The 215,429-nt window shown below is 45.5% G+C and overlaps 1 protein-coding gene across 1 annotated transcript; it reads left to right on the forward strand.

Annotated features, from left to right (window-relative positions):
• Nucleotides 1-12,661: 12,661 nt before the first annotated feature.
• On the forward strand, nucleotides 12,662-176,328 carry LOC124613890 (venom carboxylesterase-6-like). Its single transcript, XM_047142628.1, has 10 exons — nucleotides 12,662-12,897; nucleotides 57,545-57,682; nucleotides 65,718-65,889; nucleotides 86,866-87,051; nucleotides 108,873-109,078; nucleotides 131,742-131,919; nucleotides 156,688-156,872; nucleotides 156,973-157,099; nucleotides 158,961-159,093; nucleotides 175,992-176,328. The coding sequence occupies exons 1-10, from the start codon at nucleotides 12,685-12,687 to the stop codon at nucleotides 176,266-176,268; spliced, it is 1,815 nt and encodes a 604-aa protein (XP_046998584.1). The 5' UTR covers nucleotides 12,662-12,684; the 3' UTR covers nucleotides 176,269-176,328.
• Nucleotides 176,329-215,429: the final 39,101 nt, after the last annotated feature.

Here is a 215,429-nt window from a genome sequence, read left to right on the forward strand (position 1 = left end):
ATCTGTGCGCAGTGGGTTCCCCACCAACTGACCGCCGAACAGCGCAATACAAGAGTGGCGCTGTTGGTTGGGTTGTTTAGGGGAGGAGACCAGATAGCGAGGTCATCGGTCTCATCGGATTAAGGAAGGAGAGGGAAGGACGTCAGCCTTACCCTTTCAAAGGAACCATCCCGGAATTTTCCTGGAGCCATTTAGGGGAATCATAGAAAACCTAAATCAGGATGGCCGGACGAGGGATTGAACCGTCGTCCTACGGAATGCGAGTCCAGTGTGTTATCCACTGCGCTACCTCGCTCGGTAATGGCACTTTGAGTCATCTGCAACGTTATCACGAGGAGGAATACGGCTTTCTGTCTCGTATTGTCACAGGCGACGAAACATGGTGTCATCATTTTGAAACGGAAAGCAAGGGTCAGAGCAAGCAGTGGGAACATGCGACTTCACCGCCTCCAAAGGAATCCAAGGTCTGGTAGGGACATGATGTCCTTCTTTTTTTACTACAAGGGCCCACTGCTTGTCGAGTTCCTGGAACGGGGAACCACCGTCAATGCCCAGCGATATCAAGCTACATTACAGGGCCTTAGACGAGCCATCAAATCGAAATGCCGAGTCATGTTGTCCAATGGCGTTATCCTGCATAATAATTCCCGCCCACACGCGGCCAATGCGATGAAGACGACATTGCAGCAGTTTCGGTGCGAAACGCTGGAACATCCACCGTACAGTCCCGACCTTTCAGCGTGTGATTTTCATATGTTTGGACCTCTAAAACTAGCTATTCGCGGACATCGATTCGCAGCGGACGACGAAGTGTGTGACTAGGTCCAGGCCTGGATCCGACAACAGCCTATTAGCTTCTTCAAGGATGGAATCGACCGGTCAGTGTCACAATGCGATAAATGTGCCAGTAGTTTTGGCGACTATTTTTGAGTATGTGTACTACGTGTAACTACATTTTTGAGTTAGTAAAATCGTTACCGTTACATTATACTAGTGACCGGGTTTCATTTGAATGCCCCTTACACTTTAAGTGACTTGCAGAGCGTCCTGTTCTTGAATCTTTTGCCATTTTGTGACTGATTTCTGCAGACCCGGAACAGGATCCTCTTGTTTAAATGTGAGGTGTGTAATCAGTGACGTCACACTATTTTATTGCCTTGTAGTGAGACAAGTCGTTACAAGTTTCTCTATCCATCCGGTAGGTCCGAGAGTTCAAAAATGGTTCAAATGGCTCTGAGCACTATGGGACTTAACTGCTGTGGTCATCAGTCCCCTAGAACTTAGAACTACTTAAACCTAAATAATCTAAGGACACAACAGACATCCATGCCCGAGACAGGATTCGAACCTGCGACCGTAGCGGTCGCGCGATTCCAGACTGTAGCGCCTAGAACCGCTCGGCCACTCCGGCCGGCTCCGAGAGTTCCAGAGGCCTCTTGTTTGACTGTGAGGTATACTGTCATTCTACCCATTTCCCGACTTTATTAGGTTAAAAGAGCATAGGTTGTGATGAGTTCTTTGTGTCGAAATAGCGAAATACCGGTGCAAGAGATATTTACTGGCTCTCTAAACATGAGAAACGCAAACTAGTATGAGTGTTAAAATCTTAAGTGACTTTGTAAAGCACAAGGATGACCTGGGATCTGTTACAACTTTGACATCTATATTTGTTAAAAATATACGAGTGGGACTGCAAATTTTCTCTATTTTCGAGTTTTCACATAAAAACATCCTCAGGCGAGGTAAGTTTTTAGTTATTCATTGTTCTGCACCATGTCCCACGCTAAAATTTTCGTTCTCTACAGATATCATTTCCACTCTTTATCTTCAAAATTGTACTGTGCAGGCGATTGGTAACATACTGCTGTGCGGTTGGTATCGAGAACAGTCGCGTAAATGGTATGATATTGCGGCAAACCACGTGACAGCACATGAAATTCTGGAAATTTTCTTATGCTGCTACTCGAAATTTCAGCATAAAAGCATCACAAATGTCATCGTATTTTAGGGTGTAAAATTGGATATTGCACCTGATATCGGTCAATTAATTCGCGATTGAGGAAGGAAATATCGTCGTTTTTTGGTGTGTAATATCCATGTTCTACTCTAAGTTGGTGTTATCCGTGACGTGAAAATTTTTTGTCAGTGTGAGACAAGTTTCTCTCTCTCTCTGTTTCTCTCTCTCTCTCTCTCTCTCTCTCTCTCTCTCTCTCTCTCTCTCTCTCTCACACACACACACACACACACACACACACACACACACACACCATCCAGCAGGTCTTTGTACTGGACTCGTGGTCCGTTACAAGCCATCCCATTCATCAGCGTACAACTCTCACGACCGCAAGCACAGAGTACAGTGGTCCCGTTCCATTTCATAAAAGCACACACGGCGGCCGGACGCATTATTTGAAGCTTCTGCTGGATAGTGACGTATATTTAATGATTATTATTGCCGTGGTGGTGTCTATTTTTCTCTCGAGTGGGGCGGTGCGCTGAAATCTTTCACAGTTTTCTCATCTGTAGGACTCAGTCGAGAATTCCATTGTCTTTTGAAACACGTAGCCTAACGGTGCAGCGCGCACCGGCGCTGAGACTCGATTCACCCGGCTGGCGTGAGGACACCCCGATGAGACGTCGGGCCAGCGCGTGTAAGGGACAGCTGCCCATCGCCGTTGGCCGTCGTGGATGATCGGCCGGCCTCACTGGGGATATCTAGCACCGCGACTGTATGCTCCACATATACTTCTGTGTGTCTTTGCAGTAATGCAGGAGTGCCCGCTAGTCGATAGCTGTATGCTGGATGTGGAAGTGATGGTTGGTTGGTTGGTTGGTTGGTTTGGGGAAGGAGACCAGACAGCGTGGTCATCGGTCTCATCGGATTAAGGAAGGATTGGGAAGGAAGTCGGCCGTGCCCTTTCAGAGGAACCATCCCGGCATTTGCCTGGAGTGATTTAGGGAAATCACGGAAAACCTAAATCAGGATGGCCGGACGCGGGATTGAACCGTCGTCCTCCCGAATGCGAGTCCAGTGTCTAACCACTGCGCCACCCTGCTCGGTCTGGAAGTGATGATTTTGTATGTTGTAGGATATGAATTGTGTTTACTGCAGCGATGTAACGATATGGCATGGTGATACAGTCGTTTGTGGTGATGTAGTCTAGTTGGAGATCGGTTTCACGCCGAAAAATTCAAGCTTTCCTCGACAGTAGCAGAGCAGTGTGATTGACCACGTGTCTTTGGCGATAGTTTTCGTATATCATGATCATGATCTATACACCACTTTTGCAGAGTTTAGCTATCAGCGCAATATGACAGCTGTATGTTTTTTTCCCAATCTGTGCAAAAATAAATTCAGTAAAAACCAATCAGGATGCTTCATTCACAGAAGGTTCCATGACACCAGAGAGTCACAAGACATAAATTTTTTGGGCGGGGGAGGGGAGGGGGGGGGGGGGAAGAGGAGAGCAAAGGAGTGGTGGTGGTGGTGGTGGTGGTGGTGGTGGTGGTGGTGGTTAGTGTTTAACGTCCTGTCGACAACGAGGTCATTAGAGACGGAGCGCAAGCTCGGGTGAGGGAAGGATGGGGAAGGAAATCGGCCATGCCCTTTCAAAGGAACCACCCCGGCATTTGCCTGAAACGATTTAGGGAAATCACGGAAAACCTAAATCAGGATGGCTGGAGACGGGATTGAACCGTAGTCCTCCCGAATGCGAGTCCAGTGTGCTAACCACTGTGCCACCTCGCTCGGTAGTGAAGGAATCTCTACAGACAGTTTCGAACAAGACAGGGGCAAAACAAAGTATTACAGAATTTCTGTGACGTCAAAGACACAGGTTGGTTGGTTGGGTTGTTTGGGGGAGGAGACCAGACAGCGAGTTCATCGGTCTCATCGGATTAGGGAAGGAAGTCGGCCGTGCCCTTTCAAAGGAACCATCCTGGCATTTGGCTGGAGCGATTTAGCGAAATCACAGAGACACAGGTGATGTCTTATTTATTCACGTGTCCAGAGAGACCAGTCTCTTCTGGTTCAGACAGGTGGGATGCTGTCACCCGCCCACCATTGTGGATTTAGAGCATCTCCTGACCATCAGTCGCAGGATATTCACCGAAAATTCCAGCCATTTCGTCTCATCTGTAGGACAGTGCTTAGAATACTTGGGGTATCTTTTAGACATCTGATCTACTGGGCGTCTGTGTTCCTTTTTTTTCACGATCTGTTGTAGGATTCGAAATATGTCATGAACTTTTAGGTATGGAATTGCTCTGATTTTCTTGTCTGCGCTTAGACATCAATGTGGGTGTCCCACTGTGAAACTGTGGCCCGGAAAGTGAGGTGAATAAAAAAGTAAATGTCTTAACGAACTTGATTCTAGCAGAAAGTATAAACTAAGCCCACGCAGCGATTCAGAAAAGTGATGAACATCACAGCAGCAGGTATGTTTAGTCCGATTTGTCAACATCACTGCAGATCTTGTTTCTCCGTTGTTTTATGATCATTAAACTAAGTGTTAGCGTTAGTTAAATTATGTCCTGTGCAAAATTCTACCAGGAGACTCCCTATTTCGTTCCTTTCCCCCAGTCCATATTCACCTACAATTTTTCCTTCTCTTCCTTTTCCCCATCACAATAAAATTTTCGTCTCCCTTAACTATCTGAATAATTTGTTTAATCTCGTCATATATTTCTTCACTTTCTTCATCATCTGCGGAGCTATTTGGCATATAAACTTGTACTTTTGTGGTAGGCATGGGCTTCGTGTCTCTCTTCGCTACGATAATGCCTTGACTATGCTGTGCATAGTCGCTCACCAACATTCCTATTTTCTTCTCCATTATTAAACCAACTCCTGCATTACCCCTCTTTGACTTTGTATTTATAATTCTGTATTCAACTGACCAGACGTCCTATTCCTCCTGCCACCGAATTTCACTAACTCTCACTATATCTAACTTTAACCCACCCCTTTCCCTTTTTAAATTTTCTAACCTATCTGTACACCTGGAAGACACCTGCAGACATCGGAACGTTTCAGATTGTTTTTATAATTGTTAGACAGAGATTTTAACCAGATTTTAAAGTATAAGACATTTCCAGGGGCAGCTTGGGCTCTGACTACAGTGAGCTGTAGATTAAAACTGAAGAAATTGGAAAAAAGGTAGGAAATTAAGGAGATGGGACTTTAATAAGTTGAAAAAAACCAAAGGGTGTTGAGAGTTTCACAAGGAGCATTACGCAACAGCTGACGAGAACAGGGAAAAGGAATACAGTAGAAGACGAATGGATAACTTTACGAGATGGAATATTGAAGGCAGCACAGGATCGAATGTTTAAAAAGACAAGGCCTAGTAGAAACACAAGAGATGTTGAATTTAATTAATGAGAGGAGAAAATTTAAAAATGCAGCAAATGAAGCAGACGAAAAGGAATATAAACGCTTAAAGAATGAGATTGACAGAAAGTGTAAAGTGGCTGAGTAGAGATGGCTAGAGGTCAAATGTATCGTTTTAGAAGCGTATTTCACTAGGGGAAAGATAGATACTGTCTACAGGAAAAATAAAGAAGTATTTGGGGAAAGGAGAAGTAGCTGTATGAATATCAGGGCTCAGATGGAAAACCAGTCCAAAACAAAGAAGGGGAAGCAGAAAGGTGGAAGGAGTATATAGAGGGTCTATACAAGGGAAATAAACTTGAAGGTAATATGATAGAAAGGGAAGAGGAAGTAGATGAAGAGGAGGTGGGAGATATGATGCTGCGAGAAGAATTTGACAGGGCTCTGAAAGATTTAAGTCGAAACAGGACTCCAGGGGTAGACGATATTACGTCAGAACTACTTATAGTCTTGGGAAAGTCAGCCACGACAAAACTTTTCCATCTGGTGTGCAAGATGTATGAGACATCCGAAATATTCTCGGACTTCAAGAAGAATAAAACAATTACAGTTCCAAAGAAAGCAGGCGCTGACAAGTGTGAAAATTACCGAATTAGCCGTTTAATAAGACATGGCTGCAAAATACTAACGCGAATTCCTTACAGAAGAATGGAAAAACAAATAGAAGTCGACCTCCGAGAAGATCAGTTTGGATTCCGGAGAAATGTAGGATCATGCGAGGCAATACTGACTCTACAACTTATCTCAGAACATAGATTAAGGAAAGACAAATCTACAATTATAGCATTTGTGTCCGCAACTTATGGTCTTTCGGTAGCGTTCGCGCTTCTCGAGCACGGGGTCCCGGGTTCGATTCCCAAGGGGTCAGGGATTTTCACCCGCCTGAGATGACTAGGCGTAGTTGTTTCGTCTTCGTCATCATTATTCATCCCCATTACGGTCGGAGGAAGGCAATGGCAAACCACCTCCACATCATTCCCCTACGCTCTGTCAAGAAGCATGGGACATCAATTCCATATTATTTGTAGACTTAGAGAAAGCTTTTGACAATTTTGAGTGGAATATTCTCTTTGAAATTCTGTGGGTAGTAGGGGTAAAACGCAAGGAGCGAAAGGCTATTTAAAGGTTGTACAGAAACCAGACGGCATTTGTAAGAGTCGAGGGGTATGAAAGGGAAGCAGTGGTTGAGAATGGAGTGAGACAGGGTTGTAGCCTGTCTCCGATGTTATTCAGTCTGTACATTGAACAAGCAGTAAAGAAACCAAAGAAAAACTTGGAGTAGGAATTAAAGTTCAGGAAGAAGAAATAAGAACTTAAAGGTTTGCCGATGACATTGTAATTCTATCAGAGACGGCAAAGGACTTGGAAGAACAGTTAAAAGGGATGGACAGTGTCTTGAAAGGAAAATGTAAGATGAACACCAGAGAAAGGGGAGTCATCCTGAGCTTACATTTCAGCGAGATAATGCCCGCCTCCATACGGCGAAAGTTTGTTCTGCTTGTCTTCGTGCTTGCCAAGTCCTATCTTGCCCAGCAAGGTCGCCGGATCTCTTCTCAGTTAAGAACATTTGCAGCATTATGGGCAGATCTGACCAACCAACTCGGGACTTTGATGATACAAGGCGCCAGTTGGACAGAATTTGGCACGATATGCCTCTGGAGAACATCCAACAACTCTATCAGTCAATGCCAAGCCGAATACCTGCTTGCATAAACGCCAGAGCTGCACCAGAGGGTTGTTGATTTAAATATCTTCAACATTTCGCTGCCCTGTCAGCAACTGTATAAATAATAATTTTAATTTTAATTCCAGTTTAGTTCCAGTACAGCACTCGTGGCTGCCGTATAACGGTCGCAAAGTGGGGCGAGGCAGTTCCAGATAAGTTTTATAGTCTGACGATAATTTATGGATTTGTAGTTTTAGCTAGACGATGTCCTCCATGGACAAACGGTGGTTACTGTTATTCTAAAGAAGGTTGGGTTATCCCGACTGAAACCTAGGTAAATTCTAGGTAAACGGTGCAACTGAGGTTGTTGATTATTAAAATTAAAATTAAAATTCAGGTTTATACAATTTGTGAAGCTCTTTCTCTTGAATAAATCATTCAGTTTTTTTAAAAATTGTAATCATTTGTTTGTCTGTACATGTACATCACATCTACCGTTTTCCGTCGCATTCGGATAATTCCTTCGTGGTGTGTCGGCTTTTTTTTTTTGGTCGTAGGGTGTATTTACTCGGGCAGATAGATGTAAGACATTTATCAATATTTGGGTGACACGTCTACTATTTTTCCAGTTGTCCCGAGTGTGAAGAATTTACCACACGATCTTTCTCGAGAACATCTACTATGAATTTGCTTTGGTCAAAAATAAAATCTGTCACCATAGCATGTTCCTACGTTCTGTTGTATTGTATTGTATTCTACGGAACTTGATAGCTAGAAACGACGGAGAGGCTTCGTCCCTGCCGTAGCCCTCAGTGGTTCACAACCCCACAACAGGCTACAGCAGTCCACTCACCCCACCGCCGCCCCACACCGAACCCAGGGTTATTGTGCGGTTCGGCCCCCAGTGGACCCCACCGGGAACGTCTCACACGAGACGAGTGTAATCCCAATGTTTGCGTGGTAGAGTAATTATTGCGAACGCGTACATGGAAGCGGTGTGTGCGCAGCAATCGCCGACACAGTGTAACTGAGGCGGAATTAGGGGAACCAGCCCGCATTCGCCGAGGTAAATGGAAAACCGCCTTAAAAGCCATCCACAGACTGGCCGGCACGCCGGACCTCGACACTAATCCGCCGGCACGCCTTCCCTCCCGGAAAGCAGTGCGTTAGACCGCACTGCTAACCGGGCGGCCTCCTACGTTCTGTTACTATATTTCTGTTTTTTTTATGCATAACACTTAAACGCAAACTACCACTCGTGACAAACCAGACTCAGTGCAAGAATGAAATGCCAAAGCGCTACAGTAGACTCACTTGTCTCGAGTAGTTATTTAAGACAAGAAATTTGGTCGTGTAGAAGCAGGATTGGGAAAAGCAGATACCAGGCTGAGATTCACAACAAGAATCCTATGGAAATACAAAAAAAAAAAATGGTTCAAATGGCTGTGAACACTATGGGACTTAACTGCTGAGGTCATCGGTCCCCTAGACCTTAGAACTACTTAAACCTAACTAACCTAAGGACATCACACACATCCATGCCCGAGGCAGGATTTGAACCTGCGACCGAAGCGGCCGCGCGGTTCCAGACTGTAGCGCCTAGAACCGGTCGGCCACAACGGCCGGCTTATGCAAGCAGTTATCCGACTTGGAAATACAGTTCAGCCCGGAAAGACGTAGTTTACAAAGCCATCCTTAGAGCAATTCCGAAGTACTATTCATCACTTTCGGACCCTTAGAAAATAGTATTAATAGAGGAGAGAGGTAAGGTCCAAAAAAGAGCGGAGCGTTTTATCACTGTTTAGTAAGCGCATGAGCATCTCTGATCTTGAAACACCAGAAGCAGGCGCTACAACAGAGGCGCTGTGCGCCACGGAGTTCACTATTAAAATTTAGAGAGTGTACAGTCCAAGAACAAACACCAAACACATCACTTACTCCCAAATAAATCTCGCGAAATGAAGACTGAAAAAGTGAGGAAAATTTGAGCTCGAACAGAAGTCCATCGAGAAGCGTTCTCCTCGGGTCTATTTCATGAATGGAACAAAAAATGAGAGACATGACAGTCGTATCCGCACACCTTCCACCACACGCAGTGAAATGACGTACGGAGGGTAGATGTAGATACCTATGTGGGTTGGGGCCATTTCGGTGTATTTTGTACGTGTTTCGTTTTCTAGTTAGCATTTAGTAAATGATGTTTCCACGTTAGTTTGCTGTCCAGAGTTTGTTTTGGATATTTTTCCTTTATTTTAATTTCATTCTAATCGCCCCAAACGGGCAGGTTGTGGGCTACCAGCGACCCTTTCAACTCGCTGTTCAGCCAAGGGATAAGTAACACTACACTAAGACGTAAAAATACTGAATTACAAGGAGGATATTTGCAAGAAAAAATGATGCAAATGGCTCTGAGCACTATGGGACTTAACTTCTGAGGTCAGCAGTCCCCTAGAACTAAGAACTACTTAAACCTAACTAACCTAAGGACATCACACACATCCATGCTCGAGGCAGGATTCGAACCTGCGACCGTAGCGGTCGTGCGGTTCCAGACGGTGGTGCCTAGAACCTCTCGGCCACTCCGGCCGGCTATTTGCAAGATAATTTAAATAAAATTTAAATGCGAAATTAATGGAAGGTTTTATATTGAATAAACTTTGTTTTATTTGTATTAATTTAAAACAGATATAACAAATTGGAAAAACGAAAACAAAGAGAGTATATTTAAAACATGATGTAGAACACTGATCTTAAAAACGAATCCATGCACTGTCATTAAAAGTTGGAGGATCTGCCCCAAGGAAAATCGTCTGTTGTTGGAGGGGAAAAAAAATGAGGCACTTAGTAAGGTAGGGGGGCGCAGGCCTAAGGATAGAGGACTGACGGGTACTTTTTGTGGAGGAATGGATGGTGGGAAACAGGAGAGGAAGAGTAGCTGGGAATGGCGTTAAATTTATAATGTGAAGAGTAAAAAAGGGGCAGGGAAAGATGGGGAGGAGGGGGGAAAGGAAAAAGGGCAGAGAGTGATGGGGAGGGAAGGGGAAGAGAGTGCTGATGAGGTGGGATTGGTGGGGTGGATTTGTGGTTGGTATGATGGGTAAATGTCGGGCGGATTTCACGTTCTGGGATAGGGAGACAGTTGAAATGTCGTTGAGAGGATGCCGACTGTGTGCAGGTGTACGGTTGATGGAATGTGTCTGTAGAGGCGCGGCAGCATAATGGATTTGGAAATTAGAGCCGGTCGCAGTTTCGAATCCTGCCTCGGGCATGGATGTATGTGATGTCCTTAGGTTAGTTAGGTTTAAGTAGTTCTAAGTCTATGGGACTGATGGCCTCAGATGTTAAGGCCCATAGTGTTTAAAGCCATATGACCCATTTGGAAGACATTATTGGAGTCGAATTTTCGGATGGTGTAGGTTGTTCGAAGACGTTCAGTGTGATTGAGGAGACATTTTAGATTTTAGAGATGGCTATAAACGCTCTTACAAACACACCAATTCATTAGTAGGCCAATCGACCGACCGACCGACCGACCGGCCGACCAGTTGCGTGGCAGGCTAAAGACGCCCCCGACCAAGTGCACTCACCGATTGCGGTGCCGCCCTGTTGTTGTGACTTGCTTATCTTAAGTTCACTGTGCTTATTCTCTACGAGATCTCGCTTGGTTTTACACAGAAACAAAACCGAGGGTTTGCCTTGGCTATTTTAGAGGAAAAAATAGAAGAAAAGCCGAGAGATAGCTGCGGGCAAAGAAGTGGCTAATGGAAGGAAAGAAATTCAGACACGTTCTGTTACTTAAGCAGCTGAGGTCCAATGATTTTGATAATCATCTAAGAATGGGCGAATCATACATTTCGGAGCTGCTAAACATCATCAAACCATTCTTAATGAAAAGAAGTACAGTTATGAGAGAAGCTGTTAGTTACATTATGATTTCTAGCGATTGACGGAAGTTAGAGTAACTCAAATTCAGGGCCGTTGTACCCACCCAATTCCTGAAAGCTTCATCGTGATTTATAGTTGAAGGAGGAAATACATCACGATAAAGCAAAATAAATACAACAAAAGGCGTTCATGCAAATTTTGTAATTTGTTTATGTATGTAGCATAAAATGTGACCAGTAAGTGTCAGAAACTCATTTCAAATTCAAAAAGAAAGCCTACACATGGTTGTGGCGTTAATCATGTAATAAATACACAAGGAATGAAGTATTCAGCAACTGCTAGACTTATAAAATAAATCCCATAATTCGCCTTCATAGTGGATGGCTTGGATATAGGCTGGACTTTTTTAATACTTATAATAATCAAGGAAGTATTTTTTTTATCAATTAAAGTCCTTTCAATATCGATATTTCGGTTTTTAGATTTCATTTCCGATACGTACCGGAAATAAAACTAATATCAGAAGTACAGAATGACGAACGACTTTTATTTTCTCTATGTGACACATGAAAGTATTATGGTTTTGCTAAAAAAAATGAAAAAGTTCCTTATTTCTTGCGTCTGTATTGCTATAGTTTTCGCACGACGTGTCCCACAAACATCTGGAGTCTTTAAATTTCTCCAGAATCTCTGTCCTTAAAGTTTCGTCACCCTTATACCCTGTCGTGTACACAGAACAACAATTAATCCCGCACGCAGTGACAGAAGAACCCTTAGTTGGGAGGTTGGCACTACAGCGCTATACGTGGCGCAACTTATTGGGTGGAGGAGCGGGGCAGGTCGGCTATCGTCCCGACACGGAATGTTCGTCAATCTGTCGGTCAAAACGCCTACACATGTCAAATTTGTCAGTCGGTCGGTGGGTCGGTGTTGCGTGTTGGTTTGGTTGTTTGGGGAAGGAGACCAGACAGCGTGGTCATCGTTCTCATCGGATTAGGGAAGGATGGGGAAGGATGTCGGCCGTGCCCTTTCAGAGGAACCATCCCGGCATTTGCCTGGAATGATTTAGGGAAATCACGGAAAACCTAAGTCAGGATGGCCGGACGCGGGATTGAACCGTCGTCCTCCCGAATGCGAGTCCAGTGTATAACCACTGCGCCACCTCGCTCAGTGTTGCGTGTTCAAATGGCTCTGACCACTATGCGACTTCTGAGGTCATCAGTCCCCTAGAACTTAAAACTAACTAACGTAAGGACATCACACACATCCATGTCCGAGGCAGGATTCGAACCTGCGACCGTATCGGTCGCGCGGTTCCAGACTGTAGCGCCTAGAGCCGCTCGGCCACTACGGCCGGCAGGTATTGCGTGTGTAGGGTCCTGAAGAACGGTGTGTCTTGTGTACCCCCTTTCAAATCGCCCAACGAACAACAGAACCGGGGATTCGGAAAGAAATGCCGAGTGTAACTGCACTGCCGCCATCTGCATCTAAGTGTGGAACCACGTATTCAAAGCAGTAAGGAAGCAGGCAGGCGCGAGGTACGCGCATGTGGCCACTCATCCGTCAGCGGCGTGGTAACCTCACCTGCTAGGGGCCATCACAGCGCAGCCGACTGACGTGTCCCTCGGTGTGGAGGTATTTCATACGCTGCGCTTATCGTCGCAGATAAGATACACCCGTAGAAGTGCTCCAGTAGAATTGAGGATCAGACGACGGACACAACGCTGCAGCAACGTACGGTATGCGACTCCTCGGTGTTCCCTGTTTACTGTGTCTGCTGTGGGCAGCTGTTGGCCTCGCGGAGGACGAAGCGCGCCCAACCAATGCCCCGGTGGTCCAGATAGAGCAGGGCAAACTCATGGGCACCACCATGGTGTCGCGGAAGGGCAAGCAGTTCTACGCCTACCTCGGCATACCGTACGCGCGGCCACCGGTCGGTAAACTCCGCTTCCAGGTAAGGCAGCCTTGTCTCGTACGTCATTATCCCGCACATAATTTGGCGAATAATGCTAGTTACACCGCAAATGTGTAAAAGTTACGTAGTGGACCCCGCTTACATTTTTCACAGTTTATGTACGATATATGCACGTAATACACGTCAAAACACTCGTGGGGGAGGGGGGGGGGGGTGTACATGACCATCATCTAATGCATGATTCCTTAATTTCCCTTTTATTTGTTTTCGTGACGAGAATTGCATTAAATTGGTAAAGTGCTTTTAAATATGACTCGGAAGCAACCGTTAGGCTCCACAACAGGTCAATCTGTTGCCACAACATTTGGCATTGACATAGTTAGCTTCGTCAACTCCCACCAAAATTATCAACTGTTAACGTAACCTTGACCTTCGGTTACACTACAGAACAGTCTGTCACTATAACAAAAAGTTCAGGGGGCCATGGGAGGAGGGAGGGGGTGGTATTGGGCTACCAGATTTCTTTCTGACAAATATCTTTGACGTGGTTGCAAGGGGGTATTAAATCATCATCAAATATTTTGTCATAGTTCCTTGCAGTAACTGAACCACCACATATTAACTGAGAAACTCTACTTTTAATAATGAGTGTAGTTCAATGAATACAGATGACCGTAGCAGAGTCTAATAGTGTCATGAGAAATATGTCGTGACCTTATTGAAGTTCGAAAGCTGTTTTACCATGTCTGCGTGCTTGTCAAGTACTTAGATGCTTTGTGCAGACTGTAGTTAGTTTCGCGTAGTTATTAGCGGATATCACTCACTTTAATACGTTCAAAACTGGGCGGGAATTTTACATTTTCGCATATTAGTTCCTGTTTATTTTTACAAGAGACTTTGTCTTGTGTGTACCTATCAAGTTTCCCGGCAGTAACAGTCATCTAGCACGCCTACCTATGACGCTTTCTTCTTTATGTGCATATCTTAAGTTACAGCTAGCAAATGTTATATTAGGCACAAAACTCACTTTCTGTTCACTTTCAGCTGCTACTACTGCGTCATCAATGTAGCGTATTGTTGATTCAATTCCATTTTCAGTGAACAAATAAACATCAGTGGCGACAACGAATTTGCCTTAAATATTTCCCAGTTCTGACTTCTTCTAGAAATGTTAGAATAGTCTACACTAATTCGCTTTGAAAAAAGTGGATTTGTATCCTTCCTAAAAAACGAAAAATTTTATTTCATTTGAGATTATAAGAGGCCGTCCCATATTTATAGCGCCAAAATAAGCTCCGAAATACGACCGCCTCTGCATTTTGAATGTGCTCCTGCACTCCATATAAAAAACGTTTGTCCCTCAGTGTTTATACGTGCTAACTGCTTGCAGTAAACACATGATTGCTTTCTTCGATAAAATCTTAAGCTAGGCTCTACAGTTGAATAAATTTGACGAAAAGCAACATTTCACAAAAGTTCTATCACACTACGTCAAATATACTTGACAGACAAACTTTGTCAAAGAAATCTGGCCACAGGAACATTCTCAACGCGTTCGCTTAAGTCTGTATTCCGTCCTTGACGTAGGGTCTTTGGCGATCCTGTGAAATTAACACTCTAGAAAGGATTGTTGTAATCAATTGTTAAACACAGTCTGAGCTGCGACAACCTTCTACACAAGTACACATGGAGTGGAAGGTTAAGCTGTACCCCGTCCAGGGTGGATTGAACCAAAAGATACCAGACATGGGGGTTCAGTACGTGACGTAATGATAAGCTGTTTTTGGTAAACATAAATAAAACAGAACACTGACAGTATTTACTTTGCCTCTATTGTTTTTTGGAACATGGTGACATGTCGATCTGTAGCGTATACGGAGTACCAGGTTGAGAGTTTGACCGTGTGTTACCGAAGCCAACGAACGTGACGTCGCAGCAACCATAATTCCTGTTATCGCGCGTGATTTACACGTAATGGACTTTGATGAGAGCTTTATGTCCGTTATTTTGACGATTATATGGATTAAAGCAGACGGACAGTATCGGCAGGTTCAGTTTTACTCCTACAGTACCTTAGAATCAGTGTGTGATCCATGCTCAAGTGTTTAAATGCGAAACGTCATTTTTTCCTTTATTAATCAGTCTATCGACTAGTTTGGCGCAGCCCGCGGGCAATTAGTTTGGTGCTTCAGAATTTTTAAGACAGTTAAGTGTAGTACACGTTGCGATCAACTTGTGTGAGAAGGAAAACTGTGTACCAGAAAGACTGGTACCCGAAACTCATTATGATTGAGCGGCGTCCAAATTCTCGTCTGCCTATCTTCATTAATGTTTCCCTCAGTTTCCATAAATCTACATGGATACTATTAAAGTCACCGTGCTGGACGTGGCGGAGGGTACCCTGTCCCACTACTAGCTAGTTCCTTTCCTGTTCCACTCGAAAATAGTGAGGGAAAAGACTGTCTATACGCCTCTGTATGGTTCCAAATTTCTCGTATCTTATCTTAGTGGTCCTTATGCTAAGTGAATGTTGGTGGCACTAGAATCGTTCGGCACTCAGTTTCAGAAGCCGGTTCTCTAAATTTTCTCAATAGTGCTCCTCGAAAAAGAACGTCTCATTCCCTACAGGGATTACCATTTGAGTTGCAGAAGCATCTCCGTAACTTGTGTGTTGTTCGAAACCACCAGTAACAAATTTAGCTGTCCGCCTCTGAATTGTTTCGATGCCTTCCTTCCATCTGCCGTGGTATGGATCACAAACAGTCGAGCAATAGTCAAGAATATGTCTCATCAGCATCCTATATGCGGTCTCCTTTACAGGTGAACCACACTTACCTAAAATTCTGCCAATAAACTGCAATCGACTACTCCCTGCCACAGTCATCACATGCTCGTTTCATTTCATATCGCCTTGGAACGTTACGCCCAGATATTTAAAGGACGTAACTGTGTCGAGCAGTAACTACTAATGCTCTATCCGAACGTTAAAGGTTTGTTTTTCTTACTCCTCTGCATTAACTTAGTTTCCCACATTTAGAACTAGCTGCATTCATCATACCTACTAGAAATTTTGTCATCTTGTATTCTCCTGCACTTACTCAACATAGACGCCTTACCGTTCATCAATCATCAGCTCATAATCGCAGTTGCTGTCTACCCTGTCCGCCAAATCATTTATGTATACAGAGAACAGCGATTCTTTCAAAGGGAAATACACAATTCGACAGCGTCATGTGATCAAATATAACAACACCAAAGACAGGCGTTCGTTTTGTGGATTTTTGGGAACAGCAAAACCGTTTAAACTTCAAAACCTCCGCTATAGTTCCTGAATTCAACACTGATTTTGTTATAAGTACGGAAGGCATCACGGGTCGTAGTGAGAGAACTTTATCCTTTTGAGGTGGGAAAGTTACAGAAACGGCAGTCGGTCACTTGAAACAAATCTATCATTAGTTTTGGACAAAATTTTGCGACCTTACGTATAAACGCAACCGTATCTGCACACTGAGCTATCACTCCTAGCATACTGATGACCGGGTTGTCGACGAAATCGGAACATACACGTGTTCATAAAAAGTAATTCCATGAAAGTGTGTGCGTTCTGTCGACCCTACGACGAATGCATTTACCGACCTGTGAAGAATTAAATTCGCCTATTACAGAAATGCCCTGTTCTCACTGCATAGCAGACGGACCCCCTGGGGCTCCAGGGGTTAGAATAAGCCCGAGGTATTCCTGCCTGACGTAAGAAGCGAGTAAAAAGTCACACACGTTTCGGCCTTTGTGATGGTCCCCTGCAGGGTTTGATCTCCATTTTTCAAAATTTTCCCAAAGAGCGAGCCAGTTGGGAAGGACGCCTTACATGGTGCATCGTGTCTATCATGAGCTGAGACATATTGCATCTTCCGTCGACGTGGATCTGCACTTCTGATCATTCTCCAACTGTTGGGCGAGGTCACCCTCCTGGTGCGTATTTTTCCATCAACTGTGCAACATCGTTTTCTACGCTGCCGATGATAATAGACTTGTTTGCTTGGTTGAACCTGATATCCAGCAGGGTAGTCAGTCCGTTTTGGTGGGGCCGCCATGTACCCTGTTCGTTGTAACCCCCTGACAACACAGGGATCGCTCTACTGATGCCTGCACTGTTACCTCCCCACGTATGTCATGGAGTAGATACCCATCTCCCTGGGGCATCAGGACTCCCAGCAATGGCCATCCTGCCAGGCGGCCTTTGCTGTGACGGGGCGACGCCCTTAGGGAGGGCCCCTGGTCAGAGTGGGTGGCATTTGGGTGGACGACACGCAATGAAGTGTAGTACATCATCTCTTGGTGGTGGTCAAACATCAGCAGTCTCTAAGCGTTCATGGACTCAATTCAATGCACAGAAGTAAGACCCCAAATCGTTCCCCTCCCTGGCCACACCATGGGATGAATGTCAGGCTAAGAACAGGAGTGGCTCTTATTCGTCCCAGTATATTTGAGAGCTGATGGGGAACCTTTCATTCCTATGAAGCCTCAGTTATTTATTGAGCATTTAGAAGACAAGTTTGGGGGAGGTGGAGGGCTTGTCCAGAATGAGATCTGGGTCAGTCATGATCAAAACAGCATCCTCTGCCCAGTCACGGGCATTACTCACTTGTGACAAGCTGGGGGATGTTTCTGTAACCATCACGCCCCATAAGAGCTTAAATATGGTCCAGGGAATCATATTTCACAGGGACCTTCTTTTGCAGTCTGATAAGCTGCGCGCCAATTTTGAGGGCGAGGTGTGCATTTCGTTTGGCGTGTCCGCCGAGATACGAGGAATAATCAGGTTGCCACCGGTGCCTTCATCTTGGCCTTCGAGGGTGATAAATCACTCGAGGTCAAGTTGATGGTCTACTGCTGTGATGTAAAGCCCTATATCCCTCCCCCAATGTTGTGCTTTAAATGTTGGAAGTTCAGCCGTATGTCTTCCTGCTGTATTTCCAACGTCACATGTCGAGATTGCGGACGCCCGTCATATCCTAATACTCCCTGTGCCCCACCTCCTGCCTGTGTCAACTGCGGAGAGCCCCATTCGCATTGTTCGCCTGAGTGCAGGCTTTCGAGAAAGAAAGGAAAATCATGGAGTAAAAGGCCCTGGACCGACTGACCTACACTGAGACTAAGAGGACATTTGAATGCCTACATCGCCGGCTGGTGTGGCCGTGCGGTTCTAGGCGCTTCAGTCTGGAACCGCGTGACCGCTATGGTCGCAAGTTCGAATCCTGCCTCGGGCATGGATGTTTGTGATGTCCTTAGGTTAGTTAGGTTTAAGTAGTTCTAAGTTCTAGGGGACTGATGACCACAGATGTTAAGTCCCATAGTGCTCAGAGCCATTTGAAACATTTGAATGCCTACATCCTGTACGTATGACATGGTTTTACAATGACGCTACAACAGTTGTAGCCCCATCAGCTCCTTCAACCCCAGTCACCTGTCACAACCGGAAGATTACACCTGCCCCATTGATGCTGGGGAGGGGGGGGGGGGCACTTCCCTCCCTGTTGCTCCTGCACCACCTATCATCGGGGATACCAGTCCCCACTTCTGCAAGCGTAAGTCTTCTTCAGCTTCCTCTCACTTGGAAGGGGTCCCTTGGGTCACTGCTAGTGGGAAACATGACACAAGCCAGTGGCTGAAGAGCCCAATAGCAGCTGGTCGTGGGGCTTCACACTCATCCTAGGTCCAAGAGACTGAATCAGTGAAGTCCTCCCAGCCAGGGAAACCCAAGGAGCAGCGAGAGAAATCCAAAAAGAAGATCCTCAAGACCAAGGGAATTGCGGTAGCACAAACACAACAACTACCTAGAAGCTCTGCATCTGCAGATGAGGTGGAGATTCTGGCGTCCGCTGAGGTCTTAGATCTCGCTGGATCCTCAGACACAATGGATATATACTGCTCAGGCAATAAGTCGGTGACAGCAGGTGACCCTGAGGCGTAAACTGCCTCATTGAGTGTTACACACCTCCCCAGTCTCACGATGACGTCATCCTCCAGCGGAATTGCGGCGGTTTTTTCCACCGCCTGGCTGAGCTATGGCAACTGTTAAGCTTTACACCTACTATCTGCATTGCCCTCCAGGAAACCTGGCTCCCTGCAATGTGGACCCCTGCCCTCCATGGCTATAAGGGATATTACAGGAACCGTAGCGACTATAATTGTCAGGTGGAGTTTGCGTTTATGTCCTAAACTCAGTCTGCAGTGAAACTGTGCCCCTTCAAACTCCTATTGAAGCTGTGGCTGCCAGAATAAGGCTGACGCAGGAAATAAGTGTCTGGAATGTATACCTTCCTCCAGATGGTGCAGTACCCCTGAATGTATTAGGTGCACTGATTGATCAACTCTCTAAACCTTTCCTACTTTTGGGAGATTTTAATGCCCATAACCGCTTGTGGGGTGGCAATGTGCTTACTGGCTTAGGCAGAGATTTCGAAACTTTACTGTCTCAGTTCGACCTCTGCCTCTTAAATACTGGGGCTGCCACACATTTCAGTGTGGCTCATGGTAGTTACTCAGCCATTGATTTCTCAATTTGCCGCCCAGGACTTCTCCCATCTACCCACTGGAGAGCACATGACGACCTATGTGGTAGTGACCACTTCCCCATCTTCCTGTCACTGCCCCAGCATCAGGCCCACGGACGCCTGCCCAGACGCGCTTTAAACAAGGACGACTTGGAAACTTTCACCTCTGCTGTAATTGTTGAATCTCCCCCATACGGCGACATCAATTTGATGGTTGTGACTACAATAATTCTTTCTGCGGTAGAAAACGCGATTCCTCGCTCTTTAGGGTGCCCCGACGAAAGGCAGTCTCTTGGTCTTCGTCGGAAGTCGCTGAAGCAATTAAGGAGCGTCGGCGAGCTCTACAGCGGCAGCAGTGGCACCATTCCCTGGAGCATCTCAAAGCCTTTAAACGCCTTTGTGCCTGCGTTCGCCAACTTATCAAGCGACAGAAGCAAGAGTGTTGGTCGAGATATGTCTCGACCACTAGGTGCCATACGGCAGCTTCCCAAGTCTGGGCAAGGATGAAACATTTTTCAGGGTACCAGACCCCAACAGGTGTTCCTGGTGTTAACATAAATGGCGTGTTACCTACCGACGCAATCGCGATTGTCGAGCACTTTGCTGAGCACTATGCTAGAGCCTCTGAGTCGGAGAATTACTATTCAGCCTTTCGCACTCTTAAAAGGCGGCTGGAAGGGAAGGTCCTCCGTTCACTACATGCCACAGTGAATCTTACAATGCCCTATTTACAGAGGCTCCTTAGTGCCCTTGCATATTGCCCCGACACTACCTGGGCCAGATCGGATCCACAGTCTGATGATTAAACATCTCTCGTCATACTATAAGTGACATCTCATCATCATCTTCAACCGGATCTGGTGCGATGGCGTCTTCCACCACAATGGTGGGAGATCACCATCATTCCGGTGTTCAAACCCGGTAAAAACCCGCTTGATGTGGACAGCTATCGGCCCATCAGTCTGACCAACATACTTCGTAAGCTGCTGGAACGTATGGTGTGTCGGCGGTTGGGTTGGATCCTGGAGTCACGTGGCCTAGTGGCTGCATGTCGGAGCTGCTTCCGCCAGGGTCGCTCTACCACTGATAGTCTTGTCCCTCGAGTCTGACATCTGAACAGCCTATTCCAGACGCCAACACCTGGTTGTTGTCTTTTTTTGATTTACGAAAAGCATACGACCTGGTGACATATCCTTGGCACATTATACGAGTGGGGTCTCAGAGGCCCACTCCTGATTTTTATCCAAAATATCCTGTCTCTTCGTACTCTCCGTGTCCAAGTTGGTGCCTCCCATAGTTCCCCCCCCATATCCAGCGGAATGAGGTCCCGTTTTGAGTGTCTCTCTACTTTTAGTGGCCATTAATGGCCTAGCAGCAGCTGTAGGGACATCTGTCTCGTTTTCTCTGTATGCGGACGACTTCGGCATTTTGTACAGCTCCACCAGTTACTGGTGCTGCTGAGCGGCGCCTATAGGGAGTCATCCACAAGGCGCAGTCATGGGCTCTAGCCCACAGTTTCCAGGTTTCTGAACCAAAGTGGTGTGCAATGCACTTCCGTCGGCTTCGTACTGTTCATCCGGAACCAGAACTTTACCTTAATGACGATCCACTCACTGTAGTGGAGACATATCGTTTCTTAAGACCGGTTTTCGACGCCAGATTCACTTGGCTTCCTCACCTTCGTCAGCTTAAGCGGAAGTCCTGGCAGCACCTCAATACCCTCCGCTGCCTGAGCAACACCAACTGGGGTGCAGATAGCTCTACGCTGCTGCAGCTCTACAGAGCCCTTGTTCAATCCTGCCTTGACAATGGGAGTCTGGTTTATGGTTTGTCGGCGCCCTCAGCGTTGCGTTTACTTGACCCAGTGCATGACTATGGCAGTCGCCTAGTGACAGGAGCTTCTAAGACGTGTCTGGTGACCAGCGTCCTGGTGGAGGCTAGAGTCCCTCCATTGCAGGTTAGGCGTGCATAGCTGCTGGCCAGTTATGTTGCACATGTTTGTAGTTCTCCTGAGCATCCGAATTACCATCTCCTTTTTCAACTCACGGCGGTTCATCTCCCACATCGACGGCGCAGGTCAGGGCTTCAAATTGCAGTTCGTCTCCAATCCTTTTCTTCCGAACTGAAGTCCTTGCCTTTACCACTTATACTTGAGGTCCATTCACGTACACCTCCATGGTGTACACCTAGGTCACGGCTTCGCCTGAACCTTTCACATAGCCCTAAGGACTAAGTTAACCCCACTGCTCTCCACTGCCAGTTCCTCTCGATTCTTGACGTGTACCAAGGCCATCAAGTGGTTTAGACCGATGGCTTGATGGCTGATGATCATGTCGGCTTCACGTATGTCCATGGAGGACATATTGAACAGCATTCATTGCCCAGTGGCTGCAGTGTTTTCACTGCCGAGCTGGTAGCTATATCTTGTGCACTTGAGCACATCTGTTTATGTCCTGTGTACTGACTACAAGCTATCGACCAGTGCTACTCTCGTCATCCTTTGGTAGCGACCATCCAGGAGTCCATCTGTGCCCTGGAACAGTCCAGTCGTTCAGTCTGGACCCCAGGTCACGTCGGAAACCCAGGCAACGTACTTGCCGACAGGCTGGCCGAAACTGCTTATTGAGACCGGCTTCTCTGCAACTGACCTGCGTACAGTACTACACCGCAAGGTTTTGCGGCTTTGGTAGACGGAATGGTATAATCTCAGTATGCACAACAAACTGCGTGCCATTAAGGAGACTACGAATGTGTGGAAGACTCCACGTGGGCATCTTGCAGGGACTGTGTGTCTCTCTCTGTCGGCTCTGCATTGGCCACGCTTGGGTGACACACGGCTACCTCCTGCGCCGTGATGACCCACCTCAGTGCCGGTGCGGTGCCCGGCTGACAGTGGCCCATATCTGGGTGAGCTGTCCTTCCTTGGTTGCCCTGCGACGGACTCTTCAGTTACCGTACTTGTTGCCATTAACTTTAGCTGACAACGCCTCATAGGCGCCGGCCCGAGTGGCCGTGTGGTTCTAGGCGCTACAGTCTGGAACCGCTCTATCGCTACGGTCGCAGGTTCGAATCCTGCCTAGGGCATGAATGTGTGTGATGTCCTTAGGTTAGTTAGGTTTAAGTAGTTCTAAGTTCTAGGGGACTGATGACCTCAGAAGTTAAGTCCCATAGTGCTCAGAGCCAGCCTCAAAGGCTAATTTAGTTCTACGCTTTATACATGACGGCGGGTTTTATCATCCTATATAGGTTTTCGTGCATGTCCTTTGTCCCTTTGTGTTCTCCGCTCTAATGCTTTCAGCGTGGATGTTTTAATGCGTCGCAGTGGCTGGCTTTTCCTTTTTATTCTTGTGGTCGGCCAGCCACGGTCATCGGCTGTCTTGTTTTTATCCCTTTGACCTGGTCCTTTCTTCTCTCTATTGTTTTCCTGTTTTGTCCATAGTAGTGTTGGTTGTCCTTCTGTCGTTCTTCTGGTTCTTCCATTCTCCTGCTATTGTGCTGTACATCTCCATTCTTTTCTTCTTCCCCTTGTGTAATTATTTTACCGGGAACAAGAGACTGGTGACCTCGCAGTTAGGTCACTTCCTCCCCTCGTATAATCCAACCAACCAACAGCAAACGGATACGAGTAGAAGCGAAGTAATTAATAAAATACACGCCTATCTGTAATCAGTTGCAGACTCCAGCTTTCGAGCAGATGCTTTGATATGCTTGGTTTCTAGCAAAATTATCGCGAGAGGTATTTAGTAGCGTTAACTAGGTTGCTTATAAAGGTATTCACACTAAAACGTGACTGGAGTATGTGCTTTCACACTTTGCTCATGATGCTGAGATATCGTGCTTAAAATGATTTTATGTCACCCTGGGAAATGCATTTGTTTACTTGAAACATAAAAATAAACAGGTAACTTAGTAACTAGTAATTCCCAGTCCCGGGTCGACAGGCAAGGTTCACGTGTACCCCTGGTACAAGCGAGGCCCAGGGAGGGGTGATTGCCTGAGCTGCAACTTTCGCAAATTGCCGATTGCTGCCTCCGTCAGGTGTTCGGGAGATACGATCACCTAAGGCGGATGCGCCCCCTTGTGAAGGGGCCCCCAGTTGGAAGGAACACACACCATCAGACACGCTGGCAATCATGGACGATCTTCTCGCAATGAGCCACTCATTTGTACAGTCAAAGCCTACGAAACGTAAATGTAATGAGACTAATGATTTGAAGACCCTTCCTGCTGCACCACGGTTCCTCGTGGTCTCACGTACTGAAGACAGTCAGTCCTTCACCACGGTAAATCTGTTTATTATTCAAAAAAGTGTTGATGCAATTGCGGCCCTGAAAATCCTGTTCTCATTTACAGAATAGCACTTTGCTTTTGGAAACTTCTTCTGATTCTCAAGCACAACTACTGCTTGCTGGCTCGCTTCTCCATGGCTACCCTGTTCGTATTGAGGCTCATAGCACTTTGAATTTTCCCATTGTGTGATTTACACTAGGATGTTCGACAGTCTGAGCCGAAATCTAATCTTACCTCTCTGATCAGGGTATCATTGCCGTCCATCGTGTAATGAAAAAGGTAGATTCCTCCTCAGTGCCCACCCACACACTTTTTCTCACATTTGATAGTGATGCTTCCATCAGAGTTCAAAGTAGTCTATGAAATTATCACAATCCGGCCGTATATTCCAAACCGGATGCGGTGCTGCCTGTGTCATCGTTTCAACCGCACTAGAATGCATTGTTGACACCCAGTCAAATGTGTAACCTGTGGTAGGTATGCGCACAAGGGCGATTGTCCTCCTTTTCCCTGCTGTATCAACTGCAATGGTGGCCATACCGCCTCCTCTCGGGGTTGGCCCATATATCTTGATGAGTGGGCTGTCCAAGATATCCAGGAAAAGGAAAAAGTGCCTTACCCAGTCTCTCGCAAGTTATTGGCTAGTCGCAAACCCTATGTTCTCCCATCTGGCACCTATAGTTATGTTCTTGTTACCCCTCGCTCCATGAAGGACATGGCCATGCAAACATGAGACCTCCAACTCAGCTCTAACGTTGTGAAATCGCCCAATGTCAAGGTAGCATCGCCATGCCCCCGTCCAGCTGTGCAACAAGCCATCAGACTCTCGCCTCAATGGGCGAAGCCACCAGCTACACAACTGGGAGGCCGGAAAGGTCAGGCGTACTCCCGTGAAGACTTCCTATGTCCCTCCAGCCAACCAACATCCGAGTCTTCCTCTAACTGGAAAGGCTCAAAGAAGTCCACCAACGGCAAACAGACTTCTCCTTTGCTGACTCTCAGATCTTCTTAGACACTGTCGACATGTGATACCTTAGGCTGGCATTGAACACCACCAACCGTTTTTCAGCGATGGATTCCACAGACCAACCGCACAAGCAAGCCGATGCTTCTGTGGACCTCATGGAGCAAGAGCTTCCTGCTTCTGTGCCCTGTAGTAACGACGATGAGGTGACATCTCTTCCTCATGACGACTCTCCTCAAGTGGAACATTTGCGGCCTTCGGTCCCACAAAGAGGATTTATGGCTGCTTTTAGTATTGCAGCGTCCCCTTGTACTCTGCCTTCAGGAAACGAATTTGCAGCCTCATGACCACTTAGTTTCATATTTCTTCCCGGTTCATTTTGACCTTCCCCCTGATGTCGGCATTCCATCTCAAGGGGGCGTCATGCTGATCATACAGGATGACATTCATAGTCAGCCTATCTCCCTGACGACCCGTCTTCAAGCTGTTGCAGTTCGCCTTTTCCTTCCCAACATGTATTTTTCCCTCTGTACCATTTACATCCTTTTGTCATTCGATATCACCAGGGCGGACTCCGTTCAGTTTATTGGGCAACTACCTCCCCCATTCTTCCTACTCGGTGACTTTAATGCACATCATTCCCTTTGGGGTTTTCCCAGAACCTGTCAGAGAGGTGCCCTCTTGGCTGACCACCTTAACCAAATTAACCTCTTCTACCTTAACACTGGAGCACCCACTTTCCTTTCTGATTCCTCGTACACCTATTCCCATTTTGACCTATCCTCCTGCACTGCCAAGCTTGCACATCATCTTGAGTGCTCTGTTCTTAGTGACATCTACTCGAGCGACCATTTTCTGTGTGCTGTCCGTTTGCTGACTCCTACCCCATCTGTGTGCACACCCTCATGGCAGCTTACTAAGGCTGACTGGCAGCTTTACTCCTCCCTGACGACCTTGGAAGAAAAAGATTTCCCCAGTTGTGATGGCCAGGTGGAATATCTCACAAACGTTATTCTCACTGCTTCAGAACGTTCCATTCCTCACACTTTCTCTTTGCCATGTCGTGTCCAAGTCCCTTTGTGGACTGAGGCATGTCGCGACGCAATTCGCGCATGGAGACGTGCTCTCCGCGTTTTTAATCGTGATCCTACGATGATAAACTGCATTCATTATAAACAGATGCATGCAAGTGCCATCGCATTCTTAGAGATAGCAAAAGAGCTAACTGGATTTCATTCACTAGTTCTTTAAACAGTTAAACTCCTTCCTCTGTTGTGTGGGCCAACCTCCGACGGCTCTCTGGGATCAAGATCCATTTCCAAATTTCCAGCCTGACAGTAGCAGACGATGTCATCGTGGACCCTATTGCTATCTCCATCTTGGGCCACCATTTTGCCGACATTTCGAGGTCTTCCCACTTTCACCCTGCCTTCCTCCATCGGAAACGATCGGAGGCGGCTCGGGCGATACCCTCTCTTCTCTGAATTGTGAGTGCTACAATGGCGCCTTTACTATGGGGGAGCTAGATCATGCTCTCAGTTCATCCCGATCCTCTGCCCCAGCGTCAGACCCACCCACATTCAGATGTTGCAGCAGCTTTCTCCTGCAGGAAAGCACTTTCTGCTTAACACGGACAACAGCATTTGGGCAGAGGGCACATTTCTCAGACGTTGGCGTGAAGCCAACGTCATACCTATACCTAAGCCTGGTAAGGAAAAATACCTTGTTTCTAGCTACCGTCCCATCTCATCAGCTGAGTTTGCAAGGTGATGGAACGTATCGTGTGGTGGCTCTAGTCTCGCAATTTACTGACGAATGCGCAGTGTGGATTTCGAGCGTGACGTTTTGCAGTTGACCGTTTCGTTACTTTGTCCACCCATGTCATGAATGGTTTTCTGCTTAAATCCCAGACTGTGGCCGTGTTTCCGATTTGGAGAAGGCCTATCACATCTGCTGGAGACCTGGTATTCCCTGTACTCTTTACACGTGAGGCTTCTGTGGCCGCCTGTCCTGTTACCTCCAGGAATTTTTAAAAGACGGAGTTTTCAAGGTGCGTGTGGGTTCTACCTCGTCGGACACCTTTATACAGGAATACGGTGTGCCTCAGTGTTCCATCCTAAGCGTTCTCCTCCTTGCTATGGCCGTTAACCCTGTAATATCCTGGCTCCCTTTTTGTTGACGAGTTTGCCATCTATTGTTCTCCACGGACCTGTTTCACTGAGCGGCGTCTTCAGTGATATCTTGATCGTTTTTACTCCTGGAGCATCGGCAATGGCTTTAGTCTTTCCACTGACAAAACTGTCTATGTAAATTTCTGGCTCCAAAATTGGTTTCTCCCACCATCTTTACATCTTGGGCCTGTTGCCCATCCGTTTGTTGAAACTACGAAATTCCTGGGGCTTATACTGGATAGGAAACTATCTTGGGCCTTCCATGTGTCTCACGTGGCAGCCCCGAGGTATGCAGTTCCTCAGTGGTACTTCCTGGCGTGCCGATCGAACCACCATCCTCAGTTTGTACCTGTCCCTTGTCCGTTCGAAACCCAACTATGAGTGCTTTGTTTATGCGTCTGCACGTCCATCCCTTTTATGCCATCTCAACGCTATCCACCATCGTGGCATCTGTTTGGCCACTGGTGCCTTTTACACTAGCCCGGTTGAGTGTGTCTATGCTGAAGCTGCTGAACTATCACTGTCCTACCGCCTTGACTTTCTCCTCAGCAGGTATGCATGCCGTTTGTCCGACATGCGTTGCCACCCATCCTATGCCTCCTTCGATGATTCCTTTGATCACCAGTATAGGGAACGTCCCTCTTCTCTGTTACCTCCTGGAGTCCACTTTCGGCACTTGATATGGCGGCTAAACTTCACACTACCTGCGACTTTCCCAGTGGGTGTGAACCCTTCACCAACTTGGCTTCGCGAAGTGGCCCATTTTAACCTTGGCCTTCATTTGCTTCCTAAGGACACTACTCCAGCCTCGCTCTGTCGCTTTCAGTTTCACGCCCTTCGCATGAAACTTCGTGATAGTACCTCGGACTGACCGCGGGGTCGGCTGTGCCTTGTCATTGGCACCCGTGTCTTTCGATATCGGCTCCCGGCACACTGTTCAGTATTTACAGCCGAGCCCTGTATCAGGCCACGAAGTAAATCCGGCGACTAAGTCTTTTCAATTGTCCTCTGCTCAGACTCACTCAGCGCCCTTCAAAGTCCATGTGCGCTGTACACCGTCCATCCCTTAGTGCAGCGGGTTGAGGAAAACTGTCACAGGCTCACTCTTGGTGGAGCCAATGTGATGTTTCTGTGGGTTCCCGGTCATGTCGGTCTGCCAGGAAACGAGGCTGCTGATGCTGCTGCCAAGGCTGCAGTCTTCGTACCTCGGCCCGCGAGTACCTCTATTCCCTCCGATGATCTCTGTGTTGCCGTCTGTCAGGAGGTGATGTCCCTTTTTCGTCGCCAGTGGTCCTCCCTTCACGGGAATAAGCTTCGGCTTATTAAACCTCTCCCAGCGGCTTGGACGACCTCCTCTCTGCCCTCCCGCCGGGTGGAGATAATTTTAACTCGGCTGCGTATTGGGCACTGCCTTTTTAGCCATCGTCATTGATAAGTGGCGCTACCTTACCACTTTGTACACATTGCGCCCAAGTTTTAACCTTCCGCCACTTCCCGATGGAATGCTTATTTTTTAACCGTTTACGTACCCGCTTGGGTTTGCCGTCTGAGTTATTGGCAGTTTTTAGCAAATGACACGCTGGCTGTCGACCGCGTTTTACTTTTTATCCACCAAAGCAATATGCTGAAGGCCGTTCAATTTTTAGTTTTGGACCTCAGTTTCTGTATGGTGTCTTTTTTAGCCCTTCTCCACTTGCCTGTGTTTAGCTGTCATCTGTCAATTTGGACTAACGTATAGTCGTTTTTTAACTCCTGTCTGACTTCGTGTTCTATAGTTTTGATTTGGGCGCGTATGACCCCAGTTGTTTTATACGCGTTAAAGCAAAACAAATCCATATCCAATAAAAAATAACAAAAATCAGTGAAATACTTAAATTTATATATTTTTCATTTTCAATTAGACCTACTTGATATTAGCTAACGTTATATATTAGTCCTGACAGAATCTATTTTAATAACATTTAAATGCTTTTTTCTTTTATCAATAATCCCCTTGCAGTCTCGATATTACAAAAAATATTGATGTCATTGATATTGCATACTTCTGCGACAACAAATGAAAAAAGATTGGATTTGAACAATGAGCGAAAAAAATCGAAACAATTGCTCTTAGCTGTTACGCTACCGCCTCGCTTGTTTTAATTCCGCATACCCGAACTGCTGTAGCATCAAAACTTTAACTGTCATTTTATCGGAACCGATGTCTTGGTGGCACCGAAGGTGAAATAGGAGTCGCTTTATTTCTCATATTTCCTTCACTAAGCGAAGTTTCGACTGTCACAGAGCGACCTATGGCGGGTTCCCATTGTTAGTGGTGACCCTGCAGTAGACTGGCACATTAACTAGCCAGTGAGCTGATATGCTCTCGTGTCTTACCCATATTCGCTACTAAAATTATTCATCTTGACGAAACGTCAAAATACTTCGTGGTTTAGTTAAACTGCATTCTGAAAGAGTTCGAATAATAATTTGAACACCTAAATTATCAGACTAAAACTAATGAAGACTTGCTGTGTGTCTATAGTACGATAAACGGCTGCCCTGTCTAGTCATAGATATGGACATCCATCGAAGTTGGACGAAATTTTTCGGACACATGCGTTAAGTGATCATCAGTGCAAAGTAAAACTGCTTTGTTTTGAGGGGCGGAAGCAGTTGGTACTCGGTGCGCAGCAGTTGTAATTGCCCGTTACAGGAAAAAATGTTTGTTCCAAAGGCAGTTAGTTTGCCACGATCTAACGGAAAAAAACATTTATTTCAAAGTCATATCATAGTACAAGAATTAAACCATTTCTTGGTTTCTGAACTTCTCATAAAAATTGTATGAATTCTGTCTGGATAGCAGTAAGACATTGCTTTACAACTGATTACTAGTTTCGGTTCTCTCATGGCAATCTGCAGATAACCTACGCTGGAAGTTCTGTGTCTGCGTACACTGTAGGCTCCAACGCCATCGCCTGAAAGTGTGTTTCGGCACATGCTCACTAATGAACCAAACTTTCGATACACTCTTGCTGCAATTCTGAACCATGCTTATTAAGCAGTCTACCTGAATACAACGTTAACATATCCTCCCTGCGTAACGCGCCAATGTTAAAAATACAAAAGTATATGCCTTTATCATAAGCGTGTTAGCACTTGTTAAAGAGGATAAGCCACCATTGTCGTCAGGAGGCTTTCTTAATAAGCTTGGTTCAGAGTTGAACTCTGTAACCTCGTTGGTGTAACACACAGTGTATCGAAAGCTTGACTCATGAGTAAGTACGTGCTGAGATATCCTTTCATGCAATTCATTGCAGCTTACATTGTACGTAGACACACAACCTCTATTATGGGTGGTGTAAAGAGGGTCGTCTAGCAACTGACTAGTACTTAGTTTTAAAGTAATGCATTATGCGGTAAAGGCAATTAGAAAATCTATATAATTATGATAGTTTAAGAAATACAGCAGATCACTTGTCTGCATCACCTGATGCCGGTTCTTACTGATTCGTACTGTAAATACGAATATATAACATCCTAATACTTTCTACTGTCTCGCTTAAATTACATTATGTCGCAGTCATCTAAATTAGTAGTAAAGGTGAACTGTAACACACGTTATGGAATGCTGCACTTCAGTAAGACACCTGCCAAGGAACTGGCCGTCATGGCGCCACTTGAAAATTCTGCCACTCGCTGTATCTCAGAAATAGGAGCAAATACGTACTCTAGTGAGATCTGTATTAGAGGGCAGACCTCACAGTAAAATAAAAAGCAGAATTGCGTCATCGTTAGGTTTTTAATCAATCGAAACGATTGAAAGTAGTTATAAAGTAAAGGAACTCCCCACAAATTTTTTCTCCCCGTCTTTCTAACAATCAAAATTACACTCCTGGAATTTGAAATAAGAACACCGTGAATTCATTGTCCCAGGAAGGGGAAACTTTGACACATTCCTGGGGTCAGATACATCACATGATCACACTGACAGAACCACAGGCACATAGACACAGGCAACAGAGCATGCACAATGTCGGCACTAGTACAATGTATATCCACCTTTCGCAGCAATGCAGGCTGCTATTCTCCCATGGAGACGATCGTAGAGATGCTGGATGTAGTCCTGTGGAACGGCTTGCCATGCCATTTCCACCTGGCGCCTCAGTTGGACCAGCGTTCGTGCTAGACGTGCAGACCGCGTGAGACGACGCTTCATCCAGTCCCAAACATGCTCAATGGGGGACAGATCCGGAGATCTTGCTGGCCAGGGTAGTTGACTTACACCTTCTAGAGCACGTTGGGTGGCACGGGATACATGCGGACGTGCATTGTCCTGTTGGAACAGCAAGTTCCCTTGCCGCTCTAGGAATGGTAGAACGATGGGTTCGATGACGGTTTGGATGTACCTGCACTATTCCGTGTCCCCTCGACGATCACCAGTGGTGTACGGCCAGTGTAGGAGATCGCTCCCCACACCATGATGCCGGGTGTTGGCCCTGTGTGCCTCGGTCGTATGCAGTCCTGATTGTGGCGCTCACCTGCACGGCGCCAAACACGCATACGACCATCATTGGCACCAAAGCAGAAGCGACTCTCATCGCTGAAGACGACACGTTTCCATTCGTCCCTCCATTCACGCCTGTCGCGACACCACTGGAGGCGGGCTGCACGATGTTGGGGCGTAAGCGGAAGACGGCCTAACGGTGTGCGGGACCGTAGCCCAGCTTCATGGAGACGGTTGCGAATGGTCCTCGCCGATACCCCAGGAGCAACAGTGTCCCTAATTTGCTGGGAAGTGGCGGTGCGGTCCCCTACGGCACTGCGTAGGATCCTACGGTCTTGGCGTGCATCCGTGCGTCGCTGCGGTCCGGTCCCAGGTCGACGGGCACGTGCACCTTCCGCCGACCACTGGCGACAACATCGATGTACTGTGGAGACCTCACGCCCCACGTGTTGAGCAATTCGGCGGTACGTCCACCCGGCCTCCCACATGCCCACTATACGCCCTCGCTCAAAGTCCGTCAACTGCACATACGGTTCACGTCCACGCTGTCGCGGCATGCTACCAGTGTTAAAGACTGCGATGGAGCTCCGTATGCCACGGCAAACTGGCTGACACTGACGGCGGCGGTGCACAAATGCTGCGCAGCTAGCGCCATTCGACGGCCAACACCGCGGTTCCTGGTGTGTCCGCTGTGCCGTGCGTGTGATCATTGCTTGTACAGCCCTCTCGCAGTGTCCGGAGCAAGTATGGTGGGTTTGACACATCGGTGTCAATGTGTTCTTTTTTCCATTTCCAGGAGTGTATTTAGCTAATAACATGTAAAAAAAACTGAAATGTGTTTAAGCGCAGCATGTAACCATGAATTCGCCAAAATCTTCATATGAACCTTGTCGTGATATTCATTGTCTCAGATTTCTAGTGTTTCAAACTTTTTATAAGCCTAGCAGCGACCCCATACAAAAACGTATAAACAGAAAGGGCCTTGTCACATTACATGTAGAAATCATTTTGTTTCGCAGATACATTTAAGATTATAGTAAGTTTTTGCTCCTCGGCTGGAAACGTAAATCTACATAGAGTTGTCAGGAAAAGGTAGAATGAAAACGCTTGCACGACCAACACTCAAGTTTGAAGATACTCAGAATTTGTACGTTCCTTTCTTCCTTTCTTCCTTTATACACGTTAAGAATTAAAAATTAATCGTTTAAAATACTGCAGGAAAATACGAATCTAGGGTTGCTAAGCCCTTTAGCAACCTGTCAGACGGACAGAAAACTACAAAAGTAGACTTACGAGCAGAGAGGCGTTGAAAAGCATCTTAGAAGGTACAGAGAAGTTTGTCTGAAGTTACAGTTGCCTACGCAACTGTAGTGTATAGATGTTTATTGTGAAAAATATTTTTACTCCCAACAACTTTGATTTACTGTCAGGTCTTAAGACCTGCTGGCATGTCCTATTTATGACGAATCATTTTCCTATATGACCCAGTAGTACCAGTTAATGTTCCCATCGAAGACTGCGTTTTACCACACAAGAATTCTAGTTAATGCTTATAGACAGCCGCCTTCTTTTGTTCATTCAGTTACTGGAGTGCGCAGGAGATACTCACATTTTGTCAAGTTTATTGCACAATTTTCTTTTAAAGACACAGGAAAGTTCGACATTTCGCAAGTGTCGGAACAAGTAGCGAGAGCACAATGAAATTCCTGTTGATATATCATGCAAATAGGGAAAGCTTACGGATGTCGAAATAGCTTAGAGCTACCGTCAACGTGAATCTTGATTTGATAAATTTTTGATATATGCATCAACACACTGTAGATGCAAAACGCACGGTTTCTTTCTGCAGACAACTTACGTATGGTCCTTCATTGCTATGTCAACACTGCAGTGAAGATCCTTACCTGATATAAAGCCTTGATTATGAGGTCGTTACTTCGAAATGTACACCGGTGTAGTAAAAGTGCCATAAACGAAGTTGAATTTTGTTACTAAATTTTTCATTTGCTTCTTTATTGATCTCGGTTTGCAAGAGCCGTCACTAAGGTTACCATATAGTATTTGAACTTTGCTATACTCTTTACTACGATGTGAACTACCTCACTCGGTTATTAGATACGTAAATTATAATATGGAATTCTACCAGAACGAAATTCCACCGCATATGCAGAGCAATGCCATAAGTGAATCACTTCATGTTCAAGAAAAATCCCAAGAACAACTCAGAAAAACTGTCTTAGCGTTTGTGGTTGGACAGATATGGAACCACTAAACGCAATATTGAACTCTAAAGTGTGGTTTTAATGACACGACAGATTAGTTATTTGTTCATTCAGATTTCGTTTCTTCAGTCTAAGCACACTTCTGCTGGTTTTCATATTGCTGGTATGTAATGTCAAGTGTCCTCGAAGAAGGGACTGTCTTTGGGGTTTGTAGTGTTTCTAGAAAAAATGTTGCTGTTTAGAGTAGTTGAATTTTGTATCATACTAGGTTATCGATGACGAATAGCATCAAACAACACTGTGGTCTTCAGTCCGAAGATTTGTTTGATTCCGCTCCCCACGCTGGTCTATCCTGTGCAAGTCTCTCTCTCTCTCTCTCTCTCTCTCTCTCTCTCTCTCTCTCTCTCGCTATTGCATCATATATCCATTTCGACCCACCTTGTTGTAGTCAAACCTTAAGCTTCCTCTAAGATTTGTACCTCCCACCCTTCCCTCATTACTAAACTGTTCCTTGATGTCTCAGAAAGCGTCATATCAACTGATCTCTCATTTTAGTAATGTTGTGTCATAAATTTTATCCCAGTTCGATTCAGCACCTGCCCATCTAATAACAGCAATCTTTTGCGGCACATTTACTCCGATGGATCAGTATATTTATTGGAACCTTATTCTTCACGAACCCTGGTTTCCGTGGGTGTGTGAGTTAAATCACTTTTTTCAGAGCTGACGGCTAGTTTTATATTGGGAAGGACGTTATTATCATTTGATTAAATTTTTTCCATACACACACCAGGAATCCAGCACCTTGGTACACGTGGTACCTCCGATTACACCCCCTGCAGGTCCAGGGGTTAGAATAGGCCCGAGGTATTCCTGCCTGTCGTAAGAGGCAACTAAAAGGAGTCCCTCCCCCTCAAGGGGTTAGTTAGCGCCTGCGTCAAGAGATGGACGGTTCCACGACCTACATTTGCGGTCATTTTGATTTTTCACTTCTTCTGGTTTCTTCCTTCCCTTTGTTGGTTCCTTCCCTTTGTTGGTTCCTTTCTTTGTTCTCCATCTCACTGTCTTACTTACTCTTTCCCTTGCCTTCTTTCCCTTGCCTTCTTTCCCTTGCCTTCTTTCCCTTGCCTTCTTTCCCTTGCCTTCTTTCCCTTGCCTTCTTTCCCTTGCCTTCTTTCCCTTGCCTTCTTTCCCTTGCCTTCTTTCCCTTGCCTTCTTTCCCTTGCCTTCTTTCCCTTGCCTTCTTTCCCTTGCCTTCTTTCCCTTGCCTTCTTTCCCTTGCCTTCTTTCCCTTGCCTTCTTTCCCTTGCCTTCTTTCCCTTGCCTTCTTTCCCTTGCCTTCTTTCCCTTGCCTTCTTTCCCTTGCCTTCTTTCCCTTGCCTTCTTTCCCTTGCCTTCTTTCCCTTGCCTTCTTTCCCTTGCCTTCTTTCCCTTGCCTTCTTTCCCTTGCCTTCTTTCCCTTGCCTTCTTTCCCTTGCCTTCTTTCCCTTGCCTTCTTTCCCTTGCCTTCTTTCCCTTGCCTTCTTTCCCTTGCCTTCTCTGGTCTCCGCCTTGGCGTTTGAGACAGTCTGTCCTTTCTCTCCCTCTCTCCCTTCTTTTTCCTCTTCTTCCTTCCTCCCTGTGTGTGCCTGAAGGCCGACCCACGCGTTCGCATGCGTAGCTGGTGACGGGGTAACGCGTAATTCCCCACCCTGGGTAGACAAGTAAGGCACGCATGTATCCCCCCTGGTAAAGGCCAGGCCCAGGGAGGGGTGATTGCCCGAGCTGACACCTTCCGACCATGCCGATTGGTCCCTCCGTCCGTTTCTCGGGAGGTGTGACCCGAGGTGTAAACATTCACCTAAGGCGGGAGTGCCCTCTGAGAGGGTCCCCACAAGGAAGGAGCGCGCCATCGGAGACGCTGGCAATCATGGGGGATTCCTCCATAATGGATTTCTCTTCTTCTCTCTAGACTTCTGCCCAAAAACGGAAACTTGACCAGCCACCAGTGACAAAAGTACTTCCACCTGCCCCACAGTTCCTCGTAGTTTCTCGATCTGAGGACGGAAAGGATTTTTCCTCTGTCAACCCTTTCGTTATCCAGAAGGGCGTAGATGCCATAGCCGGATCTGTCAACTTTTGTACCAGGTTGCGTAACGGTACCTTGTTACTAGAAACTGAGAGCGCCTTTCAGGCACAAAAACTGCTTCGGGCCACACTCCTGTACACGTTCACCGTCCGGGTGGAGGCTCAACGCACTTTGAATTCGTCTCGTGGTGTGGTATATACTAGATCACTCGACGGATTGACTGACGAGGAGATTGTCTTTCCTCGCTGAGCAGGGCGTGACGGCTGTCCACAGTGTCATGAAAAAGGTCAACAATGACCATGTACCGACCCGGACACTTTTCTTGACCTTTGATAGTGTTCAGCTGCCGTCGCGCATCAAAGCGGGCTACGAGGTTATTACTGTTCTCCCCTATGTCCCGGCACCTACGCGCTGCTACCAGTGTCAGCGTTTTAATCACACTCGCCAGTCTTGTTCGAATGCGGCTAAATGTGTCACTTGTGGCAGGGATGCCCATGAGGGTGACTGTCCACCTCCGTCTCCTCGTTGTGTGAACTGTCAGGGTGACCATGCAGCGTCCTCCCGCGACTGTCCCATCTACAAGGAAGAACGCTGTATACAGGAAATTTGGGGCCCCCCAGGGGGTCCACAACTCTTTTGTGGACACGTGCATAGCGAGCACGGGACCCCGAGCTAATGTGGCCCTCCTTCCTTTCCGGGCTGCATACCTTCCCTTTCCGTATCCTTCCACATCCCCCATCTTCGTCCCCCCCCCTCACCTCTGGCTCTTTCCTTCCCTTTCTCCCCCTCTGGGAGTATGGTTTGTGCCTACGCCCGGAGACGGACGCTTGTAAATGTACCGCACTCTTCGCCTTCCTTGCTTGTATGTCTTCATCTTTCTTCGTCCTTCTCTTTTCCTTACCCCTTCTCTTTACCCCTTCTCTTTACCCCTTCTCTTTACCCCTTCTCTTTACCCCTTCTCTTTACCCCTTCTCTTTACCCCTTCTCTTTACCCCTTCTCTTTACCCCTTCTCTTTACCCCTTCTCTTTACCCCTTCTCTTTACCCCTTCGCTTTACCCCTTCTCTTTACCCCTTCTCTTTACCCCTTCTCTTTACCCCTTCTCTTTACCCCTTCTCTTTACCCCTTCTCTTTACCCCTTCTCTTTACCCCTTCTCTTTACCCCTTCTCTTTACCCCTTCTCTTTACCCCTTCTCTTTACCCCTTCTCTTTACCCCTTCTCTTTACCCCTTCTCTTTACCCCTTCTCTTTACCCCTTCTCTTTACCCCTTCTCTTTACCCCTTCTCTTTACCCCTTCTCTTTACCCCTTCTCTTTACCCCTTCTCTTTACCCCTTCTCTTTACCCCTTCTCTTTACCCCTTCTCTTTACCCCTTCTCTTTACCCCTTCTCTTTACCCCTTCTCTTTACCCCTTCTCTTTACCCCTTCTCTTTACCCCTTCTCTTTACCCCTTCTCTTTACCCCTTCTCTTTACCCCTTCTCTTTACCCCTTCTCTTTACCCCTTCTCTTTACCCCTTCTCTTTACCCCTTCTCTTTACCCCTTCTCTTTACCCCTTCTCTTTACCCCTTCTCTTTACCCCTTCTCTTTACCCCTTCTCTTTACCCCTTCTCTTTACCCCTTCTCTTTACCCCTTCTCTTTACCCCTTCTCTTTACCCCTTCTCTTTACCCCTTCTCTTTACCCCTTCTCTTTACCCTTTTCTCCGCTGCGGCGTTTGAGACCCCCTCTTCTTTCCTTTCCCTGTCTTTCTTCCTCCTTGTGCGTGTCTGAAGGCCGACCCACGCACTTCCATGCGTAGCCGGTGACGGGGTAACGCGTAATTCCCCGCCCCGGGTAGACAGGTAGGACACGTACGTACCCCCTGGTAACGGCCAGGCCCAGGGAGGGGTGATTACCCGAGCTGATACCTTCCGAAAGTGCCGATTGGTCCCTCCGTCCGTTTGTCGGGAGGTGTGACCTGAGGTGTGAACAATCACCTAAGGCGGGTGTGCCCTCGGTGAGGGCCCCCACAAGGGAGGAGCGCGCCATCGGAGACGCCGGTAATCATGGGGGATTCTTCCGCAATGGTTTCCTCACCTTCCACTATGTCTGCTCACAAACGTAAGTTCACTGAGTCTCAGCCACAGACGGTTCTTCCATCGTTGCCACAGTTCCTTGTTGTTTCTCGGTCTGACGAAGGTCACGGCTTTTCCACGGTCAACCCTTTCATTATTCAGAAAGGTGTCCACGCAATTGCGGGTCCTGTAAAGTCTTGTTCCAGATTACGGAATGGCACCCTGTTGTTAGAAACAGTCATTGCCCTCCAGGCTCAAAAATTGCTGAGTACTTCTCTGCTCCACATCTTCCCTGTCCGGGTGGAACCGCACCGTACCTTAAATTCCTCGCGTGGAGTCGTTTATACACGCTCCCTCGATGGATTGTCTGACGAAGAAATTCAGCACTACCTGTCTGACCAGGGCGTCACGGCTGTTCATCGGGTTATGAAAAGGGTTGACACGAACATCATTCCAACCCGCACTGTCTTCTTGACATTTGACAAAGTTCAACTCCCATCAAAAATCAAAGCAGGCTATGAGATAATTTCCGTTCGCCCTTATGTCCCAAACCCTACGCGTTGCTATCGATGTCAGCGGTTCAATCACACCAGCCAGTCCTGTTCCAATCCGGCCAAATGTGTTACGTGTGGCAAGGATGCCCATGAGGGTGCTTGTCCACCTCCATCCCCTCGCTGCATCAACTGTATGGGTGACCACGCTGCTTCCTCTCGAGATTGCCCCGTTTTTAAGGACGAAAAACTCATCCAGGAAATAAGAGTGAAGGAAAAGGTGTCGACCTTTGCTGCTCGAAAGTGACTCGCCAGTTGACAGCCCACTGTGCCTCAGAAAGGAAAATACAGCACTGTCCTTGCTTCTCCTCGGCCAACAAAGGAGGCGGCCACGCAGACTTGCGACCTCACCTTTAGTACCACGGTCGTCAGATCGGCCAGCGCAAAGATCGCCCGTTCAACCTCACCACTTTCGCCTGCCCACTCTATGGCTCACCCTTCGTCGGGTTCTGCTAAATCTCGAGCCCAAAAGTCAGACGCCAAGTCTTCGAAAAAAGAGCATTCTCGTGAAGAGTTTTTACGTACCGCAACTTCACAACCATCGGTTCCTCCTTCATCTAAACATCATACTTCCAAGAAGGCTACGAAGAAACACAGTTCCTCTCCTTCTCCGCCAAGGCGTGTCCCATCTACAGCACCACCTGGCGGAAATCGCCCTCGGCCGTCTTCCGTGTCGCTGAGGCGCACTGCTGGTGGCCGGTCAACTGGCCGATCGTTGGTGGCAGGAGCTGCTCCTGACCAACCTATGGATCAGGATCTTCTGCCTTCGACTGAATGCCATTCCATGCTGTCGGTCGCAAGCTCTGAGCAGTCGTTGAGTTGACAGCACCTTTGGTCACGTTCCTCCATTTTCTGTTCACCCTATGTCCATTATCCACTGGAATATCCGCGGCATTCGAGCCAATCGGGATGAATTGTCGATCCTCTTACGATCCTACTCGCCGGTCATCTTCTGTCTTCAGGAAACAAAGCTGCGTCCCCATGACCACTTTGTTCTCCCTCATTTTCAGTCCGTCCGATATGACCTCCCCTCTGTTGAAGGCACTCCAGCCCATGGAGGACTCGTGATTCTGCTCCACGATACTCTCCATTATCACCAAATCCCCTTAAACAGTTCCTTCCAAGCTGTCGCCGTCCGTCTTTCCCTTTTTGGATACACGTTCTCTCTTTGTACGGTATACATTCCATCGTCCACACCAATGGCACGAGCTGATCTCCTTCATCTTCTTGGTCAGCTTCCACCCCCCTATTTGCTGGTTGGGGACTTCAATGCCCACCACCCGCTTTGGGGATCTCCACATCCTTGTCCACGTGGCTCACTATTGCTAGACGTCTTCCACCAAGCGGATCTAGTCTGCCTCAACACTGCGGTCCCCACATTTTTGTCTGACTCCACGACAAATTTATCTCATTTGGACCTTGCGGTCGGTACTGTTCCGCTAGCTCAGCGCTTCGAATGGTTCGCCCTTGATGATACACACTCGAGTGACCACTTTCCGTGTGTTCTTAGACTGCAGCCTCAACTGCCATATATGCGCTCGCGACGCTGGAAGTTTGCCCAAGCCGATTGGACACTTTTTTCGTCTCTAGCGACATTCGATGATCGTCGCTTTCCAAGCGTCGACGATGAGGTCACACATATTACCGACGTTATTCTCACAGCTGCGGAACGTTCAATACCACGCACCTCCGAATTGCCCCGGCGCCCCCCAGTTCCTTGGTGGAACGAGGCATGCCGTGACGCAATACGTGAGCGGCGACGTGCTCTTCGCATTTTCCGTCACCATCCAACTTTGGCCAACTGTATCCGATATAAGCAGCTCCGTGCGCGATGCCGTCGCGTCATCCGCGATAGCAAGAAGGCAAGCTGGAAATTCTTTATTAGCTCATTTAACACCTTCACTCCCTCCTCGGAAGTTTGGAGTCGGCTTCGACGGTTCTCAGGCGCACCTAGTTTCTCCCCGGTCTCTGGGCTCACTGTCGCGCATGATACCTTAGTGGACCCCGTCGCAATTTCTAACTCATTGGGTCAGCACTTTGGTGAGATTTCGAGCTCTTCCAATTACCCGCCAGCGTTTCTCCCGAAGAAACGTGCAGCGGAAGTGCGACATCTTGCTTTCTCCTCTCAAAATCACGAAAGCTACAATACTGTTTTCTCCATGCGGGAACTCCAACATGCCCTCTCTTCTTCTCGCTCCTCCGCCCCAGGACCGGATGGGATCCATGTCCAAATGTTGCTGCATTTATCAACCCATAGCCTGCGGTACCTCCTCCGCCTTTACAATCGAATTTGGACCGACAGTACCTTTCCCAAGCGATGGCGGGAAGCTATTGTCGTTCCCGTTCCGAAACCTGGAAAGGACAAACATCTCCCCTCTAGCTATCGCCCCATTTCTCTCACGAGTAGTGTCTGTAAGGTTTTGGAGCGTATGGTGAATTACCGTTTAGCTTGGTGGCTGGAATCCCGCAGTCTTTTAACACCAGCCCAATGCGGATTCCGAAAGCATCGTTCTGCCGTTGACCATCTTGTTGCTCTCTCCACTTATATCATGAATAATTTTCTCCGGAAACGCCAAACGGTAGCAATATTTTTTGATCTGGAGAGAGCATACGATACCTGTTGGAGGACCGGCATCCTCCGCACACTGTTCTCTTGGGGCTTTCGAGGCCGGCTGCCCCTTTTTCTTCGCGAATTTATGGCAGAGCGCACATTTAGGGTGCGGGTGAACACTACTCTCTCCCGTACTTTCTCCCAAGAAAACGGGGTACCCCAGGGCTCCATGCTGAGTGTTGTACTGTTTGCCATCGCCATTAATCCAATTATGGATTGTCTCCTTCCTGATGTCTCGGGCTCCCTCTTTGTGGACGATTTTGCGATCTAATACAGCTCTCAACGGACCAGCCTGCTTGAAAGACGTCTTCAAGGATGTCTCGATCGCCTCCACTCGTGGAGCATCGAAACCGGCTTCCGTTTCTCACCCAGTAAGACCGTTTGTGTTAATTTTTGGCGACGTAAGGAGTTTCTTCCGCCCTCCTTACATCTAGGTCCTGTCAACCTTCCGTTTTCCGACGTCGCTAAATTCTTGGGTCTTATGTTTGACAGAAAACTGTGCTGGTCCTCCCACGTTTCCTATCTTTCGGCTCGCTGTCTGCGTTCCCTTAACACCCTCCGTGTCCTGAATGGTACCTTCTGGGGAGCGGACCGAGTGGTCCTTCTCCGCCTCTATCGCGCCTTAGTGCGCTCGAAATTGGATTATGGAAGCATAGTCTACTCCTCTGCTCGGCCGTCTATTCTTCGGCGTCTCGACTCTATCCACCACCGTGGATTACGTTTAGTGTCTGGAGCTTTTTACACCAGCCCTGTGGAAAGCCTTTATGCTGAGACTGCTGAACCTCCGCTGTCCAATCGGCGGGCAGTCCTTCTGAGTCGTTATGCTAGCCATCTGTCTTCCATGCCTGCTAATCCAGCCCATGACCTTTTTTTCGACGCCTCCTTTGATGTCGGGTATGCAGGCCGCTCCTCCTCCCTACTACCCCCGGGAGTCCGCTTCCGTCAACTGCTCCATTCTCTCTCCTTCCGCTTTCCTAAAACCTTCTTGACAACTTGGGGTACAGCACCGCCTTGGCTCCGTCCCCGGATCGACTTGCTCAGAGACCTATGTCAATTTCCCAAGGATGGTACCCCTACACTTGTCTACCGTCGGGCATTTGCTGCTCTATGTGCACAAATGACGGAAGCCACATTTATTTACACCGACGGCTCGAAAACATCGTTAGGTGTAGGGAGTGCCTATATTGTTGGCGACACCCCAAATCACTTTCGGCTTCCCGACCAGTGTTCGGTTTATACCGCGGAGCTTTACGCTGTTCTCCAGGCTGTCCACTACATCCGCCGCCATCAGCGGATACAGTACGTAATCTGCTCAGATTCTCTCAGCTCTCTCCTAAGTCTCCAAGCTCTTTACCCTGTGCACCCTCTGGTCCACCGGATTCAGGACTGTCTGCGCTTGCTCCACCTGGGGGGCGTCTCAGTGGCGTTCCTCTGGCTTCCGGGACACGCTGGTATCTGTGGGAATGAGGCGGCCGATATAGCGGCCAAGGCTGCAGTCTCTCTTCCTCTGCCAGCTATTCAGTATCTTCCGTTTACCGATCTACGAAGCGGTTTATGTCGCCAAGTTGCTCATTTATGGCATGCGCATTGGTCAACACTTCCCCATAATAAATTGCGGGAAGTGAAAGCCCTTCCTTGCGCTTGGACCTCTTCCTCCCGAACGCGTCGTCGAGAGGAGGTAATTTTAGCTAGACTCCGGATAGGGCACTGTCTTTTTAGCCATCGACATCTTTTAAGCGGTGATCCTCCCCCACTCTGTCCCCACTGCTCTCAGCTGTGGACGGTCAGACACCTTTTAATTGAATGCCCCTATTTTAATCCGTTCCGCTCCCGTCTACAGCTATCGCCTGATCTATCGTTGATTTTAGCAGATGACACGCGCTCAGCAGACCGCGTTCTACAGTTTATTAGTGACAGTGAAATGACGCCAGTCATTTGATTTTTTTGGGGACAACCAACTCCTTTCTATAGTGGATTTTTAAGCATTCCTTCTGCCTTTAGTTTCTCAAATTTTATGACTTTGTTCCCCTTGCTGCTGATTTTAAATTTCGTTTTTTTCCTGTTTCCTACGTCACGGGCTGGGCGCTAATGACCATAGAAGTTTTGCGCCCTAAAACCACAAACAAAAAAAAAAAAGGAAATTCGGGTCAAAGAGAAAGTGTCCACCTCGGGTAGTAGGAAGCCGACGCTGCTCGCAACGGGGAAATGCAGTACTGTCCTCGCCTCTCCTCGGACTACCAGGGAGGTGGCGACGCAGACATGCGATCTGACCTTCAGCACTACGGTCGTCCGTTCGGCCAGTGCTAAGATCGCGCGGTCGACGTCTCCTCTTCCTCCCGTCACTCCTCAGACACAAGCACCTTCATCAGCTTCTGCCAAGACGAAGACCCAGAAGTCAGATGCACGGGCCTTCAAGAAGGAACCGTCCCATGCAGGCTTCCTACGTACCTCGAACTCCCAGCCATCGACCAGTACTTCCACTAAACGACCTTCCCAGAAGGCTCATAGGAAGCATAGTTCTCCTTCTCCGCGTCCCCCTGCGGGTCCGGGGTAAGAATAGGCCCGAGGTATTCCTGCCTGTCGTAAGAGGCGACTAAAAGGAGTTTCAACCGTTTCGGCCTTCCATGTAATGGTCCCCCTTGGGGTTTGACCTCCATTTTTCAAAATTCTACAGAAGTACGAGCCTTTTGGGGAAGGACACCTTACATGGTGTACCACTGGTCCTCAGTGCACTAAGACCTTGGCACTCAGCATTGCACCGTCGTTGTAACCATACCCACTATTCCTCAAATTGGGCCTAAACGCCTGATGGGTTGTCCTAGTTACACCCATAGTGCATCTCCATCTGCACCAGCGATCATGATGGACTTTCCATGGCACCAGAAATCCAGCACGGTAGCCAGCCCGTTGTGGTGGGGTCGTCATGTACCCTCTAGGTTGTAGCCCCCTGACAACACAGGGATCGTACTGTCGATACCTGAGCTGCACCCTCCCCACGTCGGCCAAGGAGTAGATGCCCGTCTCCTTGGGGCATCAGGACTCCCGGCAATGGTCATCCTGCCAGGTGGCCCTTGCTGCGGCTGGGTGGCGCCCGTGGGGAGAGCCCCTGGTCGGAGTGGGTGGTATCGGGGCGGACGTTTCGCAGATGAAACGTCAACATGTATCAGGTCGCTCTGCGGCCGAGTATTTCAAAAGAAAAGGTACCGTTTCTAGTTCTGGTTCTCCTGCCCTTTCCCCCTTGGCCACTCCATGGGAGGAGGGACAGGCCCGCCGGCTTGGGGCGAAGTACTTCCCCCGCTATTTGGTCTGTTCTCGAACCGATGGGGGGACGTTCGCCACCTCCAAGCCCATGTTCTTTGTTCAGCACATTGAGGACGTCTTCGGGGAAATCGAGGCTCTCAGCAAGATGCGTTCAGGGTCCGTCCTTATCAAGACCACCTCCGCCACACAGTCGGCGGCGCTCCAGGCGTGCGACCGCCTAGGGGACATCCCAGTATCCATTGTCCCACATCTGGCACTAAATAGGACGCAGGGGGTTATTTTCCATCGTGACCTCCTGCTACAATCTGATGAGGAGCTCAGGGCCAACCTGGAGCGCCGAGGCGTGCATTTCGTCCGGCGAGTCCAGCGCGGCCCCAAAGACCGTCGCATCGACACTGGGGCCTTTATCCTCGCCTTCGAGGGGGACGTTCTCCCGGAGAAGGTGAAGGTGATGTGCTACCGGTGCGATGTGCAACCTTACGTCCCGCCTCCTATGCGCTGTTTTAGGTGTTTGCGCTTTGGGCACATGTCGTCACGGTGTGAGGCTGAGCCCCATTGTGGCGATTGTGGACGTCCTCTTCGTGAGGAACATACATGCACCCCACCACCTCGGTGCGTTAATTGTCCTGGCGTCCACTCGCCTAGATCCTCAGACTGCCCCGCATATCAGAAGGAGAAGAAGATACAAGAATTCAAAACTTTGGATCGGCTCTCTTATTCTGAGGCCCGGGAGAAGTACGACCGCCTCCATCCCGTGCTATTGACCAACTCGTTTGCCTCAGTTGTGTCCACTCCTTCCGCGGTATCCTCACCCCTATCCTGTCCCCCCTCCGCCTCCTCCACCCATCAGGGGGCTCTGCCTCCGCCTCCCAAATCCCTCCCTTCCAAATCATCCTCCCCCGTGGCCCCCACCCCCTCTGCCCCAGGGGCCACCCTTCCTCCTCCTCCTCCCCCCGCGCCTCCTGAGAAGTGATCCTCTTCTCAGGCGTCCATCGGGGGAAACGTTCCGGACCCCAGCTTCCGAGGTCCGGCGTTCCGAAACGGACCCCGCGCGTGAGGACCTTCTTCGGGTCCAGCCCACCATCCCTGTGTCTCCTCGGCCTTCCAAGAAGGCCTCCAAGAAGTAGTCTCTATCCCCCTCTCCACACCGGCGCGTTTCGTCTGACGCTCCATCCCTGAGTCGCTGCTCCCGGCCGTCCTCAGTTTCGCCGGGACGCTCTGCTGCCAGGCGCTCCGCCGGCCTTTCGTCGGCAAATGATGCGGCCCGTCCTACACAACCAGGGACAGCGGCCGCAGCTGGCGACGAGTCGATGGAACCGGATCCGCCTCCCGTCGGTTGTAGTGTAGTTCCCTCGCAACCTGGCCCTCGCGGCCGTCGAGGTGACCAGCTCTTCCCCCGTCTCGTTCCCCCAACCTTTTGTCTAGCGATGGCGTTGTTTCATTGGAACATAAGAGGTATTCGATCTAATCGGGAGGAATTACGACTGCTCCTCCGCCTGCACTGTCCGCTCGTCCTTGGTCTCCAGGAAACCAAGTTGCGCCCGACTGACCGTATTGGCTTTACCCACTATACCTCGGAGCGGTATGACCTCACCCCTGTGGACGGTATCCCAGCTCATGGTGGGGTCATGTTGCTCGTTCGGGACGATGTTTATTACCATCCCATCCCATTGACCACCCCACTCCAAGCAATAGCTGTCCGCATTACTCTTTCTGCTTTTACTTTTTCAGTTTGTACCATCTACACTCCACCATCATCTGCTGTTAGTCAGGCTGACATGATGCACCTGATCGTTCAGCTTCCCCCGCCGTTTTTATTGTTTGGCGACTTCAATGCCCATCATCCCCTTTGGGGCTCTCCTGCGTCCTGTCCAAGAGGCTCTCTTGGCGGATGTCTTCAACCATCTCAATCTTGTCTGCCTCAATACCGGCGCCCCGACTTTCCTTTCGGACTCTACTCATACCTACTCCCACTTGGACCTCTCGATCTGTTCTGCCACTCTTGCCCGTCGGTTCGAGTGGTATGTCCTTTCTGACACCTATTCGAGCGACCACTTCCCCTGTGTCGTTCGTCTCCTGCACCACACCCCATCCCCACGTCCTTCGAGCTGGAACATACTGAAAGCTGACTGGGGACTGTACTCCTCCCTGGCGACCTTTCTGGACCACGATTTTCCCAGTTGTGACAGTCAGGTCGAATACCTCACGGCTGTTATCATCAATGCTGCCGAACGTTCCATTCCTCGTACTACTTCTTCTTCACGTCGCGTTTCCGTCCCCTGGTGGAACGAGGCTTGTAGGGACGCTATCCGTGCTCGACGACGTGCTTTACGCACCTTTCGCCGCCATCCTACTTTGGCGAATTGTATAGAATACAAACGACTCCGAGCGCAATGCCGTAGAGTCATCAAAGACAGCAAAAACGCTTGTTGGGCCTCTTTCACCAGCTCCTTTAACAGTTTCACTCCCTCTTCTGTCGTTTGGGGTAGCCTGCGCCGGCTGTCGGGCATTAAGGCCCACTCCTCGGTACCTGGCCTGACCTCAGGTAATGAGGTCCTTGTTGATCCTGTGGCTGTCTCCAACGCCTTTGGCCGCTTTTTCGCGGAGGTTTCAAGCTCCGCCCATTACCATCCTGCCTTCCTTCCCAGGAAAGAGGCAGAAGAGGCTCGGCGACCTTCCTTCCACTCGCTGAATCTGGAAACTTATAATGCCCCCTTTACTATGTGGGAACTCGAACGTGCGCTTGCACTGTCCCGGTCCTCTGCTCCGGGGCCAGATGCCATTCACGTTCAGATGCTGGCACACCTTTCTCCGGCGGGCAAAAGCTTCCTTCTTCGTACCTACAATCGCGTCTGGACCGAAGGTCAAGTCCACATGCGTTGGCGTGACGCCGTTGTTGTTCCTATACCCAAACCCGGGAAGGATAGACACCTTCCTTCTAGTTAACGCCGCATTTCTCTTACAAGTTGTGTCTGTAAGGTGATGGAGCGCGTGGTTAATGCTCGGTTAGTCTGGATTCTTGAATCTCGACGACTACTTACTAATGTCCAATGCGGCTTTCGTCGCCGCCGCTCCGCTGTTGACCACCTTGTGACCTTGTCGACATTCATCATGAACAACTTTTTGCGAAGGCGCCAAACGGTAGCCGTGTTCTTCGACTTGGAGAAGGCTTATGATACCTGTTGGAGAGGAGGTATCCTCCGCACTATGCACAGGTGGAGCCTACGCGGTCGCCTGCCCCTTTTTATTGATTCCTTTTTAACGGATCGAAAGTTTAGGCTACGTGTGGGTTCCGTATTGTCCGACGTCTTCCTCCAGGAGAACGGAGTGCCTCAGGGCTCCGTCTTGAGGGTAGCCCTTTTTGCCATCGCGATCAATCCAATTCTGGATTGCATTCCACCTAATGTCTCAGGCTCTCTCTTTGTCGATGACTTCGCGATCTACTGCAGTGCCCAGAGAACATGCCTCCTGGAGCGCTGCCTTCAGCGTTGTCTAGACAGCCTCTACTCATGGAGCGTGGCAAATGGCTTCCGGTTCTCTGAAGAGAAGACAGTTTGTATCAACTTTTGGCGATATAAAGCGTTCCTTCTGCCATCCTTACATCTCGGTCCCGTTGTTCTCCCATTCGTGGACACAACTAAGTTTCTAGGGCTCATGTTGGACAGGAAACTGTGTTGCTCTCCACATGTCTCTTATTTGGCGGCCCGTTGTACATGTTCCCTTAATGTCCTAAGAGTTCTTAGCGGTTCATCTTGGGGAGCGGATCGCACGGTCCTGCTTCGCTTGTATCGGTCCATAGTCCGATCGAAGCTGGATTATGGGAGCTTCGTCTACTCGTCCGCTCGGCCGTCCCTCTTACGCCGGCTCAACTCCATCCACCATCGGGGGATACGTCTTGCGACCGGAGCCTTCTACACTAGTCCTGTGGAGAGTCTTTATGCTGAAGCTGCCGAGTTACCATTGACCTACCGGCGCGACGTACTGCTGTGTCGGTATGCCTGCCGGCTGTTGTCTATGCCTGACCACCCCTCTTACGAGTCCTTCTTCGCCGATTCTCTCGACCGTCAGTACGGGTTGTATGTGTCTGCCCTGCTGCCCCCCAGAGTCCGCTTCCGTCGCCTGCTTCGACAATTGGATTTTGCCCTCCCTGCCACCTTCAGAGAGGGTGAGAGCCCGACACCACCTTGGCTCCAGGCTCCGGTTCCTATTTATCTCGACCTCAGCTCACTCCCGAAGGAGGGTACTCCGGCTGCAGTGTATTGCTCACGGTTTGTCGAACTTCGTGCTCGACTTGCCGGTCACACCTTTATTTACACCGATGGCTCCAAAACTGACAATGGTGTCGGCTGTGCCTTTGTCGTCGGGGCCGCCACCTTTAAATACCGGCTCCTCGACCAATGTTCCAGCTTTACGGCCGAGCTTTTTGCTCTCCATCAGGCCGTTCAGTATGCCCGCCGCCACCGCCATTCATCGTAGGTACTCTGCTCTGACTCACTCAGTGCTCTTCAGAGCCTTGGAGCTCCCTATCCGGTCCATCCCTTGACTCAACGGATACAGCAGTCCCTTCATTCTTTCGCTGATAATGGTGGTTCTGTCAGCTTTCTGTGGGTTCCCGGACATGTAGGAGTGCCTGGGAATGAGGCTGCGGATGCTGCAGCCAAGGCTGCAGTCCTCCTGCCTCGGCCAGCCTCCCATTGTGTCCCGTCATCTGACGTTCATGGGGATGTATGTAAGAGGCTTGTGTCGTTGTGGTGGGATGATTGGTCATCCCTCCAAGGAAACAAGCTCCGGGCAGTAAAACCGCTCCCAACTGCTTGGACAACATCCTCCCGACCATCTCTGCGCGAGGAGGTCCTTCTGACCAGGTTGCGGATTGGGCATTGCCGGTTTAGCCACCGCTACCTGCTCTCCGGTGATCCAGCCCCGCAGTGCCCTAGTGGTCAGTCATTAACAGTGCGCCATGTTTTATTGTCGTGTCCCCGTTTTAGTCAATTTCGTGTTATCCTGTCCCTGCCATCTACTTTACCGGATGTTTTAGCTGATGACGCTCGAGCAGCTGCTCGTATTCTGCGTTTTATAACTTTAACTGGCTTGTCCAAAGACATTTAACCTTTTTACTTATTTTATCTGCATCTTTGTCAGGTACTTCTGGTGTCCCCCCATCCCCTTGAGTTTTAGCAGATTCCATTTGCTCTAACACCAGTGACTGGGCTCTAATGACCTCAGCAGTTGAGCGCCCTTAAACCCTACCAAAAAAAAAAAAAAAAATCCTTCTCCGCCACGGTGCATTTCTTCTCCCGTGCCACCCAGCGGTTGCCGTCCCAGGTCGTCATCCGTTTCGCCTGGCCGCACCGCTGGTAGCCGAACATCTGGCCGTTCACCGGCGGAGGAAGCCCTCACCGGCCTTCGAGGTGACCCCTTCTTGCATCTTCCTTTTCTTCTCACGATGGCACTTATTCACTGGAATATTCGCAGCATTCGCTCCAATCGAGAGGACTTGAAGTTGCTGCTCCGCTTGCACCGTCCGCTCGTCGTAGCCCTCCAGGAAACGAAGCTACGCCGATGCGATCAAATTGCCTTGGCACACTACACCTCTGTGCGTTTTGACCTACGCCCTGTGGCAGGTATTCCGGCTCGTGGAGGGATTATGTTGCTGATCTGGGATGATATTTACTACGATCCCATCACATTGCACACCGGCCTGCAGGCAGTTGCCGTCAGAATTACTCTCACCACTTTTACATTTTCTATTTGTACCATTTACACTCCATCATCGTCTGCCGTTACCAGGGCAGACATGATTCAACTTATTGCTCAGCTACCAGCACCATTTTTGTTAACTGGAGACTTCAATGCCTACCATCCCCTTTGAGGCTCTCCAGCATCCTGCCCAAGGGGCTCCCTGTTAGCAGACCTTTTCAACCAGCTCAATCTTGTCTGCCTCAATACTGGCGCCTCTACTTTTCTTTCGGACACATCTCACACCTATTCCCATTTAGACCTCTCTGTATGTACTACCCAACTTGCACGCCGGTTTGAGTGGTATGCATTTTCTCATACATATTCGAGCGACCACTTCCCGTGTGTTATCCATCTCCTGCATCATACACCCTCTCCGTGCTCAACTAGTTGGAACATCTCCAAAGCAGACTGGGGGCTCTTCTCTTCCAGGGCGACCTTTCAGGATCAAACCTTCACAAGCTGCGATAGTCAGGTCGCACACCTCATGGAAGTCATTCTCACTGCTGCTGAATATTCCATCCCTCACACTACTTCTTCTCCATGTTGCGTACCGGTCCCATGGTGGACCGCAGCATGTAGAGACTCTTTACGTGCTCGTCGACGTGCTTTACGCACCTTTAAACGCCACCCTACAGTGGCGAATTGTATCACTTATAAACGATTACGTGCGCAGTGCCGCCGTATTATTAAAGAAAGCAAGAAAGCCAGCTGGGCTGCTACAAGCACCTTCAATAGTTTTACTCCTTCTGTTATCTGGGGTAGCCTGCGCCGTCTGGCACTAAGGTCCACTCACCAGTTTCTGGCTTGACGGTCGCGAATGACGTCCTTGTGGCCCCTGAGGATATCTCCAATGCCTTCGGCCGCTTTTTCGCAGAGGTTTCGAGCTCCGCTCATTACCACCCTGTCTTCCTCCCCCGAAAACAGGCAGAGGAGGCTAGGCCACCTAACTTCCGCTCCTCGAACGAATCGTGAAAGTTATAATGCCCCATTCACCATGCGGGAACTCGAAAATGCACTTGCCCGGTCATGGTCCTCCACTCCAGGGCCTGATTCTATTCATATTCAGATGCTGAAGAACCTTTCTCCAGCGGGTAAAGGTTTCCTTCTTCGTACTTATAATCGCATCTGGATTGAGGGACATGTTCCCGCATGCTGGCGGGAGTCTATTGTTGTACCGATTCCTAAGCCGGGGAAGGACAAGCACTTGCCCTCCAGTTATCGACCCATCTCGCTTACCAGCAGTGTCTGTAAGGTGATGGAGCGAATGGTTAACTCTCGTTTGGTTTGGCTGCTCGAATCTCGACGCCTACTTACCAATGTACAATGTGGATTTCGTGGATTTCGTAGGCGCCGCTCTGCTGTTGACCATCTGGTTACCTTGTCGACCTTCATTATGAATAACTTCTTGCCGAAGCGCCCGACTGCGGCTGTGTTCTTTGATTTGGAGAAGTCTTAAGATACCTGTTGGGGGCGGGAATTCTCCGCACCATGCATACATGGGGCCTTCGCGGTCGCCTCCCTCTTTATTCGTTCCTTTTTAATGGATCGACAGTTCAGGGTACGTGTGGGTTCTGTCCTGTCAGACACCTTTCGCCAGGAGATAGGGGTGCCACAGAGATCAGTTTTGAGCGTCGCTCTCTTCGCCATAGCGATCAATCCAATAATGGATTGCCTCCCAGCTGATGTATCAGGCTCCCTTTTCGTAGACGATTTTACCATCTATTGCAGCGCGCAGCGTACATGTTTCCTGGAGCGCTGTCTTCAGCGTTCTCTTGACCGTCTTTACTCCTGGAGTGTCGCCAATGGCTTCCGTTTTTCTGCCATGAAGATGGTCTGTATTAACTTCTGGCGCTACAAAGAGTTTCTCCCACCGTCCTTACGACTCGGTCCCGTTGCTCTCCCATTCGTGGAGACAACAAAACTTTTAGGGCTTACATTTGACAGGAAACTTAGCTGGTCTCCACATGTCATATTTGGCTGCCCGTTGTACCCGTTCCCTAAATGTCCTCCGTGTTCTCAGTGGTATGTCGTGGGGAGCGGATCGAACCGTCCTACTTCGCCTATATCGGTCGATCGTCCGCTCCAAGCTGGATTATGGGAGCTTCGTATACTCCTCTGCACGGCCATCCATCTTACGCCGCCTCAACTCCATACAACATCGGGGTTTACGACTTGCGATCGGAGCGTTTTATACTAGTCCCGTCGAGAGTCTTCATGCTGACGCTGGTGAATTGCCACTCACCTACCGGCGCGATATACTGCTTTGTCGGTATGCCTGTCGGCTACTGTCAATGCCCGACCACCCGTCTTATCGTTCCTTTTTTGACGACTCTCTCGACCGTCAATACGGGTTGTATGTGTCTGCCCTGCTACCCCCTGGAGTTCGCTGTCGTCGCCTCCTTCAACACCTTGGTTTTTCACTCCCTGCAACCTTTAGAGTGGGCGAGAGCCACACGCCACCTTGGCTCCAGGCTCAGGTTCGCGTTCATCTTGACTTCAGCTCGCTCCCAAAGGAGGTTACCCCCGGTTCGGTATACCACTCCCGTTTTGTCGAACTTCGTTCGAAGTTCATTAATATGACCTTCATTTATACAGATGGCTCTAAGACCAATGACGGGGTCGGGTGTTCTTTTATTGTCGGGGCACAAAGTTTCAAATACCAGCTCCATGGCCATTGTTCGGTCTTCACAGCTGAGCTCTTTGCCCTCTACCAGGCTGTTCTTTACATCTGTCGCCACCGACATTCTGCTTATGTCATCTGCTCTTATTCCCTGAGCGCCATCCAGAGCCTCAGTGATCCGTATCCGGTTCACCCTTTCGTGCATCGGATCCAACGCTCTCTTCAGTAGCTGGTGGACGACGGTTCTCCGGTTAGCTTTATGTGGGTTCCTGGCCATGTCGGTATCCCTGGGAACGAAGCTGCAGATGCCGCGGCCAAGGCTGCGGTCCTCCAGCCTCGGACAGCTTCTTGTTGTGTCCCTTCATCAGATTGTAGCAGGGTCATTTGTCGGCGCATTTTATCGCTGTGGCATGCCGATTGGGCTGCACTTACGGACAACAAGCTTCGGGCCTTGAAACCTCATCTTGCGGCTTGGACGTCCTCCTCACGCCCTTGTCGGCGGGAGGAGGTCGTTTTGACCTTGTTACGAATTGGACACTGCCGGTTCAGCCATCGCCATCTGCTGACGGCTGTGCCGGCGCCGTTCTGCGCATGTGGGCAATTGCTGACGGTCCGCCACATTTTAACGTCCTGTCCGGATTTTAATACACTGCGTCTTGATCTTGGCCTGCCATGTACTCTGGATGCCATTTTAGCGGATGACCCAGGAGCAGCTGCTCGCGTTCTTCGTTTTATCAACTTGACAAACCTGTCTAAGGACATTTGATTATGCTGTTTTTCTAATCATATGCCTGTCAATCTGTCTTTTATCGTGTTTTCCCTTTTAGTTGCTGTTTTAAACTTGTGCCTCGCGGTGCATTCCTAACGTAGTCTGGGCGCTAATGACCATTGTAGTTGTGCGCCCTAAAACCACAAAAAAAACCTCCGATTACAAAAAAGTGCAAGGGCACACAGAGATCATACTCATATTAGCTGGTACCTTGTATTCAAAGCTGAATTTAAGACCATATCAGCATACATACTTAGATAGGATAGCTATACTGAGGTATTTGAAGTAGTCACAAGAGGTTAGTTTCCAACAATACCGTCCAGTCACGTTGCTGGGATCATCAGTCAAAATCCCGAGTCACCACATTTTGCAGCGCGGACGGCTGTGAGACATGCAGGAAAAGTCAGTGAGGTTCTGGAAGGTACAGACAGGGGTCAGCTGCCCTAGGTGTCTTTGTTGAGGATCCATGCGCGAACAGCCCGAACAAGGTGGTCCCATAGATTCTCAAGGGGTTTAAATCCGGGGAGTTTGGTGGCCAGGGAAATATGGTAAACTCATCTTGGTGCTATTCAAACCATGAACGTACACGGGGAGCTGTGTGACACACAGTATTGTCCTGCTGGTAGATGCCATCGTGCCGAGGAAAAAAAAAAGTAGGGGTGGATATGTTCCCCAAGGATAGATACATGATCTTTGATCTATTATGTCTTCCAGAATGACGAGACCACTCACGGAGTGCCCCGAAACCAGTCCCCAGACCATAACACTCCCTCTGGCCAGGAACCTTGCTTTAAGATTTTCATAGCATACGCACCAACGGCCATATGTCAGATGGCGCATAAAACGCGATTCATCTGAAAAGGCCACCTATCAGCACTTAGTGGACATTCAACTAGTGGCGGTATTGGCGTGGAAGTTCCAGCAGTCAGCATGGGGGCATGAACTAGGACTGCTGATATTTTTAAAAATATCAGGAATCCGGTATATCTATATTTAAAAGTATATTATTATCGGCTCTCAATATATGGAAAAAAGATAGATATATATCGAGGTATCTGCCTATAATATATCGGCTGCACATTGTAAATACATGAGCAGTTTTAGAGCTGTATGTTTAAGTATTGGTTTATCAGATATTATGTAAATCGAGAAGCTAGCAGCTTGCCTATCCCCCTTAGAGCACGAATTGAAAAGGAAACGATGCACGTTCATGCTTGGAGATAAACAGTTTAACAATGGTAACTGCATGTAAGTGGCACAATAAAAGGTGTGTGATTGGTCTGTCGTTCGGTTTCGTCACATATCGGATTTGTACGGAACAGTCATGTCGACATCACCGGTTATTTTTTTTTCATTTCTGCCAACAACCTAGCCGTTATAGTGTCAAAATTGCGTGATGAAGCTAAACGTTGCGGTTCCTGTTGGTAGCGCCGAGAGCCGATTACGTCAGCATTTCCCCTCATCAATTTTATCATGTAGAATTTTATCACTTACAGCAATTGTGTTTGAAATATAACAACGCGAAGAAATAGCACACTCCTTAAATTGTTTTTTAATGCAGTTTGTGTGCTATTTCTTCACATCGGAAATATTGTTATTCCATTCACACCACCACCTCCCAGTGCAATCGGACTGTTTTCTTTATGCCACTTATACAGGGTGTTCATAAATGAATATCGGGGTTCTAACGCTATATAATATTTATTACATTAAACTTAGTTATAAATGACACATCAAATGAAAGAGCAACTCAAACAATTTTACCAAGAATCTTATAAATGTTAAATGTGAGCACCATTTGTTACACGGCACACACAGTCTATAGCCGAGCGCTGGATAGGCCGCAAGGGGCCCAATGACAGGGATTGTTTGCATGGCCTCCACGTTCATCCGACATAACGCCATGCAAATTTTTCCTTTGGGGCTTCATAAAGGATCGTGTGTACGTGCCTCCGCTACCAGCAGACCTCCCAGAATTAAGAAACCAGATTGAAACAACTGTTGCCACACTCACTGAAGACACACTTACCAACATTTGGGAAGAGCTCGGCTACAGACTTGATGTGTGCCGTGTGACAGATGGTGCTCACATTGAACATTTATAAGGTTCTTGGTAAAACTGTTTGACTTGTTCTTTCATTTAACATATTTATAACTATAAGTTTAATGTAATAAATATTATAAAGTGATAAAACCCCGATATTCATTTATAAACACCCTGTACTTGCTTCACACAGTCAAATAGAAATATTGGACGTGATTCCTTCACACAGTGCACATAAAGTTGTTCTATTACAGTTACCGAAGATTGCGAAAAAATATAATAAAAATATTGGTGCTCGATATTGTCAGTTCGATATCGATATATCGATGTAAAAATATCACCGGTATATAGCGATACTCTTTGGTAATATCGAGATATCGCAATTTTATCAATAGCCCTAGCATGAACGAGGCACATTCTGCGGAGACTCATACGCAGCAACGTTCGCTGAACGGTCCTCCGCATCCGTCACCCACCACTGTCATGTATGACCTGTGGTGCACCACAGGTGTCTCCGAGCCGGTTTTGGACAGCCTCATTTTGCCGTGCACGGTATCTTTAGCCACGCGAACAGCTTAGAAACTGTTATTTCGGAAATGCTTCCATCCTTAGCCCGAAAGCCAATGACCGCGCTCTTTTTGATGCCAGATAAATCGCTACGTTTCCGCAATACGACTTCTGCACTGTTTCCTGCCTGCACCGACACGCTTTGAGTACCCTCCACTGCTATGTCGCCAGTTGCTGTCTGTGCGTGGTTATTGCATGTTGACGTCTAACATACAGTGGTCACATAAATGTGACTGGACCGTGTGAGACAGCTGATACGAGGGGAAAACGAAAATTTGTCGGTTTGGCTTAAAGCTGGCTGGGTTGAGACCAATTTGTTTTCTGTATGTTGGTACATATTCAACGGTACGTCATGTTAACATTATCTGCGGCTGCTCCTGTTTAGGTAGCTTTTTAAGATCGCCATTCCGAGTTTCGTTCGAATGGATAAAATGGAATACAAATAAGGATTTGTGTTCATTACTTATCACCTATGGAAATTGATCAAAAATTGAAGATTTCTAGAATGTCTGCTCTTTGTTTCAACATTTTAGACACAGCCGGCTGAATTCAAACGTGTACGTAATTCTGTTGAATGTAGTCCTTAATAAAAACGTTCCAAAACAGTAGCTCGAGATGAATATTTCTAGATAGAGAAAAATACAGTGCTGAAGAATGACAGTTGATGTTCACGAAACAGCTGACTCTATAGGCATGTTACAATACAGTTAACCTCCGAAGAAGAAATTTCTGCAAGATGGATCTGAATTTGTCGAATACTAACAGAAGAGAAATACGAAAACGATTTTTTCAAAATGAGTTTAATTTTATGCACCAGTTTGTAACTGTAGCCGAAACGCGAATGCACAATTTTACACCAGGGACGTCCGCCCCCGGGTAGCTGAGTTGTCAGCGCGACAGAATGTCAATCCTAAGGGCCCTGGTTCGATTCCAGGCTGGGTCGGAGATATTCTCCGCCCAGGGACTGGATGTTGTGTTGTCCTAATCATCATCATTTCACCCCCATCGACGCGCAAGTCGCCGAAGTGGCGTCAAATCGAAAGACTTGCACCCGGCGAACGGTCTACCTGACGGGAGGCCCTAGTCACACGACATTTTTTACACCAGGGACGAAAACAGGTACGAAGGCCTTGGGTTGAAGGCAATGGCGACGTCGAAAGTATTATGGTCATTCAGTTTTTGGACTGCGAAAGGGTCTCTTACAGTCAAAGGGAAAATGTTATTTAACGGTTGTCTGGAATTGATCGAGATACATTATCTTACCATGTGCCACCTGCGAATACTGTGAGACGGTGCTTTAACGAGCCTCTCTTTTAGTGGATATTTTTATTCTGAAGGTTATATAAGCATGGAATTCCAATATCTCATGACCCAACTTAACACCTTCGGCTTTCCACGAACATTGCCTCTTCCAACTAAAGGCCAGAAAGACAGAGTGCACTAGAAAATTAGACGTTTTATCTTTATCCTCCGTTTTCGTATTATATCATCCGCTGGTGGTGAAAAGTAGTGGCGAATATGCATTTTACGTTCTTTTTCGTCTGCCCTGAAATTGCCGTAAAATTTTTGTGTGTTTCTCTACAGTGATCCTTTGTAAGTAAGGTGTTCGCAAAGGCCTACTTGGATCAAATAACTGTCAATGATTACACGAAGGCCTCCAGCAAATAGAAAAATGTGTACCTCTTACTTACCGCCCGCAATTTTTCTTACAGGTTCCGCGGAAACCAGATCCGTGGGAGGGCGTTCTGCAAGCGACGCAAGAGGGCAACCGCTGCCCTCAGTTGTCTTACCCGGAGCGCAAGTACGAAGGCGATGAGGACTGCCTGTACGTGAACGTCTACGCTCCATTGGTAAGATCTTGCGGATGTGGCGCAAAACATCGTCCCGATGCATTCTTTTTTAACAAAAAGAACTCTAACAAAGCACAGATTTGAAGACATCTGAGATTCTATTCATTAAGCAAAACATCGTTTTAAGCGTTTATTCTAAAAGTGTTACTCATAACTCGTATGCTACCTTCTTGGTTGCTTGAATGGCATGCTTGGCTCCTATGGTCATATAAGACAGTACATAGCGTAAGATTCAATTGTTGTTTTGAGTAACATGTAAGTTGGTTTCTGGATTCACCTTCTCTCTTTTTACCATGTACATTCCAGGTTAGGTTAGGTAATGGCAAGAGCCAATCTCCCACATCTCCTTGGTCAGCTCCCATCCCCTTATCTGCAGGTTGGGGTCTACAATGCCGATCACGAGCTTTGAGGATCTCCGCGTTCTTGTCTGCGAGGCTCTCTAGTGATTGACCTCTTCCATCAAGCAGGTCTTGTTTGCTCTGAACACTGGGAACCTATATTTTTGTCTGCCTACTGTTCGGCTAGTTCGGCGCTTTGAATGGTTCGCTCTTCCTGATACACATTCGAGTGACCATTTTCCATGCGTCCTCCGATTACAGCCACAACTGCCATCTATGCGCCCAAGACGCTGGGAGTTTTCCCAAGCCGATTGGACACTTTTCTCCTCTCTAGTAACATTGATGACCGTCAATTTCCTAGCATCGACGATCAGGTCACTCATGTTACGGAAGTTATTCTTGCAGCTCCGGAACGTTCAATACCTTGTGCCTCTCCTTTGCTCCGGCGTCCCCCCAGTTCCTTGGTGGAACGAGGCGTGCTGTGACGCAATACGCCAGCGGAGACGTGAACTTCGCGTTTTCCGCGGCCATCCTACGTTGGCCAACTGTATCCGCTATAGGCAGTTAAGTTCGCGATGCCATCGGATCATACGCGATAGCAAGAAGGCAAGCTGGGATTTCTTTACCAGCTCCTTTAATATCTTAATTACCCACTCAGTTGTTTGGAGTCGAATCCGACGGATATCCGGCACGTCCAGTTTTTCAACTCACTGGGTCGACACTTTGCTGAGATTTCGAGCTTTTCTACTTACCCACCAGCCTTTCTCCCGAAAAAACGGATAGCAGAAGAACGACCTCTTGCTTTTTCTTCTCAAAATCGCGAGAGCTATAATGCCGGTTTTTCTATGCGGGAACTCAGACATGCACTCTCCTCCTCTCGCTCTTCTGCCCCGGGACCAGATGGTATATACGTCCAAATGTTGCTGTAACTATCAAACCCTAGTCTGTGCTACCTCCTTCGACTTAATAATCGCCTTTGGGTTCACAGTACCTTTCCCAGAGGACGACGGGAAGCTATCGTCATTCCTGTTCCGAAACCTGGAAAGGATAAACATCTCCCCTCCGGCTATCGCCCAATTTCTATCACGAGTAATGTTTGGAATGTTTTGGAGCGTATGGTAAATTGCCATTTAAGCTGGTGACTGGAGTCCCAAAACACTTTAACAACTGCCCATTGCGGTTTCTGAAAGCATCGTTCCGCAGTTGACCATCTTCTTGCCCTCTCTACTTACCATGAACAATTTTCTCAGGAAACGCCAAACGGAAGCTATAATTTTTGATCCAGAGAGGGCATACTATACCTGTTGGAGGACAGGCATCATCCGCACACTGTTCTCTTGGTACTTTCGAGGTCAGATACCCCCTTTTCATCCGTGAATTTGTGACAAAGCGCACATTTAAGGTGTGTTGGAACGTTACTCTACCCCGTACCTTCTCCCAAGAAAACGGGGTGCTCCAGCGCTCCATGCTAAGTGTTGTACTCCAGAATGAGATTTCCAATCTGCAGGGGAGTGCGCGCTGATATGAAACTTTCTGGCAGACTAAAGCTGTGTGCAGGACCGAGTCTCGAACTCGGGACATTTGCCTTTCGCGGGCAAGTGCTCTACAAACTGAGCTACCCCAGCACGACTCACGTCCCTTCCTCACAGCTTCAATTCTGCCAGTACCTCGTCTCCTCAATTCTGCCAGTACCTCGTCTCCTACCTTCCAGACTTCACAGAAGCTCCTCTGCGAATCTTCGTGCTTGGGTAGCTTAGTTGGTAGAGCACTTGCCCACGAAAGGCAAAGGTCTCAAGTTCGAGTCTCGGTCTGGCACACAGTTTAAATCTACCAGGAAGTTGCAAGTGTTGGACTGTTTGCCATCGCCATAAATCCAAATATGGATTGTCTCCTTCCCGATGTCTCGGGCTCCCTCTTTGTCGACGATTTTGTTGCCTACTACAGCTCTCAACGGACCAGCCTTCTTGAACGACGTCTGCAAGAATATCTGGATCGCCTCTACTCGTGGAGCATCGAAACCGGCTTCCGATTTTCTCCCAGTAAGACCGTCTGTGTAAAGTTTTGACGTCGTACGCCTTCCCTACATCTAGGCCCTGTTGACCTTTCGTTCTCGAACGTCGCCCTTCCTCTCTACCACTGCCGAGAGTCCGCTTCCGTCAGCTGCTACATTTACTTTCTTTCCAGTTTCCTAAAACTTTCTTGACAAATGGGGGTATGATACCACCTTGGCTTCGCCGCCGGACCTGCCTTCTCCGTGACCTTTGTCAGCTTCCCAAGGATAGAGCATTTGCTGTTCCATGCACACAAATGGAGGATGCCACATTTATTTGCACTGACGGCTCCAAGACCACCATTGGTGTCGGGAGCGCCTATATTATTGACGATACCCCTATTAGATTTCGGCTTCCCAATCAGAGTTAGGTTTTTACTGCTGTCCAATACATACGTTGCAATCAGCGGATACAGTATATTATATGCTAGGATTCGCTCAGCTCTCTTCTCAACCTCCAAGCGCTTTATCCCGTTCACCCTCTGGATTCAGAGTTGCCTCCACATGCTCCACTTGGCGGGTATCTCTCTGGCATTTCTCTGGATCCCAGGGCATGTTGGTATACGCGGGAACGAGGCAGTCGATATAGTGGGAAAGGCTGCTGTCCCTGTTCCTCGGTTCGCTGTTTTCATGGTATCCTTTGCCGATCTACAGAGCATTTTATGTCTTCATGTTGCTGTTTCATGGCACACACATTCGCCTGCACGTCGGGATGATAAATTGCGGGAAATAAAACCTCTTCTCTGTGCTTGGACCTCTTCCTCCCAGCCTCGTCGTCGGGAGGAGGTAATTTTAACTAGACTCCGGACTGGGCAATCTCTTTTTAGCCATCGACACCTTTTGGGTGGGGATCCTGCCCCACTTTGTCCCCACTGCTCTCAACCGTGGACGGTGAGACAACTTTTACTTGAGAGTCCCTATTTTAATTCGCTACGCGCCCGTTTACAGCTGTCGCCTGGTATATCTTCCCTTTTAGGAGATGACGCACGCTCAGCCGATCGCGTCCTTCAATTTTTTAGTGTTAGTGAGATGACATCGGTCGTTCGAAGCTCCTCTTCAATAGCACTTTCCTAAGATATTCTTCCGTTTTTAATTTCCCCCTTTCTCGAGTTTCGCTCTCATTGCTGCTGAATTAAATTCCCGTTTTCACCCCTTCACTACGCCACAGCATGGGTGCTTAAGACCATAACTGTTTTGCGCCCTAAAACCATAAGCCAAAAAATCCAGTATTTCAGATGAGAGCACTCTGTGACTTGCAACAAATTTTACACATAACATCAAACCCTTGTGAAACGTTTTCTCGCTGACAACCCTCCAAAATGATGAAAGGAAAAACGTTTGTATACCAAATTTTCGCTGTCCATGCATGAAAACGGCCGCTTTAAGCATGCATTTTTATTACTTCTTTAATATCAACTCACGACAAATTTTGCAGGCCGTATACACGTATGTGGTTCATGGTGTGGGTTCCTGTAGTCATGTCCTAGTTCATGAACCACGGGCAACGTATGAGTGGCCAAGTAAGTGGTCCCGACAGTCGGGATACCAGTTACTTTGGAATAAGGCTGGGCATCTCGGACATATTCTGAGTCGTGGTCACGTTTGTGCTCATACGGCAAAGACTACCAAATCCACCGGTTAGTCCCTCAGCCGTTAGGGGTAAAACCCAATGGGACTCGGGGCAAGTAAGGCTAGCAACCTGCTTCCCTGGTACTTTAAATATGATGCTGGCAACAATCAGAGCAAAATGCCTCGGACCTTTGGAGGTGACGGAGTCCCACCTCTAACTGACAAACCAGGGACTCCAAAGATACGACTTGGCAAACAAATGGTAATAAGATGGGGAGCTATTAATATCAATGGGGGCTACTCTGGGAAGAAGGTAGAGCTGGCAGAGGCTGCAGGTAAGATGGGGCTGGACGTTTTAGCTGTTGGTGACATTCGGGTAAGGGGTGAGAAAGAAGAGGAAGTGGGAGAATACAAGGTCTACCTGTCAGGCGTCAAAGCAGGAATAGCACAATGGGGTGTAGGGCTTTACATCAGGAAAGAAATGGAACCCAGCGTAGTTGCAATAAGGTATGTAAACGAACGACTGATGTGGATAGATTTGACAGTGTCTAGCAAGAAAATTAGGATTGTGTCAGTATATTCGCATTGTGAAGGGACAGATCAAGATAATATGGATAGTTTTTATAAGGCACTCAGTGATGTAGTTGTTAGAGTAAAGGACAAGGACAGTGTTCTGCTCATGGGTGATTTTAACGCCAGGATTGGAAATTGAACAGAAGGGTATGAAAAGGTTATGGGTAAATTTGGAGAGGATATGGAGGCCAACAGGAATGGGAAACAACTCTTGGATTTCTGTGCCAGTATGGGCTTAGTAATCACAAACTCCTTTTTTAAACATAAGAACATTCACCGGTATACTTGGGAAGGCAGGGGAACCAGATCTGTCATTGACTATATAATAACAGATCAGGAATTCAGGAAGGCTGTGAGGGACACACGTGTATTCAGGGGACTCTTTGATGACACTGATCATTATTTAATCTGCAGTGAAATTGGGATTGTGAGGCCGAAAGTGCAGGAGGTCAGGTCCATTTGTAGGAGGATTAGAGTGGAGAAACTTCAGGATAAGGAAATCAGGCACAAGTACATAACAGCGATCTCAGAAAGGTACCAGTTAGTTGAATGTAGTCAATTACAGTCATTGGAAAAGGAATGGACAAGGTACAGGGACACAGTACTAGAAGTGGCTAAAGAATGTCTTGGAACAGTAGTGTGTAAAAGTAGGATGAAGCAAACAGCTTGGTGGAATGATACAGTCAAGGCAGCCTGTAAAAGGAAAAAGAAGGCGTATCAAAAATGGCTACAAACCAGAACCCAGGCAGACAGAGAATGTTACGTTGAAGAAAGAAACAAAGCCAAACAGATAATTGCAGCATCCAAGAAGAAATCGTGGGAAGACTTTGGAAACAGGTTGGAGACTATGGGTCAAGCTGCTGGAAAACCATTCTGGAGTGTAATTAGCAGTCTTCGAAAGGGAGGTAAGAAGGAAATGACAAGTATTTTGGACAGGTCAGGAAAACTGCTGGTGAATCCTGTGGATGCCTTGGGCAGATGGAGGGAATATTTTGAAGAGTTGCTCAATGTAGGTGAAAATACGATCAGTAATGTTTCAGATTTCGAGGTAGAATGGGACAGGAATGATGATGGAAATAGGATCACATTTGAGGAAGTGGAAAAAATGGTCAATAGATTGCAGTGCAATAAAGCGGCTGGGGTAGATGAAATTAAGTCGGATCTCATCAAATACAGTGGAATGTCAGGTCTTAAATGGCTACACAGGATAATTGAAATGGCCTGGGAGTCGGGACAGGTTCCATCAGACTGGACAAAAGCAGTAATCACACCAATCTTTAAACATGGAAACAGAAAAGATTGTAACAACTACAGAGGTATCTCTTTAATCAGTGTTGTGGGTAAAATCTTCTCAGGTATTGTTGAAAGGAAAGTGCGAGTATTAGTTGAGGACCAATTGGATGAAAATCAGTGTGGGTTTAGGCCTCTTAGAGGTTGTCAGGACCAGATCTTTAGCTTACGGCAAATAATGGAGAAGTGTTATGAGTGGAACAGGGAATTGTATCTATGCTTTATAGATCTAGAAAAGGCATATGACCGGGTTCCTATGAGGAAGTTATTGTCTGTTCTACAAGATTATGGAATAGGAGGCAAACGTTTGCAAGCAATTAAAGGTCTTTACATGGATAGTCAGGCAGAAGTTAGTTGACGGTAAATTGAGTTCATGGTTGAGAGTAGTTTCAGGGGTAAGACAAGGCTGCAACCTGTCTCCACTGTTGTTCATATTATTTATGGATCATATGTTGAAAACAATAGACTGGCTGGGTGAGATTAAGATATGTGAACACAAAATAAGCAGTCTTGGATATGCGGATGACTTAGTTGTGATGGCAGATTCGATTGAAAGTTTGCAAAATAATATTTCAGAGCTAGATCAGAAATGTAAGGACTATGGTATGAAGATTAGCATTACCAAAACGAAAGTAATGTCAGTGGGAAAGAAATATAAACGGATTGAGTGCCAAATAGGAGGAACAAAGTTAGAACAGGTGGACAGTTTCAAGTACTTAGGATGCATATTCTCACAGGATGGCAACATAGTGAAAGAACTGGAAGCGAGGTGTAGCAAAGCTAATACAGTGAGTGCTCAGCTACGATCTACTCTCTTCTGCAAGAAGGAAGTCAGTACCAAGACTAAGTTATCTGTGCACCGTTCAATCTTTCGACCAACTTTGTTGTATGGGAGCGAAAGCTGGGTGGATTCAGGTTACCTTATCAACAAGGTTGAGGTTACGGATATGAAAGAAGCTAGGATGATTGCAGGTACTAGTAGATGGGAACAATGGCAGGAGGGTGTCCACAATGAGGAAATCAAAGAAAAACTGGGAATGAACTGTATAGATGTAGCAGTCAGGGCGAACAGGCTTAGATGATGGGGTCATGTTACACGCGTGGGAGAAGCAAGGTTACCCAAGAGACTCATGGATTCAGCAGTAGAGGGTAGGAGGAGTCGGGGCAGACCGAGGAGAAGGTACCTGGATTCGGTTAAGAATGATTTTGAAGTAATAGGTTTAACATCAGAAGAGGCACCAATGTTAGCACTGAATAGGGGATCATGGAGGAACTGTATAAGGGGGGCTATGCTCCAGACTGAACGCTGAAAGGCATAATCAGTCTTACATGATGATGATGATGATGATGATGATGATGATGATGATGATGATGATGATGTATACACGTATACCACCGAATATAGCATCAAAATTATCTCTGTGCGGCGCACGGTTAAGTACCTGGCGAAATTTTTTAGAGCGGAAAGTGAAATATGTATACAAATGCGTGGGAAATGCGTCAAATACATGTGACAAAGAATGACAACGGAAATTTGAGACAGCAAATAAATTTCCAGAAAGGTCTGTAAGGTGTACACGAGAGCTTCATATATGAAATTAGATACTTTCATTATTTTATAGTTGAAAATGAAAAACTTAGGTTTAAACCAGTAAATCTAGCCTAAGGTATACAGGGGTAAAGCTGCGCACAGACTGACGCCCGAATAAGGAGAAACAGGAAGGAACGTGTGATTGGGTCGAGGACTGGCTAGCAAGAGGTCCCGGTGGTGCCAGCGCGTTCTCGCTAGTCTACCGTGTCCCCTACCCCCACGTGATCGTTCACAGCTCTCTGATTGGCTGCTGGAGGACACTTAGCTAAGCGTGGCTAGTCAGCGACACCTTCGCGAAGTTTTACCTCGTCAGCAGTACCGCCTGTGAATTATTCACGTGGACTGAGCACGAGTAGGCGGTGATACCCAGTGACATACGGCGCGCACTAGTCCATGTTCAGCTACAACCTGAGCGAAACACATTTCTACTGCACCGGAACGAAAAAGTGGACAGAATTAATATTAATTACATATAAACTGTTCCCATCAGTCTGGTAATCCACCCTGCACCGAGCAAAGTTTTTTAGAGCGAGGGTATTTATTCTGATGAAACGTCGAAGTGAGGAGACAAGGATTGTGCGAACATAGTGGCTAATAAAATTTCTCCTTGGTCTTTACTTTCAGGTTACCAAAAATGACGGCGCAGATACGTGGCGAGTAAAGAGGGACGTGATCGTGGTGATCCATGGCGGCGGGTTCCAGTTCGGCAGCGGAGACATCGCCAACTTCTGTCCCGACCACATGATGGACCACGAGCTCGTCCTCGTCACCTTCAACTATCGACTGGGTCCCCTAGGTGAGCCGTTTATGCTGATCTGTCGTCTGCTTGTAGTTGGATTAATACTGTTGGCGTGATATGTACTATGCAGGCTGCCGGCCGCTGTGGCCGAGCGGTTCTAGGCACTTCAGTCTGGGATCGTGCTGCTGCTACGGTCGCAGGTTTGAATCCTGCCTCGGGCATGGATGTGTGTGCTGTTCTTAGGTTAGTTAGGTTTAAGTAGTTCTAAGTCTAGGGGACATGACCTCAGATATTAAGTCCCATACTGCTGAGAGCCATTTGAACCATTTGAACTCTGCAGGCTACTGATCTCTGGTACGCCTTGGGTATCTGAGAGACTGGTTCTGCATCAGTCAGTTGCTGGAAACGATGTAATAACTGTACTACACATATACGTTGCACTCGACATACACTTCTGGACTTACGCGGAACTGGCGAAAGATCGTAGTGTCGGTCGGCAGCGCTGCTGCCAGCTTTGAATTGCGGAGCGCAGACGGATACAGGCGCAACAATAGTCTTCCACACAGCTGCGACCTCACTGAGACCTCCACAAAATTACAGTACGCGATTGGCTGAGACAGGCGCGCAAAGTACCGACTTCCGGAAAACCTCACGCCACCTTTACTGTTCTATCGGAGCACAAGAAAGGCGACCATGCTCCTGTTCAAAATATTCAGACCAGCTGCCTCATTCTACCTTCCACAGCACCTTTAAAATTTTCCCCAAACATTCTGGCTTGCAAACATATTAGCACTCCTTTTAACGTGCAGCACTCTCACAAGTTCCCATTGGCTCATATTCACTAGTCCATTTTCACTCGTTCAGCCCAACTTATTTTTATTATCGCTTTGTGTGTGTCTGTCTCCTGCCTTGCATCCCCAGTTTCCTTCGTTCTGTTAAACTATTTCCTCTCATTGCCAGTCTCCCTTTTCTCTCCCTTCCTGTGCTATCTCATTCATTCCTTATCATCCACTTCCACTTTCTACTTCTTTTGTTCCTCTCCCTCTCCCACTGCCACTGTCTCCTTCACTCTTTCCTTAGAATTGTTCCGTTACTGTTAATTGTGTTCCACTGCCATTGTGTCTCTCTCTCACGCTGCCATTGTCTCGTTTGCTCTTCTATACTACAACCGCTGTTTATTTATTACTTTCCCCATTCTTTCTCACTGCCACTGTCACCTCTCACAGCATAAGAAAGCGCGAGTGTGTGTGCGTGCGAAAATTTGTGGAAATTTTTTAAAGGTGCTCAGAAAGGTAGAATGATTGGATTGTTTGGGGGAAGAGACCAAACAGCGAGGTCGGCGGTCTCATTGGATTAGGGAAGGACGGGGAAGGAAGTCGGCCGTGCCCTTTCAAAGGAACCATCCCGGCATTTGCCTGGAGCGATTTAGGGAAATCACGGAAAACTTAAATCAGGATGGCCGGACGCGGGATTGAACCGTCATCCTCCCGAATGCGAGTCCAGTGTAAAGGTAGAATGAGGCAGCTGGTACTCCACTTTCCAGACAGTCTTTCAAACAGGAGCATGATCGCGTTTTTTGTGCTTCAATAGCATTTTCCCGCTGGTCATCGTCATTCCTAAAAAAAAAAAAAAAAAAAAAAACGCATGGCTCAGCAAAATTCTGATAGTTTACAGTGAATTTGTGAAATTGCATGAAACTTTCACGTGCACACCACTTTCCCAAGTGCTTGAATACAACAACATGGGGTCTCCAGAACACTTCTGATCATAACGCAGACACACATTTCTCCGTGCTAAAGCATTTCATAATCTGTTTTCGGCTCACACAGGATTTTACGTGCACAAGTAGAGTAACGTATAACATCTGTGTCTCGGAGACTGATAAAGGTACTAAATTTGCGAGGCTGTTCGGAATATACCGTAAAAAAATCTGCCATTTGCTGTGCGTAATCATCTCAGAATCCGCGGCTCGGTTTTGGTGTTTCTCGACAACGGAAGAAAATTGTTCAAAATGGTGTAATTTGAGCGATTTGCTGGATTTAGCCATTTAGATATCCGCTGCTGACGGCGAAAAAATGGTGATAGCCTTTTTCCGAATTTTCAAAGGAACTCTCCATAAATTATGTGGAGACTCGATAAGCCCGTTAAGATGCACCGTAGACCACAGCTAATGGGAAAAGAACCAACCGATTTGCTCCATTTACCTAAGTTGCAGGAAATGTTTAATATTCAAACGTTGACCCAGTAATGTAGGTTAGTTGCAAACACTTCAGCCTACCTTGATCGCGGCGGTCACGCGGTTGGACAACCACGGCCTGTTTTTCACCATACCTTTTGTTGAGATGTCTCTGAACCGCACTTTAGAAGTAATGTGGTGCACCATCATGCTGAAACCACATTTCCTGATGGGCATTCAGTGCTAGGTCATCCTTTCTGCCCTATTACATACCGGGACAAAGAACTGTGAAACGTCCCTCTGTCCCTCAGCACACGTGGACCCGTTAACATCTGACTTGAACCGTCGCAACAAGGATTCCTATTAAGATGGAAATGCCGTGTGGCTAGGACCTCCCGGCGGGTAGACCGTTCGCCTGGTGCAAGTCTGAGTTGACGCCACTACGGCGACTTGCGTGTCGATGGGGATGAAATGATTATACGGACAACACAACCCCCAGCCCTTGAACAGAGAAAATCTCCGACCCAGCCGGGAATCGTACTCGGGCCGTTAGGTATGACATTCCGTCGCGCTGACTACTCAGCTACCAGCGGCGGATTATTCCTATTAAAGATTTTATGTGAACACTCGCCTCCAGAAGACCCAGAAATTTGTAAGGGGAATTTCAGAACACGCTGTATCAGGTAAGAAATGAGTGCATAGTCGGGAATTCGAGGTCCACGGCTTCAATACTACGATCCCCGCGTGCCCTTAGATCGACTCTGTCCACGACAGTCACAATAATACTGCATAAGAGAAATGGCTTCGTAACGGAGCGCTCTAATACCACCACTACCAATCAGTGCCGAAAGACTACTGTTAATGTTTGGTTGTAGGTGATGAATGACAACCTCACTCTGCCTCGTGAGGTCAGATGAGGAGTTGTGTGAATACAGGGCTACTACAAATGATTGAAGCGATTTCATAAATTCACTGTAGCTCTATTCATTGACATATGGTCACGACACACTACAGATACGTAGAAAAACTCATAAAGTTTTGTTCGGCTGAAGCCGCACTTCAGTTTTCTGCCGCCAGAGCGCTCGAGACCGCAGTGAGGCAAAATGGCGACAGGAGCCGAGAAAGCGTATGTCGTGCTTGAAATGCACTCACATCAGTCAGTCATAACAGTGCAACGACACTTCAGGACGAAGTTCAACAAAGATCCACCAACTGCTACCTCCATTTGGCGATGGTATGCGCAGTTTAAAGCTTCTGGATGCCTCTGTAAGGGGAAATCAACGGGTCGGCCTGCAGTGAGCGAAGAAACGGTTGAACGCGTGCGGGCAAGTTTCACGCGTAGCCCGCGGAAGTAGACGAATAAAGCAAGCAGGGAGCTAAACGTACCACAGCCGACGGTTTGTAAAATCTTACGGAAAAGGCTAAAGCAGAAGCCTTACCGTTTACAATTGCTACAAGCCCTGACACCCGATGACAAAGTCAAACGCTTTGAATTTTCAGCGCGGTTGCAACAGCTCATGGAAGAGGATGCGTTCAGTGCGAAACTTGTTTTCAGTGATGAAGCAACATTTTTTTCTTAATGGTGAAGTGAACAGACACAATGTGCGGATCTGGGCGGTAGAGAATCCTCACGCATTCGTGCAGCAAATTCGCAATTCACCAAAAGTTAACGTGTTTTGTGCAATCTCACGGTTTAAAGTTTACGGCCCCTTTTTCTTCTGCGAAAAAAACGTTACAGGACACGTGTATCTGGACATGCTGGAAAATTGACTCGTGCCACAACTGGAGACCGACAGCGCCGACTCCATCTTTCAACAGGATGGTGCTCCACCGCACTTCCATCATGATGTTCGGCATTTCTTAAACAGGAAATTGGAAAACCGATGGATCGGTCGTGGTGGAGATCATGATCAGCAATTCATTTCATGGCCTCCACGCTCTCCCGACTTAACCCCATGCGATTTCTTTCTGTGGGGTTATGTGAAAGATTCAGTGTTTAAACCTGCTCTACCAAGAAACGTGCCAGAACTGCGATGCTTTCGAACTTATTGATGGGGACATGCTGCACCGAGTGTAGGAGGAACTTGATTATCGGCTTGATGTCTGCCGAATCACTAAAGGGGCACATATCGAACTTTTGTGAATGCCTAAAAAAACTTTTTGAGTTTTTGTATGTGTGTGCAAAGCATTGTGAAAATATCTCAAATAATAAAGTTATTGTAGAGCTGTGAAATCGCTTCAGTCATTTGTAATAACCCTGTACAGAAGGAGCGGCACCATCATGCTTCGTCTGTTTTCAACGACAAATGGAGGAATTGGTGACGCGCTGATCAAACGCGCCACCATCATAGATCGCTGCTCGTAGTGCGGAACAGGCCTAATCCTAATCCGTGATGGTGGTGGTGTCTTCTATCTACACTTCAAATTCTGTTCATTCGCAGCACGGTAGCTTTGCTATCTTATGGTCTTTGGGGCTATAAAGTGGCTATCTCCCAGGCATATTTAGCCAGCGTTAAATTTCAGTAGTCAGCAAATTGAAATTTATGGTGAACGGAACAAGTCTGTGCCGGCAACACACTTTAACCTTCAAATGAGGCTCAGGAACTATTTTTGATAGCAGTGAAAAAGTGTAACATGACTTGTTTGACAGAGGATCCAAAACTAAATAGAGTAGGCAAGAGGAGGGGATAGCCACGAAGTTGGTTAAATCTACGAAAACAGTTTCGTAAGTGATCTGTGGGTGACTGATTTTGTTACAGATATTTATTGTAACAGTCTCCGTTTCAAGTATTCACACTGGATTACTAGTTTCTATCATAAGCAATGCTCTTCTTCAGATTTAAAAATAAAGTAAAACCTCAAGAAATAACTACATCGTCCAGTCACATTGTGACCATTTGTTAAAAGCCTGAATAACCATCTTTTTGCAAAATGGACCGCTTCGGGACGTGTAGGGAAAGTCAGTGAGGTTACAGGAAGTACAGACAGGGATGCGGAGCCATGACGATTCCAGTGCCAAGACCAGCTGCATTATGTTTTTCGGTTGACGGTCTGCAGCGCGAACAGCCGGATCGAGGTGTTCACATGGATTCACGATTGGGTTTAATTACGGGGAGTTTAGTGGCCAGGTGGCCTGGTGCTCTTCTAACCACGCACGTACACTGCGCGCTGTGACACGTTTCATTCTTAATTTCATCAGAAAACACACGATGTGGGTACCGAGGAAGAACGTACAGTACGTAGGGATGGGCGCGGTTCCCGAGGATAGATGCGTACTTGTGTTGATACATTGTGGCTTCCTAACGAAGAGATCACCCAGGGAGTGTCAAGAGAACATTCTCCAGACCGTAACGCTCCCTCGGTTGTTTCAGGGAGTTCGCTTACGCACATTTCACTCCGTACGCTCTAACGGCCATTTGTCCGTAATTCATCTGAAAAGACCACTTGTGTCCACTCAATCGACGTCTAGCAGCGGTTTTGGTGCGCAAATTCCAGCCTTCGGCGCCTACGAAAAGCAATCGGCATGGGTGCATGAACCAGACATCCACTGCAGAGGCCCATACGCAGCAACGTTCGCTGAACGGTCGTTCCCCCCTGCGGGTACGGGGATTAGAATAGGCCCGCGGTATTCCTGCCTGTCGTAAGAGGCGACTAAAAGGAGTCCGTCCCCCTCACGGGGGTAGTTCGCGCCTGCGTCCGGAGACGGATGGTTCCACGACCTATCATCGTGGTCCTTTTGGTTTTTTCACTTCTCGTTTCTTCCTTCCTTTTGTTGGTTCCTTTCTTTGCTCTTCTCCACCTCACTGTCTTCCTTACTCTTTCCCTTGCCTTCTCCTTGCCTTCTCATTGCCTTTTTCTCCTTGCCTTCTCATTGCCTTTTTCTCCTTGCCTTCTCATTGCCTTTTTCTCCTTGCCTTCTCATTGCCTTCTTCTCCTTGCCTTCTCATTGCCTTCTTCCCCTTGCTTTCTTATTGCCTTCTTCTCCTTGCCTTCTCTGGTCTCCGCCTCGGCGTTTGAGACAGTCTGTCCTCTTTCTCCCTCTCTCTCTTCTTTTTCCTCTTCTTCCTTCCTCCCTGTGCGTGCCTGAAGGCCGACCCACGCGTTCTCACGCGTAGCCGGTGACGGGGTAACGCGTAAGTCCCCGCCCTGGGTAGACATGTAAGGCACGCGCGTACCCCCTGGTAAAGGCCAGGCCCGGGGAGGGGTGATTGCCTGAGCTGATACATTCTGACCATGCCGATTGGTCCCTCCGTCTGTTTCTCGGGAGGTGTGACCTGAGGTGTAAACATTCACCTAAGGCGGGAGTGCCCTCTGAGAGGGTCCCCACAAGGAAGGAGCGCGCCATCGGAGACGCTGGCAATCATGGGGGATTCCTCCGCAATGGATTCTACTCCATCTCTTTCGACTTCGACCCAAAAACGGAAACGTGACCAGCCAACAGTGACAAAAGTACTACCGCCTGCCCCACAGTTCCTCGTAGTTTCTCGAACTGAGGACGGAAAGGATTTTTCCTCTGTCAACCCTTTCGTTATTCAGAAGGGCGTAGATGCCATAGCCGGATCTGTCAAATCCTGTACCAGGTTGCGTAACGGCACCTTATTACTAGAAACTGAGAGTGCCTTTCAGGCACAAAAACTGCTTCGGGCCAACCTCCTGTACACGTTCCCTGTCCGGGTGGAGGCCCACCGAACTTTGTATTCGTCTCGTGGTGTGGTCTATACTGGCTCCCTCGACGGATTGACTGACGAGGAGTTTCAATCATTCCTCGCTGAGCAGGGCGTGACGGCTGTCCACCCGGACAATTTTCTTGACCTTCGATAGTGTTAAGCTGCCATCGCGCATCAAGGCGGGCTACGAGGTTATTTCTGTTCGCCCCTATATCCCGACACCTACGCGCTGCTACCAGTGTCAGCGTTTCAATCACACTCGACAGTCTTGTTCCAATGCGGCTAAATGTGTCACCTGTGGCAGGGATGCCCATGAGGGTGACTGTCCACCTCCGTCTCCTCGTTGTGTGAACTGTCAGGGTGACCATGCCGCATCCTCCCGCGACTGTCCTGTCTATAAGGAAGAACGCTGTATCCAGGAAATTCGGGTCAAAGAGAAAGTGTCCACCTCGGCTGCTCGCAAGCTATTGGCTAGTAGGAAGCCCACGCTGCTCCCAGCGGGGAAATACAGCACTGTCCTCGCCTCTCCTCGGACTACCCGGGAGGTAGCAACCCAGACATGCGATCTGACCTTCAGCACCACGGTCGTCCGTTCGGCCAGTGCGAAGATCGCGCGGTCGACGTCTCCTCTTCCTCCCATCACCCCACAGACACGAGCACCTTCCTCAGCTTCTGCTAAGACGAAGACACCGGTCAGATGCACGGGCCTTCAAGAAGGAACCATCCTGTGCAGACTTCCTCCGTACCTCGACCTCCCAGCCTTCGACCGGTACTTCCACTACACGTCCTTCCAAAAAGGCGCATAGGAAGCACAGTTCTCCTTCCCCGCCACGGCGCATTTCTTCTCTTGCGCCACCCAGCGGCTGCCGCCCCAGGCCGTCATCCGTTTCGCCTGGCCGCACCGCTGGTAGCCGTACATCTGGCCGTTCACTGGCGGAGGAAGCTCCCCCTCCCGGCCATCCTCCCGAGATGGCCGATGACCCTATAGACCCAATGGACGATGACTGTCCGCCTACTGATAGCGGCGGCAGTGCTCGCTCGAAGCCAGGCCCTAAGCGGCCTTCGAGGTGACCACTTCTCTCATCTTTCTTTTCTTACGATGGCACTTATTCACTGGAATATTCGCAGCATTCGCTCCAACCGAGAGGACTTGAAGTTGCTGCTCCGCTTGCACCGTCCGCTTGTCGTAGCCCTCCAGGAAACGAAGCTACGCCCATGCGATCAAATTGCCTTGGCACACTACACCTCTGTGCGTTTTGACCTACTCCCTGTGGTAGGTATCCCAGCTCATGGAGGGGTTATGTTGCTGGTCCGGGATGATATTTACTACGATCCCATCACGTTGCACACCGGCCTGCAGGCAGTTGCCATCCGCATTACTCTCCCCACTTTTACGTTTTCCTTTTGTACCGTTTACACTCCATCGTCATCTGCCGTTACCAGGGCAGACGTGATGCAACTTATTGCTCAGCTACCTGCACCATTTTTGTTAACTGGAGACTTCAATGCCCACCATCCCCTTTGGGGCTCTCCAGCATCCTGCCCGAGGGGCTCCTTGTTAGCAGACCTTTTCAACCAGCTCAATCTTGTCTGCCTCAATACTGGCGCCCCTACTTTTCTTTCGGACACATCTCACACCTATTCCCATTTAGACCTCTCTATATGTACTCCCCAACTTGCACGCCGGTTTGAGTGGTATGCACTTTCTGATACATATTCGAGCGACCACTTCCCGTGTGTTATCCATCTCCTGCAGCATACCCCCTCTCCGTGCTTCTCTAATTGGACCATCTCCAAGGCAGACTGGGGGCTCTTCTCTTCCAGGGCGACCTTTCAGGATCAAACCTTTCCAAGCTGCGATCGTCAGGTCGCACACCCCACGGAAGTCATTCTCGCTGCTGCTGAATATTCCATCCCTCACCCTCCTTCTCCACGTCGCGTACCGGTCCCCTGGTGGACCGCAGCATGTAGAGACGCTTTACGTGCTCGTCGACGTGCTTTACGCACCTTTAAACGCCACCCTACAGTGGCGAATTGTATCAATTATAAACGATTACGTGCTCAGTGTCGTCGTATTATCAAAGAAAGCAAGAAAGCCAGCTGGGCTGCTTTCACAAGCACCTTCAACAGTTTTACTCCTTCTTCTGTTGTCTGGGGTAGTCTGCGCCGGCTATCTGGCACTAAGGTCCACTCACCAGTTTCTGGCTTGAAGGTCGCGAATGACGTCCTTGTGGCCCCTGAGGCTGTCTCCAATGCCTTCGGCCGCTTTTTCGCAGAGGTTTCGAGCTCCGCTCATTACCACCCTGCCTTCCTCCCCCGCAAACAGGCAGAGGAGGCTAGGCCACCTGACTTCCGCTCCTCGAATTGTGAAAGTTATAATGCCCCATTCACCATGCGGGAACTCGAAAACGCACTTGGCCGATCACGGTCCTCTGCTCCAGGGCCAGATTCTATTCATATTCAGATGCTGAAGAACCTTTCTCCTGCGGGTAAAGGTTTTCTTCTTCGTACATACAATCGCATCTGGATTGAGGGACATGTTCCCGCATGCTGGCGCGAGTCTATTGTTGTCCCGATTCCTAAGCCGGGGAAGGACAAGCACTTGCCTTCCAGTTATCGACCTATCTCGCTTACCAGCTGTGTCTGTAAAGTGATGGAGCGAATGGTTAACTCTCGATTGGTTTGGCTGCTCGAGTCTCGACGCCTACTTACCAATGTACAATGTGGATTTCGTAGGCGCCGCTTTGCTGTTGACCATCTGGTTACCTTGTCGACCTTCATTATGAATAACTTCTTGCGGAAGCGCCCGACCGCGGCTGTGTTCTTTGATTTGGAGAAGGCTTACGACACCTGTTGGAAGGCGGGCATCCTCCGCACCATGCATACATGGGGCCTTCGCGGTCGCCTCCCTCTTTTTATTCGTTCCTTTTTAATGGATCGACAGTTCAGGGTACGTGTGGGTTCTGTCCTGTCCGACACCTTTCGCCAGGCGAATGGGGTGCCACAGGGCTCAGTTTTGAGCGTCGCTCTCTTCGCCATCGCGATCAATCCAATAATGGATTGCCTCCCAGCTGATGTATCAGGCTCCCTTTTCGTGGACGATTTTACCATCTATTGCAGCGCGCAGTGTACACGTGTCCTGGAGCGCTGTCTTTAGCGTTCTCTTGACCGTCTTCACTCCTGGAGTGTCGCCAATGGCTTCTGTTTTGCTGCCGAGAAGACGGTCTGTATTAACTTCTGGCGATACAAAGAGTTTCTCCCACCGTCCTTACGACTCGGTCCCGTTGCTCTCCCAATCGTGGAGACAATCAAATTTTTAGGCCTTACCTTTGACAGGAAACTTAGCTGGTCTCCACATGTCATATTTGGCCGCCCGTTGTACCCGTTCTTTAAATGTCCTCCGTGTTCTCAGTGGTATGTCGTGGGGAGCGGATCGAACCGTCCTACTTCGTCTATATCGGTCGATCGTCCGCTCCAAGCTGGATTATGGGAGCTTCATATACTCCTCTGCACAGCCATCCATCTTACGCCGCCTCAACTCCATACAACATCGGGGTTTACGACTTGCGATCGGAGCATTTTATACCAGTCCCGTAGAGAGTCTTCATGCTGACGCTGGCGAATTGCCACTCACCTACCGGCGCGATATACTGCTTTGTCGGTATGCCTGTCGGCTACTGCCAATGCCCGACCATCCGTCTTATCGTTCCTTTTTTGACGACTCTCTTGACCGTCAATACGGGTTGTATGTCTCTGCCCTGCTACCCCCTGGCGTTCGCTTTCGTCGCCTCCTTCAACACCTTACTTTTTCCCTCCCTGCAACCTTTCGAGTGGGCGAGAGCCGCACGCCACCTTGGCTCCAGGCTCAGGTCCGCGTTCACCTCGACCTCAGCTCGCTCCCAAAAGAGGTCACCCCCGGTTCGGTCTACCACTCCCGTTTTTTGGAACTTCGTTCGAAGTTCATCGACATGACTTTAATTTATACAGATGGCTCTAAGACCAATGACGGGGTTGGGTGTTCCTTTATTGTCGAGGCACAAAGTTTCAAATACCGGCTCCATGGCCATTGTTCGGTCTTCACAGCTGAGCTCTTTGCCCTCTACCAGGCTGTTCTTTACATCTGCCGCCACCGACATTCTGCTTATGTCATCTGCTCAGATTCCCTGAGCGCCATCCAGAGCCTCAGTGATCCGTACCCGGTTCACCCTTTCGTACACCGGATCCAACGCTCTCTTCAGCAGCTGGTGGACGTCGGTTCTCCAGTTAGCTTTATGTGGGTTCCGGGCCATGTCGGTATCCCTGGGAACGAAGCTGCAGATGCCGCGGCCAAGGCTGCGGTCCTCCAGCCTCGAACAGCTTCTTGTTGCGTCCCTTCGTCCGATTTTAGCAGGGTCATTTGTCGGCGCGTTGTGTCGCTGTGGCATGCCGATTGGGCTGCACTTACCGACAACAAGCTTCGGGCCTTAAAACCTCTTCCCGTGGCTTGGACGTCCTCCTCACGCCCTTCTCGGCGGGAGGAGGTCGTTTTAGCCCGGTTAAGAATTGGACACTGCCGGTTCAGCCATCGCCATCTGCTGACGGCTGCGCCGGCGCCGTTCTGCCCATGTGGGCACTTGCTGACGGTTAGACACATTTTAATGTCCTGTCCAGATCTTAACACACTGCGCCTCAATCTTAACCTGCCAAATACTTTCGATGCCATTTTAGCGGATGACCCACGAGCAGCTGCTCGTGTTCTTCGTTTTATCAATTTGACACACCTCGCTAAGGACATTTGATGATGCTGTTTTTTAATCCTATGCCTGTCAGTCTGTCTTTTATCGTGTTTTCCCTTTTAGTTGTTGTGGTCAACTTGTGCCTCGCGGTGCATTCTTAGAGTAGTCAGGGCGCTAATGACCATTGAAGTTGTGCGCCCTAAAACCACAAAAAAAAAAAAAAAAATGAACGGTCGTTGAGAAGACACTCCGGCAGCTCCATGATTCATCTGAGAGTTTAGTTGCTCGAAAGTTGCACATCTATGCCACCGTCGTTCACCCTCGTCCATGGTCCGTGGCGCACCACAGTTGCTTCGGCTGCAGTTTTGGATAGCGCCATTTTGCCATGCACGGTATACTTGAACCACAGCAGTGCGCGCACAGTTTACAAATTTAGCCGTTTCGGAAATGCTTCCACCGGCCCGAAAGACAATGATGAAGCCCTTTAGGTGTCAGATCAATCGCTCCGTTTCCGCATTACGACGACGAGTGCGCTATTTTCCGCATCAACCCTCCCTCCCCCCTCCCCCCTCCCCCCTCCCTTCCTCCCCAGACAGTTTTATATAAACAAAATATCCACGGGTGTACTGTCGGTGTACAGTGTCCAACGATCACAATATTTCGGCGATCATACATTTCGCCATCATCAGGTGAACTGACGGACTGAGCTCCAGTGAACGTGCCGGTACGGAGATCCGTACGCTATGGCTGCTCAGGGCGAACTGTGTTCGGTCGCGGCGCCGGCCGATTTAAATACCCTCCGCCCGCGGCGCACTCCCTCCGCCGTCCGCGCCCCGCGCCGCGGTCACGCGGTGGAACACATTGCGACGGCGTCTGAGATGACGTCGGTGTGATGGCTCTGTCCGCCGTGGTCGTCACAACTATACGTTTGCTCGATTTACTCTTGATTAACCCAATCGCTGGTTCCCAAGCCTTGCTAAGATTATAGCCACAGTCACGGTTTATGAAGTCGTCATTGGTGCGAATTTCGATGGCCTCTCTAACAACGCTGTCCCAGTATCTCGACGTCTGTACCAGAATCCTCGTGCGGGCATACTCCATGGCGTGATTTTCCGACAAAAAATGTTCAGCGACCGCCGACTTGCTCGGATACATCAGTCGAGTGTGCCTCTGGTTTTCACGGCATCGATCCTCGACGGTACGCATCGTCTGACCAATATACGACTTGCCACATTAACACGGAATCTGGTACACGCCGGCCTTCCTCAAACCGAGGTCATCTTTGGCGCTCCCCACCAGTGCACGAGTTTTATTCGGAGGGCAAAACGCAGTTCCGACCCGGTGTTTCTTCAAAATGCGGGCGATTTTACCCGACAGTGCGCCAGTATATGGAATAAACGCAGTGCCTACCTCCTCCCTCGTGATTTCATCCATCTCCACAGGTTGTGCTGTAGTGGCTGGGCGGAGAGCACGTTGTATATGCCACTCTGAGTACCCATTTTTTCGAAATATAGTTCTCAGATGTTCCAATTCCTGGGGTAGACTCCCTGCGTCAGAGAGTCTACCCCATTTCTCTGTGAAGGGTGGTGGCAGCTGTCTGCGTGCAAATACAGATCAGTGTGCATTGTCTTCCGATACACCCGATGACCTAGGGTGCCGTCAGCCCTTCTCTTGACCAAGACGGCAAGGAAAGGTAATGTACCCTCCGTTACGTGGACGACACGTTCGTCATCTGACCACATGGTATGGCCCCCCCTGCGGGTCCGGGGATTAGAATAGGCCCGTGGTATTCCTGCCTGTCGTAAGAGGCGACTAAAAGGGGAACATCCCCGTCACGGGGGTAGTTAGCGCCTGCGTCCGGAGACGGACGGTTCCACGACCTATCATCGTGGTCTTTTTGGTTTTCCACTTCTTGTTTCTTCCTTCCTTTTGTTGGTTCCTTTCTTTGCTATTCTCCACCTCACTGTCTTCCTTTCTCATTGCCTTTTTCTCCTTGCCATCTCATTGCCTTTTTCTCCTTGCCATCTCATTGCCTTTTTCTCCTTGCCATCTCATTGCCTTTTTCTCCTTGCCTTCTCATTGCCTTTTCTCCTTGCTTTCTCATTGCCTTTTTCTCCTTGCTTTCTCATTGCCTTCTTCTCCTTGCCTTCTCTGGTCTCCGCCTCGGCGTTTGAGACAGTCTGTCCTCTTTCTACCTCTCTTTCTTCTTTTTCCTCTTCTTCCTTCCTCCCTGTGCGTGCCTGAAGGCCGACCCACGCGTTCGCACGCGTAGCCGGTGACGGGGTAACGCGTAATTCCCCGCCCTGGGTAGACATGTAAGGCACGCGCGTACCCCCTGGTAAAGGCCAGGCCCGGGGAGGGGTGATTGCCTGAGCTGATACCTTCTGACCATGCCGATTGGTCCCTCCGTCTGTTTCTCGGGAGGTGTGACCTGAGGTGTAAACATTCACCTAAGGCGGGAGTGCCCTCTGAGAGGGTCCCCACAAGGAAGGAACGCGCCATCGGAGACGCTGGCAATCATGGGGGATTCCTCCGCAATGGATTCTACTCCATCTCTTTCGACTTCGACCCAAAAACGGAAACGTGACCAGCCAACAGTGACAAAAGTACTACCGCCTGCCCCACAGTTCCTCGTAGTTTCTCGATCTGAGGACGGAATGGATTTTTCCTCTGTCAACCCTTTCGTTATTCAGAAGGGCGTAGATGCCATAGCCGGATCTGTCAAATCTTGTACCAGGTTGCGTAACGGTACCTTATTACTAGAAACTGAGAGTGCCTTTCAGGCGCAAAAACTGCTTCGGGCCACACTCTTGTACACGTTCCCTGTCCGGGTGGAGGCCCACCGCACTTTGAATTCGTCTCGTGGTGTAGTCTATAGTAGCTCCCTCGACGGATTGACTGACGAGGAGCTTCAATCTTTCCTCGCTGAGCAGGGTGTGACGGCTGTCCATCGGGTCATGAAAAAGGTCAACAATGACCTTGTACCGACCCGGACACTTTTCTTGACCTTCGATAGTGTTAAGCTGCCATCGCGCATCAAGGCGGGCTACGAGGTTATTTCTGTTCGCCCCTATGTCCCGACACCTACGCGCTGCTACCAGTGTCAGCGTTTCAATCACACTCGACAGTCTTGCTCCAATGCGGCTAAACGTGTCACTTGTGGCAGGGATGCCCATGAGGGTGACTGTTCACCTCCGTCTCCTCGTTGTGTGAACTGTCAGGGTGACCATGCCGCATCCTCCCGCGACTGTCCTGTCTGTAAGGAAGAACGCTGTATCCAGGAAATTCGAGTCAAAGAGAAAGTGTCCACCTCGGCTGCTCGCAAGCTATTGGCTAGTAGGAAGCCCACGCTGCTCCCAGCGGGGAAATACAGCACTGTCCTCGCCTCTCCTCGGACTACCCGGGAGGTAGCAACCCAGACATGCGATCTGACCTTCAGCACCACGGTCGTCCGTTCGGCCAGTGCTAAGATCGCGCGGTCGACGTCTCCTCTTCCTCCCGTCACCCCACAGGCACCAGCCACTTCCTCAGCTTCTGCTAAGTCGAAGACCCCGAAGTCAGATGCACGGGCCTTCAAGAAGGAACCATCCCGTGCAGACTTCCTCCGTCCCTCGACCTCCCAGCCGTCTACCAGTACTTCCACCAAACGTCCTTCTAAAAAGGCGCATAGGAAGCACAGTTCTCCTTCTCCGCCGCGGCGCCTTTCTTCTCCTGCGCCACCCAGCGGTTGCCGCCCCAGGCCGTCATCCGTTTCGCCTGGCCGCACCGCTGGTAGCCGAACATCTGGCCGTTCACCGGCGGAGGAAGCTCCCCCTCCCGGCCATCCTCCCGAGATGGCCGATGACCCTATAGACCCCATGGACGATGACTGTCCGCCTCCTGATAGCGGCGGCAGTGCTCGCTCGAAGCCAGGCCCAAAGCGGCCTTCGAGGTGACCCCTTCTCTCATCTTCCTTTTCTTACGATGGCACTTATTAACTGGAATATTCGCAGCATTCGCTCCAACCGAGAGGACTTGAAGTTGCTGCTCCGCTTGCATCGTCCGCTCGTCGTAGCCCTCCAGGAAACGAAGCTACGCCCATGCGATCAAATTGCCTTGGCACACTACACCTCTGTGCGTTTTGACCTACCCCCTGTGGTAGGTATCCCAGCTCATGGAGGGGTTATGTTGCTGGTCCGGGATGATATTTACTACGATCCCATCACGTTGCACACCGGCCTGCAGGCAGTTGCCATCCGCATTACTCTCCCCACTTTTACGTTTTCCTTTTGTACCGTTTACGCTCCATCGTCATCTGCTGTTACCAGGGCAGACATGACGCAACTTATTGCTCAGCTACCTGCACCATTTTTGTTAACTGGAGACTTCAATGCCCACCATCCCCTTTGGGGCTCTCCAGCATCCTGCCCGAGGGGCTCCTTGTTAGCAGACCTTTTCAACCAGCTCAATCTTGTCTGCCTCAATACTGGCGCCCCTACTTTTCTTTCGGACACATCTCATACCTATTCCCATTTAGACCTCTCTATATGTACTCCCCAACTTGCACGCCGGTTTGAGTGGTATGCACTTGCTGATACATATTCGAGCGACCACTTCCCGTGTGTTATCCATCTCCTGCAGCGTACTCCCTCTCCGTGCTCCTGTAGTTGGACCATCTCCAAGGCAGACTGGGGGCTCTTCTCTTCCAGGGCGACCTTTCAGGATCAAACCTTTCCAAGCTGCGATCGTCAGGTCGCACACCTCACGGAAGTCATTCTCGCTGCTGCTGAATATTCCATCCCTCACTCTACTTCTTCTCCACGTCGCGTACCGGTCCCCTGGTGGACCGCAGCATGTAGGGACGCTTTACGTGCTCGTCGACGTGCTTTACGCACCTTTAAACGCCACCCTACAGTGGCGAATTGTATTAATTATAAACGATTACGTGCTCAGTGTCGTCGTATTATCAAAGAAAGCAAGAAAGCCAGCTGGGCTGCTTTCACAAGCACCTTCAACAGTTTTACTCCTTCTGTTGTCTGGGGTAGCCTGCGCCGGCTATCTGGCACTAAGGTCCACTCCCCAGTTTCTGGCTTGAAGGTCGCGAATGAAGTCCTTGTGGCCCCTGAGGCTGTCTCCAATGCCTTCGGCCGCTTTTTCGCCGAGGTTTCGAGCTCCGCCCATTACCACCCTGCCTTCCTCCCCCGCAAACAGGCAGAGGAGGCTAGGCCACCTGACTTCCGCTCCTCGAATTGTGAAAGTTATAATGCCCCAATCACCATGCGGGAACTCGAAACCGCACTTGGCCGATCACGGTCCTCCGCTCCAGGGCCTGATTCTATTCATATTCAGATGCTGAAGAACCTTTCTCCTGCGGGTAAAGGTTTTCTTCTTCGTACATACAATCGCATCTGGATTGAGGGACATGTTCCCGCATGCTGGCGCGAGTCTATCGTTGTCCCGATTCCTAAGCCGGGGAAGGACAAGCACTTGCCTTCCAGTTATCGACCTATCTCGCTTACCAGCTGTGTCTGTAAAGTGATGGAGCGAATGGTTAACTCTCGATTGGTTTGGCTGCTCGAGTCTCGACGCCTACTTACCAATGTACAATGTGGATTTCGTAGGCGCCGCTCTGCTGTTGACCATCTGGTTACCTTGTCGACCTTCATTATGAATAACTTCTTGCGGAAGCGCCCGACCGCGGCTGTGTTCTTTGATTTGGAGAAGGCTTATGACACCTGTTGGAAGGCGGGCATTCTCCGCACCATGCATACATGGGGCCTTCGCGGTCGCCTCCCTCTTTTTATTCGTTCCTTTTTACTGGATCGACAGTTTCAGGTACGTGTGGGTTCTGTCCTGTCCGACACCTTTCGCCAGGAGAATGGGGTGCCACAGGGCTCAGTTTTGAGCGTCGCTCTCTTCGCCATCGCGATCAATCCAATAATGGATTGCCTCCCAGCTGATGTATCAGGCTCCCTTTTCGTGGACGATTTTACCATCTATTGCAGCGCGCAGTGTACACATGTCCTGGAGCGCTGTCTTCAGCGTTCTCTTGACCGTCTTCACTCCTGGAGTGTCGCCAATGGCTTCCGTTTTGCTGCCGAGAAGACGGTCTGTATTAACTTCTGGCGATACAAAGAGTTTCTCCCACCGTCCTTACGACTCGGTCCCGTTGCTCTCCCAATCGTGGAGACAATCAAATTTTTAGGCCTTACCTTTGACAGGAAACTTAGCTGGTCTCCACATGCCATATTTGGCCGCCCGTTGTACCCGTTCTTTAAATGTCCTCCGTGTTCTCAGTGGTATGTCGTGGGGAGCGGATCGAACCGTCCTACTTCGTCTATATCGGTCGATCGTCCGCTCCAAGCTGGATTATGGGAGCTTCATATACTCCTCTGCACAGCCATCCATCTTACGCCGCCTCAACTCCATACAACATCGGGGTTTACGACTTGCGATCGGAGCATTTTATACCAGTCCCGTAGAGAGTCTTCATGCTGACGCTGGCGAATTGCCACTCACCTACTGGCGCGATATACTGCTTTGTCAGTATGCCTGTCGGCTACTGTCAATGCCCGACCATCCGTCTTATCGTTCCTTTTTTGACGACTCTCTTGACCGTCAATACGGGTTGTATGTCTCTGCCTTGCTACCCCCTGGAGTTCGCTTTCGTCGCCTCCTTCAACACCTTCATTTTTCACTCCCTGCAACCTTTCGAGTGGGCGAGAGCCGCACGCCACCTTGGCTCCAGGCTCAGGTCCGCGTTCACCTCGACCTCAGCTCGCTCCCAAAAGAGGTCACCCCCGGTTCGGTCTACCACTCCCGTGTTTTGGAACTTCGTTCGAAGTTCATCGACATGACTTTAATTTATACAGATGGCTCTAAGACCAATGACGGGGTCGGGTGTTCCTTTATTGTTGGGGCACAAAGTTTCCAATACCGGCTCCATGGCCATTGTTCGGTCTTCACAGCTGAGCTCTTTGCCCTCTACCAGGCTGTTCTTTACATCTGCCGCCACCGACATTCTGCTTATGTCATCTGCTCAGATTCCCTGAGCGCCATCCAGAGCCTCAGTGATCCGCACCCGGTTCACCCTTTCGTACACCGGATCCAACGCTCTCTTCAGCAGCTGGTGGACGTCGGCACGCCGGTTAGCTTTATGTGGGTTCCTGGCCATGTCGGTATCCCTGGGAACGAAGCTGCAGATGCCGCGGCCAAGGCTGCGGTCCTCCAGCCTCGGACAGCTTCTTGTTGTGTCCCTTCGTCCGATTTTAGCAGGGTCATTTGTCGGCGCGTTGTGTCGCTGTGGCATGCCGATTGGGCTGCACTTACCGACAACAAGCTTCGGGCCTTAAAACCTCTTCCTGTGGCTTGGACGTCCTTCTCACGCTCTTCTCGGCGGGAGGAGGTCGTTTTAGCAAGGTTAAGAATTGGACACCGCCGGTTCAGCCATCGCCATCTGCTGACGGCTGCGCCGGCGCCGTTCTGCCCATGTGGGCACTTGCTGACGGTTAGACACATTTTAATGTCCTGTCCAGATCTTAACACACTGCGCCTCGATCTTAACCTGCCTAATACTTTAGATGCCATTTTAGCGGATGACCCACGAGCAGCTGCTCGTGTTCTTTGTTTTATCAATTTCACAAACCTCGCTAAGGACATTTGATGATGTTTTTTAGTCCTATGCCTGTCAGTCTGTCTTTTATTGTGTTTTCCCTTTTAGTTGTTGTTGTCAACTTGTGCCTCGCGGTGCATTCTTAGAGTAGTCAGGGCGCTAATGACCACTGAAGTTGTGCGCCCGAAAACCACAAAAAAAAAAAAAACATGGTATGGATAAACTCCTTGACTTCCTTACGCATCTAAACTCCATACACCCCAACATTAAATTCACTATGGAGCCGTGCGGTCAGAGGCGCCTTGCCACGGTTCGCGCGGCTGCCCTGTCGTAGGTTCAAGTCCTCCCTCGTGTGTGTGTGTGTGTGTGTGTGTGTGTGTGTGTGTGTGTGTGTGTGTCCTAAGCATAAGTTATGGTTCAAATGCCTCTGAGCAGTATGGGACTTAACATCTCAGGTCATCAGTCCCCCAGAGCTTAGAACTACTTAAACCTAACTAACCTAAGGACATCAACACATCCATGCCCGAGGCAGGATTCGAACCTACGACCGCAGCAGTCGCGCGGTTCCGGACTGAAGCGCCTAGAACCGCTCTGCCACCGTGGCCGGTTTAGCGTAAGTTAGTTTAAGTTAGATTAAGTAGTGTATAAGCCTAGGGACCGATGACCTTAGCAGTTGTGTCCCATAGTAACTTACCACCACCAAAAGCAGTTGCAGAATCTCTGACAATATGTCATCCGTTGATCCGTATGTTATTGAAGGCATGTTTAGTGGACGCAAATATCTAAGGCTTTTGGATCAGGAACTATCGGTACTACTGCAGCATGTTGCCGTGAAACAACGTATGTGGTTTCTCCATGTCAGTTGCAAGCGCGTTACGCAATTGAAGCATAGGAGGTATTAGAATGTGTTTACATTGGTCGGTGGATCGGCAGATGTGGTCCTATTAACTGGCCCGCTAGGTCTCCGGATTTCTCCGTGTGTGGAATATTTAAAAGATAAGGTGCACCAGCAAGTGCTAAGACATGGTCGCCCGAATGGGAAACGCCTGTGCTGATATTCCCGCAGATACACTTCGGTCCTGTGGAGATAGGATCACTAAAAGTACTGAAGTTAACGGTACTGCGTTGTTACACTTACTCTAATTGGGAAAGCAGAGTAGCGTTCGCCTCGAGCCACGGCCACAGTGGCGCGTGAAGTAGCCCCCCGCTCGGTATTTCGGAGGAATAAAAGTTTGCTAATGGGGTTTCCAGTTAGAAGTCATGAAACACTGGCCTGTTCTGCCCTCGCAGTGTGAAGGTGGGGTCCCACTAGCCATTGGATATTCAAGGGCCATTGATAAGCATGTCTTGAATTACGATTGTGTACCCATTTCTATTCCTCAGATGTCACCCTCCAAGGCAAAAAATTGGAATTATGATTTTTTGATCAGATTTGTAGTTGGCGAGATAGTTAAAGGTCTTCAGTTTCAATGAACACCTTGTATATGGACATGACTATTTGCACAAGGTGCTTTGTTTTGATATATATTATTTACGATAATTCTCTTCATATGTGCAGATTTTTATCCACATGGCATTTTGGCGTGAATTTCAACGTAAACTGAACGTTTCATAACAGATTTTTAACACCTGAAGATAACAGCAAATTCTGTTGAAACCGTTTGTTTTAAATAAAGAAATATTTATGCGTTCTTGGCTGTTGAACGCTTTGAGATTTGTTTTGTGTACCTATTCTACCGGTGGTCTACGTCACTGAGGCTGCAAACACGTAGCTGCAAAGGAACATAAAATTAAGTCCATAACTGTTTTTTTCGAGGTGAACATCGATACTCTACACAGATGAAAATCATCCGTTCAGCTGCTGACGCTGTATGTCTGCAACAGGTTTCCTGTCCACGGGCGACACGGTGCTGCCCGGGAACTACGGACTGAAGGACCAGGCGATGCTGCTGCGCTGGCTCAGGCGCAACATCGGCTTCTTCGGCGGCAACCCCAAGAGCATCACGCTGCTGGGGATACACGCGGGCGGCGCCAGCGCACACTACCACATGTTCACCGAGCTCTCCTACGGTAACGACCATTACCTATAGTGTCTGTCGTAGCGCCATTATCAGTAACGCTGTGTCCACCCCGTTAACCGAGTGCAGTGGATCGGAGTGAGATTCCCGACTGGGACGGAGATTTTCTCCGCTCGGGGACTGGCTGTTTTGTACTCAACGTCATTTCATAATCGACACGCCAGTTTCCCAATGTGGCATCAGCTGAAAAGACTTGAAATTCGCGCGGCCGAACTTCCCAAGGTGGGGATTCGAGGCTATCAATGCCGCACGGTCATTTCATTTCAGTAACTGTGTGTGTGTGTGTGTGTGTGTGTTTGTTCGTGTGTGTGTGTGTTTGTTCGTGTGTGTGTGTGTTTGTTCGTGTGTGTGTGTGTTTGTTCGTGTGTGTGTGTGTTTGTTCGTGTGTGTGTGTTTGTTCGTGTGTGTGTGTTTGTTCGTGTGTGTGTGTTTGTTCGTGTGTGTGTGTTTGTTCGTGTGTGTGTGTTTGTTCGTGTGTGTGTGTTTGTTCGTGTGTGTGTGTTTGTTCGTGTGTGTGTGTTTGTTCGTGTGTGTGTGTTTGTTCGTGTGTGTGTGTTTGTTCGTGTGTGTGTGTTTGTTCGTGTGTGTGTGTTTGTTCGTGTGTGTGTGTTTGTTCGTGTGTGTGTGTTTGTTCGTGTGTGTGTGTTTGTTCGTGTGTGTGTGTGTGTTTGTTCGTGTGTGTGTGTGTGTTTGTTCGTGTGTGTGTGTGTGTTTGTTCGTGTGTGTGTGTGTGTTTGTTCGTGTGTGTGTGTGTGTGTTTGTTCGTGTGTGTGTGTGTGTGTTTGTTCGTGTGTGTGTGTGTGTGTTTGTTCGTGTGTGTGTGTGTGTGTGTTTGTTCGTGTGTGTGTGTGTGTGTGTTTGTTCGTGTGTGTGTGTGTGTGTGTTTGTTCGTGTGTGTGTGTGTGTGTGTGTTTGTTCGTGTGTGTGTGTGTGTTTGTTCGTGTGTGTGTGTGTGTTTGTTCGTGTGTGTGTGTGTGTTTGTTCGTGTGTGTGTGTGTGTGTTTGTTCGTGTGTGTGTGTGTGTGTGTGTTTGTTCGTGTGTGTGTGTGTGTGTGTGTTTGTTCGTGTGTGTGTGTGTGTGTGTGTGTTTGTTCGTGTGTGTGTGTGTGTGTGTGTGTTTGTTCGTGTGTGTGTGTGTGTGTGTGTGTTTGTTCGTGTGTGTGTGTGTGTGTGTGTGTTTGTTCGTGTGTGTGTGTGTGTGTGTTTGTTCGTGTGTGTTCGCGTGTGTGTTTGTTCGTGTGTGTTCGCGTGTGTGTTTGTTCGTGTGTGTTCGCGTGTGTGTTTGTTCGTGTGTGTTCGCGTGTGTGTTTGTTCGTGTGTGTGTGTTTGTGTGTGTGTGTGTGTGTGTGTGTGTGTGTGTGTGTGTGTGTGTGTGTGTGTGTGTGTGTGTGTGTGTGTGTGTGTGTGTGTGTGTGTGTGTGTTTGTGTATGCAATCTGCACTTTCCCCCTGCGGGTCCGGGGATTAGAATAGGCCCGAGGTATTCCTGCCTGTCGTAAGAGGCGACTAAAAGGAGTCCCTCACCCTCAAGGGGGTAGTTAGCGCCAGCGTCCGGAGACGGACGGTTCCACTACCTCTATTTGCGGTCATTTTCCTTTTTCACTTCTGGTTTCTTCCTTCCTTTGGTTGGTTCCTTTCTTTGCTCTTCTCCATCTCACTGTCTTCCTTACTCTTTCCCTTGTCTTCTTCTCCTTGCTTTCTCATTGCCTTCTTCTCCTTGCCTTCTCATTGCCTTCTCCTCCTTGCCTTCTCTGGTCTCTGCCTCGGCGTTTGAGACAGTCTGTCCTCTCTCTCCCTCTCTCTCTTCTTTTTTCTCTTCTTCCTTCCTCCCTGTGCGCGCATGAAGGCCGACCCACGCGTTCGCACGCGTAGCCGGTGACGGGGTAACGCGTAATTCCCCGCCATGGGTAGACAAGTAAGGCATGCACGTACCCCCTGGTAAAGGCCAGGCCCAGGGAGGGGTGATTGCCTGAGCTGACACCTTCTTAACATGCCGATTGGTCCCTCCGTCCGTTTCTCGGGAGGTGTGACCTGAGGTGTAAACAGTCACCTAAGGCGGGAGTGCCCTCTGAGAAGGTCCCGACAAGAAAGGAGCGCGCCATCGGAGACGCTGGCAATCATGGGGGATTCCTCCGCAATGGATTTCTCTCCATCTCTCTCGACTTCTGCCCAAAAACGGAAACTTGACCAGCCACCAGTGACAAAAGTACTACCACCTGCCCCACAGTTCCTCGTAGTTTCTCGATCTGAGGACGGAAAGGATTTTTCCCCTGTCAACCCTTTCGTTATCCAGAAGGGTGTAGATGCCATAGTCAGATCTGTCAAATCTTGTACCAGGTTGCGTAACGGTACCTTGTTACTAGAAACTGAGAGCGCCTTTCAGGCACAAAAACTGCTTCGGGCCACACTCCTGTACACGTTCCCTGTCCGGGTGGAGGCTCACCGCACTTTGAATTCGTCTCGTGGTGTGGTCTATACTCGATCACTTGACGGATTGACTGACGAGGAGATTCAGTCTTTCCTCGCTGAGCAGGGCGTGACGGCTGTCCATAGGGTCATGAAAAAGGTCAACAATGACCTTGTACTGACCCGGACACTTTTCTTGACCTTTGATAGTGTTCAGCTGCCATTGCGCATCAAAGCGGGCTACGAGGTTATTTCTGTTCGCCCCTATGTCCCGACACCTACGTGCTGCTACCAGTGTCAGCGTTTTAATCACACTCGCCAGTCTTGTTCCAATGCAGCTAAATGTGTCACTTGTGGCAGGGATGCCCATGAGTGTCCACCTCCATCTCCTCGTTGTGTGTACTGTCGGGGTGACCATGCAGCGTCCTCCCGCGACTGTCCCATCTACAAGGAAGAACGCTGTATCCAAGAAATTCGGCTCAAAGAGGAAGTGTCCACCTCGGCTGCTCGCAAGCTATTTGCTAGTAGGAAGCCCGCGCTGCTCCCAGCGGGAAAGTACAGTACTGTCCTCGCCTCTCCTCGGACTACCAGGGAGGTGGCGATGCAGACATGCGATCTGACCTTCAGCACTACGGTCGTCTGTTCGGCCAGTGCTTAGATCGCGCGGTCGACGTCTCCTCTTCCTCCCGTCACCCCTCAGACACAAGCACCTTCATCAGCTTCTGCCAAGACGAAGACCCAGAAGTCAGATGCACGGGCCTTCAAGAAGGAACCGTCCCGTGCAGACTTCCTACGACCTCGAACTCCCAGCCATCGACCAATACATCCACTAAACGACCTTCCCAGAAGGCTCATAGGAAGCACAGTTCTCCTTCTCCGCCACGGCGCATTTCTTCTCCTGTGCCACCCAGCGGTTGCTGCCCCAGGTCGTCATCCATTTCGCCTGGCCGCACCGCTGGTAGCCGAACATCTGGCCATTCACCGGCAGAGGAAGCCCTCAGCGGGGTTCGAGGTAACCCCTTCTTTCATCTTCCTTTTCTTCTCACGATGGCACTTATTCACTGGAATATTCGCAGCATTCGCTCCAACCGAGAGGACTTGAAGTTGCTGCTCCGCTTGCACCGTCCGCTCGTTGTAGCCCTCCAGGAAACGAAGCTCCGCCCATGCGATCACATTGCCTTGGCACGCTACACCTCTGTGCGTTTTGACCTACCCCCTGTGGTAGGTATTCCGGCTCATGGAGGGGTTATGTTGCTGGTCCGGGATGATATTTACTACGATCCCATCACATTGCACACCGGCCTGCAGGCAGTTGCCGTCAGAATTACCCTCCCCACTTTTACATTTTCTATTTGTACCGTTTACACTCCATCGTCGTCTGCCGTTACCAGGGCAGACATGATTCAACTTATTGCTCAGCTACCTGCACCATTTTTGTTGACTGGAGACTTCAATGCCCACCATCCCCTTTGGGGCTCTCCAGCATCCTGCCCGAGGGGCTCCCTGTTAGCAGACCTTTTCAACCAGCTCAATCTTGTCTGCCTCAATACTGGCGCCCCTACTTTTCTTTCGGACACATCTCTCACCTATTCCCATTTAGACCTCTCTATATGTACTACCCAACTTGCACGCCGGTTTGAGTGGTATGCCCTTTCCGATACATATTCGAGCGACCACTTCCCGTGTGTCATCCATCTCCTGCATCATACCCCCTCTCCGTGCTCAGCTAGTTGGAACATCTCCAAAGCCGACTGGGGGCTCTTCTCTTCCAGGGCGACCTTTCAGGATCAAACCTTCACAAGCTGCGATCGTCAGGTCGCACACCTCACGGAAGTCATTCTCACTGCTGCTGAATATTCCATCCCTCACACTACTTCTTCTCCACGTCGCGTACCGGTCTCCTGGTGGACCGCAGCATGTAGAGACGCTTTACGTGCTCGTCGACGTGCTTTACGCACCTTTAAACGCCACCCTACAGTGGCGAATTGTATCAGTTACAAACGATTACGTGCGCAGTGCCGTCGTATTATTAAAGAAAGCAAGAAAGCCAGCTGGTCTGCTTTCACAAGCACCTTCAACAGTTTTACTCCTTCTTCTGTTATCTGGGGTAGCCTGCGCCGTCTGTATGGCACTAAGGTCCACTCACCAGTTTCTGGCTTGACGGTCGCGAATGACGTCCTTGTGGCCCCTGAGGGTATCTCCAATGCCTTCGGCCGCTTTTTCGCAGAGGTTTCGAGCTCCGCTCATTACCACCCTGCCTTCCTCCCCCAAAAACAGGCTGAGGAGGCTAGGCCACCTAACTTCCGCTCCTCGAACGAATCGTGAAAGTTATAATGCCCCTTTCACCATGCGGGAACTCGAAAAATGCACTTGCCCGGTCACGGTCCTCCGCTCCAGGACCTGATTCTATTCATATTCAGATGATGAAGAACCTTTCTCCTGCGGGGAAAGGTTTCCTTCTTCGCACTTATAATCGCATCTGGATTGAGGAACATGTTCCCGCATGTTGGCGGGAGTTTATCGTTGTCCCGATTCCTAAGCCGGGGAAGGACAAGCACTTGCCTTCCAGTTATCGACCCATCTCGCTTACCAGCTGTGTCTGTAAGGTGATGGAGCGAATGGTTCACTCTCGTTTGGTTTGGCTGCTCGAATCTCGGCGCCTACTTACCAATGTACAATGTGGATTTCGTAGGCGCCGCTCTGCTGTTGACCATCTGGTTACCTTGTCAACCTTCATTATGAATAACTTCTTGCGGAAGCGCCCGACCGCGGCCGTGTTCTTTGATTTGGAGAAGGCTTACGACACCTGTTGGAGGGCGGGCATTCTCCGCACCATGCATACATGGGGCCTTCGCGGTCGCCTCCCTCTTTTTATTCGTTCCTTTTTAATGGATTGACAGTTCAGGGTACGTGTGGATTCTGTCCTGTCGGACAACTTTCGCCAGGAGAATGGGGTGCCACAGGGATCAGTTTTGAGCGTCGCTCTCTTCGCCATAGCGATCAATCCAATAATAGATTGCCTCCCGGCTGATGTATCAGGCTCCCTTTTCGTGGACGATTTTACCATCTATTGCAGCGCGCAGCGTACATGTTTCCTGGAGCGCTGTCTTCAGCGTTCTCTTGACCATCTTTACTCCTGGAGTGTCGCCAATGGCTTCCGTTTTTCTGCCGAGAAGACGGTCTGTATTAACTTCTGGCGGTACAAAGAGTTTCTCCCACCGTCCTTACGACTCGGTCCCGTTGCTCTCCCATTCGTGGAGACAACAAAATTTTTAGGTCTTGCATTTGACAGGATACTTAGCTGGTCTCCACATGCGTCTTATTTGGCTCCCCGTTGTACCCGTTCACTAAATGTCCTCCGTGTTCTCAGTGGTATGTCGTGGGGAGCGGATCGAACCGTCCTACTTCACCTACATCGGTCGATCGTCCTCTCAAAGCTGGATTATGGGAGCTTCGTATACTCCTCTGCACGACCGTCCATCTTACGCCGCCTCAGGTCCATACAACATCGGCGTGTACGTCTTGCGATCGCAGTATTTTATAGTATCCCGTCGAGAGTCTTCATGCTGAAGCCGGTGAATTGCCACTGCCCTACCGGCGCGATATACTGCTTTGTCAGTATGCCTGTCGGCTACTGTCAATGCCCGACCTCCCATCTTACCGTTCCTTTTTTGATGATTCTCTCGACTGTCAATACGGGTTGTATGTCTCTGCCCTGCTTCCCCCTGGAGTTCGCTTTCGTCGCCTCCTTCAACACAATTTTTCACTCCCTGCAACCTTTAGAGTGGGCGAGAGCCACACGCCACCTTGGCTCCAGGCTCAGGTTCGCGTTCACCTTGACCTCAGCTCGCTCCCAAAGGAGGTTACCCCCGGTTCGGTATACCGCTCACGTTTTGTCGAACTTCGTTCGAAGTTTATTAATATGACCTTCATTTATACAGATGGCTCTAAGACCAATGACGGGGTCGGGTGTTCTTTTATTGTCGGGGCACAAAGTTTCAAATACCGGCTCCATGGCCATTGTTCGGTTTTCACAGCTGAGCTCTTTGCCCTCTACCAGGCTGTTCTTTACATCTGCCGCCACCGACATTCTGCTTATGTCATCTGCTCTGATTCCCTGAGCGCAATCCAGAGCCTCAGTGATCCGTATCCGGTTCACCCTTTCGTGCACCGGATCCAACGCTCTCTTCAGCAGCTGGTGGACGACGGTTCTCCGGTTAGCTTTATGTGGGTTCCTGGCCATGTCGGTATCCCTGGGAACGAAGCTGCAGATGCTGCGACCAAGGCTGCGGTCCTCCAGCCTCGGACAGCTTCTTGTTGTGCCCCTTCATCAGATTGTAGGAGGGTCATTTGTCGGCGCATTTTATCGCTGTGGCATGCCGATTGGGCTGCACTTACGGACAACAAGCTTCGGGCCGTGAAACCTCTTCCCGCGGCTTGGACGTACTCCTCACGCCCCTCTCGGCGGGAGGAGGTAGTTTTGGCCCGGTTACGAATTGGACACTGCCGGTTCAGCCATCGCCATCTGCTGACGGCTGCGCCGGCGCCGTTCTGCCCATGTGGGCACTTGCTGACGGTCCGCCTCATTTTAACGTCCTGTCCGGATTTTACTCCACTGCGTCGTGATCTTGGCCTGCCATGTACTCTCGATGCCATTTTAGCGGATGACCCAGGAGCAGCTGTTCGCGTTCTTCGTTTTATCAAATTGACCAACCTGTCTAAGGACATTTAGTTATGCTATTTTTTTAAATCCTATGCCTGTCGATCTTTTATCGTGTTTTCCCTTTCAGATGCTGTTTTAAACTTGTGCCTCGCGGTGCATTCCTAACGTAGTCTGGGCGCTAATGACCGTTGAAGTTGTGCGCCCTAAAACCACAAAAAAAATTCTGCACTTTTTGTATTACTTTGTATTAATATTTCAGGTGAAAAGTGCTTAGACGGTAGCCAGATGTTTGTTAGATAAAATGTACACTTTTTAGATGTAGTTTCTCTTTGCTCAAACTTTCTGATATGTTAGTCCCACTTTTAAAGTGCAACTCTACACAGCTTCAAATATTGAATTGATCCAAATTTTTCCAGTCACACATTTCTGTGGCGGTGCCAGTTATGGTCAACAAAAGGGGTTGTTCCAGTAATTTGCATTTCAAATTTAAACGCAAGTGCGGAAGTTCGGGATTGTTAAACTGATAATTTATTTGTCATAGTTCTGATTATTGGCCCATCTACGGTGACGAATGGTTTACATTAGTATCACCTAAGTTACACGGTCGCTACTGTAACTCTTCCAGGAAGTTTGAATAATTATCTGCAACAAATACAGGGTGTCCAAAAGCAATGGAATGGTCAATATGCAGGTACATACACGACACTGCTGGACCTGTGGTAAGAAGAACCGTGCAATGTTCCTTCGAACAAGTTTGTATGTCCGAAGGAACAGGCACTACGGCGGCTACAGCCGTTATAAAACACATGAAATGTATTTGCACTTGCGAATGCGAACTACCATCAGCTGTACAACTGAATGAAAATGGAAAATTTGTGCTAGACTGGGACTCGAAACCGGATTTCCCGCTCTGTGTGCGGCCACCTTATGCCCTTTGTCTATATTTGCACGACTCACGGGCAGACCCAAACTTGTCGTCGTTCCTGCGTCACAACCTGTACCAGTACACGCATTTAATTATCCTGGACATATTAATTGAAAGTCCGAATTAACACTGTATCGTACTTCTTGACAACACAGGAACTTCAATATCGTATGTATCCGCCGATACCGGGCTTTCGCTGGCTCTCTTGGCTTTGTTTTATTATTCGCGTAACAACTAATATAGGAGATAAAATATGTTGCTACGAAAAGAGCCCCGAAACACTTTTTAGGGATACTGTGCTGTGACTTTCTTTAGGTCATTAATTTTCAACAAAACAAATTATATTACGTTCTTATTGTTCTGGGTCTGGCTTTCTATTAAAGGAACATTTTTTCGTTACTATAACTAGCCATAAAGTTCAACATATCTTCCTTACTTTACAGTTATTGAAAAGGTTACTGAAAATTATTTCGTTATCAGTACTGATGTTACAGTACGCAATGTTTGTTCAACATCAAAATTTTGCAGTGGATTTTTGTTAACATTAAGACACCAATAAGTACCACGACTAACACGAGAACATGAGACTATTATCAAAGAAAAAGATGTTTTTACTATAATGTTTGCCAGACCAGAACTACACACAGCAAGATTTCTTCTATTTTATGAAGGTAAACTATCTTTTTGCACTGTTAATAATACATTATCGGCAGTCCGCGTCAACCTGTAAAACACATCATAAAATCTGCTGCTCTGCTCTGCAATTCCGTAAGCTGAAAGAAATAATTTTAGTTCACTATTACCTGTCCGCTTCTTTGCGGTATGATTGGTTTCATTTAATGCAGTTTGAATGCGCCGCGGCAGCGGCTCGTTCGTTCGTAGCGCAGCTCTGCACCACGAATAATATTTAAATACCGTAACTGAAAATGTCTTAAAAGGATGGGATAAAATACCAGGCAGGCTTATTACAAATCATAATGCAAGTTTTCACTAAGTAACTCTATTCAAAACATTTAAACAGATTAAATTATTACACACCTTTACAATGAGTACGTAATGGCATACGTCTCTCAATCTTGACAAAAGAACGCTACGCAAGCGTACAATATAACGTCACAGGCTCTTCATACTCACGTAACTCCAAGAAGACGACAGAGAAATTAATGTTCGGTCACTACTATTTATACTTGTCACATATTCTCATCTTTGTTTGATATATAATAAGTATCTTCTGTGGCGGTTTCAGTACTCCCAGACACAGATATTATCTTTAAAAAAAAATCAGTACATAATTCTAGACAAGAACAAAACATTACACATAATGCTTTCTCTTTATTACATAAACTTCACACAATCGTTGTCCACGCAATTACAGTCATCCAGATCAGTTATTCTTTCCTCTTTTTTTTTTTACCACGTGTGTTTTGCTAAGATACGTTACAACTGCAATGTCGTATTTAATCGCCGATAGCGCGCAGCGACTATCAATTAAAAGTCGTCCTCTGTAGGGGAATTACATAACCTGTGTAAGAGAACAGGTTGTGACGCAGTAACGGCATGTGGAAGTCTGGGTCTGCTCGTGAGTGGTGCACATAGGCAAAGTAGTTTAGGGTACCGCTCGCGTAATGCGGCAAGTCCGGGTTCATCTCGGCACGGCACAAATTTTCGTTGTCATTCTCTTGCACAGCTGATGATTCTAGTTAGGGATATGACAGGAATTGTCACTGGAAGTGCCGGCCGCTGTGACCGAGCCGTTCTAGGCGCTTCAGTCCAGAACCGCCCTGCTGCTACGGTCGCAGGCTCGAATCCTGCCTCGGGCATGGGTGTGTGTGATGTCCTTAGGTTAGTTAGGTTTAAGTAGTTCTAAGTCTGGGGGACTGATGACCTGAGATGTTAAGTCGCATAGTGCTTAGAGCCATTTGAACCATCACTGGAAGTAAAGAAGTCAAATAAACATGAGCTCTAAAATGAGCACATTAAGAGCTATGAACACTTCTTCAGTAGAAGAGGCGTGTCTCACAGTAGCGAAGATGTAAAAGTGCCCATAGCTCTTAAGATCAGCACTTTAGAAAACATGCTCACTGAACGTTTTTTGCTTCGAATGATCGTTCCTGTCATATCCTTGAATGCTGGCCATTCCTGCTCGGGGACATTGCTATTACATCTGAAAATAGTCTGTCTTCAATATGTCTCAAAAGCACACAATGCAAAGGTGCAGCAATGCAATAGCTATCAATTCACTCAAGCTCTAGGACTAATAGACCAATGTTTAAGATTAGATGATTCCGTAACATTAGAATATTCTATAACAGAGCCGACGAATATTCATTACAACTAGGAAATACACATGTTACCGACATAAACCACTGTTACCGTCCAGTAAGTACAGCAAAAGTCTAAATATATGAGTTACAAATACCAGTCGGTTCTAACTAAAATGTATATGAAATGTTATGGGACTTAACTGCTAAGGTCATCAGTCCCTAAGCTTACAGACTACTTAAACTAAATTATCCTAAGGACAAACACGCGCGCACGCGCGCCCGAGGGAGGACTCGAACCTCCACCGGGACCAGCCGCACAGTCCATGACTGCAGCGCCTCAGACCGCTCGGCTAATCCCGCGTGGAACCAGTCAGTTCTACATTTGATCGAAAATGCGTTGTTCGTCCAGTGCAGCCAAGCAAATGGAGAAAGAGTAGTTCTAATAGCCTTCCTTCCTGCTCCACAGAATGATGGTTCCGTGTGGCTATTCGGGCTGTTTCTGTTTCTTGTAGCAGTTCCCTCCTACTTTTATTTAATATCTAATAACCTCTTCGAAGCAAATGGAGATCTGCATACGTGAAATTTGCACTATGGTTCCGTCCTATCATCTTTGAGGCGGTCATTTTAATTTAACTTCAAGTTACGCTTAGATTCAGAAACGTAGTTCCTTTAAAGAGTGGTAGTTGTCTGGCACTGCTTCAGCGACGGCCTCCGCGCCATTTCTGCTCTTACAAAGGGACGTCACCGCCTTCACCTTAACTGGTTCTAACGGCTACGCCAGCACGCTTTCACCTGACACGGCCAAACTGTGAATGCCCTGCCCCCCCCCCCCAATAGAATAAAATCGCAACCTCCTACTTACGTGCCATACTTACGGCATAGGTACGCCACAAAACTTCAGAAGGCACTTAACAGCGACATACAGGGAACCATGGACGTAGCGTGTATATAAAATTGAAGGCGTTTGTTAGCATACGTATTGACTTACTTAAATTTAAAAGTGGGTTTAACGAAGTGCGTTCATTAGTAGGACTATACTGCGAAGAATAAAAACATGTTTTATCTTTTTAGTCAGACCCCGTGGTCTAGGGGTAGCGTCTTTGATTCATAATCAAAACGTCTTCGGTCCCGGGTTCGATCCCCGCCACTGCCTAAATTTTGATAAATAATCAGCATTGGCGGCCGAAGACTTCCGGCATAAGAAGTCAGCCTCATTCTGCCAACGGCCTTGTCAAAGAGGGCGGAGGAACGGATAGAGGTTCAGGGCACTCTCTTGTCCTAGGGGTGGGAAATTGCCCCTAAAGGCGGAAGAATCAGCAATGATCAACGACATGAGGATGCAGAAGGCAATGGAAACCACTGCATTAAAGACACGTAACGTGTGTCCACAGGACATGTGGCCTGTATTTGAAGAAGTGTCATGATGATCTCTCCATTGGCAAAAGATCCGGAATAGTCCCCCATTCGGATTTCCGGGAGGGGACTGCCAAGGGGGAGGTTACCATGAGAAAAAAATTGAATAATCAACGAAAGGATAACGTTCTAAGAGTCGGGGCGTGGAATGTCAAACTTGAACGTGGTAGGGAAACTAGAAAATCTGAAAGGGAAATGCAAAGGCTCAATCTAGATATAGTAGGGGTCAGTGAAGTGAAGTGGAAGGAAGACAAGGATTTCTGGCCAGATGAGTATCGGGTAATATCGACAGCAGCAGAAAATGGTGTAACAGGGGTAGGATTCGTTATGAATAGGAAGGTAGGGCAGAGGGTGTGTTACTGTGAACAGTTCAGTGACCGGGTTGTTCTAATCAGAATCGACAGCAGACCAACACCGACAACGATAGTTCAGGTATACATGCCGACGTCGCAAGCTGAAGATGAACAGATAGAGAAAGTGTATGAGGATATTGAAAGGGTAATGCAGTATGTAAAGGGGGACGAAAATCTAATAGTCATGGGCGACTGGAATGCAGTTGTAGGGGAAGGAGTAGAAGAAAAAGTTACAGGAGAATATGGGCTTGGGACAAGGAATGAAAGAGGAGAAAGACTAATTGAGTTCTGTAACAAGTTTTTGCTAGTAATAGCGAATACCCTGTTCAAGAATCACAAGAGGAGGTGGTATACTTGGAAAAGGCCGGGAGATACGGGAAGATTTCAATTAGATTACATCATGGTCAGACAGAGATTACGAAATCAGATACTGGATTGTAAGGCGTACCCAGGAGCAGATATAGACTCAGATCACAATATAGTAGTGATGAAGAGTAGGCTGAAGTTCAAGACATTAGTCAGGAAGAATCAATACGCAAAGAAGTGGGATACGGAAGTACTAAGGAATGACGAGATACGTTTGAAGTTCTCTAACGCTATAGATACAGCAATAAGGAATAGCGCAGTAGGCAGTACAGTTAAAGAGGAATGGACATCTCTAAAAAGGGCCATCACAGAAGTTGGGAAGGAAAACATAGGTACAAAGAAGGTAGCTGCGAAGATACCATGGGTAACAGAAGAAATACTTCACTTGATTTATGAAAGGAGGACGTACAAACATGTTCCGGGAAAATCAGGAATACATAAATACAAGTCGCTGAGGAATGAAATAAATAGGAAGTGCAGGGAAGCTAAGACGAAATGGCTGCAGGAAAAATGTGAAGACATCGAAAAAGATATGATTGTCGGAAGGACAGACTCAGCATACAGGAAAGTCAAAACAACCTTTGGTGACATTAAAAGCAACGGTGGTAACATTAAGAATGCAACGGGAATTCCACTGTTAAATGCAGAGGAGAGAGCAGATAGGTGTAAAGAATACATTGAAAGCCTCTATGAGGGTGAAGATTTGTCTGATGTGATAGAAGAAGAAACAGGAGTCGATTTAGAAGAGATGGGGATCCAGTATTAGAATCGGAATTTAAAAGAGCTTTGGAGGACTTACGGTCAAATAAGGCAGATGGGATAGATAACATTCCATTAGAATTTCTAAAATCATTGGGGGAAGTGGCAACAAAACGACTATTCACGTTGGTGTGTAGAATATGAGTCTGGCGACATACCATCTGACTTTCGGAAAAGCATCATCCACACAATTTCGAAGACGGCAAGAGCTGACAAGTGGGAGAATTACCGCACAATCAGCTTAACAGCTCATGCATTGAAGCTGCTTACAAGAATAATAAACAGAAGAATGGAAAAGAAAATTGAGAATGCGCTAGGTGACGATCAGTTTGGCTTTAGGAAAAGTAAAGGGACGAGAGAGGCAATTCTGACGTTACGGCTAGTAATGGAAGCAAGGCTAAAGAAAAATCAGGACACTTTCATAGGATTTGTCGACCTGGAAAAAGCGTTCGACAATATAAAATGGTGCAAGCTGTTCAAGATTCTGAAAAAAGTAGGGGTAAGCTATAGGGAGAGACGGGTCATATACAATATGTACAACAACCAAGAGGGAATAATAAGAGTGGACGATCAAGAACGAAGTGCTCGTATTAAGAAGGGTGTAAGACAAGGCTGTAGCCTTTCGCCCCTACTCTTCAATCTGTACATCGAGGAAGCAATGATGGAAATAAAAGAAAGGTTCAGGAGTGGAATTAAAATACAAGGTGAAAGGATATCAATGATACGATTCGCTGATGACATTGCTATCCTGACTGAAAGTGAAGAAGAATTAAATGATCTGCTGAACGGAATGAACAGTCTAATGAGTACACAGTATGGTTTGAGAGTAAATCTGAGAAAGACGAAGGTAATGAGAAATAGTAGAAATGAGAACAGCGAGAAACTTAACATCAGGATTGATGGTCACGAAGTCAATGAAGTTAAGGAATTCTGCTACCTAGGCAGTAAAATAACCAATGACGGACGAAGCAAGGAGGACATCAAAAGCAGACTCGCTATGGCAAAAAAGGCATTTCTGGCCAAGAGAAGTCTACTAATATCAAATACTGGCCTTAATTTGAGGAAGAAATTTCTGAGGATGTACGTCTGGAGTACAGAATTGTATGGTAGTGAAACATGGACTGTGGGAAAACCGGAACAGAAGAGAATCGAAGCATTTGAGATGTGGTGCTATAGACGAATGCTGAAAATTAGGTGGACTGATAAGGTAAGGAATGAGGAGGTTCTACGCAGAATCGGAGAGGAAAGGAATATGTGGAAAACACTGATAAGGAGAAGGGACAGGATGATAGGACATCTGCTAAGACATGAGGTAATGACTTCCATGGTACTAGAGGGAGCTGTAGAGGGCAAAAACTGTAGAGGAAGACAGAGATTGGAATACGTCAAGCAAATAATTGAGGACGTAGGTTGCAAGTGCTACTCTAAGGTGAAGAGGTTAGCACAGGAAAGGAATTCGTGGCGGGCCGCATCAAACCAGTCAGTAGACTGATGACAAAAAAAAAAAAAAAAAAAAAAAAAAAATTATTGGTTTCTCGGTCTTCAGTTTACTGCAATTTAATTAAAGAGAATTTTGCACCAGTCGCGTTTTGATTTCATTTATAAAGCATCTTACGTGGTTATTCTGGAAATTGGAGACCAGTGTCTGTACAATTTTGGTTGTTTCATATTAAAAACAGTGTTTTGTGTATAAAGTTGTTGTGCAATTTATTACCGTCTTTCTGCCTCTTGTATATTATCCAAACACTGCTTCTTTCCCCTTTGTTAGCAGAAGTTAATGCGAAAGACTTCGTTTCTCATGTACACTTTGCAGCTTTTGCCTTTCTGCAGTTCTTCTTACGCAAACAGACGTATTATCATTTTAGTTTGACTCATAATTTATTTAGTTGGTGCACTGTGTTATTGACTTCATAGTCCGACGACATCAAATGATCACAATGTTTTACAGTAAACAGTTACATAATAGTCGTCTTGTCTACGCATACAATTTTTTCGGTATTTTCTAATGAAATATTGAGATTAGTACGTAGTACTAGCTTATTTTAATCCTTGTTACATGTCACTTGGGCGAATAGGCAGCTGCCAATGGACACAGCGCAGAGGAGAAAGGAGTGATTAAGAGACACTTGTTCATCTCTATGAATTCTGCTTGGAGAGAGAAACGCGGCGTTGCTATCGGTTTTAAATTTTAACAATTAAATCAGTTTTTTAACAAACAATTTTTGGGTAGCCCCTACAATTTTGCAGAATGCAACGTTCATGGCCCTACATATCGTTCTTTCGCTCACTTCGATAGTCGAGGTTCTAATAGGAGTCTCACAAGGTTACTTTTCTCCCAGTCAAGCCTCGTTTGTGGTCGGATGAACTCTCTCGAAGAAATCACACTTCAATTTTTTCAACGGTTTCGTTAAAGTTGCCTTATATTTATTAGTTTGTATTACCATTTGCATCGTAATCAATAAAAAACGTTCATGTTTGTATTGCAGGAAACACCCTTCTTCAGAAAATATGCATAGATTCTTTAATGCAACGTAACCCAGGTTCCACTAGCTATTTAGACTGGTTTTTCATCTCCAACATGAGGTGGGGTGTCATTGTAAGCGATAAAACTGTGACAGATATTTTGATTCCTTTTTAAATGAAACGAACATTGATTTTTGCAGTCGTTTATGGTCAATTTCACCCAACTACAGCATTCATAGTGCAAAAAGGTTAGTTACAGTTATTTCTTAATCTAAATTTCACCGAAATTTTTCTTGTGATACGCGCTTTGTGGTATTAGATTTCTTACCTCCTTCAAGCTGACCATGGTATACCACACTGCGCAACTTCATATTTATCCGTGGTTTGAGGTTAGGGATGTTCTTTATCTGGATCATTTTCAAGTGTATTGCGGCTACATTTGAATCCATAATTGTTACGTACTACGGAGGAATATTTTTAAAGCCATCATTAACTTTAAAAGAAAATCTGTTTTCAACAAACCATCCAAAATAATCTAACGATGGCTGATATTTGGCTAGCAATTTACAAAATTGTCATTTAAAAGGCATGTTTTTTAAAACCAAGTGTTGTTAAGTGGCATAGTATTTTTTATCATAAATGAAAGTATTTTCTCTGTTTCGTCGTGTTTGTAGCTATCTTTTGAAATATGGGATGTCTTTTTGCCGGACCCTGTGTTATAGGAACGACGAGTGTCTCACATATGTATCGCTATCTGTTCCATATTTAATTGGTGTTTCGAGGTTACATCTTGTGGTAACGATAGGAGCTATGAGCTTCTTTTTCTTATTTATTAAATGGCCTTCAGTGTGAGTCAGCTGGCCAGAAAAGTGGAACAACAAGCTGGTCAGGCAGTAAACTTTCACTCGCGCGAAACTCAGCGGGCCCTTCTCTCGCAGCATATCATCGAAATAATGGACAACAGACAGATTACATACTCCTAGATTTTCATTCCAGAGTGTTAGCAAAGGTACGAGCAAGCATAGTAGATTCCCAGATACATCAGTGGCTCGAAAATTTAAATGAGTAAGAGTGTTCGCGGGTACGGGGTGTTCGCGGGTACGGGGTGCTCGCGGGTACGGGGTGCTCGCGGGTACGGGGTGTTCGCGGGAGAAAAGGGTACCGTCGGGTGTGCCTCACGGAAGTGGGATAGGACTACTCTTATTTTTATGAGTAAGTGAGCTGACGTGTGGCTTACGAGCAATCTCCAACTGTTTGTTGGTGACGCTGCAGTATACGCGAAAGTATAGTCTTTCAGTGACTGTAGGAGGATACAGGATGAGTTGTACAGAATTTATATTTCGTTAACAGAGTAGGCAGCTTTCCCTGAATTTGTAAAAATGTAAATTAATACAGATGAATAGAAATAATAATCCTGCAATGTTTGAATACAGTATTAGTTGTGTATCGCGTCTCTTGACACACCCACGTCGATTAAATATCATAGGAGCTAGGCTGCAAAGCTATATTAAATGGAACGAGCCAAAAGATTGGTTATGGTGAAGATGACGGACTTCAATTTATTGAGAGAATTGCAGGGAAGTGTATATCATCTACACTCCTGGAAATTGAAATAAGAACACCGTGAATTCATTGTCCCAGGAAGGGGAAACTTTATTGACACATTCCTGGGGTCAGATACATCACATGATCACACTGACAGAACCACAGGCACATAGACACAGGCAACAGAGCATGCACAATGTCGGCACTAGTACAGTGTATATCCACCTTTCGCAGCAATGCAGGCTGCTATTCTCCCATGGAGACGATCGTAGAGATGCTGGATGTAGTCCTGTGGAACGGCTTGCCATGCCATTTCCACCTGGCGCCTCAGTTGGACCAGCGTTCGTGCTGGACGTGCAGACCGCGTGAGACGACGCTTCATCCAGTCCCAAACATGCTCAATGGGGGACAGATCCGGAGATCTTGCTGGCCAGGGTAGTTGACTTACACCTTCTAGAGCACGTTGGGTGGCACGGGATACATGCGGACGTGCATTGTCCTGTTGGAACAGCAAGTTCCCTTGGCGGTCTAGGAATGGTAGAACGATGGGTTCGATGACGGTTTGGATGTACCGTGCACTATTCAGTGTCCCCTCGACGATCACCAGTGGTGTACGGCCAGTGTAGGAGATCGCTCCCCACACCATGATGCCGGGTGTTGGCCCTGTGTGCCTCGGTCGTATGCAGTCCTGATTGTGGCGCTCACCTGCACGGCGCCAAACACGCATACGACCATCATTGGCACGAAGGCAGAAGCGACTCTCATCGCTGAAGACGACACGTCTCCATTCGTCCCTCCATTCACGCCTGTCGCGACACCACTGGAGGCGGGCTGCACGATGTTGGGGCGTGAGCGGAAGACGGCCTAACGGTGTGCGGGACCGTAACCCAGCTTCATGGAGACGGTTGCGAATGGTCCTCGCCGATACCCCAGGAGCAACAGTGTCCCTAATTTGCTGGGAAGTGGCGGTGCGGTCCCCTACGGCACTGCGTAGGATCCTACGGTCTTGGCGTGCATCCGTGCGTCGCTGCGGTCCGGTCCCAGGTCGACGGGCACGTGCACCTTCCGCCGACCACTGGCGACAACATCGATGTACTGTGGAGACCTCACGCCCCACGTGTTGAGCAATTCGGCGGTACGTCCACCCGGCCTCTCGCATGCCCACTATACGCCCTCGCTCAAAGTCCGTCAACTGCACATACGGTTCACGTCCACGCTGTCGCGGCATGCTACCAGTGTTAAAGACTGCGATGGAGCTCCGTATGCCACGGCAAACTGGCTGACACTGACGGCGGCGGTGCACAAATGCTGTGCAGCTAGCGCCATTCGACGGCCAACACCGCGGTTCCTGGTGTGTCCGCTGTGCCGTGCGTGTGATCATTGCTTGTACAGCCCTCTCGCAGTGTCCGGAGCAAGTATGGTGGGTCTGACACACCGGTGTCAATGTGTTCTTTTTTCCATTTCCAGGAGTGTATAAACGAGGTCGCAGACAGAAAGAGTACAACCGATTCTTGAACCCGTTAGTGTGTTTGCGGTCTCCACCAGGTCGGACTGAAGGAAGACATCGAAGTAATTCAGAAGGTACTGCTAGATTCGTTACCGGTAGATACAATCTGCGTGGGAGTATTACGGATGCAAATCTCTGGAGGGAAGACGTTCTTGTCGCGAAACGCTGTGGAGGAAATTGAGAGCACTGGCATCTGAAGTTGACTGCAGAACGGTTCTGCTGCCACCAACGTTCATTTTGTGTAAGGACCACAAAAGTAAGGTGAGAGAAATGAAGGCTCGTGCAGAGGCATATAGACAGTCGTTGGTTAGTGGTGCTGCAAGGTACACTCCGCTATCCGCCATACATTGGCTTGCGGGAATGTATGAAGATGTAGAAAGTAAACAGCCGCCGAAACTATACAGGGCAATGAAGCTTGACAGGAATCTATACCTCTAAACTCATCTATACATATCGTAACTAGACCCTGTCGCGTTTGTCTGTATGTGAAGGCGAACCTCAAAACTACAATAGGAATTTTCATACGGTTTTTACTTACACATACATTCATGCGGAAACTGTGCAAGTTACCACTACACCAAACAAGTCGTATTGCCGTTGATATCGGGTGATTAAAGTGCAGCTGTCAAAGAGGTCCAGTGTGGGTTATAATTACCGTATGGTGGCGAAACGTCGTAGATATTTCGATGCGTTAATGCGGAACGAACTTAAGCAAGAAAAATAGCTCCAATTTGGCCACCAGGTGAAAATCTGGCGCTGAGAATGCGAAAGAGACGTGTATAGAAATATTTCTGTGTGTAATGGGTTAGCAACAGGATGTGGGCAAAAGGTCAAACAAGTGAGAAAGGCTTAATGTTTTTATTATTAACTACTGCTTACATAATTTTTGAATACATGCGTCACAGATGTCAACGAGATGCTGTAGAGCACCAGATCTGCACCTGGTAGCCAAGATTGGAACTACTTTTTTCCCAACGTTAATCGGTTCTGCACTAACGTTTCGCTGCCGTACACTAATTATAGCCCACAATGGATCTCCATGAATAACTACACACTAATTATAGCCACCCAGTACTTAGCGCTATCCATGCGAAATCAGGGTACATGTAAACCAATCCATTCCACCAGTACAAATTCAGAGCAGATCTGCCTGCTCAGCCAACACCAGAAGTAAAATTAATTACCTTCCACCGTTCTGCTTGACTTCCTGCAGAATGGGTTATAGTTCTAAGCCAGTAATGTCGCAAGCATATATGGGGGTCACAAGAAATATTCTGAGCCTATACTTTTTTTGAGAGCTGATGGGGAGAGGGAGGAAAAAACACTTCGCTGCAAACAGAACTACTGCAGAGAGAAGGGGCGACCTTCCTCACCACACTATACACGTTTATTGCTTCATATCAAACGTCTGCGGAGCTCAACAGTAACCACCATCTTTTGTGGAGTGGTCATAGGTTGTGGCGCGCCTGTGGTGGACCGGTAACTGGTTAATTGTCTTTCCACAACAGCATAATAGTCTTCTAAATGGCTTGGACAGTGCTACTGCACACAGTACTCTTTGATTACTAAACTTTTAAAAAGTTATTTAAATTCTCCACGAGGAGCTGGGCTGCACGCGGATTTGACTAGTTTCGATAAATGTAAAAGGTAGGAAAACCCAATGTTTTTAAAAATATGCATCGGTGAAAAAACTCCACCACACACAATATTTACACAATATTTAAAATGAAATCAGTGATGTCGATGCCGCTTTGGTAATGATTCTAGTGGTGCATAATAATAATAATAATAATAATAATAATAATAATAATAATAATAATAATCGGTGAAAACGGAATAAATAAGACAATGGGGCCCCTTGGAACTGAAGGAAGCAACCAACAGTTTTCTAGGAGGATGACTGAGGAGGGAGGAAAGGGAGAGGATGAAGTTGGAACGTTGTCTGTGACTGGAAGACAGGGTATATGTCGGGGCATGTTTCATTGTTAGGTAGTGGGGAGTGGTTACAGTTCAGGCAGAAGAAGATGGATCACTCATGGAGGTGCATGGAGAGTGGATAGGATATTGGGTTTTCTGAATAGTGTAGTGGATTCGAAGGTACTCTAAGAAAAGGTGGTATGGTAAATCGGATAGGATGCGAACTGGCAAAGGTAGGCGGATATGGAAGTTGAGGTGGTGTCAACGTTATTTTCATGATTTTTATGCGTTTAGGAAAGGTGGAGTTCTAGGAAATACTGGCGAAAATTAGAATTGAGTGGATTAGGAATTTGTGGGTGACAACAATGGCACAAGATCTCAGGTGTGCCATGTTAGTAGTTGGAGGAGTTTTAATGGGTTTCGCCGGCCGGGGAGGCCGAGCGGTTCTAGGCGCTACATTCTGGAACCGCGCGACCGCTACGGTTGCAGGTTCGAATCCTGCCACGGGCATGGATGTGTGTGATGTCCTTAGGTTTAAGTAGTTCTTAGTTCTAGGGGACTGATGACCTCAGAAGTTAAGTCCCATAGTGCTCAGAGCCATTTGAACCATTTTTAGTGGGTTTCGGGCTCACGTTGTAAGATGAAGAGGTGCGCATTCCATGTTAGTTTTCTATCAAGAGTTAATCTGAGTGACAGAAACACAGATCAGTGCGTCTAAAGATTGTGGGCCGGGTTTTCTAATACATTTACTTGAAGTTTCGACGTAATACACCGCTCGAACGTGACATTAAAGTGACATTAGAAGGAACTGTGGGCATGTTGATGGTAGGTTGGTAGCATATTGCATGATGAATATAAGAGTTGTTGGTTTGAGAATATCTGCAGTTTACATGGTGTACAAGGGGAAGGAGAGGACAGACTTCTGGGACATCAGCAGTCCAGCGAAGGTTGGGCGGGTGTGGTTGATTCTATTACATGTGGTGGTGAAGGCATAGGAAAGAGTGATTATATTTGTAACTTGAGCCGCCTCGAATACAACTGCTGGGAGATAGCGAGTGGTACGCCAGGCAGCGCTCAGGGACAAATCGATATAGGCCGACGATTTCAGACGGCTACCGTTTCAAAAGTAGGGAGCCCACAATGAAAAGAATGGTTAATCAGGTTAAGGAGGTGGTATAATTAGGTGTGTGTGTGTTTTTTATTTTATTTTATGAGGGTGGTCTCCTGTTGCAGGCAAGTTCCAGGGTGCCATATCTATCTCCGGCACAGCGCTCAGCCCATGGGCGCAGGTCTCCTCCGTGGAGGCCCGTCGCCGCGCCTTCCGCCTGGGCGAGCTGGTGGGCTGCCGCAAGAAGCAGCTGAAGGACAGCGAACTCTTGCTTGACTGCCTGCTCAAGACCTCTGCCGAGGAGCTGGTGCGCCAGATACCCAAGATCCTGGTGAGTACTCGTTTAAGCAACATGCAGGATAAATTTCGTAGGAACTGGATAGCTGGGCTTAAAGTTCTGTATTGTTATGAGTATTGACGATTGGAAGGAACACTGACGTTGGGTTGTGACGTCTGTTCCCATGGGAATGGCAGTGAAGAATCTGGAAGCAATCTTAAGATTTCTTTCCAAGATTCTTCACGTTGACTGAGGCGGAGATGGAGATATAGTTTAGAAATGTACAGTAGCAGAAGCCACTTACAAATTACAGAAACTTAGAAACAGTAATTTCGCTGTCTGAGAAATACATAACTTTGAAAAACGGCTTCTTTGAACAGGAGTGAGTGAGTCAGAAAATAGTTGCTTTCCAAGTGTCTGCGGCACTCAAACCTGATAAGTATACTCGTAGATTATCAGAAATTCTTAAGAAATGTCACTGTTGACTAGTGGCAGTCATTCAACTAAGGACCAATGAGGAGGCTTCCTTTGAAGGTGAAATTCCTTTCGTAGGACTGACTGATATCCAGTAAAGTATATAGTTTGTCACTTCTAGGAAGAGATAACGGTAACATTTGTTTTGCAGTTTCTGCATACGTAGACTGCCAGGGACAATATATTCGAAAAAGATCCTCAGCTAATTCTGAAGATAAGTCGTAACCTTCCTTTACTGGACACGTGACTTCCTGCATCATCCGGCTTTAGCATTACGCCTTACTTCATCAGTAACTGTGACTCAGTAGCAGCTTAGACTTGAATTTTACATTAGCTGTCAGTTATGTATCACTCACCACATATATTTTAAAGTTCCTGAAATGAAGCAAAATATTTAAAATGTTGTTGTGGAGCGCTAGCTGAATATTCGAATATTTAAACAAATATTATTAGTAAGGGTCTGAAGACATACAGCATATGTGAAATTGACAAGGTATTGGATACCTGCAAATGAGGATTGGTTTTCGGAGCCATCTCACACTGTTTTTCATAGCTAATTTTCCATTCAGCAATAATGTAAAATATCTGCTCAGAAAGTTTTCGTTCTGAAGCCAAACACGAAGTTCTTACTTCGGCAAGACTTAACTTTACCTAAATGATTGGGCCAAGAAGTATAAAAGCCTGAGACGCATCAGTCAACTGATGGAACGACACTCATACCAAGTGTAGAAGTGTGAAACCGGAATTTCCCTATACGGGGTGAGTCACCTAACATTACCGCTGGATATGTTTCGTAAACCACATTAAATACTGACAAATCGATTCCACAGGCCGAACGTGAGGAGATGGGCTAGTGTAATTGTTTAATACAAACCATAAAAAAATGCACGGAAGTATGTTTTTTAACACAAACCTATGTTTTTTTAAATGAAACCCCGTTAGTTTTGTTAGCACATCTGAACATATAAACAAATAAGTAATCAGTACCGTTTGTTGCATTGTAAAATGTTAATTACATCCGGAGATATTGTAACCTAAAGTTGACTCTTCAGTACCACTCCTCCGCTGTTCGATCGTGTGTATCGGAGAGCACCGAATTACGTAGGGATACAAAGGGAACGGTGATGGACCCTAGGTACAGAAGAGACTGGAACAGCACATTACGTCCACATGCTAACACCTTTTTACCGGTCTTTTTCACTGACGGACATGTACATTACCATGAGGGGTGAGGTACACGTACACACGTGGTTTCCGTTTTCAATTACGGAGTGGAATAGTGTGTGTCCCGACATGTCAGGCCAATAGATGTTCAATGTGGTGGCCAGCATTTGCTGCACACAATTGCAATCTCTGGCGTAATGAATGTCGTACACGCCGCAGTACATCTGGTGTAATGTCGCCGCAGGCTGCCACAATACGTTGTTTCATATCCTCTGGGGTTGTAGGCACATCACGGTACACGTTCTCCTTTAACGTACCCCACAGAAAGAAGTCCAGAGATGTAAGATCAGGAGAATGGGCTGGCCAATTTATGCGTCCTCCACGTCCCATGAAACGCCCGTCGAACATCCCGTCAAGGGCCAGCCTAGTGTTAATTGCGGAATGTGCAGGTGCACCATCATGCTGATACCACATACGTCGACGCGTTTCCAGTGGGACATTTTCGAGCAACGTTGGCAGATCATTCTGTAGAAACGCGATGTATGTTGCAGCTGTTTGGGCCCCTGCAATGAAGTGAGGACCAATGAGGTGGTCGCCAATGATTCCGCACCATACATTTACAGTCTACGGTCGCTGTCGCTCTACCTGTCTGAGCCAGCGAGGATTGTCCACGGACCAGTAATGCATGTTCCGTAGATTCACTGCCCCGTGGTTTGTGAAACCCGCATCATCGGTAAACAGGTCGAACTGCAACGCATTCTCTGTTAATGCCCATTGGCAGAATTGCACTCGATGATTAAAGTCATCACCATGTAATTGCTGATGTAGCGACACATGAAACGGGTGAAAGCGGTGACGATGCAGTATGCGCATGACACTACTTTGACTCAGTCCACCGGCTCTCGCAATGTCCCGTGTACTCATGTGTGGGTTCATAGCAACAGCAGGTAACACACCAACTGCACCCGCTTCTCCTGTGACGGGCCTGTTACGGACCCGTTTCCGTGCTACGACCATACCTGTTGCTACAGTTGGCGGTAGATGTTTTGCAATGTGCGGCACGTTGGATGCTCTCTGTCGGGGTACCGTTCTGCATACACCCTGCGGGCTTCAGCTGCATTTCGTCGACACATAGATGAGTATCATCTCCGCCTTTTCAGAGTTCGAATACACCATGGTCACAGTTTCTACAACACTGCACTATCACAGACGTCTGGTAACACTGTGTACTACAGTTGGTCTGCGTGCGGAGACGAATGCAGAATAACAATAGCAGCAAGCGCTACATGCGGACACTGCGACAGCTAGACCAAACCACAACAGTGCACTACAGCCACACTCGTAAACACGGTCGTCATCGTAAACATGTCCCTGCAGATGCTGCTCGCCGACCGTGGCCCGTGTTTGTTGCAACACACAACTGAACGTCGGAGGTTTCAAGCGTCAACTTTGGGTTCAATATCTCCGGATGTAATTAACATTTTATAATGCAACAAACGGCACTGATTACGTATTTGTTTATATGTTCAGATATGCTAACAAAACTAACGTGGTTCCATTTAAAAAAATTAGGTTTGTGTTAAAAAACATACTTCCGTGCATTTTTGTATGGTTTGTATTAAACAATTACACTGGCCTCTCTCCTCACGTTCGGTCTGTGGAATCGGTTCGTCAGTATTTGATGTGATTTACGAAATATATCCAGCGGTAACGTTAGGCTACTCACCCTGTATATGGTGCTATGCGTCAGTGTAGGGCCCGTGAGAGGGTCTGCAGCGCCATCTGCTTCCTGTAACGGATGACCACGAATGTCAACACACATGTAACGCAAGTTCCATACACTGGTGTCTGTTTCAAATCCACAAACACGTCGAGTTTTGTGCCTACCAACTAAGATTTGTGGACAGCATTGGTTTTCTGTTATTTTAAGAAAACTGCTGCAGAATCGCATCTAATGCTTGTCGAAGCTTTAGGCAAACATGTGTTTCGGAAAACATAGTGTTTAGAGTGGCTCGAAAAATTCAAATGTGGTGGTTTTGACGTGAGAAACGACGAAAGCGGGAAACCACGGAAAAAGTTACACAACGAATTGCAGGCTTTGCTGAATGAAGATGGCACTGAAACTCAACAAGAACTCGCTGAACGATTGAATGTGACGCAGAAAGCGTTTCTCTTCGAATGAAAGCTATGGGGAAGTTACAGAAAGTGGGAAAATGAGTTCCGCATGAAATGAATGAAAGACAGCAAGCAAATCGGAATGTTGTGAAATGCTGCTCGCCAGATACAAAAGAAAGTAGTTTCTCCATCGAATAACGACAGGTGATAAAAAATATACGTATTTTGAGAATCCTAAGAGCCGTAAATCATGGGTGACTCCAGGCGATCCGTAGACATCCACTGCAAGACCAAATCGCTTTGTAAAGAAGTCAATGCTCTGTGTTTGGTGGGATCCGAAGGGTGTCATCTGTTATGAGCTGCTAAAACCTCGTGAAACAGTTAATACTGTTCGCTACCAGCAGCAAATGATCAATTTAAATCAAGCATTACGTGAAAAACGACAGAAATATGGGAAAAGGCAACACAGTCATATTGCTCCATGATAACGCCCCATCTCACGTAGCTAAACGGGCCAGTGAAACGATCGAGGCGTTCAGCTGGAGAGAACTAGGGCATGCTGCTTTCTCTCCAGACTTGGCTCCGTCCGATGATCGTCTATTTGCACCACTGGGACACGCTCTCGCTGAACAACGCTTAAATTCGTATGAAAATGGCTCCCTTCAAAAGAACAACTGTTCTTTATGGCGTGGCATTCATACACTGCTGGAGAGTGAGAGAAATGTATAAATAGCAATGGAGATTATTTTGAATAAAATATTGTTTGAAACTGATAAACAACAGACCTGTAATTATTGCAACCAAATTCCAGTTTCGTACTTCTACACCTCGTATATCATTGCAACTGATGTACTTCATAGTAATTCGCACTATGTTTCTACAGCCACTACACATGTTAATTTCCCTCCCTCCCTCCCCCCCCCCCCCCCCCCTCTCTCTCTCTCTCTCTCTCTCTCTCTCTCTCTCTCTCTCTCTCTCTCTCTCTCTCTGTAGTAAATTGCAAGTTCTCTGTTTGTTGTTTATTGTAATGTAGGAACCTGGTGGAACGTTGGATGGGCCTCATGGTAGGAAGGAGCAGGGGCCCTGGTGGCCAGTGCCTGGAGCTCTTTAGAGAGAAAAATTGTCTTCCAAAGACAAGGCAACTTGGAGCAGTGGTAGTGACCTGGGAACTGACTGTGAAGAGTCGGCCGATCACCACAGTAGTGTGGTCTGCCCCGACCCGTTTGCCTTTGTGTGGACGATTTTATAGTGGTTGAGTCTGTGCCCTGGGTGTCGGTTTGCTGGCGGACCTCTACCTCTTTGCCCCAACTGTTACCTACCATCCCCTGCATCAGTGCAGGCAGGTAGGGTCTGGCACTGCAGTCTCAATGTTTCCACACACACAGTCAGATGGTCGGCTAGCTGCTCAGTGGTGTGGTCAGAGGGGGAGACTAGTGGTGCTGTGAATTGGCTGCTTAAGGTAGACATTTACGAGTTCTGTATTGCCCAGTTCAACGCCGGCAGGGTGTGAGCGGTCAAGATGCCACACACCGAGAGACTACCCCAACTCCGGCTAAAAGGGGCCAGTATAATGAACCAGGTCGTACATTCGACCAGTGCACAATAAATTTTTAGAAGTTGATCTCTCTACACAAACAACACTTTGGTGGAATGTTGCTTTTTCTAGATAAGTGTAAGGTGCCAGGCTGCTCAGGAGATATTTGCTTTCTCAGGGGAAGCTTGGCAGCTGTTCCCACATTTATTAAAAACTGCCATAAATTCAAGAACATAGACATAAATAAATTCTGTTTAGAGCAGCATCTAGAAGCATGTGCAACAGAAGTAGAGTTCCATAACAGATCCTATATAATAGTAACTATTTACCGAGCACCTAAATGAAATTATAATCTATTCATAAATCATCTAGAAGCTCTTTTGGGTTATTTAACAGGAAGAAACAAAGAAATTTTGATTGCTGGTGACTTTAATACAGATTTTCTAATGCAGTCTTCCAGTAAACATTTACTGCAGTTAGTAATATTGTCTTTCAATCTAACTCAAACTGTAAACTTTCCAACTAGGATCACTAAATCCTCAAGGACAGACATTGATAACATTTTTATGAACAAATCAAAGAAACAAAATCATATCATAAAACCTGTAATAAATGGACTATCAGATCATGACATGCAGCTCCTTGTTTTAGATGTAAATTCTAAGCAGATTGTCAAGACTGCTAAATCTGAGTACAGGAGAGTAGTCAATCAACCAAAAGTTGAGTGTTTTAGATAACTGCTCAAAGATATGAACTGGGAAGATGTTTATAGTGCTCATGACATGAATGAAAAATATAACAAATTCATGAACAATGTCAGTACCATGTTTGAAAACTGTTTTCCTCTAAAAGTTTCTCAAATTAAACAGAAGACTATAATAAAACCATGGATTACACAAGGAATAAGGATTTCCTGTAAGACAAAAAGGAAAATGTATCTGTTGACCAAGAATATCTCCAATGCTGATGATTTAGCTAAATACAAGGAATACTGTAAAATATTAAAAAAAGTAATTCAGACATCTAAACAAATGCACTGTGAGAAGAAGATAGCAATGTCAGGGAACAAAATAAAAACAATATGGGATATAGTGAAAGATGAGACTGGTAGAACCAGAAAGGAACAGGAGCAAATAACATTAAGGATAGATGACACATTAGTAACCGATGGGCATAGTGTGGCAAATCTATTTAACAAGTACTTTATATCCGTTGCTGATAGAATGGGATTGTCAGGGTCAGTAAATAATGCCCTTGAATATCTGAAAGTAGCCTCTACAAATAGCTTCAGGTACATGAAAATGTCACTCACTTCACCAAAAGAAATAACTTCCATAATAAAATCTTTAAAAACAAAGCATTCTAGTGGTTACAATGAAATATCAACAAAGTTAATTAAGGCATGTTCTTGTGAGTTTAGTACAATTCTAAGTTACTTGTGTAACCAGTCAATTATAACTGGGAAATTTCCTGACTGGCTAAAATATGCAGATGTTAAGCCTCTATTCAAGAAAGGGGATAAAGAGATACCAACAAACTACAGACCGATTTCACTTTTGCCAGCATTCTCAAAAATTTTAGAAAAAGTAATGTACAGGCAGCTTCTCAACCATCTGACCACAAATAACATATTATCAAGAACACAGTTTGGATCTCTGAAGGGTTCTGATATTGAGAAGGCTATTTATACCTACAGTGAAAATGTGCTGAATTCATTAAATAACAGATTACAAGCAGCAGGTATTTTCTGTGATTTGTCAAAGGCATTTGATTGTGTGAACCACAACATCCTTTTAAATAAATTATAATTCTATGTTGTCACGGGCAGTGCTGCAAAATGGTTCAAGTCATACCTCAGTAACAGGAAACAAAGGGTGTCAGTGCAAGGGCCTAGTGAATTAAGTCATCATCAGAATGGGAAGAAATTACATGTGAGGTCCCACAAGGATCCATCTTAGGGCCATTGCTTTTTCTTGTGTACATTAATGATCTCTCATCAGTTACATTGCCAGAAGCAGAGCTCGTTTTGTTTGCAGATGACCCAAGTATTGCAATAAATAGTATGTCGAGTGTAGTTCTAGAAAAATTTGCTAATGATATTTTCATGGATATTAATAAATGGTTTAAAGCCAACTCACTGACATTAAACTTCGAAAAGACTCACTATATGCAATTCAGAACCTGTAAGAGGTTTCCACCCAGCATATGCATAAAGTACGAAGAAGAGCAGATAGAAGAGGCTGACAGTCTTAAATTCCTGGAATTACAACTTGATACTAAATTCAGTTGGGAGGAGCACACTGCAGAAACGCCTTAACAAATCTGTATTTGCAATTCGAGTGTTAGCAGACATAGGCAACATAAAAATGAAAAAGCTTGCATACTTTGCCTACTTTCATTCCATAATGTCATATAGTATAATATTTTGGGGTAACTCTTCAAGTTAAACAAAAGTTTTCAGAGTCCAAAAGCGTGTAATACGTATTATTTATGGAGTAAATTCACGGACGTCCTGTAGAAACCTCTTCAAAGAACTAGGTATACTAACTACTGCCTCTCAGTATATTTACTCCTTAATAAAATTTGTCCTAAATAATATATCTCTTTTTCCAACAAACAGCTTGGTTCATACATTCAATACCAAGAACAAAAATGATCTACACAAGGACTTAAAAGCACTTACTTTAGTTCAAAAAGGGGTACACTACTCAGGAACACTCATCTTCAATAATTTGCCACATGTGTGGCAAGGCAGCTCATTCGATAACTCGTAAAACAACTGGTATGTGGGATGTTGAACTGCTAGTTTAAAAAAAAGTCACGTTGGGCAATGTTTTGCCGACCCTACTCATTGGAGTATTCTTTTGTGTGGGTCTTTCGCAGAGCAGAGAGAAAAGATGGAATTTTTCGGCGTGGAGGCGGACTCTCGTGCTTTGGAAAAGTGGAAAACCAAACGTCCTGAATTTGCAGATGTGGCAGAAGGCAGACATGAATTCCTGAGCATTAGAAATCACACGGTGGCTGATGACTAGTGGCTGGTAGCAAGGCCCGTTATATGCAGAACTAGACTCTCCATCACCTCAGCTACGGAGAGATTACACTGCAACACAGGTTACCCAGGAAGGAAAACAATGATGTATTTTTCTTTGGTCGGTTGCTCCTAAATTTGATTAGATCCTATTATTTGACACCAGGTCAGGGATTTGCGATCTCATCCATGAATGAACAGACTGTCGTTTGCATGTGCAGTTCCCATGTTTTTCTGGTATGTTCAGGCCAATAGCTGCACACCCATGTGTGATAATGCCTTACCGAAAATGATTTACCGAGACGACATTTACTTCCATCCCACTTACTCCTTGTGGACTTTGCCCGTTCAAATTAGCTCTGAATTAAATTTGTATCACTGTTCAGAATTGGCAGCTTCCTTTCACTTTGGGTTTTAATACTAATGCTGATATGTAATTTTTACTTCATGTATTTGCTTACAAGCATAATTGCAATTAGTTGCGGTTAAAATGGGCCAAAATCTTTGAATCTAGTAGTTTGATAAACCGCTTTCTAATTACTCTTAACCAATACCTGGAACTCATTTACATGGACGACTCAATTCATATCATTCAACCCGCAGTGCGACAGATTCATTTACGTATCTGAGTTGATGGGGAGCTGTTTGTCTCGATCGACCCAAACGGTACAGAGAATTACAGCAGCCAAAACGATTGTCCCTGCTGAAGTCTTAAAAGCTCTTTTGTCAAACGACGTACAATGTACGTCAGTGCTTAGATTTGAGACGTTGATTTCGTAAACAACGTCTTCATAAGAGTAAATAATAACTTATTAAAATTTCCACTTAATCATTGGTAGTAAATCAAATCTCTGCGCGCACAAAATGACCATTGGAATGCCACGAGATTTCGTCTCTCATTCATCATTGGCGATGGACCATGGTAATGTTTGGACAAGAGATTAATGCAGACTTTTCAACTGCAATCGTTATGAAATTTTGTGTAGTAAACAAACAATGGACAAAAGTAACTGATAAACATGGCATTTGTTGATAACTCGAATCTCCTGCATCAGGGCTAATGGAACTAGTTGGTGCGACTAAAATGCTCAGAGATGACATGCCAAACACGCTGTGCGTGTGTAATGAGAGAAACGTGGATAGTAAGTTACGTATGTTTTGAAACGGCAAATTTCACACACACGCTTCTCTCTGTATCGCAGCAGCCTGTCGTGAGAAGGTACTGATGGAAACAATTGCATTTTATTAAGTACAACATTTATATCGTCTGCAGATGACCGTAATTACTATAATTAGTAGAATTGGTTCCGACCGTCTTAAACCACCATACTAGGAGCCAGGTGCTGCTGTTAAAATGTCGAATCCCGTCATCAGAAAACGTAATTACGATTGAGAAGGGAAATTAAAATAACTTTAAAGTTTCCATCTCTCACCACTAACAAATGACAATGGAATTACAGTACATACCACACGTACTGTATGTGGGAAGGGGCAGAAAAAAATCCATCATAACTGACATCACATTTCCAGTATTACGTATCAAAACACAAAGTGAAACGTGGTTTCATACTGTAGTACACACAACCGATCTGATGAATGTGCCCTTCAGTACCCTGTTCAGTGGCTGAGGAAATTGTGAGAGTTTATGTGTAGATGTTGGTACTAGCGGCGAAAATGCTCAGAGTATTTTATGTCTGTCGGTGGCATAATTTTAGTATGAATATTAATGTCCTTTTTCCGACCGCTTTAACAGAAGGACTTTCATTGGTTTGAGCAGATCATTAATTCAGTAACGATTTTGGGTCGAATAGTTTACGTATCCAGGATTGTAAAAGGGCTGTTTACATCTTGCCAATGGTGTTGTAGAGATGCATTTATTTGAAGGCCATTTGCTTACCATTCATTACACGATCAAATATCGTAAAGTTCTGCAAGAACACATGCTTGGCATTTTATGACTAAACATTACAGGCACTTGGCCTATGTTCGTTAGTCGTACCACATACGTTGTGAGTGATCGAGAGTTGTCGCAGTCCACACCAATTTATTTGGTTCCACGAGTATTTATCTAAAAATGAAGGTCTAGATTGTCGTCAAACATACTCGAGTACTTAATCAGACGAATCGCTGAACGTGAAATGCGATTCTGCTTATGAGCTGGAGCGAAGGGGCAATGGAACTAGTTATTTTTTTTTAAAAGTCTTGTTACCTGAGTTACATTATTACATTAACGTGAAAGTATGACTGGATAACATGAAAACACGCACACGCACACGCAGAGAGAGAGAGAGAGAGAGAGAGAGAGAGAGAGAGAGAGAGAGAACACGTTGTACACGGAGGAGTAGCCAGCTAACGCGCGACGCTCTCATAATGTGCAGAGAATCGACACAACATCGTGCAGTTAAAGACCTAACGCAATGTAAAAGGCCTAGGGGAACATGCCAGACTTCAACAGCCTAGCAGAGGCTCAGCATGACAGACACGAACCGTGCTTCACTGTTCACTGTGTGCGTAATTATCTACCCCGATCCACGCGTTTTGTAAACACTGGTCATTGCACGCTCAGTGCAGCCTCTTCTGTTGCCCTTTGTTCATCTATTGTGGGATAATTCTGCCGTATCGTATATTAAGGAAAGCGCGTTCTATGGAACCTCATGTCGTCTTTTACCCTCTCAATAGCTAAAAACGTCTGAATGTATTATTATTCATTAGGAATTGTTAAGCGATGTAGTATGAACTAAAACTGTGTAGCAGGAATGATAGTTTGTAGAGTCGTATTTCCTTTTAGACAATTAGCGCCCACGCCATGCATTCCTTATTGAGTTCTGAGGTTGATTCGAAGCCATAGGTTCTAACAGCAATATATCCATAGGTTGGGAATAGCTAAAATCCCGCTACTGAGGCTATACGAGGACGTTGATGGAGTGTATTTCCGTTAGTTACTTCCGAATTTGTTCGTAGTTGGGCGTGGGGTGGCACAGGACCTGCAGCTACGTGTTTACATGTGGAACAGTAATCGCCTGAGTGACCTCCACTGTCCGTTAACGATACGGTTTTCTGCTTGGAGCTCCATCAGAAGTTCACTGTAAACAGGGGTATTGTACCTCCATCCTACCTAAGCTCCTTTCATAAGTCTGAATCTCTGTCGACTGCGCTGGGTGACAACTTTTCACCTCTGCAAGAACAAGCGTGACAGATATTTCGCCAGCAGTATTGATGGTCAAAATTTTTTAACAAAGTCAACTAGCCGCGCTGAAACGCTGAATAGTCGTAGTAATGATTAATTATAGACTATAGTCATAGTAATGACTATGACTAAAGTTGTAACAGACTGAAATACACATCTTTTCAGTCAAGAGAGAGAAAATATAAACCTAATATTAGTCAACATAGCACCGTTCAGGATAAGTCTCGTAATTAGTCTCATACGCTAACGATGTCGACTCTCTCCTAATATTTCAGACAGAAGGCTCACCGAAATCAGCAACAGATGATAATGAAACGTTATTACAGATGGTATAGATATAAGAAAATAGTAAGGCTACATCGCAGTTTATTTCTAATACTGGTTCCGCTTACATTAATTATCATTAGACCGAAATTAATGTAGCAACATGAAACGCGCAGAAGGTAGCCGTTACGAGATGCAGTCGCTTTTAATTCGTATGGTATATTTATTATGATGAAAAACGGAACTAATAATTAAATATGGAATATGAATTGTAATAGTTGGAGATGAGAATCAATGGTGGGTCGGGAAACAGAAAACAGCTGTTGGTCACCCACTCATGTGAAGTATCGAAATGATGAAACGCTTCCAACGAAGCTTAGAAAATCTTGCGTGTACATTAAAAGATCACCACATAGTGATTGTTTCCGAGGGACGTTAGGGGGGGGGGGTAAGGGTGGCATTTAAATTCCAGCTATAGACACGAAGGCAGAGACAAAGATGTTTCCTCACAATACAGGAACATATTCTCAGAAAATTAGTTTGAGTAAGGGGAACGTATTACATCTTCGGGAAGCAAGTATACTGGAACTTTCAAATTTAATGAAAGCAGAGATTGGATAAATACAGTTACACAAAAACCTGTGAAAGAGCAGAAATTACTTTCTGCTTCAGCAAGGCTGACAAGAAAATGATCAGAAATTACCTGAGCGTACTAAGCGTACAATGATTGGTATAAAGGACAGAGGTATGTAACTGAAGCTTGAAAATGCGACTGAGCCTGATGGGATGTCGCATACATTCTGTATGAAACATGCGGAACGATTGGCTTCTTCATTGGTAAGTCTGTCGTACATCTATGTTAACAACATAACCTCTCAGATGATCGGAACAGGTTTGAAGGCGCAGTTCGCTCCAGTTTTCGAGAGAAGTCTCAGGACATTCCAGGACCTACAGACTTGTCTTACCAACGTATACTGCAGTGACAAGTCATGGGGTACCTCCTAATACCATGTGGGACTACATTTTCTTCGGGCGTAGTGTAGCAGTTCCATGTGGTTTGGACTCAACAACTCACTAGAAGTTATCTGCAGAAATATTGAGCCGTGTTACCTCTACAGCAGTCCACACTAGTGAAAGTGGAGCCGGTGCAGGATTTTGTGCCCAAACTAAGCTCTCGATTACCTCCCATAAATGTTCAATGGGATTAATGTCAGGCGACTTGAGTTGCAAAATCATTCGCTCGAGTCGTCCAGAATGTTTCTCAAACCAGCCGCGAACAGTTGTGACCCACTGACATGGGCGCATTGTCATTCATAGAAATAATTCAATCGATGTTTGGAAACATGAGATTCATGAATGGCTGCGAATGGTCCCAAAGTTCCCGAACACAGCCATTTCCAGTCAATGAACTTTTCATTTGGACCAGAGGGCCAAGTCCATTCCATGTGTACACAGCCTACACCATTATGGAGCCACCATCAGCTTGCACAGTGACTTGTCAACAACTTGGGTCCATGGTTTCTTGGGGCCTGAGCCACACTCGAACATTACCATCGGCTCTTATCAACTGCAGTCGGTACTCATCTGATCACGTCACAGTTTCCCGATCTAGGGACCAACCGATATGGTTAAGAGCCCAGGAGACACGCTGCAGGCGATGTGCTCTTAGCAAAGGCACTCACTTCGGTCTGCTGCCACTGCCCATTAACGCCAGATTTCACCGCACTGTCCTAACGGATACGTCCGTTGTACGACCCACATAGATTCCAACAATTATTTCATGTAGTGTTGCTTAGCTGTTAGCACAGAGAACTCTACGCAAAGGCTGCTGCTCTCGGTCATGAAGTGAAGGCCGTCGGCCACTGCGTTGTCTGTAGGGAGAGGGAATCTGTATTCCTGCATATGGCTGTCCCATGACTTGTCATCTCAACAGATATGCCGTATATTTTAGAGCTCGTGCTCGTATATAATGTTTTTGGGGACGAATCAACTTCTGTGGGAATAAATACCGATCGTTTAACACTTACATTTTTCCATTCGTCTGTAGCCTGTAGACGGCGGATTCTCGGTTTATATCGCATTTCTCGGCTTACAGCCACCCTCCGATAAGTCGTAAGTCGCCTACTAAAAAAAAAAAAGTGCTAATGTAATACTGTAATATGTGCGCGACTGTATTCCACTCAGAGCTAACAAAATACAGTTCCCCGCTCTTCCTGAGGAGACGGAATCAGAAGCGAAAGTAATGTTCCATGTGCCACCAAAGAAGTTTCAAAGGACCGTTATCGTTCACCATGCGTATTAAAGACTACGTAGACAACAATTCTAACCCTTCTACACCTGTTAGGTTATGCGCTTGTATACACACAGATAGAAAATCAATGGAAACTTAGTATGATCTATGCTTGGCACAAAGATGTCATCCGGCTCTCGTCATAAAGATAACGCCGTGCCCCTAAATAGAAGAAAATAAGCAGAATCGTTTGATTAAAAAGCCAGCATTCCGTCGCTGAAATGACAAACCGTAAAGTAAAGAGTAAATGTCAGCGGCGATTTTCGATTTCACGGCCACGTGGGTCTAGCCGCGACTAAGTAAAACGCCAGACTGCTATTCATTGGATGAATCTTAAGGAAATGTTACATAGCGATGGAGTCAGCTAACAAAACCAGCCAGACCAGCTCTTGAGTACAGTGTGTCGGTTTGTGGCCCTTGCCAAGCTGGATTAACGGTAGAGATAGAAAAGATTCAAAGAAAACCTTTGCACTTTGTTACCAGTTTGTTTCGTCAGTGAGAGAGCGTCGCAGAAATACTGGCAAGTTTCAAATGGTAGCCACTATAAGGATACTTCGCTGTGGTAATGAGTCTTCCTCTCAATTCTGAGAGTATATATTAGACGCGCTTCTGCTAACTGTTCTCCACTATTACACACCTCTACAAAAGTTTAGAATATCACAGAGTTTACTACGACTACGACGACAATGACGATGACATCAGTCTTTAGTAGCGATTGTGTCCTCTCGCACACGGACGAGTTCTTCCACTCTGGGAGGCATGTTCTGGATGAGAATCATCAAGTTTATCTTGGGTTATGAGGTCCCACTCCTCAATGGCAGCTTCAGTAAGGTCATGAAGATCGTCAGATGAATTTGGACGCAATGCAATGGCAACCTTCAACAGGTCCAATGCATGCTCAGTTGCGTTCATATCTAGTGACTGTGCTTGCCAATGCATTCGGTTGACGTTGCATCTTTGAAAATACTGATACACTGCTAGAGTACGGTGCAATCATGCGTTGTCATCGACTAGTATATTGTCAGTGACTTCGTCTCTAGGGCCTCACGATCGTTTGTAGGACGTCTTGGAGGTATTTGGGACCTATCAAATTGCCGTAGGTGGGAATTAAGGGGTCCAACATTATTTCCGCCCAGAACATTATACTTCCACTTGTTACCGGCGTTTCTGGTGCCATCAAATGGTTCAAATGGCTCTGAGCACTATGGGACTCAACTGCTGAGGTCATTAGTCCCCTAGAGCTTAGAACTAGTTAAACCTAACTAACCTAAGGACATCACACACATCCATGCCCGAGGCAGGATTCGAACCTGCGACCGTAGCGGTCTCGCGGTTCCAGACTGCAGCGCCAGAACCGCGCGGCCACTTCGGCCGACCTGGTGTCATCTAGCGCTTCTCCAAACCCCAACGTGTCCAGTGTCTGGTCTCAAACCAATCCTGGCCTCGTCAGCAAACATGACATTACTCCATTCTGCAATGGTTCGATGTCGATGTGCAAGAGAACAGGTTGGAGGAAACGATCTAACATTGGTGTTGCCATACTAGGACGATCACTGCGAGGTCTATCGTTCACATTCCTTGTCTCTCTCTACTTTCTCCACACCTTAGACACTCCACTGTAAGTGACATGTAACCGATCAGCAACATCTTTCTGTGTATGACCTACTGAAAATAATACCACTACCCTGACTCCGACAAAGTGTTGTATGCCTCTACCTGGCATGTTACTTCAGTGCTGAACACAAATTGAATGAATCTGTTGACGGCACTGGACTGCTCATGATGTGCCGCTGCGACAGCGGTACGTTCACATGACGGGGGAACGGCCACAAAGCATGCTAGTAATAAACACCGTCCAGTATGTGGGCTCTAACTGAATAATGCATGAAGTACTTAGACCAATGAGGTCTCTAGTATCGTAGACTAAATTTTACGATAGTATGTCAAACTTTTGTTGAGCGGTGTAAATTCATTCTTTTTCTTTCTGCATGTGTTAGACATTTACCTGTTAGAGGAACTCTTGGTTGAATTTATTGATCTTTCCATCTTTTCCTCATTCTTCCTAAAGATCTTCTGTATACTGGGTAGTAATTCATCAATGATTTTAGTATCGTGACATCTTTCATTCTCGTGACACGATCCTTCCAGATGTTTGCTCGTTTAAGCTTCTCTTCTGATGTCAGAATTCCTCATCCCATCGGCTAGTGAGTGCCCCGTTGCTACACCTGTATTCTTTGTTCATTTCTTTTTGTTACAGTTCACGACTAACTTCGACATGCCATGGTTGGTCCTGACATTGTTTTGAAGACCTTAAGTTAATTACCTTCTTCAATTTAGTTCTGAGGACTACAAGTTGTTCCTTTAATGTAATTAAATTTTTATACTTTCCTTTGTATGTCAATTTTTCATGAATGAGAGAGTATTTCTTAAGAAGTTGATCACATTTATTCTTTATAATTTATTACTGTTTACCTGGAAATTCACTCCAGGCCGCTGAAAAAAGTAAGATTTGTTGCATTTGAAGATGTTACAGAACTTAGCTGTTACGGATATAATATGAACAGCTACTTGGAGTGTGTTCTCGCTACTAACGATCACCGTTTGATCACCAACAAAGAGTAATTTCTTTGGCTGAAATCATAAGTGTAGAAACTTCTCTCTCTCTCTCTCTCTCTCTCTCTCTCTCTCTCTCTCTCTCTCTCTCTCTCTCTCTCTCTCTGTGTGTGTGTGTGTGTGTGTGTGTGTGTGTGTGTGTGTGTGTGTGTGTGTGTGTGTGTGTGTGTGTGTGTGTGTGTGTGTGTGTGTGTGTGTGTATCTGTGTGTGTGTGTATCTGTGTGTGTGTGTATCTGTGTGTGTGTGTATCTGTGTGTGTGTGTATCTGTGTGTGTGTGTATCTGTGTGTGTGTGTATCTGTGTGTGTGTGTGTGTGTATCTGTGTGTGTGTGTGTGTATCTGTGTGTGTGTGTGTGTATCTGTGTGTGTGTGTGTGTATCTGTGTGTGTGTGTGTGTATCTGTGTGTGAGTGTGTGTGTGTATCTGTGTGTGAGTGTGTGTGTGTGTATCTGTGTGTGAGTGTGTGTGTGTGTATCTGTGTGTGTGTGTGTGTGTATCTGTGTGTGTGTGTGTGTGTGTGTGTGTGTGTGTGTGTGTGTGTGTGTGTGTGTGTATCTGTGTGTGGGTGTGTGTATCTGTGTGTGGGTGTGTGTATCTGGGTGTGTGGGTGTGTGTATCTGGGTGTGTGGGTGTGTGTATCTGGGTGTGTGGGTGTGTGTATCTGGGTGTGTGGGTGTGTGTGTTTAGCAGAGAGATGTTCCTACAGTTTTCACAATTTCTTCTGTCTCCTTTCATGTAAATTTTTATTAGTCTAGCTAATTTCCAGGGAATTTTACTTGTCCAATGTCTGTTAGGTAATCGAGAAATCAGGTTTCATTGTGGGAATGCATATTTAATCAGTTATGTGTTAATTCCAGCAGTGCCCCGTGCTTTTTCCCTCTTTCATTTAACACATTTCAATTGGAAAGGCAATTTACGCCAACCTACGGCTGTACAGCAAAGGTTTAAATATTGTTGAAGAATAGAAACCGCAGCATAATTTGTACTTACCTTTCGGATCATTGCTCTCGACAAAAGTTCATTGTCATTTCATTAAAATCCTGCCTTCTTATTTAACATGTGGATGTAGTGGCTGTCATATTCAAGGATCTGTATCTAAATCTGCATGCGTACTACGCAAATCACACTTAAATTCCTGGCAGACAATTGATCGAAGCACTTTCACAACACACTGATCAGTCAAAACATTACGACCACTGCCCACCACGACGGTGGATGTCACCTAGTGGCGGATACGAAACTCTGTAACAAATGTAAGTGGAGCAGACACGGATGGGGATCAACCTAGCGAAGAGACGGGCTGCAAATGTGGGGTAATCCATTGATATAAGCGACTGTAACAAAGGGCAGATTATTATCACGCATAGTCTGTGAACAAGCTTTTCGAAAATGGCGAAGCTGTTTGGATGTTCACGTGCTATTGTCGTGAGCATCTACTGAAAAAAATAGGAGAGGGGAAACTACCACTAGGCGCAAAATGGTAAGACGCCCACGGCTCTTTGCAGTATGTGGGGTTCGGAGGCTTGTCTGCTTTGTAAAGTAGGATATATGGTGATCTGTGGCATCTCTGTCGAAAGAGCACAATGCTGGTGCTCGCACAAGTGTTTCGGACCACACAGTTCATTGTACAGTCGTGGACAAAACGAGCGAGACCCCTCGCCTTTTCGTTATGCTGATCCGCACAGCTTTAAAGTCTGCTACACAGTATAACAGGCAAGGGGACGAAGTGCTACCAACATACTATGCACAGGCGTGAAATTGACGAACTATCCAAACTTTGTCAGACTGTTCTCAATCATATGTAAGACTATACGACGGTTAGAACTTAAGTAGTGGCAACTATTTATTCATAACCAATACAAAAGAGTTAAAAGTTTGCACTTGTTACTGTCCTTCAAAGTAGTCACCAGCGTTGTGTGTAACCCGTTGCCGTTACTCGCTAATAACAGTATTTTATTATTTCGATAAACATCCCGAATGATTGTCACATAAGCGATGACATAAAGGTAGAAAATTCATGTTTTAGAGTCCGGAAAGCTCTATGCAACAGAAACTGCAGATCATTTTGCCATTTTCATTGCGAAATTGCCGGCTTATGCATGTCTGGGGTAATAATAGAGGGCTGTTTGCCTGGGTTTTCTGCTAGCGTAGTAAAAGGTGTTTGCTACTGCAAGGGAGGTCTGGTTTGTTTTCGGTTCTAATCTCGATGGAGGCAGATAGACTATCAGTAAAGCAATTTTAAGAAATTCTCGCGCCCCCAATACGTTTTATTGCTACATTTATTCTGTACTGGCGCCCTGTGGATGTCAATATGAAACTCTTGTAGAATTTCGTACTTGTTACTGACTTCCTTTTTCCGCCTCTGTCAATTATTGAATTGACCTACGTGTGGCACTGAATGATTTTTAAGTGAATTTCGTTATTAATCTTGACGCATTGCTAAATTTGCACACTTTTATGGTAGGTCAGAAACGGTAATCCACTATGACTCGTCTGACACAAACAGTTTCGCGGCCGAATGCGTACAATATTTTGCTAATTCGTAACGATCTGCAGTACTTAGTCTTACTAGAACAGTCGTGTTATCTCGATAAGCTGAAATTCATTTTTATTAATGAAGTTCAAACTAATTAGCGTTTCCACTTTCATTTATATCTTATATTTACGTGTTGTGTTTAACACACTAATCAGCATTAATACAGTCTTACACATGATTGAAAACAGTCTGACAAAGTTCAGATAGTTTGTCAATTTCACGCCTGTGCATAGTATGTTGGTAGCACTTGGTCGCCTTTCCTGTTATGCTGTGTAGCAGACTTCACAGCTGTGCGGATCAGCATAACGAAAAGGCAAGAGGTCTCGCTCGTTTTGTCCACGACTGTACATTGTTAAACACGGAGCTCCGCAGCAGACCACCCTTACGTGTTCACATGTTGACAGACCTTCGTCAGTTAGGATTGCAGTGAGCACAGGAACAACTGGTTCAACTGTCTGTGAGCACTATGGGACTTAACATCTGAGGTCATCAGTCCCCTAGACTTAGAACTACTTAAACCTAGCTAACCTAATGACATCACACACATCCATGCCCGAGGCAGGATTCGAATACGCGACCGTAGCGGCCGCGGCACAGGAAAAACGTCATTCGCCCATCCATCAACGGAAACATGCCGGCTCTTCGGGTGAATCACATTTTTCCTACTCTAGGTAGATGGTCGTCTCCACAGACACCGCCATCAAGTTGAACGGCGGCTCGAAACGTGCAGCGCGCCACGGACGCAGGCTGGTGGGAGCAGTTCTATACTATGGGAGACACTCTCCTGCGCTTGCACGGTGTCTGATGACTTTACTAGACGATAAACGACATCGTCATCTGCATACAACCTAAGAAGGATGCTCAGATTGTCTCCTAAATCGTTTATATAGATAAGGAACAGCAGAGGGCCTATAACACTACCATGGGGGACGCCAGATAACACTTCCGTTTTACTCTGACTTTCCGTCAATTACTACGAACTGCGACCTCATGACAGGAAATCACGAATCCTGTTGCATAGCTGAGAGGATATTCCATAAGCAAGGAACTTGATTACAAGCCGCTTGTGGGGTATGGTGTCAAACGCCTTCTGGAAATCTAGAAATGCGGAATCAATTTGAAATCCTTTGTCGATAGCACTCAACACTTCGTGTGAGTAAAGAGCTACTTGTTTCACAAGAACGATGTTTCCTAAATCCTTGTTGACTGACTGTCAGTAGAGCGTTCCCTTACAAGTAATTCATAATGTTCAAACACGTGTTCCAAAATCGTGCTGCATATAGACGTTAATGATTTGGACGTGTAATTCAGTGGCTTCCTCCCAGTGACTTCCTTGAATATTGGTGTGACCTGTCTAACTTTGTAGTCTTTGGGCACGAATCTTCCGTCGAGCGAGCGGTTGTATATGACTTGAGTGTACTATGAAAGGTACCTAACTGTTATAAAGTCTAGAACGGAAGAATTTCTTTTATTGATTTAAGTTGCTTCACTACTCAGAGGATGTATACTTCTAAGTTACTCATGTTGGCAGCTGTTCTTGATCTAATTTTGCAGAATTTACTTCTTGTTTGGTGAAAAAATTTCGGAAGGCTGTGTTTAGTAACTCGGCTTTAGCAGCAGTCTCCTATTGCTATCGCGCAGGGAAGGCATTGATTGTGTCCTCCCGCTAGCGTACTTTAAATACGATCAGAACCTCTTTGGATTTTCTGCCAGGTTTCGACACAGTTTCTTTATGGAGACTTTGTGCTAAATTTCGAGCTTCTGTAAAAGGTCCCCACTTCTGAGGATTAGTGATCATTTAAATTCGGCATGCTTTTTGTCGTTGTTTCTGCAACAGTATCCTGACCTGTTCTGTATACCAGGGGGGATCAGCTCTGATGGTTGTTAATTTATTTGGTGTAAATCAACTGCTGTCACTACTACTTCTCTGAATTAATTGAGTCACATCTAGTCTACCCTTACATCGTTTATTTGGAAGGAGTGGAGATTCTTTAAGGGAGCCGTGAAATGAATTTTTATCTGCTTTTTTGAATGGCTATATTTTCCGGTTATTTTAGAAAAATTTGGGGATTACAATATTAAATTTCACCACGGCAATCGTTTGTTCACTAATTCCTGTATCCGTTTCGATGCTCGTTACTAGCTCAGGATTATTTGTTGCTAAGATGTCAAATATGCTATCACAACCGTTTACTATTAGAGAGAGCTCTTGAAGTAATTGCTCGAAATAATTTTCAAAGAATACATTTAGCAAAATTTCGGGTGATATGTTCTGCATATCTCCGGATTTGACACGTATTTCCTCCATCGTTTGGAGGGTAAATTGAATCAACGTCATCTGCTTTCAGTAATACTATTATTTATTAACACCTTCATGCTCTTGGTCACAAAACATCTGTACTTAAACTACTGCGTGTTTCCATTTTGCATTCACACCGCCTTTTATTGCAATACAACTACTGCCAAACCGCTCCATTGCAATGCAGTTCAATAATATAAGTATCATACAAAGATAGTATCATACAAAGATAGTATCATACAAAGGTAGTATCATACAAAGGTAGTATCATACAAAGGTAGTATCATACAAAGGTAGTATCATACAAAGGTAGTATCATACAAAGGTAGTATCATACAAAGGTAGTATCATACAAAGGTAGTATCATACAAAGGTAGTATCATACAAAGGTAGTATCATACAAAGGTAGTATCATACAAAGGTAGTATCATACAAAGGTAGTATCATACAAAGGTAGTATCATACAAAGGTAGTATCATACAAAGGTAGTATCATACAAAGGTAGTATCATACAAAGGTAGTATCATACAAAGGTAGTATCATACAAAGGTAGTATCATACAAAGGTAGTATCATACAAAGATTTACGTGAGCTGACATAGTGATGCTTTTCAAGTCTTCTGAATACTAATTAAAGTAATCTGAATTGATATAAATAATTTTATAAAAAGTAATTATTTGAAACAGTCCAGAATTATATTGTGATTAGAAAAATGAATAAAAACAGTGAGACCTCATCTGGGTGATAAACGATCACACGAACAGTAGTTACTTACACAAATCTTGCTTCAAAAGCAAATTTCTAGTCATTTATTTGAACTTTACAAAATAAACTGAGAAAGTGAAGACGCTGATATCCGATAACCGAACACTCATACTTGTATGGGTGGAGGAACTTTCCATTTTCTGAAACCTGAGTGTCAGCTGATTACCATAAGTGTATAATTAAAGAAATTTAGGTTTATAACGAGAAAAGAAATCGATCGTTCTTACCATGTGCGGTTCGAAAATGGAGTAGGGAGGGAGGGTGCACACCATAAATGCCCCCTCTTCCCCTCAGCCACACACCACACGGTGAGTTCTGGAGTACAGGTGAAGAAAAAGATGTAGATGTAGAACACTTACGACAAAATTTACTACAGTACGATGGATTACCAGCAGAAGAAACATTTTACTCGTGTATGACTGAAGGAAACTGGTGTATATTCCGCAGGACTGGAGCACGGACCTGACCATGCCGTTCGTGCCAGTGACGGAGCCGTACATGCCGCGCAACCGCACGTTCGTGACGCTGCCTGTGGAGCAGATGATAAAGATGATCGGCCAGTACGGCTACCAGGTGCCGTGGCTCATCGGGAGCACCAGCCACGAGGGACTGGGGCAGTCGCTCAGTGAGTAAACGCTCTGCTCTCTGCTGACAAACTGAACTGCTCTCAAGCAAACGATCTGTATTCGAAGTGCATGTAACTTCTGTGCAGTGTTTGTTTGAACTGACTGTCAAGCCTCCAGGACTGCACTCTTGCTAGAGAGAAAAGGCTGTCGAAACATCGGTGCGGAAATATTAGTTACTTGTAGTTATCAGACCAGCTACGTTGTGGAGTGTGCACTGAAGCAATCTAAATTGTCAAACTACGCGCGACATGCCTGCCCTCGAAACATTAACGTTCACTTAGACGAGACAGGTGGCGGGCCCAGCTACACTTGATGCGTCGGTAACCCAACCAAGACAGTCACGGACCGACCGACCAAACGACTTGCTAGCCTCCAGTCTGTACATGAACTCAAGGACCAAACTGTTACGGACGTGATTATCCACAATGACATATGTATTAAGCTGTCAAAACTACACACCGTGTTGGACAGCGACAACAGGTGAGGAAAGGACACTGCCTGAAATTGTTAGTGGCCAGTGTAGGTAACCGGAACACTAACGGCCACAAGGCAGAAAATTGCGCTGGTACACTTGAATTGTAGTGAACCAATATAGTTGATTCCACTGCACGGCGGCTCGATTTCACCACTACAAACACTCGGTGTTGCTCACAGGAAAAGCTCCCAAACAGCGAACCACCGAAACGAACCACACAACATGAACGGACGTGGCTTGGGTACTTAAGAAATCACTCAACTTTGACGTCCTGGATCGGTGAGCCACGAAGCTCGTAGCGATCAGACAACTCCACACACTCCCACACTGTGCAGGGACCACCAGCGGACCCAACCGACTGCGCCACACGGAGGTATCCTCCCTGGTCCGCACCCACCCACCCTCCCACCGACCCACCCACCGACCGACTGCTCTCAGAATGCTATCTAAAATAGTCTTCAGTAAAAATAACGCCAACTACCCACACAACCTGACAAACACTTGCACAAAGACCTGAACTATACCAAACATTAACTAAGCACGCACGAAGACAAATCGGGAGTCGATGCACACGCACACAGCCGACTCATGAACGATCAGCGAGCCAAAACGCGTCGTCCGGTAGGACGATCGGCTGACGATCCACCTAGACTGTGGCCCGGTTCAAGTGATGTGTGGCGGCAATGGTAGGGTGAGCCATGTCGATGCATACATCACTGCTCCAACCCGACTGCACTAGTGCGCATTGCAACTCCCTGAATGGCAGGTTCGGACTCGGCTCCAGACGCGTTCCATCTGACTGGCAGCCCGAACTCGCGACTCGACCTGGCTTACGACAGACAATGACCGGGAAGTAATAGCAGTCGAGCATAGGTACTACGAAAGGCGATATATCGGTACGCGCTGCTAGCGCCGCTCACGTCGGGCAAAGCAGCAACTCAGTGACACCAGTAATTTAAATTAACTTAGTGAGGTGGAAGTACGTTAAAAACAGGGTGTAAAGTACATGATGGCGGGAACATGAGCCACGCACGGCTCAGGCTGTACGGTCCAGAATCGGTAGGCCAATCACCGTGAGCTCTGAGATAATCATCCCAACGACGCGCCAGTTTGAAGATACCTGTTTGAAAAAGCACTTGTCTTGCTGCATGAAGTAGTCCGTAACTGCCTGTCGCACATCCTCGTCCGACAGGAATTATTGACCCTTCAGGGCCTTTTTTAAGAAGCCGAAGGCGTGACAGTCACATAGGAAGAGATCATGATGATGTAACGTTACGCATATTTAGGCGAGTTAAACTGCCGCCCAGTACTGGTCTGAGGTAAGATGAATCTTCTGTACGGCTGAGCGCTGGTGGACAGCTCCGGGGCCGTGAAGACGCCGCGGGCGGTCCAGAGACCGCGACCGTTCCTGGCGAGCGCAGGTGCAGAGTCGAGTAAAGGACGGGATGTGGGGGAAAACCACAGTATGGGAAATTCTGACGACGTTCAGTTGCTCAAGAGCACAGACGATGCTCCAAGAAATGGCGGACAGTCTTAAAGATGGCTAAGTTACAGTTCTTACACATTCGACAATGTCAACTCTTACTACACTCGCGAAGCGTCAGCGGCATCAGATACAGGAGTCATGTCCAGTGACACAATAATATCACTATCTGTAAAACCACAGAAGTTAACATTTCACAGCGAATAAACATTTACACAATGAAACTCTGAATTAAAAGCTTTTAAACACTTCATGCGATTTTAACAAACAGTGTCTCAGACGATAAAATTGCACTATAGCTATCGTCCCTAAAAGCTATATATCTGTATCTATTGCATTTGACGTTCTGTGTCTTTTACGTCTTTTTCATTATTCAATTGTCTGCCAAAACATCGCGTTCTCCATATTGACACAGCGAATGAACACACAATCAGTAATTCATTTTTTGTCATACTTGTGCATTTATTTTATGAACAGTTTAATATTTTTCCAGTAACTCCATTTAAATGTTGTTTGCAAGCACTATTAAAAACTGCGCTAATTTATGTGTACAACCATCAGCTGTAGAATGGAATGACAACAATCAAATATTGTGCCAGATCGGGAATCGAACCCGAATTTTACGCTTATCACGAGCGGTCACCATACCATTTGGCTATCTGTGTGAGATTACACACGGCCAGACCCAAACTTGCATGGTAGGTTATCAAGATTTAAGCGAATTTGAACGACGTGTTATAGTCGGCGCACCAGCGATGGGACACAGCATCTTCGAGGTAGCGATGAAGTGGGGATTTTCCCGTATGAACATTTCACGAGTGTACCGTGAATCCGGTAAAACATTAAATCTCCGACATCGCTGGGGCCGAAAAAGATCCTGCAAGAACGGGGCCAACGACGACTGAGGAGAATCGTTCAACGTGACAGAAGCTCAAACCTTAGTCATATTGCTGATTTCAATGCTGGTCCATCAACAAGTGTCAGCATGCGAACCATTCAATGAAGCACCATCTATATGGGTTTTCCGAACCGAATGCCCACTCATGTCCCTTGATGCTTGCACGACACAAAGCTTTACGCCTCGCCTGGGCGAGTCAACCCGACATTGGATTGTTAATGACTGGAAACATTTTGCCTGGTCGGACGAGTCTCAAACTGTATCGAGTGGATAGACGCGTACGGGTATAGAGGCAACGTCATGAATCCAGGGACCCTGCAAGTCAGCAGTGGGCTTTCAAGCTGGCAGATGCTCTGTAATGGTGTGGGTCATGTGCGGTTGGAGTGGTACGGGAATCCTGATACGTCTAGATACGACTCTGACAGGTGACACGTACGTAAGCATCCTGTCTGATCACCTGCAGTAAAGGAAGTTATAGTAGCAAAGGACGTACGTAGCTGCGGGAATACTTAATAACTTTAATCCATAATTGGTGAACATCGGTCTGACGGTACGTGCATCACAAGATAAATAGCAAATGATAATGGCGCCTTGCTAGGTCGTAGCAAATGATGTAGCTGAAGGCTATGCTAACTATCGTCTCGGCAAATGAGAGCGTAATTTGTCAGTGAGCCATTGCTAGCAAAGTCGGCTGTACAACTGGGGCGAGTGCTAGGACGTCTCTCTAGATCTGCCGTGTGGCGGCGCTCGGTCTGCAATCACTGATAGTGGCGACACGCGGGTCCGACGTATACTAACGGACCGCGGCCGATTTAAAGGCTACCACCTAGCAAGTGTGGTGTCTGGCGGTGACACCACACTTTGTGCATTCCGAAGGACTTGGGCAGTTCTAGCAGGACAATGCGACACCCCACATGCCCAAATTGCTATAGAGTGGCTCCAGGAATTCGCTTCTGAGTTTAAACACTTCCCTTGCCACAAAACTGCCCAGACATGAACAGTATTGAGCATATCTGGGATGCCTTGCAACGGGCTGTTCAGAAGAGACCTCCACCCCTTCGTACTCTAACGGATTTATGGACAGGCCTGCATGATTCATGGCGTCGGTTCCTTTCAGCACTACTTCAGACACTGGTAGAGTCCTTGTCACTTCGTGTTGCGGCAGTTCTGCATGCTCGCGGGGACCCTACCTGATATTAGGCAGGTGTACCAGTTTCTTTGGTTCTTCAGTGTACTTGCGTATTTATTTTATGAACAGTTCAATATTTTTCCAGTAACATCATTGAAATATACATCCAAGCACTATTAAAAAAAACTGTGCTGATCTATATGGACAACCATCAGCTGTAGAATGGAATGAAAACGAAAATGTGCCGGATCGGGGCTCGAACCCGAATTTCACGCTTCTCACGAGCGGTCGCCTTACCATTTGGCTATCTGTGCACGACTCACGGCCAGACACCAACTTCCATATGTCGTCAATCATGCGTCTAAAATCTATGCTCTTACATCCATTGTGTATATTCCCGTACAATGAGACACTTTCTTGAAAGTTGCTTGTCCGGTGTCGGCGGATAAATCCGATATTGCAGTGCTTGTCCCTTTGAATTACGATGGCAAGCTCCTTTGGACATGCGTGCAGGTTTTGGTCTTTTAGGACTTTATTCTTAACTTGAAACTGAATGCCGTCGAATCAGTTCACTGGGTCCTCTGTCTAAACTCATCTCCTCAAAAGTCTGCAACGTGGTTGTTTTATGACGAGACGGAAACGCATTACGGGCAGACTTTTAATGTGCCGCTTCGGCCAGCTGCGGTAGGCAGCTTATCGAATGCTGGTGGTCACGTATGCCGTTAACGAGGCTCGTAGCCGCGGTTGTTCATTTTCGGTGGCTCGATCAGCGCATACTTTCCTTGTGAATACGGCTCCTCTGCCGTTGGGCTGTGCACATACACTGTTGTTGTTGTTGTAGTAGTAGTTGTGGTCTTTAGTGCTGAGACTAGTCCGATGCAGCTCCCCATGCTACCCTATCCTGCGCAAGTTTCATCATCTCCCAGTACCTACCGCAACCCACATCGTTCTGAATCTGCATAGTGTATTCATCTCTTGGTCTCTCTCTACGATTTTTACCCTCCACGCTGCCCTGCAGTGCTAAATTGGTGATCCCTTGATGCCTCAGAACATGTCCTACCAACCGGGTCCTTCTTCTCGTCAAGTTGTGCCACAAACTCCTCCCCAATTTTATTCAATACCTCCTCATTAGTTATGTGATCTACCCATCTAATCTTCAGCATTCTTCTGTAGCACCACATTTCGAAAGCTTCTATTCTCTTCTTGTCCAAACTATTTATCGTCCATGTTTCACTTCCATACATGGCTACACTCCATACAAATACTTTCAGAAACGACTTCCTGACACTTAAATCTATACTAAATGTTAACAAATTTCTCTTCTTCAGAAACGCTTTCCTTGCCATTACCAGTCTGCATTTTATATCCTCTCTACTTCGACCATCATCAGTTAATTTGCTCCCCAAATAGCAAAACTCCTTTACTACTTTAAGTGTCTCATTTCCTAATCTAATTCCCTCAGCATGACCCGACTTAATTCGACTACATTCCATTATCCTCGTTTTGCTTTTGTTGATGTTCATCTTATATCCTCCTTTCAAGACACTGTCCATTCCGTTCAACTGCTCATCCAAGTCCTTTGCTGTCTCTAACAGAATTACAATGTCATCGGCGAACCTCAAAGTTTTTATTTCTTTTCCATGGATTTTAATACCTAATCCGAATTTTTCTTTTGTTTCCTTTACTGCTTGTTGAATATACAGATTGAATGACATTGGGGAGAGGCTACAACCCTGTCTCACTCCCTTCCCAACCATTGCTTCCCTTTCATGCCCCTCCACTCTTATAACTGCCATCTGGTTTCTGTACAAATTGTAAATAGCCTTTCGCTCCCTGTATTTTACCCCTGCCACCTTCAGAATTTGAAAGAGAGTATTCCAGTCAACATTGTCAAAAGCTTTCTCTAAGTCTACAAATGCTAGAAATGTAGGTTTGCCTTTCCTCAATCTACCTTCTAAGATAAGTTGTAGGGTTAGTATTGCCTAACGCGTTCCAACATTTCTACAGAATCCAAACTGATCTTCCCCGAGGTCGGCTTCTACCAGTTTTTCCATTCGTCTGTAAAGAATTCGTGTTAGTATTTTGCAGCTGTGGCTTATTAAACTGATTCTTCGGTAATTTTCACATCTGTCAACACCTGCTTTCTTTGGGATTGTGATTATTATATTCTTCTTGTAGTCCGAGGGTATTTCGCCTGTCTCATAGATCTTGCTCACCGGATGGTACAGTTTTGTCAGGACTGGCTCTCCCAAGACCGTCAGTAGTTCTAATGGAATGTTATCTACTCCCGGGGCCTTTTTTCGACTCGGGTCTTTCAGTGCTCTGTCAGACTCTTCACGCAGTATCGTATCTCCCATTTCATCTTCATCTACATTCTCTTCCATTTCCATAATATTGTCCTCAAGTACATCGCCCTTGTATAGACCCTCTATACATGCCTTCCACCTTTCTGCTTTCCCTTCTTTGCTTAGAACTGGGTTTCCATCTAAGCTCTTGATATTCATACAAGTGGCTCTCTTTTCGCCGAAGGTCTCTTTAATTTTCCTGTAGGATGTATCTATCTTACCCCTAGTGAGATGAACCTCCACATACTTACATTTGTCCTCTAGCCACATACACTATATGATGAAAAGTATCCGGACACCTGGCTGAAAATGACTTAAAAGTTCGTGGCGCCCTCCATCGGAAATGCTGGAATTCACTATGGTTTTGGCCCACCGTTAGCCTTTGTGACAGCTTCCGCTCTCGCAGGCATACGTTCAATCAGGTGCTGGAAGGTTTCTTGGGGAATGGCCATCCATTTTTCACGGACTGCTGCACTGAGGAGAGGTATCGATGTTGGTCGGTGGGGCCTGGCACGAAGTCGGCGTTTCAAAACATCCCAAAGGTGTTCTATAGGATTCTGGTCAGGACTCTGTGCAGGCCAGTCCATTACAGGGATGTTATTGACCTGTAACCACTTCACCACAGGCCGTGCATTATGAACAGGTTCTCGATCGTGTTGAAAGATGCAGTCGCCATCCCCGAATTGTTAAACAGTGGGAAGCAAGAAGGTGCTTATATCATCAATGTAGGCCTTTGCTGTGATAGTGCCACGTAAAACAACAAGGGGTGTAAGTTCCCTCCATGAAAAACACGACCACACCATAACACCACTGAGCCGTGCTGGCCCCTGCTTTTGCGATGGTTTAAACCTTTACTGTAACTCTGCGTTTGGTTTTCCACGGCTATTGTGGTTATGCCGTGATTCTTTGTACTTGAGGCAGCAGCGGTATGTATCGATATTGTACTATCTTTGGTCTGGTGCTTATAGTTTCTGGCTGGCCCGTGTGCGGCAGTAGGTCGGTTGGTGTCGATCAGCCAGGAAATCTTCGCGCGGCGCAGTGGGCCGGGCCAGTTGGCGGTCTCTGCGCAGCGTAGGAGTGCGTGGGAGCTGTTCAGATTGCTACGGGGTTCGTGGCTCACCGACCCAGAACATCAAAGATGAGTGGTGATTTAGTTACCGAAGCCAGTCTGTTCACATTGTGCTGTTGGTTTTCATGGTCAGCTGTTGGGGGTATTCCCGTGAGCAACAGCGGGTGTTAGAGTTGGCGAGAGTTTGGCCACCATCTGGTAGAGTTTAACTGTAATTTGGTTATTTGAAGCCCAAGTGCACCATCGTAATTTTCTGCCTTGTGGCCGTTAGCGTTTCTCTTACCTGCCCTGGCCGCCGACGTAAACTTCAGGCAGTGTCCTTTCCTCACGGTGATGTCGCTGTCCAACACGTGTGTGTAGTTTTGACAGCTTATGCGTACTTGGTTGTGGGCGGCTACGCCTTTTACGTTTTGGCGTTGGTATTCCTTGTGTACTGGTCAGGTGGAAAGCAAGTCGTCCGTTGACTGTCTCTAGGCTGGGTTGCCGGTGGATCGGATATAGATGGGCCGACTACCTGTCTCCCCTAAGCGAACGTTAATATTTCAAGTGCAGACCGAACCACAGAAACTTTTGAGCGCCGCTGACTGTACTGCCTTTTCTTTTTAGTGTTTGATTGTGTATTTTAATGACTCATAGCAGATGGTTTGAATTTGTATGCTTTCAACTGGGTTTTAAATAATGGGCCTTCAGCAGTTATAAAATTGAAAGTTCATTACTTGTCAAGTGTTGCATTGTTGGGGCCTTCAGCCTCATTTGAAATATTATTTAAGGATAAAACCTTGCGCTTTCCACCTTTTGAAAATTTATTGTAGTTGTGTTTTAAAAATTAAAGAGGTTGTGCTTTTAAGCCATAATATTGTGACATATTCAGTCGATAGTCAAGGTCGGAAATTTTCGCTGTAAAGTTTGGGCAACTAAATAAAGTTGTGTGTTAGTGTGACTGACAGCCGCTCATTTTCGGCTCCTTTCCACAATTCCAACTACCTGTTATGTCCTGCGGATTTAACCAGGCGTTTCAACCACCGCCTTCGAATTTTACTGTTGGAATTACACACGCTGGCAGATGACGTTCACTGGGCATTCGCCATACCCACACCCTGCCTTCGGATCGCCACATTGTGTACCGTGATTCCTGACTCCATACAAAGTTTTTCCACTGTTCAGTCGTCCAATGTTTACGTTTTTTACATCAAGCGAGGCGTCGTTTGGCATTTACCGGCATGATATGTGGCTTATGAGCAGCCGCTCGACCACGAAATCTAAGTTTTCTTATTTCCCACCTAACTGTCATGGTACTTGGAGTGGATCCTGATGCAGTTTGGAATTCCTGTGTGATGTTCCGAATAGATGTCTGCTTGTTACATATTACGACCCTCTTAGACTGTCGGCGGTCTCTGTCAGGAGACGAGGTTGGTCTGTACGTTTTCGTGCTATACGTGTCCCTTCACGTTTCCACTCCACTATCACACCGGAAACAGTGGACCTAGGGATGTTTAGGAGTGTGGAAATCTCGCGTACAGACGTATGACAAAAGTGACACTCAGTCACCTGACCACGTTCGAAGTCCATGAGTTCCTCGGAGCACCCTATTCTGCTCTCTCACGATGTCTAATGACTTTGAGGTCGCTGTACGGAGTACCTGGCAGTAGTTGGCAGCACAATGCACCTAAAATAAAAAAAACGTATGTTTTGTGGGAGTGTCTGGATAATTTTGATCACTTAATGTACAAAGGCGTGCACACATCTTAATCCTCCTCATTCGAAGAGAGAACTAGAACATGGAGCAAAACGAAATTTTTGACGTCGAAAAGCGTAAATTCACGTTGCGGATGATTTACAAGCATGAACAACAGAATGAATTCCAACGAATTTATGTAACATTGTACGAAATATGAACCATTGCGAATCAAGAACACACTTTTTTCTTGTCCCTTTGTCCCGCATCCGCGCAATCAGGATGGTCATAAACGGCATGGTTAATTTAATGGGTGAGCAGATGGCCTTCCTGTCGCCACCACGTTATTCCCTTCCCCGGGATGGTATGCGTGTACCCCAACTTTGTGCGTTTAGGATCGCGGGGTACCAGCCGGTATTCACCTAGCAGGCTGTGGGAAAGCCGGCACGCCGGTTCTCATCGTGAATCCGCCAGGCGGATTAGAAGAAGGGACAGGGGCATCTCCCTGCCCCGGAAGCGGTGGTTTAACACGCACGGCTATCTCGGAGTGTCTCTTAAAAGAGAACATAAACCACTGAAATGCGGCTTAACGAAGGTTACGTGCCATATTTGGTAGTTTGTCCCGTGAATACATGTTTCAGGACGTTGATTGATTAGTGCCAGATGTTTTTTAATTAACATTTTATAGTAAAATTGCGTTTAAGCATCTGGTTAAAGTATTCGACAACGTGAACAGAATCAAAATTTGGGCCATAACGAGACTCTATAGATATCTAAGAAAATTAGTAAAGGCCATAAGGAAAAAGAATAAAAAATTACAAAAATCATAGGTAAAAGAGAGGAAGACATTCTAATAAATACAGGAGTATCTGACGAGGATGCAAAATATCACCTACTCTAATATGTATATTGATGACATCCTAAATTGCAGGCAACACATACGAAAAGATATTAAAATATCAAGACACCACATTAATGTTTCAATTCATGTCCTGAACCATCTGAATTATCTTTTTAAGCAAAATGATGCTGAGATTTCTAAAACAAAATCATTGTGGGTAATTTGATTTTAGAACAAGTCATTCTTCAGTTAGTTGGAGTGTCAAATTGGCTTATACAGTAACAATGATTCAGTCGTAAAATTGGTTACATTTGTAAATATATGTGTTTAAAAATATGACCAGACTATAAACAAGACTAAAATTTTGTAAAATCTATGGCTTTTCTAGCAGTCCATGGGAGTGGATGCCGGGTATCTACAATATCAGCATTAGGTAAAATACCAAGTCCAGAAATGAAAGTTCTGTGAACAAACACTACTCAAGAGCAAACTACGTAAAAAATGAAACAGTGCGACAAGAACTAAATGTAGAACCAACTGAAAGCAGAGTAACCAAACGTCGCAAATCCAGGTGCGGACACGTACAATGAATGGACAAACTACTTCCAAAACTGAACTCAACTTAAAAAGGAAAGGAAGAAAAATGTCGAGGAGCGGGGTGTTGGTGTGCTATCACATCTCTAAGTGCTGAGAAATGGATGAGAACGTATTTCTCCCCAGACGTTTCAGATAACACTATATTCGTACGCCGCTGATAATGAAATTGTGTAAACATTACTGGAAAAAGATTTGGGGTTAAGCCATCCGATGTAGCCATACGAACAATTTAGGTGAGTCAATGGTGTGTTTGGAAATCTGAAAACCATAAAAGCATATCTATAAGCTGACAACCAAAGCAAATCAATGAAATTGTCATTGACATAATTATCTTTTTAGGGATAAGGAACTAGTCTGAGGGACAGCAAAGTTAAAGAAGCTAAAAGACTATCCTCTGAGTAGAGCTCATGCAGAGGTTTGTCGATAGTCGTTGTTTTTCGAGCACTATTCTGGAAGAGAACAGGAAAATAGGGGGCGGTAAGTGAAGCACGCTCCGTAAGGTAGACACAGATATGAATGTAACTGCTTGGTGTAAGATAGCAACAGACCAGCAGCCTGCAGAAACGAAACGAGTGAGCTCTGTGGTTATTACAGTTTAACACTCTGTCACAAACACGTTGGCTAATGCTACGGGCAGCTAAACGACATGAGGTGATTGTGTCATCCCGAACACGTGGAGACCAAGGTCGGCATACCGCAGCCCAGCTCAGCTTTGCCGGTGGCCAGCGCTCCCACCGCATGTTACAACGAATATTTCCTATTCCGCATTTACTTGGATCTCTCCAGTCTTACATAATATATGAGGAGTTGCTTTTCATTTAACTTACGGTGGTAGGTCGCCACCTAATATTGTTGCTGTTAAAGTTGCTACTGCAATTGAAGGGATATGAGACAAATGTGATTTTTAGGTGAGATAATGTTTTGGGAAAGGAGGGTTTGTGCTGCAGATACGACAGATAAAAAAAAAGAAAAGTGCAAGTAGGATTCGCGCTCTGGGGGCTATGTACAAACTTTGTAATGTATATATATTTCGTGTGGCTGAATGACCGGATGGAAATCTTTTGGTCACACGTCACTTCAGCGACTTGTGTCCATAACTCAGTCGGGGAAAGGGGATTTACTGTTTAACGTGGAATTCGAGCCTCGTGTTGATCCGGCTACTCCTCGCATGGTTGAGAGGTGATGGCTAGGTTAAAAGAAATATTGAGAAATCTGTGGTCCGACCGAGATTCGATCTCGCAATCTGTGCGTTTCCAAGCTCTCACTTTGCTAGACCATCAGTCGCAACATAGGTTTTGATGAATGAGTTTGCGAGTATGATAATGTGACCCATATTTCTGTATCTTTTGATTTTATAGATTTAAAAGTACAAATTTTTCACACCGTAAAGGGATTGTAGACCTTAGTGACTCCAATTTCAACTGGATATCTCTTTCCGTTCCTGAGAAAAAAGGTCTAAACAGACACAGACAACAAAATATCTTATTATATGAGGGTTCCGTTTTTTAACGATTGAAGTACGGAACCCTAAAAATAGAAATTAAGTAAAAAGAAAAGTTTGTTACGATGTTAGTAGCGACGTAAATTATCAGCCATTTCATATCCTCTATTGCGTAAAGGCCATATGTGGAATTTCCCATGTGTTACGAACTTGCCTGTACGCATCCATGGTGTTCCCGCATGTATTCAGATGTCGCTACCCACTGTACTTTAGTTTATCGTCTCGTTCGTTTTCTATTTCTTGGAATCCATCATAGCAGTTCGTTGGTCTACCTGCCATCCATTCGTCTAGTTAAATGTTCCACCCACAGCCACTTCAAAAATGGTTCAAATGGCTCTGAGCACTATGGGACTTAACATCTGAGGTCATCAGTCCCCTATACTTAGAACTGCTTAAACCTAACTAACCTAAGGACATCACACACATCCATGCCTGAGGCAAATTCGAACCTGCGACCGTAGCAGACGCGCGGTTCCGGACTGAAGCGCCCAGAACCGCTCGGCCACCGCGGCCGGCACCGCCACTTCACTTCGTCAGCCATAGTCATGTCATTCTCTGTGATGTATTCCCTGATCAATTTGTTTTTCTTTCTCTCCTATAATTCCAACAATCCGTCTCTCCAATGTCGACTGAGAAACTCCGCTGTCAATAGTTTCTGCGTTGGAAGTCCACGTGTGACTACCGTAACTCACAAATAATGACGCCCACTGATTGTAAGCTTTCCTTTGCATACACATCGGAAGCTAGATTTAAAAAAGTTTTTTTTACTTCACCGATAGCATTCCAGTCTTTTTTACTCTACTGTTTGTCTGCCTGACAATATGACCGTGTTTTCGATTCCGTAGCAAGTAAATTTTGCAATTGGTTGGTCGGGTTACTCTTGTAACAGATACAGCCAGATCTGAGAGTCATTTACGTTGAACCAAAACCGATCATTTTAAAGAAATAAAGCATTAAAGGCGGACAATAAATAAAATCTGTTTACAGCTTTAGTCCCAAGTTCTAGACTTTGCATTTCGTCTGCTGCTATGGCGAACATCAGAAGCTATGGAGAAAGGTGTTCACATTTTTCTAACTGTATATTTTTCTAACAGTAAATAAAAGGTCTATAATGGAAGCCCCCGACTAGTCTATTGGCCTGACGGCGGGCAGAGTACAACATTCGTTCGCGTCGGCACTAGTAGGAGGAGGGTGGTGGGTCTACCACTGAGAAAGATCCCTGCTACTCATGTAACTGCAGGCTGAGTGGGCTGAAGGCCGTCCTGGAGGCCCTGGAACGAGGAAAAATTCTCACCCCTTCCTGTGTTTGAACCTGGGACCTCTAGGACCGTAGTCTAGTGCTCTACCCGCTTTCTTCAGCGTCTTATTGTATTAAAACACAATGAACTATGTTACACAATAGTTGATACAAACTCAGTCACTATCAAACCATCCTTCATATTGTTACATTAATTGAAGAATTTATCTTTTTAAATGAGCTAAACAAACTATAAAGTATCCACAGCATCAAACGATTTTAACTACTACTTGTACGACATATTCGCTGTGCTGTGTTGTGTTCCTTGAACTAATTTTATGTGTAAATTAATGAATAGAATATAAAAGAAAACGCCGCAGAACTTGTGACATAACATTTGTATTTTTTAATGGTTGCTGTTATCGTGTCCATTCATTCAAAACAAATTTAAGCGTATTTCCATACTTTTTGGTAGTCTGAGCACTTGATTATTTTTATGTAATTCGTACTTAGTATACATATGACGAACAATTATATTGTCAGCTCCCAAATTATTAATGACATAGCTCACGTAACGTAGTTCACGCACTGTCCCATTAACTAATGAACTGCTTTGTTTTTTTTTTATATGGGAAAGTACCGAGCCTGCTGCCTGAGGAGCATTGTAGGTACAAAATTGTCTGATGAAAATCCTCTAACAAAAGCTAGCTTATCATAGAGCCATTTACAGTTTCGTATATTACCAGCATATGTAAATTTATTACTACTGTACGTCGGTGGATGATACAGTGCAAATACCACAGTATTTTATCGATACAACTTCATCTTCAGCTGGTGGTAGCTGCCTTTGTCACTGCTACAAGAAGCGGCTGATGTAAACAGCGCTGCGGCGTCGAAATTTGTCTGGCCATGAGCAGGAAATGCACGTGCGTAGGAAGAGTGCCGCAGTTGGAGGAAAGCATATAGCCCTGAATAAAGTAAGCACCGCCAACTCTGGGGCGGCCGCAATTTTGGGCCTCAGCGGCTACAGCAGCGCCATGGATAGAACTATTGAATTCTCATTCTTGAAGAGGCAAACGGGACTACACGTGCATGTGATAACCTAGTGCCTAAGGAATCAACTACGGTTTTCAATAGTTTCTTCGTTTCTACTGAAAATATGGAGCGAATAAAATGATTATTTTCGTAATTCCGTCACTGAAATCATGTCATTTCGTTTTCTTCACAGTACCGTAAAACTTCATCGCAGTTACTTTTGTTATAAGTAGTATAAGCTTTAGATATAATGGCATGTATGATGGCCATTCCGTATGTTTGAGGGAGATGTTTGGGAACTGAATAGCATACTGAAAAACATATACGTACTTCTGTTTACAAGTTAACGTCTTCAGCACTTCTTTCTTTTGCAGATTATAACTCCATCTTCTACATAACTAGCAACATAACTCAATTAGCAAAAAAATGTAGACTGTAAATTGGGTGCCGGGCGACTGCTACTTAAAGTAACGTTATCGCGTTTCTCTTGTCTATACTTTCACTGCCACGTTTTGCTGAGGCGTGCATCTCTGTCTAGCGGTTATGTTTCCTCGAAAAACATACAATCTTTGTCAAAAATACATGTACATTTTTCTGTGACAGGCTGACAAGGCGGAATACTGGGAGGGAGTATGACTGCTTTACATGCATCTGCTTCCAGTACTTGAAGTATCAATTCTACTCCAATTTCATTGAAACGGAGAACTTTTTCTGCCGTTTGAACAATGTTCAACGCTGCTTCCGATACGCTTCTATGCTGTCTTGGATCATGTAATATATTATTTTTGAGACGGGTAAATGTACGAACTCGTTCACACCTGGGCTGTACACTTGCAGAAAGTGATACACGGTACACATCGTTTAGGGCATATTTCTGCTTGTTCTACAGTTCTCCCGGTTAGATAGTGCAGACTGCTCTCCACGGTGTGAAATCTCATCTACGTCGCTTATGTCTAAATTTACACAGACAGGCTGACTGCGCATTGTTGCTTTGTGACAGGGTTCTGTGTAGTAGACGAGGTGCGAGCATTTTCTGTCCGATAATTGCCATGGCGAGTGGGACGGGAATACCGCAACACGGCAATAAGCCCGGTAACTGTCGTAATACATAGGGACTCTGCAACTTGACTACCCACGCGAATCACGCTGTAAAGTTTTTCCAGCGTATCTCGTGATAGCCTGCGTAAAAAACTACTGTGCAAGTTAATTCTGATTGCTAGTTACTGTGATTGTTGTGAAATGTCCAGGTATCTCACTTCCAGATTTTCTAACAGCGTAATAACACTCCTGAGTAACTGCACAGAATCATCTTGTTTGCAGTCGACAGCTTTACACTTTACAGTTTTTCTATTCGAGGTCATTAATTTAAATCACCTGAAAATAACCGTAGTGTATAAACTATTAAGTTGCAGCAGAACTGTAAATTATCTTTTGTTCTACTGCTTACTTAATCGCTGCTGAAACACTAAGATTTAAAAATGCTTAAGGATGACCAACATTCATTCTTTCACAATGCCCTGGTCTTATTATTTTTCATCGTAGTTTCCAGGCAATGTTTAAAATATTCTTTTTGTCAAAATCATACGGTTTCGCAACGGACAGTTGGAACTGATAAACTGTGTTTAACGACATGTTTGGGAGGAGTTATATGGTTGGAAATTAAGTGGTTTCTAAGCTTATTCGGAGCTACATCAGACATGAAACTTAGTTTCTTGTCATTTCAATTCAACTCAAATTGATCAGGTCTAAAATGAAGCTAAAAAAGGAAATGGATATCGAAATGTAATACTAAATTGAAATTAAAGCTCTTGCACTACTTCATTATGCATCAAGGAAACGGAAGAAGACAGTAATATTAAAAACCTGTGGGGTGGATTGATCTTGTGAACTTGGATTATGAATACAGCACTCTTGTCACTTGCATTAGAAGGAATGATAACCTGTAAGTTCCAAATAATGTTGTATACATCATCGTTACGTAATGCACGAGATAAATGTTTGTTCATTTCACGTAGTTTGGCAGATTCTGGTGGAAATACATATTTCCTTCCAATCCGATGTATCCATATTTTGCATACTTCCGCATTCTTCTCGCCTTGTGGAATTCGCAAAAACCAACTATCGAGCACTGTCTTCAAATAGCAGTTTAATGGCGTTCTTCAGCAGAAAAGTTGACACGTTTCGTTAGGTACTTAATTTAATATGAAATGAGTGTTTCGCGCATCCGTATATACTTAGATAACCGCTAATTAGATCAATTATTCCGTTCACTCCCTCACGTACTACGTGGGTCCAAAATGGCTGCTTTGTTACGTGACGTTCAACTGACTAATGGCAGCGCTCGATTGTCGGCAATCCATACGTAAAAAGCTGTCGCTGCTTTATTTATTCAGGGCTTAGGGAGCTCAAAATGCCTCCGGTCGAGAGTCACAGAAAGGCTTTCCACGCGTGTGCTGCGAGCAATGTCTATGCTTCCAGACGCTCCTGTGATTAAAAGCTGAATTAAATCTCACAAGAGAAACTCCCCGTCGAACCCCCTTCAGATTTACTAGTAAGATGGCTCACTGGATAGCCCATCAAAAGCTGAGCACATATCAAGCATGAAAACAGGAAGGTGTACTGAACTGCGAAAAAAAGGAAGCGAAATGGAAACAGTGAACGGTCCAAGAACAGGAAGTTCAATACAGAGTAGAATGAAATAGCAACGAAGTCGTGGGTAAGTGGTCATGGTGTTGGACTGCCAAACGGGCAAGGCCCTATTTAAAATTCCCTCGTGCTATCTATTTATTTATAAAACATTATAAACGTTCGACCGGTCATTGAAATGTTTGTTCTCTTTCTGTAGTTTTAGCAGTTGTTATACTATACATTGGTTATAGAATTTGAGTTATCTGGTAAGAAGAGTTCCTGTCGCAAGTAAATTTGATGACCAGTGGGAGAGACGCCGCATAGACCTCTCACAGAAATGAAAACAACAAATAAGTGGCTGTGAACTATGTTAAAACAAAGGAATTCCAGAACAGACTTCCGAAACGGAAGGCAACATCAAAAACGTTAAGATATGTCTTGACAGAGCACAGAGAAACTGTGTTTGTGAAGCTGTTGCGTTCATTTGGTGCACCTTGTGTGACAAACTACTATTTTCATCATTCCCTTGGGAGTGATGACCTTCAGTCATACTAACACCTATATCGGGCAAGGAAGCACATCTCCCTTACTTATGTCATACAAATTAGGTGCATCGATAAGAGGTTTCCACCATATGACACACACGTACTATCACTAATGCCGTGTGTGACGCGCCAAACGTGTTTTCCGTTGGAAGATATGGCTGATTTGAAGCCTTGTTACCAATTGTTTGCGGTTCCTGCTCGAAAGCCACTTACTTGCACCTGCTAATAGAGTAGTTGTGTAGCATCACTTGTCATTATAGGTCCCTACCTTACTCCTCGCTGTTGCAAATGGACGTTACATCACGATGCAGACACAAATTTGAATTAAACAAACAGCATAAAGAAAAAGGCGCGATGCAGGTTTGATTGAAGCTGGGCCGCTTGGCAGTTCAACACCATAACCACTTTCTTATTTAGTTTGGTATTGTTTGTTGCGTTTGGTCTGGGCGGACGTCACATGTCATTCGTTAAAGCTGATCATTGATTCCTTACTCAGATTTTTATTACAGAAGGTAACCAGCACTGTGACCAAACATGTTGATCTACCGTGCTGGCAAAATTGTTATGACGAGGGAAATTTGAACATGGCTTGTGAGCGTAGTAGTCAAACACCGCGACTATTGAACCACAGCGCCATGGAGCTTGAGCACGGCGCCGTGGAGCTTGAGCACGGCGCCGTGGAGCTTGAGCACGGCGCCGTGGAGCTTGAGCACGGCGCCGTGGAGCTTGAGCACGGCGCCGTGGAGCTTGAGCACGGCGCCGTGGAGCTTGAGCACGGCGCCGTGGAGCTTGAGCACGGCGCCGTGGAGCTTGAGCACGGCGCCGTGGAGCTTGAGCACGGCGCCGTGGAGCTTGAGCACGGCGCCGTGGAGCTTGAGCACGGCGCCGTGGAGCTTGAGCACGGCGCCGTTTGTCTTTCTGGCTGCTCTATATTGCATTTCCACATCTTGGACCATGTACTGTTCCTATTTTTTTGTGGGTATACTGTACAGTGCACCTTCTTCCCGTTTTCATGCTTGAGCTGTGTTCAGTTTTTGATGGGCCCTCTTACCACAAAATTTGAGGGGGGCGCAATGGGGAGTTTTCCTTGTCAGCAGTGTGCTGCGTCGAGTGATGGATCAGAGGTTCTTCTTTCTTCTATTTTAATTCAATGGCAGCCACTGCTGGATTCCAGGTGGCAATTAGTTGAAAACTTGGATCGCTGGTAAGATTGTCCGCTTTACAGATGCATATGGGCCCCTTAAAACAACCCTAGGAAGAAGACACTGTGGATAAAACTTCAGTCTTTCGTAAGACTTGAAATTCCCCATGTCCAGGTAGAGCTCCGCTACCGCTGATTTATCACGTTGCCTGAAGCATGTAGGACGATGGCGTTCAACATAATGTTCTTGCACGGTTCGGCACGTTCGCCCAGCATAAGATTTCCCATATCGGCATGGAACTTTACATAAATCACGTTTCCTAGTTCCGAGGTCGTCTTTGACTTAACGCAACAAATTCCTCAATTTTACTGGTAGCCTAGAAACACTCTTGATCCATCTCTTGAGGGTTCTTTGTGTTCGACTTGCTGCATCTTCCAGTGCACAAGTATTGCCTGCTCCTGACCTGATAAATTTCAGCGCTGCCGCGTGATTATCACAGTCGCGTCTTACAGCAGTGCAGACAGCAACTACCACAAACTGAAGATGTTGGACGGTTCTATCGACGAAGTATTCTGGATGTGCACAATACGATCCAGCGACAAACCCGAGAAGTGTATTTGCAACAGATTCGTCGGGAAAGCCTGAAAAGTCACAACGAAGGGACAGTAACTGTCAGAATCTGCGTGTTATGTCCAGAATCGGAATTTATTCCAATTACCTCCGTTAGGCAAGCGTGGGTTTCCCGGTCGGTATGTTGAACCGCGCGAGTTTCCTTCCAGAACGAGAACACCAGAGTATATTTCCGTACAGTGTCAGCCACTTTCTTCAATGGCGAAGAAATTCCGGTCGCAACCGAAATTTCGCCAAAACGCCATGTGTGGAACGGATGAACACACTGGAAAAACTATTCACCGAGTCGACAGCTAGAGCCTGAATGTTCTACACGGCCGTCGCAGACAAACTAGCTTATGTGTTTGCTGCTTGTCGAGATGTTTTGAGCGTCAGTTAACAGTTTAACGTTCAAATGTTAATAATACATCTAAATTTTAAATGGTTTATAAGAGTGATCGGAATTATTAGTATTGGTTGCTTGCTACGGAAAGATACTGCACTCGCTAGATCAACACGGTCACACTTTAAATAGAACAGCAGAAGTCTTTATTGGTATCTATAGAATGCCCACCGCACTGTGATGTGATCCGAACGTCACAAAAAATAATAGTCTAGCCAGATTTGGTTCTGGGCTTGTCCGGCAGAGTAATTAGCACTATTTGCTTTAAAAGATCGACAGTTTTTTTTATGTAAATTACTGTGAAAACACGTCTCTGGCATAACCGTGTTCGTTACGTTTCGAGACCCCAAATGGTCACACCAATGTGTCCAAGCAAAAACTCCTAATTACTGACTTTACGTTCGTGGAGGCTGAAGAAAATTTATTCAAGAAGGGACAAGAACCTTGATTTCTTGCTTTTCACGAGGTCACCTTAACAATAAGGCTAGCTGGGCACACGTCCAGACTTCGCTTAGATTCACTGCCATTGACGATTTCACCTTTTACTTCTGAATCCTACTACCTGGGTATTTCCCGTGACTTATGTGGGTACAGCACAAATATTGATTTATCGAGAAGTATTCATTACAATGAGGTCAAATTTTTCTGAGTGTACTTCACTCATACCATTTCGTGTCATTGCATTTCATTCATCCAGATCGTTAAATTATTGCAGTTTGTGGCGTATCGTTAACGCTTTGATCAGACCGTATAAGTGTATTCCGAATTACTTTATTTGCTTTGGAGGGTCAATTAATAATTCTGATAAAAACCCGTGAAACATCTGGAAATTTTTCCAAATGACGTCGATGTCGGTAGGCACGATTATGGTACCAATTGTAAACAGTTTGAATCAGATGCGTCAAGAGATAACTGTTCAGAACCACCTGAAGCGTCCATTATAGTAGAGACTGCGAAGCACTGAAAGAATGGCGCTTCATTCTGTTCCCAGTCATTTTTATTTGAAGCACTCTCTTAAGTTAATGTGGGATCTACAACGGCACTGAACGCCATTCCACTTATTTTTGGCTGAAAAAGTTTAGAAATGGCCGTAGAAGCACGAAAAGTTAGTGATCTGGCTGTTCAGTAGATGTTAGAACAATGGAAATCACTGAAATATCGCATGACGTCTTAATGCAAGACGGGTGGGTGGAAATGCTCGAGATAGCTGAGGCTATGCATTTAACTTACCGCGTTCATAATATCCTTAACTAAATTGGAAATGGATAGCTGGTTTTGCGGTGTGTGTGCCGCCATTGCTAACTATTGACAGAATCTAAACAAGGACGAAATTACAACATAGTGTCAATGGTTAAACGCTGTCTGCACAGATTCATTACTCTGTGTAAACTTCGGCCTATAAATCTACAAAAGCATAACTTAGGCTATTATGTTCCACATTGGTGAATGAAAAGCGACTAAGATTGTGGAGCAAAATGCTCATTAAGCAGGACAATGCACCGCTTCCACTGCAACAGTCACAATGACGGAAGTTGTGAACCATACTTAGACTTCGTTCCCTGTTCATCCTGTTCACCAGATTTAGCTCATATTTCCTTAAATTATTGTTGTTTTGAGAATAAAGCAGACTCGCATTGCAGCAGGGGTGACGGAGATAGCAATAAAAGGCCCAGTGAAGTCTATTGAGTGTGGCAGAGATGGGGTGTGCCACGCAGGACATGAGTAACTGTAAGAAAATAGCAGAAATAATTCGACCTCGTGTAAGGCAGGGAAAGACGACGAGGAGGAGGTGCTGGTTCTCAGTGCTCGGGAGGCACAATTACTGCAAATTACTTCGTCAATTAAAAATACAGTTTTGGTATACTGCTCTATTTTAGTGCAGAAATTGCGAAAGATAAGTCGGCCAAATGTTGTACATTACTGTTCCGATATTACTGGTTTCAGCATTTGTTAAGACAGCTAATTCACTTGCAAAATAAAGTTTTTCCCACATTCTGGTGAGAACTGATTTTAGTCAAGTTTAGTGACTTTGTCAGTGTCGAAGCTTATTTATTTTGTTCATTCACTCTTATTTCTAGAGATTACTGAAAGACGTATTTTGGAGCACAAAGCACTCAGATTGTCGAGGAGTGGGGTGCGAATCCCATACGGCCACTCAATTCAGACATCCTGTATCATTTCAGGAGAATGACGAAGTGTATGTCCTCTGACTGGGCCACAGACGATTTTCTCATTCGTTTAGGCACTACATTTATTAGAAGTAGCAACTACTTGCAACTAAGTTGTATATCTTGACTATTCATCTACATCCACATCGATACTCCGAAGTCCGCCGTGCGGTGTTTGGCGGAGGTACCTCTACCACTACTGGTAGTTTCCTTTCTTGTTTCACTCGCTAATAGAACGAGGGAAAAACGACTATCTATATGCCTCCAGATGAGCTCTAATGGTGTAAATCAGTATTAATAAACGGACTGAATACAGTTTTTAACGGTGGACTCTGATTAGTTCAGCCCATTGTTTCACAGAAATATCATCATTTCAGCATCATAATGATCTAAAACACGTGTTTCAGAATAACTAATTCTGAGCCAGGAAGTCCTACAATTTGCTGCTGATACCTTTTTCTTATAGGTTGATAGCCTGTGTTTCAGCTGGTATCTTGTTATAGCCAATTCTGATTTGAAATGACAGTCTTAAATCTCTCACGAGGTACTCCAGTAATTTTAGGTTGAAAAATTCAAGTGACCTCTAACAATTTTTATCTCCCTATTCTGTCGTACCTTACAGTCTCAGATTTTAATTTTGACAACATATTCTATTTAGTATTTATTTTAAATCATCTAAATTATTAATCATAATTTGAAAGCATCGTTCCACTAGACTTCGACCTCCAAATCTTTCATACTGTCTGCTGCGTTATACGAGGGGCCCTCGTAGTGCAACGCATTTTTTCTCGGTCAATTTTGATTGAAAAAAAAAGTGAAATTTGTTATGAAACATCATAGAATATTTCTGCCTCATCTCCTACACCATAGTGCTCAGAGCCATTTGAATCCATCTCCTACAGTTTCATGAAGTTCGGGTTGGTAGTGGCGCTGTAGGTAACTTTCGAATTGGCGTCTGTAACGGAGGTGCATTCCAAGCAGACAGCTCTCACTGAGTTTCTACATCTACATGGATATTCTGCAAATCATATTTAAGTGCCTGGCAGAGGGTTCATTAAACCACCTTCACAATTTTCTACTATTCCAATCTCGTATAGCGCTTGGAAAGAATGAACACCTATATCTTTCCGTTCGAGCTCTGATTTCCCTTATTTTATCGTTCCTCCCTATGTAGGTCGGTGTCAGCAAAATATTTTCGCATTAGGAGGAGAAAGGTGGTGGTTGGAATTTCATCAGAAGATTCCGTTGCAACGAAAACATCTTTCTTTTAATGATGTCCATCCCAAATCCTGTATCATTTCTGTGACACTCTCCCATATTTCGCGATAATACAAAACGTGCTGCCTTTCTTTGGACTTCTTCGATGTACTCCGTCAGTCCTATCTGGTAAACTTTGGCGGTAAACTAGAGCTTCCATGGTACTCATAGGCGCTTGCAGAATGTCTAGGGAGACCTGACAGCGAAAAGAAGCCCGGTGATTCGTAGGAAGAGGCGTTTATCATCGCACCCAGGGTCGCGAAAATCTGTCCGATCTCCCGCGTGCAGGCACACAGCTGTGACTGTTGCAATGTTAGCGCGTCCGGACGCTACCATTCGAAGTGATGGACGGACGACAAACACCTCGCTGCACAAACGTACGTCTCTGCTGGTGGTGCTGACTCACTTGTCCGCTAGTTGGGGTACTCAAATCTGTGCGCCCGCTGGATTCCTGCTACCTAACAGATGACCATAAAGAGCAACGAAGGACTATCTGTGCCTAATTGCTTGTGCGTTATAAGGCTGATTTTTTTTTTAAGGACATGTCACAGGCGATCGAACATGGGTTCATCATCTGGAAACGGAAACAAAACGGTAATTCGCTGAGTGGCGCCACACCGCCTCTGCTCTAATGGAAAAGTTCAAAATCGTGCCCTCAGTCAGTCAAGCCATGGTGACGGTCTTCTGGGACTCTGAAGAGGTTATTGTGTTTGATGTCCGCCCCTCATGGTGCAACTATCATCTCTGAAGTGTTTTGTGCTACCATTGGGAAACTGAACAAACGACTTGAGCATGTTCTCTGCCAAATGCAAGCGAACTTCTCCTTCTCCTCCATAACACAAGATCTCGCGCAAATCTGCGCACCCGAGAGGACCTCACGGAACTTCATTGGGCCGTTTTTCATCCACCGTAGAGCCTGGATCTCACATCTTCCGACTGCCATCTGTTTGGCCCTAGAAGGTTGGCTGCACTCCGCGGGAAGCAGTATGTCAGTGATGGGGAGGTTGCTGACCCAGTAGGACGTTGGCTCCGACGTCGGCCAGTAGAGTGGTACCACGAGGGCATACGGGCCCTTCCAGTAAGATGGCGGAAGGCCATCACATTAAACGGATATTATGTTGAATAATAGCGTTTTGTAGCCACAAGAGTAGGGAATAATGTGGTGCGTTACAATCTTGAACGAAACCAATCTGCTTTCAGAAAAAAATTTGCATTATTTATTGAACTCCCCTCGTAAAACTTATTTTTTAGCGAACTGTGCAGGACTGCGTTCCCTGATGACTGTCAAATACACTGCAATGAATGGCGTGAACATTCTTGCAAATGTAAGTTTAATGATCGACATAACGTTAATCGAATATACCCGTGGAGAACATACACAATTCGTGTCCATCCCGTATAGCATTAGGTTAATGCATGAAGGGGAATTGAAAGCTTGTTTGGACTATGAAGATGTTGGTTTTTCATAATTTATCTAGTTTCTGGCGAATCCCCGAATGGCTGGTGGAAAGTTATCACGACCGTTTCCCTTGTAGTGTAATTGTTTCTCCACCCATTCTCTATGCCTGATTGGTGGCGGGTAATTTAAGATCTTTCTTTCCAAAGTGTTAGACTTACAATCGAAAACTAGTTTTACATAAGGTAGACGGGGTCATAGAGTAGGCATTTCCTTAAGTGTGTGGTCAATGAGGTATGTCTCTGTAGAGTGAGTGAAGGTGTGTTGGTTACAGTGATGCTGGTGTTCCGTTATATGATGAACGAACTGAACGAGGACCCTGGGAAATACGTGCCCAAGTACCTTGGCCTGACCATCGAGGGCGACGAGGAGAGGGCTGCCGCCATCGGCCGGCAGATCTGGGACTACTACATGGAGGACCAGCCCCTCACCAGGGCGACCATTGGCAGACTCATAAACGTGAGTAGCTGCTGTTGCCGCTGCCGCCTCGTTTAATGGGGAGATGTGCAGCGTGTGCTGACAAGAACAGTACTCACACGGAGACAACTATCGTTTGCAGATGACGAGCGATTTCTACACGTATTATGGCGTGACAAGGAGTGTGGAACTGCACACGAACCAGACTTCTATGCCAATGTTTGTCTACAACTATGCATGGCAACGGCACAAAAGTCCCATCGTGTTAGGTAAGTTTGGGCTGAGGTAAAACCGTACCGCTTAGTTAAACAATGAAATAAATGGATATGTGATGGTGCATTAAAATGTTCGAATTTCATTGTAAAATCTTCTAAATGTTCTGATTTGACTTCCTTTCTTCTCGACAGTCCTCCCTCCTAACCCTTCATACTGAGTGATCTGTGATTTCTTTGTCTTCTGTTTAAAATTTCTTCTCCCAACCCTATTCTACACGCTACTGATAAACTAAATGCTTCTACGTACCTTAGAATATGCATCTCCAAGTTGGTCTCATTACGATTTCACCACTGTAATTTAGTCTCTGCATCAAGACATAGCTATTGCAAAAAGTTTGTTCTTGCTCTCTTTGTCCTCCTCTAGTTCTTACATATGGTTTTAGGAGTAAAGAACGGAAAATTTCTTCCTCAAACTTTGATCAGTGTTTGTCGCTGGTTTATTTCGTTTTCACGTGGTGGCTTTCTTACCTTACTCCATAAATCCTTATAACAATTGTCTTGTAACTTACCGTCTTAACACACAATTTTTCACTTTTTATAATGCAGATTTTCCACTTTCAGGTCTAACGTGATGTCTTTCTTGTGTTGCTTCAATGAGCAGTTAATTACTTCTTGCAACTTCAGTGATTTATAACCTTAACTGTAAGCGTGTTTAATATGGATTAATAATATGTTATTCTACAGTTACATTAGTGAGGCTAATTACTGTAAAAAAGAGTTCCATAAAAATAAAATCAGCGTTACTGATACAAAAGCAATCTGATTCCAGTCGGGTTAATTTGCAGAGTGCCTGCGACGTTTTGAGGAAGTTCTTTCCACTGGTTAGAGTAGTGAAATATTACGGCACAAATAAATCAGGTGTGAGAAATGCTTGATTGGACAAAATATCAAAGAAAAAGAAGAAATTTTTACTGTAGTTCAACACATCTTGGAAACGGCTTTGACTACTTGTATTTAAGCTCCACGATCTGATGTATGACATCGGATTCTTAATAGACGAAATTTTGAGTTTTACAACAGTAGTGGCAAGACTCCTAAGTTGCTGAACATGTCGATTGCTAGAAGACGGAAATTGGAAAGTTTACAATAAAAGAAGCTGTAATAACTACACTTACATCAGTGTAATAGCTGCCAGTAGGCTCCATTAGCATAGAGGAAAAGTCAGAATTGGAAGAGGAATTAAGTAAGGAAATTTCATAAAATATACTACTATCTGTGTGGTCAAGTAAGTAGTTCAGAGATTCCTTAACTGGAAAAAAGAACTAGTAGCACTTGTCACTGGTGCGTGCTGATGCAGTACACTATTTACCGCCAGTGCAAGTACACGACGATAAATAGAGCGACGTAAAAGAGCAAGTGGGGTACTCTTAGCAAAACAAACAGCTACAAAAAATATGGTTGAGTTGTTTGAAACCGGCTGTTTACTATCAGTTTGTTGCCAGTTTTGGCAGTTTGAATGGTCAGCAAACAATGCAGAGACGTAAAGGATTACGAATAACTGGATCAGTGAACAGAACGGAGGCGAAGACTATTATGTCTTACGAAAATGAAATGAAGGTTTGAAATGGAGGTTGGCAAGAATGTAGCCAGATGAATGGATGGTAAGTGAATTACGGATATTCTTCGCTGAAGTCCTAGGAATAACGACCAAGACTACAACCTATGGAATGTAAGTAGGCGACATTAGACAACATATAAGAGCAACACGCATAGGTACACTGAAGGCTTGATATGGAGGAGAAGGGGGTAATATCCAGAGTGAAAAAGTCACCACTGAAGTCACTATAGAAATTAAACGTTAATCTTCTTTGTAAACAATAATGGCTTGACAATAGTTCCTTCCTTTCTGTTGCAGGTGTACCACAAGGTGCTGATGTCCACCTCTTATTCCCCAATATTGTCGCAGGGAAAAAACTTAACTATACAAGAGAAGAGTACAAATTCGTTGATAAAATGGTAGAAATTATAGTAAACTTTGCGAAAGGCGGGTAAGTATTAAGCGTCTGTTGCGTAAATAATTCTTTATTCTGCATATTTCTTAGCGTTCGCGTGGGTGTTGGAGCAAGCGCTTCTATCTTACACGGAGGAGCCTTGTGTTAAATACATCAATATGGGTGAACGATTGTAAGTAGCCAGGACAGTGAAAAGTTTGTAGTTTGTTACACTACACAAAACAAGAGAACTGGACATCTAAAAAGTTTCTTATTTTGGAACAAAAAGGTATTTTTCATTTAAATAACATTCTTCTAACCAGTATTACAGTTCTGTAAATATTGGAGATACTTTTGTGCACAACACGAGGAATTACGGAAATCTAGAACAGCGAAATTCAAAGAAACTGTTCTGTTACAGCCATGCTATCTGTGACGTCGCTCTTGCCTTGTCCGTTGTCCCAGTTTCAGTTTCTGGTTCGTTTAGTTCTCATGCCTAACATATGATGACAAGCAGATAGAAGAAGTGGACAGGGTTAAATTCTTGGGATTACAGCTTGATAATAAATTCAACTGGGAAAAGCACACCACAGAACTGCTGAAGCGTCTTAACAAATCTCTATTTGCAAAGAGAATTACGTCAGACATAGGGGATATAAAAATGAAAAAGCTGACATACTATGTTTACTTTCATTCCATAATGTCATATGGGATTATTTTTTTGGGGTAATTCATCAAGCGAAGCTAAAGTTTTCCGGGCACAAAAACGTGCAGTAAGAGTGATGTGTGGTGTGAACTCAAGAACATCCTGCAGAAGCCTGTTTTGGGAACTACGGATACTAATTACTGCTTCCCAATATACGAGGGCTATCCACAAAGTACATTACGTTTTCGTTTGTGTCCGTTAGGGGCGGGGCTAGCGCGGCCGTCTTGGTGTCATGGCATTCCGTCGCTCAGTCGGCATCCTGCCGTGCTAGTGAGAGGTTCGTGCTGTACTCCGTTGAGTTACTGTGACAGTTTGAAATGTCAGCGTTAATTGAAAATGTCGCGAAGTGTGAAGTGCGTGCTGTAATAAGGTTTCTGACTGCAAAAAACTGTACACCGATAGAAATCTATCGGCAGCTTTGTGAAGTGTATGGGGACAACATAATCACTGAAGGTGGAGTGCGTCAATGGGTCATAAAATTTAAAAATGGCCGAACTAACGTTCACGATGAAGAGCGAAGTGGAAGACCCAGCATAGTGACTGCCGAACTTATTGAAAAAGTCGATGCCGCGATCCGTGAAAACCGTAATTTCACAATAACGGAACTCTCTCTGAGTTTTCCACAAATTTCACGAAGTTTGTTGCACGAAATCATTACCGAAAAGCTTGGTTACCACAAGTTTTGTGCAAGATGGATACCAAAAATCTTGACAGATTCACAAAAATCAGCGAATGGCTGCAGCGTTAACGTTTTTGGACGCTTACGAGAAAGATGGCGACTCATTACTCGATCGCATCGTGACTGGTGACGAAACATGGGTTAAGCATGTGAACTGAGAGACAAAATTGCAGTCAATGCAGTGGGGGCTCACACATTCCCCCCAAAAACACAAGAAATGCATGCAGACAATGTCTGCAAGGAAGGTGATGGCGATTGTCTTTTGGGACAGAAAAGGTGTGATTTTTGTGGATTTCATGGAAAGAAGCACTACAATAAACTCTCAACGGTATTGCCACACTCTGCACAACCTCAGAAGAGCAATACAAAACAAGCGCAGGGGAAAGTTGGGCTCAAAGATCTTGCTGATTCACGACAACGCCCGGGCCCACACGGCAAATGCCACTCGTGAAGTTCTCGAATCTTTTAAGTGGGAGTTGTTTCCTCGTCCGCCGTACAGTCCCGACCTGGCATCGAGCGACTTCCACTTATTCCCAGCAATGAAGAAGTGGTTGGCTATGCAGCGTTTTGATGACGACGCACAGCTTCAAGAAGAGGTAACCATGTGGTTGAAGGCGCAGGCGGCCGAATTTTACGACGAAGGAATTTCCAAGCTCGTCCATCGCTACGATAAGTGCCTTAATTTAAATGGCAACTATGTAGAAAAGTAGTATTTAAGTGTGGCTTTCATCTGTATATAATAAAAAAAATTTCCAATACTTTATTTATTTTTAATTCCGAAACGTAATGTACTTTGTGGATAGCCCTCGTATTTATTCTTTAATGAAATTTGTCATTAAAAATATATCACTTTTTCAAACCAACAGCTAAATTCATGGAATCAATACTAGAAATAAGAATAATCTTCACAAGGATTTGAAGTCACTTAGTCTTGTACAAAAAGGTGTGCATTATTCAGGAACACACATTTTCAATAACTTACCAGCAGCCATAAGAAGCTTAACAGCCAATGAAATTCAGTTTAAGAGAAGCCTAAAGGATTTGTTTGTGACCAACTCCTTCTACTCCATTGATGAATTTCTCAGTAGAACCAACTGATTTGTGTGTGTGTGTGTGTGTGTGTGTGTGTGTGTGTGTGTGTGTGTGTGTGTGTGTGTGTGTGTGTAAAAGAACAGTCTAACTTCTGCACCATTTCAGTGCAGTAATGTGGTCGTTGTAAATAAGTATTATAGTAGTTTTATGACATATTTATTACCTTATAAATAAATAAAAAGCTTTCTTTAATTTAAATTCAGTGCATTAGTATTTGTAAAATGATTCTTTTATATAGTGTTCATTAAAAAATGACAATCATTCCACTTCACACCTGTGGAATGGTACATTAGCTTATTTGTTTGAGTTGTAAATATTTGTCATGTATTGTTGTTTTTCTGACATGTTCTACATCCTGGCGGACCTCCTCACTACGGATCAATTGGAATGACAGTAAATCTAATCTAATCATGATGGTTGGGCACCACTCTGTATTCATCTGCGAAACGTCTTTTTTGGTGATGTCAGCTATTTAAATTTCACTTGTATATGAGCAACATGATAGATCATGAGAGGTGGTTAGGAACACAAAGAACGTATCCTACGAACTAAAGCGCCTATGAAAAATACTAAAAGCAAACGCCTGAAAATAGACTTTCCGTACCACCATGAAGAGTGTCTCCAAAACGAACATGTCGAGACGTGAGGCGATATTTGCATTCAAGCTATTTTGTGTAAGAGGATCCATAGAAGATAAAGCTCAAGTTACAAAGGACTTAATAATCATCTGGGGTTCAAAATCTATAAAAGAAAGTTTAGCAGAGCGAGTCATATATGTGCGTAAAATTTGTCGAGTGTCGTGTCATGCAAGCAAGCACCGTTAGGAACAAGAAATGATACACTGTACCGAGAAGTCACACGCAGAATAACAAAATATCCAAAATGGTCAGATTATATCGATATTTGATTAAAATTATCGTCATACAAATGACTTTTGTGATACTGCATAATAAAGCTATAATCCGGTAAACTGAAATATGGTGGATAGTAAATGCGTGCGTGAGGATCCAGCCATCGCGAAATGGAACTGTCAGTAGGAACGTTTTCGAAAACTGTGGCTAACAATGATGATTATATTAGAGACCAGTGACGTCACGGCCAGTGACACAGTAGTCAGTAGTCACCTCTTGAAAGGCTGGGAAAGGCTCCTTCATGGTCTCGTGTAGTCTAAAAAAGTTGGAGACCGGGGATGATTTCATTAAATTATTCATTCTTGCTGATTCAGTCTGTTACGATATACCCTCAATTTTCTTGTAAACAGGAGTCTAATGCATTACAGTAGTCTTCATGGTTCACTGGAAATAGTTGTTGGCACTGTAGATACGAGATATGTACCGTGTAGTATATAAACAACTCACAACCTCAATTGCTTCCAGCAGAGCCAATGCACCGTCCCTAATGGGCCGAAGTCAACAGGACGTGACGTTCTATCCTATCACCTGACAAAGCCTCTTGAAGTCCAGACCAAAGTAACAGCATCCTTGTGTTTACACTGAGGAGAGTCAGAAATAAATAGAACAGCGCATGTTCCAGTAATCGTAAAGTCGAACATTTTCATGAGCGTCTGTCATCTCATGGTACAATATTGTTGAGGCTTTCGCGGGAAAGTCGCCCGCATTCTGAAGAAACACCGGGTCGGAACTGTGTTTTGTCCTCCAAATAAAACTCGTGCACTGGTGGGGAGCGCCAAAGATGACCTCGGTTTGAGGAAGGCCGGCGTGTACCAGATTCCGTGTCAATGTGGCAAGTCGTATATTGGTCAGACGATGCGTACCGTCGAGGATCGATGCCGTGAACACCAGAGGCACACTCGACTGATGTATCCGAGCAAGTCGGCGGTCCCTGAACATTGTTTGTCGGAAAATCGCGCTATGGAGTATGAACGCACGAGGATTCTGGTACAGACGTCGAGATACTGGGACAGCGTTGTTAGAGAGGCCATCGAAATTCGCACCAATGACGACCTCATAAACCGTGACTGTGGCTATAATCTTAGCAAGGCTTGGGAACCAGCGATCGGGTTAATCAAGAGTAAATCGAGCAAACGTAGAGTTGTGACGACCACGGCGGACAGAGCCATCACTCCGACGTCATCTCAGACGCCGTCGCAATCTGTTCCACCCCGCGACCGCGATCGCGGGGCGCGGACGGCGGAGGGAGCGCGCCGCGGGCGGAGGGTATTTAAATCTGCCGCCGCCGCGACCGAACCCAGTTCCCTCTGAGCAGCCATAGCGTACGGATCTCCGTGCCGGCACGTTCACAGGAGCTCAGTCCGTCAGTTCACCTGATGATGGCGACACGTATGATCGCCGAAATATTGTGCCCGTTGGACACTATAGACCGGCAGCATACCCGTGGATATTTTGATTATCAAATACGCCGGGAGAAACTCAAGAATCACATTTCTTGACATATTACTTGATGGCTTCTGTCTTGGTTTCTTCGACCGACGTTTGACGGTTTTTCTGACTTTTCACCAGTACGCGTGGTACTGTCAGAACTTCATCTCCGTTGCTGGTGGTGTGAACCAATTCACAACCGTGGCAGTAGCTCCAACAAAAAAAAAAAGAGGAAATTCTCAAGGTGAAACGATTCGGGATTCTCGTGCTGTAGCGAACGGTGTTGAGGGCTTTCCGACGGTGGGCTTTGCGATCCATGACAGCGTGCTGTTTCCGGCCAAAAATATTTTAACCGTGGGATATCCGACCGTCAAAGGAAGCCGTAACAATGAGGGAGCCTCGCCGACCGCTTTGTAAAGGATCCCTTCACATTTTATGCAGGGTCAGTTGTGCTCTCGTGTATCCAAAGAAATTGGAGACTAGCACATAGGCATGTTTAATTTTTAGATTTTTTCTCCCTAGAACAATTAACTTATCACTTAATGTTTTGTAAGAAATCCAGAGATTTTAATCATCTTCAGTCCTCCCGAATCGTTATTCAGCGTCCATAAATTACCTTTACATCTTGAGACATCATATCTTCAAAACTATACTAGATTATAAAAAATGGTTTTCAACATGCCATAACTCAATCTTGTTTCGTAATTCATAAAAATCAATGTGTGAACGCTTAGTGGCACAGATAATGTTCAGTCGGAATTCGATTTCTCACCACGTACGATTAAAGATCTCCACGATCACATGTTCAAATGCATTGCGAATGCGTGCCTTCATCCTGTATGTAACCTTGGCTTGGTACACCACATTATTAACAAAACCCACAGGAAGTCTAGTGGTGTGTGGTGACCGTCTGAACCAGGCCACACACTGAGCTTTCTCCTGTGGCGTCTACGTTTCATCAGGTTTCTACATCTACACGGATACTCTGCAAATCACATTCGTACGGCTGAGGGTTCATCGAACCACCTACAATTCTCTATTACTCTAATGTCGTATAACGTGCGGAAAGAATGAACACCTATATCTTTCTGTACGAGCTCTGATTTCTCTTATTTTATCATGGTTATCGTTTCTCCCTGTGTAGGTCGGCGTCAACAAAACATTTCCGCATTCGGAGGAGGAAGTTGGTTGGTGGTAGGAATTTTCTTGAGAAGATTGCTCAGCAACGAAAAATGCCTTTGTTTTAATGATGTCCATCCCAAATCATGTGCCATTTCAGAGACACACTGTCCCCTATTTCACGATAATACAAAACGTGTTGCCTTCTTTTAACTTTTTCGATGTGCTCCGTCAATCCTATCTCGTAGGACGACGGACAAGTGTAGTGTAGAGTATCTCCTTAGTACGTCTGTTAAATTTTCTCCAAGTGTCCTGCCAATAAAACGCAGCCTTTGGTTAGCCCTCTCAACAACATTTTCTGTGTGTTCCTACCAATTTACGTTGTTCGTAATTGTAATTCCTAGATATTTAATTGAATTTACGGCCTTCACATTTGACTGATTCATCGTGTAACCGAAGTTTAACGAATTCTTTTTAGCACTCATGTCGATGACCTCACACTTTTCGTTATTTAGTGTGAATTTCCAATTTTCGTACCATTGGATATCTTTTCTAAATACTTTTTCAATTTGTTTTGATCCTCTGCCGGCCACGGTGGCCATGCGGTTCTGATGACCTCACTAGTCGATAAACGACAGCGTCATCTGCAAACAGCCCGTAACTGCTGCACAGATTGTCTTCCAAATCGTTTATATAGATAAGGAACAGCAAAGGACCTGTAACACTACCTTGGGGAACGCCAGAAATAACTTCTGTTTTACTCGATCACTATCCGTCAATTACTCCGAACTGTGACCTCTGACAGGAAATCACGAATCCAGGCACATAGTTGAGACGATATTCCATAAGCATGCAATTTCACTACGAGACGCTTGTGTGTGGTACAGTGTCAAAAGCCTTCCGAAAATCCAGACATACGGAATCAATCTGAAATCGCTTACCAATAGCACTGAACACTTCATGCGAGTAAAGAGCTAGTTGCGTTTCGCAAGAGCGAGGTTTTCCAAATCCGTGTCGACTGTGTGTCAGTAGAGCGTTTTCTTCGAGGTAATTCATAATTTTTGAACACAATATATGTTCCAAAATCCTGCTGCGTATCGTCGTTAATGATATGGGCCTGTAATTTAGTGGATTACTCCTACTACCTCCCTTGAATACTGGTGTGACCTGTGCAACTTTCCAGTCTTCGGGTACGGATCTTTCTTCGAGCGAACGGTTGTATATGATTATTAAGTATGGAGCTATTGCCTCAACATACTCTGAAAGGAACCTAATTGGTATACAGTCTTTTATTGAGTGATTTAAGTTGCTTCACTACTCCGAGCATATCTACTTCTACATTACTCACGTTGGCAGCTGTTCTTGATTCAAATTCTGGAATATTTACTTCGTCTTCTTTTGTAAAGGCATTTCGGACGCCTGTGTTCAGTAACTCGGCTTTGGCAGCACTGTCTTCGATAGTACTTACATTGCTATCGCGGAGAGAAAATATTGGCTTGCCGCTAGCATACTTCACATGCGACCAGAATCTCTTTGGATTTTCTGCCAGGTTTCGATGCAATGTTTAGTTGTGGAAACTATTTTAAGTATTTCGCATTGAAGTCCACGCTAAATTTCGAGCTTCTGTAAAAGATCGCCAATCTTGGAGATTTTGCATCTTTTTAAATTTGGTGTGTTTTTTCGTTATTTTTGAAAGTGTTCTGGCCCGTTTTGTGTACCAAGGAGGATCAGCTCAGTTGTTTGTTAATTTATTTGGTACAAATCTCTCAATTGCTGCCCATTCTATTTCTTTGAATTCATACCATATCTTGTGTACACTTACATCGTTAATTTGGAAGGAGTGGAGATTGTCTCTCACGAAAGAGTCAAGTGAACTTTTATTCGCTTTTTTGAATATGCATATTTTTCGTATACTTTTGGAGGATTTGGGGGTTACAATATTCAATTTCGCTACGACAACCCTGTGTTCTCTAATATCTGTATCCGTTTTGATGCTAGTTATTAACTCAGGATTATTTGCTGCTGAGAGGTCAAGTGTGTTTTCGCAACCTTTCACTGTTCGCGCGAGCTCGTGAACTAACTGCTCGAAATAATTTTCAAAGAATGCGTTTAGCACAGTTTCGGGTGACGTTTTATGCATTACTTCCGGAATTAAACATGTATTTTCGCCAACATATGGAGGGTAAATTAAAATCACCACTAACTATAATTAAGTACAATTTTGCGTCACCTAAAAGATAAGAAAAAAATGCGTTACCTTTTCACACGTTGAAAACCACTTGTTAATATCCAGCATAGTTTTAAAGTTATTACAGTCTTAATTTGTGAAGATAATTTATGGACACCCTGCATATCGTTACAATATATTTCAACCTCTTGTCAATATCTACAAATATTTTTCTTTCTTTGAAGAGACAGGCCAATGGAAAGTTTTTTAAATGCATCTTTACTGCTTGCTCCTTCAGCTTATCAGGGAGCATTTGTTCGAATGTTTTTGGTGTATTTAAGAATTCAGTTTTCTGTGCCACCCTTCAACAGCACTCCTGGCTCTGTATCACTGATTAAAATATTCCGGCTTAAATTAGTATACTAGGTTTCTGCATCTATTCCTTGACCACACAGTCTGCAAATTTCATGGCCCTTCTTCGTCCGGATATTTCTTCCATTGCCACCACCTACGCTTCATCAACACTGTTTGGTGGAAAATGTACCATTGCTGCAAACAAGCATCAAAACATTCAGACGTCTTCTCTAACCCTGTATTCCTAGATTAATTCCAGTTCTTTTATTTTATTCCACAGACATTGGTTGAAATGAAAATTGCTTCTTGCGAACACTCTTTTCATAGCTTTAATTATGGCCGTTTCGAAGTATGGCACCACAGTTTTTCGATGACTACACATGCATCTTAGATTTCCGTTTGACTGGTGAAATCCTCCCTGTTTAAGGTACGTGATCATTCAGATTTGGCATGTAATAAATTCTTGGAGGCGTCATTGCAAACAAATTTATTTATTGCGAAGCGTTTCGACACATCATCTTCAGAAAACTGTGGCAATAAGACATTGCTATAGTTTTCTTAAGATCATGTATCGAAACAAATCAAAAGAAATAAATTTGAGTCAAAGGCATCTCCAAGAATTCATTAGATGCCAAATCTCACTTTTCAATCCAGAAAGTCTTTCACATACATTTAGACTTTTGTCTGGGAGAAAAGCAAATAAAACAGAAAATGCCTTCGTATCTTCTTCTGTGTTTACGACGTCACTGTACGGTGGACATTTGTTTGAACTGTTTCGAGTGACTGAAATCTTCAGCCCATAACAGACCCATTGTACGCAGGATTTCCTCCATTTCTTCACAACAGAACACCAGGATTATTACGTCAGGAACAGACCCATTGTCAGGTTATAAAATGCAAATACCTTCAGTTAATTTTGAAACGTCTTCGCCCAGTTACATCTCCGAACTAGCGCCAGGGTTGTGTGTTGTCCCATGTGCTTCTCTTCTTGGATTACAATGCAGTCTTTGAGTCCTCATAATTTTGGCGATGTTTGTGACGAAATCTAAACTTTGATCTTTCAAACCTTGAAATTTCTCTTTAAAAGTTTCGAAAACACACACACCCAGGCGTGGTCACTCTTCCTGCAGTTATGAATTAGTTTCTTAATCTGCACATCTGCACTTCTGCTTCGTCAGGTGAATAACGATGCTACTGTTAAGCCATGATTCTGCCATTTGCAATTACAAGGCCAAGACACCTACCCGTTTTGAATTCACACACGATCAGGATACTCATAGCATTTTGTGTCCGCCCCAGTAGCTGAGTGGTCAGCGTGACGGATTGCCGTCCTCTGGGCCCGGGTTCGATTCCCGGCTGGGTCGGAGATTTTCTCCGCTCAGGGACTGGGTGTTGTGTTCATCATCATTTCATCCCCATCCGGCGTGCAGGTCGCCCAATGTGGCGCCGAATGAAATAAGACCCGCGCTATGGCGGCCGGACCTGCCCCGCGAGGGGCCTCCCGGCCAATGACGCCAAACGCTCATTTCCATTTCCATAGCATTTTGTGTGCAACCGATAGCGATGACCAACTAGACAAGCCAGAGCTTCCGTCTCGTTGTTGGAGTTACTTTCGCTATAGAACTCGAGTAGCTTACGTCTACGAAATTATACGGAAACGAGGTCTGCCGGTGAGGACACTGCCTGACTTAAGTCCACCTCACACGGAGCAAGATTCGCTGTAAGTTTTTTCTGCTGGCTCGCGTGACGGCTACCTTACGGGCTCCGTCGTCTGCTAGCGGGCTACCTTGTTGGGAACCTTGTAAGATTTCCAGGATAGGTCCGGTGCTATTTTTATTGTAAGGTTCCCTGCGTGCTACCTGCGTTGGCCAATCATGAGACGTTTCGTTTGTGACGTCAGACGCGGAAAGCTTGGGCGGGAAGCCTTTGTTGATAATCGCTTTTCTGCTGTTGTGAGGTGCGGTAGGAAGTTCTTATAATTATTAAGTAATGGCACCGCAGTGGTCCAAAGAAGCGATTGAAGCATTGGTATGTACTTATAGGGAAGAACAGTGTCTGTACGTCGTGAAAAGCGCAAACTATTATAATAAACAATTGCGTGCAGAAGCACTCGAAAGAGTTGCAAGTGCCGTGTGCCTTGTTCGACCATATACGACGAGCAAGGAGTGCTATAGCAAAATGCACAATTTACGTACTCAATTTAAAGTGGAGTACGTCGTAATTGCCTGACGCATCACCGTGTCTTTCTTCTGAATCAGAGGCGCAACCATACAAAGCAGTTCTTCAAATACCAATACATCCATTCGTATAAAATTTGCAAAGGAGGTACGATCTTCCATCCTACAAAATAAAGTCGTATATAAGAGTCATTATTGGTATATTTATAAAGTCAAACAGTAATGAAATGGTGATACTTTCCAAACAAAAGTAGGTGTTATGCGAACTAACTTCAACTCCTTATGAAGCATGGAGAGCACACCTTCTCCAGCGTTTCTCCTCTTAATCCAATTTTTCGTCCATTCTTTCTTTCTTTCTTCTCTCATTAGCATGCATTTCTGCATCATTTAGCACCAAAACAGCTAATAACGCCAGTTTGCTCCGAACATCTATACCTGAAGCAGCCATCTTCGTTCGATACAACATGCAGCCGATCACAACACAACTAGCTGCCGATCTGGCACCGTGGGAGAGCTTCGGCATGGAAGATAGCCGGCTCCTTTCCCTGCAAGCCGACAGGCATGCATGCCATCTCGCAAACTTGCGGCGAACCTTGCTCCGTGTGAGACGGGCTTTACGGTGACAACTCGTCCGCTGCTTGTGGACGACTGGCGTAAATCAGCAGTGGGAGGGGAGGCTATGGTCTGAAAATCCACACTGCAAAATTGAATGGCCGAAAGTCCTGTGGAACCTACGGCACCTGAAAAGGGTCGGAAACATCACGGTGGACAGCCCACGTAGACAAACCACAAAGCTAATGACCAGGGCAAAGCCGTCAGACGCTGGCGCGCAGGTACATACAATCTGCGGTCGCGAGCTTGGCTCCAGCCCACCGTCAGCAATGAAATGTGAAGCTTTGAAAATGCGTCACTCATGCTGGTGGAACATCAGAAAATCTACTCAGTGTTATTACGTTTGAACCTATTTAGAATGTAACGTATGTCAACGTCTCGTCTAAATAAGCCGCTGGCCGTGTGAAGTAAGGTGCTTCTTTCTTCCGCAAATGTCTGACTTATGTGTGGACCTGTTAACATTTTGTTCATTCTGAGGACGACGCAGCATACTGCTTGAGGAAGAGACCAACCTGTGTCAACAAATGAAGGCAGCAATTCTGGAGCACAGCAGCAAAAGGAAAAATAGTGTATTTTCTTCCAAAATTTGGCTGCTTAGCTGAAGGCGCTTGCAGCCCTTCATCCAGACAGCTGTTCGCTAAAAGACTGGACATAAACCATGTCCCAGCTATGTGGAACCCGTAAACCAAATATGAAGGAAGACATTTCAGTGTCTAGAGGATATTGTATTAGAATGTAAAGTAGTGGAATTTAATAAACAGGTCTAGAACTGATCCAGGAATCATTACCAACACGAGGAGTGCGCTGCATGAGTATTTCCGCTCTCACGTGCTTCTAAATCGTTGCAGCGAGAACTACTTATGGAATGTTGTGGAGCTGCTATACCATGGATACTGGGCGGTTTCAGCAGGTGTGAGCTATGGGCGTGTCCTGGTGTGCTGCATTAAAAAACGCTGGACACCGGCCACATCAATCATATACATAGTCTGGTCAAAAGTATCCGGACACCTATTAGATGAGATAAATATGGGATGTGTCCACCCTTGGTCTTTATGACTACAGGAACATTATTGGAGACACATTTAATGAAGTGTCTGAATGTCTGTGAAGGACTGGCAGAGCGTTCCACCCTCAAGAGCCGAGACCACAGAAGGTAGTGACTGGGCACGGGGGGCTGGAGAAAAGTCAATCTTCTAACTCATCCCAAAGGGGTTCCATTGGATTTGGGTCAGAGCAGGCCAGTCTAGTTCAGCAATGTTGTTGTTCATAAACTATTGCCTCACAGATGCTGATTCATGTTAGGGTGCGTTGTCATGCTGATATATCTCAGAAGTGTCCCTCTACTGCAAGTAGTACACATTTCTGTAAAATGACTTCATTCCTTTCCGTATTCGGCGTTTCCTTAAACGTAATAAGGCGACTACAGCCCAGTCACGAAAATCACCACCTTACTGTCACCCGGCCTTCTTCTACTTCACTGTTGGCACTACACATGATGGCAGTAACGTTCTCCAGGCATTCGACAAATCCAGGCCCTTCGGTTGGATTTACATACGGTATAGCACGATGCACCACTCCAAATCGCTAGTTTACCCTCATCTACTGTCCATTGGTGTAGTCTTTGCACCACTTGAAGCGTCGCTTAGCATCGTGTACAGTAATGCGTGGCTTATGAGCAGCTGATCGACCGTTGTATACCACCCTTTTTAACTCCCTCCGCGCAGTCGTTACACTAGCTGGCCTGCTTGTAGCACGCTGAAATTCGCGAGTGATGCCTTCAACTGATTTCATGCGACTTTCACAATCGTCCTCCGCAATTATCGACGATCCCTGTTCGTCAGTAAAAGAGGGCTGCCGTCTTTGTTTAGCCCTGGTTGCTTCTTCGTGTTTCTACTTAAGTCACATCACCAACAGTCTGTTCGGACAGCTTTAGAAGAGTTGAAATGTCGCTGACCTGTTACCAGGTTACATCAAAAGTCACTGAGCTCTCGTGACCGACCAGTTCTGTTGTTTCTGTTTCTCTGATGAAAAAGCAAGACTCGAATTCCCGCCCCCTTTTACGCTGGCGAGTCAGTCTCTCGTGACATCTAGAGGACAGTTCCGCATTACGTGGAGGCATCCGGGTATGTTTGATGAGGTGGTGTACGTAACAGGATGAACGTTATCCCATCTTCAGATAGTTTTGTGTCTGTCTGTCTCCTGCGTTCTACTTTGCGTGTGCCAGAGCGAACGCAACCACTAGAGTGGGGTGGAAAAAAAAGGCTGGTAAAGACTATACGTTTGTTTCTGTTTTAAAGCAGCAGGACGGTGGTCGTTTGGTTCTAGTATTAGCATATGAATGTCATCCTTTATTTACTTTAATTAATGTCATTATTTTCCTGCATTCATAAATTCTATGTAATTGAGTGTTAAGTATCAGAAGTACTTTTTCATACGAAGTTTAAGGAAGATGGAAACTATTTCGGACCATGAGTTTACTTACTGAGAATAGGAGGGAATGTATTCTGGATGAGCCAAGAAAGTTCGGGAAACGCCAGAAAAAGACGCTTAGAAATGTTCGGTCTACAGTAACGGTCAACGACGTAGAAGTTTTCTATGTAAAATATGTAAGTGTAACAATAAGTAAATATTGTTTAATGTGGCTGTTTTTTAATAGTGTTTATCTGACAAATTAAGAATTTGATGTTTATTGGTTGAAGTCTACTTCTGTGTAACCTAAGTCATTGTTCTTACGATCTCCACAATATGGCAAACTATCTAACAGCACATACTTCGAACCTTTCTTGTCGTCGACCTGTCAATCCTCACCTGATAGTAAAATAATAATTATTATTGAGGTGATAACGTTGAAGAACAGATTAAATGCAGTTTATCCTGTACACCTTTCAAATAAATTTATTTGAAGATCATAAAGTGGCAGTGCGTTTTTACACTACCCGTCTGCCAGCTTTTCTGTTGTTGAAGCTGTTCTTGTAGACACCAGAATGGCATAAAAACTGTATAAACAGTTTTTCACCGTGTTATGTTCCGAACAGTTTGTTTGCTGTGGTGTGAAAAGTATATACTGCTGCAGGTAGAATAACTGCTTTAATAGCAGAAAGGCAAGCACTTATATGGTGTCACAAACACACTACTACTTGATGCTTCAAGTTAACTCATGTGAAGGTATAATGTAAAATATAAATTGTATTTACGTCGCTGCGCACAGATGTCAAAAACCATACGCAGGGCCTGTAGAAAGTAAGCTACACAAATAGTGCCATGCAGAGACCATTGCTCAAAAACAGTGGGGCACTGCCAGAAGAGTCTGATGCAGTGCGTTTAACAGGTGCAACACAACGTGCGATGCATTTTCGCGGCAATTGGAAATGTACTGCAAAGTTGAACTACACTGAGAGGTACGATTCTTGTGGACAAAACGTCGAAATTCTACACACATTCACCGTGGTTTTCTGACTATATGAATCGAATGTCGTGTTGCGGCCAATCGTACTGAAACGGTGCCAACGATTTGACCATGACCGCGAAGAAGTGGTGCCGATCTGGTAGTCCACATCTTGCGCCAAGCGATTTCCATCTTCTCGGCAAGCTGGAAGAACATCTAGGGGAGAAAGATTTTCCAACGATGAGGACGTTCAGACAACGGTTCTCTTTTGGCTCCGTGACCAGTGAGCGGGTTTGTATTATCGAGAAACTGAAAGATTGTTACAACGTTCCGATTGTCGTTTCAAGAGCCTTCGTGACTATATTGATAAACAGTGTCGTGCATCTGTCAATTGGAAGTGTTGTACAGCCCTCAAAAAGATTAGTAAGGTGCAACTTAAGTTTTGAATTTCCCTCGTACTTTCTGCGAGCATTTTTTCTTCTTTGTTTTGTTAGTCACCTTACGCTTAGCAGTAGAGGGAGTCCTATTCTGCCATCAGCATTGTCCCTCCTTCCGTACTTTGCACATCGTCTACTTACTAAATCGTAACATTTTGCAAGCTGTGTGTTTAAGAAATGGCTTCGCGGAACCACAAAAGCTGTTGTACTGAATATTTTTTAGACAACTAATTTGTCAAGCGAACGCAGTCGTGGATTGAAACTACAAGTAAAGGAAGGTTCTTCGGCATCAAATACATAATTTTTTTTCAGTTGTTGCTTACGTACATCTGTTACACTGCTGTAAAACGTAAAAGACAAGACGCAAATGTGCTGAGACTGAAAAACAGTTATGTATTTCACAAGGAATCTTCATAAAACTTGGCGGCATTAACCCGTGATTTGAAAGTGCACTCCAAGACAAAAAAAGACGCACTACGAGGGCGAATTGGTCACAAACTTATATTCATAGGGCATCGACGGAAAAGGCAAAATAGTAAAGTTTGGCGCAGTTCCATCACCCAGCTGGCAAGGATATATCGGTACCAGAGCACAGCCTTTTTTGAGAATTTCGTTGTTTCAGTTGGACAGTAACTACGCCTCGCAGACGGGCACGTGAGCAATATACGCATATGTCAGCATATCAAAGAGGAGGTGTAGTTGGGCTCAAAGAAGCTGGTTGGAATAATCGGCCAATCGCTCGACATTTGAATAGTAATAATGCTACTATTAGACGATGTTGGCAGGAATGGGTCAACCATGGCCGAACACAACGCAAGAAAGAAGCGGTCGACCTACAGAGATGACAGAACGAGAAGACCAAGCAATCGTCAAAGGCTCAGAGCCCAGGATTGATCATCGTCGATCCTACGTGCAACACGACCGTGGCTCACAGTAATAGGGCTGAGCTGGTGGAATCCATTGCACTGGCCACCATTGTTCTCTGCACACCAACAAGCCCGTTTGCAGCAATGTCAGGCACAATTGGTCTGGATGCTCACTGACTGTAGTAAAATTGTCTTCTGTGATGAGTTCTGTTTCGACTTGAGCCCTATGACCAGTGAAGACGTGCCTGGAGACGCCCTGGACAGCGGTGGGATACCAACCCGTCGCCCGGCATACGGCCCCTACAACCAGGAGTGATGGTCTGTGCTGCCATTTCTTTTCATAGTAAGACCCCTTTAGTTGTAATTCGCGGCACCCTTACATCACATCGGTACGACGATGGTATTCTACGGAAGGTTTTGTTGTTCATGTCAAGCCATCCTGCGCGTAAATTTCAGCACAGTGATGCCTGCCCATACTCGGTGACACGGTGAGAGTTTCTACTGTTTGTCTTCATGCTTGCCACATCCTACCTTGGTCAGCAAGGTCGCCGGATCTCTCCTTGATTGAGAACGTCTGGAGCGTTATGGACAGGATCCCTCAACCAGCTTGGGATTTTGACATATTACGTACCAGTTGGATACAATGTGACACGACATCCGTCAGAACACCACCAAACAACTCTATCAATCGTCGACAACTAGAATAGCTGCTTGCATAAAGACCAGAGATGACCTGTCCAGCTTGCATAGCACTTTCCCTGGAATGAATCATCCAAGTCATCTAAAAATGTAAACATTTGTTTGTGTGTAAATCTGCATCAACATCCGTCCCGTTCGGATCATTTCTTCGCGATGCGCTTTTTTCTCTCTTTAGAGCGTAGTTACTTGACTGGAAATATTCTTAACGACTTTTGAGGGTCCAACGATGCCGTTCTTCAACTTAATAGTAATTACAGTTCAAACATTTAGTCTGTTGACAGGTACTGCACAATGTCGCTACAATGAACCTTGGTGTTTCGCAGGGATCCAACGAAAGACAAGAGTGAGGAGCTGGAAAGCGTAGTGTGGCCGAGAGCCGAGGGCAGACACTTCACATACCAGCTGATAGACAAGAAGTGGCGGTCAGTGGACGGGGGCCTGCACCCGGAGCGCATGGCGTTCTGGGAGGGCATCCTGGCGCCTCTGAGAGAGGAGGAGAGCGAGAGGGCCAGCCGGGAGAGGGCGCAGCAGGAGCAAGAGTGGGAAGAGAGCCACCGGCACGAGGCCGCCGCAGGCGAGCCCATCAGGGACGAGCTCTGACTCTCGCAAAGGATTGATGTCACTGGATATTGTTTGTAATAAAACGTTTCTTGTAACAAAGGTTACGTTTTACTTGCTCACCTAATGTTATATTCCTAGGGAACAGATTTGTCTCATTCCAAAAGACTCGACTCCCACGAATTTAGCAACTTTTATCTGCACAACAACCGAATTTCGTAACTTGCTTAAAACTGCGGTTCCACCAGTACACGACTCCACAACCGGGAGAAGACTAATTTTCTCTTAACCCCCTTGACCACTAGCAGCAACAGATCAGTAAAACATACTGAGAGTGTAGCAATATTTAGAGAAACTGTACTACGGTTTGAGTCAAATTGTTTTGGAAAAGTAAAGAGATACTTTTAAGCCAACGATAACATATAAGCTATGTACGAAACGCACTTTAGTAAATGTGGTCTGTGTCTTTCATGATTTTACCAAAGCAAAATATCTTCCAGATGAAAATAATTTTTCTACTTTTTGGTATGGAATCGGCATACACTGTGAAGCTGAATGAAAGGATCTGTGTGCAGTCGTCCACACCAAAGTCGGCAACGTGCATCGATAGCACAGACATAATCGAAGACTCGCTGAAATCAGTAAAGACCAGTGGGAGACATTCTAGAAGACATGTCCTGCCTCACAGCATGGCGGAAACCTCATGCTGAGGTCAACATAGTGGAGGGCAAGCAAGAGCTGCGCCCAGTTAGACACCTCAGCTAAAGAAGTCAATGTTACTGTATAGGCCCAACGAGTAGTTAGTTTCAGATGAACTTCTACTATGTAAATGATGAACATTGTAGCTCAAGAGAACAGTTTGTTGCTTAGTGCATCAAGTGGTGCCTGCATAGGCAATGACAGTTGTAAATTATCCAGCAATCCTATGGAAAAGAACTGTGTGAACTAATACAGGATGGGGAAAATAAGTGGTCAAGACAAGTGGATACGATTGGATGCGAATGTATGCATCACTTAGCACGCACACCACTTGTACGGTCGCCATATGATCCACACAGGTTCAGTGTGCAGTATGGGCTGTCAGTCTGAATGGAGCAGAGCAAAGAGGACGATGGTACTCTCAATGTTGCCGAAAGTTATGTGACAACAAAGACGTGTAAACGCTGTGGTCAGTTAGTTACAGAGAAGTTTAATGGTGTCAAAGTGCTGGCAAAAAGTGTCATGCAATGCTTAGTCCGAAAATGGGGTCAGTATAGATCTGTTTTGAACAAGTGAAAAAACTTGCTGACTAGGGCCCAAAAATATCAAGAGATGAATGGTGGTCACTTCAACATCAGCTATAGTCAGTGTGTTTCTTTGTAACTCTGTTCTCTGGGCTATTTCTGTTTGCCCCATTACATATTTAATGTGATGAAGCTGTTATTTGTTCTCTCAGAACAAAGAACTAACAGTTATTACCAGACAAACATAGTGGTAGTGGAGCAAAGAGAGCATCGCCACTCTCCATTGTTGCCAGATTTATTAAATATGGCTGATCCAAGATGGCGGCGATATATATGGCAATATCACAATGACCTCATGGGGGAAGTTCAGATTTTGGCGGGAAGATAGCCCAATTGACCTATCTCCACTAACCGAATCCCCTCCTCCCCTCCCCCCTCCCCCTCCCCCCTCCCCCCAAAAATGCCTGGAAGTCCAAATTCCATCAGGACAAAGCAACACACCAAGGCTACCTCCACTAACCTAAGAAAATGGCGGGAAAATAGGCCACTTGGGCTATCTCCACTAACCTAAGTCATCCAACTGCCACCTCTTCCTAGGAATTGGTAGGAAAAGAACTCAGATTGTGCTGGATACGATGGACATAAGTATTTTGCATGCAGTGTTTAAATAAACAATCTGAGGCAGTAGCTCAGTCCAATGTCTTCATCATGGCGTCCAGAGTCCAACTGACCAAGTACACAGTACTGCCACCAGAGTGCACTTTCATACCTTGGCGGTCTGGAGGAAAAATGGTGGGGAATGATCAGCCTGTGCTGGTCTGCTGGAGAGAGGAAGTAGTGTACTTTATTTCGCAACAATTTATTTAGTGACGAATTTCATGTAGTTTATTTATCACACTGATACAAAACGCACGCTATGACATGCTTGGAGTCGCAATTCACAGCCTACAGAACTGCAAACTACTCGTGAATCACTGAAGTAGTGCAGTGCACTGATGTTCAGACACGAAAACAACTCATAAACTGTCGAAATAATGAATTGCACAAGCTGCACGACCGTTTACAAAATAAAGCGCCAGACACGAAAAAAACTCGTAAATCACCAAAATAATGCATATATAACACTCTGCCAACACGCTCACAACGCTTAAACAGCCGAAAATAATGCATTGCACAAAGAGTACATGTAAAAAACGCTTATGAATTAGTCAGCTGTGATGTATCAGCAAACTTCTCCCCTACAGAACTCCAAGGCGCATACGCTGGTCCCATAGGCTAGACGCCCCTGGGACGCGTGTTTACCATTGCTGGTGTGATACCTAGGGATACTGATGTCACAGGTTGCGCAATAGAAATATGTTCCGGACTAACATACACTGCTTTCTCCCTAACAGGACATTTGAGCTGCATCTAGCCATGCATGCGTGTTTACCTCCACAACGTGGCTGACACATTGCCACCAAATTTCCAGATGGCGACTCACCATCTAAAAGGTTCGCAATGTTACACTGACATCACATGGTTATGTAAAATAAGAGCCAAGTCGACTAGTCGGAAATTGTACAGTGTTCCCGAAATAGTTAATTGTCGCTTTTGTTGGAGCTTCCGTGATGTCTCGGCTTGTCTGCATGGAAATTCTTGTCGTAACAGAATTGAAACCTTGGTGGGCAAGGAAAGCGCGTTCAGTTTAGATTGTGGATGGGGCTGTAATAATTTACTATTGGTTCCCTATTGCAGTTACACACGTTTATTTGAAAACAGTAACTACAGACTCAGCAATATATAAAGATATCAAAAATGGCTCTGAGCACTGCGGGACTTAACATCAGAGGTCATCAGTCCCCTAGAACTTAGAACTACTTAAACCTAACTAACCTAAGGTCATCACATACATCCATGCCCGAGGCAGGATTTGAACCTGTAACCGTAGGAGTCGTGCGGTTCCGGACTGGAGCGGTGAGAACCACTCGGCCACCACGGCTGGCATAAAGATATCACATGTTATTAATGAAAGAATAAACAAGTGTGTAATTAATAGTTCTTTCAGTGCAATACAGTTTACCAAATGAGCGTAAAATACAGACACACCAAATAATGTTTTAAAAACAAGCCAATGTGATCCCAGTTAGAATTTTCAGGCAAGTAACCAGTCACCGCTGAAGCCTTTAACGCCAAGAACGGCAATTATAAAAAAATTAACAAAATCCTGTAAAACAGCAGTGCAATAGGAAAAGTTAATTTAAAAAGACAAGCAACTGATCACCAAATGGGTGAGACAAAATGATGGGAAACTTGCTAGCGCAACCATTTAAACTTGATAGCGCAACCGTTCGAGCTTGATAGCGCAACCGTTCGAGCTTGATAGCGCAACCGTTCAAACTTGATGTAACGGCAAGAATGGCAATTATATAAAAAATTTTAGAAACACACAATAAAACAGCAAATACAATAATAAAACAAAAGGGTCAGTCACAAATGGTGCACCAGGAATCGACATCTGAGTAGGTCCGGCTAAGGACTTTTTCACGCGCGATCAGATAGGCAGCAAAGAGTAGCATTCACTTCACAAGATGGTAACTTAGACTAGTGGAAGTCTAACGAATGACTAATGATAATCTTGCTGAGATTATCTGACGTCCAATAAACCAAATGCAAGACGTAAAAATACGCCAAAGCCGGAACTGGCGGTCTGGACTGCGTCTGCAGAATACTGTGCCTAGAGCGCCCAGAAGGAAAAAGGAATCACTACCACCAGAGTAGAAGAATCGCCAACCAATCTACGATCAAGAAAGCCTCACTGGACAGCAGCAGCAAGGCGAGGAAATGTACACTACCGTTACATACACTAACCCCCAGGGCAGATAATGGGGGCGTTAGGGGCCACGAGACAGGAAAAGTACCCCTGGTTGAACTTAACAAATAGTAACAAATTGAACTCAATAAATAGTTATTTTCAACTCCAGGAAAGTTAATCAGATCCACCTTCCCCAAGTCCTCCACTCGCTGCTCTTCGCCTTGGCAACACTACGAGCAGCAACACGAACCAAAGTCATTGGAGAATCGCAAGATCTCATAATGGTGGTTTCTCTACTTGGATCCGAATGCACTCAACTTAAAGCTTGCAAGATACGGTTTATGACAAGGTCGTTCAGCCTCGTGACCACAGGCCTTCGATCCGGCAGTCCATGCGCGCTACTAGCAGTCCCAGCATGTTCGCGCACTGCGCAGACCTCGCTCCTCCTCGGACCCCAACTGAACTGCCCACTGATACGACCCGGAAGAACCACGATATCACCCCAAAGATAGGGCCACATTTACTACATATCGATAACCGCCGCTGCTGCCACTAGCGGATAGGCAACAATTACGAAACCAAGTGGCGCCAATAAACACGAGAAGAAGACAAACAACCGCAACCATGTCAACTTAACGATATGGTCTGGCCTCCAACAGAGGACGGAAACCTACAAACAGCATCAACGTGAGCCGCAGCACAGCTCAAGAACCTGTTTACAAAAATAGCGCAGAATAACGTCGAATGCATTCCTTCTGATGGACCTAACGTGCCACCCCATCCATCACGTGTTACCCTTCCTGGAAATCCACAAGTCCTGCTTTCAACAAACGTCTTCGAGAGGCAAACGTTCTCACCGCTATGTAGAGGTTCCTACGTCCCGGCACGAAGGGCGTCTTGTAAATAAATGGAGCATTATGGTTGGCTCTTGCGGAATTTACCCGCCGAATCCCTGATGCCGCCGGTGTGGAAGCACCATGGGCCTTTTCTTCTTTCTGAGAACGAGACTTTCAGCGGCAAAAAACTATTTTGTACAGATCACCATATTGCACTGACAATTAAACTCTGCAAAGTGGCCTAGAGAGCGTTAAATACGGAAAGATTCTTACTCACTTACACTGCTCTACCGCTGAGGACAGGGGACTTCAATATTAGTGTGTTAAACAGTTCTCCAACCCAGCACTACATCACCGCATACCATATCGAATTAGTAAACATACAATTCGTGTCCTACGCCGTACTAAATCGTTCCCTGTTACATAATTTGTATAGCTATCGGCCGCCAGACACTCGTACATATACCGCGAAGACAGACAGCATAAGCACATGCACCGTTGGTGTACTCCTCGCTGCACTACATATTTCCCGCGAGGTCAGGCGGTCATCCACTCCCGACACATGACCGAAGGCGCTCCCAGAACTGCTCTACAAATTCGGGGTTGGCCCCCTCGGCACAAAAGCGTTACTGCTTATGGCCCCGACCTACTTGCTTGCCATTCTACACCCCGTCTCCAGACTCTGGGATTACAGGAACATATGTAATTTTACTTGGTTTGCCGGAACATCATACGATTTCCGCGATACTTCTCGATATCAAACACATATCAATATCGCTTGCATAGCTGTATCACTCACGTAACATAATTCTGAAGATGTTGTTGTTGTGGTCTTCAATCCTGAGACTGGTTTGATGCAGCTCTCCATGCTACTCTATCCTGTGCAAGCTTCATCTCCCAGTACCTACTGCAACCTACATCCTTCTGAATCTGTTTAGTGTATTCATCTCTTGGTCTCCCTTTATGATTTTTACCCTCCACGCTGCCCTCCAATACTAAATTGGCGATCCCTTGATGCCTCAGAACATATCCTACCAACCGATCCCTTCTTCTGGTCAAGTTATGCCGCAAACTTCTCTTCTCCCCAGTCCTATTCAATACTTCCTCATTAGTTATTTGATCTACCCATCTAAACTTCAGCATTCTTCAAAAGCTTCTATTCTTGTCTAAGCTATTTATCGTCCATGTTTCACTTCCATACATGGCTACACTCCATACAAACACTTTCAGAAACTACTTCCTGACACTTAAATCTATACTCGATGTTAGCAAATTTCTCTTCTTCAGAAACGCTTTCCTTGCCATTGCCAGTCTCTACTTAGACCATCATCAGTTATTTTGCTCCCCAAATAGCAAAACTCCGTTACTACTTTACGTGTCTCATTTCCTAATCTAATTCCCTCAGCATCACCCGACTTAATTCGACTACATTCCATTATCCTCGTTTTGCCTTTGTTGATGCTCATCTTATATCCTCCTTTCAAGACACTGTCCATTCCGTTCAACTCCCATACTATAGTATTAGTGAATATCACAATCATTCTTGAACGCAAATTGTTAACAGAAAATTTCTTTAGAGTGCAGATGAACTCTGAGAATGTTTCATATTCGCAGATGTCTGACACATACACTAATAAGCCGAAACATTATGATCATTGGCCACCGCGACGTTGGATGCCGCCTTGTGTCGTTGTGGGCACGTGGCACGGTAACAAACGGCGATCACATAGACTGTGTGAGTCTATGTGATCGCCGGAAGCTTATTGACACCAGTGCTTACTAATTTAAGTCATATATTACAGCACTGAAGATGGTCACTAAGTGACCGAAAATCGATTTTGCGATAATAAACAAAAATACACGACCAATGCTGTCTCTCCTTTCAAGTGTACACATTACCTGGTCGTAGTGCACAGGACACTATGGAGTCGCCAATCTACCAGTTTTTCCATTCGCCTGTAAAGAATTCGCGTTAGTGACTTATTAAACTGATAGTTCGGTAATTTTCACATCTGTCAACACCTGCTTTCTTTGGGATTGGAATTATTATATTCTTCTTGAAGTCCGAGGGTATTTCGCCTGTTTCATACATCTTGCTCACCAGATGGTAGAGTTTTGTCAAGACTGGTTCTCCCAAGGCCGTCAGTAATTCCAATGGAATGTTGTCTACTCCCGGGGCCTTGTTTCGATTCATGTCTTTCAGTGCTCTGTCAAACTGTTCACGCAGTATCGTATCTCCCATTTCATCTTCATCTACATCCTCTTCCATTTCCATAATATTGTCCTCAAGTACATCGCCCTTGTATAGACCCTCTATATACTACTTCCACCTTTCTGCTTTCCCCTCTTTGCTTAGAACTGGGTTTCCATCTGAGCTCTTGATATTCATACAAGTGGTTCTCTTTTCTCCAAAGGTCTCGTTAATTTTCCTGTAGGCGGTATCTATCTTACCCCTAGTGAGATAAGCGTCTACATCCTTACATTTGTCCTCTAGCCATCCCTGCTTAGCCACTTTGCACATCCTGTCGATCTCATTTTTGAGACGTTTGTATTCCTTTTTGCCTGCTTCATTTACTGCATTTTTATATTTTCTCCTTTCATCAATTAAATTAAATATTTCTTCTGTTACTCAAGGATTTCTACTAGCCCTCGTCTTTTTACCTACTTGATCCTCTGCTGCCTTCACTACTTCATCCCTCAAAGCTACCTATTCTTCTTCTACTGTATTTCTTTCCCCAATTCCTGTCAATTGTTCTCTTATGCTCTCCCTGAAACTCAATACAACCTCTGGTTCTTTCAGTTTATCCAGGTCCCATCTCCTTAAATTCCCACCTTTTTGCTGTTTCTTCAGTTTTAATCTACAGGTCACAACCAATAGATTGTGGTCAGAGTCCACATCTGCCCCTGGAAACGTCTTACAATTTAAAACCTGGTTCCTAAATCTCTGTCTTACCATTATATAATCTATCTTATACCTATTAGTATCTCCAGGGTTCTTCCATGTATGCAACCTTCTTACATGATTCTTAAACCAAGTGTTAGCTATGATTAAGTTATGCTCTGTGCAAAATTCTACCAGGCGGCTTCCTCTTTCATTTCTTAGCCCCAATCCATATTCACCTACTACGTTTCCTTCTCTCCCTTTTCCTATTACCGAACTCCAGTCACCCATGACTATTAAATTTTCGTCACCCTTCACTATCTGAATAATTTCTTTTATTTCATCATACATTTCTTCAATTTCTTCGCCATCTGCATAGTTAGTTGGCATATAAATTTGTACTACTGTAGTAGGCATGGGCTTTGTGTCTATCTTGGCCACAATAATGCTTTCACTATGCTGTTTGTAGTAGCTTACCCGCATTCCTATTTTCCTATTCATTATTAAACCTACTCCTGCATTACCCCTATTTGATGTTGTGTTTATAACTCTGTAGTCACCTGACCAGAAGTCTTGTTCCTCCTTCCACCGAACTTCACGAAGTCCCACTATATCTAACTTTAACCTATCCATTTCCCTTTTTAAATTTTCTAACCTACCTGCCCGATTAAGGGATCTGACAGTCCACGCTCCGATCCGTAGAACACCGGTTTTCTTTCTCCTGATAATGACATCCTCTTGAGCAGTCCCCTACCGGAGATCCGAATGGGGGACTATTTTACCTCCGGAATATTTTACGCAAGGGGACGCCATCATTATTTAATCATACAGTAAAGCTGCATGCCCTCGGGAAAAATTACGGCCGTAGTTTCCCCTTGCTTTCAGCCGTTCGCAGTACCAGAACAGCCAGGCCGTTTTGGTTATTGTTACAAGGCCAGATCAGTCAATCATCCAGACTGTTGCCCTTTCAACTACTGAAAAGGCTGCTGCCCTCTTCAGGAACCACATGTTTGTCTGGCCTCTCAACAGATACCCCTCCGTTGCGGTTGCACCTACGGTACGGCTATCTGTATCGCTGAGGCACGCAAGCGTCCCCACCAACGGCAAGGTCCATGGTTCATTGGGGGGGGGGGGGGGAGATTCTGAAGATATAGACTGGAAATTATTTTTCTAGAGACCCAAAACTTCATCGAGGTGGAGCATGCTGTAAAGCACTGAGAAACTAGGAACTTATCCCATCTACGAAGATCTTTACATGAAATCTCAAAGAAAAAAAAGAGAGAACTGATATTTCCACTCACGAATACCGATAATGGTGATGTAGCAGATACCAAATCATCCCTATAATTTGCAAAGTCAACTAAGGTGTTCCTCATGTCTAGAGAAGCAGTGAACGTGTCTTTCACCTGCTAGATGCATACACTACAATCGATGTTACCTCAACTAAATAAACGTGCGAAATGTTCAGACAATTTACATGGGAGGAATAATGGTCCAGCGCAAACACACATCCATATTGAACCTTCTCAAATTTCCAAGCGATCACGAATGCTGCCCAACACACACTATTAGTTCACTATTCGGCCCTTTAGAGGACGACATGGATAAGTCAGCTACATTCCTGCATCCCAACAGGTCTTTCCAGTATGACGGCTCCTGCCATTAACGGGAAACGCGGATCATTCCCGCCACAGGCCACCGGCACTGCACGCCATGCACGCAAGGGCAGAATCATCATCCTAGGAAATCTGTCACACACACATTTGATCACTATACTTACAATTAAATGTTAAGATTGCAGTCTCAGTTGAATGACATTCGACAATGTGTGAAGTATCGGAAATATACCTTCCTGACGGCTGTGGCTCAGGAAACAGAAATACCTGTACCAGTCTTATGGCTTGACATACTCTTCCCTTTGCTATCACTGTATTCCACGTCAAATCCATACCTTCATTACGACTGGACATAGTCATTTCCTTTGCACATGTCGAAACACAAACACATACTTTATAAGCCTGATGCTCCAGGTGAACCTATCACACATCACCTACTACTACTACCAAGTATAATAATTTGTCGCCGGCCGAAGTGGCCGAGAGGTTAAAGGCGCTACAGTCTGGAACCGCACGACCGCTACGGTCGCAGGTTCGAATCCTGCCTCGGCCATGGATGTGTGTCATGTCCTTAGGTTAGTTAGGTTTAAGTTCTAGGGGACTGATGACCTCAGAAGTTAAGTCCCATAGTGCTCAGAGCCATTTAGCCAATAATTTGTCATTAATTGATTGCTGGCGATACGAAATAATACTGACCGAAAATCAACGATGGGTAGACATTTCTCATAAGTTTTTCTTGCGAGTGCTACCATTGTGTCTTAGAAAGAGAGGCATAATCGTCTTACAAACCACTATATGTTGTAAAAAAAAAAAAAAACCACAACCATACTACCATCGCAAGCGGTCAAGCGGACTTGCTTCTACAGGTGCATGCAAATATCCATGTTAAAAGCTAGACTGGCTTTATAAATAGAGGTATTGCATTACCTCTGAATGAAGTGGTGTTTTACAGACAAATACCGTGACACTGAATATAGACGGTGATCGCCGAAGTGTATAGTATCAGCCATGGTGTGGTTACACGTTGCCAACGGTGCAACCTCGTAATAAAATTACCGAATTTAGAAAGTGATTCGGCTAAGGACGTGGTATGAAACCGGTGTTTGCAACTCACTGCCGCCGCCGCTGCTGCTGGATATTTTTCCACTATTTGTAATACATTCTCGATGCCATGTCAGAGGTTCAGTGATATATCGACTGGGTTCTAGGCAATGGCTGATTGAGAAGAATCACAAACAGTAGATGGTGTGCTGATTGAGATCGTAAGAAATGTACACTGGATTTTCAGATCTCTAGTGATATGTTATCCACTAGAAATGCCGTCTGGGATTTGGAATCAAGTATCTCCATTCAAGCACATAACTGTGTTGGATCCTATGGAGAAGGCCTTTAATGATTACAGCTACTAGTGGATCATCTTTCTCGAACCTATCTGCTACAGTAAAATTCCAACGTCGTTTTAGGTAGTCCCTATGCATCTTACAACTGCTGCTATTTCTGCAGCTTTATTCATGTGATTGGGTTTCGACCATTCCATGGAAATGGGATCGTACTGTCATAGCTCCACCAACTGTGCACGTCGTGTATGGTCAGTGTGAAACGAAGCCCGCTCCTGCAACATGAAGTAGTATAAAACGCAGTGGGGGAACTGGGGGAAGAACAAGGATTTTGCTACTGCTTTATGGTGAGTCCCCAAACTACATAAAAGTACTGCTGTCCGAAGCAGATTCGCATCCCTCAGGGCCTATTCATGTCTATCATCCCAACATGCTGTCTTTGTTATTCTGTACCATCCAACAGAGAAAATTTACGAACTATAAAAACTCCTCTAACTTCATCTGATGGATTTTTACCACATCTCTCTCCTCCCATAAATCGAAAATAAATACCATCTGGCATCGAGCACATATGACTATCCTATTATACAGCTATTGATCCATCGCACGGAGCAGTGTAAAGATGCATCACCTGTAGTGTAAGAGGATGACCTTGTACACTGCCATACTTTTTTTTTCCACCACGACTTAGAGGTCTGTGTCAGGTTGTAAACTGTCATAAGCACGTTACGACATTATGGGGTAACCAACAGTGTACCAGTGGATGGATGGGATGGAAGAGACACCGTCAATGTACTGAAATAGTAAGCGTCACAGCTGATAGTGCGAACAATTTTAGCAATATTACAGTAATTTCAACACTGACCAATGATGCGACAGCATGTTTCCCAGTTTCAGTATCATAGCTAAACCTTACCTTCTCTACTTTGTTAGTATCATCGCGAATGTAGATAGATGACTTTGCAGTATATCCAATCATTAATTCTTGAACATATACATCATCAAAGTATACCAGACAGCACTCTACATATTTCTAGCACCTTGAGCATAGTGCTTAATTTACGATATATCTGTATGTGAATGGGAGTCACAGAGCATTCTCGCAGTCTTAGGATAAAATTAGAGACTGAAAGACTCCCTCGCACTGTCATTGACCAAACCGACCTGCAGCACCATTACTGATTTCATCTGCAGCCGACCATAAGTAGACTGCTACATTCCATGTCTTGTGAATGAATGGAGCTTGCAGAATCCTCACCCATCGAAATGCACAAGATTTCTCCAGATGCGCTTATGTCGAGGAGGTTAGCACTCCTTATCGATAGATAGTAACAGATTTGAAAGTGTTGTGATGTAATAGCAGATGGTTAAGAAGAACAAGAAACGGGTGATTTTTATGCACGATCTAGCTCCAGGTGGACGGAGTTCAAAGCATTTTATGTAAATCAACTAGCCTATCAATTCTGAAGTGTTATTCTAGTGTCTGTGATCAGTACCAGGAGGGTATTGGTAGCAGAGAGCATAAACACATACACTCCTAATGCTACACGGTTCTGGACTTAAATCAGGCTATAATGTTAGATTGCTTGAGTTTCTGACCTATCGGTCGTATGCAATGCAGCGCTGTTAATGTTCCAGTGTAAGAAATATACTTTCATCTCATGACATACATCTTTCTTGCAGGTTTATCTACGATAAACTATGGTAACAAACTGTTAAACGCAGGAAACTACTTCCTTAAAACAACGGCTCTGTGTGGTACCTGCACAACATAGCTCTCCAGAGATGTATAGCGTCCACTGTTCGCACCAAATCATGCTTCAGAAATTATACGATGTCCACGTCAGTGCTACATAATATGATCGTTAGTAACGGACAATACCTCTTACAAAGAAACAGATAAACGCATAACAGCAGTATCCGACATGTGAAATTACAAGTTACGCCACCACTAACTCTGTAAGTACGTCTGTCAAGCAAATGTATACGTGGGGATTGTAGTGTCTCAGATGCACCTATCGCCAACTTTGTTATGCAACTGAAGTATCCATTTTACACCGAATATACGGCAGGGGGATGGAGTACATCACATAAATCTTCGTTTGTTTAGAGGAACACCTCTGATGACCGAGAGGTTTACCGTTAACGATCGATAGTAGACATTGCTCTAAGACCCACATAGGGACCGATGACCGTTGCTGTCTGGTCCCTTAAACCCACAAACCAACCAAGACCCACATAGAACACGCAGTTGTATATGAGTTGCATGCAGGCTATGTCCCACAACCGATGCATCCTGACAACATCAAGAAACAGGTTTGCAGCAGCCGGCTGGGGTGACCGAGTGGTTCTAGGCGCAAAAGTCTGGAGCCGCGCGACCGCTACAGTCGCAGGTTCGAATCCTGCCTCGGGCATGGATATGTGTGATGTCATTAGGTTGGTTAGGTTTAAGTAGTTCTAAGTTCTGGGGGACTGATGACCTCAGAAGTTAAGTCCCATAGTGCTCAGAGCAATTTGAACCATTTTTTGACCTGCAGAAACTTCACCCCCTCTCTCTAGAGTGCATCATCAGTCTACCATTAAATCATACCTTGCTACAACTCCATCTCAACCGACCAATCCATCCACTCTGTCATCCTTTAATGCAGATGCATGTAAATTTAGAGGCAGGTGGTTCCCTGTCTTCCTGAAAAGCGTCAAATACAGAAGTCAACTCACGTGCAGCACTGTTACCTCAATAGACATACAGTAGAATGCTGCCTCAACAGAAAAGAAGTGTTTCCTTGGATACCTTCACTTCCATGTCAACGTTCTCTCTGATTTCTCTTGCTGTCACATACTTGTTCCCATGCACAAGAATTGTTCTGCGCCAACAAGAAGACATGCAAATACTTCCTCAATTTCCCCTCATTTTGGTGTATATTCCCTCAATCGATACATATTGTCTACGTTTCTATCGATTTTTTATGGCAGTTCTACCCATGTGATCACGACATAACTTCTCGTTCTGTGTTCTAAAATTTCTTTGACATGTAGTACAGCTGCCTGCACCTAGCACAAATCCACTGACTGGGAGGCATAGTGTAGCAATGTACTCAATTGTATCCAGTCGCCTCCGCCATGCACATTCCACATTTGCAGAGCGTCTGCTCTATTTTCTGTATGTCTGTGTATGTGCATGTGTCACAGGTGGTGATATATTGCTGGGTTGGAGATCGGTTTCGTCCTTTAATATTCAAGCTCCTGTCCTCAGTGGCAGAGCAGTATAACTGAGTAACAGTCTTTCCGTATTTGACGATCTGTAGGCCACTTTGCAGAGTTTGATTGTTGGTGCAATATGGTGATCTGTACAAAATAGTTTTTTGCCACTGAACGTCTCGTCTGCAGAAAGAAAAAAAGGCGGATGGTGCTTCCACACCGGCAGCATCAGTGTATCGGCGGGTAGATTCAGTAAGAGCCAAACATAACGCTCCATTTGTTAACAAGACGTCCTTTGTGCCGGGATGTAGGAGCTTCTACATAGTGGTGAGAAAGTTTGCATTTCAGAGATGTTTGTTGAAAGCAGGACTTAAGGATTTCCAGGAAGGGTAACACGTGATTCCAATTTGAGATACTTATTTTCTCGAGCCACTGTCAGACGTAAAGCACTACCTTGAGCTGCAGTCAGAAAACTGATTATCGTGTGCCAAGATTAGAAAACGATTACTCACTGTGAAATCCAAGGAATCCTGTTATGACTCATTGAGCCATAGCTCAACCCATAACATTCTGTCCAGTGGCAGAAAATATTCGAATTCGAGAATAGATATGAATTATTTGTACCTTATCTATTCCATTGCTGAGCGAATATTGCATTTAAATTCTGTCGTCTTCCGATAACATTTCAGATAACAGGGTTCTGAGTACTCCCGTAATGGTTGGCTGTAACTTCCTAATGACGGTAGTAATGTACAGATAGGCTTGGCTGTAACACCTCTGTCTAATTTACTCGTATTCTTAGAAACTTTCTGCTCGATTTCTTGAGCCTTGTGCTGCTTAACCGTCGACTCTGTGCTCTAGTTCTCCTTTTTCTTCTTCTACCACCACCACCACCACCACCACCACCACCACGAATGAGAATTAGTCTCGTTCGGGAAGTTCGTCAAAAATACCGAAGGTCTCAAGAATATTGTATCAAGCATCTCCAGAAGTATGGAACTGTGCTCTCTCTCTTGACGAGATATGCAAATCAACGGTCTATTAATGTAAGTATTGGCGTAAACTACTTATCAACTAGGCACATATGCCACGATCTCAAACACGGTAGTCGTACTCGGCAGTGTTTTTTTTATTTTTTTGTTGATCTTTGAGTGCACTTTAAACAGCCATCCACATAAATAAATCAGAATTACATACAAATGGTACAAATAAGTAAATAAAATTGGTAAAACAAACGCTAACATTGATGATATTAAAAAAAAACTTGAAACAACGTACTAAAATTACACATAATTACTTATTTTCGACAGTTACTTCATATCTCTCCATGTCGTTTCCTGAATTTGTTAAGTGTCACAAGATTGGTTAGTCATGAACAAGGGATGTTTAAAAAGAGTGTACAAAACTGACTGTAATTCAGACTTAACATCATTTTATTCAGACGCAAGAAGACGACTAAGTTCAATGCCCATAAATTAAAATAATAATAATAGCTGGTACTTCTTATTCACAACAGCCATTTGCATCTTTGACGTGATGTCCAACTGGTAGATGCATCCAAAAATTTGATTCGTTTCTTCCACTTCGTCGCAGCCACAAAGTGGAGGAGATGTTATGTTTCTACGGAGTAGGAGCTCTTCAAAGATGCAGTGGTTGAAATTCAGTCGCACTATGGTAACAGCAAAATTCCATCTACAAGTGAGGCCATCGTTCGAAAATCAGGTTGGTAGCACCGATGACATTTGCGCGTAGTATTTTCTTTTTGCTATCTAAGAAGCTTGCTGTTCTTTGTCCCGCCCATTCTTGAATCCTTTTCCTGTAAGTAGGTAGCAGAGCCTCCGCTGGAATATGCGTGTAGTCTTGTATGCCTGAGGTTACCGCTTCCTTAGCATGAGTGTCAGCGATCTCGTTTCCCAGTATGTCGTTTTGCACTTTAATGCAATACGTGGAGACATTGGGGCCATTCCTGTCACAGGGCAGCTTGAAAAGGCAATACATCATTGGGTATAGTCTACAAGCGTCTAACCCAGGGATCAGGACGGGCAAGGGAGACGTCCTCTGCGTCCAATCCAACGATCTGGAAACAATTTGTGAAGACATGCTATAGTACTCCGTGCACTATTGGCTGGGCAGCTATCATGTTGGTACCATATGTTCCCCATGTCTTCAGTGGAGCGTCTTGTAGCATCTGTGGAAAATATTCTGTTAGGAGGCTGCGACACTTGCGCGCATTCAGTGTTGCGTCTGTGAAAAACGGGCCTATGATGGTTCACTATCCCACACCAGACGTTCACACTCTGTTGACACTGACGTTCCGCCCGACGAAGCCAATACGGATTTAAACAGATCTATAGTGCATGTTTCGGTGGTTTACCTGTCCATGACCGATAAATGTGGCTTCATCACTAAACAAGATATAGGATACATGATACATCTGGAGTATCCTCTCTTAATGCTGATGTACGTAAGTTAACACGATTCTCATAATCATATAACCATTTCCATACACCTCTTGATGGACAGAGATGTGATACGGATGGAACCTATGTCGGTGGAAAATAAATAGAACACTTGTCAGACTCTTGCCACTTCTTTGTGCGACTGCGCGGCACCTGATAATCGAATAAACTGCAGCAGCAGCAAGAAAATTAATTTCCCTCTCTTCTATCGTCACTTGTTTCCTTTTGTTATGTTGTTTAGGTGCTACGCTACCACTTTCACGTAACTGGTTGAAGAGGTTTGTAAATAATTGCCGAGATGGTTGACGTCTATTGGGATACCTTGCCACATACACTGTACAAGAACGAACTGCATTATTCCTGCACTCTCCATACACCATGAGCACGTCGGCTTTTTCTGTGTTGGTAAATCCTATCGTCCACTCATGACCTCTTGTTTGGACTGTCACACACTGACCAGCAAGTCGTAGTGCACTTAATGAGCACATAAGCACACTTTAAGGCAACATTACATCGTACCTAGCAACTACACAAGCTGAATGGTACAAACAAGTGTTGGTGTGAAAATTTCTCAAAAAACGGTATCTCGTAAACGACTTGCACTAGAATAATGCAAAAAAAAAAAAACACCACTAATGTTCTGATTTACCCTAGTTTTGGTTTGTTAGTGTCAATAAACACTATTCCATTTAAAAAGTGATTGTTTGCACAAGAAGTACACTTTATAAGTAATATTACATTTTCTTTAATAGCTAACAATACGTGGCCCTGATTGCCAATCCATTCTGTGAAAACTGCACATCAACAGCACTTTCCATTTCCACAATATTTGCGGTGCAAGTTTAAAGTGATTTACTCTGTATACACTCTGAAACTACTGGGGGTGATGGGTTGAAACTTCTGTTCCATTTGCGTGGATAAGGCTTAGCACACCCGTTAATCTTCTCTCCATCGCTCCATGTCTCACCTGTTCTAGTTATTAGCTTGATAAGACTTTCTAATCCATTAACTTCATGTTTAGCTCGATTTTTCTATCTAAGTACAGATGCATGTGCTTCACAACTCTAGAACAAGTGTATGATACATGTACGAATTTATACACAGTCTACATTATACTGATATATTTATGTATTAGTACACTACCTTTTAGGCAGAATCTCCTGAAAATTTCGCCTGTATCAACAGTCACTCTGTCTCCTCATTTTATCCATCACCAGAAAGCCATAAGCTGAATGATTCGAGAAATCCCCACATACGTTAACAAATTCTTTGAACGCCGTGTCGGTTCCTAAAAGTGCTGGGTAAGTTTTAAATTCATATTGTCCTGTTTCAATGTGACGATGTGATTCACGTTACAAAAAAATGGTTCAAGTGGCTCTGAGCACTGTGGGACTTAACTTCTGAGGTCATCAGTCCCCTAGAACTTGGAACTACTTAAACCTTACTAACCTACGGACATCACAAACATCCATGCCCGAGGCAGGATTCGAACCTACGACCGTAGCGGTCGCGCGGTTCCAGACTATAGCGCCTAGAACCGCTCGGCCACCCCGACCGGCCGATTCACATTACAATCACCAACTGCTTTTGAATTCTGGCTCAGTTAAACGAACTCAGCTTACAAATGACGAGGAAAACAAAAATATTTGCTTATTCGATCCTTGTGTTCCATTACGGCTTCATCAAATATGAACACAATGTTTCGCATTTCCTTTCTCAGGTTGTGAAATATAACTGGCATTGCTAAATGTCTTACAGGTTACTTCATCAATACTATGTAAAATCTTGTGTAATAACCAGTATTTGGGTTGGAATAGAGTTCCTGGAAATATACGAGTATGTGCATGCTCAAAGCGGATCTCCTCAGGATTTGTTAACACTGATCGAACGACATTAGTCTTCCTCCAATCACTATGCCACAAATCAAAGAATACACATTATTGGGTGTTAGTGAACCATTTCTCTTCTTCTGGTTCCCAATATTATTGCAGGACCACCTGGATACTACAAGGCTCTTGTGATGGGTTTACTTCATTCATTCATTCATTCAGTCATGGGGAGGACTGTGTGATTACGTTAGCATACAGGGATCGTTTATAGCTATATTTCTGTTTCTTTGTTTATAAACTCCTACAGGCAGCAGGGTGTATGAAGGTACTTAGGTAAAATTGTAATTGTGTATCTATACCTAATTCCTCTTCTCCTTTCATCAATGTGCAACATGAATTCGTAAGGCTGAGCGGTGGTTTATTGTGATAGGTAAGGAGTTTTGTGTGCCATCTCTAGCAGTTTGCTTCACATTCTCTTGTGAAATCGTTAGATGTAAGGCTGCCAGCTTTTTCGATAGTCTAGAACACTTTGATTCCAGGACTGGAATGCATTAAATTCTTAAAAGTTTTCTCCTGTAAGCAAGTGTACTTTCTCTAGTTAAACAATTGTGGGAAGTCATCAGCTGTGACAGTTTGGTCACCTCGTATCACTGAGGGTAGGGAGTTCCATGGAATTAAACAGCGGTCTGCATTGAGACAGCACATAGACAGCACAGAGACAGCATCTCACTCATCTAGGGATATTATTACTTCGTCACTATATTGTGGATTTTTGAATACAATCATTGGATAAAACTCACGATCCAGTACCATACCCAAACTGACGCATTTGCATTCACTCTTGTTTAAGTTTGTAACTGACTGTAAAGAGCGTTTTTTGCGATGACATGGTTAGCCTTTGAAAGTTCTCATGCGACTGGAGGGGGTGATTTATCGATATCCGATAACATGTAATTTGGTGAAAAATTATGGCTTTATTACTATTATTAAAGGACTTGGAAGAGCAGTTGAACGGAATGGACAGTGTCTTGAAAGGAGGGTATAAGATGAACATCAACAAAAGCAAAACGAGGATAATGGAATGTAGTCGAATTCAGTCGGGTGTTGCTGAGGGAATTAGATTAGGAAATGAGGCAATTAAAATAGTAAAGGAGTTTTGCTATTTGGGGAGTAGAATAACTGATGATGGTCGAAGTAGAGAGGATATAAAATGTAGACTGGCAATGGCAAGGAAAGCGTTTCTGAAGAAGAAAAATTTGTTAACATCGAGTATAGATTTAAATGTCAGGAAGTCGTTTCTGAAAGTATTTGCATGGAGTGTAGCCATGTATGGAAGTGAAACGTGGACGATAAATAGTTTAGACAACAAGAGAATAGAAGCTTTCGAAATGTGGTGCTACAGAAGAGTGCTAAAGATTAGATGGGTAGATCGCATAACTAATGAGGAGGTATTGAATAGAACTGGGGAGAAGAGGAGCTTGTGGCACAACTTGACTAGAAGAAGGGATCGGTTGGTAGGACATGTTCTGATGCATCAAGGGATCACCAATTTAGTACTGGAGGGCAGCGTGAAGGGTAAAAATCGTAGAGGGCGACCAAGAGATGAATACACTAAGCAGATTCAGAAGGATGTAGGCTGCAGTAGGTACTGGGAGATGAAGAAGCTTGCACAGGATAGAGTAGCATGGAGAGCTGCATCAAACCATTCTCAGGACTGAAGAAAACAACAACAACAACAACAACAGCTATTACTAATGTAGAATAACTTTGTACCTCCTCCACCTTGTGGAAGGGCCGGAGGTGTTCGTCATTGGCAATAAATATCGGTTATCTGGATACTGGAAAACAGGAGTAGGTTCTAATAAATAACAACGCTTGTTCTTCTCAGGTAATGGCTGGACTAGCTTATTGTAGCGCCGAAAATTCAAATACAGTGATTCCAAGCAGTGTAATTAAAATGCGCACAAGTTTCATTTGTATTTGTACATCTCGATTGTCGCGATAGGTTTCTTAATGTTTCTCTCTCCGCGAAGGTCAGCAGTCAGACAGCACATGCCCTTGTCGCGATGCCAAGCAATCCTCTCTTAGTGTTCACAAAACCATGGGCCAACGGTGCCTCAAAGAACTGCTGAGCGGCACCACATGTGTGTAAAAGATCATGTCCTTCTCTAAACCATCGCACAACGAAAAAATGACTGACATCGAAATAAGTGTCCAAGGAATAGAAAAGCAACTGAAATCACTCAACAGAGGAAAGTCCACTGGACCTGACGGGATACCAATTCGATTCTACACAGAGTACGCGAAAGAACTTGCCCCCTTCTAACAACCGTGTACCGCAAGTCTCTAGAGGAACGGAAGGTTCCAAATGATTGGAAAAGAGCACAGGTAGTCTCAGTTTTCAAGAAGGATCGTCGAGCAGATGGCAAAACTATATACCTATATCTCTGACATCGATCTGTTGTAGAATTTTAGAACATGTTTTTTGCTCGCGTATCATGTCATTTCTGGAAACCCAGAATCTACTCTATAGGAATCAACATGGATTCCGGAAACAGCGATCGTGTGAAACCCAACTCGCTTTATTTGGTCATGAGACCCAGAAAATATTTGATACAGGCTCCCAGGTAGATGCCATTTTCCTTGACTTCCGGAAGGCGCTCGATGCAGTTCCGCACTGTCGCCTGATAAACAAAGTAAGAGCCTACGGAATATCAGACCAACTGTGTGGCTGGAGTGAAGAGCTTTTAGCAAACAGAACACAGCATGTTGTTGTCAATGGAGAGCCTGCTACAGACGTTAAAGTAACCTCTGGCGTGCCACAGGGGAGTGTTATGGGACCATTGCTTTTGAGAATGTATATAAATGACCTAGTAGATAGTGTCGGAATTTTCATGCGGCTTTTCGCGGATGATGCTGTAATATACAGAGAAGTTGCAGCATTAGAAAACTGCAGCGAAATGCAGGAAGATCTGCAGCGGATAGGCACTTGGTACAGGGAGTGGCAACTGACCCTTAGCATAGACAAATGTAATGTATTGCGAATACATAGAAAGAAGGATCCTTTATTGTATGATTATATGATAGCGGAACAAACACTGGTAGCAGTTACTTCTGTAAAATATCTGGGAGTATGCGTGCGGAACGATTTGAAGTGGAATGATCATATAAAATTAATTGTTGGTAAGGCGGGTTCAAAAATGGTTCAAATGGCTCTGAGCACTATGGGACTCAACTGCTGTGGTCATAAGTCCCCTAGAACTTAGAACTACTTAAACCTAACTAACCTAAGGACAGCACACAACACCCAGCCATCACGAGGTAGAGAAAATCCCTGACCCCGCCGGGAATCGAACCCGGGAACCCGGGCGTGGGAAGCGAGAACGCTACCGCACGACGGCGGGTACCAGGTTGAGATTCATTGGGAGAGTCCTTAGAAAATGTAGTCCATCAACAAAGGAGGTGGCTTACAAAACACTCGTTCGACTATACTTGAGTATTGCTCATCAGTGTGGGATCCGTACCAGGTCGGGTTGACAGAGGAAATAGAGAAGATCCAAAGAAGCGCGTTTCGTCACAGGGTTATTTGGTAAGCGTGATAGTGTTACGGAGATGTTTAGCAAACTCAAGTGGCAGATTCTGCAAGAGAGGCGCTCTGCATCGCGGTGTAGCTTGCTGTCCAGGTTTCCAGAGGATGCGTTTCTGGATGAGGTATCGAATATATTGCTTCCCGCTACTTATAGCCCCCGAGGAGATCACGAATGTAAAATTAGGGAGATTCGAGGGCGCACGGAGGCTTTCAGGCAGTCGTTCTTCCCGCGAACCATACGCGACTGGAACAGGAAAGGGAGGTAATGACAGTGACACGTAAAGTGCCCTCCGCCACATACCGTTGGGTGGCTTGCGGGGTATAAATGTAGATGTAGATTTAGTCAGGCAGCACGCGCTCACAGCAAAACAAAACAAAAATTGTCTTTTCCGTGTAGAGCACAGAACTCGAATGATTGATAGTGGACGAGAGCAAAATTGGGTGGGGAAGGGGGCGGAACGGAGCTATATTAACGTTGGACGACCTGTCCCTCTCCCCTCTACCTCCTCTCTCATCCCTTGGCAGACCTTGTAACATGCAGATAATGGCCTTCAGTGAAGCTGTAATATGACATTGGTCAAAAATTTCTGATGGATGCCGAGTCAACGATTTGGACTAGAATCAACAGTTCACTTCCACTAGCAGGTGATGTGATTTTCAAAGTGAACATTGGAAGCGCAAAATACGAAAAACAACAAACAAGAGGCACTGAAGTACAGTTTGACGTAAACATAATTTACTGTAAACTGAATGGAAACTCAAAGTTGTTGGAGAAGAGAGAGAACAGTCGCAAAACTGTCGTTTTTTAGCAAAACACTTAGTAGAAAGCACAGTTTCATAGGAGGTGTAAGAAAGGAGGTCGTGAAGGAATGTGTGAGACGATTTCTCCCTTCTTGCACTCCGTCACCTTTCCTTTGCATGTGTGGATCCTGTGTCTTAAGCACATCTATTTGGTGCAGGCAACTAAGATATGTGTATGTAGCATGTAATGTACGTCATTTGAGACGAAGACGGTGCAAACATGTATGCCAACTCTGTTTTAGAGTGAACTCGAGTGTTTTTGATGTTGATGGGTGTTCATACTGATAAAGCCCTGCCCCACTCGGCAGTCAGCGTGCACTACAGATGGCTTGTGGGGCATCAAAGTGGCCGAGTGGAGCGTCACCGGGAAAGGGCGAGCAGTCGAGCCCCGACAGCGTTGTGGAGTCTTGTGTGTGACAGCGGATCAGCCGGGACTTGAAGGTATGCCGACTCCTTGTGCCACAGCGGACTGACAACACATCACGTTAAGTGCCAGATGCATGGACGGTGTGCTGCCCGGGATGCGTGTTGGCGAGCAGCAAAGGCGCCGGGCCTTGGAGCGTGCACCAGAGGAGAAGATTTGCTTTTGCCAGGTGAAAATGGAAGTGAGAGGCACCGTACTGCAAGGATCATGGTGGTGCTCTACTGTTCGTTGGTACGCCGAGGAGTAGCGGCACCCTGGGAGATGAATGGCAGCTGGCTCTTGTAAACTGGTCGTAGCGCTCCCACTCCGCTTGGAGGATGGAGCGGCCGGTATTACCTTGGATATCCGGAGTCAGCTGGGGAGCAGTGGTGCAGCCCAGTCTAGAAATTGTGAAAAAATAAAACACCTACAGCCGTCCTTATGATTTTATTGTATTTTGTTGCAACCAGTTTCAACGCTTCAATGCGCCATCTTTAGGCTTTTGTTGATGCGGTACGGGTTGATATGATCTCTATATGTATCACATCAGTTGCCAGCATAACTGGATACGCAGATAATGTGTCAGCACTCCAACCAACAACTGCCAACTGAGTTGTTTGTTGGAGTGCTGACACATTATCTGCGTATCCAGTTATGCTGACAACTGATGTGATACATATAGAGATCATATCAACCCGTACCGCATCAACAAAAGCCTAAAGATGGCGCATTGAAGCGTTGAAACTGGTTGCAACAAAATACAATAAAATCATAAGGACGGCTGTGGGTGTTTTATTTGGTCTCAATAGCAAACGGCCTGCCAAAAGGAAGGACATACAAAAACTAGGCTAGAAATGAAACTTCCCGCGAAAGGTAAAGGTCCCGAGTTCGAGTCTCGGTCCGGCACACAGTTTTAATCTACCAAGAAGTTTCATATCAGCGCACACGCCGCTGCAGAGTGAAAATCTCATTCTAGTCTAGAAATGTACGCCTTCACAGCTGAGTAGCAGCTGGCGCCTGTACACACAGACTGTTGCGCAAACTTAAAGATAACGGGCTGAATGCAGTCTCGCTGCACCTCGAGGGTACAGACATGACTGTGTGCCGTGCTGTGTGCCCTGTACAGAGAACTGATCATGGATGCATCTAAGTATTGCAGTGTACAAGTAGCAATCTTTGATACGTGCGACGGATTTCGTGGCTCACCACCACGCTGAATTGATTCTGTTGTGTTTTTCTTGTATTTTCAAACTGCGCAGCTGATTGCTCACTATCTACTAAAGGCGATTACAGACTGAGTGTCGTTAGCACAGTCGCCTTGCTTACCGTGTCCAGTCTCATTGTTACTGTTGTGGAGCGGCCTTAGGGTAAGTTCGTGTTTGTACTGACAAAACACTGTCCTTGAATTCTATAGTTTTGAGTTTGGTATCACGATAACTTTATGAACTGAGGTTTAGCTTTGTTATGGGCTTGTCATACTCTTACGATCTGATATTATTCATGTTGTCGGATGATTTGTAAGTAAGGGCTTCAGTTAGTGAACTATTGGTAGTGCTATTCCCCTCACTGAAATTTTTGTATTATTGTTATGGGAATTAATTTTATTGATTTTGAATCGTAAATATTTTGTTTATATTATTGCGCCCTTTTAAAATAACTGTTTAGCGATTGTCTTAAAATAATACAATAAACAGTACCGCTGCTACATTCGTCATCATTCCTTCATAACCATCAGCCACTTCCACTCCACAGCTGCTAATGCCTGTTGCCCCGCACCAATACAGAACGCAATTTGTTCTTATTAAATAACATCACATCACAAAATCTCAAATGACTCAAAAAACTGCAGTTGACTCCAGTATATAAGAAGGGTAGAAGAAAGAAGCCACAAAATTACAGACCCATTTCCCCTAACTTCAATTTGCTGCAGAATCCTTCAACAAAATCCCCATTGGAATGCGGTAAACTATCATGAGACTGAGAAGCTTATGTTCACGAATCAAAATGACTTTAGAAAGCAACGCTCGCGCAAAACTCAGCTTACCCTTTTCTCACATGATATACTACTAATTATGGATAAAGGATGAGGAAGAGATTGATGAAATGAATGATGAGTTAAAGGAGGAGGAGGAGATTAGTGTTTAACGTCCCGTCGACAACGGAGTCATTAGAGACGGAGCGCAAGCTCGGGTGAGGGAAGGATGGGGAAGGAAATCGGCCGTGCCCTTTCAAAGGAACCATCCCGGCATTTGCCTGAAGCGATTTAGGGAAATCACGGAAAACCTAAATAAGGATGGCCGGAGACGGGATTGAACCGTCGTCCTCCCGAATACGAGTCCAGTGTGCTAACCACTGCGCCACCTCGCTCGGTGATGAGTTAAAGGAAATTGTTCAGACAGTGAAGGGAGACGAAAATTTAATAGTCATGGGTGACTGGAATTTGATAGTAGGAAAAGGAAGAGAAAGAAACGTAGTAGGTGAATATGGAATTGGGGGGGGGGGGGGGGGTAAGGAATGAAAGAGGAAGACACCTGGTAGAATTTTGCACAGAGCATAACTTAATCAAAGCTAACATTCGGTTCAAGAATCATGAAAGAAGGCTGTGTACATGGAAGAAGCCTGGAGACACTGGAAAGTTTCAGACAGATTACATAATGGTAAGACAGAGATTCAGGAACCCGGTTTTAAATTGTAAGACATTTCCAGGGGCAGATGTGGACTCTGACCACAATCAATTGGCTATGAACTGTAGATTAAAGCTGAAGAAACTTCAAAAAGGTGGGAATTTAAGGAGATGGGACCTGGATAAACTGACAGAACCAGAGGTTGTGGAGAGTTTCAGGGAGAGCATTAGGGAAAGATTGACAAGTATGGGGGAAAGAAATACAGTAGATGAAGAATGGGAAACTTTGAGAGATCGAATAGTGAAGGCAGTAGAGGATCGTGTAGGTAAAAAGACGAGGGCTAATAGAAATCCTTGTGTAACAGAAGAGATATTGGATTTAATTGATGAAAGGAGAAAATACAAAAATGCAGTAAATGAAGCAGGCAAAAAGGAATACAATCGTCTCAAAAATGAGATCGACAGGAAAATGGCTAAGCAGGGAAGACTAGAGGACAAATGTAAGGATGTAGAGGCGTATATCACTAGGGTTAAGATAGGTACTACCTACAGGAAAATTAAAGAGACCTTTGTAGAAAAGAGAACCAGTTGTATGAAATCAAGAACTCAGATGGAAACCCAGTTCTAAGCAAAGAAGGGAAAGCAGAAAGATGGAAGGAGCATATAGAGGATCTATACAAGGGCGATGTACTTGAGGGCAATATTATGGAAATGGAAGCGAATGTAGCTGAAGATGAAATGGGAGATATGATACTGTGTGAAGAGTTTGACAGAGCACTGAAAGACCTAAGTCGAAACAAGGTCCTGGGAGTAGACAACATTCCATTAGAACTACTGATAGCCTTGGGAGAGCCAGCCGTGACAAAACTCTGCCACCTGGTGATCAAGATGTATGAAACAGGTGAAATACCCCCAGACTTCAAGAAGAATATAATAATTCCAATCCCAAAGAAGCAGCTGTTGACAGATGTGAAAATTACCGAACTATCAGTTCAATGAGCCACAGCTGCAAAATACTAACGCGAATTCTTTACAGACGAATGGAAAAACTAGTAGAAGCCGACCTCGGGAAAGATCAGTTTGGATTCCGTAGAAGTGTTGGAACACATGAAGCAATACTGATCCTACGACCTATCTTAGAAAATAGATTAAGGAATGGCAAACCTACGTTTCTATCATTTGTAGACTTAGAGAAAGCTTTTTACAATGTTGACAGGAACACTCTCTTTCAAATTTTGAAGGTGGCAGGGGTAAAATACAGGGAGCGAAAGGCTATTTACAATTTGTACAGAAACTAGATGTTAGTTATAAGAGTCGAGGGGCATGAAAGGGAAGCAATGGTTGGGAAGGGACAGGGTTGTAGCCTATCCCAGATGTTATTCAATCTGTATATTGAGCTAGCAGTAAAGGAAACAAAAGAGAAATTTGGAGTAGGAATTAAAATCCATGGAGAAGAAATAAAAACGTTGAGGTTCGCCGATGACATTGTAATTCTGTCAGAGACAGCAAAGGACTTGGAAGAGCAGTTGAACGGAATGAACAGTGTCTTGAAAGGAGGATATAAGAAGAACATCAAAAACTGCAAAACGAGGATAATGGAATGTAGTCGAATTAAATCGGGTGATGCTGAGGTAATTAGATTAGTAAATGAGACGCTTAAAGTAGTAAATGATTTTGCTATTTGGGGAACAAAATAACTGATGATGATCGATGTAGAGAGGATAAAAAATGTATTGTTGCAATAGACAGGAAAGCGTTTCTGAAGAAGAGAGATATGTTAACATGGAGTATAGATTTAAGTGTCAGGAAGTCGTTTGTGAAAGTATTTGTATGGAGCGTAGCCATGTATGGAAGTGAAACTGGACGATAACTAGTTTGGACAAGAAGAGAATAGAAACTTTCGAAATGTGGCGCTACAGAAGAATGTTGAAGATTAGATGGGTAGATCACATTACTAATGAGGTATTGAATAGAATTGGGAAGAAGAGGAATTTGTGGCACAACTTGACTAGAAGAAGGGATCGGTTGGTAGGACATGTTCTGAGGCATCAAGGTATCACCCATTTAGTATTGGAGGGCAGCTTGTAGGGTTAAAATCGTAGAGGAAGACCAAGAGATGAATACACTAAACAGATTCAGAAGGATGTAGGTTGCAGTAGGTTCTGGGAGATGAAGAAGCTTGCACAGGATAGAGTAGCATGGAGAACTGCATCAAAACAGTCTCTGGAATGAAGACCACAACAACAACATGGATAAAGGACAACAGGCTGATTCCATATTTCTGGATTTGACTGCTTCTAGGTTGTTTCATTGCAGTCTGTTAACGAAGGTATGACAACGTGGAATAAGTTCACAGACATGTGAGTCCCTCGAAGACTTCTTAAGTAACAGAACCTAGTATGTTGCCATCGACGGCGAGTGTTCATCAGAAACAGGTAGGAGTTGTCCAGGGAAGTATGATAGGACCTCTGTTGTTCTCTTTACACATAAATGGTTTGGCACGGGGTGGGCAGCAATCCGCGGTTGTGTGCTACTGTTGCTGTGGTGTACGGTAAGGTGCCGAAGTTGAGTGACTGTAGGAAGATACAGGATGACTTAGACAAAATTTCTTATTGGTATGATGAAAGGCACCTAGCTCTAAATGTGGAATAATGTACGTTAACGAGGATGAGTAGGCAGGACAAACCTGCAACGTTCGGATACAGTATTACTATTGTCCTGCTTTACTCAGTGAAGTCTTTTTAATATCTGGGAGTAACACTGCAAAGCGATATGAAATGGAACGCACATGTGAGAACAGTGGTGGGGAAGGCGAATGATCGACTTCGGTTTATTGGGAGAATTTTAGGAAAGAATAGTCCACCTGTAAAGGACACCGCGTATAGGACGCTGGTGGGACCTATTATTCAGTACTGCTCTAGTGTTTAGGATCCCTACCAGGTCGAATTCAAGGAAGATATCGAAGCAATTCAGCGGGCGGCTGCTAGATTTGTTATTGGCAGGTTCGAACAACACGTATGCTTCAGGACAATACCTGGAGGGACGGCGACGTTCTTTACGAGAAACACTACAGAGAGAAAAATAGAGAAGCGTTATTTGAAACTGACTGCCAAACGATTCTACCACCGTCAACATACATTGCGAGTAAGGATCACGAAGATAAGATACAAGAAATTAGGGCTGATATGGAGGCATATAGACAGTCGCTTTTCCCTCACTCTGTTTCCGAGTGGAGCAGGAAAGGACATGAGTAGTGGTGGTACAGGATACCCTCCGCCATGCGGCCTACGGTGGCCTGCGGACTATCTATGTAGATGAAGAAAAGGGTCTCGGAGTTCAATTTACTCGTACTATCAGTGAGCATCTTCAAGACCGTCATATTTCATCATTCCGTGAAACACTGTGAGGAGATTGGTGACTTAATCCCGGAAATTGGCCACAGTTTGAGGAACAGAAACTACAAACCATCATCTCTTCTTCCACTGTCGACCAAATCCCGCAGACAAAACTTTTCACACCAGTAGGATTAAATGGACTTGCCTCCGGCACTGGTGCCTACCCGCTAGTGTGTGTTAATGACCTCGGCACCTATGTAATGCCACCAGGTAGACCTACATGAAAAAGATTGGAATAAGACAGAAAAGAATGGGGTATGACAACGAAGTAGAGGCCAACGCGATAGCTCAAAGGAATTTTTTGGAAACATCAAAGAAGGGAATATTAATCTTTAAGAATCAAGTTTGCCAAGACTGTCAGTAATATTTTTATTCCAGAATGAGATTTTCGCTCTGCAGCGGAGTGTGCGCTGTTATGAAACTTTCTTTCAGGAGTGCTTGTTCTACAAGGTTCGCAGGAGAGCTTCTGTAAAGTTTGGAAGGTAGGAGACGAGATACTGGCAGAAGTAGAGCTGTGAGGACGGGGCGTGAGTCGTGCTTGGGACGCTCAGATGGTAGAGCACTTGCCCGCGAAAGGCAAAGGTCCCGAGTTCGAGTCTCGGTCCGGCACACAGTTTTAATCCGCCAGGAAGTTTCAATATTTTTATTACTGTTACCGATTTCGACAGATCTACGCTGTCATGATCGATTCTTGTAAGATTATTAGAGGTTCATGCTTTCAGTATTTTGTTCAGTAACGCAATTGGAGACATAGTTATCCGCAGATTTGTTGAAAGAAAGAAGTGAGGAGGCTTAGAATTCAACGTGTTCTCAATGTTAGAGGTAGACCACTTCATGTGGACATGGATGAGGAAGGCTTGGAAGACAAAGCACTTTAAAACGCAGGAATGAGGATTTTCCGTCCTTTCGGAAACGAGTATTGTAGTATTTACTTGGTAGAGGATTCGTGGAAAAGTCCTAATTTTGGTTCTAGTTTTTGGTTTGGCATTTCGCTTCACTTCTGTCTTTTAGAGCACTTCGTGAAAGAGAAAAATGGCAAGCGAACTGTTTTGGGATTCCTACGTTTGCCTTAAGGTGACCTCATAAATGGTTCTCTGTCGAAAGAAGTGTCCACACTACCCTTCCTCCATTTCCTATGACCTTGAGCGTAAATTTGAAGTTTTAAAAATTCTACCGAACGAGTTGGTGAACTGCTCATGGTTTACATTCGGCAGCATATGGTTTGAAATCTCACACTAAGAATCAACAACATTTATATTTTCCGTGGTGTCATGTTCATTCTTATTTATTTTTTGTATTATTCAGTACATTCCCAGGTTTACACATGTATGGATGCACAACAGTTACTTAACATTACAACAATTGAGAAATACGTATTTTCATTATATTTACCTCTAAGCATTATCGTACACGTCACATTACAGCTGCTGTACAGTTCAAAATAAGTGTTCCAATATCCCACCGTCAACTTCAATCATTTGTGCATATTGGGAAAAATTGTTGTGTTGCGTGTCTGTATGCCTCTGCACTTTCCCTAATGCAACCACAATGCACTTTCCACAATGCAACCAAGCAGTCCATAGCTCGCCCGGCTACCCGCGCGGTCTAACGCGCTGCTTCCCTAAGCGGGAAGGCATGCCGGTGCCTGGCAGATTAGTGTCGAGGTCCGGTGTGCTGGGCAGCCTGTGGATGGTTTTTAAGGCAGTTTTCCATCTACTTCGGCTAATGCGGGCTGGTTCCCCTTATTCCGCCTCAGCTACGCTGCGTCGGCGATTGCTGCACAAACGCTGTTTCCACGTAGGTGTACAACATAATTATTCTACCATGCAAACGTTTGGGTTACACTCGTCCAGTATGAGACGTTCCAGAGGAGGAGGAGGAGGAGGAGGAGGAGGAGGAGGGGGGGGGGGGGGTTCCAGTGGGGCCGAACCGCACAATAACCCTGTGTTCAGTGTGGGGCGGCGGTGGGGTGGATGGACTGCTGTGGCCTGTTGTGCGGTTGTGATTGACTAAAGGCTGTAGTGGGATGAAGCCTCTCCGTCGTTTCTAGGTCCCCGGTTTAATACATACGTGAATACAAGCAGTCCATCTTGAGTGTTCAGCTTTCGTTTGTACATCTCAGACTTGGTTCAACCTCGTAAGCAAATATCGAATGGCTTAAGGTCTAGGAATCTTGGTGGACAGTTAATTGTATTACTAGGACCAGTCCAGTGATTAGGACAGGTGCAGTTCGTATGTTATCTCGTACGTCTGGTAAAATGTGGAGTGGATTCGTCATATTGGAAGTAAATTTGAGTCCCTGTGGTCGAGGTAATTCCTCAAAGTATTCAACAACTGAATTTTCTAAGAAATGCAAATAATTCAGTCCGGTCATTCGCTCTTCTAAAACGACTGGACCTATCAACAGGTTACTGACCATGCCGCACCAAATGTTCATCGAAAAAAGAACTTGGAAATTTATTTTTACTGCTGCGTGTGGATTTCCTTGCGACCATCGACGATTAGTACTTGTATTGTTGATTCCATTCCTCCTAAATGTGGCTTCATCAGTGAATATTATCAGTGGAAGCAAATGTCGATTGTTATTTAATCTGAGAAAAAAAGTCTTGACATTGTCGCCAATGTGAAGATTGTGGACACGCTGTATGTGAAATGGGTACAAGGTTTCGACAAGTAATGTTTGCCGTGAACTTGATCGTGAGACACTGATATGTGCAGGAAGTCGCCGTGTGTTGGTGGTAGGACTGCGCTGCACCATTTCAACAATATATTGCTGTGATTCTTCAGTTTCTCCTGGCGTATTTCTTGCTCGAACAGTCCACGGGTGTACTGCCGGTTCATAGTGTCCAACGGGTACAATATTTCGGCGATCAGACATGTCGCCATCGTCAGGTATGCTGACGAACTTGGCTCCGGAAGGCGGGTGGCCGTCTTAAATCCCCTTCCCTCGCGAGGCGTTCTCTCCGCGGTCCGTACCCGCGGCTGCACGTCGGCGTCTGTGGTGGCGTCGGTGCAATTGCCTCGTCCGCCCTGGTCGCCTGTTCGTTTTCTTTGCTGAGCGTCTTTTTAAGTAGAGTCAATGCTGGTTCCCATGCCTTGCTGAGGTTATAGCCGCAATCTCGGTTGATGAGTCCGTCGCTGGTACGAATTTCGATAGCCTCTCTAACGACGCTGTCCCAGTATTTAGATGTCTGTGCCAAGACCCTGGTATGTTGGTAGTCCATTTCGTGATTTTCTGACAAACAGTGATCTGCGACCGCCGACTTCTTGGGGTACCTAAGCCGAGTGTGCCTCTGATGTTCTTGACAACGATCTTCGATGGTGTGCACTGTCTGTCCAATATAAGTCTTCCCCCACTGACAGGGAATCTGGTATACGCCGGCCTTCCGCAAACCGAGATCGTCTTTGACACTTCCCAATAATGCTCGTGTTTTATTGGGTGGGCAAAAGACAGTTTCTACTCGGTGTTTCCTCAATGTTTGTCCTGTTTTCTCCGATAGTGCGTCAGTATACGGTACATAGGCAGTGGCTATCTCCTCCTCCGTGACGTCTTCTGTCTCCACACGCTGTTCTGTAGAGGTGGGGCGGAGAGCGCATCTGGTCTGCCATTCTGAGTACCCGTTTTTCCAGAATACGGTTTTGAGGTGTTCCAGCTCATAGAGTAGACTCTCTGCATCAGAGATGGTGCTCGCCCTGTGCACCAGTGTTTTTAGCACCCCATCCCTCTGTGAAGAGTGGTGACACCTATCTGCATGCAAACACAGGTCGCTGTGCGTTTTCTTCCTATATACCCCGTGGCCCCGGGTGCCATCCGCTCTTCTTTTGACCATGATGTCCAGGAATGGTAATCTTCCTTCTGCTTTGGCGTCATCCAAATGGAAACCTACTTGTTTTTTCCGTTATGTGGATGACACGTTCGTGATCTGGCCCCATGGTAGAGACAAGCTCCTAGACGGATTTAAGACAGCCGCCTGCCGTCAGGAGCTCAGTTCGTCAGCGCACCTGGTAATGGCAACATGTCTGATCGCCGAAATATTGTGCCCCTTGGGCACTATGGACCGGCAGTACACCCGTAAACTGTTTGAACAATATATTGCTATTCTCGCTCAGGTTGTTGAAGAAAAATAGGAACTTGTAAGACTACTTATTACGCACAGTAAGCTGGTAAACACTCTACGATCAGGAATTGAAGTGTCGGAAAATTTCGACGGTAATTTTCGACGGCAGCAGGAGCACTACCATCGCAGAAGCCATGAACATACACCATATATGCATATTCTTCATTAATGTAGATGTGTGGAATTGTAGCCAGCGCTTCTGCAAACAGGTAACCGATTCCTCTTTCTGATACACTCTTGACCCCTCGGTCTACTTCAATTACGACACACCAAAGGCCTCTGCACTTTCATCGGGCTAGTTTGATGGCAGAAACACGTCTAAGCAAACAGGTGGAAAGCAACGTAGTAGGTTGGGCTAGACTAGACAGAGAGGTTGGCTGTATGAGATACATAAGCGTGCACTACTAACACCAAAACAAATGTACATTAAAAGTGTTCTACCTCGGAAACCATTCGCAATAGGGCATATATCCATATGAGTTTTTAGGGTCACATGAGCTTTCCTGTCATATCTCTAAATAGTGACCAATCCTCCTCTGATACCCTCTATTTAGTAACTTCACATTCACCAAGAGAAAATGATGACTGAAGAATTTTTTTTTATTAAAGACCAGTTTAGATTGCACATATGAATAGGAGATATCATGAAATGTCAATCGAGCACACTTAAGATAGTATTATCTACGCCGTCAATAGCATCTGATAAACCTTTGGGATACTATTACAGTCATACCTACAGAAAAAGGATCAATGCGAATCACATCTCATGACTACCATAATTGTGATATAGCATGATCTTTTATCACTAATTATGGCTGTAATATAATTCCACAGGTTATACATAGTATTTTACGAACGCAACCGACGTTGCGCGGGAAGCAGTATCTCAGTAGGCACGAACTAGCCCTGTTCATGCCAGTTTTTGTACCATAGTACGTGTGAAACTGATACATGAGACAATATGTTCGTGACATTTGAAAAAAAGCTTTTCGGAATTTATTGCAACGTTCTACTGGCATTCCGCTTTAGCTTCGTTTATTTGAAAGTAGGAAGCCTATAGAGTACATTTGTAGTTTAACAGAATAAACATAAATAATCGGAATAAAAGAATAAAGAACCAATTGTAGCGTGCGTGTGGAAGTAATAATAGTAAACAGTTTCCATGCGCAATTGCAGGATTCATCAAATGTGCTTGGTGTACGAAAGTAATTTGTTTCACCCACTTCTTTGTACTGAAACACCTTTATTCCTGAATGAACGACACTGTGTGATGAAGTTTGTATTGATTCCTGAACGATATGCACTTATTATATTATGTACTTATTATTACTGTTATTATGTAGTTTATTATTAGTAGGCTATTATTATTATTTTTATTGTGGTTTTTGCTTTTATTATAAGTATTATTGTTATTATTATTATTGCCATTAATATTTCCGCATGTGTGATGCAATTGTTTCTTTATTCTTCTATTTCAGTTGTTTATGTTTATTCTGTGATACTGCAAATGTACTCTATAGATTTAGTCTTTTCAAATAAACAACCGAAAGCTAACTGCCAATAGAACATAGCTATACACTCTGAACAGCTCTTTTACATGTCAGGAACATGTTGTCTCATATAACAGTTTCACATGTACTACAGTAAAAAACTGGCATGACGAGGGCTCGAACGCGGGACCCTTGGTACGACAGACTAACATTGTACCGGCTTCCCCACGGAAGCTCTGTGAGACAGACGCTTACAGTTACGCTTCTTTTATGTTCTGTAGGCATGTGTTACTTCTTATATACTTACCTTTTATGCACATTCTCGTAGACGACAACACATGACACAAAGTAATCGGCGTTTTGGTTGATACTTAGTCGGTATACAATATTTGCTACCCATCTAAAGATCTGTGTCTGAGAAAAGATTCCGGGAGCACCACAAAGGAACTGTGACAAGATCGTTACTGTCTACAGTATACAGGTTAATTCCGCAATGAAGTTACAAACTTTCAGCGATGATGGTGAAGGCTACATGTATTAATTTGAGGCGTGAGACTCCAGTCTGGAAACGACCGAGTCAAAAGCTATAACAGAAAAATTTATGATACCTCTGACAGTAGACCTTTTCTATTGCAAGCTCTTTGCTTTCTTTACTTTGGGAGAAGCTTTCACGGACCAGAACAAAAAAAATTTCAGTAAACATGGATTCTAAAATGCATACCTTAAAGCCTAAGTGATAATTACAAATTCGGACTGGAAGATTTGGGATCGACTCACTCTAATGGAAGGACTGGGCTCCTCACATAACTACTTCAGCGTTCATCATCTTAATACATAACGTGCCTTTATTAAAGTTAAACAAGTTTTAAAAACAATCAACAGTAAAACTGACTGAGCAGACTTTAGAAAAATGATTTTTGAACAGCTGTCAGTAATCATGAGTCACTAGCCATTAATTATACACCAAATGTACAGAATTTCAAAAACAATGAACTACAGTGAGCAACATTCACTGAGCAGTTTTTTTAACTAAATGGCCTTTAAACAGCAACCATTGATTATGAACACACTAAGTAGACAACTAAGGTACTGAATTTTAAAAACAATTAATGGTCACTGAATAATTAGGTACAGTCAACCAAAATTACCTCATTAGATTTTTAACAAATTATTTTAAACATGCTATTAATTAGGAACCCACTGTCATTCAGTACGCAGCAAAATACAGAATTAAGTAAAAAACAATTAACCGTCACTGAATAACCAGCTACAGTTAACCAGAGTTCACTGATCAGACACTAAGCAATTCATTTTTAAACAGCTGCTATTAATTATGAACCCACTATCACTTAGGACACACTCAAGGTGCAGAATTATAAAACAGTCCCTCGAGAGGCAGGTACAGTTAGCCAAAAACCACTGATCACTTTTTAACCATCTGCTATTAATTATGAGTGGTGATTGCATAAACCCCACCACGAAAGGGGGGGGGGAGCAAGAGATACGTCCATACACGGAAATTACTTAATACCCGCCGTCCTTCCACTCCTAAAGCCTGTAAGAGACCGGACCGCTTTCACTAGCGTTGATTCGCCCAAATTAACTCTAGTTCACTGATGTGTTTTCTAAAATGACATGCCCACTCACGGAAACCGCTTCGCAGGGCAGGCGATTACCGACGGTCAAATCCAGGCTCGGCACCTTAACAGGAGCTGATTCGTTCTGTCGTGTAGCACCCAGCACTCCAAACCTCTCGCACACCCGGCCGCCTCGCTCCGCACACCACACACTCACCGTCCAAAACCTTCCTGCTTCGCGGCTTTTGTCCCCACCGATGGCGCTACTGGCGAACCGCCAAAGTTATCCAGGCGAAGGTCATCAACAAGCGGCGAATTCGGTAGAAGGCTCAGCCCTCACGGCTCAACTCCCCCCCCCCCCCCCCCCCCATGAAACCCACATACGCTCCGCCACGGTTCGACACCAAGGGCAGAAGGTAAATGTAGGGCTAGTTACCCTCCTTAACATGACTAATATGTACTCTAGAGATCTTCCCGTTCTATTCATGATGGACCAAGATACTAACTGGACTCAGAAATCTTCAAATTTTACAGGGGCCTAAAAAAAGTGAACTAGTTTATTAGAAGGGGTTGCTCCAGTCTTGGCTCCTACGTTAAACCTACTCACAAATACACGGTCTCCAACCCTCCCCTTTAACTCGCGCCTCAACGTCTGTATCTACGCGTCTGACGCCTACGTGCGAGCTCTGTATTGCGTTTGGCTCTCTCCCACTCATGTTGGACAGTTTTGGGGGTGAGTCGCACAGGAAGCAGCTCGTAAATGGTCCAAAGATTACTCAAGGATAGACCAGGATTAATGAGGTCAGAGTGATGGTCTAATGCTAAGCATTATTAAAAGCAAGATTTAATCACGGGTAGAAAGGTCCCATCGTTTTTGGGACCTAGCATTAAAGATTATCAACGTGCTCTTCAGATTGCTATTCATGTCATCAGCAAAGGCCAGGTGAGGGTAGGAAGGAGTAGTGATGACATACCTAACACCACGATCGAAACGAAATCTCTGGAATTTCCTAGATGTAAATATCGCAGCATTATATCACTTATCACTTACTAGGCTGCTCGCTGGTGCGAAGATGGCAAAGATTTTGATAAGATGCTGTACAGATTGGCCACCAGTAACCCGCGGCTGGGAATTAACTAGTTAATACAGGGAAACCCGTCCACCACCACCAAGATATAGCCTCCCCCCCCCCCCCCATCTCCGGCTACGTGGAAAGTGTCGTCCCTCTAGTCCCACAAAGAGACGGTCCATGGGTGTGCTGGCACGATTATATTCGAGAAGACCCTAGCGTGAGTTAGAATTGGATGTCCCTTGTTTGAATAACTGACCCCCCCCCCCCCCCCTCCGTCTAACCGATGTTTATCCTTACACATAGAAGGCTAAACCACATGTTGTTTAGCTGTGGCAAAGGTGTTATGGAAACCTAGATGACCGACCACCATAGAGCTATGAAAATACCTAAAAGCAGCGGGAACCAATACCTGCGCCAAACAGATTTGAATGTGCGGTCGGCCTTCCCCTTTTGACATACGGTACCTTTATTAATAACATACCCATCTATGTGGTGGCCATTTACAAGCGCTTTTTTTGTTTCAAAAATACGGAAATATGCTTTCTGTCTCCACTTCAGATCGCAAAAGAGTTAACTTTAGTCAACGCAGCCCTGCCGGAGGCAAGTTGGCCGCCATCCTCAGCATATAGCGGGGAGTCTCAATCTCCTTAGATGCGACTTAAAGCGTCGCCTACTCTGTTGTCTGGACCCATGACAGGATAAACTTTAAAACGTACTGCAGAGATGCCCCACGACCAACTCTATAAGTTTTTCTGGGACGGACCAATACCGCCTCAAAGCCTGATTATCAGTCTCGAGAACAAATTTCCTATGCTGTAGTAGAACTTGAAGTTCTGCAAGGCGAAGAGAATTGCTAAACCTTCCCAATCACACACTGAAAATTTTCATTCAACAAGGGATAAGCAGTGCGATACGTAGGCGACTGCACGCTGCTCCCCAGATGTTCTCGGAGGGTACCGCCGCTATCTCAGAATTGGATGCATCTGCCTGGACAATAAAGGCCTTGCTGAAATTCTGGACAGCTAACACAGGAGGGTTGCTAAGGGCGGTTGTAATTGCCTCATAGACAGCTTGATTAATGTCTTCCCCAAGAGAAGGGCTCACCTTTCTTGCGAAAGTTATTTGAGGGCTCCGCCAGTTGGGCGAAATTAGGAACAAACTTCCGGAAGGAATTCGCGATTCCAATAAATCTGACCATATCCCTCTTGCTGGATGGGGGAGGGGGGGGGGTGGCATGGGCGAGGGGCGATTCGCGCAAGGAACGTGTCCGCTCCTGATTGCTGACCCCTTGAGCCGAGCCGAAACATGTGACCCAAAAAGGATATAAAAAAGCGAGACAAGGTAATCTTAGAAGGCTTGACGGTAAATTCGGCCTCCCTAAGACGTAAGAAAACTTCTTCGAGGTGGTCCAAATGCTCCGCGAACGTGACGCTGTAAAGATAGTTATAAATGGATTTGAAATTAAGACCTCCCAAAACATGGTCCAAAAGACGAGACAACAGGGCTGTGCCCTTACACAGTCCGAAAGAAACTCAATGACAGCTCTCTGTTTTGAACGGACCCCCGTTACGGACACGATTTTGAAGGGTACGTGTAGTGCCGCCATTTATCGAAACTTCATGAAACTGTAGGGACTGAAGCGGGAATATTCCACGATGTTCCACAACAAATTCCGCATATTTTCAACTGTAATTGGCTGAGAAAGAAGTGTTGCATTATTTACTGAACGTCCCTGATATTTCGTTATGGTTCTATTTTCCTTTTCGTTTGCAATAATAAAAAGACACAAATACTTTATATAACAAATATCATTGTATAATTTTTTTGGTAGTTGACAGTCCGATTAGATATAGATTTTAATATTGATACTGATCCTTGTTTCGCAAGCTCAGATTTTGTGTTGAGGAAGGTTATAAATTTTTGGAGTTTGATGTTGCATAACAAATGCCTGATGCTCTTTA

Source organism: Schistocerca americana, chromosome 4, assembly GCF_021461395.2.
Source record: "Schistocerca americana isolate TAMUIC-IGC-003095 chromosome 4, iqSchAmer2.1, whole genome shotgun sequence".
Taxonomy (NCBI): Eukaryota; Metazoa; Arthropoda; class Insecta; order Orthoptera; family Acrididae; genus Schistocerca; species Schistocerca americana.

Bases quoted from the DNA above. Each gene is read 5' to 3' on its own strand.
- LOC124613890 (XM_047142628.1), top strand. From the start codon at position 12,685: ATGCGACTCCTCGGTGTTCCCTGTTTACTGTGTCTGCTGTGGGCAGCT. The intron at 12,898-57,544 runs GTAAGGCAGCCT...TTTTTCTTACAG, and splicing joins TCGGTAAACTCCGCTTCCAG to GTTCCGCGGAAACCAGATCC. The intron at 87,052-108,872 runs GTAACGACCATT...CTCCTGTTGCAG, and splicing joins GTTCACCGAGCTCTCCTACG to GCAAGTTCCAGGGTGCCATA.